The 263,407-nt window shown below is 39.9% G+C and overlaps 9 protein-coding genes across 24 annotated transcripts; 4 read left to right on the top strand and 5 right to left on the bottom strand.

Annotated features, from left to right (window-relative positions):
* Nucleotides 1–60,334: 60,334 nt before the first annotated feature.
* neurl1ab (neuralized E3 ubiquitin protein ligase 1Ab) lies at nucleotides 60,335–93,985 on the top strand. Its single transcript, XM_031307242.2, has 6 exons — nucleotides 60,335–60,725; nucleotides 66,875–67,116; nucleotides 68,976–69,297; nucleotides 85,184–85,900; nucleotides 89,703–89,882; nucleotides 90,002–93,985. Exons 1-6 carry the CDS (start codon nucleotides 60,692–60,694, stop codon nucleotides 90,244–90,246), a joined length of 1,740 nt encoding a protein of 579 aa, XP_031163102.1. The 5' UTR covers nucleotides 60,335–60,691; the 3' UTR covers nucleotides 90,247–93,985.
* A 6,057-nt stretch (nucleotides 93,986–100,042) lies between these two features.
* Nucleotides 100,043–149,462, bottom strand: LOC116055299 (SH3 and PX domain-containing protein 2A-like). 4 transcript variants are annotated; one of them, XM_035992194.1, is made up of 15 exons: nucleotides 148,893–149,462; nucleotides 144,090–144,170; nucleotides 138,685–138,760; nucleotides 138,035–138,088; nucleotides 137,533–137,609; nucleotides 136,571–136,662; nucleotides 128,149–128,180; nucleotides 120,490–120,618; nucleotides 110,026–110,139; nucleotides 106,910–106,993; nucleotides 104,589–104,706; nucleotides 104,171–104,499; nucleotides 103,973–104,022; nucleotides 103,215–103,334; nucleotides 100,043–103,033 (listed from the first exon to the last, which is right to left on the bottom strand). In XM_035992194.1, exons 1-15 carry the CDS (start codon nucleotides 148,962–148,964, stop codon nucleotides 101,108–101,110), a joined length of 3,354 nt encoding a protein of 1,117 aa, XP_035848087.1. In that variant the 5' UTR covers nucleotides 148,965–149,462; the 3' UTR covers nucleotides 100,043–101,107. The 4 variants fall into 4 exon arrangements, with proteins under 4 accessions (XP_035848087.1, XP_035848088.1, XP_031163063.1 ...); XM_035992195.1 differs by lacking the exon at nucleotides 106,910–106,993 and having other exon boundaries at nucleotides 148,893–149,461; XM_031307203.2 differs by lacking the exon at nucleotides 138,035–138,088 and having other exon boundaries at nucleotides 148,893–149,461.
* A 1,760-nt stretch (nucleotides 149,463–151,222) lies between these two features.
* Nucleotides 151,223–173,230, top strand: slka (STE20-like kinase a). Of its 4 annotated transcripts, XM_031307160.2 has the most exons (20): nucleotides 151,223–151,985; nucleotides 154,355–154,519; nucleotides 156,537–156,585; nucleotides 157,797–157,946; nucleotides 158,847–158,919; nucleotides 159,255–159,449; nucleotides 159,999–160,080; nucleotides 160,241–160,372; nucleotides 160,524–161,780; nucleotides 162,612–162,742; nucleotides 163,284–163,407; nucleotides 164,455–164,634; nucleotides 166,632–166,724; nucleotides 167,957–168,028; nucleotides 169,060–169,189; nucleotides 169,889–170,013; nucleotides 170,109–170,303; nucleotides 170,835–170,960; nucleotides 171,284–171,397; nucleotides 171,546–173,230. In XM_031307160.2, the coding sequence occupies exons 1-20, from the start codon at nucleotides 151,836–151,838 to the stop codon at nucleotides 171,690–171,692; spliced, it is 3,690 nt and encodes a 1,229-aa protein (XP_031163020.1). In that variant the 5' UTR covers nucleotides 151,223–151,835; the 3' UTR covers nucleotides 171,693–173,230. The 4 variants fall into 4 exon arrangements, with proteins under 4 accessions (XP_031163020.1, XP_031163039.1, XP_031163030.1 ...); XM_031307179.2 differs by lacking the exon at nucleotides 166,632–166,724 and having other exon boundaries at nucleotides 151,225–151,985; XM_031307170.2 differs by lacking the exon at nucleotides 167,957–168,028 and having other exon boundaries at nucleotides 151,225–151,985.
* Nucleotides 173,231–173,373: 143 nt separating this feature from the next.
* col17a1b (collagen, type XVII, alpha 1b) lies at nucleotides 173,374–206,479 on the bottom strand. 6 transcript variants are annotated; one of them, XM_035992604.1, is made up of 58 exons: nucleotides 205,987–206,446; nucleotides 204,665–204,732; nucleotides 202,177–202,227; nucleotides 201,926–202,033; nucleotides 200,071–200,382; nucleotides 199,888–199,944; nucleotides 199,733–199,768; nucleotides 199,501–199,551; nucleotides 198,015–198,164; nucleotides 197,617–197,730; nucleotides 197,086–197,562; nucleotides 196,597–196,680; nucleotides 196,408–196,476; nucleotides 195,768–195,926; nucleotides 195,259–195,351; nucleotides 195,118–195,162; nucleotides 194,880–195,023; nucleotides 192,744–192,858; nucleotides 192,328–192,683; nucleotides 192,113–192,163; nucleotides 191,959–191,976; nucleotides 191,808–191,834; nucleotides 191,641–191,694; nucleotides 191,444–191,548; nucleotides 190,928–190,972; nucleotides 189,810–189,845; nucleotides 189,596–189,649; nucleotides 189,460–189,495; nucleotides 189,342–189,377; nucleotides 189,181–189,243; nucleotides 186,924–186,959; nucleotides 186,645–186,716; nucleotides 186,510–186,536; nucleotides 186,349–186,384; nucleotides 186,206–186,241; nucleotides 185,904–185,984; nucleotides 185,739–185,774; nucleotides 185,560–185,640; nucleotides 181,330–181,401; nucleotides 181,121–181,171; nucleotides 180,932–180,991; nucleotides 180,789–180,848; nucleotides 180,662–180,688; nucleotides 180,466–180,525; nucleotides 180,266–180,352; nucleotides 179,630–179,668; nucleotides 179,401–179,517; nucleotides 179,193–179,312; nucleotides 178,970–179,074; nucleotides 178,328–178,462; nucleotides 178,121–178,231; nucleotides 177,834–178,025; nucleotides 175,852–176,001; nucleotides 175,528–175,764; nucleotides 174,763–174,927; nucleotides 174,548–174,628; nucleotides 174,361–174,444; nucleotides 173,374–174,275 (listed from the first exon to the last, which is right to left on the bottom strand). In XM_035992604.1, exons 2-58 carry the CDS (start codon nucleotides 204,717–204,719, stop codon nucleotides 174,220–174,222), a joined length of 5,415 nt encoding a protein of 1,804 aa, XP_035848497.1. In that variant the 5' UTR covers nucleotides 204,720–204,732; nucleotides 205,987–206,446; the 3' UTR covers nucleotides 173,374–174,219. The 6 variants fall into 6 exon arrangements, with proteins under 6 accessions (XP_035848497.1, XP_035848494.1, XP_035848493.1 ...); XM_035992601.1 differs by having other exon boundaries at nucleotides 197,086–197,730; nucleotides 204,665–204,729; nucleotides 205,987–206,479; XM_035992600.1 differs by having other exon boundaries at nucleotides 197,086–197,730; nucleotides 205,987–206,463.
* A 3,746-nt stretch (nucleotides 206,480–210,225) lies between these two features.
* Nucleotides 210,226–211,520, top strand: sfr1 (SWI5-dependent homologous recombination repair protein 1). The gene is made up of 3 exons (XM_031307091.2): nucleotides 210,226–210,614; nucleotides 210,699–211,052; nucleotides 211,173–211,520. The coding sequence occupies exons 1-3, from the start codon at nucleotides 210,525–210,527 to the stop codon at nucleotides 211,359–211,361; spliced, it is 633 nt and encodes a 210-aa protein (XP_031162951.1). The 5' UTR covers nucleotides 210,226–210,524; the 3' UTR covers nucleotides 211,362–211,520.
* Nucleotides 211,466–229,166, bottom strand: cfap43 (cilia and flagella associated protein 43). 2 transcript variants are annotated; one of them, XM_031307060.2, is made up of 38 exons: nucleotides 229,024–229,166; nucleotides 228,524–228,777; nucleotides 228,276–228,372; nucleotides 227,999–228,166; nucleotides 227,586–227,736; nucleotides 227,249–227,393; nucleotides 227,039–227,121; nucleotides 226,739–226,870; nucleotides 226,483–226,599; nucleotides 226,297–226,374; nucleotides 226,009–226,157; nucleotides 225,650–225,753; nucleotides 225,302–225,451; nucleotides 223,891–224,045; nucleotides 223,558–223,722; nucleotides 223,325–223,455; nucleotides 221,806–221,971; nucleotides 221,124–221,234; nucleotides 220,562–220,639; nucleotides 219,328–219,453; nucleotides 219,120–219,224; nucleotides 218,895–219,011; nucleotides 218,179–218,373; nucleotides 217,720–217,926; nucleotides 217,474–217,560; nucleotides 217,144–217,224; nucleotides 216,184–216,312; nucleotides 215,963–216,082; nucleotides 215,621–215,728; nucleotides 215,298–215,384; nucleotides 215,127–215,215; nucleotides 214,823–215,033; nucleotides 214,218–214,330; nucleotides 213,798–213,957; nucleotides 213,462–213,626; nucleotides 212,044–212,124; nucleotides 211,792–211,945; nucleotides 211,466–211,713 (listed from the first exon to the last, which is right to left on the bottom strand). In XM_031307060.2, exons 1-38 carry the CDS (start codon nucleotides 229,050–229,052, stop codon nucleotides 211,538–211,540), a joined length of 4,974 nt encoding a protein of 1,657 aa, XP_031162920.1. In that variant the 5' UTR covers nucleotides 229,053–229,166; the 3' UTR covers nucleotides 211,466–211,537. The 2 variants fall into 2 exon arrangements, with proteins under 2 accessions (XP_031162920.1, XP_031162929.1); XM_031307069.2 differs by having other exon boundaries at nucleotides 218,179–218,370.
* A 12-nt stretch (nucleotides 229,167–229,178) lies between these two features.
* LOC116055245 (glutathione S-transferase omega-1) lies at nucleotides 229,179–231,848 on the top strand. The gene is made up of 6 exons (XM_031307078.2): nucleotides 229,179–229,351; nucleotides 230,172–230,280; nucleotides 230,392–230,614; nucleotides 230,945–231,046; nucleotides 231,297–231,403; nucleotides 231,673–231,848. Exons 1-6 carry the CDS (start codon nucleotides 229,324–229,326, stop codon nucleotides 231,821–231,823), a joined length of 720 nt encoding a protein of 239 aa, XP_031162938.1. The 5' UTR covers nucleotides 229,179–229,323; the 3' UTR covers nucleotides 231,824–231,848.
* A 550-nt stretch (nucleotides 231,849–232,398) lies between these two features.
* On the bottom strand, nucleotides 232,399–237,426 carry LOC116055209 (inositol 1,4,5-trisphosphate receptor interacting protein). The gene is made up of 2 exons (XM_031307029.2): nucleotides 237,250–237,426; nucleotides 232,399–234,964 (listed from the first exon to the last, which is right to left on the bottom strand). The coding sequence occupies exon 2, from the start codon at nucleotides 234,895–234,897 to the stop codon at nucleotides 233,299–233,301; it is 1,599 nt and encodes a 532-aa protein (XP_031162889.1). The 5' UTR covers nucleotides 234,898–234,964; nucleotides 237,250–237,426; the 3' UTR covers nucleotides 232,399–233,298.
* Nucleotides 237,427–243,174: 5,748 nt separating this feature from the next.
* Nucleotides 243,175–248,393, bottom strand: fas (Fas cell surface death receptor). 4 transcript variants are annotated; one of them, XM_031307042.2, is made up of 9 exons: nucleotides 248,205–248,393; nucleotides 246,935–247,029; nucleotides 246,018–246,152; nucleotides 245,782–245,899; nucleotides 245,574–245,641; nucleotides 245,359–245,451; nucleotides 245,102–245,148; nucleotides 244,362–244,380; nucleotides 243,175–243,610 (listed from the first exon to the last, which is right to left on the bottom strand). In XM_031307042.2, exons 1-9 carry the CDS (start codon nucleotides 248,276–248,278, stop codon nucleotides 243,321–243,323), a joined length of 939 nt encoding a protein of 312 aa, XP_031162902.1. In that variant the 5' UTR covers nucleotides 248,279–248,393; the 3' UTR covers nucleotides 243,175–243,320. The 4 variants fall into 4 exon arrangements, with proteins under 4 accessions (XP_031162902.1, XP_035848180.1, XP_031162909.1 ...); XM_035992287.1 differs by having other exon boundaries at nucleotides 243,175–243,604; XM_031307049.2 differs by having other exon boundaries at nucleotides 244,362–244,377.
* Nucleotides 248,394–263,407: the final 15,014 nt, after the last annotated feature.

Here is a 263,407-nt window from a genome sequence, read left to right as displayed (position 1 = left end):
GTAAAGAGGGGACTATTACTGTGCTGCCAACTCTTCTGTCTTACTCTTCATTTGAGAGTGAACACAACGTCTGAAAACAGGTAAAACCATATCAGGTACATTTTCTGGATTCATATTTACGACTGCAGCTTGTTACTCAACTCAACAATGAACTCTTGGCTGCAAAATCATGCATCTGCTGAGCTTTAAAACATGCTGTGTGGGAGATAAGAAAATTCCGTCCTTGAATTTTGCACAGCGAGAACTAAGCGCACAACAATCCACTGGAAGGGCTGACATTGACATGAGTTCATTGCTGAGAACAGCACCTTCTGATCCTGCACACGTTCTCAGACAGTGCAGTGAAAACAGCAATCAGAAGGTTAGCCAGTACTGCCATCTTCCTCAGAGGGCTCACTTCTTGGTCACTGTTTTTTTTTTTTTTGGCACGGCTGTACAATCAAATTGAGATTCATACAAGTGAGGGCTCCGGGCAGCAGGTGCTACTGTTGCAACTCTGCCGCACGCCAGACAGCTCACTCTCTCTACAGGCCATTCCCGCCAGAACGCCTCTGCAATGAGGGGGTAATTGGACTGATCACACTCTGTTTACCCATTATGCTGCTAAAATGAAGTGGGTTGTTCCCAAACACACTGTGACAGGCCGGGGAGGGAGGAGGAGCCTCTTCCATCAATGCCACGTCTTTTAATCTGTACTAACCTTGGGCCGGGAGAGCATTGTGCGGATTTCGGCGTGTTTGTGTCTTTGAGAGTGTGCATGTGTGTGTGTGTGTGTGAGAGAGAGAGAGAGGAAAAAGAGACTTTATGTAAAGAAATATCTAGGGGGAAGAGTTTTAATGTGTCTGTGTGTGTGTGTGTGTGTGTGTGTGTCTATGCCCCACATCCTGTGTGTGCTTAAAGGGGTGAGAGAATGCAAAACCGATTTTACCTTGTCATAGTTGAATAATGACAGTTTAGTGGGTAACTAGGACATACATAGAACCTCAAAATCCCATTGACACCTCTTTCCTCTGCAAATCTCACAATTTGAAACTGCCTCTGAAAACGGGCAAATCTCAACGAGCCGCCTCCTCCTCATTTGGCTCTAGTCTCTTTCTTTGTCACGCCCCAACATTTACATAGGCTACACCACTGATCTGAGGTCAGCTTAGTCTTCTGAATAGGTCGCGTAGATCTCAGAAATTGTATACATTGTTAATCTGCTATTTTACCACTAAATTCACTTCTGAGACTTTTTTATGCGATAAATCAACTATGTAGAGGTCAAATATGGGCCGTTTTCCGAAAATTGATGACTAATTGCAAATTTTGTCCGATTGTGTGTCGCAGTTCAGCAGGAGCTCAGCAGGCTACGTGACAGCAGCCAGTGCTGCCTTGCTGCCCGGTGTGTCCTACTTCATAGACTCCGGCTCGCTGTGAGCTAGCTGGATCTCCGTCACGAAGGGAAGCCCGCGGCACTCCATACCCGCGCAAAGTCACTGTTTCTGGGTTACTGGGCTACAAAATGCCGAGGCCCTGATGGAGCTCCAGGGCCTGCAGCTAGCTGCGATCTTTACCCATAGGATTGAAGGGACAGTAGCAGCTAACGAAATCCCTAATGTTCACAAAAATGCATTAAATTGAAATCGGACACCATTGTTAGCTTTATAAGACCTTGGGGTAGATGTTATATAAGTGGCGTGACGAAATTCAAACTGTAAATATACTCTAGTTATGCCGGCAGCTGGCAGCCAGCCAGCGGAGCCCCGAGCCCCGGTAATCCAGTAACCGAGAAACGGTGACTTTCATTGGGTATGGAGGTTGCTGTTTTCTCGTCAGACTGTGTGGAGCTCCTAAAGTCCGACATGTCTTACCAAATTTGCAATTAGCCATCAATTTTCGTAAAACGGCCCATATTTGAGCTTTATGTAGTTGATTTCTTGCATAAAAAAGTCTCAGAAGTGAATTTAATAACAAAATAGCCCGACAAACAATGTATAACTTTGCAGTGTCTGAAATATGAGACCTGCTGTCTCGTCTGCAATGTGTTTCTATGGGGTTCGTTCAAACCAATCAGCGCGCAGCTCATCTAAATATTCATGAGCATACCATATTTGGAAGAAAAGCTCTTGTTCCAAATAGAGCCATATTCACAGGGTAGTTAAGAGCCTAATAAAATAGCATTCGGGCAATTTTCAGCCCAACCAATGTTACATACCCTATTAGGAGACCTTAAGGAACAGTGTGAAATACCCTATATAATCATTCTATCAGCCCTTTAACCTATGAGAAGGAAAATTGCATATCTTCCTGGGTGGAGAACATTTCAGATTCTGCATAAATCTGAACCAAAGTGCAAGAGAATAATAGTAAAAGAGAGATGAGAGGGTGAGGCTGAAAACTGTGTCCATCGGTGTAGCTCATTCAATTGTATGTGCTCTCTTCCCCAGTGTAGATCATTAGCAAGATTATCACATGTAATCATTTCATTCTGATGGTGTATAACTCAGACAGTCCCTGCAAACAGCACCATCCTCTCTCCTGTTTCTACTGAAGACAGGGAGCAAACTCTAAAGCTTTCAGGACAAAATCCCATTTGTGCATCTGCTGTCTGTATCCCAAGCTTGTTAGTTCCAACACTTCAGTGATCCCGGCGGAGCGGACGCATAGGCAGTAGCAGGAACCATAATGGCCATCACCCAGACAGCTCACACTCGAATGCAGGAGATGAACAGCAATGTGCACTCCCCACTCAGCTATACACATGCCATTAAAAAAAGAAACTTTCTTTTATTGCAGATGGCAAAACACTTATTTTGTACCTCCTCCATCGTCAAGATGAAAGAAAGGCATTTTAAAATCACAGTGGGAGCCGAAGTTTAGGACACTTTGCCACTGCAATAAACTGGCCCTGTCACTGATAATACATCTCATCAGGTCATTGGTAAATCACTGGATTACTATTACCTCTTTGATGTCTTTGTTCTTAAGCCTTTTCCCTGTACATGATGAACAGAGGGACGAGCCTGTCGAGATAGCAATACAATTTACTTGATCTCCCACAGCTGCAGCTCATCTTTCACACACGACTGTAATGTAACAGTTTGCACGATTTGCTCAGATGTTCTGGGTCAAATATAGTTTTTGTTGCTTCAGTAAACACTTATTTTAACATGATCCATATTATTTAAGGGATATTTCCAGTTTATTATAGCTTGGATTGTCACAACTTGGCCATTGTCGATGTCTGTATTATGATACCTTTGTACTCATCAAAGTAACTGCTGTAAACACGGAGACATTCCTACAAGATGGATCTTTAGTACATAATAAGTGTACTAAAGATCCTTATTTTTTATCTTATTTTGGCACTTGCTTTCCTCACCTACCTCACTTCCTGTACCTCACTTACTTTCCTCCCCTTTCTTCACCACTGATAAGGCTCATGTTTCCACCTTAATTACCTGATTGAGTTCACAGGTCACTCTTTATTTAAGACTGCACTCCCTCTCAGTCAGTCTCTTTTCCACCTTCACATGGGGCGGCAGCAATTTATTTCTTGATAACATGTCTGATATTTGAATGACAGCTTTATTTATCTGTGAGAATATTGACTTGTTAAGTTCTAATTTCTATTTGTTTCTTCTAGATTCTCCAACCCATGTGTGTCTGTTATGTTATCCATTATCATTTGCCTCACCCTTTTGTTAAATAAATCTTTGTTGAATGGACTGAACTTCTCTGTGGCTCACTCATACATTCTAACCGATGACCCATGACGATGGCAATCAACCTCTAAAACCGAACCCTCCTCCTTAACAATAAGGAAATTATGTAAATGAACATATCTCCAAAGTCGCTAAATGTTGATACTAAGCATAGCAGTAAAAAGTTCACTGACAAGGTATTGTATTTGTCGTCCCTACAGTGCAAAATCTGCTATTGCAATACTATATCTGATATAAGCAAGTATGATAAACATTTTTTGGGCACTCACAGCAATTGATTAAGGTTAGGAAATGACTGTGGTCTTGGTTAAATATTGAAAAAGGTAAAGCACAATACACAATATATTTACTTTTTTAAAGTTTTAGTGCATAGTTTCTGTTGCCCCCTTGAAGAATTCCTACTAGTGACAACAACACTGTCAGCGCGTCCACATGATGCAGCCTTCCGTGATTGCGCACGCGCCCCCACCCCTCCTCCACGCAGTTGCTAGTAGCCAAAGAGGACACGGAGAATTAAAAAATATGATGGACTCTTCAGAAGAGGTAATTATCTTCACTTGAGCTTCTGCGTGGGAAAGTCACCGGACGCCACAATCTTCTGAACATAGCCATATTGAGAAATACACAGAGAGTTGTGTGGAGCTGATAGTCTTAGTTAGCTTTGTAGCAACTCATTTGGCAATGGCTTGAATGTAACAGACGTTCAATAATATCAAAAATGTACGCACTAAAGCTTCAACACTTAACCAAGTGCTTTTATACCTAACCACACACAGGACTCCAGTGCCAAAGTCCTGCAAAAACACCTCCCTTTGATGTTTGTGCAACACACAACTGTAGCACTTCCCACACTAGAAAAAAAGTTTCGACAACTTAAAAAATAAATTTTCATCTAAAGACTAAAACAAAATCAAAATCAGGTGCCAATATGAACACTGTAGGAAACAAAATCCAGACGGATGTTACATTTCCTCTCAAAATGTAATTAACAAATTATTAGTATAAAACATCATTTCTGAGAAACAGGATTGCTCATTGCACAGGAAAACTGTGTTCTCAGATCTTACAACGAACAGGATGGGTAATCATTTTGTTCCCCTTTATTTTCTCTTCCAAATAAGTTTAGTCAACCTTGAGGTTTGTTTCAAACCTGATCATCTGACTGTTTGTGTTTCTCGCACTGACGGACATTTTAGTGATGTTCGATTGATCTCAGCAAAAACTACAAAAATAAGATTCATTGTAAAAAAAAAAAAAAAAAAAAAGATCCTTTAACAATGGGGGCCTCAGTGCATAACACTGTCATTCCTTCTTTATAGAGTTGGAAGTTTGTTTCTATACAGTACTGAGTTTGCATGTTCTCTATCGTATCGAGACTATCTCTCCACCGTTACATATTCCATATGTAAGGGGATGATCCCCCTGAGGTCAGGTACGTGGATAACTTCTTTAGGCACACCGGCTTTCCCGTCGACACCCTATGCTATTTCCCATAAAGCACCTGTGCTGGCATGGAATCACTGATTGATTTTTGATTTGATCTCAACCTGAGGAGTATGGTTACGTGTGTGCAGACAATCTCATAGAGAATTAAAGCTGCAAACAGCGTTGGACGGGTCCTCGTACCTCCTTGCACGTCGGGGTTACTGGCGGACGCCGCTCCTTGCGACTGTGCATTTGCGCAGCACTCAGACACTGCAAATTGTCACTAATGAAAAGGGAACTCTCTGCTGAGTTCAATGATACCTCACACAAGACTCTAAGTCATACAGTTCTTGAGCTTTGAAAGGGGGCATGGCTAAATCATAGGGGGCGGGCTAAACTATGACCAATGAAAACGGAACTCTCTGCTCAGTTCAATGATACCTCACACAATAGTGTACAAGAAACTGGTCATTAGTTATTAAAGGGGGCATGGTTTAAGCATATGGTGTGGGGCAAACCGTCACCAATTAAAAAAGAACTCTTTGCTGAGTTCAATAGCCGCTTTCCGACCAAGTAGTTACAGGAACGTAATTATAGGAAAAGTCCACTTCTAAACAGATCTACGAACTACTCTCCCCCAAAACCGTTTTTCCAATTGCATTCGCACTGTCGAAGTGGCCATAGGGACTGGTAGGAGGGGTAAGGGAGTGACGCAAGCACTCTTTATAGCGTTAAAATCAGAAAACAAATACACCAAAAAAGTATGAACTAAATACTAAATCTAATGTATATAGCATATTTGTCATAATTTAAACAAGTCTCCAAAAGAGAAACGTATCTCTCTCTCCCCCGCCTCTGCCTGCTGCGCTGTGGACGTGTGTGTGTGTGTGACTGTGTGTGTGTGACTGTGTGTGTGTGTGTGTGTGTGTGTGTGTGTGTGTGTGACGGCCAGCCAGACGCAGGACACGTTTGTGGAGTTTAACTCCGAAAAGACAGTTAATCACAGGTTCCCGTTAATCTTATGATGGACATGTGTTGTGATATTTAAACAAACGAACCGTCAACGGCGAAATAAAAGCCTCTTATTTACAAGACCGGTCTGAGAGACCTCCAGCTTACAGCGGGGTCTCTGAGCATGACTGGCCGAGCGACGAGCTAGGTTGCTATCGGTAAGCAGGGTACACGGTTGCTTACGGGCCTGGTCCAATCAGGGGCCCGCATCACTGGAAGACATTGATTGACAGCCGGGGCCCCCTATCTCATTTTCATTACTCACACAATCCCACCAGTCACACGTGCAGCCACTGACCAAGCAGGAGTGAGAACGGGTCAAATTAATCTCACATTTACCAACAAAACATACAGCGAAAACATACGTGCAAAACATTTCAGACCGTCCTGCCAACCTGTATACATTTTAACATCAATGTACGCTGTAACGTTTTTTTCACTCTAAAGTCAGCGGCTGCTGTTTCAATCTGTTGGCTCTCTGCAGCGGGCGGGGCTGCTCCGTTTCCCCCACGACTGACGCGCACACACAATCACACGCACACACAATCACACACAATCACACACACACAGACACACACACAATCACACACAAACGCACACGGTGGATGCAGGAAAAAACGCAGATGAGATGTACAGGATGACCTAAATTGAGGACAGCTACGCTCGTTATTGTAAGTGCATTAAGTTAAAGTCCAATACTTTACTGGCATATTGCTTGCGTTCTGTGAGCTGACGCGTCGTGTGGGGTCTTGTACTGAGCAGGCATAAAGTCGGCTAACAGACGAAACAGACACTTTCCTGCTTTCCTTCCTGGAGCATATTGCTGGCCTAGTCAGTTCACGCGCTCTGGGAAATAAGCAGACACGTTCGATGCCTAACCGGCTTCTCTCTGCATCGGGGTAAAGCCCGGGGTGGTCGGATGCTGATGTCCATCGGGCGTATTTCTGGCTTGGTTTATGCGCCCAGGGAAAATACGTGTCTCCATACAAAGAAAGTGACAACGGTTTGACTGTCTCCGGGAGTCCGGTTGCAGCAGCTGTTTGTCCTCCCGGCTCCGTCTGAGCTAGCACCTATCCCAGGGCGGTCAGATACTGGAGTCCCTCGGGCGTATTGCTGGTTGTCGGTTCACGCGCCCGAAAGTCGGCAATCGGACGGAAAAAGAAATTTTCCTGCCGAGCCGTCGTCTCTCTGCCTCTGGATAAAGCCCGGGGTGGTCAGATGCTGGAGTCCTTCGGCTGGCTTGTCGGTTCGCGCAAGAAAATAAGTTCGGTAAAGCTGGCCTTTGGCAAAACCGTACATTACATTTCCCCGACATGAAAGCAAAGTGAAGTTGAAAAACCTGTTGCATAGCTCCCATCACTGTTCAAAATAGCAGGCATGAGGTTCCACTAGTTGTGTGAGCATGAAGCTATCCGTCACACTGCTTACATTCCAGCTGTGAGTGATCGTAACAACAACAAAAAAGTCTGTGTTGGCACTGGGTTAGTTGGTTGACGGCGTACAGTGTTTGACTCTTCCATTAAGAGCTTTGGGGATAAATTACGTTGACAGAAAGGCAGAAGTGGCTGTTAGTTGGTTTAGCACACAGCTGTTAGCCTTCCCGGGCTAGTATAAACAAGGAAGTGTTTGCTAGCCCCCCACCCCCTTCTGGTATCCACCCATATGGAAAGCCGGCAGGGGCATCTACTGTGGGCAGCTTCCCAGTTGTAGCGGCTGTCTCCCTCTCCAGCTTATTACTTGCAGTCGTAAACTGATGCGCCTGATGGGGGTCCTGCTGAGCACAAACATCATGTCGGCTAACAGGCAGAAGAGACACCTCTGGGATTAATGCCCCCCCTGCTCTCCCCACTTTGATATGGAGGAAGTGGCAGATTCAGATGTCTCTCACTGTATGTCTGTAGCACTCATAGGCAGCGAGGGCTCAGGATCCTCGGTCATGTCAATGGTTGGCTGATTGAGGGCCTCGAAGGGATGATACCGCTTTGCGAGTTCCAGCCCAGGTTCCAAGTTCCCAGGTTGACTGGTGGTTCTGCCTTCACCTCATAGAATTGAGGACATCCAGATAGTTCCCCTCACCCTCCTCTACTTGAGACCTGTGCACCGGACTATGGTTGGTCTCGTAGAGGCACGGAGTCTTCTGCTGGTGGCTGACTTGAAGCATAGCAAAGAAGTGCGCTGTGACCAGTGGTTTATGCTGTTGACCAATGTTTTAGGCCCTATGGCGTCAGGGTCTGCTTTATGCCTCTCCTCCTTCTGCCTCTCCTTCTTCCGCTCTCCTCCAGCCTCTTCGCTGAGAATTCAGGCTGACGGAATGTGACTACATCTGGCGGCTCTTCTTTGGCCCCGCATGATGTGGTTTTAGTCTATACCCCTCTTGCAAAGGGCGCCCTGGGGCCCCCACCCCAGAGGGTCTTTGCTGTGGGGGAACAGGTTCTGCCCCTTCCTGGCTTCCCTGAGTGTGGCTTTGGGCTTGCAGTTGGGAGGGTGCTTGCCACATGTGTAAGTTCACCAGGTGGTTCCCTACTCTGCGACAGCAGCGGTGCCTCCTGTCGTTTCTGCTGACCCAGCTGGAGGTGGGAAATGGTCGGTTGCAACCCTGCAAGGAATTTTGGCAGTGGTCTAGGCAGTGTGTGTTTGTGCTTCCACACTGCATAAGCATGACTTCTCCCTGATTTCCTGGTTTCTCAGAGGCTTCCTAAGGCTGGTGGTCATAAGTCCAGTCCTCTTTGGGTTTGACCATGGTCCTTGGAGCACTTCTGCATCCTTCCTGATCTGAAGTGGCTCTCCCTTCACACTGGGTTACTCTGCCATACCTTTGCCTGAAGAGTAAGCAAGCTCCATGACCTGCCTGTTCAAAAATAGCAGTTAAGGCTGCAGGTTCTTTCAGGATGGGGTCAGTTTATCCTTTACCCCAATCGTGCATTCCTGAGAGAGGTTTCATCAGGGTTCCACTCACCCACTCACTCTCCTCTCCTGAAGGCTTAGATGGTAGAGTGGCCCCAGTCCACATTTTACCCGGTCAGGGCCCTGGCGGAATACATCAAGCGCACATGGGCCCTCAGGTTCACGGTTCATTTTGCTTCCGGTCGTCTGGGCGTACCTTTGTCAAAGCCATGGCTGTCCCACTGGGTTGTTGATGCTATTGAACAGGCGTATACATTTTTGGGTGTGCCTGTCCCATCCTGGGTACTGGGGCACTCAACCCTTGGCGTTGCTACCTCGTGGGCTTATGGTGGCAAGCCTCCCACGCTGCTATATGTACAGCAGCCACATGGTCATCTCGGTCCACCTCCATTTGCTAAATGTGGCAGCCAGCCCCTCCTTTCTGAGCGTGTTCTGGGGGTGTCACATCGATGGATTACTAAGCCTTGGTGGCTATGTGTTCATTTCACCGGTTTGTTGTCTCCCTGGTCAGCTGAGCGCTTTGCAGGCTGACCGGAGTGGCCTTTTCGTTTAGGTATCGACCTTGAACAAAGAAAAGGTGCGGGCCTCTATGTGTTCCTTGGGTCGGTCTTGCATCTTGCAGCCTACTCCCAGCAGCCCCTCTGCCTCTCAGGCTTGGCCTTTGTGCCGTGCAGGGCCTTGACCTGGTTGAAGGTTCATAGTGTTCTTTTAGAACAGTTCATTATAACTTGTTTTACAACTGGCCTTGGGCAGCACTGTCTCCTCACGGGTTGTCTTAAAGAGTTCCCCGTACATATGGAATATGTAACGGTGGAGAGATAGCCTCGATATGATAGAGAACACTCTGTTACATGATTACAGTGATTCCACGCCAGCACAGGTGCTTTATAGGAAATAGCATAGGGCATGGCCGGGCAAGCCGGTGTGTCTTAAAGAAGTATCCATGTACCTGGCCTCAGGGGGCTCATCCCTGTACATTTGGAATATGTAAAGGTGGAGAGATAGTCTCTTCACTCAGAGAACCAAGGTTACAATGTAACTGAGCATTCTCTCAGTGCAACCTTCACATGCAAGTTGGGTGAAATTCATACTTAAAATTGACAGGCGGGAATATGTGTGACTGTCTGTCTATGTCAGATGTGATGGACTGACAACCTTTGCAGGCTGGTTTCCTGTCTTGTGCCACATGTACTATGCTGGGAAAGGCAACAAACCCTGAGTGGGGTTATTATGTAAGGGAAAATGAATGAATGAATGTATTCTTTTATTAAACCACTTCTGAGAGAATATGTGCATGAACATATGTGGCTCCCAATAATGTTTTAGAATCCTTTTTGCTTGAATGTCCCTACACTCTGGGCAGCGAACATGACCATCAGATATATTAACACAATTATAAAGCTGCTCTGTTCATTTCTAATGAACATGCTTGTTTATTGCCACTGGAGAGCGAACACCATCTGTTATCAGAAATTCTTTGACCCACTTTGAAAATACCAGATCTGTCTCTGTTTGACTTGCATAAATGAACATTTTAAACCTTAGCCCAGTTGTTAGCATATGCCACTAACTGTAGCAGGGTATTTTCCTCCCATTGGCGACATCTGTACTGAAGACACTTACGTTAAAATTTCATCTCCCGAATGGAGCTTATTTCAGACGAAGACAGAAGCAGTTCAAAACTGTAAAGCCATACTTGTGTATAATGAGGCCTCCCATAGAAACTAAAGCCATACTTATGCATAATTGAATTACAGTATGTTGAAGAGTGAAATTAAGAAGGAATTGGTGAGGAGAAACAAGACAACTATGCTCATCTGGTGCCAGTTCCTAAAGGTATAAGACAATTTGTACTATGTGAGCAACATTCCCTACATCTACAAAGTGACCTCTGTTTTCACTGGAACAGTATCAGTAAGACATCATCTTATGGACACAATCTTGATTCTCTGGTTTGTAGCTTTAGGATATCTTTATGTTCACAAATACTGCTAAGGATGTCAGACATCACTGTGGGAGGAATATATGCATACTTAAAAATGGAGTGGTATTCTTATATGAGTTAGTTCCAGTAGGAGTGGATGGCAAACAAAAACAGGAATAGATTAGATGAGCAAAGTGATAAACTTCAGCATGGCACCGAGTTCCTCCAAATCCCTCCTCTCCTTTTTAGCATGAGTATGATGTTGGGGCAGATTTATAGCAGTATAACATGGCAAATTAAAAGGAACCAGTACGTGTTTGGAATAACAATTAATAAAAAAAATCCTCCCTGCACTCCAACATCATAAACAAGTAATGGTTGTATCAGTTTACTGTCGTGGTATATTTTATGCTGACAAGAGAAAAGCCAAAGGAAAGAAATGTCTTCCCCATTATGGATTTTGTCCCACATTTACACATCGCTTGAGTGGGCTAACTCTGACTTTCAGTGGGTTTCCTTTAGGCTTTCCTAACATACTGAAAGTAAGTCAATACTGCCTAAAACCCTCTGCAACTTTTCTGAGTTTATATTTTAGAACTCGACCAAAGGTGGTGTGTTCTCTGCGCCCTTACTTTTTTGGGTCTATTGGCAGGCAATTGCTTACCACCAGCAGCCCTTTAACTCCCACACCACACCACACACACACACACACACACACACACACACACACACACACACACACACACACACACACACACACACACACACATATTTCTCCTTTTTTCTCCCTCTCTTTTTATTGGTCTTTGTCTTCCTTTCAAATACATTCCCACCACCATACCCCACCCTCTCTCTGTCTATGTGCCTCCACTTGCACTTCCTTGCTTTTTTCCCATCTCACCCCTTTTGAAGTCTGAGACAGCTCGAAATCCAACGTAGTTCTTTTTTTGGACAGCCAAGGGGAAATGGCTCAGAAAGAGGGGCTCAAGTTCGATTACAGCTGTTAATCAAAAATTGACACTGCCCAGCATGGCGTGATGTGAGAAATGATTTTGGTTTCGATCTGTCAAAGCCACTGTATGTTACATGCACAGGCATATATGAAGATATATTGTATTGTAAATCTGCACACACTTTCTGGGCAGAATTAGAAAAATGAAAACTCACTATACAAAATACACACTGTGAAGCTATGCAAGAGAGGACAAATGAAACTGAAAATAGAAAAAAATACACCACCGAATATCCATGCTCAAGCAAGTGTATCTTCTCTGCCTTAGTGCAACTCATTCACCACCCAGATATACCATTCTGCAAACCCTGGATTATATTCGGTGGCAATGTTATTGAACATTTACTCTCAACGGTTTTTAAATTTTTGTGTGATTGTAACATCTTTCAATTCACTCTGATGGCATGTTTTTGTTTGTAGATGAATGAGACAATCCTGGTAGCAGCATGCATTTTTGTCTGCCAAATAGTTTTTTTTGTTAATGTTGGTTTTTGGACACTTTCCATCAATTCCGTCAAAGTACAAAATGTTCAAAATGTACAAAAAAAGTACAAAATGTTCAAATTTTACACATGGTGGTTTTAAAGGATAATTTTGTAGTTGTGTACATAATTTCCAATCAGCAGTAATTATAAGTGTTGGGCAAGTTACTTGATAAATGTAATCAATTACCCTACTCATTACAAATTAAGTGACTTTACTAACTACTCAACAGCAAAAATAATTGGTTATATCACTCATGACGTTACTTTCTTTACTCAGCACAGCTCTGCCAAAGGTACCTTTAAACAAATCAAAATGTTCTACATCCACACATCAGATATTCGTTAGCAAGCCAGCAAAGAACACACAACTTTGAAATAACTATGAGTCACATTTCTCCTCTTTTTGTAGAGGTTAGCCACCTCCCCACACAGCCACTATGTCAGGCTAAACTGTACAGTACCAGTCTGTCAACTGAACACAGTAATTAAACTGATATCAACCTTCCATCAAATTCCTGTAAGACCACGAATAAGTCGACCCCCAAACTGTCTAAGTAACGGAGGTTCACTGTCTTAACTGTTCAAAAAATGTCAAATTCAAATTGTTATCCCTTACACTAGAGGAAATCAAGAAACACAAGCAGTCAAACCTCCAGCTTAGCTAACTTTGACTTGCTGTACTTGCCGTAGTTGTGTACGTTAATGTAAGTAAAACTAAAGAAAGGTTGTGATCAGAATTGTATACTGTATACTAAAATACTGTATACTAAAATTGTATAAATGCTTATCAACTCACCTCTTCCGCCACACAATCAAATTACAGGTTGCTACAATACTTCAAAATAAAAGTAGTAACAAATACACTGCTAATAAACTCCAGTGAAAATTGAAAAGCAATTAAATAGTTTTTGTGATTGTTTTTCATCTCATGTCATGGGAATGAACACTAATAATCCAAGCTGTCAGCATTAACCCACTAGCCACTAACTTTGCTTGTTGCATCTGCATCATTATCCCATAGCCCCACTATCTTTCATATTCATGCAGTGGAGTTGACTGATGGCGATGAATTGCATGCCATTTTTTTTTTAACTTTTCAATTGGAATACCAAGCTGTCACATTTACAGGCTCCACTGTAAATCTCATACTAAAACTAGGCAAATAAAGATAGTGAGAAGGATGTATTACATTTTCTCATTTCTCACTGTGCAAATGCATACTGTACCTAGAAGACCAGAGCAGACAGCTAATTATAAAGCTAGGGTCAATTCAGGCCAAAATGTTGAGATAAATGTAATGGAAGAAGGATGAGAGAGCTTGGAGAAATACACTAGATACAGAGATAGAGTCTAGACATACTATGGATGGATATGCAACTGTAGAAACAATAACACCCTGGTTTATCAATAAAACACTTTTATTATTATTATTATTATTATTATTATTATTATTATTATAGTGCATTAAAACAGGTTCACATACTGCGCTACCTGTGAATTTACAGCATAATAGGATATCAATGTGTCATTTAAAGGCCCAATCACTATTTCTCAGCATTCAGTGTTATTTGGCCAAAAGTATGTGGACACCCTTATCTACATACTTTGGTGTACTTTTGTTCTGAGGCTTTGTACATGATTTGGACTATGCTCTTTAGTTCTGATTAAGGGCAATGTGGATGCTATAGCATAGTAGGATATTTTAGACAATAGTGTGCTGTGTACACAATAATTCCACCATGCACAAAGCGAGGTCCATAAAGGATTTCTTTTTTACTTTATTGAGGAATACCTTTACTGGCCCGGACAGAGTCCTGACCAAAAAAACACTGCAAAGAAGTAAATAATAGAAGCCAATTATGTTAATCTCAGGTCATAACAGATAAATGCAAGTTCTACTCATTTATTTACCAACATTATTGGCCTGTGGAGTTCTTAAGTTCATCATTTATACTGGAACTCAGGTATTATGAAACTTCACAGTTAACTATTGGTATTTACCATTTAATAGCAACTTCCTAGTGATAAACTTTTAACTTTACAACTTTATGAGGACCGCCGGAATGCACCATTACTTTTGTCTCTGTGAGGTTAGACCGTCTCATTTTGGGAGGTTCATTCTAGCCTTCAGGTCTTTCAAAGGACACAGCTTTGTGGGCTGTGTCTTACAACAGATGCAAGCCCCTGAACTGGGATACAGCAAGAGACAGAGCCGATATCCTGCAGTGTTTGATGTATAATAATTATCGTATTTGTACAATGAACAATCAATTGTGCCAAAGTGCCATAATGTACGATAATTTGACCATTTTGCGATGCCTACAGTTAGTAGTTGGTTTTAGTCTGTGGTGTCTCATTTTGTGTTCTGTGTTTATGCATCTCATCTCACTTTTAAGCCTCTGGTACACTGGTTTAACCTCTGGCAACGCTGGAAAGTATAGGCTACATGTCATGGGCACACAGCATGTTGTCAGTGAAGAAGAAGAAGTGACTTTTAATAATCCCCAAGGGGAAATTACATTTTACATTAAGGCCTGACATACACACACATGCACAAACACTAATTGGAGAAAGATGTCAGAGTGAGGGGGCCGAGCAGTTGGGTGTTCGGTGCTCTGCTCAAGGTGAACTGGCACCTCTCCAGTTACCAGTCTACACTCTCTACTTAACTGGACTGGACTTGAACCAGCGACCCTCCGGGTACCAAGCCAAGTGCACTTTTCCTGGGTTAATATTTGTTTGGTCACTTGTTCAACAAGCTAAAGTTGAACAGAACAGGATTCAGTCTAATGAATGCAAAACTAGGGGGCGCCATCATCAAAACAATATAGAAATTTCTCACTTTGGGTTTCAGATTTTTCCTCAATGGAGAACACAGGACAAGTGATTTACAGAGCACATGAGCTATATATATATAAGCTGTAACAGACAAAAATGCAATTTAATCTTAAAATTGATTTACCTATAATAAAAAAAAAAAATGCATAGTGCATACAGTTTATACACATGATGCAAGTATATTTTATACAAATCCAAATGGCTTTCTCTTGCTCTTTAACTCCTAGCACCAAATACATTTGGAGTATCTTTTGTTAATTTGATTTATTTTTGATTCACTCCCAAATCATCATTTTTAGCCGCAGCAAGCAGCTGTTTTCAGTAAAAAAGCTCTAAAAACCAACTCTAGCCTACACTACCTGCCCAGTATCAAACAGTATATGGACAAAGTTAGCCACTAACTTGTGAACATACGCATTTAGTAGCTGAAGAATCAGATATTTCCCACAGGAATCGGAAACCCAACAGAGCTGACAGGAGAGTGAATATTATATACTTATATACTTACATTTGCAGGTTGACAAACGAGACTCAAAATGAATACTAATGTTTCTCCGTATCTGAAACCGTTTGCTAACACGTTTGCCAAATTACATCAGTGTTTACAGCTTGTTGTGCTACCCCACAGTGGCCAACAAATCAACTAATGCAGGTTTAAGGGCTTCAGAGAACTCAACTAACATCTCTAAATCATCAACATACAAAATCAAGTGTTTTCAGGCATTATTAATGTAAACAGCACCAGAAAACTATAATGACATATTTAGTTGTATTATTGTCAGAACTCAGGAAATGCAGACTTAAACACAAGGCAAGAAAGGAATATTGCAACTCTGATGAACTGACAGGGAATGAATTGATCTAGGCTGTATATGAACTGAGATGCTGAGGCCACCATTGAGAGGTGGGCGGAAAAGGCCAGGCATCTGCAGAGAAAATGACAAAAGTGAAAACATGGTGTGTAGAACGGTGGGGCAGTCAGGTGATGGGGAGAGGAGGGAAATTGCGAGGGCATCTGGTGGAAGGATGAAAAATGGCAATGCGGGGACCTGGGGAATGTGGCTGCCAGGAGAGACAGAGAGACAGACTGTGACAATTCTAATGTTTGTCATTGTGTTAAAAGACAACAATTGTCCCTATACTGTTTGGATCATGCTTTGTGCTTTTGAATAACTAACCTTCTATATCTTCATTATATATTGTAAATATCTAAAACACTCTGTGCATGCAGTTTATTGGTTTGAAGCATCTAAAACGACTTCATCTGAGACCTACCGTATTTAGATGCACATCTTTAACATGCTTATGTGCTGAGATTAAAACAAAAGTTATAAATCAATTAAATATCACATTTATTTGGTGTTTAACCAAAGTGCCAACATTGTCATCGCAAGTTACTGAAGGAAAAATAATTGGTAATGCACACTTTTCAAGGCAGAGGGTACAGCCATGGTATAAGAGTCTGGTGGGCATTCATAATTTTAAGTTTAAGTTTAAACTGCCTCCTGTAGAGCCTGGGGCTGAGTCTTATCAGGGATGACACCACTTTTACTCTCTGGCCCCCGACTACTCACTGTTGTTAACTCTAATGCTTTACATTTTTTTCACTCGACGTTATGAGGAAAATGCATAAGTATTGTACAATGGTTGCAGAGCAAGGATACCTGCAAAGAGGGTATATGTTCATACCTATTACACAATCACTCATCACCACAGAAAATCTGATGGAGGGGCTGTGATAGAGGTAAAAGATGTGAGAGGGAAACATACAGCTGCAGTGCTGCCCTTACTGTACTGTGCTGTACTCCCTGGTAGGATAGAGGCTTTATGCTTTCCTCTGAGACTAAATTAAAGGATCTTCCCCCTGTGCCCCGGCTCCTCTGTACTCTCACGACAATGAGATGGAAATGTGACACAGTTAGGAGGGACTTCTGCCTGGGCCTGTACAGGGAGGAGTGGAGGTGTGTGTGACATATTTCCAGCGACTCCTAGCTGCTCGTAGAACAGCTGCCGAGGACTGTTATGACAGCTTTCCACTGAGAGCACAGGAATCCATCTTCTCTCCACGACACTTCTATTCCAGTTCAGTCACTCTCATTTTTCCTTTTTCCACAGTTTTTGCAATGCTGTCATTCAAGCAGCCTAGATTAGGTTGTGGGGGGCTGGAAATGAGGTGGAAAGCATTACTTTTTTGAATAACACTTGGCAGGTGTAATTACCCAGTTCTGTGAAACCTTCATACAGCATCAGGAAACAGAGCTCATGAATGTTCACACTACGTACAGACAGATATTAGAAAGACACCCTTTGATCTTGCATCATCTAACCATCCTTTCATGTGACTTTTGACAGCTTTATCAAATCAGAGGTAATGCTTGTGGACAAAGATGGGATCAGATGGAGACAAGAAAGGCAAAACAAAACCCTTTTGTTTTCTTATTTTTATTTAGTTCATGCCATTTTATTTGATGTTCCAAATAAAAGCACATATTTTGTACTTTCCATGAGCTCTGCAGAAAGGTAAAGGAATATGCAGTTCAGTTCCACACGGTTCACTTACACTGAATAATCTCTAAACGGGCACCTGTTTATCCTGGCTTTGCTGTGCAATAGCAGCATTAGACCAGGAGGAGACATGTTTTCTGGGCAGCAGCTTATGCATAAAGCTCTGCTGCAAGACACAAAACGTAAAAGTAAAAATTAAAATCCTCCACCCAGGAAAAAAAAGCCCAGAAAACAATAGATGTTTGCTTTGAGTCCTTGGGAGGGCGCAACGCTAATTTTTTATTTCTTTTAATAATCTCTCTGAAACAGATGACATTCATGTTCCGCTGATATGGCTGTGGGTTAAAGGCTGAAATATTCATTGCATGAGTGCAGAAGAAGAGCTTAACAGTCAACCATGGGGCAGTTAGTCAGGCAGGCTCGCAGCAAGTGTGTTTTCCTGACAGTTGATGTGAAAACCACCAGAACCCACACAAAGATGACGATAATGTGCAGTGGTGAAAAGTAAGTCACATTCATGGGCGTAGCAGTGAGGGAATAGTGGAACTAAGTACCCCAACAAGGGAAAAAAAGCCTGGAATTAATTAACTAAATTTTATGTTAGCAGCATTATAAGTAAACTATTACTGTTGGCTCAATAAGTAGTGTGACAAACTATTTCTTGTTTCTGAAACCAAAAAGGTGCACATAGTTAAATCCACTCCTGCAGGGTGAACAAAAGAACCCCCACGCGAACCACAGAGCAGTTAGTCCCCTGATTACGTTTAACCATTTACTGTATTATAAATAATTATCATTTGTTTATGTGGCATTTATTTTTGCGGGTTGCAAATGTTCCACCACAAGTTCCTTACCAAGACTATTTTGCAGAGTCACCGTTGCTGCGTCCGGAGCTAAGTGCCTAAAACAATTGTGATTGGTTTAAAGAAATGCAAACAACCTAGATTGTTTTTTCCCTCCTATCCCAAAATGTATCTATGGTGTAGCCAGACATAACTCCACAGCGCTTTGGAGATAGGTCTGGCAATGTGAGACTACTGATTACCCAAATAACCACTACAGTACAGATGCATGTGTTTACTTGTTGATTCAGTTGCTGTATTTGTACAGGCATGACAATAGATATAAGGGGAAGCCTGAGTACGGAGCCCAGATTTAAGTGCAACACTACGGGTCACATTTATTGATTGCGATCTATAAATCACAGTTAAATGCAGCTGTAGCACAACATATTCCTCCTGTTGTATATTTCCATGTAATACATACAGTAGTACCATGTCTATAAAAGAGGATCTGCAGTGCGAATGAACCTGTAAGTCTGGAAATGTTGCGTTCCACAGAATTCTGCAAGACAGAAAGCACTCTGGTGCTGTTGGATAAAGAAAGATAAAGGTTACACTAGATAGCAATTTGTGCTTTCCAGAGGACTGAATTAAAATGTTGGGTGACCTTGCAGTCAGGTGAGCGTGAGGCAATACTTAGGCAGCTGATTCTAAATACTGCTCGAGCAGGGGGCAGATCAAACTCTGCCTAAAGCCTTTCTAAGCTCCAAACTCTCAAATCACCACTTCTCAACCAGCAGACCACAGTGCGTGGCCTCTCCGGCTCTTCTTGGCTTATGTGTATGTATTTTTGCCACTTTGTTCTGAGCCTTTACGCCTCACACCATTAACAAGCCACCTTTCTCTCCCGCTTTATTTCTCTCTCTCTCCCCCTTTGTTTCCTGCACACGCCAGCAGGATTTGGATACCCTATGTATTATGGATGGGAAAAATAAACAGAATGCGCCAGCCATTTATATGACACACTTGTGAGATCACAGGACAGGAGCGATTAGAGTGGTCAAATAAAGCTTCAGAGGGAGACAGGGAAAAAAGGAAGAATAACTGAGATAGAGCAGGTCTTATACTGTGAATCTGCTTCATTTTTCGTGACGCTTTCCTCCGCATGTCGTCTTGTAACCAATTACATTACGCCACCACTCCCACTCTTGCTGGGAGTCTATTAAAGTGGGCCTTAATCTAATAGAGGGCTTATGTATGTGTTGCTGTGATAATTATTCCTCTCATTGAGGGTGATAGCACCTTTATCAAGCACAGCCGGGCTCCAGAGGACCTCCCTATGCACAAGTAAATTAAAATAGCTGCATATGCAACGTTGTCACGCACTGCAGCGGTAGACTTGTGAGAATAATTATTCCCAAGGTTAGGAAGAGGCACTTTTCTATTAAATGGTCCCTAACTTTACGGCTCAGGTAGTCCTCAACATATTCAAAAAAATCTACAGAACATTTAGCCTAATGGTCATGTATGGTAAACTTCCCACCTTGAATGTTAAAGGTCAGGTGTAAAGATAATACATCGTAATACATTGGTATGTGATGAAGGTCAGACGTGTATACTGTATCAGCAGAAAACTAATTACTTTTACAGAAATTACTGCTTGTTTTGTCAGGTTAGGAGAGAAACTAATGTATGAACATTTTTTCTTTTCTCTACACATGAGGTAACCACTCTGTACAGATGTAATGTTTTTAATCATTAAGGCCCTAAAAACGTACTTACTTAATCAGCTTCTTACTATGAATAAAAGTAAGAACACAGTTTTCTGCCAGTTTTACAACAGTTTTGTTTATTTCACACAAGACGTCTGTATTTTTTTTGTTTGTTTTTCTGTGCTTTTCTCACTGGTTTGAAGTGGGCAGGATTCAGTTGAAAAAAAGGTGATGCCACGTATTTCTGTGCACCAATCAGGATTTAGTAATATTCAAATCAAAATGTGATGACAGGTTTCCTAAATAAAAACACACTCAGATCATTGAAAGTATTAAAACAAGTGATCCAAACAAAAGATAATCTGTTGGTCCTAAACAAAATATACACTAGCAGAATTGCAGGCTATACTTTTCTTATCTATTACACTGTTGCGAGCAGCGGATGCAATGAGAATTCAACATCTCAGCAGTTCATTTGTAGTCATACTGTACAGCTTTCACCCTGTGACAGAAAAAACTATATATTTTCTAGAAACAATTTGTAGTGACACATTCCAAGGAACTGCTGCAAACTCCATGAATTACGCAGCGCACCTCTATGGGAGGTATACTCAAAAACACCTTTCATATCATGCTCAAAAGTTCATAATATCAAAGGGCACTGGCTGATGATAAGATGTCCAGGAAATTCGAAGGCCTGCAGAGAAAATTACACATATCCCAACAGCAATATCTTGGCCAAAATGAAAGTGATAAGTGTGTAACCTAGGTGGAAATAACGCTATGAATATATCAGTGTGTTAGGGTGCAATATTTCTGATTGTCCCAGTGGATCCAAAGCTCATGCTTGGATAGAAAAAGACTTATATTTACCAAAGATGGTCCGACAAGCTTAAGACAAAACAGCAATCAGTAAGACACCACTGCTGTTGGCAATCCTGTCCTCTCTGTGAATGCCTGCTGCACTTCTGTATCTCAGTAGACACTTCATGGTATCACAGGCTGTTACGTTTTGCAGAAAAGGAAATTCAACAGCAGTTGCATGCTAGAGTATCAGATAGGAGACCCACTGTGTTAAAATAACATAAAAAATACAAACATGCTCCGGTGTTTACCACCATTATAGAGAGAATCTAACACTTTCCCTTTTACAACTTTCTTCTAAATCCATCTCACATCAACTCAAGAAAGGGGTTAAAGGAAGTAGAAGTAGACAAATTGTTTATTTTCTTCCATTGCTCATCCTTTTAGGCCCCCCAAAGATGAGGTGGATCAGGATCACGGTCCACAACGCTGAGCAAAGCTGTTCTGTTTGGCACAGACACTGAGCCCATTTTTACAAGTACCAACCGCAGTGTTTCCTGTCAGCTGCATGACAAATAACACTCAGGGGTCCTCAAATGCACCAACTTTCCAAAGTTGGATAAAGATGAATTTAAGTTCTCATTTATGCATAATTCATTATTATTATTCTTTCTATCCTGTCAGTCGGCAATGTGTTTGAGTTCAAGGGCAAAGATGAAATGATAGAACAAAGGGGTTGGATAACTCACAATGGTAAAATGCCATTATATCTCTTCCTTAATGTTTAATCAACGCTGTCACTGAGCCCACACAAGGCTCAGTCAGACAGACTAGTCAATTTCAATGACTCGTGTGTGCGTGTGTGTGTGTGTGTGTGTGTGTGTGTGTGTGTGTGTGTGTGTGTGTGTAGCTAAGAAGCTAACGTTCTTTTTGAAATGTCCTAGAAACTTTCTCTGCCGTCAGTGTATTTTTGGTGGAGAATGAGAGCTGAAAATCACCAATTAAAATGTCAATGCTAAAACCAGCCATCAGGACAATGACAGACTTTCATCACGCTGATGCAGTGTGTTCCACATACATATTTCATAATTGCTTTACAAGTTAAATTAATGAATTCTCTGCTTTCATCAAAAGTAGCCGCGACCAAACCTGGTCATCTCATTCATATGCTCGGCCGACTGAAGAAAAAAACTGGACCAGTGGAAATTTTAATTATTACAACTAGCTGAAAATACCGTATGCTTTTTCCATGAACTGCTGGCTACTGTCAGTGACTTTTAATTATTTGCAATAGAGGCTAACAAAATCTTGCTTTAAGTCATGGTTTTTCAACACAAACCTTTTAAAATGTTTACAACCATTTATCATCATCCATAGCACAAACTCAGTGACAGCTTTAAGCTTTGAGAATTTTGACCATGCTCACTGGTATCACAATTGAATGGAAAAAGTGTGGAGGTCTTAAAAACATTAAAAATCTCCTTTTCGAAAATGGCAGCTCAGAATGTAAAAATCTGACTTTTGAATTCTGAGGTTTTAAATAGTGCACGCTCTCTGTCAGGCACAAATCCCTGCTTTCTGTCACAGATGTAGCCACAAGAAATGAAACAAAATACCAGAAAAGAAAACTCATTGACTTCTTATGCGCAACCTTATGCACACTCTGATACATTCATTTCAATTAATATTCTGGTCACACCAGAATGTTACAGCAAAATTTATTTGCACGTCTTTGCAAAATATTTAAAAGCTTGGTGATGCAGGGACCATTCTCGCAGGGTAAGTTGGTGAACTGCTAAATGCTAAACATAAATGGCGAGCTAACTGGAAACTACTGTTCTGTTCACCATTGTACACCATTTTGTTCAATAAAACTGTTAGGGTTAGGGTTATTGAAGTGGGAAAATAAAACTCTCCCCATGCTAACAGTCAGTTAGCAAACTCGCTAGCTTAATAAGTTCACACAGTTTATTCATCAACTCCTGTCACATAATTATCTGCAAACCATTCCTCTTTTGTGGAGCAGTTAATTCCCGTCAGAGCAGCGAATCCACAAAATGTTGCTGGCCAAAGTTTGATTGCCTTGCTTTGTAACACCTGCCCTAGTTAGTTTAAAAGCCAGTGAGGTGACTGTTCTAAAACTCAAGGATGCTGTTTGCCTAAACGTTGAGCTTTATAAGTTGAAACAAATGCATTAGAATTATGAGTGTGCCATTTTTTATTTCCTGTATTTGATGTCTGACTGCGAGCCAGCACCCTCTGCTCTTTAGAACAGAATCTTTAGTGACAATGGACAAACTTGTTAGACCAGCAATAATTCATCTGTAGACCTAACACAATGAGGTTTCTCTTGGTTAAAATACAAAATTCTAACCAAAACAGGTGAAATTAATATGAACACTGCGCAACCTTGAAGAACGAGAACTTCTTTATTCTAGTTCCCTTCTCACTGAGGATGGTGTTTGTCACTTTGCTGCAGCTTGCTGAAGATGAAATACAATATCGTGCTGTTGTGTGGTGATTTTAGCCTGCTGTATGGTAGCCCCGCTGTCCTGAAAATGATGACATGCTAGACTGTCTAACTTTGGCCAATATAAAGGCTGTTATGGTAAAATGATGAAATGTCAGTAATGTCACCTACTCATGAAAGACAGAACTTCACAGCCACAACAAAGGCTCTATAGCAAACCTCTCTATGGTCCAAATAATAATGGAGTCCATGTGCTGACAGACAGTGTGCTATATTCTGACTCTGCAGGCACTCTGGACCAACCACATGGAAACACTGAGCCTTTGTACACCGCTGTTCAGCTCTCTATACAACACCCAATACATTTTACATTGAATTTACATTTCAGAAGAAACAGAAATGTGATGTGCACAATAATATCTCTACAGTAAATATGTACTTTTAGAAAAGCAGTAGTTTTTATTTTCATATTAACAAATTATCCAATCATTATGTGTACTGTGAAAGGTCTAGTTTGTAGCGTAGTTATCACCTACTCTGCAGCTCCCCTCAACTGTACTGAGTGTTTGAGTCTTTCAGCTCTGTGTTTTGGTTTTACGGCCTGTTACCTTACTGTTTCGGTTCACTTTCACTGCTCTCCTCAACCCTGTTTAAAGCAACTGTTTTCAGCAAAGGCTCTGATAAACCCATGGTAAGCTACCTGCCAAACAGTGAACAGCCGACAGACAAAGTTTGTCACTAGCTGGTGAACAAAGCGGAGCATTTAGCAGCTAAATAGCCATATATTTTCATCAGGAGTTGCTGGAGAGCAAAACAGAACTAAAAGCAGACTGAATATTGGACTTATAGCCATCAGGTCGCTTGAAACACTACTCCAAATACATGTTGATGTTGCTCTGTGTCTGATGGGTGTGTAAATAGGCAACATATGCAAATATATATCAACTTTATAAGGTGATAATATATGAATGATGTGTTTACAGCTTGTCGCCCCCAAATGGCCTTAGAAATCAAGTCATGCAGGTTTAAGAATCATCCATTGATGTAAGTAGAGACTCTCTTTATTACTGTACATCAAACATATTTTTGATGAGCAAATGTACCTTGAAATGATAATCAATAAAAAAAGAAGCAAAACGCAACATACATTAGAAGGTGTTTGTAGCATACAGTAATGTAATGCCAACATTACTACCAAAACTGTAGCGTGCCATGTGATATACATGAACCACTGTGACACACAGCAGGTGGGTTGGCTCAGAGCTATGAAGAAAGCGAACAGTAACAAAACTGTAGCTGTCTGTGAAGTTTTGGTAAGCACTCCTAAATGACCAGAAACATTTTTAAAAACTGAATCTTTTCTTTTAAAGGAACACGGCGACTTATTGGGACTTTAGCTTATTCACTGTATCCCCCAGAGTTAGATAAGTCCATACACACCCTTCTCATCTCCGTGCGTGTTGTAACTCTGTCTGACGCACCCACCGCTAGCCTAGTTTAGCACAGATCCTGGAGGTAACCGGCTCCATCAAGCCTACTGCTCCCAATAAGTGACAAAATAACACCAACATTTTCCTATTTACATGTTGTGATTTGTATAGTCACAGCGTGTACAAAAATAGCAAGTAGCAGAAGTTGCAGTGCTTCGCCTTCTGAGAATATAGTTCCCAGTTTGTATACGGTTAGAAGATGTCTGTGTCTCATGTGACCTTGTTATTTGTACACCAGGGGTCATCAACTACATTTTTCCAAGGGCCAGCATTTTTCTAAGCAGACACTCCAGGGGCTGGACTTTCAAATAAAAAAAATGAAATGAATTTATACCTAATATGCCTTCGAAATGTTACTTTTTTGCTGAATTAATGCTATGTTTTTTTAGTTTTTTTTTTACATGTATTAGTGTGAGCAAACTCCTAAAAAACATGGAAACTCCATAATGATAACTGGCTCTTTAAGTAGAAAAAGATCTCAGACTAGGAGGCAGTTCACTGAGGAGTGATGGTTAAAGTCTGTGATTAGGAAACACTGTTGTAGTATGCAGCGTCCTGATTGGTGGAAAATGCTTGCAGAAAGAAACGGCTGTTGTCAGATAAGAATGTCACTGTCAAAGAGGCTGAAGCGAAAAGTTGACGTGGAAAAGCCAAGCTTTAATGATGAATGGACAGATAAGCAGGCTATGCATTCGTCATGTATGCCTCATTTGCAATGAAACGATGTTGTTGCAAAATATTACAACCAGCATCATCATCAAGAATGAAGAACGCAAACATAATGGTCGCGTCATTCACGTACATATTAAGTAGCCACATGTATCTGTTTTGGTCTTAATACATCCATAGGTTTACCGCTCCAGCGGAGAGGATGGTTCGCTCAGCCAGCAGTTAAGTTCATAAGAATATGTACAAATTTTAAGATTCCCGGCAAACTAAGAAACAGTTAGACTACAAACTGACAGCTTTTGTTTTAGCTTGTTTGTAAAAAGTCTCTATTTGCAGAGTAGAGCTGTGTTTGCGTAAAACAGCGCGGTGGACAAGAATGGACTGAGCAGACAGAGCAGATTGAAATATCACTTTCTACATGTTTATGCCGTTCTACACAGGTGAGTGCATTGATAAATATTGACTTTTTACTCACAAAGGTTAGGGCCGTGGTCCATTAGACGGAGGCAACCGCCAGAGAAAATGAAGCAGTTGGCCATCTTGCAAGAAATGGGAGTGACGTTTTCGGCGACAGACGTTTCATCCCCGCCAGCGGGACGCACCTATAGCCGACAGCTTAGGGCCGGCGGCAAAAAGAAGCCGTGCGGATATTTTTTGCTATCTGGGTTGTAGCCTACTTACAGTAACGAGACTAGCGTGAGTTCATCTGCCCCAGCGGCCATTGGTTATCCCCTTTGTATCGTTCCCAGTCAGGTACTGCGTGTTTTAACGCACACACAGCTCAGCTGTGCGTGTGGAGCGCAGGCATCGGTGTACAGAATCCCGGCATGTGAATAAAGATGCAAATACAGGGGGCTGAGTTTGTGCTCTACCTGTGTAATGTTACCTGCTGTAAATGCTGTAAATGCTAAATAACAGAACTAGGGCTGTCAAACGATTACATTTTCTTAATCGCGATTCATCGTTGAATTTCTATAGTTAATCGCGATTAATCGCATGTTTTATCACATGATTAAAATTCTATTATTTTGCATTTCAGAACAGTTTTTAAGTACATATTAACAATGGAAAGCCATTCTTACCAGTGTATCTTGATTGGGAATCAAATGAATGCAAAGAAAGTTACTTTATGAACTTGATTTTAAGATTTGTATTTGTTTATTATATATGTAATCTAGTCACACATTTGAATTTAACAACAACTTTGAATGCACCACAAGGCTGTAAATTACCAGTTTCATTGAACGCACCGTCTGTGTTTTTCCGACAACAGCAGCTGCAGATTGTTTCATCCCAGTGTTGAATCCTCTACAGTGAAATACAGTCACACTTTACACCGTTTAGCGTTAGCTGTCAGCATTGTAACTGTGTTTAATCCAGCTACTAGCTAGCAGTAGGCTAACGTTAGCTGTTGTCGAGTATAGTGTTAACTAGCGTCATGTGCAGCGATGTTTCTGTTTCCTGTAACGTCCGTTTTCAGAGCATCAGAGAGAAGTGCAGGCATATCAGTGGCACCAGAATGAGGCACCGAAATCCGCGTTGCTATTCCTGCAGCAGCAGGATGTGTTACGAGGAAGTACGGCAAAATAGTAACCTGTTAGGCACGACGCAAAGCTGAGTGAAGTGAAAATAAATGAATAAATGGCGGCATGCGATTAATACGATAAAAAAAAATTAACGCATTATGCTCGACCCTTAATCGCATTGCGATTAACGCGTTAATGGTGACAGCCCTAAACAGAACACATTTTTTCCTCTTTACATTTTCTGAATTTGTGATTATTCTGCGGGTCAGACTAAAAGCTTTGGTGGGCCGAATCTGGCCCGCGGGCCGCCAGTTGATGATGTACACGCTGTGACTTTACAAATCACAACATGTAAATAGGAAAATGTTGCCATTATTTTGTCACTTATTTGGAGCAGTAGGCTAGATGGAGCCGGTTACCTCCAGGATCTGTGCTAAGCTAGGGTAGCGGTGGGTGCGCCAGACAGTTACGACACGCACGGAGATGAGAAGGGTGTGTATGGACTTATCTAACTCTGGGGGATACGGTGAATAAGCTAAAGTCCCAATAATTCGCTGTGTTCCTTTAATTGTGACACAATGTAAATGTAAAAGTCTTTTAAGACTGCAATTATTGCAGCGGAATAATCTGTTTTTACAAAAATCTATGTTTTTCAATCTTGAACAAAGAAAGTTGATTAATTCCTCTTTAATTATAAAACTGACACTATAACATGTATTGAAAATGTAATATAGACTCAGCTAGACATCACAAAAATGTTGGTGTAGCTTCAATTAATCATCTTTTTATCTTTGATGTTGAAGTTGATCTATCCTTCACATTATTTTGTAATCATGAACACTTTAGTATATGTCTCTAGTGAATAGAGCCTGTCCAGGCCTGAAGCTTATCTGGATGCACAATGTCCCTCTGTTGCAGACTTCTAAGATTTCCAAATGGGAAGTCATTATGTTTGACAAGAAAATATCACTATCATTTACCTTTCAAAGCATCCCTTGAACACAAAACAAACAAGCCAAGGCATCACGATATACAAGGCATCATCATGGGAAGAAAAGATAATGTTCTCTTGACAAGTCCTATTTAGATGTGTGCACTAGAACACATTAGGCTCTTTATTTACTTTCTCTCAAGACATTAGAAACACTTAGCCCAGAGTGCCTGCCAGATCTATGCTGATGCATGTTTTAAAATTCTACGCTGGGAGTGAGTCCAATTTTCATTTCAAATTACATGATTGCCAATTTGAGGATACATATGTAGACAACATTATCTTTGTTTTTTAAAGTGCATGTGACCAATAACTCCACAACTCCCCTTGAATGAAAAAATAACTGATTATAAGATGTTAGATTTATGAGATGAATCGGGCATGAAACTCTCCCACGCTCTTCAAAGGGGAGGGAGGATGGAGGAGACGGGATGGGTTTGTACCAGGCGGATCCCATATTGCTGCTGTTTAATGTCATGTAAAGCACATCCATCTGAGTGGAAGCAAATAATCTACTACTACACGAAGCGCCTCTGGCAGCAGACCACTCTCCTGGTAACAGATAGCGCTGGGGTGTTCTATCAGCAGTCAGGAGTGTAACAGGAGTGAAATCCTTTCCTGTGGTGTCTAATAGCATAAGACCCTCTGTCACAAACATTGGAGGGAGTCAGGGGCAAAGGTGATTCCGCCTCTCGTGATATCAGAATCACGGTGACAGATCTTCAGCAGATACATGTGCAGAATACAGAAATAGCCTGGATTTAATGACTGTGGCACGCTTCCAAAAATATGTCCCTCTCTGTGTCTATAAACTGTAAAAGTTATCTGACTGGGGGGAGAGGTGCTCTCTCTTACACTCCCGGTCAATTTGTGTCTTGAGTCAAGTCCTTTACAGATCGAGCTGTTTGATCCGGCTCTGTTGGCAGTGTCATCTGCTGCTCCAAGTCCATGAGTAGCTCTGGCCTATTGACCGAGGCAGCTGTGTCGCCCTTACCAGCCAATGCCGCAGAATTTCCATTCAGTTCATGTCAGAGTTTTGAAAAAAAAAAACAGGAAGCTTCAGCTCGGGAAATAAGAACATGTCAACATTGATTCATGTCAAAAAAAACGATTGTATCCTTGTCCTTAATAAGTTTGTGTGTTTGTGAGACAGCAAGTGTGTGTTTCTGTCTGTGTGTGTTGGTTCTTCCTTAAATTGTACATTGCATTGATATTGTGTACTCATTTAAGCTGAGCATGGCACATTTGAGCTAAAAACTTTGATAGCCATGGACATAAAGATGTGTCTATACAACACATAATTTCATACAATATAAAAAACCTCCACAATGATAATCAAAAGTATCTAGAACAACTGCAGTGTATGTATAATTTAAGTATAGTTTTGAGGTACTTGTACTTTGATTGAGTGGTTCTATTTTATGCTACTTACTGTTTCTACTTCACTACATTTCAGAGGGAAATGTACTTTTTACTCCACTACATTTATTTGATAGGTGAACACTCAGTTGGCAGTTTATTAGGTACACCGAGCTAACACTAATGCACTCTAATGCACTAATGCACTTACGTCATGAAGGTTAGTTTGTGGTGCAGTTGAACTGTATTATTTTTGTTATTTAGCTTACCTTCACATTATATAAACGGGGCGGATAAAACAAAATAGAAACACCTGTCAGTCACATTAAAGTCTCATTGTTTTGATTATAGCCACTTTAAACATTGATATGTTGATGGTAATGGTAATTTTCACAGCCAACAAATAGCACAATAAAAGTGGAATTAGCATTTGTCAAAATGATGCGTCCTGTTTATCGACTACCCTAATATCTTACCACCTCCCCCCAGATCATTTTCGTACAGTCCCTTGGAGGAGCAGACTAAATTTAGAAACAAAGTAAATTGAATTTCTCCAAATGATGCTTTTCCAAATTGAGTGACATATTGATGTGCTGTAACGGAAAACCAACAAAGTGTTGACAGCAGATTGAAAATTTGACAAAGGCATGTTTGAGAAGAAATAATTACAGATTTCTGTGTAATGTGTTTGGATCAATATTAATGACACAATTCAAACATTTAAACAAATAATAAAACAAATTAAATATTCACACAAGGAATCTAAAGCAATCTGAGATAACTGTATCTATTCAAATTAGAAAAAGATTCCTTAAGGAGCGTAAGAACAAATTCCACAAAAACCTTCAGCGCAGCTCAGATTAGACGCGGACTGAATATAACAGGTTATGCCAATCATGATCCACAATGGTGAAAAACGTATCCTATGATTACAGTACTGTCATTATAGTTTAATTATAGCAATTACATGTCATCTGCCTTTGAATTATTTCAATTTAGCACTACAGTGAGCCAGTGTTTTTAGGTTGCTAATTGCAAAACAATATAGATTTGCAATGGGTACTAGAACACGTACTGTTGAGATGATGAGTGTGGATAAATGCATGTAATTGTCTTTCAAACAGAAGTAGCATTCCCAATGTCAGTCTGTAGGGAGTTGGGTTGGGAGCCGGAGAGATGCTGGTTCAAGTTCCCATGCGGACCAAAGTATGGTGGTGGACTGGTAGCTGGAGAGGTGCCAGTTCACCTCCTCGGCACTGCCAAGGTGCTCTTGAGCAAGGCACCGAAACCCCAACTGCTCTGGGCGCCTGTCCATCGACAGCTGCAGCCCCCTCACTCTGACATCTCTCCATTAGTCATGTATAGGTACTGAGCATGTGTCTGTATTTCAGGCCTGTGTGTAATGTGTATTCTAACAACAGAGTGAAAACATTGTAATTCCCCTTGCGGGATTAATAAAGTATAAATTATTATTATTATTATTATTATTATTATTATTATTATTATCATTATTATTATTATTATTATTATTATTATTAAAAGAGCTTCAGAGGTTTAAAATTATTTTGATGCTGCACAAAGAGAGAAAGAATGCAAGGAGGCAGAGAGCAAAAAAGAGAGGAAGAAAAAGAGATTTTGTGTTTGTGTTGTACGTATTTTTGTGTTTGTGGGATGCATCACAGAAGTCCTTGGCATACATTGAACTTAACATGAAGGCCAGATGATCAAAAGGATGAATGCTACCGTGAACACAACTGTGCTTTAATACACAGTTATATTGCAACACTATTCATGATTTTTAAAAAGACCTCAGAGACTTAGGTTGGAGAAAAATCTTCTGTGCTACACATGCATATATGCAGCAGGTCAGGACTTAAAATATCTGTCCTCTGGCTGCTTCTTAAAATTTGCTTTTTGGGAGACATATTCCATGTGTGCATAAAACACAGAGAGAGAAACCATGCAGTCATTCCCTAACTGTAACCAAGGGGGTTATTGTTGGAACCATGACGACAAAGGTCCCCTAACCTTAATTTAAGTTTAACCCCTTCCTGGCGCTGGAAGCATAATACTAGACAAGGTTACTAATGTTTTACTGAACAGGATCCTGAGTGCTTAGCAGTTGATGGTGACTTGACTAAACCTCCTTTTACCAGTAAATGCAATTTTAGGCATCAGTAAAGTTATAAAGAAGTAATCAAGAAATAATAGCGGTACCTCCACTATTACATAACTCACACACTATGAGCTATAGTCATACACTATGTAGCTAGAGTCTACAAACCTTAGTAAAATTAAATGTTCAGGAAAGCTTTTATTTTTTTAAAATTTATTTTACTACTGGTTTGTCTTACTGTGTTCCTCTTCAAGGTATCACTTATGTTACACATACATCTCTTTACTGTTGCTTTACAGTAGGGCTGGGCAATATATCGATATTGTATCGACATCGATATGAGGCTAGATATCGTCTTAAATTTTGGATATCGTAATATCGTGATATGACACAAGAGTTGTCTGTTTCTGGTTTTAAAGGCTGCATTACAGTAAGGTGATGTAATTTTCTAACTTACCAGACTTACTAGCTGTTTTATTATTTGCCTTTACCCACATAGGGATTGTAACCACATTATTGGTGATTATTTATCAAAAATCTCATTGTGTTAATGTTTTGTGAAAGCAGCAATAGACAACTCTACAATATCGTTGCAATATCGACATCGTCATATTTGGTCAAAAATAGTGATTTTTGATTTTCTCCATATGGCCCAGCTCTACTTTACAGTCTCTAAAAAAACTCGAAACCTGTGCCAATGCACTTGAAATCCTTTAAAGAAAGTAATAGCTACAAATAGTTTCAAGCAAATGTGTTATGATGAGTGAGGAATAGTGGACCCAAACGCAGAGAGAGAGAGAGGCAGGCAGGAGCAGCGTTGAAACTCAGAGATTTATTTCCTCAAAAAACAAAAAACAAACAAGGAGTCCTGTGAGCTGCAGGCAAAAACTAATACCGGGGAGAAAAAGGAGAGACTGCCGAAGACACACTGACACGGGGGAATACAAAAACGATCTGACAAGAGACAAAGGGAACACAGGGGTTAAATACATGAGGTAATGAACAAATGAGGGACAGGTGACACGACAGGTGAAACACATCAGGGCGGGGCAGGACAATCAACAAAGGCTGGAACACAAAAGGTAAAACTAGACATGACGGGACAGAAAACAGACTATCAAAATAAAACAGGAAACAGGAACACTAACAGAAACCTGAAATCACAACTAAACACAGAAACTTGACAACACAGAACACAGAACACAGGAATAATACACAATAAAACAATAAAGGCAACAGAAATGAACAAACTGGTAACAGAAATATCCCTAAACCGTGACAAAATGTCCTTTAACCCTTTTCACATACAGTAAGTATAAAACTATAGTAGACTTAGAATTTACGTAGGTACCCTTTAAAATGAAATAAACTCTTTACTTTCTCTCACAAAAACACACCAGAGTTAACTAATGCTTCAAATGATGTTAGCTTATCAAACAGTTCACTTTAACATGAAATATATTAAAACAAGTAACAGTCAATGATTGTGGGTTTAACCAGTTCAACCTTTTTTTACAGTCAGAATGTTACCAAGCACTTGGGTTTTTTTTTAAACTGTTGGGGCCCTTGAGTTGGTGCACATATGAAGAAACAAATCATCAAATTCTTTCATGAGCTGAGACACACCCTGGCCCTCATTTATCAACCTAACGTAGAAACCAGCGCAGATATGAGCGCAGAAATCATCTTACGACAGGCTTCACGTGTGATTCATGAAATGTTCGTATCACAACAATCAGAGCGTAAGAATGGTCGTACATTGGTAAATGCAGCGGCTGGAAACAATCATAATTTAAATATCACGCCCCAATATATTCTCGGTTTTGAGCCTCGCCCCTATAATTTACGACATGGCGTGACGTAATCTGGCTAAGAAGCGGCACTTTTCAGAGGTGGAGATTGAAACCCTGATATCTCAGGTTCATTTGCACTAACGGATGTACTATTTGGCAGCCTGAAAACTGTTATTAAAGGCTGTAGAAAGAATGTGGAATGGAAAGAGATCACTGATGCAGTCAACAGTGTAGCCGTAGTAAATCAGACTCCAGCTGAATTTTATTTAATTTATACATCCTTGACATATGTATGCTATAGTGCTAATAGTAATATACAGGCTTATATTGCAATCTCTTAGGCCTACACCTACCTATATTTACATAAACACACAATAGCGGAGTTTATGCAGTGTCTTTTATTTTACTTGTGGTTTTTTTCATGAGTCAGCCAGGCAACAGCTGTGAGGGAGAGTGCGTGTCCTCCACCCCCCCATGCTGGACCATATCATTGAGTTTCAATGATCGTGGGCACCTGGGTATACATACATACAGATAATAAAAACTAAATGTGCAATACATACAACAGAAACAGGGTTCAGGGTTTGAAGTTTAAATAAAACAATTTTAACTTAAAGCAACACTATGTAACTTTTCCCTCTTCGGTCCCCCTACAGGAAAACTCTACTCTTGAAGTTGATTTCTGCTCACCCTGAAAGAAACTGACTTCCGGAAACCAAGGAGGCAATGGCCCTCTTATGATTGGTCACTTACAAGGCGATTTCACCCACAGACCTCCTTTGTTTGACAGCTATCATTCAGGAAGCCCGGAGTTGGTGTCCTGGCCAAAGAAGTGTTTTTCTGTCTTTCTGACAGTGTTTTATCGTGCTCGCGAGATATGACATAATCCTGACGCCATAAAATAAAGGCAATTTTAATCTTTTTAATTTTATCACTCACCTCAATTGGGGTGGCAGCAAAAATCTCAGAAATAGGTAAATAAAGCCCAAAATATCTACATAGACATAACTCGAGGTAAGTGGGGAAAAAATGATTCTGTACTTCGGATGACTCAACCATTTAACATGAATTAACCATGTATACCTCAGGTAATGAAGTCTTTAGGGAACCCAGAGCCATGTAGCTTATTTGAGAGAGTGTATGTTCATTAATTCTTTAAAAAAAAGTTATCCAACGTGCAAAACTCTCAATTTTCAATAAAGTCAAATGATGCTGTGAGAAATAGGCCTACAGTAGGCTACCCTAGGAGAAGATATGAGGAGAATGAAATTGTATAAGAAATAGAGGCAATACTCATCTGCCCAGAGATTGCAGGGCAGACTGACATTTTGATTTCTTTCCTGCAAGTTTGATGTTAATGATTTGGCTTGGATGGGGGACCTTCATAGAGTCTGAGCCATATGAGTGCAATTTCCGTCCTGGGGATGAAAGCACATCGATTGCCCTCTGATGGTTTTTATGGGGGGCTGCTTTCATCCAGACTGAGACATTATTGGACTGCGTTCACCATTAATGCAAGGCTGATTCTGTGTAACTATATCAACAGGAGTCCAGCAAACATTCAATATGCTATACTTGTATGTATGATGTAGCTACTATGCCACTGCATAAGTACCTCGTTTTTGAGTGAATAAGCAAATATCAAAGTGAAATAGGTTAATTTTATTTTCATACAATGGAGCACAAACCTCATGTTATCCAGTGAATAAAAACTACAGGAAGTCAGCACGACAGCCACCCATGGTAGGTATAAAAATGAGCTTTTTATTCTCTGTAATTGATTAATATTGCAATAAGACTTTGCAATCAGCAAACCCTTCTGCATTCACATTACGGGATTTTATCCCTGCTGGTGTGCAGTAGGGAGGATGCTGTTGGAAGCCTTTGTGTCTTTATGAATCCCTCTCCCAGTGTCTGGTTGGATTAAGGAATCATCCACAGCTGCCTCTACAGCGCTGATGGGGTTTATGCTAGGGTTAAATGCTGCTCAAGTGATCGCCTTATAGTCCAAACCTTACTGAATTGACCCACAAAGACACGGAGGAATGCAAATGTCTAAATTAATACATCTAGACAAAAGCCTCTTGTGAAGACATCACACACACACACACACACACACACACACACACACACACACACACACACACACACACACATCCACACACACAATGCACTTTTTCACATCAAAACAATATTCAAATGTTGCACAAACATACATTTTCCATCCATTTTGAATGTAGTATGTATATCCATAATACTCCAGGGAGCATGCTTCTCCTTTAATATAATATGGCATGATATAGTTCAAGGTAGCTCATTAGAAGTAGCATGTTAAAAAAAACTGTAGTGAATAAAATAAGACTCTCAAGGGAATTATGGCTTTTATAGTTGTTACTGAGCCATGTATGCTTTTATGAGTTGTCTTCATCAAAGATTACATTCATGTTGACGGGACAAAGATGGGTATTCTTAACTCTAAAGCCATTTGTAAAGCAATGTGCCTTTCTGCCTCTAGAAGCATGAGCAAACATTCAATATATTTAATCATTCTCGCTGCTTGGCTGAAGTGAACGCTTGAGTAATGACTGATATCCTTACTCTTTAAGATCAAAATTCCCAGTTTGACAATAATCTAAACCAGTAATAGGATCACCTGGTGATATTTAGTACCCAACACAAGACTGCAGAGTCTGCATATTTGCCTGGAGGGGATACATTGACCTCTGCTCTTTTTACTTAATTTACTGCCAAATTCTAAATATGGAACATGGAGAAATCACCTTTGCACTCTGCATTAGCACAGCACAAGGTGCGCTAAAGGGCAGGGGTGATTTGAGAAGTCAGGTGTGTTTGCGTTACTGTGGTATACATGAACCCATATGCATGGCAAGAGGTCCAATTAAGTCCTTCATTACAATATGTGGCTGTATGCGAAACGGGCACGGCTGATTCAGAAAGTATGACTTTCTCCTAAATAATGACCAGGGATCAGAAGTCAGTACTGCCCACAAACAATCTAGCACATTATCCCAAATGTTGTTCCCCCTTGTTGATCTGAGATATGCTTATCCCTTCTTTCCTGCACCTAATAGTCTGGAGTTAAGGAAGCAGGACTGATTGTTGGTCCAACATGAACAACATACAAAAAAGCCAGTACACCCACAGGACACTTGAATCTCCAATCCAATTTGCAGTTTTATTCTTTAGCCTACTCACTACTCTCTTTCTGTTTCTTTCTCTTTCTCTCTCTCAACTAAGACCCACAATCCCTTTCAGATCTCAAGAGGCTTAATCAGTGTCTGTGTCAGACTACTTCATGGCAGCCTTTGGCCACAGTGAATATTATCCATCTTTTCCTTCTAACAAATCTGTCAATCCACTCAACAGGAAATGAAACTTCTCCTTTTGCAGACAAGCAAACTGTTTGTCTGCAGCAACACACTAGGAAAGCAGAACAACATGAATTCAGCATCAACACAGGCTTCACAAAAAAGGAATATCAGGAATAAAATATTGGTCTCAAATTCACAATATGCAAAGAGGTAACCAACCAAGGGAAAGCTTGCTTTGATTTGACTCAATTTGCATAAACCCTCCCAACTATGCTTTTAATAAGTGATCTTCACCCAGGGAGTTGCCAGTGCATAGAGTATTAGCATATTCCAGACAACATAACCACCGGTTGGTTTAGAAAGAAAATAGAAAAGGGAAAGGAAAAAAGTGGTATGAGGCCAAATCAGAGAAATTGCAGGGGAGATCGGGGGGAAAATTTACCAAACATACCTGTTTGTTTTGAATTTTATTTTCAGTAACACAGCAACAAACAGAAGAAATAACCATCTCTTATGACCCCCCTGCTAATTTCCTAATGGATGGGTTGTTTCATAGTGCCCCCTAGTGGTTTGAAAGAGCATATTTATGTGATGCTGGAGGAATTGGCTGATCAGAAAAGCAAATGTATGCAACAGAAGAGCAAGAAGCAAAGACTATTAGCTGCTGAGGGCAGAAATTGACTTGGGGGGGGGGGGGGGAATATGAGGAAAACACACAGCCAATATGTAACCTGACATTAAAATGAGATTGTATTACTTTTAAAGAGCAATTCTCTGTAGTCTTTATAATATGTTACAAATGCTGCAATATTTAAATAATACACTGAAACCGTCAGATGTATGAGTGTCTAAAGACCTTGCAGACAGGAGTCTCATACGTGATCATTTCTTTACACACTAGAGGGGGCTAGATCATTGGAAGGAAGTTATATTAAATACAAGCTGATTATGATTACAGAAAGTGCTCTGGTCATGTATTTCATTGCATGTTTACATCTATAGTAAGCCTCTATCCCTCCCTCCCTCTCTCTCTCTCTCGCAGAAATACTAAATTGTAATATTCCTTGGTCATAACAGATACACAGCTGCATCAGTCTCCGCTGAATCAGACATTACAAGTTGGGTCAGATTAATCTTCTTCCCATCATATTACCCTTGAGAACAAACTGACTTTGACTGGAGGATGAAATAATGACAAAATAAAAGATATAGAAGCTGTGGGTCCACACTTCAGTGCTCTGGTTAAGCTGGAAAGCCAGTTAATTTGCTGCAATTTTAATTTGCATGTATTTGAAAAGACAGACAGTAATTGGTATTAGATAGTTGTGTGTTGATAAAGGAGAACTGCCAGAATATTGGCAAGGACGGGAACACAGGGTCCATTGTTTAATTGCCTTCCAGAGGGAGCAAAATCTCATTAATTGAGGGAACAGAATGTGAGTTAATAATAAAATCCACCTACAAAAAGACATCATATTCAGATTTTGAACACATATTTTGCAAAAGATTTAGAGAGAAGATTCAATTCCAGCATGACAGGCTGTTATCATGCTTATTGTGATGTGTTTACTCAGCTCACATTATTATGTGTCACAGTTTCTTTCACAGGTGCCAGTCCTCTGTGCCTGTGACACACACACACACTGACACACACTCACCAGTCAAGAATTATTCTATATCCAAACTCACAGCAATATTTTATCCCTAAAGTGACTGTTTCATGCGAGCAATATCACAGCTGTCACAGTTTTCAGTTGCATGAAGAATATTTTTTCACAGATTTTAAACATGGTCCTTCTTGAATGTAACAGATCATTTGTATTTTTTAATATGCATTCAGGCAGCACTTGATTGTCCAACATGCCATACATTTCATATAAATGAAATTGATGGTATAAGGTTAAGAAATAATTAAGAAAAGCTAGTAGTAACCACATCTATGGATTCTTGCAACAGGTAATACAACTGTTAATGTATTAATTTATGTTACTGTAAAACATATTAAATATGTTTTGTCCTCTACAAGCTGCAAATAAAAAACTACAGTATAAGATGTCTATTGTTACAAAATCTGTAAATAATCTCTCATGAAGCTGCATCTTTATAGATGTCAAAGGAAGCCTACTATAAATACATTCAATGTGATGTTTCCATTAAATTCATTTGCAATTTTCTTTTCTAAAAAATAATAATTGTTCCTGTTCTTGTTCTTGTTCTCTGTCTTTGTACCAATGAAAATATGTGTCAGATTTAAAGCATCATGCAAGTGAAGAAATACACTAAATAAAGCAGAGGAAGAAGATTTTATCTCTCAAGGTTTCCATGTGCTGCATATATGGTTTTGTTCAGCAGTTTACTGTGAGCTTCCAAGACCACCCGGCCAATTTTGACCAGTTTCCTTGACAACAGAGTGCAACATCTCAGCCATTTCCTTAGCTGTATCCTTGGTTATCAAGCCTAACTCTTATTAGTGTGATTTATGTGGAACAAGATGAAAAAGAAAAGAAAAAAGTAAAGATGGCTAAAAAGTGGTCCCATTTGCTTGCAGCCTGAAAGACTTTTCTTTTTTTTTTCCACTGACCTTCGATGTTCCTGCTTTGGGGTTCTGCATCCTGGATGCTGTCAGTTGTTTCAACAGATGCCTGCTGTTGATTTTGATTTATTTACCCCCTCCTCCATCCCAGTGCTCTAGAATTGTCTACAAGGCCTGTGTGTGTGTGTGTGTGTGTGTGTGTGTGTGTGTGTGTGTGTGTGTGTGTGTGTGTGTGTGTGTGTGTGTGGTTGCATGTGTGAAGATGATGTCAGCTTTACAGTGTGAGTAAAGACAGATGTGCTGAAGACAGACTGTGTCATGAGTATGGACACAGTCAAGAGAAACACTGTGCTGCACAAAAGACTACTCATTTTGCATTTACACACTATCTCTTTAAATTGTCATTTTAATTCATAACGTGGAAGGTTTTAGCCATTTTAATGTGATTGATAGCGGTGTCAAATTACTATAACCGCATCCACATTGCCATCACCTTCTAAATTAATTCCAGAGAGAAATAATCTGCAACTTTGGGATTTAAAGCAAGACAATGTAACTGCTAAAAAGAATCACAATCTTACTCCTACAAATAAAAAGTTGAATTAAGAAGATATAAAAAAGAAAGTAAAATAAATATTACACACCCTTGGTCAATTGAATACACTCAGGGTTTTTTACCTCTACAGTCTAATGTTAGCAAACTTTACATTGCTGTGTGGCTGACATTACTCTAGTCAGTTAAAGCCCCTGAAAACATGGTGGCAAATCTAGTCAATATTCATGACTAAATAATAATAATAATTTAAAACTTTGAGGCACAAGGTGAATAAAAGATATCCTACTGTGTGAGGTGAAAGGTACCCAATCGGCATTCTAAAAACAACCGACAGTGTCATTGTAGTTCGGCCTGCTGATTTGGCCTCAATGACTGTTTTATACAGTCTATGTTTGGCCTGCAATTTGCGTCACGAATGGCCCCCTTTACGTCAAATCTGACCACATATACATTATACACATACTTTTCAGATTAAGTGTGACTAGGACATCATTATTTTCGATGCCCATCGCAAATAAACGTCCATAAATCAGCTTAAAAATGTTGAGAAAAAAAGACGCTCCAGAACTTGCCTGAGAATCATCCAATTTTTCAGTTTTCTTCAGTATTAAAGTAATCTAGTGATAGTTGTCTGTACATTAATGGACACAATGCAGAACTGGACTAATTCGGCCGACTTATGGTGCCAATTTGCCGAAAAAGGAAACAAATATAGCCTATAGTTGTAGCTGGTTGTAACTGATATCTCAGCATTATAGGCCTATTTCCTGTTTACAAGGAGGGGGAGGCGGTAGGGGGGTGGAGGGGGGGGTTTTGTCTGATGATGGCCCACAGTGCCAGCCTTTGGTCTATCTTAAGTTAAAAGTCTATCACAAGTGGGATGGGAGAGCTTGAGCTGGGGATAGAGCAGCTGATTCTTTTTTATGTTTGTTGTTGTTCTGCAACAGGCCTATAGAACAGCCTTATAAGTGAACACCAAACAACCCATACCAGTATTCATATTTCATCCAGCTTTTGGCCTGTGTTGTACAGCGACAGGCATTGATCTGCAAAGCCCTCCCTGATAGCAAAATTCCAATGACCGGCTGAAGTATGAGAGGACATTTTGACAGATTTGAATAAACACACACATATTACTGGTTACTGGCAGGAATTTAAAACACATTTCCAAATAAAGAGACATGCAATAAAGAGCCCACTGGCATATGTTCAGGAGCAAGCAGGACCGGCACAAACACACTGCACACCCTCATGAAAGCCATCATGGTGAATGACAGCTTATACATTGGAAGTCTTGGAATGGGGGCCATGGAGTGACAGTGGTAACTCCCATTACTCAGCCAAGTATAAAGAGATTTGATGGAGCATCTGTTTGGAGAACACAGAAACAACAGGCGGAACAAGAGTGTAAATCTGGCCCATACAGTCTGCACACTGTCATGCAGCTTCAAATCATAACCCATAATAGACATAGCAATGGAAAATCACATTTACACAAATAGAACACTTGGAACACACATGGAATTAAAATTAACACATCATGCAATATGAATATGCTTTGTTAATACATACTCACAGCATATTATTAACTAACACTGAAATTATTTGCAGCAGCTATTACAAATATTACAAAATTACAAAAGTGTGTGTGTGTATGTGTGTGTGTGCGTGCGTGCGTGTGTGTGTGTGTGTGTGTGTGTGTGTGTGTGTGTGTGTGTACTAAGAAGGGAGTAAGAGGAAGAATTGTCAATCCATTTGTATCTAGAGGAGACAAGCTGTCATTCATTCATAACATGGCCTTCACCTTGTTGTCAACTTAATATGATTGTGAGTCACAGCCAATGACAGAGCATCTGTTTGTGACACAGAGAAATCAATACTCTGGAGTGAAGCATCGTTTATCTTGTTACACACTGACTTTGAAAATAAAAGCACTGGTTCATCCTGAATGTGTGGAAAAGGGTAAAGATACAAAGGACCACTCAAGAATGTTAACTCTATCTTAAATTATGTAGGCCTACTGATATTTAAATAATGGGCTGGTATTTCTGGTATTTACATCTTTTCATATTTGTTGCCAATGAGCAACAAAATGTCATATTTAATAAGAGATGGGATTTGGTTTCTGATATGTGCATCTAAGTTAATAAAGTACATAATTACACACGATCCTCCTTTGCATAAGCAAGTACTGTACTTGGGTAAATGTACACAAGTAGTTACTTGTACTTTACTTGAGTATGCTACTTTCTACTTCTACTCCACTATATTTTAGAGTGAAATATTGTACTTCTTACTCCACTTAATTTACCTGACAGCTATAGTTACTTTAGATACTTAAAGATTTTATACGTCATACATATGATCAGTTTATAAAACAAGCATTGTTATAGATAAAACTCCCCAACAGTATATACGGTTGCTAAATTTAGCCCTACCTTGACAACATTTAAATGTTGCTTATATGGTCCGATTTCTGTTTTTATGATTTTGGACACTTTAGCGTAAGATTTAGCAAACAAATGTGAAATACGTCTTTGTCAGAAGTGATAAAAAGCTTTTAAAACCATTTAAACCCATGATATCATCAATACCTCTACAGGCTATGTGTAAATCCTTCATCTGCAGTGTATGGGAGAATAATTTTGAGTACACAATGAGAGTGACATTCCAGGGGTATCGGGAGCAGAAGTGCAGATACATGTCCATTTTCAGTGTATATCCTCAATGACAATAATAAATGTTCTAAGCTCATAAAGATAGTTTCCAGTTCGTTGTCCAGGTGTGTTTGCCAGTAAGTTACAGAAAGTGTGTGGAAAAAAAGTTTGTATACTCGATGCCTTGTAAACCTGTCTGAGAAATGACATGGTTGTGATCCTTGCTCCATTAGCTTCTCCCTCCCCACTCTGTCTTGCCGTGATTTATGTATTGTAGAAGCGGAAAGATTGCAGTGTTGCAATTTGTGTCCTCTGCATATGTTATCTGAGTGGTCAAAGTATTCAAGCCGTCGGTAAAATAAGACGCTAATGCCTGCTCTTTAAAAAAGCAGGGATCTGTAAATAAGCCTACCATCATTTAATTTATTCACATAATGTCATGAGAACAGATTGATTCTTTGTTTACTGTATAGTGTGGTGCACATGCATAGAGTATAGATAGTGCAAAACATTAATCTACATCACCCTTGTCTTCCTACAAATGCCTGCTCACAAACATACAAAGGACAATGATTTAATCCTCAATGTTAAATTAAATGTTTGAAGATGTTAAAAAAAAAATGCTTTGCCCCTAACTGATATCTGATGGAAATTTCATTATGCTAAAAAAATGGCATGCATGAGTTTTCTTTTCAGTTTTTTAATTTTGGCATTTGTGTTGAATGACAACATTTTAACGGACAAAATGCTTTAAAAAAAAATTAAAACCCTTAACAAAACTGGCAGCAAATTTGGTGTTGTTCTCATTCTTAATCATCAATCTATAGCTGGTCTCAAGAACATGTCGGGCAAATAGCAGCCTAGGTCTATAAAAATCATACGCAGAGTTTGCGGGGGGGGGGGGGCAGGGGGAGCACTGCCCCCCCTGGCGGCTGAAGCGGGTAATTGCATTGTTTCATGGCATGACCAGATATTTTATAAATATTTTAAATAACACAAAACAACTAAATGGTGGTAGGTAATACATCTGATTTCATATAGGCCTACTGCTTTAGTAAAAAATAATAATTTTTTTCAGGGCTCTGGCTCTCACCTGAGACCTGTCGACACATGCAGGACGCAAAAAACTAAAATTACTGTTGCACTAGTCTGGACATCTTACCGTGCCAACGTTGTAATAAAGGTTACCTAAATGCCATGTATATAAATTTGCTGTCAACTTCCTAATTTATTGCGTGTTTTGTGTAGATTTGGACTTTTATACGTTTTTATTCCACATTGTTTAAACGGCGAAGTGGATCTCCTGATCGCTGTGGATTACTTTTTTCTTAACGTGTCTTAACCTTTTATGGTGGGACTGCGCTTGGTTTCTGCGTTTGGAGAGGCATCTCAACAGACTGGAGGTCCAACACTGATTGTTCACTGTTACATTTTAGTTGAATTTAAGCGTCTGTCTATTGCATTCCAAGACAGCCGTGCTGCGATTGGATTTCATAAGGGCGAGTTGTTAAATTGTTACAATGTAATTTAAAATCTTCTTTAAAAATAAACATATGTTTATTTAGCATGTTTGTTTTGTCCATATGTGCTCGTGCTGTGTTCCCCAAGTGGTAGGCCAGGTCTCAGCTTCTACAATGAGTTTTTTTTTTTTTTTTGCCCCCCCTGGCTTGAATGTCAAACTCCGCTTATGATAAAAAATAATACTGCTTTTGTCATTTTTACAAACCAATACATAAAGCTTAAAAAGAAGGGTCAATTATTCAAAAGGCTTTTCAAGTTACATTTTGTTGCCACACCTCTATGATTCTCACCAGATGGCATTAAACCAGTGCATTACCTCAAGAGAAATGACTGAAGCCATTAGTGAATCTCTCTGCTTGACTACATAATGAGAAACCTTCAAGCTCTGTTAGGTTTCTCTTAAAAAATAAATAATTTCAAATCAATTAAGAATTATTTGCCACTATTTTAGCTAAAATGTGCTATCTTTCTCTATTCATATAATCTTTTTAACTGGATATCACCTCTAAAGCCCAGCTGTTGGATGTGGAATGAGATCTTCTCTAAGGTTCTGCAACTTCACTATTAATTATATAGACTGGATCAGACCAGACAGGGTTCAGGATGTGCGCTTTTTATAAATACTTTATGGCAAAAGAATGATGTTACATTTTTCTCTAGAATGACTCACTCTCAGATTATGTCATCGTCTCAGTGTCTCAACTTTCTCTTTTTCATTGGTAAAGATGCCAATGTTAATGCTATTCTGAGATGATGATAAAAAGTGTATCTATAATAGGCCTTCCTTATTCATTTCTGTATGAAGGAAATTTTATAGTGATTACATCTGTATTAAGTGAATGTTGTTGTGACTAAACACAGATACATTCATCCAACACGGTCTCACGGCAGTTCGTGAAATTGTCACGTTATTTTTAATCTATTGATTCGTGTACACGGACACGGTCATCTCGTTTTTTTCGTGGTGCTCAGCACGGAATGGGAAGCATCTATACGGAGGTTGGGTTTAGGAAAAGAACAACAGGGAAATAAAACGCCACACGCGGGTCTCCGGGGTGAAAGTCCAGTGTTGTTTGCTTCCCATTGAAATACATTACATTAAAATTCGTGCTCACCACCACGAGAAAAAAACAAAAAACGACAAACGTGTCCGTGTACACGGATCAATAGATTAAATAACGTGACCATTTCACGAACTGCCGTGAGACTGGGTTGATTCATCACAATATGCAGCTAATTTTGTGTCCATTTCACTTCACGTTTGCATAATCGTTTACAGAGCATTTCATTATATGCAGACGCTTTATTGCTTTTTGTTATAGATTTAATGCCTCCTTTTGTGCCATATAAGTAAAAATGCAAATAGAATACTTAAGGTACTCATGAATTTCATGTTTTAACTGTTAAAGTACAGCAAAGTAAAATTCTAGTTACAGCAATACTTTCCTCTTAAGCCTTTAGACTTCTTAAATGCTATTGTTTTGGTTCAAACTGCATTCGGACTTTAGTCTGTTGTTCTTGTTCTTGTTGAAGAGAGGCTGTCCAAATCATTCATTCAAACCTTCCGACAACAGATCCATACTGACACTTCTCTCTCCACCTACTAAACACTACAGGACACATTTAAATTTAAGGAATCATCAAAGAAAAGCAGTGATGTATCCTGTTGCTAAGCTATTGTTATCAGCTGGTAAACATGTAGGTTAAGTGTACATTTAGAAACTGTATTATGTAGGGGAGAAATAGAACATAAAAAGGATGGATTGGATGGTAACATACTGTAAAATCACAGTTTTAATCAGTTTAAAACAATCCTTTTTCAAAACATCTGGTTTTTTTTGTCATTGCAAACTGAACTTGATAAATCCTTATTCAAAGTTCATCTTTGTCTGATAGAATAAAAGAAGATCTAACCTTGTCATTACTTGCCTTTGCCTTTGGGGCATGTGCCATGTGAAAAAAGCTAGATTGTAAACAGGCCTTTCAGGTCTTAACTAGAAACTCTCTTTGCACCTCTATAGTCATAGACTATAGACATATAGCGACTTCAATCATTCAGGTTTGGAAGGGTTGATTTCAAGCAAGAACCAAATCAGACAGTGTAGCAATCAACAGTCTTTTCCATTAGGGTATTATCATGTCATTTTTGCAACTGAAATTTAATTAAAAGATAGATTTTCCATTACCTCAGTAAAATGAATTCACATGACATGCACAAAATCCTGGGCAAAGGTCACAAAGGTGCATTTTAAAATTCTCACCAAACATCATAATACTACATTTTGTCCAGAGTTCTACAAATAAATATGTCAATTATCCTGACATTTACTTATGCTTGTTAATTAATTTGCTTGACAAGACGCTTGTTCTGGAGAAGCTTTTTAAAATCTGTGAAAATAACCCTGATGATGTTGACATTCATGCCCCTTATAGAACAAACCATTATTATTTTACACATTTGGTAAGTTCTAACACCAGCCTTTGCTCAAATGTCTGTTTTTGACACAATAAACCAATCCATAATGGCTAATAAACTGTGAGTATGCATGGTCCCCAGAGGATAAATCCTAATATTATGACTCTCTGACTTAGTTTCTTCTAGCACCAACATCAGGCTGCTCATCCACTCATACACAAGAATTCCCACATTGTAATGGGACAATTTCCAGGAAATATAAAAAAGCATTTGTGCTCCCCAGAGGATGAACTGGGTTGAATTTAGTGACTCCATGTCTTCCTCTGAAATGCAATCATTTCATATTGATGGGTGTAATAAACACGGTCAAACTAAAGTTCAGTTTTATGTTTTTCAACAGAAAATTCCACACTGACATGCAGTTGAAGACTGTCCAACGCTCCATATGCTTGTTTTATTAAAACACCCCCGAGCAGCGGTATACGATCAATATGTTATACATCATAAGCAAATAGATAGTCAGTGTTTGTGTTACGTCCTCTATTGTCATAACATCATTATGAATGTATGTAAAGTGCTTTAATTATAAATTAGGTCAAAGCTGGAGGGACCACCTTAAATATTTATTGATTATAAATGTCATATTTTATTATAAACGTGCTTTATTCATGGTTGGTTTACAGTTTTGCTTCAGTTAACATTCCAGCATGTTTGCAGTCACACTCTGCTCCAGCAATGCTTTACAGGCTCTATATTAGTGAAGGTTTAAACAGTTTATACTACATAGCTAACAATGGTAGAAAGACTGTAAACAGCTGCACTGCACTACAGCATTTTCTTGATAGTCCAGCAGGGCTTAAATGTTCTGGAGTTTCAATGCTACAGTAAGTAGAAAGCATGCACTTTAAAAAAATGACAACTCACCATAATTACATAACCAAACCACAATAGTAAGTAACTGTAATGATGGGCTCTAAGACTCCTTGCTTTTCAGTTCATCCTTAGCTGAATATATGCAGGTGCTTTTTGAAGATGAGAAAAACGTGATGCAGTGTTTTGATTTGCTGTGTTGCATTACATGAACCTCAAACTGAACAGAACGCACATTAAAAAAAAACATCCTTAGAAAAATGAAGGACTAATTTGTGAACTCTGTTCTTCAGCACTGTCCGCTATTAATTTGCCATTTTAATATCCATGGATTTCTAGGTCAGCATAGATTATGTCCTACAAGAAAATTATACCACATTGTTCTTGAATTCTTGCACATTTGTATGGGAAACTACTGTATATTGAGTTGCACAATGGATATGTGATGAAAATCGACTGGCATTTGAACCATGGCTACAGGGATCCTATTTCTTTAATGAAGATTTTTTTTTTCTTCCCTTAGGCTTGGATTTGATCCTCTTTGGGAGGAAGATCAATTGTAATCATCTGAACTCCCCATAGTAATGGAAATGATGGAAAGGCTCGCTTTGAGATGCTGTTTTCACAAGCGCCAATAAATGTTTCATAACGATCATATATGGTTATTGATAAGGGAATCACCTGATGGCAAACATCTACTGTCCCAAAAAAATGCACAATATTTCTGCAGATTTACTGTCAGCAGCAATTAATTTCAATTCAATTTTATTTATAGTATCAAATCATAACAAGAGTTATCTCAAGACACTTTACAGATAGTGTCACGGGGGCTGCGCGGTTTGGACCCAAATGCAGAGAGCAGGCAAGAGAAAGTTGAGCTTGAAGATTTATTTAACAAAAATTAAGTTCATACCAACAAAAAGGAGTCCAGAGTGCAGCAGGCAAAACTGAGTCCAGAATGTAAATGAAGAAAAAGAACAGGATAACAAAACTAGAACACAGAGACAACAGGGTAGACTCCACACACAAACACACTAACAGAACACACAGCAAACAGAAGACAATGATCCAACAAAACACAAGGGAAACACAAAGACTAAATACACAGGGTAATGAGCAAACAAGGGACAGGTGACAATCAGACAGGCGGGAAAACACAAGACAGGAAGTAAAACAAGACAAGACTAGGGAGAACAGACAGACTTCAAAATAAAACAGGAAACAGAACATATACAGAACACGCACAAACGTGACAGATAGGGTAGGTCTAGACCACACTCTATAATATACAAGGACCCAAAAATTCTACTAATTCCCCCAAGAGCAAGCATTTAGTGCGACAGTGGCGAGGAAGAACTCCCTTTTAGGAAGAAACCTTGGACAGAGCCAGGCTCTTGGTAGGCGGTGTCTGAAGGTGCCGGTTGGGGTTGTGACGAATAGTGGCAATAATAGTCACAATAAAGATAATGGAACTATGACTAGAAATAGTAGTTGTAGTAGTTCATGGCATAGCAAGGCACTGCAGGGTGTTACAGGATGTAGCAGGGCACAGCAGAGCATAGCAGGGCACAGCAGAGCATAGCAGGGCATAGCAGGGTATAGCAGGGCATAGCAGGGCATATTACCAGATGTTGCAGGACGTATCAGGGCGTAGCAGGGCGTAGCAGGACATAGCAGGGCACTGCAGTGCACCGCAGAGCGTAGCAGGGTGTAGCAGGGCATAGCAGGGCGTGCAGCAGGACCACGGCGACAGCTGCAACATGATTTTGGTGCCACCCTAATCCAAGGAAACATGCTGCGCGAAAAAAAAAACATAAAAAAACATAAGGACTCTGGGGAATAAGCTCCCCAGATCTAGGTTAGTAACAAACATTTCTGGGACATGGATGCACACAAATGGAAAGAGAGAGGGGAGAGAAGCTCAGTGTGTCTAAGGGAACTAATGTGCCTCACAGAGTAACTGCCAGAAAGTTCTGTATATGTAGATGCTTCTTCTACAAACCCAAAGATTTTTAAATGAGGTGCTTGTGGCTGTGGAATAAGATAAGTAGTGATGGGAATAACGGCGTTATAAATAACGGCGTTACTTTTTTTCAGTAACGAGTAATCTAATTGATTACTCTTCCCATCTTAATAACGCCGTTACCATTACTGCCAAAAAATGCGCCGCATTACTGTATTTGAAGCTGTTTTTTTCATCAGACCAACTAGATCTCTGAGTCTGAGCCGAAAGGCAAATACTGTTTTTTACTGTTCTTCCTTGGTTAGTGGGCACTGCACGACGCAAGCGCATAAATGCTGACGATTGGCTGAGGTTGAGTAAAATGTCATGGTTAGCCAATCAGAGGTAGAGTTGGGCGGGTGTTCGAAAGCACGCATAGTCAGACACACAACGAACAACACAAGCGAGTCAGTCAACGAGAGAGAGGCAGGTATGGCGTTATGAAATTAAGGAGAGGGTTAACTCTTCCTGCTGCAGATTTTCCACCGTGGTCAGAAAACACAGGGGAGACACTTTGTTTCTCTTACTATATGACTCTAGAGTCGGTACTCACTCGAAAGCTAATCGCCGTCACTCTCACTTCTCCCTCGCTCTATCACCTACTCCCCACACACACACACACACACATACATGCCGGCTCAACGCACACACCAGCGCACAAGTATAAAGATCAGGCCACTTACGTTATTTGCACTACAAAGAGTGTATATATTTGTTATTTATTTTTGGTATAGTGCTTAACAAGCATAATTTAATTTTGCCCAGTTGTGGCCTGTTGAGGTGTTGTGTTATTTGTATCGATCCACTATATAAACATAATATCTACATACATGGCATTTGATTGGAGGTTAGTCTCACTTTGTCCCACAGCAACATTAAAATAGTTTAGATTTGTGTACATTGTTTCTGTTAATAATGTATTGTATTAAGTGTCCATTTCATTATAATATTCAGATTTATCATAAATAATTGAACATGCACATGTATTTTAAGTTCCATTAAAGAGGGGTAGGTGGAGGCGGGGTCACATTTGAGCATTTAAAAATGTACTTGAAAGTAACGCAATAGTTACTTTCTGAAGTAACTAGTTACTTTCATAATTTGTAACTGAATAACTAATTTAGTTACTTTTTGGAAGAAGTAACTAGTAACTGTAACTAATTACTTTTTAAAAGTAACTTGCCCAAGATAAGTTAAGAAAAGAAATAAAATATATATCCATCTTCCTTCTCCTTCCTGGAGAAAATATGATTTACACTTTTAGCATAATGTTCCGTTTTTGAGGTCTTGGAGAGCCTGGACCCTAGGTAACAGCTCAAGAAACTGCTTAAAATTGTTTTAACACCTTGATACTTTATGACTTTTCCTGATTTTAAGAGAATTACATATAAAAATGATGATTTATGTTTCAGAAGTCTGAAAATGCTGCACTTCTGTCAGCAGTAAAATAACCCCAAAGAAGTCTATTTGGATTTCTGTTCTAGGAGTTAAGCTATCTTCATTATTTTTTTTATTAAACAGAAGTGGGTCTTTGGGGTGCCAAACTATGAAGCAAAGCAGATTTAAACAAAACACAAGAGTTACAGTAAATCAATACCAAATGATTGTTCCTAAGATAAAAATAAAACATACCACTCACCACTTGAACAAACAAATGCAGTAATATGTCTTATGATCTGCAAAACCCATGGACAGTTACACAAGAATAAAACAAGCTTGTATTTGAATCAAAGATTAATTTATTGAAGCAGCACATTCACAGTTAATTTGTACAAGAAAGCTGAAGAGCGAGATGTTTTTTTGTTGTTTTGATTTTGTGTAAAATCTGTGACATGTATTAATAATCTACCTAAAAAGCATAAAAGCAAGGCTTTACACTGTTCGTATCTGATAAACAGTTTGGCTAACAGTTTACAACTTCAAACTCTTTTTTTTCTTAACTTCTGTAGGTTACTTCTCTCTGTCTTTGTATATATAGTGGGGGGCTTCCTCTGAGCACAAATACAGTGCAATAAAGTACTTTACAATATACTGTATGTACACATTAAAAAAACTGTTATGTTCAAAGTCAATTACAGGAAAATTAAATTTTTTCAGGATGAAATCTATCATTTTCTACTCACCCAAGTCAGAAGTCCCCTGAAGTTTTGACTGATACCAGGAAAGTCAGCCAGTGCCACCTCTCAAACTGCTGATGCTAATCTAGAGAAAGAAAAGAAGACAAACATAAAATGTCCGTCAAATTTCCCTGAATACCTCATTATTTTCCTCACTAACTGCTCTGGTGACATGGACTGGTGTGACTGTCATTGCCTTTTACAATAACATATTCACTGAGGGAAATAGATGGGATAATGAATAAACCCACAGCGCAATTGTTTTGCTGCACCTGATTATGGTACATGAGCTAGTTTGAGAAATGTGATAAACATTTTATGCTGTTTTGTGGCAGCATTAGCCTACTTCAGCAGTCTGAAAGAAGGCTGAGATGGAGCTGTGGGGGCTAAATCACTGCACGTCTAACAGTTATTTAAATGTCACTGGTTTTGTGGGTAAGTAAATAATGATGTACATCTTTTATATTAATGCAAATGATGAACAATAAAAATAAAACAGATTATGACTTTTACATTATCATCATCGTACTAACAAATGGTGCAGTTTTTAAGTATTCAAGGCAAGTCTAATTCAAGTATCAAAAGAATAGTTTGGGAAATAGGCTTATTCGCTTTCTGGTATGGTGTTAGATGAGAAGATACCACTCTCATATCGGTACGTTAAACATGAAGCTACAGCCAGCAGCAAGTTAGCTTAGCTAAGAACAAAGACGGGGGGACAGCTCGCCTGGCTGGCTCCATCTATATCAAATCACAAAATCTGCCTACCAACACCTCTAAAGCTCACTAATCAACATCATATATCTTGTTTGTGTCAATCTGTACAAAAACCTTCTCATCTTCACAAAATGTCAAACTATTCCTTTTTTGTCATTCAAAACCATCTTAAGTGAACAATGTATTTTTTAACATTAAAGGGATACTTCACAGATTTAGCATTAAGCTTTGTATCAGTAGAAACACGGTAGTATTTTCGAATGACCGTGCTTCTCTCCCTCATGTCCCCCTAGACGAGAGATCTCTGTATTGTGGGTCTGGAAAAAATCTTCCGATGATGGAAAACAACGATTTTTGCGTCATCGGAAGATTTTTTGCCCAGAGGCAGTGGACTACAGCCAGTAGTAGGAGCTACTTCCGCATGTTTTCAACCTGCCCATAGGGGGTTGGAGCGTCGTCTTTACCCGAAGCTTGCCGAAGCAAAACGAGTGTCAGCCATCTTGAAGCTTCGCTAAACAGTCTCCGTCTTTTCAGCAGAAAACTTTTACAACAATTATGTGCATTCAAACTACCGCACATGTGTACCACCGGGATACATTGGTACAGATCGGAGAATATGCAGGACTCTTTATTAGAGACAGAATACTCGACACACTAGGCGAGCTTCGCCTGCTACGGAGACCAGCACATCAGCCTGCGGTGTCGCCCGATGCCGCTAGCCGGTAAGGGGACATCTTCAGCTGTGAAACGAGGAACGAGTGCTGGATTATGACCTCCTGTTCAATCAATCCTGCTTGCAAGTGTCCGCTCATTAGACAACAAGCTGGACTACATCCAACTTCAACGAAACTCAACTGTTGTGGAAACATGGCTGAACAACAGTGTACCGGACTAACTAGCTACCAGGCCTGCTGCTCTGTCGCCGGGTAAGACTAGTGGAGGTGGGCTGTGTTAACACAGACTGGTGCAGAAATGGGGTGCTTGTATCCAACTAACTGCTAACTGCTGGTGGAGTTTGTGCCAACCATTCTACATTCCACGCAAATTTACGGCTGTGTTTATACTCGGTGTTTACAGCCCACCAAGCACTAATGCTAGTATGCGTTAGCTGAACTTTACGGAGCCTATAATGTGTGTGCACTAAATGCAACCTGTTTCGTATGTTGTTTTTATATAATGTCGTTTTGATATATTTTAAATGTGTAACACCACTAGAGCCACGGTGAAACGTTGTTTCGTGTATATGGTTAAAATGACAATAAAACACACTTAAGTTGAGTTGACTGTCTCACTGTCTGTCTGTCTGTAAACGGTAGGCATGGCTTGGGAGTGGACTCTAAAGCAGCGAAGCAAGTGCATTCTGGGATTTGGTGCCTTTCATCCACATGTGCCAAAAACACATTTTCTGGCTTTTCTCGGCCTAGAAGCCACCAATTCTACTACATAAGTGACCCAATTTAAAGATATATTCATCTTTCCAACGATGAAATATCCCTTTAATGAGACCAAGTTAATTTAAAGGGGTGGTTCAGAATTTTGGACATAGGACCTCCAGTTGCAGAGGTCGCTGGTGCTAGGCTAGTATGGTGCTAGGCTAGTAGTCAACAGTATCTGCTAGCCTGCCACTAAAAACACCACAGTACACCCGAGGCAACTTAATTATAACGCCAGACTATGGATGTAAAAGTCTGTGTTGATAGAATAATGTTAGAAATAAAACTACCCTTACATCTCATTTACAGGGAACAAAGTATAACTATCGCAAAGCGATGCAAGGGTAGTTTTATTTCTAACATTATTCTATCAACACAGACATTTACATCGATAGTCTGGCATTATAATTTATTTGCCTTGGGTGTACTGTGGAGTGGGTAAGACTGTTTTTAGTGGCAGGCTAGCAGATACTGTTGACTTGCGCTAGCCTAGCACCAGCGAACTGCAACTGGAAGGACTGGATGAAAAGTGTTAAAAACGGTCTCCACTGATAAATAACACACTGGCTAATTTGGAAATGAGGTCCTATGTCCAAAATTCTGAACCACCCCTTTAATGACTCACACACACATGTCTCCAATGGCTTTAAAAAATTCACAGCATAGAATATCCTCTATCCTTAGACCCAAAAAAGAGGAGGGATCCCTCTCCCAGGAAAGAAAGACATGCAATAGATTGTAGTCAGACTATATGTACGAAGTAGACAGAAAACAACTACTGCAGTGAAATTACACTATGGAGAGACAGAATGACAGTATTGAGTAAATAGAGTGCAAACATTAGGACTTGAACTACCCTACCTCCTTTCTACCACAAAGACCTGGAAAGAGGACAAAATACACGCACACACAAGAGGCAGTTTCACCTGAACAAATTGTACGACTCAAAGCTTGAATGTGCTTTTAGGTGTCAAGTCAAGCCAAGTTAAGTTAGGATTCCTTGCAGTCAAGTCCAAGTCACATATCCAGTCTTCATTTTTGTGTCACAGATTCCAGTTGTTTTACTTGCTGAAACAAATGCAGAGACAATGGCATTGATAAAACCATAACCGTGTGGTGCAAATGCTCATTAATTCAAAATGTATTTATTTCCAAAAATGATGCACCTAATAATTTCATCTTGCCAGTCATATAGAGTGTGCCATGAAGAAACATTCTTAACTTATGCACAGACTTACCCAGTAAACAGTGATAACAATCAAATATATTTACTCTAAATATTTTGACGCCACTACCTACTTCTACCCTGTGGTCCTGCCTCTCAGTTACCCTACATGGAAAGCATTTGTCCTGACCCAGGAGTTGATATCAAGCTATGCTGTTGGGCGTGTTTATCCACATGTCAACAGAAATTACCCTTAGAGGAAGACATGGCAACACTGCTGTGGACCACAGGCTATATGGTAAAAGTAGAGAGTTATTGAATGATTAGAAAGATGACTGAATGTTGCACTATTTTATCTTACAGTATACAGTGAGATGTTGGCTCCTTAGTGAGTCAATTCATAGTCCCTCAGGTCTTTAAAACATATGTCAGTGATGATCCTTCAGTTCAACAGTCTTTGGATCACTGCACACTGCTGAACGCCAGACTAAAAAAATCCAAACCAAGCTCATAATGTTGTTATGTTCTTCTTGTTAGATCTACAACCCTTTGCTCAAAAATAGCTGAAGCCTCTGGACAGCACTATCTATCAAAGTGGAGAAGTAAAGAAGTAAAGAAATGCAGTTAACTGGGACAATGAACTACAGTGATCTTTTGTATACCTATTTGCGTTTGCGTAACAGCTGAATGTTGTGCTTGTTTATCTGCACATTTTGGCACTGCATACGCTGGAGCCTCTAACAATTGAAGTCAAAATAATTTCTTCGAACATGCTTTGCTAATAATTAACTTTTATTCTGGTCATTCTAGATGAATGTTGTGTGTGAGTCTCTTCTTGCTAAACTTTTCCTAATGAAAATCTTATGATCAATAAACTTGTCCCTGGTATCTTCCTTATGTCACTATCACTTTCAAATGCTATGTGACAACTTGATTTCACCTCTGATACATGCCTGCCGGGTGGGGTTCCTTTTCTGCTGACGCTCCCCTGCTGAGGATCATATGATGCTCTTGTGTTGCTTTGTAATGTTTTGCATATGGCTGCAGGGCAAGGGTCCAAGCTCTGAGTTGAATGGTGTATTTGTTCAACATGGATCACCCCCTAAGAGAGAAACGTGCACACGGCTGCCTCAAACAAGGTTGTCAAGACGTTCACAGAGGCCCCACGCCAGCACACCCCACCAGGCAGCTGCTGCCTGCCAGGCGCCCATCTACAAATAATCTACTGTGGAACGAGGTGTCAGTCTGTTCTGTCAGGGCATACAGTGTATATCCAATCCTGAGTGAAAGCAAAGTTGTCAAAGCTATTACACAAAGGACTAGGTTATAATAATACTTTTAAAGGTGCTGAGAATATAGTAGTGTTTATATTAAGGCAAATTGAGCCAATTTCGAAACTTGAGGCCTATTCTACAACTTTCATGCGTAAATGGATTACTAAACCGTAATGTGCCCACTGCCCAGTTAGCATTTCTTGCTGGAAAATCAATCGAATGACTACAATGATGCAAAACGACCGCAAAAAGATACAAAGTGACAACAAAGAGATGCAAACTGACTGCAAAATGACAAAGTAACAATAAAGAGATGCAAAACTACTACGAAGACATGCAGAACCAGCTCAAAGACATGCAAACTAACTGCAAAACGGCAAAGCGACAATACAGAGATGCAAAACTACTACCACGAAGGGATGCAAAATGACTACAAAGAGATGCAAACTGACTACAAAATGACAAAGCAAAAATAAAGAGATAATACTATGAAGAGGTCCAAAATTACATTGAAGAGACGTAAAACAGCTGCAAAAAGACAATGCGACAACAAATAGATGCACAAAATGACCACAAATTTTGCATCATTATAAAAGATTATGTACTGGTTAGTATCCACACTGATCAGAAATGTAATGATAGGTTTTCTTCTGATGTGACGCTATTCGAGATGGCATTTAAGGCAAATTTAGGCAAAAATGTAATTCATATTTTGCAATTGCCAGATCTTTGGCAACGTTCCTCAGTGCATTATTAGTGGCATGCTGTTTGATATTAGAGTAGGATACAAGGCATCATATTTTATCATTTCACGGTGAACAACACTTCTCCTTGTATTACAGAACAGCCAATCAGATTTTGACAGCCCGGTGATCAGGTGGCATGTCAAACTCCATTAAGCGCGACTCTGATAGCTACAGGGTCCATGCCTTACATTTTTAAGTGTTCTGTTTACACTTTTTGCTTTGATATTTTTAGTTCATTTCATTTTTTTTATTTCCTGTGACAAATAAAATCAGTTTGACCACTTTTCATAGAAAATCACAATGTAAATGCCCCTCCCTCCAGTCGTACGACTTTACCCTCATTGCAAATTGCTTACAGACAGTCAAGTAAACCGCAATCAGATTGTATAAACAACATGGGAATATAGTTCATGCTACTGAGCCAATACAGTGTTTCACAGGCCTGGCTGCCGACACAAGTTATGTAAACGCTTAGATGACAAGGCAGATCCTGAGAGGTGCCCGCTGGGTACCAGGGCCATCGCGTCAACTCTGAACCTCTGGAGTCCAAACAAGTTGCTCCTTCACTTTAAAGGAAAAGGGTAAGGACATAACACTCTGTTTTAGATGTATATTTATTTGATGGGAGATTACAAGTTCATCAGATTTCATTGCACCAACGTCGAGCGATCTCGGAATGTGAACTCAAATATTGCGCATAATGTGTAGCAAAGTGCAACCTGTGGGCCAATGGCAGTCCTCAAAAAAAAATTGTGCGACCCCTGAACTTGACATGAAATGCATGTATATTTTAATGATCATCATCTCAATACTTTCACTTTGAAGAGCTCACACTGAAAGGGATTCTTTGCCGATTTCAATCCAGGTCTGTGTCATATTTGTGTGGGCACTGTGTTAAGTTGAATGGTGTATTGCTTCCCTCCATGGCGGCAGTGCATGGAGTTTGGTACAGCCGAGATGTCAGTGGACCTCCATAACGCTTTCCGCGTCATCTGGCAGATCTCAGCAGGCATTGGCTGCTTGGAGCTCCGTGCACTGGTGCCACGAAGTGAAGCCACACACCATTCATCTGCACACACTGCCATGACACAGAGCTAAATTAAATTAGCAACATATCTCTTTAATACACTACTCGGCTACTTTGTCAAACTGTGCCCAGGTTAGGAATGACAATTTGTAGAAAGCTACTGGTTGCGTAGCAACTAATGGCACCTTGCGAGTGTCACAGTAAATATGTTCTTTCATCAATGCTAGTGCTGTTAGCTAAAGTTAGCGATTGCAGTGAACAACCATAAACTGTAAAAATAGTGGACGTAGCATGCATGAATACACCCATTGGTTTGTTGACTGCCGTTTTGAAGCCTTGAGTTTGGCATTAGGTGTCGCCATCTTGGTTTTTTGCAACCGGATGTGAGGTTTTTTGACAAGAGGGTGGAGCAGGGGAGGATGACCAAGCCAGTGTTGTTTATGGTTGCAATGGCTCTGCACTAAGCTAAACGCTAAAGGGGGTTAAGTTGCCGATTTTTAACCCTTCTGAAGAAAGTCATCCAGTGGAGATTTACCGGCAGGTAATCACGGACCTCCAGGTACTGCCACCATTCATCTGCATTTACAGCAGTACAGAAAATCTGAAAACCTTTCCTTAAGTTACCAGCTAGCGGTAGCTAGGTAGCTTGGTTCGCATTACACTGAACAAGACATTTTTAGGCAACCAAATGTTCCAATTAACTTTGATGTAGCGAAAACACACAGTGAGAGGGTCAAAGTTTAATAGGAAAACATGGACAACACCCAAAAACAAGATCAGGTCTATTTTAATGTACATAGTGCCATGGTTAGCATTGCTAAGCCTTTATCATGATTGACAGGTTGGCGTGTAGCCACGGCCCTAAAGCATCCCCTGCTTTATCTTCCATTTTAAAATAAATGGCACCATAACTTAGAAAATGAACATCATGCTGTATTGAAGAACACTTGAAATTAGCAATGAGGCCTTCTTTTTGCAACCAGTGGAGTCATTCCCTGCTGGAAATTAGATAGAATGCAAGTTTAAGGCATTTCCACATTGGCTTCACTTTTCAGGCCCCAGAAGCTTCGTCCATTATTTTAACAGTCAATATGAACAACGCAGCAGTTTAATGTGGAAGTGAGATGGAAAAGCCACCACTGAAAAGGGCTGTATGGTCGAGGAGAGAAGTAGGATTCAGGAATAATGGATCAACTCTTACTTTGTCAGACCTCAAGGGACAGATAAAATGATCGGTCTTATCTGCAAACAGGTGGATTTGATGCTTTCTGGCATCTTAATGTTTACTAAATAAATGATTGGTTTTGGAATTATTTAGTTATAGGTTTGCATTTTCCCTCAATCATATACTGGCTCCTAGCCTGACAAGCCAGACCCACATCAAGATGTTGGGTCTGGGAACTCACCATTGGCAGGGCTCAATCCGAGGGGTGGGATAAACGGTTGTCTTTCAAATTCCCTCTGCACGCAATAGGATAGCGCTACAACCAACCAGAGCAACAAAGAAGGTAGCGGAGCTAGTTGATAGATTAAACTTTTGCCGTATGCGGTCGGCAAAACTCCGAAGACATCTTCCTTTTTTAAGAATGACTTCAGTGCTGTTCTTTATTCTTTTCTCAAAAAAAAAAAAAAAGCTTAACTCCAAGTCTTCCAGAGTCGCGGCCAAAGCCGATTCGAAAGACAGCAGCAGCAGCCATAAGCCCGCCCACCGACTCTATACACAATGTGATTGGCCCGGCCAGAGTTTGGTTTTTCCAGCTCGCAAGCCGACGGAGAGTTGCTAGACGACCCTGGCTGCAAATTACATTTGCTGCCGCTAGGGTGCTTCTAGATTTCTAGGCTAACTGGCTCCCTAAATTGGCTAAACTTTGAGAACCCCTGATGTAAAGAGATATGAATATATAGGCAGATGTACTACTAAACCCCAAACACCAATTATCAACCTTTATGAAAGTAAAACTGTTAAGTTAATTTACTACATCTTGCTGTTCAGGCCCAATTTCTCAGCTCCAGTTATCACCTTTAGTCTGAAGCCTGGTTTCTCTGCCTGGTCATTGTGAAAACTTCACCGCCAAGACAAGAAGTCATAATGTATCTGCATTTATCTTCCTACAAGCTGCCAAGCAAATTTTGCAACACTACTGTGTTGTGAAAAGATACTGGCTTTAGATGAACATAAACCAACAAAGCTTTAAGCCGTCAGTGGTTGGAATAAACACCAAGCAGTGTGACAACTCTGTATTATCTGTCTGTTTCCAGATGGGTCCTTCTGTCAAAATAACTACATTTTAGAATAGTTTTCTTCCCTGCACTTTTATTTTCCCATGTAATGACTCAAGTAGTCTATCTAATCAGAAACTTAAATATAAGGTAGGAAAATAAAATTAAAAAAAATGATCTTGTGAGTCCCACAAAGGCAGCCTATTAAATGTATCTTACAGGGAGATAAGTGTCCTCTCTGACAGTCAAAAAGCATATGATGGTGATGTATTGCTTGGACTCTGGAGGTCCCCTCTTTGGTAGCTATAGCGTTAATAGTCCCGGGAAGTCCCACCTCCACTACCACCTTTCATGTTAATTTCAGCGTGATCTCTGCGCGGACCGGAGGCAGCCGCTGAGTGCTTGATTTGCTGCTTCGTGTCGACGAGGCTTCGGACACAACCTGTCGCTGAAACACTGTCGGGACTTTTTTTTGTGAACGGCGTCGTGTCCGTATAATGTCGCCGCTCAGGACGCGCAGCTGAATGTGAATATTGTGGATCCAGCTGGTAGTTAGAGAGGAGGTGAACGCACCTTGCAGCCATGGGAGGTCAGATCACCAGGAATACCTTCTACGGTAAGGACAGTTGGCTTCACGGCTATTGATTCTTTAAAAATTAATGAATCCAGTGATTATTATAACAGAAGACGTTGATGTAATCGAGTTGGAGGCGTGCCTCGAGCCTGTGTGCATGGAAATTGTAGGCGTCCTGGTTGCCTAAAATAAATGAGAAGGGAAAGTAGCCAAGTTTTACCACCTTCTGTAAGTCACGACTGGCTCTGACAAAAGAAAATATGAACAGGAAATCGTGTTTTTCAAAATTTGATAACAACATCATAGCCTTTATAAAAACATCCCGATGCAAGTTTCTCAGTCTTGTTCTGCTTCTTCTTGAAGCCTGTTTACAGTATTAAAATAAATCAGACAGGATGAACTGAACCAAGTTGATACGTAACTTTTCCTATTGGTTTGTTATTTGTTTTAAAGTGATACACTCACATGCTTCATGAATGTCTGTTTGACGCGTTATGTCCTTTGTGTCCTTTGGTTATCAATTGATAATGAATAGGCCACATATCTCAAATGATGGTAACAGGTGCATTGGACCCTATTATTAATTTTTTTTCACATTTCAGTAAACATTAACATTTCTTGCAGAAGCTTTCTAGAATACAAGATACTGTACATGTAGGCTATAATTAAACGTATTTAATGCAATTTAATGTGCCGAACACTATAAGTTTAAAACCAAAGCATGAATTATAAAGTGTGTTTGACTTTATTTACTATCATTCTTGCTGTTATATTCAGACTTCTATATATCTATAATTGTTTATTATATGTTGACAACTTGAAAGTTTCCACTATGAATGTTGAAGTATCAGTCTAGAAGAGGGTAGTTATTGATTATATTGGTTGCAGAGCTGTAACAATTAGTCAATTAATTGATTAATCGATTGAAAGAAAATTACCCTGCAGCTAATCGATAATCAGTTAATCACTTAAGTAATAAAAAAGTAGTAAAAAAGTAAAAAAAAATATATATGCTCTCTGGTACCAAGGATTTGCTGCTTTCCTGTGGTTCATATGGCTGTTAATTCAATAGGCTATATTCCATATAGTCCTTTTTCCAATTTCACTGTTAAGAGCCACTGGTGTGAAATAACAATATAGGTGCAGGCAGGGGCGCTACTAAAAACCCTTGGCCCTCTGACAAGAGCTCAGTCAGGGCCCTGAATATGCAACCCCTGTCATGTAGCAGGGCCCCTGTCCAGCTCGGGCTCATGAATCATTCAGCTCTCCCCATTTGGCAAACCGGCATGATTGTATCAATGACGGTTAGATATCACAGTGTGACGTTAGCACAGAGGTTAAACCATTTTTCAAGAAAGACAATTAGTTTTATGTGATGAGTGTTTATAAAGCTTTGAAATGTTGAGAGTACATGTAACATCGGGATCAGAAAATAGCTCTAAAACAACAGCACTGATGATTCATTACTTCATTTTACTAGAGCTGCAAGTTGATTGGTTTATATATTTTTGTAAAGAAAAAAAATGCCAGAACGCTCACGTTCCAGCTCCTCAAAAATTAATGTTTTCTGGTTTCCTGACAATCTTTGGGTTTTGGACTGTGGGTGTTGGTCGGACAAAACAAGTCCCCCGAAGATGTCCCCTTTGGCTTTGGGAAATTGTGTTTTCATGGCCAAAACGATCTATCCACTAATAATCAATAGATTAATTGCTAATGAAAATAAATGTTAATTGAAGCTATAAACTTGACATTACAATATATAAACAGTTTACATGCATACCGAATTGGTCAGAGCCTGGAGGTAAGCTGGATAAAGTAGTCTCTGCTTTATGTCTCTTTGTTGAAACTTAATAAAATCAATAATATCACCTCAAAATAAAAGTAATTTCTCAACAGATTCAACTATTTTTGTGACACTCTGACTTTTCTCTAGAGACGCTAAACTTTGTCCATCTTTAAGTTAAATTATCTTTTATCATTTACAAAGCACAATATTAACTGTGAAAGAAACAGCCACATGGGGAGACTATCAGGCAAACATCTTCTCTAATCTTGGGTATAATTTATAACATGTTACCAAATGAAAAATAGCACTGTAAAAGTAACAGGACTGATACACAGCAATACTTACGGGAATATGTTTTAAAACTTAAAATAAGTGTTTTAAGAATCTCTTTTATTTACCTCTTACTGAAACAACACAAGTTATGACATATTTGCAAAAGCTAAAAACATATACATGCCCTTTGTCTCTTTAAGATGCTGCCTTTGAGTGCTTGTCTTGGGAGAGAGGGCCATCGAGCCTCTATACCAACATCACACCACATTGGGCCTCTGTTGGGGCTTCTTAGTGAGACCGAGCCTGGGGATAAAACACAGAGTAAAGAGCGTAAGAGGCCAGGTGACACTGGCCAGGGCCACTCTTTGTCTCTGCACTGTTTTCCTTTCCAAATAATGACAGCAAAGGCAGTCACATTGTGTGCGGTGGTGCATTAAGTAACATTATCCCTCCTTAAGTTGCTCATCTGACATTCGTCATGGCACCTCTCTTTTATCATTACAAGGCTCTGGTCACTGTTTACCCTGATGTTTCCGTTAGGTCGCATGACTTTTTAAACACACTTCAACAGCCACTGTATCATCAGCACTTTTGGCTCCAACCAGCTGTAATTTACAGCAAATCAAATGCGGTATTTGTATTTATACATTTATTTACACTTATTTGACTTTATTCATCGTTTGTATAGTCCTCTGTGTACTCTGAATGCTGTAAATCCAAGATGCCTCGGATGTGAAAATAGAAAACAGACTGGAGAATTAAATTTCCCAGCAGCAGAAATGATATTAATGTAGTGACAATGGAAGACGATATTGGTGTCTTGGTTAAATGGTAAAGCATGAGGCCTGTGAGGTGTTGTTTCTGTTTTTAGACCTTGCAGGAAATACTCTATTCAGTCTGGGCCTTGATGGAGTACAATACAGTCTCGTTTTGTTTTCTCGAAGACATCACGTCTGACATGACATCATGGATGCAATATGGTTGAAGGATTTGTTATGACTTCATTTAAGACCACTGTTGTGCACAGAGCACAATTCCACATTGTTCTGCAGCGACAAGAGCATGCAAAGAGCTTAACAAATACACTGAACTGAGCCCAGAACACTTGGCAAAGCCTCTCTGATTGTGATGTGAAAGGAAAGACACGTTCTAGTTAAAACTCAACAAATTAGACGTTTTAACATCCCTCAATCCTCTTTCTCTGTCCTGTAATCAGAACAATAGTGACGTTATAACAGACCTAAGTCACATTTTTAGTCATTGCCAATCCTGACAGTGTTGATTGATTTGTCTCCAGGGTACATTATAAACACTGTGACCCTCCAAGGTCACTCAAAGAGAAGCGAGAATAGCTGTCAGCAGTGGCTCATATACTTCTCTCACGGACAAACACAAGTAGCTCCACACAGTCTTCCAAATTTAGGTGTGAAAATACAAGCAGTTTTCAAGTATGAAGAAGTGTTAATTAGTTCTGAATTATTTATTTGGCTTCCAGTCTTGGCACAAAGGCTGGATTTTATTAGCCTGGAAATCCAGACCCAAATCCGAAAGATTAAGGATCTGGCAATTAGTAATGAAAATGGCCCAACTCGAGGTGCGGCACCAAGCATGCATTTGAAAATCTCACTGCACGCAATTGGATAACACTACGACCAATCGGCAATCCGGTCAGCAAAACAGCAAAAACGTCCTTTTTGCAAAAGAACAATTCGAGCGCCGTCTTCTGTTCCTCTTTTAGATAAAAAGCCAAGTCTAACTCGTTCATTGTAGCGGCCAAAGCCGTTTAAAAAAACTGGTGTTCATCCGTAGCTATCTTACAATGTTTACTAATGACTTTGACGTTGCAGCGTTGTCATCATCTGTTTAGCTCGCCTCTGGCCCGCCTATATCAGATACACCGATGTGATTGGTGCAGCTTGGCTACAAGGGCATAGTTAATGAGCATCATTACTGAATGACAGAGTGACTCGCTGAGCAAATTCAAATTGTGCTCTCGCAAGAACTCTGGATTTCCAGGGTAGGATTTTATGGTATTTTAAGACCTTTAAATGTCTTTGTAGAGAGGACTTAAGTATTGTAGTACAGAAATCTGTATCAAATCACTTGATGAGATTATATTTGTACATGTTATCAATCAACTCTGAATAATTCTGCCTTATTTAATGAGAACCCAGTGTCTGTGAGAAGATGCCACAACACAACTGTGGTACCACAAATGGGGAGAATTGGTCTTAAAGCAGCCATATTATGCTCATTTTCAGGTTCATAATTGTATTTTAAGGTTGTATCAGAATAGGTTTACATGGTTTAATTTTCAAAAAACACCATATGTTTGTTGTACTGCACCGCTCTCTCTCACTGCTGCAGATCCTCTTTTCACCTGGTCTCTGTTTTAGCTACAGAGTGAGACCTCTTTTCTTCTTCTTCTTCTGTACTATCTTTGATTGCACTGCACATGCCCAGTAGCTCAGATGTAGATCATGTCAGCTAGCTAGCTCCATAGACAGTAAAAGAAAGGCTGTTTCTACAACTTTGGTCAGTTACAAGGCAGGATTAGCTGGGAGACTTCTAAATGAGGGCGCACATGTAAGTAGTTCTTTGTAGATTATGGTGAACTTGTGTGTGTTGTAGCAGTGCTTTGCTACTGAGAACGAGGTAGCATGCTAGCGTTAGCATGCTAGCGTTAGCATTAGCGTTAGCATGCTAACGCTACGAGCTAATGGTTGCGGTTAGCCTGCTTGTTTCGGCTTGTGACGTCACAAGCCGTGCCGATTTTGAACAGCTCACCCAGAGACTGAAGGCAGGACACATTCAGAAACCGTATCTCACTCTAAACAGCATGGATGGATTTTTTTCAAAGTTTGTATGTGTGTGGAAGCACCAGATACACAACATAACACCCCAAATCCCAGAAAAAGTGATTTTTTCATAATATGGGCACTTTAATAAAGGGAGTGAGTGTGAAATCATGACGACATTGAGCAAAGTCTTTATCAGTCTAAAAACAAAAACGACAGATGAGATTTGAAAAAAAAAGATGTTTTGCTTTATTATGAGGTTACGGTAAGTGGGAGCAGTCATGATTCACGTATGTTCACATGGGAATAAATTACAAAACTCTGCTGCATATTATGAGTCAGATGTTCTCCTTTGGGTCTGCTTTTATTCTGCTACTTCCTCTGACCAGCAAAACACAATAAATGTCACTAAATCTCATTTAGCTGCAGTCATTTTCTTTTCTTTTTTTTCATTCTGATGAGGCAGTGTCTGACTCTCAGGTGTACATATTGTGATTGATATGTGCTCATTAAAACATGAGCCACAGCTGGAAATAACTTGTAACAGCCATGCATCGCTATTTTAAGAGTAACTTGGAATATACTGTATCAGCCAAACGAACATATACACATCAAGAACTTATATAAGATCCCAAAGCTTGCTTTCTGTTGCACTAATTCAGCTGTGAGAGATAATTTTAGAGAACCTTACATGTTAGCTAATCATTTTTGTTTTCTTTATCCTCCTTCTCATGCTCCATTTCCTCCCTTCTACCGATTATTGTACAAATGTGTTCCAGCACAGTGAGAAACAAACTGTTACATTAAAATTTGGCAACTTGTAGAATAGCAGAAAGTGATAGGTGTTACAGGAAATTACCATTCACTGAAATAAGAGCATTTTGTATGTGCACGGCTTCATTGTTCTCCTTAATTACGTAACCAAGAGAGCAATTCTGTCCTTGTGTTTTGTTTCTATCCAAGGACATTTTTGCATGTAATTTAACTTGCGCGTTGTTCTTTCATGTCAACAGTACAGTAGGTGTGTGGTTGCACTGTGCTACCTTGAGAAGCTGAAAATAGAGCCCAAGTATGAGATTATTTTAATACATTTTTACTTAATTGGATGTTAAAGGAGCAGGTGAGATATGTGAGAGGAAATTGCATGTGACAGCAAGTCACAACCTGAGTCCACCTCACGTTGTCAGTATTTAAAGTGAAGCCTGTGGTGGTTAAAACTAATCTAATATTCTAATCCAATAACTGTACTCTGCCCCAAGAAGAAATTCAGTAATGCATTTTCTTCTCCCCACCCGTGGACTAAATTAAGCAACAACTTTTCCTTCTTCACATAGATTCTCTGAACGGACCATTTCCTGCCACATCTCAGCGATGCCACCACAAGCCCAAGCGCTGCCTTCCCATCCAGCCGTGTAGAAGTTTGTCCTCCTACCCTCTGCTCTTCCACCCCAGCACCAAGGGCTCGCAGATCGTCATGGACATATCCCAAAGGACCGTCAAGAGGCAGGCCAGCTTCTGTAACGCCATCACCTTTAGCAACAGACCAACCGCTGTGTATGAGCAAGTACGGCTGAAGGTAAAAATACGCTAGCTGTCCTAGTTGTATATTATAGTTCATTACACGGCTTGGTTGAATACTTTATTCTGATTGGTCAATCACGGCATTCTGTGGTCTGCTATTTCTGTGTAACAGACCATTGCTAAGTATAACAGACCATTGGACGGAGTTTTGATCATAGACTGTGGCGCACCATTTTTTAATCAATAAAATCTTTATTAAATCAATATTTGTGCTCATACGGCGCTCATACCGCTGATCAGCAGATTACAAAAGGGAGAGAAGGTGGGGGATAAGAGGTTTGCTATTGGCAACAATGCAAACAGAGCATTAGTTAGCTCCATGGTTAGCTCACTCACTGGGGCGATATGTCTTCCGCTGGAGCGGTTCTCATCAGCGGTAAAGTTAACCGTCCAGACCAGGACGCAGGCATCATCAGTCGGCAACCTCTGTATGAGTAGATGTGTAATAAGCCATGTAATAAGCTGTGTAATAAGCTGTGTAATAAGCAGGATAATGTAGAGCCAGCCGGTCATTATTGCTAGTTGAACCCCTTTAGCCTGATTCAAGACCTGCATCACCCTGTCGAGGTTCTAACTCACAATAATGACTATTAATGGCTCGCTCTACATTATACCTTACATATGCTCATTCTGATCATGTTTTGAGAATAGAGTAGTAAAATGACAACAGGAGGTCAAATGAAAGATCCCAGCATCCTTAACTATAAGTAAAATCAATAGATTTCTGTGTGGGGCATCGATGGAAACTATTGTGACATGATGCAAAACACAAATGTAGGAAGTATTCATAATATAGACTAGTGCAATGGCTATGACACCTCAGAAAATGAAAAATAAACATAACTCATGTTTAAGACCTGTTCTTTAACATTTTCAACATGAAAGCTGTGGTTTGTAACAGTAGATTGTTTCCTCTTCCTTGTTTTGACATTTCACTAGTAAAAACAAACATCACAATTGAGCATGTGAGAGTTGCAAATGTATCTGCAATAAGCAACAATAATTTGTGAAAAATGACGCTGCATCCATTTGGGACCTACGTGTGAAACGAGGCCGAAGATTACAGCACCACCAACACTAGTCATTCCGATGGCTTCCATCATTTCCTATAAAACACATTACGTTACAAAACCATACAGTGCAGAAAAGTCTTGTATACTACCAAGATACTGCACTATGAACATTAGTACATACTATATTTTATAATGGTAGTATGTACAGTAGAGTATTGAAAAATGAAGACACTAATTGTGACTGTGATGAAAAGTCCTTTCTCTCTCATTCTTTTTATGTTTGTACTTTTATTCTCTCTCTTAATCCCCCTTTTTTGCTCTCCTGTTTTGATTTTCTTTCTTTTCTCTCTCTCTCTCTCTCTCTCTCTCGCTCTTGTGTGGGCCAAAGCAGCAGCAGCTTAGAACAAGTTTCCACTTCACCTATCAGGCCATCTATGTCTCGAAAGTGAGAGAGCAGGGCAAGCATTGCCATGTGAGGAATACTGTTATCTGGCACGGTAAATGCAGTAAATAGAGGTTCAAAATAAGACAAAAATCGTTTGCAGGTGATAACCATACCAAGGTAACTCGTCTTAGTTTTAGCCATGCTAAAATCACAGCTTGATGCTATGGATGTTGGTGGCAATGTTGGAAAATAAGCTAATGAACATGGTAATTATTAGTTACACCTGCTAAACACAATGTAGTTATACCCGCTAAATATTAGCATGTTAGCATTGTCATTACGGACATATTAGCATGCTGATATTAGCTTATACTCAAGTTCACACAACTATGATGAAAGTAAATGTAAAGACCTTAAGTTGAATATGTTCATGAATTAAAATTATGTACTCTCCAGATCACTAAAAAGCAGTGCTGCTGGAGCGGTGCTCTGCGTCTTGGTTTTACATCCAAAGACCCATCGAGGATCAACCCAGACACCTTGCCGAAGTACGCCTGCCCCGACCTGGTCTCCCAGAGTGGCTTCTGGGCAAAAGCCCTGCCAGAGGAGCTCTCCAATGAGGGAAACGTCATCTCCTTCTGGGTGGACAAGAAGGGCCGAGTGTTTTACCGCATCAACGACTCCAGCCCAATGCTGTTCTTCAGCGGGGTACGTGTCTCTGAGCCTGTGTGGGCTCTCATAGACGTCTACGGCCTCACCAGGGGGATCCAGCTGCTAGGTGAGTCATCATTCAGAACCAGGTCTTTTCCGAGAAATGATGACTCTGTTTGAATTGTGAACTTAGCAAGAGTAATGGCTTTTTTCCTTCTTTTTAAAAAAAAATCTTTTTGGACTAAGAGCTTTTTAGCCATGCTAGCGCCAGTCTCTAGTGATGGCAATGTCGATCGGTCGGTGGGTCAGTCAGTCTGTCCAGACTGAAATATCTCAAAGACTTTGATGGATTTCCATGTAATTTGGTGGGCCTACAGACATTCATGGTGCCCAGAGAATGAACCCTAATGACTTGATTTGTCCAATACTTTGGTTTATGCCCAAATATCTGTAAAACTACATTCCCATCATCCTCAGCTGTACTTTGTGTTAAGTGAATAATATACTAAGCTAAGATGGTAAACATGGTAAATAATATACTGCTAAACATCAGCATGATAGTATGCTGACATTGGCACTGCTGTGCCTATAGCCTCGTAGACCTCACAGAGTTTTGTTACTATAATGCTTCAAGACTGGAAACCATTCTGCATGTGATGTTTTTTCCAGTGTGAGTGGTTAAAAGGTGATGTTACATACAGCTGCTCTACTTTTCCCACACCGACCAAATAGCTCAGTGGAAAAAGATGGTGGGAGATTAGGTAGATTGTATAGTTACCATGGTTGTTAGTATCAAAGATATTTCCCTAAAGGAGTAATTTCAAAATGTCTGAAAACTATTCTAACAAGTTTTCCATGCTGTTTAAAGGTTTAAAGAGTCATTACAGCAAAGAAATTACAGGTACTCCACAATCATTAACAGCAGTTTTCACCCCACTGAATCATCTGAAGTATGTTTGGATTGTAAATTGAGATGCATTTATGAAACACATCATGCGTCAAAAACAGCTGTCTCTAATTTTTGAAAACGATACAAAACTATGCAAAATTGATAAATAGGAATCCTTGTGCACACATCAGTACTTATTTATAACCATTTCCAAGAATTACACTGCCTCTCTCCAAAGAATAGAGCCTGTCAGCACCGTTAATAAAAATAGAAGAGGCTCTGATATTGTGTAGATAGTGCCATTTAACCTCATTTCTCCCGGTGTGGTTGACAGCGAGAAGCGTGCTATCTCGTTATGGGCTGTTTGGTATCCAGCACCAGAGTGCCACTATCTGGGGTTCACTGGCCTCGTGGTGCTGAACAGCACACAGCTCTTGTCAAAGTGTGTTGGTCATCCCAAGAGGACAGACAAAGAGGAAGGATGATGTCAGGTGTCTGGGGTATGTTTCGAATTCAGTCAACCCGAACACAGATTCATGTTTAAATGAGAGGCCTGTTCACCAAACGGTATGGTATGATAACAGATTTTTTCAATTTTACAATTAAAATGAAGATGTCCCACAACGTGTAGTCGTAGTTCATGTAATTTGTGCCTGTGAATGAGGCCTGCAGCCCTAAATCCCACTGTTTCTACTCTAATCGATCACCTTTATCCCCACATTGATGGCTTAAACCGAAAATCCTTGGCCCTCAGTCAGCTGAAGTATCACTTGGCTATCAGCTTTCCTCTATAGCCTGAGAGTGTCACTACTGGAGAGCATGGTATACCTCAAAGGCCTGGTATTGTCTCAGCAGTTGGCTGCAGTTCAGCAAACACTTAGTCTCTGAAATATGGGCGGACATATCAAAGTCTGGTGTTGTGAACTGGCACATATTTTCCTTTAACAGAAGGGTGCATTTTGATTCTTAATGATGCTTACACTTGGGTCTGAAATGAATGCTACACCAGCTGATAAATTGAGCCAAATTTCACCTGTTGTGGGCTTGGTATCACACAATCTGTCAAGGTAGGAGTTACGGATCTGCTGCAGTTGTTTTTCTTTTACAAGAGACAAATGGAGCGTGGAGCTGTGAATAAGCTCTTTGAAGTGTGGAGAAGGACTTGGTTAGGTGACCTTGATTTGGCTTTTGAGATAAATGTACAAGCCAGTAAAAATATGAAAGAAAATAAGTTGTGATAAACCTGTTGACTTAAGTGATATGGATTACTGTGTCAGTAAGATAATGTGTTTTAAGAGATTTAGGTTTATCAAAGGTGCTCTCCAGCAGTTGTACACATGGGGATCAGTTTACATGTCACTAAGAGTCCTACTCAGTCTGTGAGACTTTTTAAAAGAGTACACCACCGATTTAGCATTAGCATTGCACCCCTATAACGTTGTTGTTGTTGTTGTTGTTGTTGTTGTTGTTGTTTATTAAAGTTGAGTCTTCAGACCCAGCCGACGCTGATTCAAATGACATCACTTGAGGCAATATATCAGATTTCACGCAGCTCCCTCTAGAGCCACAAGATGGGTTTTGCAACCTTTTCCACACATGCAGTGGTACTCCCCAAGACCCCTAAACAGACCTAGAGTTGCCCTTTAAAGATTGAGAAAATAACGTTGATGATGTCATCAGGGTTATCTCAAGTTGTGCTTGATATTTCAAATTTGGCATTAAAGGCTGCTTTACAAGCTGGAGATGTGGGGTTTAACATATATAGGCATTTACCATAAAGGGAGGGTTCTAATGAAAGACTATATTCATTATGGAAATTGTAGGATTGAAAGTTTCTGGAGTTTGATCCGTAGGGACTAAAAGTCAGGATATCATATCTGTTGCTTCGATTTTGAGTTTTTTTTTTTGGATCTGTCTCTTTTGAGTCCCCCAACTTTATGCAAGAGCTAAATCTTACTCTTTAAGTCTATGTTAAGAAAATACATACAATGACTATGTACAATGACTATATATATATATATATGTATGAGTAGTGATAACAGATCTTCGCTTCCACAAAACATTTAACCATTATTTCTCTAAGCTAAAGCATTCTTGTGTTGTGACCTCATTCCCCAGCTGACATCAGCCGTCAGCTTAGACCAATCAGCCTCACAAGCTCTTATTTTAAGACCCATGTAGTAAGCATAACTGTATCTGATCACATCCTTTCTTCGAATAGCTTCCTCACCTTTAATATTTTATGGACTAATTATGAAAGTGTCCCCGCTCACATGTCAGCACACATAAGTGTCACATTTTTCCTGCGAGCTGCCACCTGAGTTTAAACGTCTACTAAAGACAGTGTTACAGGCACAATTCTTTATTGCTATTCTGATCAAATGTTTTGGTGGTTTGATTGTTTTGCTTCATCTTATGGTTTCTGTGATCCTACCTGAGGTGATTATTTCTATAAAACCAGAGCATCTAATATCCATTTTGAAGATAAAGTTGCAACCATTGTTTTCCTAATTAAGTTTTTTTAAAGATGTTTTTCATTCAGTAGCAATGACCTACTATGAAAGTGATCCATTTTAGCAGGGCTACAGTCAAAAGTGTGTTGTTGTTTTTAGCCTGTGGATAATCTGCATCAAACACTGTTGTGTCTGTTTAATCCTTTACAACCTTAAGGAATTCAACAAAGCTGCTATCCATTGCTGCCTTTTCACTTCTCTAAATGCAGCCTGCTGCCAAAAGACCTGATGGCAGGTCTTATACTGATGTTTAAGGATCTTTTCAGGAGCAGTGTTTTATCTCTAGGCTTTTATCAAGGGAGTGCAGTTCAGTAGCTAGCCACCCATGCATCGAGTCAAAGGTGATCCTGAGATCAGTGAGACAGCTTGAAAGCTGAGATGGTGTTGCGTAAGAGAGGAAGCTAAATGAATCTGCTGAAATCAAACTGAGCCTCAGGGGTTGTCCAGACCAACAATGCTGCCCATGCAATTTAAGAAAGATCTGTTACATCATCACACTTGTCCTACTCACGCAGCGCCAAGTGCCTTGCTTGAATTTTGTACACAATGGGCTGTGCTATGCTGAGACGCATTAGCCCTTAGAGGAACTGACAAAAGGTTTCCTCGCTTATATAATATGTCTCAAGCAACATAACTGTTTTCAAAGCTGTCAGCTATATTTTCACAAATGTCTCTATTTGCTATATTTCTCTGAGCAGTATTATAAGGCTTAAGGCCAGGCTTAAGATACAACTTTGTGAAACAAAAACAGCAGTTCCAAACAGATATATTTTAAAATGTAAAGTTTAAAAGATGTTTTCTTTTTTTGTTGTCAACTTTTAAGCATTTGATTTTTATTAAGGTTGTTGTAGAACCTCCAGAAATCAGGTCACAAATAACTTGCAAGTGTTTTTAGTTTCATTTCCCAGAAGCAGACACATATGGGAATACTATACCTTTCTGCAGTCAAAAAAGTAATGGCGCTGTCTTTACACATGTATGGCTGCAGTCTTAACAGAATGTGTTTGTTTATGGGACGACTCCCAAGAGACCACACAGCCTCCACCGTTTTGTACAGGTATGATGGATTCCTTCCAAGTTAGATAAGCCGAGCGAGTCAAAGGCATCTTTTGATGGATGCAAGATGCTCTACTGGGGGTTTGTTTACTAGAGGTAGATGAGTCACTTAATCACTGACAGACTGGTAGTGATCCGTGAGACCGGCGTCAGCTAACATCATCTGCAACCTGTCGTTAAAGAAGAATCCAAAATGGCTGCCAGACTGTCAAGACGCTGCATACATCTTAGGTGATTAAAAGGAGGGTGTTGACATCAATCATGTCTGTACATGACATTGCAATGCATTAGGCCTGTAGAGCATAATGGTGGTGAAAACCTTGTGCTGTATGCTCCCCTTATGCTTACTAACATCCTGACAGACATCACCTCGAGGGTCAGAGGGAGCAGCTTTGAAAGAGAGACCTGGTGTTTTTTTTATACAGTTTGCATAGATGTAGATTTTCCGCCAGGTTAGTGGCTCCATGGATGGGACTGTCATTATGTTGGATTATATTAACAAAAGTAGGATGGATTTCCATGAAATTTTGCACAGCCATTTATGGTCTCCAGAGGATGAATCTGAAAGACGTTGGTGCTCTGCTGCCATTCCTTCTCGTGCCACCAGCAGGTCAAAGTTTTTACTTATTCTGTGAAATATCTCAACATCTATTCAATTAGATGCATCAAATTTTGAAGACATTCATGGGTCCCAGATTATGACTTTGGTGATCCCCTGACTTTTATTTATAGTGCCACTTAATGTGGTTTTGTGTGAAATGACTTGACAAATGATAATGATAATTTTTTTTTGAATGACTAATCAATTAATTGACTTGTTTCAGCTCTAACCGGCATGTTAGCGCTGTCATTGTGAGAATGTTAGCATGCTGACGTTTTGCTCAAAGCACCACTGTGCCTAGGCACAGCCTCACAATGCAGCTGGCATGACTGTACACTATTGTAGTTTTAAATTCATTAGTGTACATTTGCAATGTTTTGTCTGAACCCGTTTTAAACTCTTGTTAGCTCATGTGAACCAAATCATGTTATTTGAATTGAAATGGAAACTGTCTTTTAGCCGTTAAAGATCGCTGCACCTTTAGCTCATACCTGTTTTGTCAACAGATAAAGAGATTGCGTGTAAATGCTGAAAAGATCTGCTGTACAAACATGTTGAGTTGTCTGAACCTGATTGTGCTGTACTTTCCTTTCTTTGTGTCTATTTCTGTCTGTGTTCACTCAGTGTGCCTAACGCTCACTTGCTACAGATCTCACTTATTGTTTCACTTGTCAACATAGATTATGTTGAGTTTCACAGTGTTTTTTATTTGTGGATGAAATGGTTTATATATAGAGAGGTCAGATAGGTGCAACTTGACACAAGTGGCCAGAAATACAGCGTATGGGTCAGCCTGTTGAAAATGCAGGTAAAAATGGTTCAGTATCATAGGTGAAGAACAATATAAATGATAAATATATGTAAAAATTTAAAATCAATGTTACAGTATCAACTTTTATATTGTTTATTACACTGTAGAGGTGTGGTCCACAGGCCTTTAAAAGAGAGCAGAGCTAAACTATTTTGTTAATTTTGATTGATGGGTCTGATTACCCTGAAGTACTGCAAATGAGCGTTGTACTAATACGTTCAATTTCTGGTCTGCTGCTTACAGCCAAATCCTCCACAAACAACAAACTGGAAATTCAGCATGGTAATAACAATATGCAAAGTCATCTGTCAAAAGTCAGCTTCCAGCCAAAGGCAAACAGCAGACAACGAAAGGCAAAGAGTGATGCTAAATGTCTCCATATTATAAACATTTAGTAATTTCCTTGAGCTGAATTCTTTTGGCAGAATTAGACTAAAATCATGAATCATACTACAGCCTGTCACTCTTTTTTCTCTTTTGCTCTCTCTTTATGCTGATCACACCAATAAATCATATGAAAAGTGATCCCTTTTTTCAAGGGACTGGACATTTAAACCTGATTATAGTCGCATTAAGATTTTGCAAGACTACGGACCCTGTCCCAAGTTCTCCTCTTTTGGAAGTTACTGAAGCCTGCAACTTATGTTCAGCTCATGAGACCCATTTGGCCCATGTTGATACCTTTTTTGGGTAAAAATCGTAACGCTGTGGTAACCTTGTTCATTTTTAAGTAGGTACATCGTCCCGCTTAGCTTTCCAACCATGTTTGATGCTGAAGCTGTAACTATGCCCCTCGGCATTCAGCCAATCATAAGTCCCCAGTACCTTTCCGTGGGCATCATTAACATAGCTTTACATGATAAATCTAACCAATTTTGTATCTATACTACTTTGTACTTTCACTTTTCACAATTCTGGAAAAATAAGTGTGTCTTCTACAATGCAGTATTATAGTTGCAATGTTTTTATCGCTAAATGTGTTTTTAAATTTGTAATTGCTGGTAGTAGTTCCCCTTGATTGGCATCTGCAGCTGCACACTATATCCTGATAATAGAGATAAATAAATATAGTGCATGAGTCACCTTTTTTGTATACCAACTGTCAAAACAATGTACTAAAAGAATAAGAGTGTAGTATTTAAAGATGGTGTTGAATTTGGATGCAGATAACATAACCTAAATTCCAGGGCAAAGGCACGTTAGCATAGTCCCTTGGTTATTACTTTTATTTCTAGACAAAGCTGCAACATGAACACCTATTTTAAAGATAGAAAGATAAACACATTGTGGAGGCAGGACTTCAGGCAGGGAGCTGAACAAGGATTATGGATATGTAGTATGGCCAACAAAATAGAAGAGAAGAAGATTTTTATCGCAAAATTTGAAACATTAACAATAACCGATGATAGCAGTTCACCTAGCCCAAGATAATAAGCCGTCTTAATCTGCAGTACATTGGCTGTAATCAGCAAAAGAAACACACTGGATAAAGGCAACCATGGTAACAGTTCCTCTGAGGCTGATGTGAGTCAAGAGCAAAGTGCCAAGAAATGACTTGAAAAATAGAGAATAAATAGGAGATTCACAGACTCAGTGAAAATGGTCTTTTCCCATGGCATTTTCTTTAGCATGTGGGCTAAAAGAAACAAACTAAAGCCAGCATACAAAGCACATGCTGGTTTTTGGGTAGATCATGGCAACTTGTGATTGGGTAAATGCTGAAGGGTCTGAAGAGATCTACCATGCTGTTTGCAATGTTTTTGGATTTTCCCTTTATTTCTCCTCTGGATCGTTATTAAAGAGGTGATAGAATGATTATATAGGGTATTTCACACTGTTCCTTAAGGTCTCCTAATAGGATATGTAACATTGGTTGGGCTGAAAATGGCCCAGGTGCTATTCTATGGGTCTGTGAATACTAGGGCTGTCCCAAACGATTATTTTTTAAATGATTAATCTAGCGATTATTTTTTCGATTAGTCGACTAATCTAACGATTAATTTTTTGATTAATCTGCCAATAAATTTTTCAATTATCGATTATTTTCCCATTGCTCAATTGTTAACAATTTACACAAAACAAATTTCAATAAGGTTCAAATCTCTATTTATTAAAATTGTTTAACACTGCACTGTTCAAGTAAAATGAATTTGTAGTTCAACCTGAAGCCAGATGTAGGCTATCAATCCAACAACAAAATAAAGTCACTTTCAGGAGGAATACAAAAATAAAAACTTAAAGTAAACAGAGCAAGTGCAAAAAGAGTAGCCTGTATTTGCTTTTTTAACAGTAGGTAAAATAATGAATAAGCTCTTGTTTAACATCCAAGCTCTTCTCCCTTTAATTTAACTTTAATTATTTGTATCTAAAGGCTGTTGTATGGAGGAGAAGTTGTACAGTTTTTTTTTTGTCTTGTTCCAGTGATTGGCACATCTGGGTGATGGCGTTGGATATGCATGTTAGATGTATTTTCACTCACATACCCAACAACTGCTGAACAACGCCGACACAGTCCTCAGTATTATCCACCCCTCTCTCGCATGTACTACTGTAACTGACCCAAAGACCCAAAGAATTCGAGGCAGGGACGGCACCAGGCGGGAGGGCATGAGACAAGAGTGCATGACACGGGAGGCTCCAGGCAGCAGCCATACAGTCTCGAAGTTTTCCCAAATTTGCGATCTTAAAGAGACCGGCGGGTCCGGTCTAAGGCGGGGCTACAGATTAGGTGTCCCTAGAACCCGCGTATCTAACAATAGTCCCGCATTACATTAGTTCCGCATTACATTAATTAATTTGCACGCAAGTTTTATTTATTTATTTTATTTAGTGACGCGTCGACGCAAATTATTTGTGTCGACGCATTTACGTAATCGATGACGTCGACTACATCGACGAATCGTCCCAGCCCTAGTGAATACCCTGTGAATATGGCCCTATTTGGAACGACAGCTTTTCTTCCAAATATGATATGCTCATGAATATTTAGATGAGCTGTGCGCTGATTGATTGAGCGAAGCACATACACATACATTGGAGATGAGACAGTAGGTCTCATATTTCAGACACTGCAATGTTACACATTGTTTGTCTGCTATTTCGTTATTAAATTCACTTCTGAGACTTTTTTATGCAAGAAATCTACTATATAAAGCTCAAATATGGGCCATTTTACGAAAATTGATGGCTAATTGCAAATTTGGTAAGACTTCAGGAGCTCCACACAGTCTGACGAGAAAGCGGCAGCCTGCTGGGCTCCATACCCAAGGCAAAGTCACCGTTTCTGGGTTACTGGACTACCGGGGCTCGAAGTTCCGCAGAGCTGGTCGGCTGCCAGCTGCCGGCATAACTATTGTATATTTACTAGTGCTGTCAGTTAAACGCGTTATTAACGGCGTTAACGCAAACCCATTTTAACAGCGTCAATTTTTTTATCGCGAGATTAACGTTCTTTTTGGCATAGCAAACTTTGTAGTTTTTTTCACATGCTGTTGCAGCAACTAGTAAAGTTAGAAAAACTACAACACCACACCGGATCTAGCTAAACCGGAAACAAAACAACAGGCACGCCGCACACACTTGTTTTGGCTTGCGAGCTGGCAAAAGAGTAGTAAGCTAACGTTGCGTTTTGAGTAGATGGCGAGCGCGAGATGCCGAAATGGATGCCAATAAGATTCTGAATGGAAAGTTTACTTTTAAAAAGTTGACAATTGACAAGACCAATTGTGTGTTTTGTCGTTGTGAACTGAGCTACCATCACGTCCAGTCTGAAATACCACTTGATGGCCAAGCACACAGCTGATGCAAATTCTCCGCCCCCTTGTCAAAGCCAGGCGACCTAAGCACAAAGCAAGCCGATCCACTTTTCCATGTTGATAAGAGCATTAAAATGAGAAAAAAATAATTGGACAAAAACAAATCTAGGGACATTTAGAATAGATAAAAATGTGCGATTAATTGCGAGTTAACTATGACATTAATGCGATTAATCGTGATTAAATATTTTAATCGTTTGACAGCACTAATATTTACAGTTTGAATTTCGTCACGGCATGTATATCACAGCTACCCTAAGGTCTTACAAAGCTAACACTTGTGTCCGATTTCAATTTAAGGATTTTTTGTGAATTTGAAGGGTCTCGTTAGGAGGAGCTGCTAGCTAGGCTATGTGTCCCATTCATACCTATGGGAAAAGATCGGTAAGATCTACACTTTCGGCATAACTATAGTATATTTACACTTTGAATTTCATCACGGCATGTATATCACAGCTACCCTAAGGTCTTACAAAGCTTAGCTAACACTTTTGTCTGATTTCAATTTAATGCATTTTTGTGAATTTCAGAGGTCTCATTAGGAGGAGCCAACTAGCTCTCATTGATAGAGCTCCATCCAGCTCACTCGCGGACAAGAGGCGTTTATTTCCCCGATCGTTTGTTTAAATAACTCAACACACATCCATTATAAGATTAACTGGAACCTGTGGTAAGAGAGTGTGGGCGTAACAAGCTCGCTGACCGCACACTCACTCACACACACCGGCCATTTAGCAGGAAGAGGGGTGGGAGAGAAGCGAGCTGCAGGCCCTGGAGCTCTGTCAGGGCAGCGGCGTTTAGTAGTCCAGTAACCCAGAAACGGTGACTTTGCGCGGGTATGGAGCACCGCGGGCTGCCAGCCGTGACGGAGCTCCATCTAGCTCACAGCGGGCCGGGGTCTGTGAAGGAGGACAGGCTGGGCGGCGAGGCAGCAACCCAGGCAGCACCGGCCGCTGAATTCCGACACACAGTCGGACAAAATTTGCAATTAGCCATCAATTTTCATAAAACGGCCCATATTTGACCTCTACATAGTTGATTTCTCGCATAAAAAAAGTCTCAGAAGTGAATTTAGTGATAAAATAGCAGATGAACAATGTATACAATTTCTGAGATCTGTGCGACCTATTCAGAAGACTACCTGATCTCAGATCAGTGGTGTAGCCTATGTAAATGTTGGGGCGTAACAAAGAGCCAAATAAGGTACAGCCAACTTGGTGGTTCGTTGAGATTTGCCCGTTTTCAGAGGCAGTTTCAAATTGTGAGATTTGCAGAGGAAAGAGGTGTCAATGGGATTTTGAGGTTCTATGTATGTCCTATTTACCCACCAAACTGTCGTTATTCAACTATGACAAGGTAAAATCGGTTTTGCATTCTATCACCCCTTTAAAACTAAAATACAGTTGTTCTGACAGTTGCTTACAATGAAAGAAAGGCCTGGTATGAACTAAAATACCATTTGACCCAATCTGCCAGCATGTACACATAGGGATTAGGGTCTATGTCTTTATGTGAGCTCTGTTTCAAGTGATCTCAGTGCTTAGAATTTATTTGATCTGTTGAACCAAAATAAATGCTGCTGGATGGGCTATTGTGCCTCAGCTGGTATTTAATCGACCCAGATGGAATCTAACAGATTTGCGGTGAAATCAAAATAGAAATCGTAATGAAGCCTGTCAGGTTTGGATCCTGGGAGCTAGATTGTACAGCGGGAAGCCTTCAGAGAAGAGGCTAATCACTTTCAGATGAGTCTAGTCCCAGTGAAGATGTGAATGTGTGTATTTAGTGTGCAAATGTGTCTATTTTTGCAGTTTTCATAGATGGTGTTTTGACCAAAACAGTGAGATAAATCTATAATTGGAGAAATGTGTTTGAGATCAGATTGAAACACCAAAGACACCTCATCAACCAGTGGCCACTCTGACACTTTGAAAATACTTAAGACAAGTCTTTGGTTAAAAGAAAAGATTTAAAGCAGGGCTGTTTTAAAGTGTTTTATGCATTTAGAGCCACTTTAGTTAAGCTTTTAAATGCATGGCCTTGGAAACACTGTTCCCTTGTGACAGCCCTAAAGTGCTAAGCGTCGTTTTCACTGCTGCCATTTGCCACCTTTCTTTCCACGATCACTGTCTAAAACTCAGAAACATCTGGCACTAAACCAGAGACTCGACTTGAGCTCTCAAAAACGCCACATATGTGGCTCCTATTGCACATGGCATCTCAGATACTCAAACTGTTGGGCTTCTCCCTGTGTATCGATTTCATAGCACTCTCTAGCCTTTTCGCCCTTCCTGCTTCACACTCATACTTGTGCCATTATCTTGAGTGGGATGCCACTCCTTAAAAGCTCATCAATGCAGATTTTCCCCTGGAGCCAGTTCTCTTTTTATTTCTTTGATAACCGGAAAGCCCTTCCCTCTCCTTTTTTAGGACAGACACACAGCCTCTCCCCCTGCAGCCTCCTTTCTCATGACCGATGACTTCACTCACTCATTCTAGACAGAGCCCTGGATAGGCCCCCTAGGCATGCATACTTAGGGCAAATCTCCAAACACACACACACACACACACACACACAGTACACACGCACACAATTGGTGCAGCTGACCTTGTATAGAGGTTACAGCTTCACTTAAGCCCCCAAAAGCCTCCTAATCCTGTTCCACCGGGCCAAGGAATCAACTGAACCCTTCCTCTTCTATTCAGTACCATGCCATTGTCTGACTGAGAGCTGTTCAACACTAAAAAAGGCATATCTAAAAATGTAATTGAATGATTTAGATCAAAAACTACTGTACTGCAATACATGCATGCCCCTCTAAAATGCATTTCAAGATGAGGTGGAGCCAGGCTGTTGGTAGGGTACTATCTTAAATGGCTTTTTAACTGCAATACGTCATTCTGGCATGTGTTCCCAGTGAAACAGGATGCCAGTTTTTCAGTTAGGCTATGTCCTGAACATCCTTGTTTGCATTGCGTTCACTTTCCAGGAACTGGTTTTTCCGGATTGCGTTAAGAGTTTCTGTCCCTGAAAGCTGCAACTTCTTTGAATAGATAAACCTAAAAAAACAAGTAGAGGGATTTTCTGCAGGTGTATGTTTTGGTCTGGGTGCGTTACTTCCACAAAGCCAAGAAATTCCTCCATAATGTCCGTGCAAGTTTCTGATTATTTTTTTTCTCACAGCTACAATGCTTAATAAAAAAATGCAAAGCCAAGCGGTCAGCCATTGACCCTGCCGAACTGTGTCAGTCTGTATGTGTTCCTCTATTTAATCAGAGCTTTCCTCCTGAGATTGAGTAGCTGTAGCTGTTTAAAGACAACTTAATTTTACTTGGACAATTTCAGCCATGCTCTTAATCACATTGGTATTGTTTTCGTGCCTGACAAAAAGTAATTTAGACTTGGCCTTGCTATTCAAAAGTTACAAGGATTTGAACTTTAAAATTGCAAAGTTGAATATAATTACCATTACTGTATGTTCATTGCATGCTATTGTAAAACCACTGGAGCATTGCCAAAATTAAGCTAAGCTGCGGTGAATTTTCTGTAAGGGGCCCATGGTAATTTTTATTAGAACAAAAGACAAGATTGCACCTGTCTTTTTATGAGTGACATTTTAATAAGTAAGTAAGTAAGTAAATAGTCTGAGAGACTTGGCTCAAGAGTAATAAAGCGTGTTTACACCCTAGTTACAAAAAGATTGTTCGCTGTTTGAACATCCCAAGTCAGTGTTTTTTTTTTGGCAGACTTATGCTACAGCTCCAGATGCAGTTCCCCTTCCCCCGTTATGGTCCAAATATGTTCATTTGAATACAATAAACTGGATATAATTTAATTATTAATGATATAAAGGTGGATGTTGTCACAGGTTTGTTTGTTTGATTAAGTTTACATTTGTACCATTTGGAATGGCAGAATCTGGGCATTTCAACCATTTAGCCATTATTTTAACAAATTAGCCATTTCCTCTAGCTATTTCAACCATGCTCAGATAACGGTTTCGACTTTTTGTGCTTACTTGCTAATAGTTTAATAGCTTTTATAATAGCGGACACTGTATCTCATTATATTCTCTTTTAAATAAAATTCCCATTTTTCCTATTAGTTGAGCTCACAATCTTTCCACGTACACCCTGGGGTACAGGTACCCTGGTTGGGTATCACTGTCATGAGTGATATAAAAAGTTTGGAAAGGTTAAACAGCACTGTGCTAGCCACGTCTCTGCTATGTGTGTGTGTGTGTGTGTTGGTTATGAGAGCAGTTCTTTACCCCTTGTCATGCAACCATGCTGTAAATGTTGGTGTACACACTTAAACACGTTTAATATTGCATATTGTGTTTCAAGCTAGGCAATTTCACTGTGTGACTCGATGCTTTTTATATTTGTCAGGTGTTTTATGTGTGAAATTATATCCCAGACTCCTTTGAGACCAAACCAAGGAAGAGATCATACATATTTATTTGTCTCACGTCTTTATCTTTCATTGTTTTGTCTTCTTTTATCTTTTGTATATCTTGCTTTTCCGCAACAGGTAGAAAGTCTCATTAAGTTGCTATTCTCCTCACAGCTTGTTTTGACTGCTGTGCCATTCTCAAAATCAGAAACTGTGAACTGCGAGAAGCCACAATTGCAAGAATAGAAATTATCTCTTGTAGCCCAAAGTCGGCTAACTTTGCCTTGAAGACGATAAGGCTGCTAATAATAAGAGCCTGATGCTTGGTTGTGGACACTCTTGACTGAGGAAGTAATTAAGTTCAAGCAGTTTATCAGTGGCTGGCCGGAGATGTGCTGTCTTTGTGTGATAACCAGGAGCTGGTGAGGTATGCCCTTTCTCTCAAGTGGCCAACCCACCCTATTTTTCATCCTCTCCTCCGTACTTTCCTGCTCCATCCACTTCCCATAGGGGAAGCCCAATATTGAGGCTAAGAGCCACACAACACAGCCATCCTGTTACTCATCCCTAAGCTTGTCCCTCCCCGCTCTCCTCAAATGTCCAATCAGGCTAATTTTAGCCCGTGTTGGAGGGCCGTGTTAAATTTGGCAGCGTGTCCCTAAGCGTGCCACAATGCAGATCCGTTTGAACCGGCTGTGTGCACTGAAAGACACACGCATCTTCTGTTTTGCAACAATGTTTCCATGTGGCTTCTATTTTACAGTGAGCAGAATTAGCATAGGAAGGGCTATTTGTGAGATAGACATGTAATGCAGTTTTTAGAATGCCTTTCCCTTTCAATGATCGGAAAAAAAGCTGCTTTTAGCATCGAGACATAACCTAAAATGTTACAGTGTTAACAGTGTACAGGCCGCTGTAGAATTGGATCTTTTTTTTTTGTTTTGTTTCTTTTTGCACTCTTGGTCCCATGGGAGGGTGTATGGGGAGGGAGAAGGGGAGTGCACCAATGTGGGACTATGTCCCGAGTTTGTTTGTATATGTATGTATGCTCATTTCTGTATATTGAAAACGCCTAAAAAAAAGTTATATATATATATATATATATATAAAAACGTGTACAGAGGTGGAATACAATACATCAAGACACTGCTGCAGAGACAGTTTGTTATGTAAACAGTGAGGACTCGTGGTGGCTCATTACAGCTATTTCACACCCACTGTATACTATACATACACATTTAAGTCCTTGACAAACACTGAAGATAAACTAGCTTCATTAAAGATTTTTAAAAAAATCCAATCTTTAGATTATAATGTCTGCATTTTCACACCTTAGGCTTTCAATTGTGATAAAATGTGAAAATAAGAAAGTAAGAAAAAAAAAAAAGTAAGTAAGTTTAAGTAAGAAAATGTGGCTTATTATCACAGGACTCTGATCTGAACACAGAATGTGAGGCTCAGACACAGCTAAGCGTTATTTCAGTTGCTTCATGTGCATCTCTTATCCTTCAACGTTACATAAAGCTGTTGCGTCTCTTATACTGTGATGTAGCCACTGGCCTGCAGCTACAGTATGCCCCCACTTAAAGTCCTGATGTGTTTCTAAGTATCTAAAACATTGACGTATTTATTCATATTGTTGAGCCTTAGTACAGAGAGTGCATTAGAATGAATACGTTATAAAGCAGAGAAGCTGCAGGGCACCATTTGTTTACAGTGACAGGTATGATTAATGAACAGTGCGCAGACAGTGAATGTTAATACTAAGTGGGTAGGTACATTAAATTTGGTTCTATGGGCACTTGGAAAGACAGTTAATTGAGATTGTTGTGACTGTATTAGTCACAGACATTGTGTTGGTTCAGACTGAATTTTTCTCTTCAAAACACCACAAACAAGTGATTATATAACATTCCTGTTTTTTCCCTACAGACAGCGAGATGGTCCCCCTGGACTGCCAGCGTCCTCGTTCTTTTACTGCTGCCCAGCGGGCCTCTATTCAGCGAAACAGTGATGACCCTCGCCTTTCCATCAGCCTGTGTGACCTGAGCCTGCAGCAGCAGGAGACACATCTGGAGGAAGATGATGAGGAACAGGAACGACTACAACGCTTAAGCTCCTCCTCCTGCCATGTGCCCCAAAACTCTCAAAACTCGCAGCAGTGCTCGCTGCTGCCCAGCCATTTGGACACCGATCTGCACTTCCACTCGGTGCACGGCGTCCATGTTACCGTGCTGGATAAGCACACTGTGGCGCGGCTGGATCACCGTGGTGACGAGAGGACCCTGGTGTTCACCAGTCGGCCGATGCGCTGCTCAGAGACTGTATTTGTGAAGGTTAAGGCAGGTGTCACACGGCCTGGGTCTCTCTCTTATGGTGTGACTTCATGTGACCCGGCCACCCTAAAGCCCAGTGACCTCCCGTCCAACCCAGAGTCTCTGGTTGACCGCAAGGAATTCTGGGCCGTGTGTCGGGTGGCGGTGCCACTCCACAGTGGAGATATCTTGGGCTTTGTGGTGAACGCAGAAGGGGAGGTCATGATGAGCCATAACGGCATCAGTGCAGGGATGCAGCTGTGTGTCGATAACTCCAGACCACTCTGGATGTTCTACAGTCTGCATGGCGCCATTACACAACTCAGGATTTTAGGTACGCTCACTTCACTAAAACTGTATGGAAACAGCCTAAAATAGCTTTATGATCTTAAATCACTTTGGGAATGCAAAACCATAAACCAGTATTTTTAAATGTCAACATTCAGGAAAAAGGGAACTGTTATTATTCCCCCAGAAACTAGTCCTTAAACATAATTGCTTACATTCATTCATTTCCAGTGCCTTCATATTCCTATTCATTGGCAGGTGGGATGTCTTGTTGCCATGTTCTTGGACTGTGGAGTAAACCCACAACTCTAAGCCAAAGAGCCAAACTAAGATTTTAGCCGTTTTGGTAGAAGCAAACAGAGGAAGTACCTACACAGATCAACAGTTTATTAGCATTAGTTTTAGCAATAATTTGAATATTAAATCAAATCATGGTTCAGTGTTCCATAGATATCTACATGATGTAATTTGTAACTTCCCTTTCAGAAGTTAATGCAGTCTGTGATCCTTGAATACCCATTCAGCCGAGTCATGAAATAGTTTCCCCACCTTTGCTGTCTGGGCTGCTCTGTGGCTTTTTATCAACTCATATATCTCTTGGACTCTACATTCTACCCTCTCACAGTTTGCATATGAATGTTAACTTTGTATGTTCAGTTGAACAGAATTCCTGTCAGCGCCATTTGATTCCAGCAGATTTCACAGAAGGAGACAATGTTACCTGAAGTTGATCACGCCTGGTGTTGATTTGTAGGACTGTGGGACTGCATGCTCAGTTTAATAGAATAAGAACATTAATAACAGGTTCAGGAGCTGTTGAAAATGGCTGTTTAATGAGAAGCAGTGGTTGGCTTGGATTCTTTCGAGTTTGAAAGTGAAAATGAAAACATACATGTTATGAACCACGCAAATGTTGAGGTGATTATCACAGACTAAAGATATGCTATATATATATATATATATATATATATATATATATATATATATGTTTATATTTTTTTGTATATTGTAGCAATTTTCACCGAATTTGAAGAATTAAAAAGTCTCCGATATCGCTAGTTTATTTTGGACATTTAACACATCTTCAAAAAAAAGGTAGTCTATATAAGCTTCACCATATTTTGTGCAAATCCCAGTTAAGTTTGTATTTTGTATGACTAGCTCAGTTTTGTAAGAGTCTTGCACTTATAGGATTTTATATTCTCCATTTTTCATAAGATGGAGCTCAAGCATTGCTTGGACTTAATGCAATGATGTCACTGTAAAATTCTGCAGAGTGCAGCAAGCAGTGAGTGCTTTTGATTTGTTTACAGTTGCCGCCTGCAGATAAAGACAATTTTTTTAAAGCAATCTTCCTCCACCCCAGTGTTGTCTTCTGGCTAAGTTGATAATGACTCTGCCCCTTCTTTTCACAGGAAATTATTATTATAATTAGAGGCAAATATAGAGATACTCAAGAGATGCTAAAAATGCATTGGTTTGTTAGAATTTCTTTAAATTCTTTCTCGTAATTCATGTCTGCATTTTAGTTTCTCCTCTCCTCTCTTTCATGTAGTCAGTCAGACCAGGGTTGAGGAGGTTATTTTCTGTCTTGCGTGGGCTCCCAGCATTATGTATCAGGAGGGGCCAGTGATAGCTCCTTATGATGCCCTCCATATGCATTATTAAAATGTAATTGCATGGAGGTTTGAGATGCTGGGTTTTCCACCTACAGCTTGTTCCCTTAACACTGGTCCTTCAATCTTCTCTTCCTTTTTTCCTCCTGCATTTTCTTACCCTCTATTCTTTGGGGTATGAGCATTCTTCGAGTCATTACCCACTCCAGCTGTGGGGAGTGCATTTGTGACGTTTCTGTTCACCCACTCGCTGCAGACGTATGCCACTAGTTTCCATGGAAACATCTAGCCACTGAAGCAAGTGACAGTTTGTCATCGCTGGGTGTTGTCAAGCCTGTAAAGTGGAACAGATGGGAGGCTGTTGCTCTCACAGGGTCAGATATTTAGAATCAATAATGACCTTCAGTAGTCATGTATTTCCTCATTACAGGTGTCCTGCTGTGGGTTTACATATGTGTTCAGCTCTAATCTTAAAGCTGCTATAATCAGTATTTTTTATATTAACAATTTATCAAATGAAAGGGGTCACTCTTGGTGCGGAAAAACCTACAGGGAATAATCACCTGATTGCAGTTCCCTTCAGCTCTATGGAACATTTTGGATCTTTTAACTCATTGATTTGGTTTTCCAGCCCACACATATTTTGGTTCACTCTCATCGCTTTTACAGCATCGTTTTCAGCTCCATCAGGCAGCCGATTTCAGTGAGAAGCTCACACAGACATTTGGTGGCTAGCTAGTACACATAGTGAAGCATTTACATTTTCCCTCAGAGCTAAAATACTCTACTGTACTGCATAACTAAATACATTCACATACTCATTCCTGGTCACACAGCCAGCAGTAAATTCATAATACAAGAGAAGATGAAAGGTACGCTTGATGAAAAGATACATGAATAGACAAGAAGGTTATCCATGCTTTCTTATTAGAGTTGACCAAGACATTTGCTAACAGCCAGGCTGCCACATAGGTCATGATAAGTAGGTAATGGAAGGGTGTGTAAATGCTACAGTATGCATGCAGGCCTCTGTAGCCACTCTAAAATATGACAATATAGAGAGTAAATAAATAGATGACTCTCAAAAAAGCGTGTCTCAGCAAAGTGGTACAAACCCTTTTGGTTTTTTTAATTGATCCCAGTGCTAAACTTAAAAGCACACAATTTATGGAAAGGATTTTGTATGGATTACAAGCTGATTGTTGCATAAAAAGCTACTATGGTTTGTTTACATAGGCTGAAACTGAGACTGCAGTGGTTAGAGTGGGCCAAAGAAAAGGCATGAGGTCAGAGCACGTAGCTAGAGTTATGCAACAAACTGTATACTTTTTCTGCTAACAACAGACCACATAAATGTGTCTTTTTCTTATTTTAAGCCAACTGTATTTATTCCAGCAATTTCTCACCATCTGCGGTTCTTTTTTTAGCTCTTTCTCCACTCCACAATGTCATTTTAGGGAAATTTGGACAAGCAAATTGTGGGATAGGATGTAAACTACCAATATTAGATCATTTGAAACATGGAAGGATGGTGGTGCCAAGTGAGGGGCCGGCCCGACAGTGTAGCGATATTTCTGCCATGGTCGGTTGAAGGACAATGCATAAACAACAATGGTGTGTGCCTTCCAGGCAGACTGGATAAGAATTTGTCTGTGGTATTGGGGGTCAGTATTCTGGTCTGTGAGGAGAGATGAACTGCCAGAGCCGGTGGTTATGGGGTGTAGATGGGGACAGATCACACAGGACAGACAACAGATAGTCTGTGAAACTATTTCGTACCCTACCCAGAGGGATCATGGGCTCATGAAGGAGAGGGGTGGGGGTTCTTGGCGACTACACCAACTCATAGGCTCTTGACTCAATCACACACACCCACACACAGACGCTGTGGACTCACAAGTCATCTGCTTGGTGATAGAAGAGATTTAATGCTTGTGTGTGTGTGTGTGTGTGTGTGTGTGTGTGTGTGTGTGTGTGTGTGTGTGTGAGAGAGAGAAAAAGAGAGAGAGAGAGAGAGAGAGAGAGAGAGAGAGAGAAATGCAACAAGACATCCACTCACCTCCATTTGCTAATTATCAGCTCTGACTAACTTCTCAGAGTGTGAAAGATGGAAATATTTGATTCCCAGTTATGAAACATTGCATTTGGCTCTTTTGAACACTTCATTTCAATAGATTATCTGTATGTTGCTAAATCTTTGGTGTGACCCAGATGTCTCTTGTGTACCTTCAGGCTCATCTCCACACCCAGACCTTCGAGGCCCGTCGGTCCCTAGCTCCCCATCCTGTACACCCAACACCCCCACAATGCTTTGCAGTGGCAACTCCGAGCCCAACCTCAACACACCATTGAACATCAACCTCAATTCAAGCCTCAACTCCAGCTACTACACAGTCTTTTCCTCCTCCACAGGTTTGTCCAAGTGTTCCAGTTTACCTTTATTTCTCTATTTGTCAATCTTCTCTCTATCCCCATGGATATTTCCTGTCCAGATGTTTGTGACTCACACATCTCTAATGTCTTTTCCTCAGGTACAACCCCAAGCTCTCCGTTCTCCAGCCACCCAGAGTCCCCTACTTTCCCATCCTGCTCTGGCTCGTGGAGTGATGAATGCACCATTTGCTACGAGAACGTGGTGGACACAGTCCTCTACGCCTGCGGACACATGTGTCTCTGCTACACCTGTGGCCTCAAACTCAAGAAGATGGCCAACGCATGCTGCCCCATCTGCAGAAGGACAATCAAAGATATCATCAAGACCTACCGGAGCACGTAGGCTTGTGTTAGACAATGTTTTGCATTGTCAGGTTCAGCTCAAGAGGTTGTAGTAAAAGCCCTGCATGTTTGTGTGTGCAACCTGGCTCAGGTACTCCACAGCAGGACTTTAAACTCCATCATTAAAACATTTTATCTATGTCTAATGCACATCCTTGGAAAGCTCACAGTTCCTACCTGTGGCGTCTCTGTAAGGACGCAGCAATGAGATTCATCATACAGTGTGATCAACAGAAACAACATATGTGCTACTGCAGGAATTGCTATTGACCTACTATTGTCCAGTGACAGTGATTTGTGCATCTGTTGAAAAGAAAGTAATCTGAAGAGGCATCTGTCCTACTTGCTGCAGAGTAACCCTTCATTCACTGGTGATAGTATTGCTGCTAGCTAGTTTTACGAGAAGGGAAATTGTCCAGAGCAGCGGAAGAAACTAGGAGAATAAGTATGGTTTCACCAGCTGCTTCTCCACTGCCAGTCGGAGTGCATTGGGTTGTTCTAGAGTAAGAATCAGTTCTATACTAAATCTTAGAGAAAATAAAAGATTTATTTGACGTTTTCTGAATGCTCCCAGAGGCCAGTGAGGAATGAGTAAAAATAAAAAGCATTTTTGCGGTGAAAGCGTTGCAGTACGTCTAAAGTAAGCCATTTTTTAAATGCATAGAATATACCTCTCCTGCAATAAAGCACAATGAAATGCCTAAACCTAAAGGGTAAAGAATAAATAAATAGAGTGTTTTGTCTGATATCTCACTACCTGCTGCGGTTCTGTGAATTTCAGGCAGGAGCGAGGTTGTGCAAAGGGTAAAAAAGTGTGAATGTTGTCACCATAGGAGGTCACAATCGCAGTGAATGAGGATGTAAATCAGTGAAAAGGGAGCAAGGGAGGAGGTAGTAGAGAGGATGTTTTATGTTTGGGACGAAGACAGTAGGGATAGGCACCTTTTGCTGTGTGTCTGCATATTGTTTCAGTGCAAAGAAAGTGTCTGCTCACTAAGGCACACCACATACATCAGACATTTGTATGAAAGCCTGTAAAATGCGGGACTTGCATGAGCTGCATGTCCTTCTTCTTGGTGGCCTCAGTAAGCCAACTGGATGCTGTGATTGGACAAAAGTCATCCAAAAAAACATTGGTGGGCAGTGAAATATTTTTAAAATTCTGAAGAAGCACATAATGATGACATATCACCCTCTTTATCATTGCAAGAAACCCATTGAAATCACACTGTAAGTCACAGACTGATGGCTTTGCTTACTTCAGGTTACCCACTTCTCTTTTATATGTACATTAAAATAAAACATGAATATTTGCTTTAAGTGATGATGTATTTTAGCACACTATGTCTTCAAGTGGAAAGAAAAAAAAATCACACAGTGTGAGTGCAGTGACAAGGATGTAGCTTGTTATTGTGGGACTTAAATTTGCATATCAGTCGGGCGCCCAGATAGCTCAGTTGGTAGAGCAGGCACCCATATGTAGAGGTTTACTCCTTGACGCAGTTGGCCTGGGTTCGACTCCGACCTGCGGCTCTTTGCTGCATGTCATTCCCCCTCTCTCTCCCCTTTCATGTCTTCAGCTGTCCTGTCAAAAATAAAGGCTGAAAAAGCCCAAAAAATAATCTCTAAAAAAAATATTTGCATATCAGTTTCTGAGTGCTGCTCTGTGTCTGTAAAAGCAAACTCCAAGGACATTTTCTCGACTAATGTCATACATTATGTACTGCTTTGAATTGCTAAGAAGTAAAAGCTATTTTCAGGTGTTATTTTGGCCTTGCTTTTGTAAAGTAGTAAGTGCTGATTTGTTTTTTACAAGGTGTTGAAGCTTGTCATTTTGCATTATCTGTACTGTTTTATAAGGTTTGAGTTATGTTTTCTTGTGTGCCTTTAAAAAGAGAAGTCTAGACACACTTTTGGTCTGTTAGGCTCCTCACTGTGAAAACCAGGAGGTTCATATTCATCTTAAAGTCACTCTTACACTCTGATGTGAGCAGGTCTAACCACACAACTTACCAATTCAAACATTTCAGTGTGCTTAATATCAGTGTGTGAACTTATTCACTGCTTAAGATAAAATGTTTAAATATCGCCTTCTCTCCTCTGTCACTGCATTGCATAATACTGGAATTTTGTTGTGCTTGAGAGATGCTCAGCCTTTTACATTTCTACCTGTTTTTGTTTTTTCTTCCTGACCAAATATGACCTAGCAGAAATAAAACATTTGTGAAACATTTTTTGATAGAAAAATGGGATTTATGAGTGTAATGTTAACTGTACATTATGAGGTTTATTTATTTTGTCAATGCTACTATAAAGAAGTATCACTGTTTGTTTTATATGTATGGCTGTAGTGCCCAAAAAATAAGAATATTGTTTATTTTATTGTTGCATAGTTAAAGATTATAGAAAATCTGAATCTCTCAGCTGATTTTCACTTAAAGGAATAGTTTGGCATCTTGGGAAATACAGTACGCTTATTCACCTTTTGGTGGGGGGATGTACTACTAAGTACATTAACTCGAGTACTGTACTGAAGAATTGAGGTACTTGTATTTTACTGAGTATTTGCAAATTATACTACTTTATACTTCTACTCCACAAGGGAAATATTGTAATTTTTACTTACACACAAATGCACCAGTAGTTATAATTTCTGCAATATTGTAGGCCTATATGATAATATAACTCTGACGGGAGTACTTTTACTTTTGATACTTCAAGTGCATTTGACATTATGGTATTAGCGTACTACTTTTATTTAAACGGCTAATCAATATTTATCGAATAATGTATCAAGTCACAATGTTACAATGTTAAAGTGGTTGCTAATTATCATCTAAATCTGCAGCTGCCCTCTGCACCAAACTGCAGACAGACACAGATAGCAACCAGCTGGTGAACGTAGTGGAGCATCTAGCAGCTAAAGAACCAGACATTTCCCTCTGGAGTTGGTTGAGACCAAAAACAGAACTTAAATATTAAGCTAAAGCCAGCAGCTGACTTAGGCTACTTAAATTAGCATAAAGACTGAAAACCAACCAGTAACTTTCTGGAGTCTCTGCTGGTTGCCTGGCAACTGGCCAGCCAAAAACTAGTCTGAACAAGTCTGGCACCGTAAAACAGCCAATAGTGTTTGTTTTTTTAACAGTTTTCAACACGCAAGATATAAAGTGTTAATAAGTGAGCATTAGAGGTGCATGTAGGCAGATTTTGTTACCTTTAAACAGAGCCAGGCTAGCTGTTTTCAGTCTTTATGCTAAGCTAACGTATGCTAGCTGTGGCCACTTACTGGATCAATGTTTTTATCTATCTCTTCGCCAGAAAGTAAAAAACGTGACTCCCAAGATATCAAACGTTTCCTTAAATGCCATATACTAAATGATGCTATTAAAAGGGAATAAAATGTGTAAAGTTGGCATTGGTTACCTATTAGTTGGTAAAATTATGTTTGTCCTACTTGTGCGTATTTAAATTCTATCTTGAAATTGTGTTGTAGTGAAGTAGGCGTAAATAGTTTCCATATTATCATAATTCTGACTAATCCTGTTTTTCAAATGGGACCAAATATATGCCATCCAAACACAACAAAACCAGCAAGTGAGTAAAGGTGGGCATTGTGCATTTTGGACAGGAAAATCCTAACTTTGGTTTCCTGGGATTGGGGTTTCTATTAGTCATTATAAAACGTTCTTGTGGTGGTTTAATTATGTTCAGTTTGTTAAATAAAGTTAAAGTCTGAATCGCTGGCTTTATTTCTTATTTCTTACATTAAAACAGGTAGAGCTCATACAACTCTTCTTTATGTACAAGGAAAACCTATCCCCTACTTTGGTTCATGCATTCGACTCAAATTGCAATAAAAAGTTAAAACTGACCATTTCCATTTCACAGCTACAGTCACTGGACCCTATTTTAACGATCTGAAACGCAAGTATCGAACGCCAAACGCAAGTAGCTTTGTGAGCGGATCTCGGGCGCTGTTGCTAGTATACCGGCGGGATAAATGACTGTTGCGCCCGACGCAAATCTAAAATGGGTTGGTCTGAAGTAGCTACATTACTCATAGGTGTGGTTTGGGCGTATCACACGGTTATATCACATTTCCCTTAAAAGAGGCGCGCTTGTTCCATGGGGGATTGCTATTATAATGGCGGATTTGCTAGGTGCATGCTCTTAATACATCCATGAGACCAACGTTTGCTATTGATTTTTCTTTTTGACAAAATGTAAATAAAGAAATGTCACAAAAATATACTTTCCGATGTTTTGGGCTCACTCTCACTGAATCACGAGGTTATGAATGGGTTAGGGTTAGCGGGTTAGCCCTTAAAATAGCATCTGAATAACGCACCACTGACTGCTCTGTGGCGGAATTCTTTTCTGAAAGTGCAAAATAGCACTAGGGAACGTTTGCGCTGGTGTTGCACCGAAATCTGTGACCCGTCGTGATCTGTGTCCCTCCTGTTAAAAGCGTAGCGCCCCCCTCCGTGGTTAAGGTTAGGGACAAGGGTTTGGTTCGGGTTGAGGTAGGGGGACACCAATCTCGATAGGTCACAGATTTCGGTGTAACATCGGAACATGCCTCCTCTTTTCGCTGAACCGCCCCCGGGAGCGCAAGTTCATTCCCTAATTTACCGACGTGAGTCTGTGGAGGGAAAAGTCCGCTGTGCGTCGGGTGCAAAATAGGAATGATACATGCATCAGTGTACAAAGTCAATTGCGCTGGGTGCAAGATAGGGCCCACTGTGTTTTATGCAAAGCAGGAAACAAGTCAATCTGGCACAAAACATAGGGAATATGAGAGCATTAGTGCCATTACCTTTTCCCAAAGTGGTCATTATACAAATGGTTGATGTATCGTCTTGTCCAAGAAAATTTAAATTAGAGTCCAAGAACAAAAAGGCAGCCATCTTTCAGATGCATAACACAATCACTCATCACAGTAGTATACTTGACTAACACCCCGCCATATACTATATGAATAACAAAGGCAATGGCTTTTAGTAAACAGCTATAACTCACAGAGAAACTGTTTAGAGTCGTGGTATGTAGACCTGGCCAGAGTGAACATCATCTGTTATTTACTACCCTGCGAGCCTTGTGCTGCACTCCGAGTATTGGAGTGCAGCACTGTTTTATGCTGCACTCCAATACAACCTATGACGTCCAGACATGAAACAGGCAGCAGTGGCTGCCGTTCATGGCCAAGTGTTCTCAGAGGTGAGAGGGAAATACACAGCCAGGATCTGTGACAGTGACATGAATACAGTATATCTCACTGGTGTCTGTGTGTACATAGACTTTCCACTCAGACCTCTCAGTGAACCTGGCTGACGGCCTTCTGAGGGCTTAAGGGCTTGGCAGACTTGTTTGAGCTGTGTTGTGGTATCTCCTCTAGACAGCCATTTGGTCAAACACAAACCCTGTCAATTAAGTTATAACATTTGTATTCCAAAAAAGCACAACACTATCGATTTTGAATTTTAACGAGACATCAGATAGTCAGAGTTTGAGTTTGTTCCTCTGTTGTAGTTAAGGCTTTAAGCTTTTGGTGTTCAGCGTGATGTAAAATCTTTTCCACAGTGAGATGTGCGGAGTCAAGGGACAGACTGTGAGGAGAAGTGCAATTATATATAAAAGTATAACTTTGTTCAAAGTGCACCATATCAATCGAGTGATCTCACCTCGCCCCTACATAATCTAATTACTGTGTTGATGAAGACAGAGGTAAAGGTTACTGTGACGCTGTGCTCAATCTGCAGTGAGAAGCTGAGTGCTGCTGCCCTCCAGAGGCCAGAAATTGCTCCAGCACCTTCTGCAGATTACAGAACAACCTTCACTATTATTTCTAAGGTCAACAATGACCTTCCACACACAATATATATTACATTCTGCGGTTTGATTTTCACCATACAATACAATAACTTGTGACACAATGACTGACACATCACCCTCTCATTTGAAGTTATAAGCCTTTTGGGGTGTCTTAATCTCACCTGCAACATCTTGAATTTCCCTTTTCACCTTTATAACTCCTGTGATTTATCAATTGCAATAAACACATATTCTACACATGAGTGCAACAAGCAAGAAAATACAGATACACAGACGGCAGACAAACATTGTATAAAGATGACCAACTGGCACTCATAACTTAGTTCCAAGCCAGTGAGTGTAGTATGAGATCCCAATAGAGGAAACAGCCAACGGGATGGACATATTTCACATTGAATTCCTGTAGGCTGTAAATCGTATTATATTTCAGGCACCACATCCAATATATCAGCAATATGCAGTGTCTGGCTGGAAAACTGCACCAGTGTTTTGATTTTGTGTTTCTCTGATTATAGCTAAAGGCAACAATATTATAGGCTACAACTCTGCACTGGTAACTTAAACTTTTGCTTTGTCAGTTGATGCTAAATTTAGTAGCCCAGTGACCACATAATGAAAGCCATCTAAACCAAAGTCAAACGTGCAGGTTCTTCTGAAGCAGAGGCTGTCAGGTGAGGCCAATCAAAGTGAATTACAGCACTATCTGGTTCAGTTTTATGGGTAAGAAATGAAAGGCAACCAAGTGTGAGCTAATTTATTTGCATAACAAAATCCAGCTGGTCAAACACTTCAGCTGTATATTGCATATGCACAGATGTGTGTTTATACTGGATATAAACATATTCAATATTGAGATATACTTATTCCAATGCAGAAAGCTTTTAATGCAACACAACTGAGAGGCTTAAAGGGGTGATAGAATGCAAAACCGATTTTACCTGGTCATAGTTGAATAACGACAGTTCGATGGGTAAATAGGACATACATAGAAGCTCAAAATCCCATTGATACCCCTATCCTCAGCAAATCTCACATTCTGAAACTGCCGCTGAAAACGGGCGAATCTCAACAAAGCTGGATGCTGACGTCAGGATCCCAAAACCTAGTCTTTGTCACGCCCCAACATTTGCATAGGCTACACCACTGACCTGAGGGCAGCTTAGTTTTCTGAATCTAGCTAGGTCATGCAGATCTCCAGAGGTACACTATTTAATTACTAAATTCACTTCTGAGACTTTTTTATGCGAGAAATCAACTATGTAGAGGTCAAATATGGGCCGTTTTACGAAAATTTATGGCTAATTGCAAATTTTGTCCGACTGTGTGTTGCAGTTCAGCAGGAGCTCAGCAGGCTATGTGACAGCGGCCGGTGCTGCCTCGCCGCTCGGTGTGTCCTACTTCATAGACTCGCTGTGAGCTAGCTGGATCTCCGTCACGAAGGGAAGCCCGCGGCGCTCCATACAAAGCCACCGGTTCTGGGTTACTGGATTACAAAATGTCGAGGCCCTGATGGAGCTCCAGGGCCTGCAGCTAGCCGTGATCTTTAGCTACCCATAGGATGAGGGGACAGTAGCAGCTAACGAAATCCCTAATGTTCACAAAAATGCATTAAATTGAAATCGGACACCAAAGTTAGCTTTATAAGACCTTGGGGTATATGTTCTATAAGTGGCGTGACGAAATTCAAACTGTAAATGGACTTTAATTATGCCGAAAGTGAAGCTAACTAGCTAGCCGCGATCTGTACACATAGCTAGGATTGAAGCGAGAAGTAGCAGCTAATGAAATCCCTAATGTTCACAAAAATGCATTAAATTGAAATCGGACACCATAGTTAGCTTTATAAGACCTTGGGTCAGATGTTATATAAGTGGCGTGACGAAATGCAAACTAAATATACTCTTATGCCGGCAGCTGGCAGCCAGCCAGCTCCGCAGAGCTCCATGGAGCTCCAGTAGTCCAGTAGCCGAGAAATGGTGACTTTCACTGGGTGAGGTTGCCGTTTTCTCGTCAGACTGTGTGGAGCTCGTAAAGTCCGACATGTCTTACCAAATTTGCAATTAGCTATCAATTTTCGTAAAACGGCCGATATTTGAGCTTTATATAGTTGATTTCTCACATAAAAACGTATCAGAAGTGAATTTAATAACGAAATAGCCCGACAAACAACGTATAACTTTGCAGTGTCTGAAATATGAGACCTGTCTCGTCTCCAATGTGTTTCTATGGGGTTCGCTCAAACCAATCAGCGTGCAGCTCATCTAAATATTCATGAGCATACCATATTTGGAAGAAAAGCTCTAGAGCCATATTCACAGGGTAGTTAAGGGCCTAATAAAATAGCATTCGGGCAATTTTCAGCCCAACCAATGTTACCTTAAGGAACAGTGTGAAATACCCAAGGCCTATATAATCATTTTATCACCCCTTTAACACTTCTCACATGACGTCTATAAACAATAGTGGTGATAGTCACAAAATGCCATATTTGTGGAGCATTAAAGTCGGATTAAATGTCATTATTTTTGGTCTGCTGTGACATAAACATTTGCTCTGTAAATCTATTGTCCTAGTGCTCTCCTTTGAGAGAAAACCAGGTGTAGGCTACATTTACAGGTTTTAGCTACACTACAGAATAGGATTAGGGCCACGTGAAAAAACGAATTTGAGTTCTAAGTCAGAATTAAAAAAAAAAAAGAATTCTAAGAAATAGGCAGAATTCTGACTTTATTTTAATAATTCTGACTCTAAACACAGAACGTAATACATTTTGTTTTACATGTGGCCCTAATCCTCTTCCGTACTACACAACCAACATTAACTTTCCTGCTAAAGTATCCTTCTTATCTAACAAACACATGGACACACATCCTGTCCTGCACCTTCGGTTGTTGAACGAGCCACCAAACAAACATCATTCGCCACAAGTGCACTGCTAGCATCGGTTAGCAGGCCAGATAGATAATTAGCTGCTCAGCTGTAGCTCATTAAACACAGCACGTAAACGTACCTTGGGTCCAGTTTATTTGCTGGTGTTACTCTATACAACACGCTTTCTGCCCATGACATGAACGTTTGGTTACCTTGTCTCTTCTTCTAGCTGCCGTCAGTCAAACGACATCGCCTCCAGAAAAGGAGCCTTTCTGATATTTTCACAAAGATTTTTTTCTTCCTTTTAATAATTAAAAACTATTCACATTACATTTTAAAAAATACGTTGCATTATTTTTTAACTAAAAAAGGGATAGGTCTAACTAAATGGGATTTCAATTAGATATATGCCTTTTTTTCCTTTTTTACTACCGGTTTTTACAACATATGCAATCAGTTTAGTTTTTTTTATCAAATAATTAAAGTACAGAGACAATATATGACTAAAAAAATACTACCAATACTATTTGTTCTTAGTATTTTAGGGGTATTTTGCCTTTTTTTTTTTGATAGCAGACAGTAGAAAATGAGGAGGGATGTCATGCAATAATTGGGCCCTGGGCTTGAAATGGGAACATTGCGATTACACAGTCTGCAATTTATACATATATCACTGGGAAAATAAGTTGTTAACTTAGTTAACTATGTATATTTATTGTAATGTGCATGAATAATGATTTTAATGTGATAGCTAAAAGTAATGTCTAGCATTTGGCACTAGTAGTAAATGCAAGCTTGATCAAAGCAACCCACCCAAACAATAATAATTTGACTATATGTAAAAGTATTGCCCCCTTTTATATAATCACAATTGCTAAATAACATCCTGTTTATAATCCATTCATAAGAACATATTTTGAACATGAAGGGGTGGTGTTGATGAATTGGTAATTGAGTTCATCTGACAGGGCTTTGGGAGTACAGTACATGTCAGAAAAGGTTAGGAAACACTGTACTAGAGGACCAAACCTGGTGTGTGGGCAAACAGTAACTGTGAGTGATGGAAATTTGATTTAAAAAAAAAGTACAAATGATTGTTCAAAAGTGCATTTATTCAATTATTTTTGGCACTTCAGTTATCATCACTGGTCACACAGTTAACAAAAAACAAAAGTGAGCATCCCAGTACTGCTGCAGCTGAAGAGTGTCAAATTTACTGCCCAGCAGAAATTCAAAATGTTATCATAATTAATAGAGCCATTCTAAGAAATGTTGAAGCAGTTGTGAAATGTTTATCAGTACATTTCTTACAATAATAAAATAAGTAATAATATGATTTGTAAGTAATGAATAAATATAAGTTTCACTGACGTTAGGGAAGTTTTAATTTTGGAAAATTAGCCTTTGAAATGAATACAAAAACATCTCAAGGGGAGATCAGGGATTGTTTTTCATTTAAGTGTAAGAAAATACTGTTATAATCAGAGATGCTCACACATTGTTTCGTTAGGACAATATTACACAATTAAATTGATTAAATATTTCACATAAAGGTGACATTCAGTATAAAGAGATATTAAAAAAAAAACAAAAAACATGCAAACAGAGAGCACCAAGGTGAGACTAACACAAAGCAGCTTTGGCAACAACTGAGATTTCCTTTATGGAAAGGAGGAGAAAAAGGTTTAACTTCAACAGCTCAGGGCATCGTCAGTATAATGAATCATTTCAAACATGCAGTAAGCTTTAAATGCTTAAAAAGTTTTTTTTAAAAATTACAAAAAAAACTTACTGAGAAAGGTTCAAGGAGTGGATACAAAATGACATCTTTGTTCAAGTTAAAGGTAATCACTGAAGAATATCATCAAATCATTCTTCCACTCTCTGGTGTTCTCTTTGGCTGGGTCACTAAGTCCCAATATATTGCTCCTAATGCAACGTCTCAGGCACTGTATCATGTAGACTCATTTTACCAGATGTCTTATTTCATTTAAATGTCACAATTTGATATGGCTGCTCATTTTGGCAAAGGTACCAGGTAAGATTTCAATCCTTACTTAACATCTTAGGGTTTGCCTTTTTTCACAAAATAAATGCATCTGTTTGAGTAGTCTTTACACGCATGTTCAGAGTTCTGCCAGCTCCACACATGAGTGCTAGTGCTTTTTCTCGAGGTAATTTGAGGGAACCCATCCTTTCCTTGGTCTGCCATTGTCCAGAATCTTGCAGTACCACCATCCATTGGGGTTTCTGTCCAGGACCTCCAGACTCGTCCCCTCAGGAAATCCCATGGTCTCCTCGTCGCCATGGTAATCTGCTATGGAGACATACACCTCTCTGAGGTTGTTATGGATGATGTGGGGCTTGGGTTTCACTGTGGATACAGGGAGGGCATTCTTCTGAGAGCTGAGGCCGAGAGATTCAGCGCTACCGGTACCAGATCTGTTCTTTTTGGGTAGCGCTATGTTGTTTGGCGGCAGGCTGCGTGGCACAGTGCCGAAGGAGGCGTTGCGTCGCACTGTGGGGCTGGCACGAGGGTGGTCCGTGGAGTTGAGTGACTCGTTTCTCCTAAGAGAACCAACAGGGCTGGGACCGTCCCTGATTGGGGCTGATATGAAGACAGACTGAGGTCTGACAACCTGCTGCTGTATGGTGCTATTCTGCTTCCGTGAACCAAACAAGCTGATGGGTTTGGATAGGCCACCTGGAGGCTTGGAGGGGATGGGTGGGGTGACCTTCTTTAGGTTTTGGTTGATGTTGTTCAACGCCTGCACCCTTTGTTCATTCTTCTCCAGGCTGTTGGACTTGCTTAGGCTTTCAGGTTTAGTCGGGGTGCCATCAGATTCAGACCCTGCCATGTCATCTTGTTGCCTGACGGGCTCCAGGAAGTAAGTCGGAGCCCAACCCTCTGTGTCTCCCCAGCGGACATACCACCAGCCACTCTCCTGCTTCTCTAGCACTTCCACCTCCACTCCAGCAGGGAAGCTGAGTTCAGTCTCTTGGACTTTCACATAGGGATCTGTGGTGCGATACAGGCTGCAGCCTTCCAGGTCAGAGTCTCCCCGGCTGCCTTTAGAATAGATGGAGGAGAGATCGGACGTGCTCTGAGAAGAGAAGGAGTCCTCTGAGGAGATGACTGAAGCTGTCTCAGAGTCCTCACCTTTAGTTTTGGTGCCGTTCTTCAGCCCTGTTGGCCGCAGCTGTCTTCTCAAGGTGCTGATGTCCATCTTCTCTGCACTGGATGCCTTGGCTAGTTGTGGTTTAGGCCTCACCACTGGCTTTAGTTTAGAGGAAGACTTGATGGAAGAGGATGCCTTGCTTTCATTTTGGTCTTTTTTAGTTCTGGACAGATCTGGGGTGGACTCAGTTGAGGCAGATTTAGGACTGGATGCCTCCTCAGCTTTGGTTGAAAATGGGCTCACATTTAAGTCTATCTTGAGCTTATTACCTGTACGTCTCCACCCACCTGATGTCGGGTTTGCAGTCTTGCCAGTTTCTGACAAGACACTTGTCTTTGAGGAATTTGAGTCCCTGCTGCACTGCCGCTCTGGCGTCTCCCTGAAGGGCTGGAAGCCGTCATTCTCATAGATGCACTCTCCCTCTCCCTCTGCGTCCCCCTCTGCCTCATGGCCATCTTCAAATGACTCACACATCTTGAAGGAGGCACTGTGGAGAGACGAAGCCGGAGAAGGCTTGGAGGACAGGCGGGTTACCTTCTCAGAGGAAGTGTCCTCATTTTTTATATCCACCAAGGAGCCTTCTCCCCTCAGAAACTCAAACTCAGACTCCATGTCCAGATCGCCAATGGCAGGGACATCATATTCTGGCTCTTCATACACCGGCCTTCCAGGAGACACAGGGGACTCTGGAGCTTCAGACGCGGGGCTGCTGGGAGGTGCAGTCTCCATTGAGTCTTGTTTTTTGACAGGCGGAGCTGGGGGTGGAACTTTTGGGCGGCACAGAGTGCTTGTTCTACGATTCAGGTTGGGCTTTTTACGTTTGTCAATGTAGGAACAGGGAGCCCAGCCCTCCTTCTCGCCTATGTGGACATACCACCAACCACCAGAGTTCTTCTCAATGACCTAAAATGCATTTTCAAAAAAGAGATTAGTCTTTATACGACGGCATTTTTATTTGATTTAAATTCTTATCCCTTAAAGGGTTGTTAATGAGCTGTGATGAATAAATTGATACAGCAAGATATATATGGTTGGTACCCAAACTTAAGATGTTCTTGTTACTGAAGTTAAAAAGAGTGCTTACCTCTGCTTTCTGTCCTCCATTGAAAGTGATACCATCAGATATACAGGACTGGAAATCTGCAATGGTATAATACTCGGCTTCAACTGTAGGGGGCTCTGGTGGGGAGGGCAACTGAAATCCCTAAGCACAGAAGAAATTGACAAATTGTTAGACATACTGTACTGTCAGTGGTGGAAGGTAACTCAAGGGTACTTAAGTACTATACTCAAGTCCAGTTTTGAGGTGCCTGTGCTTTACTTGAGCATAGCCATTTCATGCTATTTTACATTTGTACTGCACTACATTTGAGAGGGACATATTGTACTTTATACCCCACTACATTTACAGTATCTGACAGCTGCAGTTAATAGTTACATTTCAGATTAAGATTTTTACCTTCTTGACTTCTGGCACCTTACAAACAAAAAAACAACAGCATCTGATTGGAGCCCCTTGTAACGTTTAGATGTCTACAGTTATGAGCTGTTAGCATTTCCACCAAAGACAGATTTCACCTTTAAACTTCTCAGACTGTAAATGATTGTTTAAGTAACATTTAATATATTATTATATGGTTTTGTTTTTTCTACCCTATAAATTATCTCCTGACCCCTCCGATTTAACTTGTGAGAGGGGGCCTGACCCCTAAAGTAGTAAAAACCAGCTCCATCTCGACCAGCCACTGCAGTAAAATCCGGCGTACACACTGATGCATTAGTAACAAACTAATAATGTCATGTAAAAGTAATGGATGGATGGCTAAAATATCACACTCTTACCAAGGTTGCATCTCTTCGAGGAGGAGGCTTTTGCCTGAGAACTGGAGAACCTGTAAAAACAATTGCAGAAAAAAACATTTACATTCAAGAATAGACATTTATAAAGAATGAGATTTCAAAAAAGTTTGAAATTGAATCATTAGTAATCTACTATAACAGACGGACAGAAATTCAAAAATTAACAGTGATATGGCTAACCAATTTCCACCCGATGAGGGGCGATGCGGACTACAGCTGGTGAGGCAGGCTCTGCTTTACTTTTTCCATCATATGGGGTACTAACAGGGCTGGAGTCAGCACAAGGGATTGGAAGGCTGATCTCCTTCTTGGCCACCTGGGGGCTCTCTGGGACTCCTTCAATCTGCACATCTTTTTCACTCAAGGCCTTCTTGTTGAGCAGGTTACTGATCTCCATGATGTTTCCAATTATCTCCACTGGGCCTGTCACGGTCTTCTTGCGGGGAGAGAGATCATCCTTCATCTTCTTTAAGTAAGAGGCTGGAGCCCAGCCCTCTTTATCCTGGTACCTGTAAAGGACGTAAGAGATGAAAATAAATAACATCTTTTTGTAATGAAAGAAGTAAAAAGTGTCTAAAGCAAGTGAGCAGAAGTTTACCTAATAAACCACCAGCCTTCCAGGTTCTTCTGAATCACGTCCACAATGACGCCTTTCTCAAAAGCTATTTCATCCTTGCCCTGGCTGGAGTAGGGCTGCACAGTTACGTACTTCTCTTCTGCCAAAGCATGAGCAGAGAATGACAACATAGCTAAGATTTTGAGGGTTGTGAAAACAAAATAATCATTGGAAAGGAAACATAGTAAGAAATGTACATTCTATAAATCCTTTCTGTAGATTTTTATATTTATGATCATACTGCAATAATAAGAGATATGGGTTAACCATTATACAATGATGGATTGTATGGTAATTAATCGGTACCAATTTTACGATATACTTGGGGAAAGATGTATCATTTGTCTTTAATGCAGACTGGAAGTGTTCCGTTTTCTGGCAGTTGGTTCAGCTGCCAGATGTGTGAGTAGATGTGCTTTGTGTGTTAAAAATGTTCTTTGGCACAAAAGATTTGTCTATAATTTATTTTATGAAACTAAAGAGAACTATATAATGCAGTGAGTAGCTACAGGACATTATTAATTATTGCACTTAAAAAAAATATTTTGCCATCATTGCATTATGTATTTCTCTGAAGTTACACAGATGCTATGTACTGTACTGCATATGACATTATTGTTATATATTGCATAGCAAAAAATCAATTGTGGTCAAATCAGTCGTCACAGCCAAATCATATTCATAATCGGATCAACAGTTGTAACGTGTGGTCGACCATGAACTGTTACATTCCCGCCCTGCCTCGTTTCCCTTCTTTCTAACCCCTCATTTCCTGTCATTTCTCTACTATCACCTATCTAATAAAGTCCATACAAAATAACGAGTACTAGTGCGTATTCCTCAAAATGTTCTTCATAATATCAACCATCTTAACTAACTGGTATTCATTAAGGGTATTGATCAAGGGGAACTACAGCACATGGGGCCAGCTAGAGTCCTAACAGTGTCCTTGGCCTTGTGACAGCGAGCATCTCCAAACTCAGCCCACAATAGAGAGCAGAGGCTTCCTGCTGATTTATGCATTGCCATGAGGCAAAGGGGCAGAGCAAAGACATCATTTCCTGTCATTATAGCAATTCCTGCCTGAATACAGATGGCACAGGGAGAAGAGGTGTGTTCAAAAAGGAGAAAGGCACATAAAAAAAGCACTCAATATGCTGTCCTCCCAGTTGGTAAACAGGAAGCGACATTCTGGTGACAAACTATTCAAATTTCCTTCTTCCACCCGTTTCCGAGGTTGTGTTGTAGCTGAATGGGTGTGGGATAGTAAATCCCCTTTACTGGCAAAAACTACAAGGTAGATATTTCTGTATGCTTTATTTTCCTTTAGCCTGGTTCTTCCGGTCTCTTTGTGTCAGGGCTGGTAAAACATTTTCCTCTCACCAACCTATTTCAAACAATATCCAGCAGTGCAATGAAGGGAAACTCTGAATCTGATGCTATGTTAACCACAACGCTCATAGCCTGCATCAACTTTATAAATGATTCTTGTGGAGTCAGCAAAATATCTGTCTTTTTTCATTATTTTTTTAAACACAAAGCAGGATTTTAGTTCTAGGTTGGAAACAACTCTCTCCCCACTCCAGAGAGTAGCCTCCACTGCCAAGCGTTAAGTTTGGGCTGAATTCAATAGCTTATCCTCACTCCACTGTCAGCAATCCAAATCCAAAATCTCCTGTGAAAAAAAGAACCCTTGGCCTTGGTAAGAAGAACATGTGCAAGTTTATGAATAAGTGAGAGATTTGCTCTTTGTTTATCTGTCAATATTGGTTGCTATCTGCACCACAGTAGGATAAATGTCTGTTTCTACCACACTAAAAAACTACATGCATGCTTCATTTGCTCATAAAAAGGCAAAATATTGCTCTAAAATGCAGCATAAGGCATTTCAAAGTATATTACACAATTACTTTCAGATGAGTAGGTAGTTTCTTTCTGTGATTCTGGGAAGATTGGTTTTGGCACAGAGTGCTTAATTATAACGAAAATGCTTACAAGGAGCAATTTTGTAACATAATTTGAGCTTAGCATCAATAATTGGTGTGTATAAAGTTGATGATTTCACCTTTGCTTTCCAGGCTCATTTCATATTAAAGTCAGTTAGTGGTTAGTTGTGGTGAATTGTGGCTCATGATAAATGCATTTGCTGGAAGAAAATACGGGATAAAAGACTGAACAAATATGTGCATGTGGAGAGGAAGGAGATGAGTCATGTGGTAAGAGACAATAAGTAAGACAGGGTGGGGGGAACAATAACAAAAGAAGGGAGGGAGAGAGGTGATGCTGCATCTGTCTCAGTTCACCTCGGCTCTGCTGCCGGCTGATGACACCGCCCAACGTCCATCTGCGGTCCAGCCTCTTCAGGTGAGCCTTATGCCGCTTAGTAACTGACAGACATAGGTGGTGACCAGACGACAACAAACAAACAAGGGAGACATGAAGAGCAAGCACAAATGTTACACAAACACACAGCGCACAAATGACATGGATCCAACCAGAAGAACCCCATTATTAGCTACATGGAAGACATAAAAACAAGACCACAAAGCAAAACATGGTGGACAGTTAGAGTGGACAGATGGAGGTTACAGAGGAAGTGTTAAACCCAAGAGATCTTCTCTGTGGTTTGTAATTATGAGTTGTTAGCATGGTTTTCCCATCCTGTGTTAGAGCATCTGGGACACACATTGCTGCTGCAAGAATGCCATCCAATTAATAGAGCAGCTGAGAGTGCCGCTGGTTGGAGCTATGCGCCTCAGAAGGTCTATATTAGAGATGTTCCGATACCGATACCAGTATCGGTATCGGCTCCGATACTGCCTAAAATGCTGGTATCGGTATGGGGAAGTACTAGAGTTAATGCACCGATCCGATACCACGTAATAAAGCCCTGAAGAAAATTTTTATTTTTTATAAAAAGTTTATTTATGTTCTTTTTCCGTTATAACTGACTGTCAAACTGCATAATAAAAGAAAGGGCATTCATTGTTTGTGTTTGTTCATGTTTCACAAAGAGTTTAACCTGAGCCAGACCGACAACAAAGATAGAAATAATATCACAGCCATACAGGGATAGTAGTATACAGTTGTTAAAACATAATAAAATATATGACACACTGGTATCGGATCGGTACTCGGTATCGGGCGATACGCAAGTTCAGGTATCAGAATCGGTATCGGGAAGCAAACAATGGTATTGGGCCATCTCTAGTATATTTCCCGATGCCTTTTGTAGGTAAAACAATGGAGATGGGAATTATTTCTGCCAACTGCGAGATCTTGTCACATGCCAAAATGATGGGGCTCCTGTATCACTCTTCATAATTTCCAATGATAGGAACATCAGAAAGAATCAGTGACCATGTAAAATAATAATTCTAGGCAGTTGTTTATGTGTTTAAACAAAAACAAAGAAATCATGCCATGTTACAAAACCTATGTCAAATTTAAAGAAATAGTTTGACTTTTTGGTAATTATTATTCGCTTTCTGGCAGAAGATTGGTGGAGAAGATTGATTCTACGCTCATATCTGTATCGTAAATATGAAGCCACTGCGAGCCATTGGTTAGCTTAGCTTAGCACAAAGACTGGAAGCAGGGGGAAACAGCTAGCCTGGTTCTGTCCAAAGGTCACTACAGATAACGAAACAAAACTATAAACAAAAATATGTGAGCTTCTAAAGATGATGGTAGGTGGATTTAATAACTGTCGGACAGCGCTAGACTAGCTTGCTTCTTCCTTTATGCTAGGCTAAGCTAACTGGCTGCTTGCATTAGTTTCATATTTACCACAGCTGCATTAGACTGGTATCAATCTCCTCATTTAACTCTCCCCCAGGAAACAAATAAGCATGTTTCCCAGAAAGTCTAACTATTCCTTTAGGCAATATGTTTATTTTTGTACAAAATGTGATCAGAACAAGACTAGAAGGATGTGTATTTACTTCCATAAGTGGGTAAACTCACATCTCATGCTGTCCGAGCTTTCAACATGTCTCTTTTTTGGCTTTTCTAAAAAACTTTCATGAATTCCAAATGCAGTTTTTCCAGAAATGTGCAACTGTTCTGTGACAATGTGGTTCCACAGAACTGACAAAGAGATGCTTTATGAGTTTCATGCCATTCCCATGACTGACAAGACACACATAAACACTAATTACACTGACAGATTGTCCCTCCTGAAACACCCTGGCAGCAAACTCCAGCTATCTCTGACAGAGCAGATAGGAGTGTTTGGCGTATTCGTTTACATTTGTGTCTGTCTGTGGTCATACATTTGTGATATGCATACATGTTGTAATCTTCTGTTGATAAATCTGTATTCCAAATGGGGAGAAAATTATTCTCAGTGTTTTCTCTCTCCCTCCATCCTTGAGCCATAAAATATACAACACCAAAGGGGATCCTGGGTCCCATTGTTACAGAGTACAGCAATTGTACAGCAAAAGATGTTTTGGCCAGAGTGCTGGAAAATCTTGATGTTTGTTTGGAAGTGTAATTCGTCACTTAATTATTTCCGTGCCTTCAGTTTTTGTGGTTTCTCTAACACAATGCTGCATACATCTTAACAAACAAGCTGCAGTTGCTGCATTACCTGTTAGCTATCAAAGGCTGACAATGTGACAATAATATAGCTCTATTGCTCTAAGATTAAAATCTCCACTAACATTGAAAATGCTTGAAGAACGAGATGATGGCTTGATAACCGTATGTGACAGGGCTATCAAGATGATTGCATGATTGGCGCCGTCTTCAGCTTCACATGTGTCAGCATTATATTCTGGCAAACCAAACTCTACATAGGTGTGTTTCTTATCAGGGCTTTGGATCGCTCTGACGCCAGTAAGCTCACGAAACGTAATATTAACACTCGTCTACTGTACTGTAATTTATCTGCAATTCACAATGATAAGCAGACATTGCATAAAATAGCATAATTCATGCCAGAGCTTGTTTTTTAACTTACGATAACCAAAATGTAAGGAGCATGACTCGTAAAACATTCTCATGTTTTATTCCTTACTGCTGATAGAAACACATGCCTCTTTCATGAGCTCAGTCCACGGAGGTCATATCACTTAATATTGCGCTGCATCTCTACTGTACAGTGCATTACTGTACAGCACATCACTTCAGTGGTTGTGGTCTGGTCTCTCCTGGCACTCCTCCTTGCTGTTTACCTAGGCCTGAATCTGCACTCTGTTCAAGCGTGCTTATGATGGCAGGCAGACAGAGAGAGGTGCTCACACCAGCCTGGTGTGAGCAGTTAGCGTAGGCTAAGCAGGGACGGGTTTGCGCCATTTTGTCAGAGATCAAAGACTGAGGATTGAGGGCAGAGATGGTGTCTGTGTGTGGGTATATAACAGAGGTTGCGTTTGTGTGTGGGTGGGCAGAGGCAGGACACTTTGCACTGACTTACCTTCCCCAGCTTTAGAGGCCCCCAGCTCCAAGTCATCCCGTGTGCCACTGTGGGAGTTGAGATAGGTAGCAGGGACCCAACCCTGCTCCTCTGAGGTGCTGACGAACCACCAACCTGTGGAAACATACAGAGGTTGAAAATCACCAGAACTATGTAGAGTATACTGAAATGGGTACATAGTGTGCAGGATGTTTAACAAACATGTCATACAATGCATTACATAGCAAGATAAGAGGATTTGTTGAAAATGTTTGGGCCCGTGATAAGATTCCCACCCCAAAAGTGCACATAATAAATCTCTACAAGCACACATGACAACTGCTGATGTGACCATAGGTATTCTAGTCTGGCTTATATCTCCCAACAAATCACTTGTATCTTTGTTTTAGTCATCGAGCCCTGATTTGATCCAATATTTCAAATGACAGGGAGGAGCAGCAATTAATTAATTATGTTGCCAACACAATCTGTAACAATCAGGGACAAGAACATCAGTGGGAACACTGCCTGGCTGTAGCTCGACTCGTAACGAGGTCATGTTCAACCTGCGTTTCATCAGGATCAGTCATGATTTCAGTGGGCAGAGTTTTTCTAAAGTGCTGTTTCAAGCCAAAATATCCATTTGCAATGTTGCAGCTGATTTAACTTGGTTCCTCTGGGTATGACAGCATTGCTCCGACCACTGCTTTATGACAAATGCCTCAGCTGGAAAGGTGCACATACTGTACAAAGTAATGCTTCACTTAAAAAAATCTGATCCCAATAAAGTGAGTGGAGTACAGTCATCCATTGTGTTACATAAAAGGTGTGCTGTATAGGGCCTTGTGGCAAATGTAAAGCACATATGTACACTAATCAGAACTTGAACAAATCACTTCCACAAAATATTACCCTGCATTTGTGGGTGACAAAGCTGGCACAAAAACTGTCCTGTGTGGTATGCCACACATAGGTTATTTGTTGTGGTAACGGGTATACAATATGGCTGACAGCTGTCTAGACAAGCCATAAAGAGGATATAAGTGTTCCATCACACTTTCACAGCTGGTCCAGTGTACATTTCCTACAGAAATGGTGAGTTATGAAGTAATTTAGTTGCACACAATTCACAAAAGAAGCAGAATGTGGTATGACAGACCGAAACAGAAAAAATATGTATTACTTAACTGATGGTAAAGGATGAGGCAAAATTATATGATGCTAATATGGAAATAAAAGCAACAAGAGTATAGACCCCTATATTAGGCATTTGTGATTCATCTGCATTAGTGAAATATGTCATGCGTCACAATTAGGATATTTTGCAATTAAAGGCTGCTACAGATTAGAAGAGGTTATTACTGGTGTTTGAGGTAGACAGTAAAGTACAGTGTTTCATCCCATTATGTTAGATCTGCTTTATGTGGAGATTGAAAAAGTACAATACACAACATGTCTTTCACACCTGCTGGATCATGGCTTATCTCTCAGCAAAAACAAAATTAGAGTGGAGATATAAACCCTGCCAGCAGTGAACAATTTGTCAGCCTTCTGTTATATTCAAAGGCATCATGGCTTTCACTACAATTTTTTTGATTTCAGCAAGAATGCCTGTAGGATTTGGTATCATGTCCTTTTCTTAGGCAGTTTCATACTCTAGTTACGGTTATAAAACACAACTAATAACCACACATTCTGATGAATAACATAACTGAATCTATCTGTATCTGGAATCGAGAGGCACTAGCAATATGCTGCTCACAGACTAAACAAATCAGTGGAGGAAATAAAGAAAATCTTTCCAAGCCTTTTTGTAACTTACACATGCAATCTCTGTGATTCATATGACAGATGATTTATTTGAATGATGGACTTGCTCAGCTACACAATCAAAAGCATACTGTATTCAGCTGTACAATGGGGCTGTTTTGCATAGAGTTAGGCTGGGGCCAGAGAGGAGGATGCTGTTAGTGCCTGGCTCTGAGCAACATGCTGGCTAGGGCTCAGGTACGTAACAAGCCATGTAATGTGCTCAGTCTTTGCACCAAAGCTGTGGCTTAAACAAAACCTCATGCCAATAAATTAGACAAAAACAAAATGGTGTCTATAATATTAAGGACTCAAAATACAGACCTCTTTCTTTCCACGGAGGAGCTGAAAGCTTGCGAGAAGATACAATTATTATGACTGACACCCTACATTTAAATGGGTTAACTATACAATTGTACTTACTATATATCTTATTAAGTCACTGAACACATTTAAATAAATCAAATGTGTCTTGTTTGATGACCAGCAAAGGGCAGCATCAACATGAATTACATTAATGGTACATTAAATTAAACTGCCCGTTATAAAGAAAGGTCAGCTTGGCAGAAGTAAAAAGACCTGCGTCAGCTCAATTAATAAAAAAAACATACATAGCCATTTTCACACCGACGTGCCAGCTTGGGGGAAATGTCATTCTCACCTAAGCAAACCAACATTTATAGAAATGTAAGCAAATATAAGAATAAGGTGTAGGAATGTACTTTAATTGGGGGAAATTGGCTGTAAGTCTAAATATACATACGCAGCAAAGACACAGTACCACTTTAAAAGGCCTGAATAAATATGTGCTGTTATTGATGGCTTGGGTTGCCTTGCCTGTATTTTTAAACCATCCTCCCATATGGCAGGTGCTTAGGCTGAGTTCACTGGACCTCAAAAGAAGCAATAAAAGTAAACGTAAACTTTTAAAAATGCACACACATTATGTAAGGGCTGTTTTCCTGGCCATTGCAGGTTTATATCAGGCAGGTTACGACTATATGAAATGTAGAAGAAGAAAAAAACCTTCTAAACGAGAAACCTGCTTCATGTCTTTTATCGCATATATTCATTCAGAGTGATTGCAATTCAATCCTGCACAAAACTAGCTCCATAAATCGATGTACACTGTACAGGCAACACAATATGACAATTTTCAGAATCCATGAACTCATTCAATCTGTAGGTAATGTTTAGGGCTTCAGATTTCAAATGCAACCCATCTATAATTGTAACATATATATAGTACTTTTTTGTTGTGATAATTCTTCTGGCATATTTCTCCATAAGGGCTGGGAGGGGGATGTGATTCTTAATGTTTGGATAATGTCAACTTCATATTGGCCAGGGTTAACATTTGTACATTCTCTACGATGACACAAACCTTAAACTGAGATCATTACAAAAGAAACTGAGGTTTTCTGGGTCTCCTGTTGCCAAGACAGCAATTTTGCTGAAAGTGAAAAGTGAAAAAGTTAAGCTCCTGCGAGGTGAGTGAATTAAGTTGTGGATTTGGCTGTTAAAAGTTAAATTGCAGATAATGGAAATAAGATGAGGATAAGAAGAACGTGTTCTCTCTTCCTTGTTTCCGGATGGCAGGGATTATCTGTACAGATGTGGGAGGAACAAAGGTGAAGGAAGCATACCTTATGTCTGGAAATATATGTGTGGGTGTGTGTTTGTACGAGTACAGAGAAAGAGAGCATACATACACTGCAAAGGTACACCTGTAACTTTATCTGTGCTTTTTTATCATCTCTTGCTGTTTTTGATTAGTCTATATCGCAACCTGCTTTTCTCCATGTGCCCCTGCCTCGCTATCCACGTTAGGAAAAGTTAAAAATCTTGGAAAGCTGCTGCAGAGTTTCAACCACAAAGGAAAAAAAAAAAAGAACACAGCCAAATGCTGACTGGCAATACATTTTGCTAAACATTATTCAATATTTCGATTGTAGCTACTTAGTCAACATCCTGAGTAAATCTAAAAGCTTTTAAAATGTTTGAGCAGAGTTTCGTTTTGTAACCCCCACGGTTTTGGGTTCAGTGGTTGCATAAGACAATCAACCCACAACCCTCTGGTGGAGATGTCATATAACACCATCACACCATAGGATCATGACCACAGACATCAACCTGAAATGTCACAGCCTTGGAAAGGAAGAAACCAAACGGTTTGTCTTGACAACACTGTTGTATTGCGCTACAAGAACATCATAAAAACATTTTGTGAGGAGAACTGAGGGCAAGCTGTAACTAAGTTTATGCCTCGGTAGCCTGCTGTGAGCTGCAAAACTCTGGTTGTATCAAGTTAAGTGCATGCTCCATTCCAATTATTTCTGTAATAAAAATAAATAAATGATGATGTCAGCCTAATTTAGACAGCATGAAACAGAGATCCAGATTTGAAGCAAAGATTTGTGAAATATTCTTATTGCTTTCTTGCGGAGAAAGCCAGCATCAGCACCTCTGAAGCTCATTTTAACTCATAACTGCCTGGAATCTCGGGCGGTTGCCTAGTCCCAACTGCTCCCAGCCAAGAAATAGTCTGGCACATAACCATCTGTAAAATGGCAAATTGTTATCTTTGGTTGTGGTATGGATTAAATCAATATGTTAGTTTGTGAGCTTTAGAGGTGCTGGTTGGTGTATTTTGTTACCGTTGGACAGAGCCAGGCTAGCTGTTTCCTACCGTTTCCAGTGTTTGTGCTGAGCTAAGCTAACCGACTGCTGGCTGTAGCTTCATATTAAATAGACAGATATAAGAGTGGTATTGACCTTCTCATCTAACTCTGTGCCAGAAAGTGAATAAGCATATTTCCAAAAATATTATACTATTCTTTTAACTATGAACAACGCATTTTATAAACCAAGTGATTGTATATCAATGTTGGTTATGCAAGTTGGACGTTTTGCAACAATATGACAATGCCAGATTGTAAAAAATGCAACTGAGATAGATATTTCTGCAGCGAGAAAGCAAGACTTATATTTATTATTACTTATATTCTACCCCTGCACGTGCAGTTACAGACATATAATGAGAGTAAGCAGCATTTCTGAGCTCCATGTGTCTCTCATACAGTATCTGCCATCTGGAAACTCTATCAGCTTTGAGACCCAGGCTTCATTTTTACTGTAATCAACAACAGATTCTCAGCTGCAACAAGAAACTAGATTTATGTCATTTTGGGTTTTTCCTAAGGTGACTGGATGACCTATAAAACAAAACAGCAAACTACGTATACAATCAATCACCTAAGAAACCGCATACATAACACAGTGTGACAGTGCAATTCTCCCTAATGTCCTACTCATACCTACAAATGTATCATTGAGACAAATAGTCTCATAGTCAAACTGTGCTTTGATTTTTTTGGAGTAACTGTAATTCTCACAAAAGATTTCCACACATCTAGCATGAATATGAGAACCACAGATTCAGCCGCACAAGCAGGCTTTTTTTTTCACGACCTGAAATGATGAGGAATGCAGTGGCTCAGCAGTCCTGCAGATATCTGACACCACTGTTGAGTAGAGCAGGAGAAAAAACCCATTCATTCCCAGCTTCTGTATTCATTAACAGTGGATTCAGTATCAAAGCACAAGGGGGAAGGTATCTAGCCCAATATACAAACATTTCCAGTTTTCATAAAACACTGGGTTTCAATTACCTGTGTGTCTCTGGTACAAGGGGGGGAGGCGAAAATGGAACAACAAGACTTTCAAGAGCTGATGTTGACCTAAGGAACAACCTTCTCTCCCTCCCAGCCTCTGAAAGGATCCCCTCATGGTCTGAACTAAGCTATAACCCCAAGTGTGTGTGCTCTCTAGGCTCCACTGATTTGGAGACACAGCAGTCCTTGAGTGTCTGAAAGACCACCCTAAAAGGCCGGTTTAACTCAAAGGTCAATTCTTGATTGAGAGACAGAGTCACCTTTTTTGGCGCCACAGAGCAATTTCTGTACACTTATTATTACCACTATTTTGTGCTCTTAAATACTGTTATTGCTCCCGTTCTTCATCTCCTCTGCATCACTCTGTGCCTGTATCTGAAAATAAACTAGTAGAAGTCCATGTTAAAAAGCCAGTTACAAACCTCCCGTTTAAGTTTCCATATCTAAAAATACAGGATAAGGTTAATTTCTTGAGATGGTCATTAGTACTTCCTATGGTAAGCTGAAAGAATGTGGTAGATGGGGATTACTATGAGTGGATAATGTGTCTTCCATCTGCTGCTGCAATTTCTGCTTAAAAAAGACATTTAACACTTGGCAAAGTGTTCTGTGTCATGTCTTTGGTGGTTCACGGACAAGAGTTATAGGGTTTTTCCTCTTTTATACAAGGAAACATGTTCTTGCTGAAACTGCACATACCAAACTGGGGTTGAGCACTAGCAGCACTAGAAGCTCAACGCTCCTGGGTATCAGAGACAGGACATTTGGAACAGCGAGTATACATGCAACGACAGAATGCAGAAACGACAGAAGCTAAAATCTGGAATGTTTTTTCAGTTCTCTCATTAACTAAGTATTATGGCAACACACCTTGAGGTGGTTCTGTTATCTAGGTGGAGATGAAAGTAAGCTGTCATTCTAATAAATTGTAAAAGATTAACATGCATGTCCCAGGTGAAACAATGATTTCTGTGTAGACTTCAAGGATATACACAGGCAGTCTTCTCGGTTTGTAATTGTCTGTGCATGTAGCTCAAACAAGAGTCTTCATCCATGCTAGCAGCTATGTGAAGCTGTACTTAGACACATCAGTACTTTGAGCTAGCTGCTAGCATGGCTAAAAAGAATTATAAAAAAATAAAATAATCTGATTATCCCAAAAATAAAGTCACTAAACTCTAGTAGTTATCTGGATCTGAACTTATTGCCATGACACAAATACTGCCTAGTATAATTTTAGAGATAACTTTAAATTCTACAGGAATAATCCTTTAAAAAGTAACAGTAAGTCTGTGCTCTTGGAATAAACTCAAAAAGAATCTGCCTCTCTGAACATTAAGCTCCTGCTGAGCTAAGCCCTGGAATCATCTTGCTTCCAGCCTGAAGACGGAGAGCGGAGACATTATTGGTACATTTTTTCCATGTGAAGGTAAAGAAGACATCCAGCACATCCATCTTGCCACGCTGAAGGCCAGACCTGCTTTAATCTACCAGGATTTGATTTCAGCAGTCTCTTTGGGCTTGCAGCCAGGCAGTTGAACATCACCTGCAGGATACCACTGTTACGTTCCAGCTTCTCTATAGCTCACATTGGTCAAACTTAAAATCATTAGTGTTTGTGAGGACAAAATGGAAATTTTATATAAATAAGATTACTGTGACCCTTCAGGCTATTCCTGACATTTCATTCACTCCACCCTTCTTAAGTAAGCTGGGTGGAGCAATAGAGACACAATACATACTGTACATGGGTGGTGCCAGGGGGTCTTGGGGGAGCCGGAGGGACTGACAGATGTGAGCTGGACTCTCCAAAACAGACAGGCATTCCTGGAGTTCATTTGGCACATTGTAATTCATAGAGGCTGATATAGACTTGGAATGGAGACAAGTTTAACCCTGACTGGTCCACAGAGAGATTTCCTACACAGGACTGGGCACAACATGCCTTATGCTGCCCTTGAGCTGTAGGCAAACCAGCTGCAATAGGTACAATATTTACAAAAAGTGACTGCAAATTATTTCTTTCCTTTCCTATATACTACTACATTCAAAGAGAAAAGTTAAAACCACTGAATACAGAGCATTTGAACTGACCAACAGGGCTGCTAGCTTAGCCTTGGTTAACATCTCTTCAATATAGTGTAAAGTGAGGAGGCATCCTGGAGGATCCATTAAGCCATTATAATGAACCAACCTCTCTGAACCACTAACTTTGGCAGGAAATGGCTTTTTCCATTTTCTTCCAGAGTTTCTCCCTGCACTGCCCTCTCCTCCTGAGCCAGCATCTCCCCCTAACAAACTCTCATAAACTAGACAAATGAAATAGCTGCAGTCTGACTGATGACCGAATTAATAATTATAAAAAATGTTTTTGTTTTTGACAATACTAAACTGTAACTTCTATAACAGTAGCTCCTGTGTTTCAATAGTAGTATTCCTGAAAAACTGAATGCTACAACAGAACATCAAGCAATCATTGGTCTACCCTGTTGATTTACCACATGCTGCACCTACTTCAAACCAAACAGAAATCAATACAAAATACCAACTGAAACAAAGGCCAAGACACAAAATGTATCGCCATGGCACTGCAATGGAAAATACTGCCTTGTCTCAGAACAGCAGGCTGGAAAAGTGGAGAAAGCTGAGCTCTCATATAGGTCTGACCTAGATTCACTGCCCTGTCAAACGCATATGTTATCTAATCCAAGGTAAGGAAAAGTCGATAACTGCACTGGGCAGCAGTCACAGCCAAAGTCCTATGGTACAGTAGCTTTAACAGCAGGACTTCTGTTGACAGACTAGGGTGAATGGCAAAAGGAATCTGTTGCTGTTGCACTCTCATACTCTCCAACCAGCCAGACACACAATGCTGATACAAAAATAGATGGCAATATGACAACATACAGATATTTTCCCCTCACTGCATCCAAAGTAAGAAAGAAGTTTAAATGTGCATGGCTCTAAAGGAAAATATGTTACTATGGCTGGAGGCTCAATAAAATCCATACAATCCTTTTATAATTATAAATGTTATAGACTCCCTTTAGTACCTATTATAGCATTTTCACTACTTAGCTCTGTAATACAAAGATCAATCTGTCAGAAACCATTAAAGGGTTTTGTACTTATCCTGAAAAGGAATATATGCTAAATCAAATGAGCTCTGAAATCTTCTTAGCACACACCTGGTGCTGTTAGTATTGGCAAAGGGATATGGAGTGATGTCACCCAGCCAAATGGAGCAGATTTATCAGACTTCCATTGCAGGAGGTGTTGAGATTTAAGTTAAATGCTAGCTGTGCTGCTGGAAACAGTCTCCATAGCAAGATGTAGGGGTGGGGGGGTGTATTTACTTCAGACCTCTGTAAAAGTGTCCGTCAGTGTATAATAAAACTGTCAAATAGCCTTAGGATGTGTTTTAAGGAGCCTGGAGTCTACTGTTTTGCTTTCTAGAAACTCATGACAAATCTAACCAAACCAGGGATGAACACATGAGTGAGAGTGGCAACAAAATATCCTCTGCGTCAGAGAAAGGATGAAACAAAGCAATAATAACATGGAAACTAAGCTACGGTAATAACACGGAAGCAATGAGAATGTGCAATGAGACCATTGAAGTGCATGACTTTCACATTCTGCATGGATCATCAACGCACACATCAACCACTATAACTTTGCACAGTGGTCAGCTAAAATACAAAAGTGAAGGGGCCTCTACTTAAAAGCACAGGACCATGCGGTTCAACTTCATGGAGGAAAGCTCTCATATAAGGCCCCCCGATAAAAGGACTTCAAGGTGTTGGAATATCCGCCTTACTGTGGCTCCCCATTGGGTTGAAATCCTACTGGAGCAGGGAGTGAAAACAAATACATGAACCTGAAGGCAGGACACGTGACACTTCAAAGCAATTCTACTCTACAGACCCTCTTCCTTAAGGCCAGTGTGGCATGGCATTTCACTCACACCCATCATGAAACCCAAGTCCAATTGCCTTCCTGGTCACTGTTCCCTCTGTCCCCATCCTCCCTCTGAAGAACACATGAGTCCTATTACTGTTTTACTGTCTCAGCAATGCATTAAAGATGAACGTCAGACCCTGTTACTGAGCCTATACCTCTCTGTTCTTGAGCTTCATGTGGCAAATCCCCTTCCCTTTAAAGTGATTCAGGCAGCTGCTTAGACCTGGGTGTCAGTAATAGCTGCCAGTTTTAGTCTATTTACCCAAGACACATGATTGGATACTCATGATATTAACAGCATCTAACATGCAACAGTAGTTTTTCCGTAGTCCAGTCTACAAAACTATGGGACCTGCTTTATTATTATTATTATTATTATTATTATTATTATTATTATTATTATTATAAATATATATATTTGCTAAAACAATAATTAATGATTATAATTATAAATTGTAATTTTTTTGTCTTCTTCCACCCAAAATAGATGAAAAGTTCCTGGAGGCATTACAGCATATTCCTAGAATATCACGAAGTAGTGCTTTATGTCAGCATGCTAGTGACTCATTAAACATTAAATATTGTCAAACTGAGTCACATATATCCTAAAACATGATCTTGGCTCTGTTTGCTAGCTCTTTCCAAAGGTTAAACAGCTGACTAAGGACTCTCTGCAGCTGGCATTTGTAAATCCGGCATGTCTTGCTGGCTTTCCATTTAAGTGAGGTGGAATAATTAATACAAGTCTGGAAGACATTCCTCTTGCTAGAGGCAACATTCTGGCCTAGGGCCTAAACCAACAGTGGGAAAAAACAGGCCTGACTGCAGGCCAAAGTGAGCCTCCAGATGGGGCTAAGTAACAGCTAGCTGTGGACAAAGGAGGTGAGAAGGCTGAGTTAGGGAAAAGGGCATCATGTTTGAGGAACTATGGACTCAATCATGAAAGAGTTTGTTTGTGTCTGACATGAGCACACATGCATGCTACCTGTTTCTGCTCAACATGTCTTTGTGTGTGCTTTTTTTTTTTTTGATTACTCACCACTCTCGCTCTTTTCAATGACGTCGACCACCTCGCCCGCTTGAAGGCTGATTTCTGCAGGCTCTTGTTTCTCGTAACTGGCCACCACCACATACTGTTCCAGGAGCATGGGATCCGAAGCATCCAGACCTGGGGTTGATGGGAAAAAACATGCTGTCAGCCAGCTGCCAGCCATAGGTCCACGAGAACGACTGCTGGGCACTCGTTGTGCCATAGGCCACTTTGTCTGTAGAGCTCAGCCAATCACAATATTCACAGGGCTCAGTGCATCTTCCTGAGAGTCTAGCCATAGAGCTGCATCCCCCTCCAGCCCAACAACAAGGGCAATGGAGATGCTGAAAGTCTAGGAAAGGAATCTCCCTCCAAGAAGTGAAGGATCAAGCAGTCAAGTGCAGAAAATCCATTCTGTGTTACTGAAGGGACCTCATCCTGAGTGTCCGACAAAGCTGGGACCGGGTCAGTAGTTGCAGGTAGGCACATTAACACAGTGGAAAGAGGAGCAGCAGCAGTGAGAAAGCAGAAGGAGCTGTAGTAGTGATAGAAAAGTGAGCTAAAGCCAGCTGAGGCCAGGACAGTAGAGTGGGAGAAAGAAATGGTTTCCCTTGGAAAATAAACCATCTGCTAAAAAGCCTCCTTCTCCTCAGTTGGGGCCGGAGCTGGAGGAAGAGTAGGGGGTTGTGTACGCCAATCATAAGAGCCGGCACTAGAGGTCTTAAATAGAACCAGATGAAGGGGCTGGAGCTGTGCTCAGAGGGATGGCCCTCCATGAAACACTAGAGCTCTGACTACAGCGTGCAGATCAGCCAATGGAAATCTTCCTTTCTGTACTTCACTAAGTTAACCATATAAACACCAGTAGTGACTTAGTTTTTTTTTTTGTTTTCATAACTTGGTCACGTTCACTACTTAACCAGAGTTTGGTCACTCTAACCAATTACGGGGATGTCTTGTTAAAGACAGAAACATATGATTTAATTTGTGAGCACGTATATAAAATGCATATAATGCACAATACATTACAAACAACAACTTTTTTCACCCCACATGAATAAGGCTCCATCAACTGAGCTCGAATTAAGCCTTATTCGTGAAGAATCCTCAAAACAAGCATAGCTGAATGACCTAAAGCAGATCTAACAAGCGTCAGCTGGAATCCAGAGACAATCACAGCTGACATTCAGTTCACACATTAACAAGAGCTTCGGCTGACCACTGAGTTCAAAGCTCCAGACAGCAGGGAGCTACTGTCTGCATACATTAGATTATATCTGTTTACACTAATACTGCTGCTACAACAGATACACAAATGTACTTTTATGGTGTGTTTGAATAACAGTAAAGGATCTACAAACCCAGTAGAGATTACAATCTCTATTTATGGTCACAAGCTGCTTTCACTAACTGCCATCGGTTACTGTAGTGTAAAATTAAATATGTGGGCTCTTGACTTACACAATAAACAAATATTTCCAGCAAAATAATGTCACAAGAGGTGTGCCATCGTTTCTCAAAATGCAGTAAACACAGTTTCTGCAAAAGAGAAACTAATTTTATCCTGAGGATGGAAAATAAGAACAATTCAGTCCAATAGATGGAAGGTTTGAGGCTTAGATAAGGAATGATTTCTCCAAAGAGCTGACCTGGCGACAGTCCTTCAGACTGAAGAGTAACATGTCTCTCTCGGGAAAATATTTTGCAGTCAATTTGGGAACAAAATCGAAATGTCAAGGAGCTCATAACTTATGAAGATGAACTCAGCACCATTAACATCTCAAATTCTAAAACTGCCAAAGAGTCTGACACTGGATTACTGTGGTTGGGCTGTGGTTTATGAAGCTTCACGTTATTTGTGCAATATGTTTTATCAAACCACAAAGTTAGGTGCTGAAACACTGCAAAGAACATATTATTTAAATTCTGGGTATTTCTATCTTGTTCTTTAAAGTATAATATGACAGCAATTACTTTAGTTACAGCAAACAGTGATATTTGTTTTGACACTATTCTTGGAAACATGTAGTTGTGTGTTTTTTTTTTTTTCAACTCAGAGATCAATTAACGCTGATCAGTAATAATGCTCAAACATGTTTTGCTATAACTATTACATCATTTTTACCAGTAATAAAAAGTGAAAACTTAAAATTACTGGCAGTACTTATTGATTTCATAAGTCAGTCATTTTACTTTCTTTTAGGGTAGATTTGTTTACGTGTGTGTTTTCTAATTTGCAACATTTTAGAAGGCATTTTCAGATAAAAAAAACATTTTGTATGCATCATGGGAATATGAAGATGTCTAAATCATGTTCCCAGCCATAACCTTTGATCTTGGCTTGTCTCGATTTACAGATGTTAGTATGCAGTAACTTTACTGAGTGCAGTTTAAATTAGCTACTCTTTACTTTTTCATGATCAGTAATCTTCCCTCTACTCAAACCACAAATATGTGGATTTATTCTGTGCCTTTGCTTACTTAGTACTAAATCTGACCTTCAAAGAAAATAAAGAGCTGTTGGGAACCTAATTTCAAATAAATCTGCTATCCCGGACATTGTCTTATCTAAAAAAAAAAAAAAAGAAAGAAAAAAAAACACCTATCAACAATATAATCTCAAGACAGATGGACATAAAACTCAACAGGTCATGATCTCATAAAACCATGATCTATGTGAAATGATATGAATGGAGGTTTCAAAACACACAATTAACTACTGCTGTGTGTAAACTGTAAATCTGAGACCTGAGGTGAGTAAGTAAAGACTTTGTCAGCAAAGTCAATAGGCCTGAAAACAAAAGCTAATATTTCAGCCTCATTCAGGAAATGAAATGTTTTGCAACAGCAGGAAGACAGAGCCAGAACAAGGAGAACATGTGTGAAAACAATCTTGGACGAGATAGGTCTAATTTCAAGTGAACCGTTTAAAGAGAACTATAAAACAAATAGTATAAAATGAGCTACATAAATTACTGTGTACACATCAAGGTTTCAATGAAATGCATCAGCCCTGTAAAGTTACAGTTCTTAAATCAGCCAATCCCTGGGAAAAGGTGATTTCACATAGTATTCAGTGCATAGTGTGAGTGTCATTTCCAACCAGGAGTACTTCTACAGTTGCTACGGGATCTGTGGAAACATTGTGAGTAGCACAACTAATTTGAAAAAATAGCAATTACGATTTCATTAAAAATAAATGAGTGAGCAGTTAGCTAAAAGTAATGGGTAAATGGTTGAAATAGCTAACAGCAATAGATAAATGGTTGAAATGTCCAGAGCCTGCCATTCCAAGTTGTACAAATACAAACTTGGTCAAATCGACTTTTACATTGACAGTTCAATTGTATGATACAAAAACTCAACTTCTATATTATATTCAAATAAACACATTTGGAACATAATGGGTGGTGTTAATGAAGGGGTACCTGAGTCAATCTGATAGGGCTGGTAAGAAAAAAAAAAAAAGGTTGGGAACCATTATTGAATTTGTGTGAGCTTGCGTGTGTGTGATACACAACGTAGATCTAAAATATTTATATGAGGTTTGAAAATAAAAGTACTTTCTTCTTGGCTTCCATCAGATATCTCTATTAGCCACTCTCTGTGTTTATATCTCTCCTCACTCAGATTTATACATGTGCTTCCTGCTCCCACCCTTGCACTCCCAGACATCCTAACTCCATCCAACCCTCACCCCCACCCCCACCCATCATCAGCTCCATCCAAAGATGATGACAGTTAAGAACTTTGCAATAATTCATCACCAAGAGGAGGAAACGAGTCTAGTCTACCCATTTATACCAAATATTTTTCTTTCTGAGAGATTTTTTAAGGATCAGGCATTTAGTTCATAGCATAGTTTGCACTGGGCTGTATGTCTTAATGCTATAATTTGAACCCTGGGGTAACTTTACAAGAGCAGATCTGGGTTGAGGAGTAAAATTTGGCAAAGTGCAATGCCTTTGTTTGGCTCATCAGCAGCAGATGTGCAGTTGGATTAGAAAAGGACACAGGACTGCTGTTCAATGTAGTACAGATGTACTCATGTCATTGAATCAGTATGTGGCCCTGAGGGAGAAGGGGCAGACCACAAACAAATAGTACAGAAACTTTCAGTATAAGTTGAAAGGTTACCTCCACCAACTGTAACCTGTGTGCATGTACCTTTCAACTTATAATAATAATAAAAACAGGGACCCACTTGTAAAAACATCACTCCATAGCGCTACTGGAGGTAAGAAACTCCACAGGGTACCTTTAACTTCAGTAGTTACCATTACACTGGTTTCCAAAAAGTCTGGAATCAGAGGCAGACTGCTAATAAAGTAAGTGGCACTTCAAACCAACCCTCCCCTTCATCAAGGTGTCCAGTAGTAAATCTGATGCCTTTAACACTTAACTAGTGTGAAGCAAAAGCAAGTGCATCAAAGAACACCATAACTTATCCTTATGAATAGCCTTATACAAAATTACAAATAAAATAATAAACAAACATGTCTGATCTCATTCATTACAGAACATTTTCTGGCTTGAATATGATGTTTTGAGCAAAAAGCTCTGCCTCCAGGGTGGGAGTCCACTGGGACAAATGGTCACTTATCAGAAACAGAGAGGCCTGTATTGGATCTGCTCTCTGCTGGAGGGGGTGGAGCTGAGCGGAGCAGAGTTAAGTTGTAACTTGGGGGAGAAAAAAACATCTATATACTGATGTTAAAGCTGTATCCATGAAATGAACAGTGATATCTATGACTTTTAATAAAAACTAAATGCAGCATTTGATTAAAACCTGGTTTATCCCTCAAAATTAATCTTTCGGCTACTGTGAGACTCGTTGCGCATGGTTGTAGAAGAGTGGGGGCTGTTTTTTGAGAAAGAAGCTGCTAAAACAGCATACGGCTGTTAAAGTAATTTGGAAGTACTCATTTGCCTTAATGATTTCCGATGCCAGTTTAAAATCTTATCCATCTGCAAATACAAACAAACACACAGACCTCTTGACCCACCCCGAAATCTTACTCATGAAACATTAACCCTTTTCCTCCCAACAAGCATGCGCATACCCACATATAATATGTTAACACCCACATAGACACAACCGCGTGCACACATACACACACCCTATAGGCCCCCAGAGACCCTTTAGCTCACATAAAGACAGCAAGTCTGCACACATAAACACACTCCCTCAGTGTGTGCGCAACACTGAAATGGTTTCCACTTGCCACGTAAACCTCCTCTCCTCTCCAGCTGCTTTTCACATGCACTACACCCCTAAGCACTCCGTTTCTTCTTCTCTCCGACTCTCCCAATTTCTAACTTTTTTTCTGCTCATCTTACTTTCTGTTTGAATACAGGTTATCACTGATGATTTAAAGGTGATCTGAATCTCTTGAACCTCAACATCCTAAAAAGTAAGCAGCAGTTGATCCTAAAATCTGAGTGAATTTGATTGAGATTGTTTTCTTTTACCTATGAAACAGTTCCTTGTCTTTCTTTCCTGTGTATGGATGAAGTTTTATGTATTTCATCACCATGGTTTTGGTTATGGCCGCTTGTGTTTTCATCGGTGCCAGTTATCTGACAGTGATTTATGCTGACGGGCCGGTATCGGCAGTCAATCCTGACAACTCCATTGTTTGTAAGACAGAAGATTATACGTCTTTCTTTGAACCCTATGCTGATAGTGGCCTGGCTATGAACCTAAGACGTTCCTCTGATTTATGTGCCTGCTTGCCAGGTAAACACAGTTCCTAGTTAAACATCTAACCACTCACAGTTTTGTGGCTACATTCTCCTGTTTAGGGGAAGGGGCTCGGTAAACTCTTATGGGAGACCTGCACCATGTAATTATGGAAACCATAAGCTGCAGCTACAGCACAAATTCACCACAGACTCACTGCACTTTATCTGCTGTCCTGCTTTAAAAGAGGAAGATCAATCTTTCAGCTGCGTTAACCACTAATGTCCAGCATGGGGACTATGTTGAAGGTTTAGAGATCAAGTATGGAGGGGCTTGTACAGTATGTGCTCCATGTTGACTGTGAATAGTAAATCATCATGAGAACCAGACATAAAGTGTGTTATTATTGTTTTCACTGGTCCATAGAATGATTTATTGTAAGCATAAATACATGTTCATCTTAGAAACTACATAGCAGATAACATATTTACTATCAAACCAAACCATTCAGAACAAAACAGCTAAAACTGTGCATGCAAGCATTAGGCACTATATGACAAACTTTCCAGGCAGCCAATATGAATATAACTTGAAACCAATCCAATATCTTGCACAGACTGAATGTAGGTTACTTGACACACACACACACACAGCTGTAATAAGACAATTTTTTCCATTTCGCTATGTAATTGGCATTCACTGTTACATAAAGCCTCAATACCATGGAACATATAATGAAATTAGGTTGGGGTCTTATTACATTTGGTGGCAACTCTGGCACAGCTTTTCCTATGAGTGCATCGCCCACACAAAAATGAACTTACAGGTCATTTACTGAGACTTTCAATGCCCAGCTATGTCATACGTAACTGTGGCAGATTGCAGGAAGGACAGCCACAGCAACTTTGCATCTGATTGCAGAGCTAGCATGTAATTTAGTAATGCATGTGGGTATTCTGAGACTTGCGGTGCACACGCACACAAATACACAACACTTGCACAGCTGTTCACTGAACCCCTCTCATGCTTTTCCTGCTGCCTCCTACGCCTGTATCCCCATGCTCAGCTGAGTCTTTCTGTGTTCCTCGCGCTCTCTCACATACAAACATAAAGCCGGCTGTCAAGCCTGGCAGAACAAACTTAGAGAGAAACAAAGAGATGGTCTCTCACCTACAGTAACACTGTTTCATCACAATACAGTCAAGTCAAGATGTGTGTTTGAAGAGCATGTACTCTTGAAAGAGAACTCCACCATTTTGGCATTGCACTCCTATAACAATGTTGATGAAAATAAATAATCAAAATAAATCCAGCTGTACCAGAGATGTCTTTTTTTTGTATCCAAACTAGGGCTGCTACTAACAACTATATTAATTATCAATTAATCTTCCCAATATTTTCTTGATTGTAAAATATCTTTTGTGTAAAAGAAAAGTCCATTCACAATTTCTCAGTCCAGTGTGATGTCTTAAAATTCTCCAATACCAAAAGATATTCAATTTACTGTAATATGTGATAAGAAAGCAACAAATCCTCTCATTGGAAAAGCTAAAACCAGAGAATATTTGCCTTTTTGCTTGAAAAATAACTGTAATAACTGGACTATCAATATAGTTGCAGATTATTTTCTGTTGATAGATTAATCGACTAATTGTTGCAGCTCTATTCCAAACATTCTTTTTCCTTGTCAAAATATGGTGACTACATTACCCATAATGCAACTTGACCACCGACAGTTCGGTCAAAGATCTGGGTGTGTTATGCTAGAAGCAGCTAATGTAGCCTTGAGGTGCTATACTCAAGCATAGATGAGGACTGAACTACAGATGCCCCTTCAGATATTTTTCATTTTCAAACGTGTAGTCATAATCACAATATCAGTCAAGTAAGCAGTACATACAATGAAGACACAATACAAATGGATGGAGCATAAAATAACTATCACAGATTCTACTGATCAGGGTAAAAAGATTTCAGATCCTTACCTGATTTACGTTTGCCGGAGAATCCAAAGTCTCTGGAAAGGAAGCAACACCATAGGAACATGGTCAGTATGAGTGTGTGTGCGAGAGAGATCAGAGCATTAATACGACTTTATCAATCCAGTAACTGGTTACAGCTGAATCTCTGCGTGGGACCATCCAAATGCAGTTGGCACACAAGTACCAGCCAAACCCTCATTGAGAATGCATGCAGAACTTGACCCACTACAAGAGGGAGGGAGACAGGGTGGGACACAACATGGGTATGTGTGGAGGACTACAGTAAGTGTGTCAAGGACAGTAACGAAACAAATCAAGATATTTTAGCCAATATACTGCCCTGCGTGTATGTATCTCTTCAAATGGCAGACATGGTGTATATGAGGGCGATGCAACTGCCTGTTGAACAGAACAGCATTTATTTACTTGACAAAGTATCATATCCCCTTGATAAGTCCCATTCATGTTTAAATGTGAAAGCATCTTTCTGTTCTAAAGCCTGGACTGTACCAAAACACCGAAAGGATGAGCATTAGTGTCAATGAACCCACTCTGTGCTTTCACACTCATCAGGGTCACAGTAGTCTATATCCTTGACGTTCCACTTCCGGGATTGCTCCGTTGCCGCCGGAAAATCCGCCAGATTTCACTCATTTAGGCCGGATATGCGTTGCCTTGGGCTTCCTTTGTGTTGCCATTTTAAACTCTGGTCGATTTATGAGGACTATGGTAGAGCTGCAAAGATTAATCAATTAGTTGTCAACTCTTAAAGTAATTTTTTAAGACAAAAGTCAAAATTCTCTGATCCCAGCATCTTAAATGTGAATATCTTCTAGTTTCTTTTCTCCTCTGGGACAGTAAACTGAATATGTTTGAGTTCTGGACAAAACAAGACATTTGAGGACGTCATCTTGGGCTTTTGGGAAACACTGAGCCACATTTTTCACCATTTTCTGACATTTTATAGACCAAACAACTAATCGATTAATCGAGAAAAAAATCAACAGATTAATCGACTATGAAAATAATCGTTAGTTGCAGCCCTAAACTATGGTTAACCTTTTCTCAGATCTCTGCAGGGTAAATCCAGACAGCTAGCTAGACTATCTATCCAATCTGAGTTTTCTGTTGCACGACTAAAACAACTTTTAAACGTACACATGTTCACCAAAACATGTTCCTTCCGAACCTATTTTGCAGCGGCACAGAGGCTTTTCTCCGGTGCTTAGCACCGCCCAAGACGATTGTGATTGGTTTAAAGAAATGCCAAGAAACCAGAGCACGTTTTCCTCCCATCCCAGAATGCTACTGTATGTGGTGTCACCAGACTCTCCTCCAGCGCGCTTTGGACAAGGGTTTGGCAAAGCAAGACTAGGGTCACAGAGAACCAATTTACCACTGACTGCGTGCACATTTAGTGTACACGTCTGTGTGCTCCTTTTTTTATTTTTTTATTTGATTATTATTATTTAATCTGGAACAGATAATTTTCATAATTGTTACTGTTGTTGGACTATTCAGCCAGAGAAAATATGAAGCTATTATTTTATTTTGACAGAAATTAGTCATTTAGAAGCAAATGAAACAAATGATGGCATGATGAACAAAGGATTTATACATTTAAATTCATTCATGAAAGTGTTGTCAGTTTAATTTGAAAGCTCATGCTTCATATACTGTAATGCAGGTACACAATGGATGATACTTCACATAATTACTTAATCCAGTTTAATAAGAATTTGTTATACAATGGAAATGCATTAACATTTCAAAACAGACCAACATTTCTGAATCTGGTTCCGTATTAGAGCCTGACCGACAAAGGATTTTTAAGGTCGATACCGATACAAATATTTGATGATTTAAAAATCAGATATTCCGATATATATTTAAAAAAAAAAAATCCAAAAATGCGTAACTTAAGATATGAAACTTAAAGTCCTTTGAACAAAAAGACAATAACAACAAAAAAGAAATCAGTGTTGCCAACAGGAACGTTGTAGAGCGCCCTCTGGTGGACAAACTATGCAACGCCAACACTCATAACATGGTTGAAGGGTGTTTTGTCCGTTTTTTATTAAAAAAATGTAATATTCAATTATCAGAATCATTTGTTATTATAAATGATTCTGAGGAATGAATATTTAAAATAAAAAAAAAAAAGGAATGCCAATACAGATAGTTTGGAAAATGCCTAATATCAGCCGATAATATCGGCTCTAGTCCGTATATACAGTATGTGTGTGGTTTGCAGCTTGCTGTAGATTTTAGGAGGTGCTGGCTGACTGACTGCATGTCCTCGTTTAGTTAACTGAGCTGCAGTGAGAGCACACTGAGGAGAAGCTGAGGTTTGACACAGATGGGAACAGACACCTGGCTCTCTGGAGTGGCCGGGAGCAGGACTGGAGCCATGGCCAGTTATGGATATGAGTACATGTTTGGATAAACCTTGTCCAACATTTGTCAGGTTACAGCTTGCTCATCAACTCTCTGTTTCATTGATACCAGTTAACAAGAAATGTAGAATTTTAACTATTTTGCTATTTCTGAAGTACTGTAGATTATACTGTGCTACAAAGAAGCTGTTTCACACTTACAACCAAAATGTAAAATGACATTTTGAATGACATTGAAGTCCGTGTATTGCGAGCATCATAACAGGATTACCCCTTGTTCAAGCTAAGCAACACTTCTTGCTTAATCCAAACATTTTTTTACCATTAACTGTATTCCTCGGTTACTTAAATCAAGTCATTTTTGGCACAAGGCTTCTCTGTTTCCAGATGCATGAACAAGTATGAGTTATGAGATATTTCCAATCACACATGTAATAGCTTACAGCTCAGTGCAGCTTCATTATGTACTTAATTTTGAAATAAAACAGCAAATTAAATTGGATTGCGATACAGTAAAAAAAATGTTTATATTTGATCTTCAAGCAATGCTTATTCTACGGAAATTAATTTCATAACTGTGTGTATATAATGGGCAGAAAACACAATAATGTTAAACATGAATGCAGAGCCAACATACAGTAAATAGGTTTGTAGTTTATAAAAAAAAAAATAAGCCTAGTCTAAGCACATGATGCAGAACGCATCACTGAGACGACTTTGAACTCAACGCACACATATACGCTCTGAATAGTTCATCGATTCTTTTCAGACAGAAAAGCGAGCAGGGTGAGTGGTATTTCTTTAAAGAAATAACAGTAGTTATGGTAATGGTTTTAGATAATGTTCACATCAAGGCACCGTGTGAGACAAATTAATTGTAATGCATGTTAAACATTTCTGAAGTATTTCATGAAGTGTTTATTTTGTCAAAATGGTGGTAGGGTGGAGATGAAACTGAGGAAAGCATTATACTGTAGAGGGTTGGGGAGAAATGAGGATAAAGTGGATGCTTGACCTGCCCTGCTAGCTTGTGACCCTTAGCACAGAGCTGGAATAATATTCTTCCCAGGAGGACACTGAGCACACAACTCTGCACTGTGCACTTTCCTCCTACCAGTAAAATCTAATAAATGAGGGCAAGGTAAGGGGAGCGAAAATATGTCCAAACAATATTAAATGCTTAAGACATTGCAGCCATGTTTAAGGGTACATTTTAACCTTTAGTTAACCAATAGAGAGTAACAGCAGTTGAGAGATACAGTATTGGTTTCATTATGTACACACCCATGCCAGGAGATACAGTACATGCATGGGCTGAACACGTCATTAAAAATCCAAGCCCGTGAGAGTCCATCCTCAGCTTGAGTTGAGAATAACCATCTGTTTGCACATAACTGCAGCTCACTCTTTGTAGGTGGGCCTATTAGAAATGGAATGTGTGAGACATTAGTCCTTTGCGCACATTTCTCAGCCAAGCCAAAGGACTGAAGTGTCTGCCCTTCTTCAAGTATACATTACACAGACACTCCTGCCTGAGCTAAGATTAACCTCTGCAGGAGTGACCTCCAGCTCAGGGGTCAATAGGTTGATGAAATCATTGTGATTATGATCAGAGGTCTGATCTGAAAACAAAAAGGGTGTAGTAGGTGATTTTTGTGTGTATATCCTTAAGAAAGGCAATGATGCTGCTTATTCAAATCCTAACAAAAGCATACACAAGCACACTAAACTCGTGCAAACAGGCCCAAATCTCCAGCAAAGCTTGGCCATGATTATACAGTGATGTCATTCTAAAAGAATGTTAGTTTGACCACATATCAACCACTAATAACTTCCCTTGTGGTGAAAGACTGATGTAAAATTAAGCTTTAGGCTGTAAAGAAGAGACTTTAAAACAGCAGTTATTGTCACTTATATAAATTACGTTTACACATTCACAACGTGGGGACTTGCGTCTCATTAGGTGACGCAAAGCTGGTTGCCACAAGGTAAATCATTACATTGTAGGGTTAAGACTAGGTTTTTGCAGTACTCAAGGTAGTTTGCTTGAGTGTCAGTCTTGTAATCTCTAGTAAGGACCAGTTTTGGATCCCAAAGTTAGGGTTAGCGTTGGGGCTAGGCATGTAGCGGTTAAAATCAAGGCTACAGTACATCGCCATGAAATGCAGGTAAGTCAGTCTTTCAACGTCACAAAATCATGTGTGTGTATCTATTTACATGCATGCATGTGCAAGGAGTCCACATTAGCTGCACCATTATGTAGTCCTTTGACCCCTTCCTCATTTGACCTTAAATCATAATCACCTTAATCTAAATGAGTTTGGAGTTTCAATATGATACTGAAATTTACAAAAAGTAAATTATACAACTAAGACAAACTTAATATTCTGTTCCCCAGATCATCACCATCATTACTTGCCAATTTACTTAGATTTTTAAGGTTTTGTCATTTGTATTGCTATATTTTGGCACAGCAGTTTATACAGTTCAGTAATTGAAAGCTGCCTCAGGGTCTTTATGCATTTCTCTGTCCAGTATCGTCCTCTGTTGCACCTGTCAGTGTAACATCATCTACTGTAGGCTATCATATTAGCCTGTCTAATATCACCATGACTGTCTCATCCCCTTGACTGCCTCTTACATTAGTCATGGACTGCTTTGCTTTAGAAATACATTTATCTTTACATCGAACTTCATTTTAAATCATTCTTTATTTCTCTCACAGTATAGTCCTGCTAGAATGACTAGTCATTCACAGCTGTATTAATAATATTTCTGAATTGTTTTAGGTCCTCAAACACCACTAATGACTGCTAATTTTGTGTGTTGATTTCTGACAGCAAGACTTGAGGCTTTGCAGTGTGAAATTCTTCTTTTTGGTGATATTTATGTGAATGAAACTTGCCCACAAATGCAGCGGAACAGGTAGCCATACATGGCCAATTTAGGGGCACTGATTATGCCAATGATGACATCTCACAAATGCGTACCTCTTCATGTGCAGACACCACTCATCAGGCTGAAATTATTAAATTTACAATAAGTTTGTGAAGTTAAGAGAGTTTGAAACCCCCGTACGATCAAACCTCACATTAAGAGAGATTTAGGCTAACAATACAAAACCACTCTCCCATGAGGCCCAATTGCCATGAATTGACTGGATGTAAGCACAGGAAGTACAGTCCAGGAAGTGCTGATTTTTTCAGTTTATTCCGGAGATGGGTCGAGGTCTTTTTTGGTATGCTGAGTCAGTATACTTGCTGCTAGGTCCCATATGCTCTGACTCTCAAGTCTGGACATAGAGAGAGTCTTTTAGACTACAGCACAACTGTACAAACCAACCTACCTTCAGAGCAACAAGTTTAAGAAAAAATGCTAGATATACATAAAGAGCTAAAATACATGGGAAGAGGCCCTTTAACAGGTCTACAAAATATAAACAGATGATGGATATATTCATTTGTTTACTGGAATTATTCATAATTATGCGATTGCCCTTGACCAAGATGCTGGCCTCAGAACTGCAGTCTCCATGCAGAGTATCTAATGCAAAGGACGGATTTCCCCAAGGGGATTAATAAAGTGTAACTTACTTATTATATTACCATTCTAAAAATATAGTACAAAGCAAAGTCACATTGCAGATAGGGCAGTAAAATATATTTTGCAGCAAGTAAACATGGGCTGGCATTGACAGCTAGTATTTTCTCAGTAAAACACCTTAAAACAAACTGATGTCAAAATTATAAGCAACGTTACCTTACCTTGTTGCAAATGACACAAATGCCCAATTTCAAATCTGCATAATTGGCAAACTAATTTTGCAGTGTTGAAAGAATGATTGATGACTAAAACTCTGTATTTTAATTTTATATCTGGCCAGTGGCATTCGTTATCATAAAAGGAAATCTAAACTCTATAATTAAATATTCTCTGCCTGTACTCTCGTAAACAGTAACTTTAGGTGCCAATCAGAACCCCGGGATGTAAGATGATTTGTAAGACTGTGAAAAACATGTTTCTATTATCCAATTGTATTATAATGTCGGTTTTTCTGAATTTGTCACCAAGTTTCTCCAAAAGTTCCTCTTCTTGTGAAATATTCTATAGCTTTCAGCCTTTAGGCCTCTGAAGCTACCTTAAGAGAGGACATCGTTATTTGAATTAACTGTTGATTACCGTGCATGCAAATGCATTCAAGCGACTGGAAATAAGCTTCACTTTGCATCAAAAAGATTTAAAACCACTCAGTGCAACAATGGTCTAAATTATTTAAGCATTTCAGTTGTAGACTTAAAACAATCAGGTGTCTGAGAAATATGTAGTTAGCCCCATTTCTACACATAATGGATCACAAGACAAGACATGTTTCAGCTGATTTCACTTCCCTCTGGCTATCAACTTTCCACATGGGTAAAAGCAGTACCGTTTTATATACAGTATCTTTCTTGTAAATTTCACAAAGCCACACGCTATTACACGTATTTATCAGCATAAATCTAAAAAGTAATACATTAAAAATAGAGCAAGACAAAGACTATTTGCATGTCCTTTGTGTTAGTCCGTCTGCACCATTATTATCCTACACACACACACACACACACACACACACACTACTATCTGTCATTCATCAAAAGTCAAGAGAAACATCTTAGCCTATTGCATGGCTCCCTCTTGTGATGGAGTAACATCACATCCATTTATTTTAGATAATTTAAATCTGTGCAGTGACATCTTTTCAACGTTAGATGGCAGTAGCAGATGAGGGCTTGACAAACATAGCAGTGCTCAGTGCTGATGCTAACAGCACATGTTAGAAATACCAGTAAAATATACCTGAATCATGTTTCATGGTGGACATAATGTCACCAATATGACTGGCCTCAATATTAATCCAGTTAATTCTAATAGAGATATATTGGATTGATTGAATAAAAGTTGAACTGCTTTTAACAGCCGGTACTAATCATGTTCCAGTGACTGGGGCAGCTGAACAAATATCATTATCACCTGAGCAAAAAGGCTCTTATTCTTTATGCTGTTTCAAATTATTTCAATGAATATAATTCCTTATTTTGCCCAAAATGTGATGAAATAGCTCTCCAATTCACTTCTACTTTATGGTTGAAATGTAAACAGTTGTTTACTCAACACATAAGTTTGGCAATATATGTTTCTTCACCGTACCTCACACATTGTAATTATAAGGCATCACAAGATTACCTTTGTTGTGATATTGATAACTTGTGAAACAAAAGAGTAACACTTTAATTGGCTCCAGATCCCCCAGTAGTAAACTAAGCACTTGGGTGGCATGGCTTTTAGACCTCAATGTCTCAATTTAATTTAAGATCCTCCAACACTGGAGGAGGATATTGCTTTGAAGTGGGATTAACATGAATGGGCAGTGGGGGGTTAGAGGTGGCAGGTCTGGTGGTAGTGGAGAGACCACTCATGAGGTTACCACATTTTTCTCCTTGTGTGTTATGTACAAACATTTGATGAGTTTAACATCATATTTTAGTAAGAAAGAATACTATCCCAGACTTAGTTAAATTAGGCATTAAGAATAGAATAGAATTTAAACAAAAACTATTCTAGCAGCCAGTCTGTAAATACTCCCACTCTGACTTTGAAGTGAGTATGACAAATGACTACCCTGAGAGCCTTATCTGTTCTGAGACTTGAACTCAGCTGCACTCTCATGACACCACTGATCCTTACGCATTTGTTTTGGGGATCAGGTGTCACCTCTCAGAAATCATTATTAATAAAAACACAGTGCCTCTCAATCAGCATTAATCAATCATCTCTGAGACACAGCAAAGCCTCTGGATCAAGATGGGTCAGTGCGGGGGAAAGGAATCTGTCCCAGCTGCTGGGCCACACACACAGTCTGCTCCTGTTGTAGCCAGTGTTTACAACCCACCAGAGGGCAATGTTTGGTACTAACAGTTCATTTAACGGAGATAATGCTAATGCTCAATGATAGCGTATGATTTCTAAAGTATGCAGTAATAGTTACTCACTCTGTGGGAGGGTTGAGGTCCTCTGACTTGGTCTCAAAGAACTTGAGGACCTCCTCACTTTGGGAAAGGTGGGAGGGAAGCTTCATCAGAGCCTGTGGGCAAGAAGGGAGGGAGAAAGCTACTGGATGCGACAAAAAACAAATTAAAAAGATTGCAGGGGTTGTTAAAAGTGCTGGAGTGTGGTTTTGGAATTACAATGAGTAACCAGCTCATAACACTTAGTCATTGCACAGTCAGTCAGATGAGAAGACCAAGCAGAGATGTGGAGGGTGTGGAGGGGAAGGAAGAAGGCTCTGAGCCCGGAGCGAGGGTTAAGACAAAGGAAAACACATAGAGGTGATATAGTATAACAGCCGCTGTCTCAGCTGCATGGACATTCAAAATGAGATACTTCAGCCTACTGCACTTGAATCAGAAAAGACATCCTATAAGTAACAAAATCTAAAAAGAAATATTTAAGCTTCTTGCCTTTACAGCAAATTGTGCTTAGTTCCTTTAAATGAAAACTGCTCCCACACTTTGCAACACACCTGCCCCACATTCCCATCTCTGACCTAATGAATATAAGAGGGTCAGGTAGCTATCTGCACTTACGGAACTTTAAATCTGCTGATTCATTCTTATTGTTTGTATTCCGTTTTACCCCTGTGTGCCCCCATTTCCCTCGTTTCCTTTATAGGCTGCCTATTTACATTGGTGACAGGAAATGACCAGTGCAGATAGAGCCGTTGCTTTCCTGTTGAGGCTGGTGGGGGAGATAAATGTTGAGGCCTGCCTTGAAAATGCTCTGGCAAATGTACAGGGAGTAGAGCAATGACAGATAAAGTGCTCTTCCAACAACACATACACCAAACATGAGTAGTCAACATTTACTTTCCAAGAAGATGTATTGTGTTAACAGCAGACAAAGTGATACTATGGACTCAAAAAGGACATTATGAGACATACAGCCTTTGTCTTACTTTGCAGTAATTATCCAGGTGTTTCAGCCTTTTGACGGCTACATCTCTTATGTGACTTCGGCGAAATAAGACTTTACCTGAGGAGAAACAGCACCGTCAGTTGTACATACATCTATCAAAACGTGTTTATTAAAAGGCTTGCTATTTGTAATGCATTTATATAAACACCAACATGTCATGGGAGATCCCTCCCCAGCCGAGTGGATTCAGATGATTATTGTGCTAAATGGCAAATGTGGGAATTATTCATTGATAAGCAATAAGGCCCCATCCCCTATTTATGTATGTGTATATGTGTATGTATTATGTGGATATGTATATATAAGTATGTGTGGTATTTCAATTCTTGTTGTACTGTAGATTTGGGTGGAAAATTTTAAATTATGAAATCGCAAAAAAATATTTATTTATTTATAAATTTAGTACAGCTTCTTGTGACATGTGATGTTTACTACACAGAGGCTGTATATTTACCCAATGATCAATTCATGTTCATATTCACCATGTGAAGTCCAGCTGTAAGATAGTGTTCCCTTCATTTGAAGGACATGACATACTAAAGAAAAAGTAGCATACATTGAATACGTGATTTAAATATTTAATGATACTAAATTCTAAAAACAGAAGAACCCCAAAGAGTGTTCTAATCCATTAATAGAGAGCAGTTGTTAAAAAGTTACTAATCCTCACTTTATAACTCCTAGGAGACTGACTGCTAATAACAGGGTCTAAATGCATGAAGCCCCACCGTTTGTTGAGGGAATACAGTTCACCCCACGCTGGCTTACAGAAAGATCAAAACAGCAGTGGTCAGGCTTGAGCAGTACAGCTTGTCTAACAAAGGATCTCTTCACTGCTCTCCTCTGCTCTGGCCCACAATGAGTTTATCAGATTAGACAAATCCCTCTCTGCTACCCTCCTACTGCCATGGCAGACCACAAATTGATTTAGCTTGGGTGGAGTATGGCAGTTAATAAAACAATGCAATGTGGTGGGCCGTTCTATGGAGTATGTAGGCGTGCCAACAAACAGCGGTTGTGCATGAAAATGTCTGAAGGCTTTTGTTTAAATACTGCAGTCTCTTGGATACATCTAAAATTGAGGTGACAGTGATATCAGAGTGTTGGGCATGCTATAAATTGTGTTTATCACCTGGCAAAAAGGGAATAATCCTCTTTTTGGGGTCCTTCTGTCCTCCTTCGATTGGGAATTTGTCGAGGATTCGCATCTGCAAACGTGAGTGAGAAAGTAAAGCGTGTCACAAACATGAGTGCAGCAAAACATGCCTTTTGGAAAGAAAAAAAAATGACACGTGACGATGTAAATGGCAAGCAATAATTATCTTTATTGCTTACCGTTTGATGGCTAAACCACAAACAGGAACAGTTGACCTTTTTGTCACGGTACATGAGGTCACCATCGGGTGTAATTACATATTGTCTGAAAAGCTACTGTGTCGTGAAAATACACAACAGTTTCACTTTGATCTCTGGGGCAGAAGCCAAGGTTACGTCCCCCACATTTATCTGAAAAAAGCAAGTTCAACTTAAAGAGGAGATAGTGAACACTTTGATGTTAACACTTGATACATCAGATCATTTCCAGGATCCATCTATTGAGAGACAAAGGATCAAACAGACAAGAAATAGATACAAAGCATGCTGTGTTAAGTCTTTTATGACAGCTTACAACCATTTCCTTCTATGTGTAGCAGTTTGTAACTGTCTGAGCATGTGTCTACTCGGATATACGTATGTATGTGTGGATCTGTCCCATGTGTACAAAGAACATGCTGTGTTGTGAATGATGTATGGGTTGTTTTGTTGAGTGATGAAAAAAAGCATGCATTGCAAATGTGTTAAGTATGTGTCTTCATGTGTCTGTATCACAGATAAGAGTTTCTGATTTTCTCTTTAAATAAATCACAATACCATAAACGCACATGAGAGCATCCTATAGTAACAGCAAACTCAATATCCAGATGCAGCCCTGCTTTTGTCTGTTCTGCTTTGCCTTGTTCCAGATGTGCTCTGTTAAACAGCAAAAACTGAGCGTCAAGCTAAAGCATGCTCAATTGGGAGGAGGAGACCGGGAGACTAGTCTTGGTCTAAACCGGGCCAAGAAGAACCAGGTGGACAAACAGAATCAAGCTTAAATGGCAAAGTGGGATCCGCCATGTCTGGGCCTGTAGGAGTTGTTTGTAGGACTTCTCCAGTAAGAGGTGGTTTGGTTTCTCTTCTTGTGGTTTTTTCCTTTTTTGCACTCATCTGGTGCCTTTGCTGAATCCTTAAGTTTCTCTCAGGGCATGGCATTTCCCCCTCCTCCGAAATATAAACAGCTAACAAAAAATGGTTTCTGTTGAAGAGGCCAGCCATCATTATTGTGTTTTAAGGGCAAAGTAAAAGGGCTGAGTATAAAGAACAGCTCCGGTTAACCACACCTGCACACAAACACGTCATGGTAAGATTTCTGATTATACCAGTTTTATGCTCCTAAACTGAAAAGGCAAGACATCAAATGTGCCTTTAGGCAATAATACAATTTCACAGCAAGGGCTGCAATTTCCATTGTTGTTTTTCTAACAGTGCACTGGCAACTGTATTGTTTGTCTGACACACCAAGCTGCACACTCATCATGTTATCAGCCTCCCAGCTGGATGCAGCCATATACTCCTTCTAAGATGGAATTGTTCACTCAACACCTTCAGAAACCACCTCGGCTGACAGAGAGGCGTCTCATCCAGAAGCGATGATGACATAATCCCTTGGGGACCTGCCTGGAGATGTGAAAGCCGCTTCTATGGCAACAGCCGGACAACTTGGAACGAAACTCTAAAGGGAAAACATTTCTCGCATTTCAGGGACTTGGCCCCGAAATGTTGTATTTACTGTACATTGCTATCGTAAACTTCAGTGTATTAAGCTGCAGTGTCCGCTAAGTGTTCCCATTGGGAAAATGAACCATGTAGCAACAGGTGCTATGATGTAATCACATTTCCCAGTCTCTTTTTTTTCACACTTGATAATCATTGCTGTGAATAAATGCCAGAGAAAGAAAGCACAATAAACAGTCAATCATCTCTATTTTGGCATCATGACGTTATGGACATGAATTATGGTGACAGGAGGAACCCAAACAGGTTCTGAACACTGTTATTATAATCATAGAAGCATTTAAACTGAATTGCAGTCACAGGAGTGGAACGGGAGGAACAGACAAAGAGACACTGCACTGTGCAGCAGACAAAGAAACTGTTCTGAGAGAAATCATAGACGGGGCGAGTTTGGAGGAATGTTTGAGTGGGAAAACAATCTGATTCCTTCTCTGGGTTGTTTTTTGACATCTACTTGACAGATGTTGACTGCAGAAAGATCATGATGCAACAGCCCTCTTGGTCAGAAAGTGTCTCATATCTTTCATGTATGTTGTTACAAAAAGCTGCATTGTTATCATTATCAGAAACAAGTAATATAAACTCAGATTTTATGCCTCATCTGGTAATAACGAATTGCTGCAACATTGAAAAGTGTTCAAATCTTTACAACTGATGGGCCCAATTGACTATAATATGTTTATTCATTAAATATGGGAACCAATGTTACATTTACACATCAAATAAGGGAACCAATTTTACACATCAAAGTGTGCTTACATTTGTGAAAAAAAAGTGGTATGATGTCTTTTCTGGCTGTAGAGGGAGCTGTGTGAAGTCTGACCAGCTGCCGTAAGTGATGTCAATTGAGTCAGCGTTGGTTGGTTCTAAAGACTACAAAGTTTGAAAATGAAAAAAATCTGATGGCATGGGTTTAGAAAGAAGTGAGCATACCAGACCTCTGTAGTCTGCTCCTTATCTTTGCTTAAAAGGAAGAAGCTCGAAGCTACATTAGTTACTATACAACACACCCAAATCTCAAACTGAACTGTCAGCAGTTCAGTTGCATTGTGGGTAATGTAGGGCTCAGGTTTTGACAAAGAACAAGAAAGCATGTAATAAAAATATGACATCTTTGGTTCTGCTGCATCAATTTTTATACTTAAAACTGTCCATGAGTCAGACAGCATTTTACTGTAGGAAAAATCCTGTTGCTAAAATCGGTGAAGTACTCTTCTAAATAATCTTTAGACAGTTTTTAGCCATTAGTTTGTCTTCCCTCATATTCCTGCAGAGTTGTCTAGGTTTGACAACAGTTTTTTAAGAAAAATAATCGTGTTCCATCTTGTGTCAGGACTGTAGGCCAGACAAATTATAATGCAGACAGAGTAGAGCTGACCCTAGTCCAACTCCTCAATCCAAAAATAATGACAACTAAGGAATTTTTGGAGAAGTTTCTGTCCAAAAGGAAACCAAGCAAGCTTGCACACTCCACAATCCCCCTGAGGAAAGCTGTGACCCATGTGCTCTGTCCGCTGTGGTTCAAGGGTGTGTGTGTGTGTGTGTGTGTGTGTGTGTGTGTGTGTGTGTGTGTGTGTGTGTGTGTGTGTGTGTGTGTGTGTGTGTGTGTGTGTGTGTGTACTCCTTCTCTTTGACGGTAAACTCTGTTTGACACACTGACCAATTCTGCTCAGGTCAAACATACGCAAATCAAAAACACTTCCCTTTGACACCAGGAACAGCATTTGGTTAAATCCAGGCTCAGCAGTATACAGCATGCAAACAATGTCTTTAAAACGAGGAATCTATGTGCTTATCTCTGTACATGCATTACATAGACTTCACTTTAGATCAGCAGAAATGACAAAGCGAAGGAATCAGGTAAAAAGGAGATCCTGATAATTTATGATAATGGCTTCCCAGAGGAGCAGTTATGAGCTATGTTTAGTGCACTGGAGAGGCTTAAAACATTAGCAGAGAGTGCACTTTTGGAGATCCATTTGGTAAGGAAAATGGATACCTCATCTTTAAAATCCAAACAGCAAAGCAAGGGGTTTTACATGACCAGCTGTACAGTGCTAGCTGATGTTGGACATAATATGAATAATAGGCCACTGCTTAAAAGGCGCTCTTGTTCTGTGACCTTACTTAGCTTTTCTGAATTCTGAATTAATGGTTATCCGATGAGATCATGGTCACATTTGTCAGGCCAAGGGTGTCAAATGCATTTTTTTCTCTGTCCGCTTCTAGCGAACATAAACCATGCAATTGTGCTACACAGGCAGAGAGCTGTGCAGAGTTGGAGGAAGATCGTAGGTGTCAGTTGGCAGAAACACAAACAAAAACTCAATTTCTGCCAGGAGAAAAGACAACTATTTTAATACAGGCGGTATAAAAGTGAGACTATAGGTAGACTCGACATTATTGAAATCATAAGGAGACATGCAGCAGTTAAATAGCTGTCTTATCTAAACTTCCATGGATTAGCATTTTCCTTTCATTCTTTGAATCCAAGCCTCCAAAACTGTTCATTACCCAAACCCTTTCCTGACCACAACTTCCTCCTTATTTCATCCAATGCATTCTGGGATTGGTCTGGGATTGCATTACCTATACTACCTCCTCCTTCTATAGGAATCTTAAAAGTAACTATTACTAATAATTACTAAATAATTATTCACTACGTTTTAATAATGGTGGAATTATTTTAAAGACCTACTGACATGCTTGACGTACATCTTACCAAGTAGTGAGAAGATGCTTTTGTCTTCTTTTACACCTGCTCAATCCAACACTTATCATAGACTGTCTGCAACTTCTAGTGTACTTCACTCTAGACACTTCATCTTTCACCTATATGACTATGTTCATACAAGGACAAATAAAACACACTATCCCCACCCAATTTTGTATGGACAGCTGCAGACTGTTGTTCTTCACGGATTACATTGGCCTGACAAACACACCCCGGCAGCAGGGATCTATGGACAAGACTAATGTTTACAGAGACAGTAGAGAAGCTCTGTTTCCATCAAACAGACCAGGGCAGAATTTTCCTGGCTATTAGCAAGAGACCAGAGAACAAAGGGTTTCCTCTGCTGCCTCCAATACAGCCAGCCCACCAGAGCCACAGCTTTGGAGAGTGCAGTCTGGCAGAGAGGGCTATTAGAGAACAGCCAGAGACAGTCTTTTACAAGAAAAATGCTTGATAAGGTATGCAATGATATAGGTTTAAACCCTTCACATTGTTGCTACGTAGATTAGTAATCTTTCAAACAAACAATATATAGACAATGCAGCCCTGTGTGGTTAAAAATGTAAACGTGAATCACCGTTAGGAAATGCAGAAATTTCACTGGAGGCTACTGGATCCTGAAAAAAACTCCTAAAGGCATAACTTTGCCCCATGCTGTACTCTGACTGAGGTCGTGTTTTCTTCCTGCATCTGCTGACTGGATTTCCCCTATTTCCCTTTTTCCAAGCCGGCTCCAGTAGTCTTAAATGAGACCTTTCACAGAGCATACTGCCTTCAAGCAGCTGAACAGAAAAACGCGGCAAAAGGTCAAAAACTGACCTCACAGAGTTTAATATGAAGAAGACATATCCAGGCCATTTTCAACACAGAATACAAACATGTATTACGTGAGAATAGACGTATTTAGTTAATTTTCCAGTATAACATACCTGTAGGTCAAAGAACTTGCTGTATCTCCTGTAGATGACATGGGAAGTGGAGTCTGAGTAAGTGACGTTGATGAGGTACACCTAGTGAGAGATGCACAAACGAAAGAGGCCCATTAGGAGCAAAGTCACTTTGTCAAAAGCACCACAGCAACGCTTTAGCTTGCCTTGCTCTAATGACATAAAGTGCATCCCCTCCTGAGTTAACTTCAAGAGGTCGTCAAAGGTCAAATAAACTCATTAAGTTTGTCTGTTTTCGTCACAAATTGGAAAAACATCAGGGGTCAATGAGAGGGCCAAAAGATTTCAAGTATTATGTCATTAAAACCATTCATAATGAATGATGTGTGTTTTTGAGTGCAGCTGTGACTCTGATTTCAGTGGTTTTAAAATATTTAACAAGTTTAAGTATACATTTTCCTAATCATTCTGCAGTGCTGAAAACAAATAGCTATGAGGCTGTCATTTCTGGTCTGCAAACCTATATTGTGCATATACAAAATTGCATTTTAGTGCCTTGTGTAACTAACAACTTTGCATTTTGCTTTTACAATGTCCATCTGAGTCCACGGTCTGAAGAAACAAATGATGCTCCCATTATGTCAACAACTTCCAGCACTTATATCTATCACCAGGAATAATGACAGGGACGACATGTTTACTAATAAAGGAGCTGAAATGGGAATATCATTTCCTTGGCAGACATCAGTCATTACAGAACAAAACACTGTTGCCGGCCTTTTTCCCAAAATAAATTCTCTATTTGCCTCAACAACAAAAGGGCCCACAAACAATTGTGCACGCCCTGAGATTCGGAAACAGATGGCTGCACCTAATGCATTTCCATCTAAGCGCATGGCACAGAGTGTTTACAAAAGCAGCATTTTCACATATGGTGGCAATCTACAAGGACATCAGTTACTAGTTTGAAATACAGTCTTTAGTCTGCACACAGTTCATTATCGAAAGAGTGTGCAGCGAGGCGGGACAAGCTCTTCAGCAGCTCGCTAATTAGATACAGACGGCATGACCAAACACACTGAATTTAGGCAACAGCATGGCTTAAAGCTAGGGTGTGTGAGGTCAAGATACATCCCAAAAGAACTATGAATAATAAAATTTGACAATATAAGTCATGCTACAGAAAACAATCTGTTAATCTCTCTACAGAGATTAACAGAGTTAATCAATGTGTAATTTGTATGCAACACATAAGAGTAACACCAGAATTGAATGGTGATGGTTGCAACCAACATTACTGATATCTCATAACAAGCCTATTGTAATTCCATGCAAGCTGATTACATTCTTTACAGCAGATTCAAAGCAAGTAACCACAATGACTGATGGTGATATATAGCTGACAAGAACATGTTTAACTCTTGTAAATATTAAAGTCAGTATTTAACAAGGGTGTTCAGGCAGTAAACTGCACAAGCTGAAGACTTGCCATTGGATTTCATCTCTCCTGAAATAATCCCCCTCTTGCAATGTATGTAAACAAGGATTAGTTGCCATGCACTCTCTAGCTCCAGTGCCATGAGTCCCTGGAAGGAAGTCACACTTGAACAGTGGGGACAAAAGACAAAGGGTGGCTTCTTTCCTCTCTCAAACAGGATAAGCATGTTCAGTTGCTTAGCTCATAGATAATGAGATTTAATTTTGTTTTCCCTCTTCTTCTCTCGTTGGGACTTTCCAGTCAACCCTCACCTCCGGCTTCCATCCCAAGGGAAAGTGTGTGCCCTATGTTTAGTGCCCTCGGGAAGTCTCCCTCAGCAGGAGATGGATGATGCAATTGATCCTAACTCTCAGGTTAATTAATCCAATTCTACCTGATGGACTAATAGATTTTTGCAGTCCCGCTGAGAAATGGCTCATGCTCATTGGATTTGATTACTTAAGTCAGTAAGATAACACCAAGCCCAGACCATAGAGTCAGATAAGACCAGGAGTCTACAGCCACACTAGCATATTTGACCCATCACTTTCTCTATTCATGCAGTTTAGCACCGAGTATCTTCTCTTCTGTCTTTATGCTAAGCTAAGAAACTTGCTAAAACTTCTGGTCTCGGAAATAATGGAGCAACACAAAATGTATGTCTTGGGTTTTCTGGTTTGTTTTAGTGTTTCTAATATTTGAGAAGAAGGCAAACAATATGAGTAGCTGACAGACAGCGAATGAATTAGAGGGTGAGTCCCGAGAGTTTGGTCCGCACCAGTTGGAATGATCTTTCACACTTCCCCCCCGTCTGTATCGATGACGTTTCATTTATGGGATAGTTTCGGTGCCGCCGAAAGTTCCGCCAGATGTCCGTCATCTTCCATTTTCTTTGTGTTGGCATTCTCGTGCCAATGGTCGATTTATGAGGACTATTGTTAATTGCTCCTCAGATCTCTGCAGGGTAAATCCAGACAGCTAGCTAGACTATCTGTTGAATTTTCTTGAGTTTTCTGTTGCACGACTAAAACAACTTTTGAATGTACACGTTCCACCAAAACAAGTTCCTTCCCGAGGCAATTTTGTAAAGGCACAGTTGCTGCGTCCGCCGCAAGACGATTGTGATTGGTTTAAAGAAATGGCAATAAACCAGAGCACATTTTTCTCCTATCCAGGAATGGTGTGTGGACTAGCCAGACCTTCCTCCGCAGCGCTGTGGAGGTAGGTCTGTCAATGCAGAATACAGTACCCCAAACAAACCGGACTATTCGATGAAACACTCCAGGGTTTGGTTAAAACGGACAAAACGGCTCAGGTGAAAAAGCAACCTAAGGTTGCTGCTATATGGTAATGATGATGTATTTGCCAACACAGGCAACATGGTTGAGTATCTCCAAAGCCTCAAGGATAATGATGGAAGCAAGCACCTTTTCACTGGCTATATGGTAAATTATTCAAATCCCATTTGATCGTCAGACACCAAGTACATTATTCCAGTTTAGGTATAGGAGTTAGACACATATCCCCACATACAGCAGTGGTGGGGGCTTCCTCCTGTCTGTCCACATAGCTTGGTCATATAGTATTGTTCCCATTGACGATGCTTACATGTGTCTGGCCAAAGCAGGAATAAGTCCTATCCCTCTCGCAATATCCTAGATGTATATGACCCATACTATTTTAAAGAACCTGGAAAAATCACTTAGGTCCATTTGGATGCTGGTGTGGCCCTATTTTATACAGTCTACGGTATGGCCTCTACTCTTCTATACCACTGCTGGCTTAAGATACAGCTGTTTAGTCCCCTACCCAGGGCTCTGCCTGCCAGCTGCTGTCAGTCAAACACAGACATTGGCATGCCCCTAGAACCACCAAAGAGAGCATTTCTGACATTTTACCTTTTTCCCTTTAAATAATAAAAACTATATTGACAATAAAGTTGACAATAATTATGACTGCAAAAGGGATGTCTAAATAAGTAACATTAAATATGTAAAAACCTAATGAAAACGATACATTCATGCTCAATGCACCCTGGGTGCATGCTTTACTAGGATACTAACCAAATGTGCATTATTTACACTGTTGCCTCATTATTTTGGCTTGTTCGTCCACGTATTATGTACCAGCAAAGTAACAGTCAGGAAACGGTAGATGATAGATCGGATCCGCTAGATGTGTCGATGTCACAGGACGTGCCTCGTGGCCCTTATCCTGCCTCTGATTGGCTTACCCTGGTATTCTAACCCTAACCAATTCCCACTCCCCATGCCTAAAGCTAACTACGTAGACCATTCTAGCAGATCCAATTTAGGATCTACCTCAGGAAAGTGGCAGAATGTGCAACATTGTGGTTGAAAACACCAAAGAAGAAGAAAATGGTCAGGAAGACAGCCTCTAATTGGTCGACTCACCTGACAACATTCTTGGAGTCAAGATGGCCGAAATAACCGTTCAGTTGTGGATTTATCGTTCTGGAATTACTGTGCAGTAAATCTCTGTAAAGACACTGCAGTTCCAGGCTGGATAACAAAGCTAGGATCACACAGAAGACCTCTTTGGAAAGGCCCAGATGTTAGCTATCATGCTAAACAAGCAGAACGATGGTAGCTTGAAGCAATGCTAGGTATTAAACATTACGTAACTTTATTTATAGATTGATAATTATTGATTTATTGTACAAAGACACTGTAGTTCCAGGCTGAGTAAAAAAAAGCCTACAATCGCACAGAAGACCTTGTTGAAACAGTGCATATATCTGCTTCTAAAAAATACACTATACTGTATCCATCTTTAGATATTGAATATGACATAATAAAACATTTTCATAATAGAAAGTGTTCTCAGAATTCAGACTTTTTTTTTTTTTTTTTTTTTAAAAAGGCAAAATATCTCAACACCAATTGATTGACTTGCCCTGTATGGAAGAGGATTATGGCCACATGTGAAAACATTTGAGTAAAGTCAGAATTCTGAGAATATAAAGTCAGAATTCTGAGAATAAAGTCAGAATTCTGAGATTAAATTCTGAGAATAAAGTCAGAATTCTGAGATTAAATTCTGAGAATAAAGTCAGAATTCTGACTTTATTCTCAGAATTCTGACTTTACTCAATACATGTTTTCACATGTGGCCCTAATCCTCTTCCATACAGGGCAAATCAATCAATTGGTGTTGAGATATTTGAGTCTGGAGGTCTGGACCAAAGTGGTGGAATCGACAGACCGATAGCCATCCATAGAGCTGCTAGCATGGCTAGAATTTCAAGACATTGGTTTACAATGTTGTGGAGCCTAAATTTGTGAAGTTAATAGCTACTTGAACAACAATTTGAGCAGAAACACAGAAAGAGGAGACAATGTACTTACATAGTGTTTGGAGGGATTCCTTCTCTTCTGCACGTCCACAACATTAACGTCAAGGACGGTTCGCAGCTGCATCTTGACAGACCAAATGGGATTTGCAACAAGAAATACTCTAATAAATGCTACAAAAGAAGACGCTCACCCATGAAAGCGATATTGAATATGAAACACCACAAGGGCTTGTGAGGACTGTAATGTTGGTAAAAGGAGAGACTCCGCGCTCAGACTTTGGGTGCATCCATGAAACGATGGTGTCAGGCGGTCTCGGTGTTTCTGAACCATTGTGAAACATGACAACGCAATAAAACTGGCGTTCAATCAGTCTTCCCCTCCCTCAAGGAGGGCTGGACTGCCGCAGCAAAGTACGGACAGGAGCAGTGTGTCAATGTAGGCTACGGGGCGGTCCCGCTTTGGCTGGCTGGACACACTACTGCACCGACCCTTTGAAGAAGTGATGTCAGACGGTTTGGGACTTGTTGTTTTGTTTCTTGTTTCTCACGTGTAACATAATATTGTGCACAACTGTTATGCTAAAAACTATTGAGCGTTTGGAGAGAAAATTAGACAGCCTATATGGCATGATGCAAGCACATTTATAAGAGAATATTGCTGCCTTCAAATGGTCTTCCTTCCCAAGGCTATACAAAACGAAACCTTTTTGCTGGATATTTTTATTTATATATAAAAAAAAAAAACTGTTTTGCTCTTTTGCTACATTTGTGACAATAAACTCTCAAAAGCTGCCTGTGATGTTGTATTTTTAACTTCAAGAAAACAGCTCGTATGCTTAACACGCATGAACAGCTACATATAAACCTACAATTGTCTGCTTAGCTGACAATCACATAACATATCACCATCGATTGTGCCGTTAATTTCAAAGACACTGCAGATTTCCGACAGCATTTAAACTCGGCATATGGCAAATGACTTTGCTTCCTCCTAGTGGCGGAGGTATGGACATGGATGTGAAGGCCTATGCTTTTTCCACAAAACAAAAATGTATCTCCTCCTTCTCCTAAAGGTGGTAGCCTATATTTTGTATGTGTAGTTCTGAGGTAGCCTACTTGTATTCTTGTTTAAATAGCCTATTTCATGGCTTTTCAGACTTCTACATTACAAAGGCAAATATTTTACTTGGTATTGCACTAGGCCTACATTTATTTGACAGATTCTGACAGACTGATTCAGATTTGAAACACTCTATCGGTTTATAAAATACGATCATTTCAATATTCTACGCAACGGTATAGGCTACATTTAAATAATTTCATGCCTCAACTGAAAAAAAAAATATCAAATTACTTTTACTTTTGATACTTGAGTACATTTTTGCTAATGACACTTCTGTAGCCCTACTTCCATAGATGGATGGATACTGCAGAACTTTTTATTCTAATTGATTATTTTTAGTAGCCTACATGCTGCATTTAGGCCTACTTAAGGGTCTGCTCTTAACCTAACGTGATGTGTCCAGTTTCAAGTTACTAAAGAACGAAGCTACAAAAACTAGAAGTGAATGGGCTTGTATTATACAATAATTTAAAATCCATCCAACAGTGAATTATGAACAATCAGGGATCCTATAACGTTAGTACGGTAGCCCATTAAAATAAAAGGCCAACTAAACTAAATCATAAGGTTATTCCGCTCACAAGACTATGACTGCTTACTCTGAATAAGTTGATGTTAGCCTAACTAGCTACATCATCTGCTTTATAACATAATGTGGGCCTGAACAAAACAACTTCTACCATTCTGTTCCCTTTCCATGACGACAGGAACAAGTAGCGCGTGGTAGAGCCGTTATAATACATTCATGGGTATATCCCAAAGACTATATAAGAAGGTAGATCCTAGAGCCGAGGGGGCTGAGCCCGGCTGAGCCGCTACGTACGTCCTGCCGAGCAGATTCAGGAAACAGATACAGCTAACTAACTAGCTACGTCAAGTAACCGACAAAACCAACTGACAGCGGAAACATTTAACCTCCGAAGTAAAAGCTTAGTGAGTCTCTTGCGTTGTTACAGCAACACAAAACCGGTCTTACCATAGTATGATAATAACATTACATTTAGTATTTTCATTCAGCAAACAGTGTAGTATAGCGTTAACGTTACGACAAAACGACATAACGTTAGCGTTAACGCTGTTAACTTCAATGCCTATGCCTTCCACGCTTTCAAATCGCCGCGCGGTAACGCGCCGTCTCCAGCCATTTCAATGACGGGCAGGCGGCAGAGGAAACGCTGTTTTGATCACGGCGGTGGGAACATGAAGTTCTCTTAATACCTCCATGGCATGTTAGTGGTTGCTGGCTGCCCATATGAACACAGATTCTGCTCTGCCGCCAAACCAAGTGGAGTTCACTGTGCTGAACCTCTGACGGTAACCAGATATATGTGTGTACGGCTTTTCGTTACTAACAGCAGAGACGGTTTAACAGTTTTATTTTTGAACGGAAATTGCGTGCCGTTACCGAGCTTGACGCTGGTCTGCTAACTTCTGTGTACTCAGCCAACCGAAGCATGGGGTCCTCTGACTATCCGTGTTTTACTCGCTAGGTTAGCTAAATTATTAAAATGCCGTGTCGAGGTTGATACTATGGTCGATATTTGCTTCTTAATGTTATTTATTTGATTTTATTAAAATGGAATTACTAGCCTGTGCGTAATAGCGAACTCGTCTCTGTATCCCTCATCTCATCGACCAGCGTCCTGAACACTGCTAGCTATGATGTGATTATGAATAACAGCCGTCGAGGGAAGTTATAATTGCCATTTTCACAGCTGAATGGCTACTATAGCAGCTTGTCTGCCTTCATTTGACGCCTGCATGCTGTTATTTCGATAGCCATTTGGGCTCCGCGTCGGGAGGAACCGCTATATTCTTTGCGGAAATAACCGAAGTGATCGCATTCACTGCACCGTAGTTCACGTCAGAAAGATGTCTTTCTTCAATTTTCGGAAGATATTCAAGTTGGGGCCTGATAAGAAGAAGAAGCAGTATGAACATGTACATAGAGACGTTAACCCCGAGGAAATATGGGATATCATTGGGGAGCTGGGAGATGGAGCGTTTGGGAAAGTCTACAAGGTAATATGTTAGATCCGTATGGGGTTTTCTAGCCCATTTCTCAAGACAGGCTTTCGTTGTGTTTCATGTTGTTGCATGCAGGTCATGATACATTAACATGACAGCACAATCCTCGTTCAGGCCACATCCTCTATGCCACTAGACCCTCAGTTATTGCAATGTTATAGTGTCAAGTGCATGCTATGACAGCTTACTCATACTGTATTGTACTGCAACTATTACCTGCCTACTAACATCTTCAAGGTAAGGATGTAAAGAAACGTAACCTAGGACTGTGTTTAGTGACAGTTTAAGCTTACATCCTAAGTGTGTCAGTGTTATTTCCCATGTTTAAGATAGGCCCTGTTACATTAACAGGTTGTAAATATGACTTTGCCATGTCATTGAATTGCACTTGGCCTCACTCAAACTGTTGAAGGTGTGGTTCACCACCACAGAATAAACATGGCCTCACAAATGCCAAACTGGATTGTCTAATCTGGTTGCTCAGAGAGATCAGAGGACACAGATAAACACTAAAAAAAATACAATAAAAAATAGATATCCTGTATATGTTGATAGCAGTTACCCTTAAAAGTCAAATGTGCAAGTAGTTTGTTTATGTCACGCACTCAGTTTTACCAATACACACTGTACATTATACATGAGGTGGACACAATATCCGCATATAATTGATCATTATTATCAGATGATAAATGTTGATAGCTTAGTAGTTTTCTCTTCATCAGTTCAAGACTCTTTTATTGCAGTAACCCCCAGCTTTCTCTCTCTCTCTGTGGCTTATGTTGTCCCTTCCTGGAAATCTGGTGATCAAATAAAGCAGCTAATGGCCCAGTGAATATTCATTTGCAAGTCTTATTAGCTGATTAACTAACAGTGATGAAAGCCAGTGGACTTACATGCCTTCTCAGATGTAGACAAATATACTCTTCACAATGTATTGACTCCCTGTTACCACCAGTCTGTGGTTCCCACACATAGAGGTAGGACTTGCCTTCATCAGGTCATGTTACTATAAACACAAACTACGTATTTCACCAGTTATTTCACAGGCTTTTGATGGCTGCTTCATTTGGTTGGGGTGATGAATATTGCCAGCAAAGTGTGAATCGGCTGTTTTAGAGAGTGAAAGACAGAAAAGTCCTCAACTCATACAGTATGCACATCAGCAAATAAACAGGTTGTTTTGTGCCTTATTTTAGTAAAGAGACAGGACATTTGTTTGGACAAACTGCTTATAAAATTCTGTTCGCACAGCTTGTCAGTTCACATAGTTAGATTGGTTTATGAGTGACAGAAATTCAGCCCTTCTGATCATTTTAACAATGTGCATGATTTTAACAAAGTTATTTGTTTTTATGGCACCCACAAACTCTCTCAATGATACCCTCAAAACAGTACAGAGTTTATCTAAGTGTTATGTGCATAATGACTGAAGGCCACAGGCTCCACTTGAATAGCTCAGTGGCAGACAAATTATCACTACCCTCTCCACCATGAAGCATATTATGTATTACTGATGGTCTGTGCTAGACAGGCGTCGGCCAGCACAAAGGGAAAAAGACAGGGAGTGTGTCAGGTCAACTGTGTAAATATAGTGTGTGACTCTCCCTCCCTTTTCTTTTTCCTTAACTCCCCAAGATTGTGTCTGTATCCATAAACATTAAGCCCAAAGCTGGCCTTAAAATAACTTCTCGGCTACTTTTTGACAGGGTGGGTGGTCATTTTTTGTATTAGTCTCTTTAGCACAGCCTAATCAGGAATGAAGATTTTAGGGCATGTGTTACCTAGATGAGCATAAGCCATTTCCCTATTAAATTATAGATTTATTTGGTATAATCTCTGAATGACTGCCACTGTAACTTCACATGTGACTTTACAGTATGTGTATCAAAGTGAAAGGAAAGAAATAAGTGAGGGGAGAAAAAGAAGAGGAGGAAGTGAGCAAACTACACAAGATCAGCTTTTGTTAGAGTAGGTCAGAAGATGATGGGGCGTATTGTAAATATTTTTACTTCAAATGGTTGCTGTGGGGTTTTTTTCACAGTAGTGTTCTTTTTCCATATACAGTATAACAACATGTTATCATAAAGTCTCAATGAAATGTATTTATAGAGATGTGATCTTTTAGGTGCTGCACAAGCCATAAAGTGCTGCAGTTTTCATTACTCTAGCTCCAAAATGGCTTTTGTCTTAAATGAAATTGTTAACGTTGATGGGTGTTCTTCCAAAATAGCCACTATACTGCACAGTCCCAGCAAAGTAAGCCAAGCTGATGGTTCTGTAGTCCAGCCAGCAATATTAGAAGAAGAGAAGAAATGTATTGATCAACATTCTCTACAAGCCTTTGTCGTCAATATTGCTTTCAGGCTCAGAACAAGCAGAATGGGACCCTCGCTGCTGCCAAGGTTATTGACACAAAGACAGAGGATGAATTGGAGGATTACATGGTGGAGATTGAAATTCTGGCCTCCTGCAACCACCATCACATCGTCAAACTGCTGGATGCCTTCTATTTTGAAGGCAAACTTTGGGTAAGTAAGCAAGTGCCTGACTTTTCTCGTGTGTTGCTGTTGATTTGAAGCCAAGGAGACACAGCGGCAGTGAACTAGTCACGCATGGAGACACACAAATTCATCACAAGCCACTATTCGTTATGCTGGACTCTTACATCATTCGATTTAGGGATAATAACAGTGCATTTGTTCCCCATTGCCTACCTTTTGAAGAATTTAAAATTGATCATGTGACACAGTCAGGATTGTACAAGGCTAAGACTGCATGTTCGACAGCAGGATTGCCTGACCTCCCAGAGCTATTAGGTCAAAATCTTCCAGCTGAAGTCACGGGCATATTCCTTATTTTGACCTTACTCTTATCCCCCATAAATCTTAAGCAGGGGACATTGTTTCTTTATAGTGACAAAAGAGTAAAATTCTCTTTTTTTTCTAAATTCCCATTTTTTAAAGAGGCTGCTTCTTTATCAAACTATTTTACTGTGAGCAGAGAGTCGAGTCACGGTGCAGTTTTAATATATGGTCAGTGGATCTCATTCTGTGTGCAGTAAGAGGCCCTAGAGCAATTAGGTCCTGGCAGGTGGTGTCATGTGGCCGTCCCTTGTGGACTGGCCACATCTATGGGAAGATAATGGAGTGGTTTTGGTGGCTGGAGAAAGTGCCTGAATAATTCAGAGCTGCATACAGGTTGTCCCTTCGGCCCCCATCTTTAAGCAGCATGATTAAAGTGTAACTGCTTATGCTTTGCACATGTTGAGTTAATGTATATTTTTTTTCCACAAAAGATTAGTCAAGGAAAACATGTTGCTAAAAAAGAGAGGATTTATTCACATGCATGTTGTTCAATTTAATCCGCGAGATTCCCATGGCACGGTAAATTGTAATGCAGAACAGAAACGGCCACTTGGTTTCTCCTCTTTGTTTGAGTCCCTGAAAAGAAGGCAGTGATCGGTTGTAGCTTTGATTGATTTTTGTCTATCATCTGATACCATGAGCTGCCAAATAACTGGCAAGTGCCAATATATATGAAGTGGTGGTCAGACGGGTACATTACATCTGCTATTACAACTGAGGTCAGGAGCTGGTCCGTTTTACATCTCTATAACAGTATTAGGGGACGGTGTTATGTTCATCTAATGTACTGTGGCTTCACAGAGTTGCTCCATGACCTGGTGAATCCATAGTTCTCTTATTATTAGACAGCCGGTAATTCTGTTTAAGCATGTCAGAAGATTTGAGAAAGGAAATGCATCATTATGCTCAAGCGTAAACTCTTAATGTACCTTTTAGTTGTATATTATTATAAGACAAGTGAAAGTAAATTTAAGGTCTTATGGTTTTAACTCCCTAGCATATTTCATTAGCATATTTCCTAAAAGAAATGGTATGGTTTAGATATGTATACGAAGAATATTTGTTTGTGGCAAGAATTAAACTGTCAATACTCCAGAAATGAAATTGTGTGTACTGCACCTGACATCTTGACTTGAAAGGGAGTATTGGCTTTATGACGTTTACCCAAATGAGGAAATCATTTTTCATCAGAACTGAACGATGATGACACACACGTTAAGCATTTACACTCTGAACAATAAGAACTTATTTTGTAGAAATTGTTCTACTAACAGGATGAACTACACATCTTCTGCATACAAATCATGCTGTGTATTGCGAAGAAACTATAGGGAGAGGATCCTAGTCTCTGTCTCCAGCTTGCAACTGGAACCTCTACTGATGTTTCGCTCTGACAAGGAAACAGAGAGATTGTCTTGAAATGGAAAATAAAAGATCTGTCAATAGAGTTTGCTCAGTATAGCTGTTTAGTGTCCGATCGATTGTCTTCTTGAAATGTCTCCACAGCGTAATCAATAACATAGAAAAGGGGTTCTGATGTCTTTCCTATAAAGGTCATGTTGTTTACCTACCTTGGATAACACAAGTTCTTGAAGGAAATTCTGTGCTATGAGAGGAGTTGGTGGCTTCACTGCATTACAGTACACATTACTTTTTGTTCCACTTTGTTTTACCATTTCAGATTCTGATTGAGTTTTGTGCGGGTGGTGCAGTGGATGCCATCATGCTGGGTAAGTCCCCCTTTCATTGCAGGAAACAGAAAAAAACACTATAAAGTGCTGGAGCTTTTTCTTTGCTCCATCCTCAAGTGCCAACTCTTTTTATTCCATCCAGAAGTCTCCTCTGTGGGATTGTTTTGCCTCTCCCCAGTTGGAGAGGCCATTCCAACTGTGTAATTATTGTAGCTCATATTTCAAGGAGTGGTTAGTCCACTTCTAATGCCTGCAGTTTCTCTCTCTTATTTTGAAGCTTGAAGAAACACCTCACCACTTTGTCGTATGTGTGCATTACAAAGTGGATACAAATTAATTCCCTTCACTTTTGGATGATGTGTTCTGCTCTGTGGACTGACTCACCTAGAACCAATCCTTCCCCCAGATTTATTTGATTCATGCATGCTGGCTGGTGTCAGGATGGAGTTTTGTCCTCCAGTTGCTATTGGATACCATCATGATAGATAGTTAGTTAGTTAGTTAGTTAGTTAGTTAGTTAACTTTATTTATCCCTGCAGGGAAATTAAGGTGTCTTCGCAGCCAGGTACTTAAATACAGTTACAACATAAAACACTACTATTAATACAGTACAATACATTAAAATACAATGCAGTGCAGTCACTATACAATACAAATGCACTTAAAAAGGAGGGATACAAATACAACTACAGTGGGACTGCATAATGAATAAGGTGCAGAGAGGACATAAGGCAAATATATTAATGTGTTTGTACACAATATACGCGTCCATTCCAACACAGCTCTACAGCCAGCATGTTGTCATGGCAACCACCAGCATGCAGTTGTTGAATCAGGCGAGCCAATCACAAGTGAGAGGAGAAGGAATTAAACTTAAAAAGGAGGGATACAAGTAATTAATCTGTACTGGTAATGGACACAAATAGTGGTCATCTAATAGGGGTAGATGAGTTATAGAGTTTAATGGCAGCAGGCAGGAATGATTTCCTGTAGCGTTCCTTTGAGCAGCGGGGTTGAATGAGTCTGTTGCTGAAAGTGCTCTTGAGTTTGTCTAGTGTTTTGTGTAGGGGGTGAGAGTCATGGTCCATAATTGCCCGCAGTTTTACCTGCATTCTGTGTCTGACCACCAGGCCATCACAATTGATGTTAACATATCGAAAATGGCCCTGTCTGTGTTTGTAAAAGTGAATCACAAAAACTACGATAACCATAATCAATTATGAATTAATTGCGTGCATTTTGATCCACAGAACTGGAGAGGCCCCTGACGGAGCCCCAGATCCGTGTGGTGTGTCGGCAGACCTTGGAGGCCTTGTCTTACCTCCACGAGAACAAAGTCATCCACAGAGACTTGAAAGCCGGGAACATTCTCCTCTCCTTGGATGGAGAAGTGAAACTGGGTAAAAATCTATCCTGTTTTGCTGCTGAGTTTTCCATCATAATAATTCTCTAAATTTGAAGGATTATTCAAATATTCGTGCTAAGGTACTCACTTCATAATACTGTACAGAAGAATAGTTGATTCATTGTAGATTTCTCTCTCAGATATCCTTAGTGGTCACTCTGAACCTTCCTGCAGGGACAACACTAATAGGCTTACTGTTACAGGCTAATTAGTAAAGATCCCTTTGCCATCAGTGCTGTAGCAACCAGCTCAGCTATGTGACTTTGGGGATAGTGTTGCTCAGTACTGTGTTAACATATGATAAAACTGGAATGAGTCATTCATGCGGTGTCAAGTTAAAACATTTTTTTAAATGATGACGCTTTTTCTTTAGCGCCAAAGGAGAGACCTGCATTTTTTTTATACCACTTATGTGCTGGAGTTGGTGATACATTGAATTGGTTACATAATATTTCAGAAGTAAAAGCATTTATGCTGCTGTAGCATCCATAGCTGCTGGCTCCCTGATGATTCATGTTCTGTAGGCAGAGGGTCATGGCAAAGCCAGGCAAACAATACTTATCAAGCAGTTACCAGGGCCTTAATGATAGAGCTCTCTTTCCCTCTAATGTGTGCATACTGCTTAATGTAAGTGAGGGGAGAAAAAGAGAGAGCCGGACAAAATAATTTCACAGGCAACAGAACTGCTGGGACTGATGATAAGAAAGGGGTTTTATGGGGTTCATATTTGAAAGCTTGAAGCAGGATAGTTGAGAAAGAATTCTGCTATAACTGTGTGGCTCTAGTAGAAATGTTATGTTTGATATTATCTGTATATTCACTGTTTAATGCATAATGTGTCATTATACAGTTTGATTAACTGATGAAAAGAATCATAATTCATTTCTACTTTTAGCTGACTTTGGGGTGTCTGCTAAAAATACCAAGACGTTACAGAGAAGAGATTCTTTCATCGGCACTCCGTATTGGTGAGTCATGCAGCCTGTAGACAAGAGGACATTTACCCCTTTCTATCTGATAATTGTCCAAGCGTGTCTCACATCTATGATTTTTCTATGTCGTCATGGAATGTGTAAATGGAAAAGGCCTCATTCAGCAATTTAGATGCACAGGGTTGGATGACCTCAGCTTTAAATACTGAATAGGCTTCCTATCTTTCAAATTCCAGACGGAAATGCACACACATACTATTTTATTGTCTTTTTACCCTTGAAGAGTGAAGATATCAAACATGCCTGAATGCACACATTCAATCACACTCCGCTTATGCTAATTACAAATCCACTGACTTCTAATTTTGCAGGATGGCCCCAGAGGTGGTAATGTGCGAAACTTCCAAGGACCGTCCGTACGACTTTAAGGCCGACATCTGGTCCCTCGGGGTAACCCTGATAGAGCTGGCACAGATTGAGCCACCCAACCACGAGATGAATCCCATGAGAGTGCTGCTGAAAATAGCCAAGTCCGAGCCCCCCACACTCATGCATCCCTCTCGCTGGTGAGATTAGAGCACTGGTGATAACTAGAGAGGTGGCACTGGAATATTTCTGGTTTGGAGATAAGGATATGTTGACTCTTTAATGTGTGAAAGCTTGGTGAATTGTTAATGCTTAAAGGGGCTGTACTCGATATTCAGCACATTAATATAGTATATATAGTAGCTGATGGAGATCCTAATAAAATAAAATCAAAAATATAGCAGCAAAAAAAAATAAATATATGTAAGGATATAGTGGAGTAATGGCGTCCTGACCAGAGAGTGAAGTCACACTCCCTCTGTGTGTGTTGTAATCCGAGCTTCTCTGTTCTTTGTTTTGATAGCCGGTCGGGCTGCGTGTGCTGCATGTGGCCTTAAAAAAAAACGTAGGTATTTCATGTATTGGGGGAATGGTCTGTGAGAGCCATGTGGAGACAATCCAACCTGCTGTTTGTTTCAGTATTTTGAGTACAGCCCCTTTAACTGAACGGCCACAGGGCAAGAATGGTATGTTTCACTTCCTCTGATCTATGGCCAACAAACTGATTATGTTTTATTTATTCTTAAAAGGTCACCAGAATTTAACGACTTTCTGCGGAAAGCACTTGATAAGAATGTGGACAATAGGTGGGGCACATTACAGCTTCTACAGGTGAGCTGCCCGACTCCATTCACTCCCTACTGTTAACTCACAGTACGCAACCATCAACGTAGCCTACAACATAGCTCAAAGAATGCATACACACTTAAATAAAAATGTTGCTGTGAAGGATAAAGATGTATATTTCTTGTGTCCCTGTCAACCTATGTAGCATCCTTTTGTTACCAGTGTAACTGATAGCAGACCTCTCAGAGAGCTCATAGCCGAGGCCAAAGCTGAAGTCACAGAGGAGATCGAGGATAGCAAAGAGGAGGAGGAGGAAGAAGAGCCTGATACACCTTTGGTATGTAGTTTTATTGGTGTATGTGTATAACAAACATAATAGAACTCAACAAAATATATAATTTAAATGATGTTTGAGCGTTAAGAGTTGTTGATATCTTTGCAAATGACATATTTTTATTTTTGATATATTTTTCTAACTGTTGGCTCAGGCGGCTCCTGGGCACAAGCGAGCGCCATCAGATGCCAGTGTGGCCAGCTCAGAGGACGACAAAGTCCCACCAACTCCTTCCATGTTGGAATCTGTTACAGAAAAGACGGAGGCTGAGCGTGCTGAGGACCGGACCAGTGATAAGCTCTCTGATGAAGGACTTGGAACAAGTGAGGTAGACAAGACAGAGGAGGAGAAACTCAACGAGGTGTCTGATGCCAGTAATGAAGACCTGGCCTCTGGGCTGATAGAGCCCACCAAGGACTTTATCTCACAAGATCCTAAAGAACCTACTAAACCAGAAGATGCTCAAGCTGAAGAGATTCCTGCTGAGCCTGTAGTATCACAGCCAGAAGAACCTGTAGACCCAGTGGATACACAAGAACTTGTCACAGATGGTCAAGAAGTAGAGGAACAGAAGGAGACAAAGGAAGAGAAAATGCAGGATGGACCTACCCAAGAAATAAAAGAAGAAAGAGAGCCAGAGGAGGTGAAAATAGAGGTAAAAAAAGAAGATGGTACAAAAGAATCCATAGAATCACAAGAGCAATCTGAAGATACACCAGAAGAACCAGAATCCACATCACGAGAAGTGGCACAGGCAAAAGAAGAAAGCAAAGAGCCAGATGAGGAAACGCCTCAACATAAAGTGACAGAGGACAGAATAGAAGACACAGCTAATGGCACAGTCCTAAATACAGACACACAGAATATAGAATCAAATGTAGTGGACACAAACATAAATGGAGACACAGACACAAAGTCGAGCGTGGGTGAGTCTTCAGCTGAGGTGTTGTTGGAGAAGGAGGCCATAGAGAGTCAGCCAGAGGAAAAGCCTGAGGATGAGGCCACTAAGGAGGCAGAGCAGCCTGGACAAGAGAATCAGACCAAGGGGGAGGTTGATCTGGAGGAACAGGCCCCAACTGAATCCAAAAATGGAGTCAGTGATGAAGCCAAAGACACTTCTGATGATTCAGAACAAGTGATCCCATTTAAAGAAAGTCCTGTGAAGGAAGATGAGGAGAAAGCTACTCACGCAGATGAGAGCATTTCCCAAGATACTGTCTCCGTCCCGGAGAGTGAAACCGATTCAGAAAGCAAGATTGAGCATGGAAGCCCTGCTGTGATCAAGCCGGATTTGGAGAAGGACTCTGACTCTGGAAGCAGCTCTGCTGCTGATAGCAGCAGTCTTGACCTCAATCTGTCCATCTCCAGCTTTCTGTCCAAGAGTAAGGAAGGGGGCTCTGTGTCTATGCAGGTATTATAATCTACTAGAGTTTAGATTCTCGGCCCAAGCCCGAGTCCGACCGAGGGTCGTTATTTCCGCCACTATCCTCGGGCCGGGCATTGATCAAGCATTTTTTTTTTTTTTTTTATCCATTACCTATTTAGCATAATTGGGTGGGGAGAAAGCTATGCCATAATCAGAAATATTATAAATATGTATATATAAGCTATATAAAAGTAACAAATGTGTACAAAATTTAGGCTGCAGTTACAAAATGCAGCACTTCATGCGCGGAGTCTCTTCCTCTCGCACGCATCACACCGGGCCTGCTGTGCTGTATTGTGTATCTTAAGTGCAACATGGAGCTTGAAGATGTAAAGAAAAAAAGAAAAACAGGAGAATTACCTTTGAGCAAGTGTGGAGGAAAGTCGGAGGTATGGAAGCAGTTTAAACAAGTCGTGGGCAGTGACAACAATATGTTGTTCATCATTGTTTCTTTTTTTACGTTTCTTCATTCAGATCCATTTGCGATCCGTTCCATTCTGAATAAACAAACAGCGCAGTTTACAGGCTTCGTCCTTGTTGCATTATTCTAAACAGATTTCTGCAGTTCAACAACTCTGAATTGTAGTTGAGAACGTCAGTTATAACGGCCCACGTATTAAAAAAATGTCGGGTTTAAATCGGGCTCGGGCTCATAATTACAGTTAATGTGTCGGGCCGGTCTCGGACGCAACGTGCTCGGGCTCGGGTAGGTTCGGGCTTGATTTTTTGGGTCTGAGCTAAGCTCTAAGTACAACAAAATTATCAACACTATTATGAATATTTGAGCCCCCCAAAACCTCTCTGTTTCATTTGTAGGAGTCAAGGCGTCAGAAGAAGACTCTGAAAAAGACACGTAAGTTCATGGTGGATGGCGTGGAGGTCAGTGTGACGACATCAAAGATAGTGACAGATAACGACGCCAAGAGCGAAGAGATGAGGTTCCTGAGGTACGTCTGTTTCCAACCTGCTTACTGTACTGTTGGTCTAAATATGTGACACGGCCTATTTAGCATGTCTGCTTTAAATAGTTCTCATTCATTTCACAACTCCCACAGAGTTTTACAAATGCCAGATGGGTTATCTCCCATGATGATTGCTGCATTATGTTACTGTCATCTCCCATGTTGCCTTTTTAAGACTTGAGACCTGCTGCTCTGAATGTTTACATAAGTGCTTGCTGACTATTTGCTGTTGGCTTCATGTCCTTATGTCAGTAATGCACAAAGTTAACATGTATCAATTTAACAAATACTGATTCAGAAATGAGGAGACCAGGACCATTTAAAGCAACTATTAAATATGAATGGGAGACTCATATTTTTATCAATCTTAAAATGCAGATAAGAAAGGAGAAAAATACCATCTCAGAAATGAGAAATAAATGTTTTTGAGAAAAACATTCAACATCATCAATGACAAACTATTGAATTTGAGATGAGTAAATATGGTAGCACCCTGACTTGACTGTTTGGTGTGTGGTTTCCTCAGGCGGCAGGAGTTGAGAGAGCTGCGCCTCCTGCAGAAAGAGGAGCAGAGGGCCCAGCAGCAGCTAAGCAACAAGCTGCAGCAGCAGAGAGAGCAGATCTACCGCCGCTTTGAACAGGAAACTACTGTGAGTCAGTTTGTTCGTACCACAGTTATGTGATGTTATTCTATTTGGCCAACTTCTAGGAAACGAGCTGCTTCATCTCAAAGTAGATCTCAATCTGACGGAGTGACTTGCATGAAGTATGCAGCCAGACACCAATCTGTCGCTATCACTTACATGTGAAGCGGAAATTGTCTTCTAATCAATGATGGTCACAATATTAGTAACTTTAATTTGAGTCTGTCACACTGTCTTATAGCCAGGTTGAAATGACGCCATACAGATGTCTTACACAGTTAATTTCCCTCTCCCTCTTTAAGCAATAAAGGCCTGGGTGTTGATCTATGTTAATCTTTTGATATTGGATCACATATAACCTCTTAGGGCCCTATCTTGTACCCGGCACGGCACAGTGCAAAGCCCGACGCAAGCGTCTTTGCTAGTTTAACCGGCATCTGCAAGCAAATGCACCTGCGCCCATGTGCGTGCTGGTCCTACAGGGAGGTGTGTTCAGGTGAATTCTTGCCGTATTGCTATCTTGAGGCAGCGGGAAGTGATCGCGCCATTGATCAACAAAAAACTGGCCTAAAGTCAATAGCGTAGCATTTCATTATTTTAACAGCAAATTAGTAAAAATGCGCCTAGGCTTATGCACAGCGCGCACACACTATGCTTGTTATACACACAGGGAAGCGCAGCAGCACACAAACATGCAAAAGATTACAAATAAAAATATTACGGTGCAAATCCGCCATCATAATAGCAATGCGCCAAGGTACAAACGCCCCTGGCTTTTAAAGGGAATGGGAGATGACACTCTGATTGGTTTATTACATGTTACGCCCAAAACACACCTATGAATTAATGAAGACACTAAGTACAACCCTTTTGAACCATGCTTCCGGCGCACAGAGCCTTTTTTCCGCCTTCAAACTAGCAAAAGTGGATTTGGACACGCCCTAATCGCACCTGCGGCATGCGCTTCACGTCGTGCGCTTAGATCGTTAAAATACGGCCCTTATAGTCATCATGTCAGGCTGATGCCAGTTTCTGCCAATTCTGTTTGTGCAGGCTAAGAAACGTCAATATGACCAAGAAGTGGAGAACCTTGAGAAGAAGCAGAAGCAGACCATTGAGCGACTGGAACAGGATCACACCAGCCGTTTGCGAGACGAAGCAAAGCGCATTAAAGCGGACCAAGACAAGGAGCTCTCCAAGTTCCAAAACATGATGAAGAACCGGAAGAAAGAGGTACGGTGTTGCATGACTGTTTCTGCATGGAAGCGCCTTTAGTGGGCTCAGGGTCGTAAGCATTTGCATGTCATAAATTACGAGCTGTTAAATGGTGCATGTGTTTAACAACTTAGCCGGTGGTGGCATACTTGACTGTCATATTAATCCTACGGGAGTGGTGTGCCTTGTTGTTCTAGTACTGTATGTGTGCAAATGATAGCAACAGATAGACTGTGCTATCTTTCTCCTAGATGCTGCTAGCTCCATGTTGTTGTATCCATTATTCATCTGCCCTGAGGCTTCTGGTTGCCTCCTAAGCAGTACTGTGCTAATAAGTGTATTTGTTATTTTTAGAGAAAAATTTAATACAAGTTCAGTCTTAGGCTAAAAATATAACCTTATCATAGTGTGCTGGGCTTATGTAAATATATGTTATGTATTTATTAGTATTTTAATGCCTCTCTCTGCTTGACAGTCTTAAATGCTTCGTTGGATGTTTTGAGTGTGCTTGCTGTTTTTGTGTTTCGCTTTATGCAGCTTTTTTATGGCAACAGTGCCAATTGGCATCCATTGTGTATTTATGATGCCTGGTGGTGGTTGTGCTACCCGCAATTTGCTTTCTCGGCGTAGAGTATATTTTTATTGTACCTAAAAATACTATTGCAGGTTGGCTTAAAGTGGTTGCTACAGTTCTCAGTTATGTACTTTGTTGTGGTTGTTTAGCTGCAAAAATATAAGCTATTGCCTAATGATGAAATGCATATTTTTAAATTCTTTTTGATATTTGCAATGTTGTGTTCTTTACTTAAAATGTACTGTTATTGTGTATTTAACTAACCATGTCTTTTGTATGAGTGTGTGAGGTGGCTTCGGTCATGGGATGGCCAACTTTTGAAGATTTTTCCTAGTGGTGTTGGGCTCATTTGGGGAAATGATAAAAGCCTTGCATCAGAGTAACTGATATGGAATCATCGTTTATGTGTATAGTCAAGGATTTCTTTGTCATATACATCAAAAGGCCACCAGTGCCTTTCCATACAACGAAAAACTTTCAAAGTATACACAGTATACAATCGCTATCACACAGAGTTACACACACAATGTTGAAGTATAAACAAGTACATAAAAAAGGAAACAAGTAGACTCAGATAGAACAGAAAACACAGGAGTAGTGTTAAAAGCTGAGTCTATGAACAGCAACCTATCTTAGAACATCTTGAAAGTAAGAACCTAAGCCAGAGTGCAGGACAAAAGAAACAGCGTCATATACACATCTATTCAGCCGATAAGCAAACTGAAGTGGGTTAAGGGTACTTGGTAAGGTATTACATATGAAGGTTTTACCAGTTTTCAGGGGGAGAATTTCATTATCACCGAAGTCGGAGCAACTAGACTGTAGTCTTCAAGACCAGTGACAAAGAGTTCTGCAATGGTTTGGTTCCTTAGGTACAGGTGTGATCAGTCTTCTTTAAAAGCAGGCAGGAACCAACAAGACGTGAATTATTTAATTTGGCGTGGTGCATGAGTGAAGTGTAATCTGCATTCAGTTATAAATCGAGAGCTTTTGAGCAGTCCACGTATCAGGACTGATAAACATTCAGAGGTCGTGGATGATTCCAACTCAGTTACTCTTTTTTAACTTCTGGAGGCAAAATAATTATCTTGATGGCTGTGGGACTTAATTGAATGCAAAGTAATACACAAGGAGCTGTTTTTGAGACTAACATCTTCTGCCATGTATCTTTCTTTTGACAAACTCATGACTTGATTTTGACTTGTGCAGTTCAAACTTACAGTTCTGATGTGCTACTAATCAAAGAAGCCTGACTGACTAGTTCAAAGGAACGTCAGACGCAGGTCATGGGAATTAAGCATGCCGACTTTAAATTAATTACTGGCTGGGTGCAGTATCTCTCCTCTCAAAGTGGGCCGTGCATGTCTTCTGCTGTTGTTGGCCAGCTTTGTTAGATTTTCAGAATATACAGCATCATCCAGTTTCTGCACATACACTGTAGGTCAAACAGGAAGTTGGACAGTCACCCAAACATATGAGAAAAGAGCTCATAAAACGCATAAAGGAGGACCTATCGTTACTTAAGACCGCAGAGGTAAACCATCACCTGCTGTCTCTTACTCTGTGAATGAGTAATATTACTTTCTCTCTGTCTCCTTTCCCTCTTCCCCTATCACCTGATTCATTCTTGTAAAGTATACACATGCACACAAACACTAAGAATTGCTGTGTCTGTAATCGCTTTGTATCGTTGGACTAAAGATATTTGTCAACCGCCAAATTTTACCATACCATTTAAATATATGTGGTGGTATTAAGCCGTCATGGGCAAAGAGGCAACTTAATGAGCAGCACTGTTTTATGGCTATATTGGATTCACAGAATTGTTGGATCAATGTGATTAAGTACCTTGATGTACTAAAGGCCTTTGATATTAAAATGAATATCTTTGGAAATGGTGGGGATTTTCCACTCATTTCTAACATTTTATAGACCAAATTAATAATCCATAGTGAAAATAATTGTTAATTCCAGCCCTAAAAAGAATAATACATACTGTGATAAATTAGAATTTTTTTTTTTTTTATAAATAGCCCACAACAGAACAAAACATCCTTAGCATGTGTACTACTACAGCTGAACATCCCACAATGCAATTCTTTAACTTTTCTCCTGAGATTACTTAAATGGAAATCACAGTTATGTCACTGCACACTCGTCAGTGGTGATGCAATATGATGATGATGATGATGATGATTCATAAGTGTCCACTTTCTATTTACTACTTACCATAGAGGACCTTTGAGTGTTTACCGTGTAGTGAATTAATGAACGAGGGAGCGATTGCAGACACAGCTTTTGTTTCCACAGTAGACATCTGTCCTGAAAGCCCTTTCTAAACTTTGTTTTCCTGTGCATCTTTTATGCATTAGACATGAGTCGCCGTGGACAAAGGCCTTCTTTTGTGTGAAAGATAACTCGTAGATTCTTAACACTCCATGAGCCAGTAGCATGGAAAGTAACAAAACGTTTTTTTGTTTTTTTGCAAGCTGGACTCAAGTGCTGCTTTTCAAGCATGAGAAGACGAAAAGTGTATTAATAACTAATCAATTGACTTCCTCTTAATATTTATCCAAACTGTATTGTGCGCCTTAAACTCACCGATATTCCCAATGTGGGAAATCTCGTACATAACTTAGGAAGAATCCGTGTATGTGTGCTGGTGTGTGTGTGTGTGTGTGTGTGTGTGTGAGTGAGAGATCCTCAGCCTGCTGTGTGCTGTCTGTCCCTGATCTGGACGAGTGCGCTGTGTGCTCTCCTCCACAGGCAGTGGCCCAGGTTATGATACAGTCTTTTCAGTTGTCCTCATGTGCACTCTTCAACGCTCAGATGCAGGATGTAAGTCCCCCCTCCCTTCCCCTTTCTCTCCGTCTCTGGCCCATACTTAGATTTGCGAAGTGAAAAGATAGTCTGTAATGGTTCAGTTTTATGAAGGACACATGTAAGAATGGACGGTGGTGTTGTTTTATTTGAGTGTTGTCATCACTGTGTTTGTGCAGTGGTTCTCTCTTCCTCTCCTGCTCAGTATTTTCCCTCCAACAATCCACACATTTTCTACATCTAGTCTGTGTATTTCATATGGTATTTATATTGTATTACATCGTTACATTAAGTCTGGACGTAAACAGTTCTCTTTCCCAGAGGTGGTGTAGTTGTTGATTTCCTTCTGTCTGGATCCATGTTTGTCTCTGTCAGCTGAGGTCCAAACATAAACTGACTGCCTTACAGGATGGATGTAAAAGTCACTTGTATTGTGCATAATTTGGTTACAGTATCACATTTTTAGCCATCTCAGTTTAGAGTCAGCACTAAAATAACAATGTTATCTGTTGTAGGTTTTCTACAGTACATTCTGTATAATCAATTATGCTGAATCATAGTGAAGTCATAGCAGTATGTAACCGACAATTTGCCACCAGCTAGGTAGACAAAATCTCAATTTTAAATTATGTAAAGATAAAAAAAGAAAATGAAATAGATAATTCTTCATTAAGTAATGAGTCATGCATAATGTAGGCTGAGCTCTGGACGATGTGAACGTCAATGTCCATGTTGTCTCACATAAAACTGTGAACTCTGAATCTTTACTAAACTGTTTCTCTCTTCACCTTCATTGTGGATCCTTGCCATCCATGATCTCTGAGTGTCTCCTCTACTGATTCCAGTTGATGATGTGGCATCTTAGTGCGCTGTGTTGTTCTGAACTTGAAGTGGATGGCTTGACTAGATTATATCATTTCATTTTAGGCAGTTTTGATACTTAAGATGCATTTGACACTGTATTGTGCTTTCTCTCTTAGCTCTTTGCTGTCCCTCTGTATGATCCCCTTGGCTTCCTCTCACTGCTCTTCTTCTCTCTGGCGCCTCAGGAGCAGGAGTTCCTACAGAAGCAGCAGCAAGACCTGGACGGAGCTCTGAAGAAAATCATCCAGCAGCATAAACTGGAGATCACCACTATTGAGAAAGACTGCCTGAACCACAAGCAGCAGCTGATGAGAGGTAAGAGATGGAGGAGGAACTACCTGACAGTTGAAATCAGCCCCTTTACTACAGCGGCACATCTTTGCATTACTGCTTCCAATACCAACTTCTAAAGCATACCATAGTTGTTTCAATTTATTTATTTCAGTGTGATATGAAAATCAGATTGTGGCGACTGAGACATGCAGTCATTCATAGGAAATGTCACGTACCTTTTATTTTCGTCAGTGTTTTCATTGTTGCATAGTAAAATTGGTGAAAGAATAGATTTATTTGAAGAATTCTGTTGTGGTGCGTTCATGTGCTACTGAGAAACATGGCGACGCTTTATGGTTCTGACTCCTCACAGCACCGCTGAACGCACCACATCAGCAGACTTTATCAATCCATGCTTAGACTACGTTTCAAGCAACTAACTGAGCTCAAACATCCTGTGTAAGTTTCAAGTTTCATAACGGACATACATTAAACCAACAATAGCCTAAAAGGTAGAAAAAATTTCGTCTCAACTTATAAAGGGACTGTATGCCAATGAAGCCAACAGTGTGTAAATACTGACTATGACATGTAGACATGTTACAGCTTGTCCAACTTGCTGACAGTGTTTCCTGTCTGTTTTGCTTTCATCGCTCTACTTGTCACCGTGTACGTGTTGTTTAATCCCACTTAACCTGGCCTCGCGTGGTGTTTTTGTGTGTGTGCACATATGTTTTGTAGCTCGAGAGGCGGCCATGTGGGAGTTGGAGGAGCGCCACCTGCAGGAGAAGCACCAGCTGCTGAAGCAGCAGCTGAAAGACCAGTACTTCCTACAGCGACACCAGCTGCTGAAGAGGCATGAGAAAGTAAGAGCTTGGAGAGAAATCTACTCAGAGAAATGTACATCGTCTTATTTTAAACAATGCAGCTGAACTCCAAACTTTGTGTGTGTGTTTTATAGGAGATGGAGCAGATGCATCGCTACAACCAGCGGTTGATAGAGGAGATGAAGAACAAACAGACTCAAGAGAGGGTTCGTCTGCCCAAGATTCAGCGCAGCGAGGCCAAGACTCGCATGGCTATGTTCAAGAAGAGCCTCCGCATCACCGCCACTGCAGCTGTGACGCCCGAGCAGGAGAGAGAGCGGATAAAACAGGTAACCGACACTGTGGATTCATGCTGTTGTTTCACAATTTCTACTTGCATCACATTTAAGGAGAAGTGACTGAGCATGCATGGTCTTTTTTAGCAACACTATGTCACACTGGCATACAGTCACACCGAGGATCAGCCCAAAACAAACCCAGCCCAGTCACCATTTTACCAGCTTCACTGGCCCCATCCTCCTCAAAATGCTGTTTTCAATTGGAGGAGTGGAGGAACACTTAAACATTGTTAAAAAAGATCTGCATCAAGAAGTAGATGGTAAAAATAGGGTGTTCCAGAAAAGTATGATTTTTGTCCTTGCAATCAGTGTAGTACATGTTTGAAATGGACCGCTCCGTGGCCGCGTCCGTAACTTGTCCTTCTGCATAATCACCACTCTATGGGCTCCCACTGCCTGTAGCATGAGCAGACCACTTTTCAAAACCACCTATCTGCAATAAAGACATATCACTTAATAGCTTTGTTTGGGTTTGAGTTGCTGTTACAGTTGTGCTGTTGTATTTTTGTCGGCGTGGTCCAGTTTGCTTCTCAGGAAGACAAGAGGCAGAAGAACGAGAGGCTCCATCAACACCAGAAACACGAGAACCAGATGAGGGATCTGCAGCTGCAGTGTGACTCAAACATCAGGGAGCTGCAGCAGCTGCAGGTGAGGCCACAGCACACGCACACGCACACACACACACACACACACACACACACACACACACATACACACATACACACACACACCCTAAATCATAAATAGTGCAATGTGCCTATAAAAGAATAATTAGGAGGGAAAAAAGTAAGAGGAAATGATTTTGATCTTAGCACAGTGTGCTGGGAAAAAAATGTCAATTAAAATAATAAAAGCAAAGAGACCAAAGTCTATTCCAGTGCAGATAAAGTAGGTAGAGCACAGGAGGTGTTATGTATTAATCCAGCACATTAACCCTGAAGCCCCATGTGTTAACCCACATTTTCTTTCAGAATGAGAAATGCCATCTTCTGATTGAACATGAGACCCAAAAGCTGAAGGAGCTGGATGAGGAGCACAGCCAAGAGATAAAGGAATGGAGAGAGAAGCTAAGACCCAGGAAGAAGGTATATTTATTTATCCATTTACTCTTCATGTGCCTCTTACAGACTCCCTCTACAGTCAGGAGTATGAATGTCTCCGATTCTCAGATTTGTTTGTGATATAACCGTCACAGTGGTTTACTCAGTTGTTTGTATCTGCTGCCCCCTGCAGGCGTTAGAGGAGGAGTTCACACGGAAGCTCCAGGAGCAGGAGGTCTTCTTCAAGATGAGCGGCGAATCCGAATGCCTTAACCCCACCACCCAGAGTAGAGTATCCAAATTCTACCCCATCCCAAACCTGCACAACTCTGGATTATAGCCTCGTGTCTGTCTGTGCTACAAAACAGACTTCTATCTAACTTGGCTGCGCTCACTGACTCATCCTGTTGGAGTGACTTCATTTCTCCAACCGCTTAGATTCCACCGTTAGTGAGCATGACATGCCTACACACTGTTCCCCCATTTAATCACATTTTTCTCAGCTTGTTGGGGAATGTCCAATGATAATAATATGCACTTTTTTGAGCATGTTGATATTTTAAAAGCCTGCAGTTGGTAGTGAAGACCAATCATGTTTATCAGATTATTGTAAGCACAGCCTACTGCAGTATGAATGATCTCTAGTGCCTCATATGTTGATTTCATTTCTGCATTTAGGCCCCTCCCTGCGTTTTACAGTAAATACGGTGCCCCCTGAAAGTCTTGCACTTAAATAACTAGTTATCATTTTCACCCACAATCACAAGACGTTGAGAGATTATTTTAATCATTTCACATGTACTGGTGATTAAGACGACTCTGAGATCTTGTGTTGCTGCATGTAAGGTAGAGATGTACTGTTGAGTTAAAAGAAAAAGTCTGTAGTTGTAAGACTTTGTTATGGCTGTGTAGTCTAATGTCAAAAACAGTGCCATGTTGAAATCATAAGGCTGAAATGAAAAGGAATGTACTGTGTTGTCAATGAGTGAAATGTTACATGCGTGTACCTACATATGAAGTTCAATCAGATACTGTGCTTGTCATGAGGGTTTTACAGTGTTGAGAACTATAATATATCTATTGCTTTAGCACATTATTTCATTTAGCTGCTGTACTCCCACTTAGTTAAACACAGAGTCCTGGAGAATGAAGAAATACATTTTTATATGTATATATAGAAAATTGATCACCTTGACATTAAACCTGTTGATTTGCACTGTTTTGCCACATGAGCTAAAGAAAAAATATGCAGTAGTAAAACTGTCGATGTAATTTTGACAGCGAGTCACCTTGGTCTCATCCAAGCCTGTTCAAACTCCAAACTAACCTTTTTTTTTTATTTTGACTTATAATTTAACTCTTGTTTTAAAAAAAATGCCCTTAAGTATTTTATGATCACATCTAGTTTTCTAAACTTGTATTCCTGATATATCGATGCTGTAATCGCTCTTTTCTGTGAGCTTTTTGCTCTTGTTAAAACCTGTGTTGTGTGAAAGGTAAAACGCTGTATCTGTAATTTTAATGTGTGAGGAGACGTCCTTCGCTGTATTTTAGGAGCAAAAGTATTGATGGTCCACAAGGAGATTTCAATTTACCTAATTAGTTTATTTTGTCGCTGCATATCATCGAAACATGTTCTAATTTCCGTATGCTGACATTGACTAAGTGTTTTGTGATGAATGCTGGGTTTTTATTGGGGTTAATGGACATTACACCATACGCCCCATAGATTTCAAATATTTTTTTTATTTTAAGTTACAGCATTTCGATAAGTTGTCATTCTACCACAATGAATATTCCTTTTGATGTCAGATCAAATGTATTTAAAGTGTCTTTATAAATTGATTTTTTTTTGTTGTAAATAAAATATTGACTGTTTTTGTTTTTTTTGTTTTATATTTGAATTGTCTGTAAACACTTTGAGTGAAGATCAAGACTCACAAGTCCAAAAATATTTATTTGTGCGTCTTTAAATATATTGATTAAATGTCAATAAGTTCAATAATGTAAAACCATCTGGGAACATTTTATAATTTATTCTTTCCAACACTTAAAGATATAAAGAAAATATATAAATTTCAGTGCACTCTCATACAAAAATATACAATCCAATCAGTCATTTCTTGAGTGATCATCTGTCTTTCAACCATGCAACATTTATTTTATTTTTTTACCAACAAACCTTTCAAGTAAGTCATCAGTCCTACTGTAATCAAAGTTCACTCCCTGCTGCACAAATGACCCTCACTGACTGGTAATGATGCATTGCTATATATATTTAAAAAATGTCAATTGTTTTGTAATTTGTATGGGGTGAATGGATTACTTCAAGGGGTCTTTACAGCTGGAGGTTGGCTTGATTTATGTGGACAGTCTGACAATATTGTATTTTTATGAAACATTGAAAGGTTACTTTGACAAATTAAACACGTATTATATAGTCCTCAATACAATATAATCCTCAAAAGACAATAAAAAAGTACACCAGTTACACGAGCAGTGGGAAAAGATGAAAAGTGCAATTAAAAGATCAGCTATTTATTGCTTTAAAATAGATATTCTCTTAAACAAAGCTGCTCCCTGGAGAGAAAAAAAACAAGTTTGAATGCAAGCTTCTAACTAAGCAAAGTAAACATTATGCACCCACATGTCAAAAAGAATGAAGTCTGTGTGACAAAGACACTGACCAGCAGCTAAATCCATACTACTCTACTTTTTTTAAAAAGACTTTTTGGCCTCTTGAATTTTCTCAAATTGTCCTGTGACTTTTCTACAGATGGCAACAATAAAGAGCATTTTGCCTACTTGCATTTGCTACAGTTGAACACCTAAAAAAAAATGAAATGGGACATGATCCAGTAGTATGTTTAGGCACCGCTGGCGTGACGGCGATGCTGACGATGACGACCAACCACATTATTGCCTGCAGTGGATGAAAGAAATGCAGTTACATGCATGTAACACTCGCCATCTTTTTATGTGATTTAACAACATTTGACTGAAGTTACCTGCATCCCTCTTCTGCACTGTGTGTGGAATTTGGAAAGTGTATGGCCCTGGTGTTCCTGGTAAACCTTGGTGCCCAGGATCACCTGTAAACATACAAAACTCTCAGACTTGCTTGTCTCAGTCGCTCCAATAAACACATTCCTCTGGAAAATACACAGTGTTTCATCAGTTCTGTTTTAAATGTACCCTTTTCTCCTCTGGGTCCTGGGTACCCTCTCTCACCCCTTGGTCCAGGGGCTCCTGGAGTTCCGGGGATGGTGCCATAGGCTGCGCAAGAGCAGAAGTACAGATTCAGTTGTGATGAAGCAACATTTTCCAACTACACTTACATAAGTCTGGTTTTCCATTGCTGTAAGATTTAACTTGATGTAGTATGTGGAAAATCATAACGGTATCCTCACTTCTGAAGAACTCCATGAGGTCAGCTGTGACGTTGCCGTAGGAACCGATGACGCGGCTCTGACCAGGTGGTCCGACAGGGCCAGGTGGACCAGGGGGGCCTTGAATCGCTCGTACATTCGCCCTCCAAGGACCCTCAACCAGATACTCCTGTAGCAGGCCTTGACCTAGAGGTGGGTTATTATATATCAAAGTACTGAAGTGACACTCATCATCAACTTTTTCATCATAGTTGGCCAGAAGAGCAGTAGTAGTAGTAGTAGTAGTAGTAGTTAAGTCAGTGGTTTGACACTGTGGGCACCCCCTCAGACAAAATTGATAGCTGTGGGCTACAGCTTGAGCTCCATTTTTAGCCAATATTTGTATCATTGTAATCCAATGTACCCGTGGACGTACACAACATGTAGACAACTATCACTGGATTACTTTGATACTGAAGAAAACTTGATTTTTTTTTACTTTCAGCAGATCTGGAGTTGTAATAACCATCTTTTTCTACGATTAATAAACATTTATAATAATTTATAGACGTTTATTTGCAACATCTGAGATAATGATATCCCTCGAAAGTGCAAAATCCCCAAAGCATTATGGAAACTGTAGTAGTAAGAGCATATTTAGAGTAGATAGAACATATATTCCAAAAAATATGTGATGGGGAGGGTGTTTGTGTTGTTTGGGGGTGCCCATAGTGTCAGACTTAGACAACCCCTGCCTTACATAACTACAAAAGAAATCTCTGCGCTTGACGGCTGTGATCGACTCACTCTTGATGTAGTCTGTAACTTTTATTGCAACGTTGGCGACGTTGGAGTGGTCCAATGTCTGTGTGAGCTTGCTGACATGGATATCTCTGCGCTCAGAGCCATGTCGAGATTCACCCTGAGTGTAGCTCTGGCTTTGCGTGTGGCTCTGGATGTAACCCGGCTCTCCGCGATCTCCCTTCTGACCCGGAGGTCCTGGAAGGCCCGGAGGTCCGATGATGGCACGACGAACACTGTCACCTGAAAGATAAAGTTCATCCGTGATATCCACACTCATCTGTGCCATATGTGTCTTTAATCTGTCTGTGTGGGATGTTAGGAGCTTACTGGTCAGATACTGCTGAATTTCAGTGCGGATGCTCTCCCGAGGGAAGTTTCCATTGTAGGAAATGGATCCGCTGTAACTGCCTGGTGGACCCTGTGGACCTTGTGGACCTTGAGGACCAGGAGGCCCAGGAACACCTCTGAACCCAGAACCTGAGAAAGATTCAAGTCCACATTATTGTCATTCTAATTTGTACAAGTTGTGCACAGCAAGATGAGGAAACATTTTGCAATTCCATTGATGGTAGACTAAAAAATAAGGAGTGGACAAATAAACAACCTTCAAAATTACCATAATGTTGAATGAACATCTCTTTAACTGAATGTTAAGGTCAACATGCTGTAATGCAGGGCTGTTGTATTGCATTACATTAAAGAGGAACTTAATACCTCCTGAAAATAAACGATTATATTCGGGTTAAGGCAGGTTACCCCGATTTCTCAAACGCCATGTAAACAGTTTACCCCAGTTAAAGCAACACTAAAGCACTTTTCCCGCTTCGGTCCCCCTACAGGTTGGAAGCGGAATAGTCCATTTACCGCTGTCGTGTCATATATGTAATTGCATAATGTAATGTAATGGGCAATTAAAATGCGCTAATTTGCATTCATTTGACAAGGTACTGCAGGTGAACAGGATAAACAAAATAACTAAACATATCACCACAGAACTTCCCCAGTTAATGAGTTAAGTTGAGTCTTTCCTCCTTAAATGTTAGGTATAAATATTTAGATTAATTTAGAAGAAATCTACAGATGCTGCCTAAAACAAATACCATCTAAATATGTATTTTGGAAGTTTTATTTCAATTAAAGTAAAAGAAGTCATGGAAGCAAAATAGACCAGAATCTCAAAATTGACCAACACATGAGAAAAGTATCCTGGATTAAACAGTGACTTCATTATTTTGATTGTGTTTTTTTTCATTATTGGTGCAGTGTTTTTTCCTGTAAAATTAACAAAATTGCAGCGACAGCAAGAAGTGTCAAGATTTTTGTTGAGATTTTTTATAAAAAGGATTTTTTGAAGTGTTTTTTATTCCAATAACACCAAAAAGAATTAAAATAATGAATTGCCATTTGCAAAATAAACTCTTAGTGAAACAATGTCCCTCTCCTTGGTGGGGTCACTTGTTCTAAATATATACTTGAAACATGCACATTGTGGCAGAGTTTCCTTTGCTGTTTGTGATTAACCTGGTGAATACTAAAAAGTTTCTGTGTGAACTGATTATTTTGTTGAGTATTTATTAAAACTATTAAACAATTGCGTAAGGGAAATAAGATAAATTGGTAAGGTAGTCAGAGTTGTGCAACATGATTTAATTCTGAGGGACTTGCCTTGAAGCTGGAAATATGCAGTATTATTAGGTATTATGTGTTAAAGTGCTCATATGATGCTCATTTTCAGTTTTATAGTTGCATTTAGAGGTTGTACCAGAATAGGTTTATGTGGTTTAATATTCAAAAAACACCATATTTTTGTTGTACTGCACATTGCTGCAGCTCCTCTTTTCACCATGTGTGTTGAGCTCTCTGTTTTAGCTACAGAGTGAGGCACCTCACTTCTGTTCCATCTTTGTTGGGAGTCGCACATGCGCAGTAGATACTCACTTAGTCAGTGCTTGGGCACAGACATTAGTAACAGAGAGAGTGTAGACTAACGTGACTAGATAGAACTACGTGTGAAAGTTACGGACATGGCGGCAGTAGATCAACCATACATGTTTGAACCAGAATCGGATCCTGAAGGAGGGGAGTCTCCTGCAGAACCTGAGACTCAGAGAATTCAAATGTTTCGGCCGATAAATGTTTTATCCTGTTTTCAGTTAATATTCTCTCAGGGAGGCAGTTATGACAATAATTAACTTAAGGGTGCTATAAATAATATACATAATATTATTACTCTTTGAACTGTACTTTATACAGTGGAATAAGTTTTTGCCTATGCAATACATTATGTTCATCGTCTCTGTTGGACTCACCCTGCAGGTAACGCTGAATTTCCTCCAAGCTGTAGCCACGACCTCCCGCGCCCCCATACACAGTGGCAGTGGAGACTCCAGCGGGGCCCTGAGGGCCAGGAGGGCCAGGTTGCCCTTGGACACCCGGAGGACCCGGAGGACCAGGATGACCGCGTTGTATGGCAGAGCTAATCCATGAGCGGAAGTCTGACTCTAGGTAGATGAAAATACAAGAAAGATGATTGACTAACTTTTCACTATCAACAACAAGACAGTTTCTGTCAGTGAAAAGAAACACAATGACTTACGTTTTATCAGTGCAGAATAGTCAATTGTAGCAGTAGTGATGCCAGATCCCCCTGCACCAGAAGGCCCAGCAGGACCGGGTGGCCCAGGCGGACCTCTAGCAATCCCTCGGTCTGAAAATGACAATAAAAGCATTTTGAATGATCCAGGCATTACTTCCGGGATTATTGTTAGTCTGTGTGCAGGTTTTCAGTGCAACCTGTGCTCACCATTCATGATTTTGAAGACATATGTGGCTATCTCCTCTATACTGTAACTGCCTGAAAATCCTCCCGATGTCCCTGGTTGTCCCGGTGGTCCTTGTGGCCCTGGTGGTCCTGACAAATATCTCCTCACATCTTCTCCTAGATAGATCACAGCAGAGAGACACATGCTGCATCTCATAACCCTTATTTGATAGCTCCTCGACTCGGTCCTCGGCTGAACCGGAAGTTGTTCTGTCCCTCGAGAGCATCGAGGAGGGATCATTGAGGAGCTACAGGCGAGGATACACGAGAGCAGCCTTCCTGGAAGCCGTGCAGCTAAAAGCTGTTGCTAACTCCGCCCATACAGCTAACAAATTCAAGTGACGCTTCAAAGTAGAGGACATCTCATCTCTCTAAAACACATTTGCTTGTTGCCTCTCTCCTCCAATGATTTGAGAAAGGGAGGCAAGTGGAGGACTCAAGGAGGCAATTTAAGGGTTATGAGATGCAGCTATAGTTTAACCTGGAGCTTCCTCTGAAGAAGCAAGTCCTCAAAATGTTTTGCCTTCACAGTCAAATGAGATGAAGCGTTTAAGATACTAGAGTGTAGCATGGATAATATGTATCTATGATACTATTTGGCTCAGTCAGAATATGTATACTTACTCTGAAGCATGGCGATGAGACTGCTGACCGTCAGGGATCCATAGCCAGGTGGACCAGGTGGTCCTGGAGGACCCTGGACACCAATGCTAAGGCCTGAGTCCGAACCTGAAATTGCACAACACAGCTGAAGGTAACCCCCATTCGGCTATAATGATGCCCCATACATACACACTCCTCACACTATCATAGGGAATATGCATTCTGGAGAGAAGCACAAGCTTACGTTGCAGGTATGCAATGATACGAGTGGAGATGTCCTCAATAGAGCCTGAAAAGCTTCCAGGGATTCCTGGAGGCCCAGGTGGACCTGGAGGTCCGGGGATACTAGACTGTCTGCTTCTACCTGCATGGAACAAATAAAACAGTCATACTCTGTTATGTCAGCCCTGGAAGACCGTGAGCATGGGACCTTGCTTCAGAAAAACTCATACTTAGATAGTCAGTGATGTACTGCCGCATCTCACTAGAAGAAGCGAAGGAGCCTGGCTGGCCTGGAGGGCCAGGAGGACCTGCAGGGCCAGGAGGGCCTGAGGTGACTGAGACCGAGCCTGAGGAAAAAATTAGATAGTAAAGACACTGAAAAAAATATAGATATTTAAAGCCACTTTGGACAATTTGACTTTGTGTAGTATTGTAAAGCTGAATTATGATTGTCTCTACCTCTTGAAAAGCCAGGAACACCAGGAGCTCCAGTGTCCCCTTAGAAATGATAAACGACAACAAAAGCATTATCGTTATGTGATGCACACATGTGGACACAGTATTTACTCTGAAATACAGACAAAAAAAAACATTGACAGCATTCACAGATTTCAATGTGTTGGTAGTCTATATCTACGACGTTCCACTTTCAGTATTGCTCCGTTGCCGACAGAAATTCCGCCGGATTTTACTCATTTCGGCCGGATGTCCGCTACCTTCCGTTTTCTTTGTGTTGGAATTTTAAACTCCAGTGGATGTATGAGGATTATGGTTAACTGCTCCTGATCTCTGCAGGGTAAATCCAGACAGCAACTAGACTATCTGTTTTGTCGGAGTTTGTTGTTGCACGACTAAAACAACTTTTGAACGTACATGTTCCACCAAAACAAGTTCGTTCCCGAGGCTATTTTGCAGAGGCGCCGTGGCTCTGCTCGGTGCTTAGCACCGCCCATGACGATTGTGATTGGTTTAAAGACATGCCAATAAACCAGAGCACGTTTTTCTCCCATCCCGGTGTGCTGGTAGGACTAGCCAGACCCTCCTCCACAGCACTGTGGAGGATAGTCTGGCAAAGCGAGACTAATGTGTTGGTACCTTTAAATCCCTGTGGTCCCTGTGGTCCAGGAAGTCCCGGTGGACCTGGTGGTCCAGGGATCCCATGTCCTCCACCATAAGTCGACACTGTAAGGAAGAAATGAACATAACGTTTGTCACACTGTGCATTAAGCCCAATAAGTGTGGCTCTCTAATATAATTCTAATGTGATTTTGTATGATTTGTTTTTAAATGTTGACCTCTCTCAGAGCTTCCTGGTCTTCCTGGGGTGCCCGGCACACCTTGTTGGCCTGGTTCGCCTGAGACACAGATGATGATACCACAGTTATTTATGCTGCGATGTATTTGATCACAGGGAGGCTCACAACAATCTATATTGTTGCGTCACAGTCACACATGCTTGGTAAAAGAAAACAAAAATAGAAAGACAGTTACCTTGGTATCCTCTTGGTCCAGGAGAACCTAAAATAACAACAGAGATGTTATTACCAAAACTAAAAGAGGGGACATTTCTTTAAATGAGGCATACAGTCTTACAGAGGTTTTCAGAAAATCTGATCACCTGTTAATCCTTTAGGCCCAGAAGGCCCAGGTGGTCCTGGTGGTCCAGTATAAAACGTTCCTGTAAGAAGAGCAGTGTTGAAATGTTTCTGTTGCTGCTCATTACATATTAAACCCACATCAAGTTTAGATTTCAGATCATACCAGAGCTGGATGCAAAGCCCGCCTCTCCTTTGTCTCCTTTGGGTCCTGGAATTCCATAACCTAAAAAAAAAGATGATTTAAGTTTGATATAAAGAATGAATGAGCTTCACATAACCAAACACACTGTATGATGCACCTGCCTCAGAGTCTATATTCGAAACAGTGGCTTCAATGAGCTCAAATACTTGCCTGGCTGACCTGGAGGCCCAGGTGGTCCTGGAGGTCCTTGTCTTGAATCTCCTGATGAAAACATTTTAAACAAGTAGTCAGTGACACAGTTTGAAAAATATTACGAGAAGGCTGAGGTCATTCTCAGATGGCATCAAACGAATCCTACAAAATCATTAAAGATAATGTATTTGATAATGTTGCAAAAGATTCTGTTTAATTTTATTTACCTGGACGTCCAGGTTGACCCGGTGGGCCGGGTGGGCCAGGTTGTCCTAAACCTCCACTGGCACTAAACTGCCCTAAAGCAGAAACACAAACACATAATTTTAAGTAATGAACAGTATTCTGGTCTGTAGAGAGGAATAAACCAGGCTTATAGTGTAGAAAATTGCATTAAAGGAACCCTATGTAATTTAAGCTGAACAGCGCCAACTGTGGCCAAAAGTTGCAATTACATGATAATGCCAAATGCTTACATGTACAGTAAAGCGTGATTTATGGTTGTGCGGTGGCTTCGCGCAGAGCTTTCGCCGTAGGGGCATAGTGGGAGTAACAAAGTGTCTCCCCTGTGCTTTCCTTAGACAGTAAAATAAATGGACACAGCCATAGACTTCGACGGAGACCAGTGAAGTCAATTAGAAGCACTTTTCCGGTGATGGCTGAGCGTACTGTGCAGCTGCTGCGCAGCCTCAAACTGAGCTTGATGATGTAGATGTGACGTGAGCAACCTGTCTGAAATTTGTAAGTCTTCTGGTAGCTGTGCCAAGAGAAATCTGAATCATTCCGAATCTTGCAGAGACGGAGAGCGTGAGTAGGAGCTGTCCATGAGCGTAGGAGCAGGAGCAAAACGTTGCTGAAATATTTTGTTCCGATGCTTTCATGGACTCTCTATGGGCTTCTCCATTGACTGTATGCCTCCATGTCCCCCCGATTGCCTGCGAGCTTCTCCTGACTATGCGGTAATTTCTCTACTGTGCGACAGAAAGTCGCGTAGTTATGACACAATCGTGAGCCTATTTTCACAAAAACAGCTGCTACGGGGCCATAACGTGAGATACAAGGTAATGGAGCCTTTTATACATTGTCATGTTTCTTTAGAAATAAACAATGGACAAATAGAGTCTTTAAACACTTCAGATGTAAAGTTATACACTGTCAAAGTGACGCCAAAATGAATGGGAGTCAATGGAATGCTTGCGGAAGGTGATGGCTCATTAGCCATTATCTCCCCATAGGAGGTACGCTTTCCGGATGCTCGCTTACCCCCTTGGTGCTTTCTGACCACGGTCGGAAATCTGTAGCAGGAAAAGTTAACCCTCTCCTTGATTTCATGTTGTTTATGGAGAAGGAGAACCATGAAATGAGTCGAGGGAAATGCAACGCCACCAAGCCATGTCCGAGCAACCTGCATCGCCGCAACATGTAGTTACATTTTTCAAGAGGGGCATGTCAGGCTACTGCATATGGTCCATGTCTCCACGTACCTACGTATGTAGCCCAGGCGTAGATTTTACGCAGAAGCATAAATCACACTTAACAAGTAGCACAAGTAGGAAAGAGTGTAAAGTCAATAAACTCAGTCTCATTTTGTACTGTTTTTGCATTATTTGCATTAGCTACCATAAGCTAACAGTTATTTTGTTTTCATGCCTCTTTATACTTCTACTCCACTACAGCTAAATTTACACTGTTACATTTTGGCTTTTAAGCACAGTTTTGAGCCAAAAGCGATCTCCATGCACATAAGCGTTTTAAGCTCCAGTAGAAGAACTAATCTCAGTTTAAACTAACACGCCCAAACCACATATCTTCTGAACATTTTTGTATACTGGGCATGCGTGTGCCAAGGTAAACAGGAGGCAGCATGTATAATCCGCCCGTTGCTGGTAGCCATGGTAACGTTAGTAGCTTAGTCTCAGAGAACGAGACGTCAAGACTGATAAGACCCAATCAGGCAGCGAAATGTTGGCATCAGTGTCTGTTGCCAAAGGTCTCTGTTTGCGGCCGCTGAGACTGCAACACAACCTCGCAGATTCCAAACCAAAACGGGGTCAGAAGTTTTTTCAAATGTCTCCGTTTTAGGGGTTCTGAAACGCCAGAGCAGTGGGAACATGAGGTGTAAATGTAGCAAAAGATATTCATTTTTAAACCAAAATGCAGCAGTATAAATGTAGCCTTAGTCACTATACACACATTCACAAATTTTACTTTACAAATTAAATTTTTGGATAAAAAAATATATGAAGCGCTTATAAAATAAGATATTTTGTTATAAATTAAACTACTCCACAGTTTATACAAGTAGAGCTGAAAATTAATCGATTAACAGAGAATTAATTGGCAACTATTTTGATAATCGTCATTTTTCATGCAAAAATGCCAAAACATTTTATTGTTCCAGATTTTCAAATGTGAGACTTCGCTGCTTTCCTTTCAATTATTTTAATTTACCTGGAATCATCTTGAGGTTTGAACTGTTGTTTGGACAACAACAAGCATTGTGAAGGTGTTACTTTGGGCTCTGGGTAATTCTGACAGCAATCTCCCTTTTTTTATTTTACAAACCGAAAAAATCAATTAATTAATCTAGAAAATAATCAGCATATTAACCCACAATAGTAGGCTAATGATCAATAGTTGCAGTCCTATACAAAATAGTTAAAAAGATTAGCTCCACCTCAACCAACTACAGCAGTAAAATGCTGCTTACACATCAATACAGGAGTGATACTCTGTGAGCACTGTGTAGGCATCAGAGGCTCGGCACTTAAATGGTTTAGCTCCTATTTGGTAAATAGGAGCTTTTCTGTCATGATTGGTGACCTCTCCTCGTCAGCTGCTCCTCTCTCTTGTGGGGTATCCCAGGGTTCAATTCTTGGCCCCATTCTGTTTTCTTTATATATGTTGCCTTTAGGGGCTATTATAGGAAACCACGACCTGTCATTTCACTGTTACGCAGATGATTTGCAAATCTATTTGCCTATGAAAGCAAATGACAGTGTCACACTAAACTCCCTGCTTGGTTGTATTAATGATATTAAGTTGTGGCTTTCAGAAAACTTTCTTAATTTGAATGAAGATAAAACGGAGTGTATTATTTTCAGTACTTCAGGCACGCAAAATGGTCCAGCTTTGAGTTTGGCAGCTCTGGCATCTTACACTAGGTCAGCTGTCAAAAACTTGGGGGTTACTTTTGATTGCAGCATGAAATTTGACAAGCAGATCAGTAATGTTGTTAGAATGAGCTTTTCCAGCTTCGTCTCCTGGCTAAAGTTAAGCCCTTCCTTAACAGGCATGATCTAGAAAAGGCGATTCATGCTTTTATTAGTTCAAGATTGGATTACTGCAATGCTCTTCATGTTGGTCTGAATCAGACCTCCATCTCACGTCTTCAACTTGTGCAAAATGCTGCTGCTCCCTTTTTAACAAACACATCTAGACGGGCACATATCACTCCTGTTCTCTACACCCTTCATTGGCTCCCTGTGCGTTTTAGAATAGATTTTAAGATTTTATTGTTTGCTTTCAAGGCCTTAAATGATCTGGCCCTGGAGTATTTGTCTGAAATTTTAACTTTGCGGAAGCACAACCGGTCATTGCGTTCTTCAAATCAGCGAGTTTTAGAAGTGCCAAGGTCAAGGTATAAACGGTGAGGTGACCAGGCTTTTGCAGTTGCTGCCCCGAGACTCTGGAACAAGTTACCCCCTGATATTCGCACTATTACAGATGTAGCTCTTTTTAGGTCCAAACTCAAAACATATCTGTTTAGTCTGGCTTTTAATACGTAGCAGTAGTGTGACAATTTCATTCTTCTGTTTCTTTGTAACCTTTTCTGATTTTACTGTTTTCTATGTTCATTCTTTCTATTGTAGGATATGTGTTTTTACTCTTGGTTTCTGATGTTAAGCACTTTGGATACCTGCTGGTTCTGTAAAGTGCTATATAAATAAATATTGATTGATTGATTGATTGATTGATTGATAATAATATGATGATCACAATGGCCATTTATCTGCATGACGTCGCTGTCGGGTGAAAACCTTCTATGTCCAAAACCGTTGAAGGGAAAATATAAAAAGGCTAATTTGAAAACATTGTATTGAGCTTATGTCAGATGAAATCGTCTCGTCACTATATATTTGTAAAACCTACAGACAGACGTAAAGGTTGACCAATAGCATTGATTTATGAAAAAAAAAAAGATGAAATATGGAGATAGGAGGTTTCTTCCGGACAGTGACGATGAGTACTTTAAATACTTTTAATACTGATTATACATACATGCTTTTACAAAAGACTTTAAAGGCATGACTTTGATTTGTAATGGAGTATTTTCTAGTGTGGTATTATTTTATTTGGTGTGTATTCTGCAGATAATGTTACACCCCAGATGCAGCAGGTTATTTCTCACCTCTAAACACTGTATGTCTAGTAGAAAATCAAGAGAAAGTACTTACTGGAGGATACACTTTCACTCGTTCTCGCAGTTATTACTTGTTCTCCCTGCTCTCCCTTATATCCCCTGTCCCCTTTAGCACCTGCAAAAACAAACAATATGCAGCATCCATGAGACTTTGATGGCTATGTATCGGATCTAAAAACCTTCTTTTGGTAGCAAAAAAGAGCAATGCCCTACCAGGTTGGCCAGGCAGACCAGCAGGGCCAATGGGACCTTAGGAGATAAAGGAACAAATACAAGTATGAGTATTGGTACTACTGATATGGTGCAATCATTCAGGGCAAGATATGCAGAATGCCGAGGACATCATCTGGCTACTTTGTGGGCTGTCGCGGGTCAGACCTGATAATCCTGGAGGTCCTGCAGGGCCGGGAGGACCAGAAGGCCCAGGTGGTCCTGGGATGCCAAAAGAAGTGGCGCCAGCTGGAAAATAATTAAAGTGATGGTCAGATGTCTCTAACTATAATCTAATCTAATCAATATGATGTTAAATTATAAATTTTATAATCCCCAGGGACTACGGGCCGAAAATAGCAATTCTGCTACAACCTGGTGCAATACATCTCTCCTTGTTCTTATACAAGGTTAATGTTTAATTGTGCATGATCCCTGTTTAAATAAAATTACATTACATGATCTGTTACCTGCATTGATGATTCTTCCTGGTTGACCTGATTCACCTAAAACCAACAGACACATGCTACATCAGACGCACAGACTAACAAAGCACGTGGTATTTTAGAGAGCACGCACTTTCTGCAGCAGATGGCCCTCCATATAGCTGTACCTTTAGAGCCTGGTCGTCCTGGATTCCCTGGTATCCCTAAAAGCAAGATGAAGTACATTTTTAAGTATTGAGAGCATTAAAAGCGAAGAAAATTAACAATAAAATGCCACATAAATAATAATGAAGCTACAATGTGTGTTGTATTAATAGTAGAGTCATACCTGGTGGTCCTTGAGGCCCAGATGTTCCTACAGAAGGGGAGATATTATGAATATGTCATATCATTGATATTCATCCACAAATGATAATATAGCTAAGGATCAAGTTTAATAAGAGTGACATCAGGCTCAGTTTACCTGGAGGTGCAGCATCTCCAGGAGGCCCAGCAGGACCTCTGAGTCCAGGGGGCCCAGCATGTCCTTGGTCACCTGAGGGTCAAAGAAATATATCATTTATGAGGAATCGTGGATTTTTTGTGTGTCGAAAATACTAAATGTTCAGGAACGGAAAGAAAAGCCTTATTTCACTCACTTGATTACACTCTTGAGTGTAATCTTCAATGTTATGTCCTTGTACACGTCAAAATGATATTTAAATAGCTGTATCTGTAATGCTTATATAATGACTCATTTTACCTTTTGATCCCTTCAATCCATCGACTCCAGACAACCCTGATGATATAAAAACAAACAAATATCATATTGAATATCAATCAATAAGTCACTCTAAACAACAAACGTTTGTTGTATAGCCAGTTGTTGTTTTTCCAGCAATTGTTATTCCTTAAATCAGGGTTCTTCAACGTTTTTTAAACCAAGGACCCCTTAACTGAAAGAGAGAAAGAGCAGGGACCCCCTACTACATATATTGTATAAAATGAAGTTGCTTATTAAACTGGGCCTACAATAACATGTAGGGCGGCCTAAAGCCTTTATACATACCTTTTTAGTGCATAGAATACTAAGCTATTAAAATAATTATCAGCATGATTTTATAAATCATGTTTTAATGTTATGTCACATACATGTGGCACATTGAATCCTTAGTATATAGGCCTACTGTATCTGTGGATGGCCTTAGTGACTACCTTACCCATAGGCCAGGCAGCCTATCATCAGTGGGGATTTATATTTGCTAATATATGTTGGATTCATGTTAATTGACATTTTAATTTTTGAAAAAATTTTCAAATATTAACAATAGTTTGGAGGCCCCCCTGCAGTAATTCTGAGGACCCCCTAGGGGTCCCGGACCCCCTGTTGAAGATGTCCGCCTTAAAGGTCCAATGTGTGGGAATTTCTCCCATCTAGCGTTGAGATCATATATCGTAATCATTTCTCTCACACCACGCAGTTCAAAGTACGTATTACAGCTACGGTAGCCTTCACACTTTTTTCTGATGACGCCGGTCTCTTGCTCTTTTGAATATTGTTTTTCTTTTTCTGGGCAAAGAAGAAGACTCCTGTTCCTGAAATTTGGATTTTGAATCCTCCATGTTTCCTTCCTCAAACTTGCCGGGGCCGGGAAGCAACGATTAGCAGCACCTGTGAGTTTATCACGTGACAGCGAAAATGTGAAAGGCAGAGCAGTATATCCTGTATGTCCCTTACCGGCTAACGTATTTCAAGATGTCGCATGAATATGGAGCGTCTACCCCAGTTCATGCAAACGCAAATGTAAAATTTCAAGCCAATAGGAATACTTGGAATTGATGGTGGTGGTAAATATTCATGAAATAGGACAAGTTTGTGAACGGGCAACACAGATTTTGAGAATGAACAACTAAAAGTGTTACACACTGGACCTTTAAATGAACAGTAAAAGAGGCTTTATGAGCAGACTCCTCTCTGCTGCCCCCTGGTGGAGGTGATGTTATTTATTTAATAATAATAATATTGCCTGTAAAGTTGTAATGGTTTTACATTACATTAACAATAACAAGTTCAGACAAAGGATAAAGATAAGAGAGTTATAAAGTTTTTTATTCTATCTTTAATTCTAAATAGTTGATTGTGATTGAGTGATATAACTCATATATAGTATGTTGATTAAACAATATTATTAAGTGCTTTTTCCATTTTCTTGAATGGGTAACATTGTTGTCACATTTATCGCAATCAAGTCACATTAAGAGAAGAATAGAATAGTCTTTTTTGTCATTGTACATGTACAACGAAATTGAATGCAGTTCTTTCAGTGCAGAACATTAGTAAAAGTGTAAAGCAGGTAAATAAGTAAATATATGTATATGTATATTGTATAAAAGACTCTCTAAAGTCACTATACAAATATATATAAAGAGGTAGGTTATTTGTTATAAAGGAAAGTTAAAACACAAAACACAAACAAGAAATCACTGCACAATTCATCCTTAAACCTAAAACTCAACTGGCATTAAGTTCAATTATGGCTCTTGGAAAAAAATTGTTTTTCAGTCTGTTTGTTCGTGTTTTAGTTGTCCTGAAACATCTGCCCGAGGGCAGCAGTTCAAAGAGAGAGTGTCCAGGGTGAGATGGATCTTTGAGAATGCCCTGGGCTTTTTTGATTGGCTTTCAATTGAAGTAATAGTTCAATATTTTGAGCAGTTTCCAGGCAACCAGCAGAGAATCCAGGAAGTGATCTTAAACAGTGAGCTTTAGAGAATTTTGTTGCTGTTGGGCAGAGGCAGGCTAGCTGTTTCCCCCTGTTTTCAGTCTCTGTGCAGTTAAGCTAAGCAGCTGCAGGCTGGAGCTTCATATTTAATGGACAGGCATGAGAGTGGTATTGATCTTCTCATCTAACACGAACAAGCATATTTTTCCAAACTGTTTTTTATAGTTCAGAAGCACAATACTATAATCTGAGAGTCTGAGAATGAATACATTATCTGAGGCTGGAGGTCCTTTGACTCACCCATTGACCCTTTGATTCCTCTCTCTCCAGCTGGCCCTTGCAGACCTGGTAAACCAGGATCACCTGAGGAGTGGGACATCTGGATTAGGAAACTGCACAGAGTATATAAAATACCAATTTGATAGATTCAAATTCAGTTAAATTCACAAAGCTGTACTGACCTTTCACACCTTTGAGACCTGTGTCACCAGCTTCGCCTAAAATAAACATGAATTCAATTACAGTTAGAAAAAGGAAAAAGGAAAAGTCCTATAAAAACATGATGTAATTACAACAAACCTTTAAGTCCTTGGAATCCAGCAAGTCCTCTGTCACCTGCATAGTGAGAAGAGTGACTGTGAGCAACATTATAGAATATACATTAAACTAACTATACATCTCAGTGCATTTAGCAGTGGAACAGGCAGTGACCTACCTTTGGGCCCAGGTAGCCCTGCCTCGCCACGGAAACCCTGAGCACCTGGTTGACCTACAGTTTAACAAAACATCTCATGTAAAATGGCAGGGATTAAGTCACAGCCCTGCTAATGGTATTTTAAGTTGGTACATTTGAGATACTAATTCAGCTCAGCGGGTGTTTCTGGAGTCACTGTAATGCTCTACATGAATGATAACAGGGAGAAACTGACCTGGTACTCCAGAAAGTCCAGGAATTCCAGATGTGCCTAGATCATAAATTAATAATTATTAGAAAGGAATAACACTGTTGAAAAAGAACAGCGATTAAATAATGTGGAACTAAAATTGGAATTAAGAAGGTTTTACAAAAGTTTAATTATCCTAAACGTTGCAGTGAAATCACACTTTTTCTTTCTTTTGTATACTTTGTTGGTATTAATTAAATCAATTGGTTATATATTGTGATTATATATTTTAACTGTTCATGGTGCGCTATACAGTGAGAACTTAAATTGGCAAACATATTGATCATTGTAATACAGTAGAACAAGAGAAAAATGTAAATATAAAAAATGCAATTTAAAAAAAGAACAATACATGAAAATATAACTAAAGATGTGTTCTTAATACAGTGAAGCCCAATAAACGTTTACATTAATGCATCAGAAAAGACAGGAGAGATATATTATGCAATTATTTTTGCATATATCTCTAGGTAGTTTATATGTGTACGTGAAACATGCATACATAAATGCTTCATTATCTTTAAAGACAGAATTAAGCAGCACTTTTTGAGTGTTTTTCTTTCTGAATTTGATGTTTAAATTGGTTACTTTCTTATTATAAACAGAACTAAAGGATGGGTAGAATAATTATGATGTTTAAGTAAGCAGTTAGAGAGTTATAGACAGTTTTACTCATGAGGAAGAACACAGAACATATTTTTGCAAAACGTTGGTGCTAGTGAAGCATTGAATTAATGCTGTCGGTGCTTGTAATTTAAGTAATAGAAAAACATTTTCACATTGAACACACCCCACGTGTGCACAAACGTCTGTGATATGGTTTTCTAAGAACTAGAAAAAGCAGCAGGAGCTTAAAATTAAAATTCATCATTTGGAGCATTTTATTATTCTTAATTGCTGTATGTATCTAGTCAAGGTAGTTCTTGTTTGCTTTTCACTGAACAATATGGAGGCTTAATTCACAAACTGACTCTATGCTGCCATCTGGTGGCGTTTGTAGTTCATACACCATGAGGAAACATGCACATTTAGATGCACATTTTGTCTGCAAGTAAAACCAACGGTATTCTGATGTTAAAACACACAATGCTTAATGATCTCACCTTTTGGTCCAGCTGGGCCGACAGGCCCAGGATCCCCAGGAGCACCTGCACAAACCAAACACATGAGATCCTGTAGTGACACTTTTAAGATAGATTTTGTTGTGTTATAAGTAGCACTAATACACACAAAGCAGTGTTTTCCCTGGGTTTATCAAAGACTTAGGTGCGCATATTTGGCAGAGGGGTTTAGGGGTCTTTCCTCAAGAAAATGTAATAATTTTGCACCATTATTATCACCATATCTGTGTCTAAAACTTTGGAAAAGCTAGAGCAGATAATAAATCAATAACACTCAAAAAGCTCAAAGACAAAACTTGCTAAAGAAGTCCAATTACAATCATTAGATCTGAGAAAAGTCTTTTAGTTAGTTTGATGCTTTTTTCGCGTTTTTTTGCCTCGTTTCACATTCATTAATCTTAGGTGCTGACAAAAATGCCTCAGGTGCTGCACCTAAGCCTTATAATGGCAGGGAAAACCCTGCAAAGGTTGTGTTACTGCTGGGAATCTAAACCCTACCTCTGTCACCTTTCGCTCCAAAGCCTGGAGGTCCTGCCTCACCTCTGGGGCCAGGCGGGCCCTCGCGACCCCTGATGCCTGGTCCCCCATCCAGTCCATGATCACCTGATATTTTACATATAGATACAATGTCTCACTGTTAATAGACTAAGCAGTGTACTTGCATCAAGTAGTTTGAACTGAAGTGTTCTCTGTACCTTGGCTTCCTTTCTGTCCTTTTGGACCCTCAGGTCCTACATGTCCCGGAGCACCTGAGGTCAAAGGTCACAGTCAGTAAAATGACACTTTGATGCCACAAAACAGTCCTGAGAAAATGTCAAATATTCGTAATGACTCAATTAAAATATTAGCCATCATTTCTCACCTTGAAGTCCAGGGAAACCAGAATCTCCTGTGATAAGTAAAACATACATGTATGATTATGATGAAAGTGCAAAGTAGCTGACAAACATACAGAAATGTATTACAAGTGAAAAATAAAAAGATTTCTAGCAGTAAGTGAATTTCTTCTCGACCTTTAGATCCAGGGTCCCCTGAAAAGAATTAAAAAATATATATAAATGAGTATACATTAAACACAATTCCTGTTGACTAACTTAAAAAAGGGAAAATGTTTAGATTTTATGAAAGGAATAATATTTGAAATTCACAATAATATTTGAATTTCACCTTTAGGTCCAGGCAGCCCTCTCTCTCCCTGCACTGACGATGCTAGAAAAGCTGAGACAGAAAACAAAAGTTCAATGAATATGCAGAGTGTGTGTGTGTGTGTGTGTGTGTGTGTGTGTGTGTGTGTGTGTGTGTGTGTGTGTGTTTGTGTGTGTGTGTGTGTGCGTGCGTGTGTGCGTGTGTGCATGTCAGTATATATGTGTGCATTAGCCTACCTCTGTATGACTGTGATTGCATTTCAGTTCTTAACATCCGCTGGATGGTTATCTGAAGATTGGCAGAGTCTATGTATCCTCCACTCAAACCGGTTCCGAGACCAGTGCCACCACTGAAGCTGGTACCACCAGTACCGCCGGCACTGCCACTAAAACTGGTACCGGCACCTCCAGCAACTTCCCCGGCGGCCCCACTGGTGCCAGCAGAACCACCTCCAATGACAACATCAATGCCATTTCCACCAGTGGAGCCGCCAGCACCAGCTGCAATCCCCATTCGTGTTTTGGAGCCAGAGCCTCCACCTCCAGGGCCCAGGAGTAGCGTGTTGTCAGTGTGGGAGGTCCCTCCACTTCCAAATGCCCCTCCGGCCGCCCCTCCGGCCGCCCCTCCGGCCGCCCCTCCGGCCACCCCTCCGGCCGCCCCAACGATGTCATTGTTAGAACCTGACAGCCGGCTGGTACGGGCAGAAGCCACCGAAGACTCGGCCTCCAGCGTAGCCACTCGATTCTTCAGCTTTCTCACGTCCTCAGCTGAGGAAGGGATATCAGAGTTTTGTTAGATGAACATACAATTCAGAACCTGAATACACCATTCTGACTGACTTTTCAATCAACTGCATTTCCAAGCAGACTGTAAAAAGTATAATTGAAATAATCAATATAACAAATCTATCTTTAGAATAGGGCGGGATTGTATTTGGGTGGGAAACCCAAGTACATTTTATATACAGTGTATCCATAACATTGTACTATATAATTAATCAAAATAACAACAATCCCCTAAAAACCAACATTGTCTGACTCCAAAACATTTGATTACAAAATATTATACATAGTAACCCTAACCCTTAGATACAGATGTGATCACAGATCAAAGCCAAATCCTCATTATTTTCATGTTAATGTTAACTTCAGTGAGTAAATTAATAGACAACAATTAGCTTGTAGTTCACTACCACCCTTGATCTACAGATGATCTGGGGTCATCTGTACCCTTTGATCCCCCTGATGGCAGGCATGCCACCACATACTGCCAAAATCTCATTAGCTAAAAATACAAAGGAAGGATTTTGAAAGTCTGACAGTGTGGAGTCCCCCTGAAATTTGAGACACTGCCCAACAGGAAGTATGTTGACATGGAGTCAGTTAGCTGTGGGGTACAACTTGAGCCCCAGTTTTTAGCCTATATTTGTTAACATTTAGGCAAACTGGCACCATTACCCATATGCCGAATTAGCTATTATCATTTCCTGTTTGCAATGTACCCATGAATGTATAGCCAACTATCACTGGATTACTTTGATACTAACCCTCTGAGGACGAAAGACTGAACTTCCAAATTATGTTTGACAAAAACTCCTACTCAAAAAGCGATATAACAAAATTGCATTTCAGTCATTTATTTACAATTTTAATCATATACGTATAACCTAAGGCCTTGGTATACTCAGTTCAAGCACCCAAACAATTTGAACAATCATAAGTTAAGGTTTGTTATCAAAAGAGATTTGAGGACTTTCAATAAGCCAACATCAACATTTCAGCACACACACACACACACACACACACACACACACACACATTGCTCTAGAAAAAATGTGGACATCACTATACGGAAAGCTGATTTTGTTCTGAACATTTTTATATGAAACACATGGGGATAAGTTATATGGAGATGCCTTAAAAATGTAAATTTAAGAAGATACAGTATGTATTTAGACCTTAGAGGGCTAAAGAAAGTTTATTAAAAACATGATCATTATCAGGCAAGTTCTGACAAGAATTTTCTTTTTTCTTTGATTTCTAAACAGAATTTTTAGAAGTTGGAAGTTCAGAAACTAACTTTTTACTACCATTTCATATTTAACTTATTATGTTATATTGTTGTATGTCACTGAAAAGTAATTACCAAAAACCTTAAAATATAAAGATTTTTTTGTTATACCTTTAACCTACCACAGAGTGAGTTGAACTGGCAGTTGAACATTGTGTACTTTCTGACAATGATAAAAAAAACTGAAGACAGTACATATACTGTATGTACTCTACAGGATCTACACTGTCAAATAATTAGTCAGTAACTGCTCAACAGGTTTTGGCGTGCATATGCTACATGCAAGTTGCTAACATTTGCAACTTCCAGGTTTTCTTTTTATCACATTTCTATCATGAAAAATCCAAATCAACAACTCTGCTGCTGCAGGAAAACAAAACTGCAACCTCTGATGTCATCAAGCAACAATTTCTGGAGCTGCTCCACTGACAATGAATGCCAGACCGACCTTATGGCAGTGGAACAGTACCCACAGATCAAATTTCCAGGGAGGGGATTACATTTAGTGTCTCACAGCTCTTAGCAGCACTGTGAAATAATGCTCACCAGCCTGTAAAAGCCGAAACACACATTTTATTGGTTCAAAAGCAGTCACTCCCATGGCACTTCATTGCAGAACAGCACCAGAAAGTTTCCCATGACTCCCAAGGTTTTATCTTTGGGGAGATTTTTTATTGTTCCCTATTAAATCTCATTATGCTGTATAAGTCAGCCTTACCGAGTGCAATGAGCCCAAACAGGAGTCCCAGCAGGAGCAGGGAGAGGAGGAGAAGTCCCAGCAGCCATTTCCACCAGGAGCAACACGAGTCGGAGCAGCAGCACAGTCCTCCACCTCCAAAGATGCCGCTGTCCCTGTGAATCTCTGGAGACGGAGAGTAAAGAGTTAAATCCTCACTTTCAAACATTAAAATAATCATCATTAATGTAAATATCAAAATACATGCAATCACAATTACCTGCATAGGTGGCTTTGTCCTTCATTACCACTCCAGATGATCCATCTGATGAAGACATTAATAAAGCTCACATATTTTGTTTCTATAATCAAAGTATTTTGTTTTAGTTTTTAAGAGATGTTTTTAATGACCACTCCTCACAGTAAGAGTTGCCTGTCTCTGTCTTCAGTTGCGCCTTCTCACTGTAGCTTGAAATAAGCTTCTCTTTCTTTATTGAATCTCCTGACAGCGACCCTGTAAAATTAGAAATACTTTTTTTTAAACCATACTTTTTTGTATTTAACAAGCAGAACCGGAAAAACACAGCTCTTTAAGTGCTAGATAGGAATAAAAGGAAATTAACTAAGTACGTTATTAAGAAAATATCTTGAATTTAAAGAGAGAAGGAAGAAGAAAGATATAAGAAAATATGTGAAAATATCTCATGTTGTGTCCCTAAGACTAGGAAGAGGTAAACAAATAAATACTGATAAAGGTTGATAGTACAGTTCAACAGTACAGTAAAACAGTATAGTTGTATACTGTATAAGTATGTTTTACAACCTGTTGAGGTCATGGGAAAATTGGGTGCAGAAAAAGTTGAGAAACCCTTTTAGGTTGAGAGAAAATTCAATGTTTCTTCAGAAGGAGGCAGTAAGTAGCTGACTCACCTCCTCCCATCTGCATGCTGCTGCTGGTGGTGAACTGCTTCCCGCTGTCTTTAGCCAAAATCAGCATTTCTGCTTCCCTCTTGGCTGGAGCGTTCTCCTTTTCAGAGATCAGGTACTTATAGTCTTTCTTAAGTGAATCATCAGTTTGGGATCTAGTGGCTGACAACAACAAAAAACATAGTCAGAAATCGTTAAAGCTATAGTGTGTAGTTTCTGTCGCCCCCATGATGAATTCTAAGTAATGACAACAAAACTGTCGACGCGTCCACATGACACAGCCTTCCGTGATCTTGCACGCGCCCCCACCCCTCCTCCACGCAGTTGCTAGTAGCCAAGAAGGACACGGAGGATTAAAAAAGCACGATGGACTCTTCAGAAGAGGTAATTATCTTCACTCGAGCTTCTGCGTGGGAAAGTCACCGGACACCACAATCTTCTGAACATAGCCATACTGAGAAATACACAGAGATTGTGTGGAGCTGATAATCTTAGTTAGCTTTGTAGCAACTCATTTGGGAATGGCTTGAATATAACGGACGTTCATTAATATCAAAAAATGGCGCACAAAAGCTTTAAAGTTTGAGAACTGTGATCACTTTTTTTTATCAGATTATAGGCTATAAATCACTTGTGGATTTACTTGTAGAGACTCCAGTGCTGCTGCTGACGAAACCGCCACCATTTGACAAATTCTTCTGAACACCATAACCTGTAAATGTAAACACACAGTGAGAACGTAAGAAAGGTGCTATTTTGTGTTATTATTGAGTGCAAAATATTTGCTAGTGTCAAGATATTGTGGAAACTGTTGGAGAACATGATGCCGTACCTCCTAGGTGAGCATTTACGTTCCCTCCACTGGTGGTGAGCACACTGGGAGAGGTGGGAGCCAGATTATTCTGAAAGCCGTAAACTGTAAATAGACAAGCAGGGTTTGATTTGATTAAACAAAATGAAATCATAAAATGCTCATTTGGCAAAATTAACACACACACACACACACACACACACACACAGACACGTGACATACTAGTCCAAATATTCACGAAACAAGAAAAAAAGAAAAGAAAAAAACCATAGACATACAAAGACATACAAAAAATAAAAATGAATTAAAATTAAACAAACTATAAAAAGTAATAGTAACACAAGGACGTGTGCTTGTTTGCTCATTTGCATATTTGTTTATGTCTAACTGTGTCTATAATATAGCTAGTAGAGACAAAACCATCAGCAAAACAATTCCTGACTACATTACAAATAAGACCACATTTCACCTGCAGGTACCAGGCAATGTTCAAGGCACGTTTAGTCTCACCTGACAGGGACGAGGGTGAGGTGAGGCTGAGTGGCGACGATCCTCCCGCCATGTTGTTGGTGCCAGCCTGGTACGTGTATCCGCTGGTGTTGCCAGCGATGACCGTGGTGGAGGGGGAGGGCAGCGTGGAGGTGGACCAAGAGAAAGTAGGAAGTGTAGCGTCCAGCGTGTCATACTGGCCTGATCTCACACTGGTATCATACTGGCCTGATCTCACACTGGTATCATACTGGCCTGATCTCACACTGGTATCATACTGGCCTGATCTCACACCGGTATCATACTGGCCTGATCTCACACTGGTATCATACTGGCCTGATCTCACACCAGTATCATACTGGGCTGATTTTACACTGGTATCATACTGGGCTGATCTCACACCAGTATCATATTGGGCTGATTTCAGAGTGATATCATATTGGCCTGATTTGACACCAGTATCAAACTGGGCTGATTTGACACCAGTATCATACTGGCCTGATTTGACACCAGTATCATACTGGCCTGATTTCAGAGTGATATCATACTGGCCTGATTTGACACCAGTATCAAACTGCCCAGATGTCAGACCGGTATCATACAGGCCTGATGTATCAATGGTGTGGAACCCGCCTGATCTCACACCAGAGCCAAATGAAGTTGAACCTGCAGTATAGAAAAGACAAAAATGTAAGTGTCTATTCCTTCCATGCATAACAACGCACTGACATCTATTCCTTGTGTGTTGTTGTCCATAACAAGAAAGGAGATACTGTATCTCATTTTAAACGTCTGGTCTCTGAAACACATTTATCTTTCAGGAAACCTGTCACCTAAATGTAATGCTAATACACAAGAGGCCATTTTAAACCACATGTCTTTAGGAAGGAGACACGGAGTCTGTGCATGCAAAGTATGTGCATGTGTGCAACTCTGGTGGGGGTATATACCCGACTGAGAGGTCACAGAGGTGATGGTCTGGGTTTTAACGCTGGCCTTTTTAGGGACAGGCAGGGTGATGGAGGCGTTGGAGGAGCGAGTGGGGCTGACGCTGCAGGAGCGTCCCTTCAGCAGCTTCTTCACGTCATCCAGCTCTGTCCCTGCAATACCATAGTCGCACAAACAATGCTTACCAAATACAATACTGCAATATCTATGAACAATTCATTTTGGTGCACAATTTAGTGCAGTTTAGTCTGAAAGTCAGTGTTTGAGTGTACACTAACTTAAGTATTGTACTTCACTAAAAAAAAAAGCTACTTCTAATTTCCATGCTACTTCTAGGCCTACTCTAATACATTTTTTAGAGCCGTAACTACATAAGCAGTGAAATTAAGAAAAAAAGTGTTCAGGACCTTCAGGCTGGAAAGCAAACTGTGTAACACATAGAACGTTTGTAAAACTTTCATTTTATGCTCTTGTAATGAAGTATTTTCACCAGAGGTGGAGGAAGTATTGAGAATGTTTACTTAAGTAAAAGTAGCAAACATTAAAAGTGAAAGTCATATACTTATACTGTAGAATCATAACAGCTGTGTTATATTTGATTAATGGATTATTATTACCTTTAATATTGTACCTGGTGGAGGTGGGAATAATTTGGAACTAATTAATATACTGCTGGGTAGGTCGATCATTGCATCATATTCTATGACCTAATCATGTGTTTTGTGTATAAAATCTTTAAAGTAACTATTATAAATATAATGGAGTAAAAAGTACATTTTCCCCTGAAATGTAGTGAACTTGAAGTGTAAAGTAGCATAAAATGGAAAGTACACGTTCCTTAAAATTGTACTCAAGTACAGTATGCTGTTTGATTGCTATTTCTACTAAAGTAAAATTACTAAATATGTCTTCCACCACTGCTGAAAGAGGCTGAGGTGGGGTGAAAGTGGCAGAGAATGACTAACTGTTAAAAAATGCGGATTAAATAATAGCAGTTATGCACTCTAGTCAGCAGAGGGAGCGACCAGCGTCTGTAAAACTCTGACTCTCCACTGTTTTGTTTCAATTGGGTGGTGCTGCAAACAGTGACTCATGTGTGCCATTGTTGCCACCACAAATCTGCCCCTTCACTTCTTCCCCACATGAGCACAATGCAAACAAAACCATAATCCCCTTTGTTTGATTCTCACGCTTTTCTTTGTGCTGATATACTGCACACCTTCTGTCTGGGGGAACTGCACATGTGTTACTAGTTGAGATTCCATGAGGGTTACCATTCATGTCAGAGGTGGAAGAGAAGGAATTTGCTGAGCCAAAGCATTTGACAGAAACATAATTCAAAAAACATACTGCTCTAAAGTGACCCTGCAGTGAAATCTCTCTCTGTCCATGGGTTAATAAACACACTCAAATAAAAGACGCTTTGTTGCTTCATGAGGAATTGCATAACGTTCAGCAAATGGATCAATGTGTCTCAAATGGTCTTACATCTTCCGGCAGTGGGAGAGGCACTTTGTAATCTGGCTCGGATCTCACTCTCTGGAAAAAAAATTAAAAATCACACACACACACACACACACACACACACACACACACACACACACACACACACAATGGACAAAGGAATCATGATTCAATAAAAAAAAGTAAGCCAGGACAATTCAGAGTCAGATGGTGCAGATATAATGAAGGGAAGAGGGGAAAAACTATTATTGAATACCTCTGCTTTCGCTCCTCCCTCTTGTGGTGTTGGAGCCTGGAAAGAAAACAGACAGAAAAAAAGCATAAACACACACACAGACATATGAGGATAAAGCTGGAAAAATATTGCAATCAGAAAGTATATAATCCCATATAGCTGTCACTCTCACTTACAATAGATTCCATAATCTTTTCGTGTAAACTCTGGAGAGGAATTACCACTCGAACTTCCTAGAAAAGAAAACACAAAGGCCGTAGAGATATTAACAGCACCCTCATGCACAACAGTTTCCTTCAATTTTCAAGCTTCTGTTTCAGGCGCCCCTGATGCCAACTTGTTTGATTATAGGATCTCACCATCATAACCTCCTGAGCGGCTGGATATGGTCTTCCTCTCCCGGAAACCTGGCGACAGGCCTCCTGATGAGCCAGCAGTCTGCGCTCTCCTGGCACCACCCGACGAGCTGGACCTGACCTTTGACACCGAGCTCACGAGATAACTGCTGCCGCCTCTGCCGCCGCTTCCTCCTCCTCCTCCTCCCCCTCCTCCGCTTCCGTACCCCTCTCCGTCTATGTACAGCCCTCCTCCATCATCTCTTCCCGAGGAGTCTCCTCCTAGGTAAACTCCTGAGGAGGAGCTGAAGCTGCTGGTGTTCACACCTACAGAGGCTGGAGGGATGATGCAAGCAAGTTATTTGGGATTTCCTGCAACTGGATCATCTCCACACACACGTTTATCCCCATTTCATGCTACTTTATACTTCTACTCCAATACATTTCAGAGGGAAATACCGTAGATTTTAATGCACTACATTTATTTGACAGAGCTGTATTTACTTTTCCATGATGTTTCATACAAAACAAAACATACGATGACAGTATGATGCATTGTGCATTAAATTAACCAACAGTAGACAAAGCACTTTATTTCACAGGTCCCGTTATTTGCTAATAGTTTTCCCATGAATTTCCTGAAAAGATCTACGAAATGTATTTGTGTTTAATCAGTTGCGTCAGGTTTATGAATAGTCATTGATTTGCAGAGAAAAATCCATAAAGGAACAGTATTAATGACTGTAAACACAGATCCATTGAAAACCTGAGTAATTGTTTATATACTATTGGAAACTCAACTCTCCATATGTGTTGAACTTTATCCTAACATTTTTGCATGTTCTGCTGACCTGCTGTGCACTGACTATAGGTTATTGGATGTGTACCAATTCCAAATTGTGTCCATTTTCCTTTTAATTAGTACCAAATTACACACCTCTTCGCAGGAAACCTCAGAAGAATTTACATTTTTAGTTTCTCTCTAGGAAGCTATGGGAAGTGGAGGAAGTATTCAGTTCCTTGTACTTAAGTACAAGTACTAATACCACACTGTAAAAATACTGCATCAAGTAAAAGTCCTTAATTGAAAATGCTACTTAAGTAAAAGTATCAGAACAATGTACTTAAAGTATTAAAGGTAAAGTATGCAATGCAGAAAAATGGCCCATGTGACTGGTTCTGTTATAAATTATATCATAAGATTATTATTACTCATGCGTTAATGTGAAAGCCGCATTTTAATGTTGAAGTTGGTTGATGTAAAGCTATTTTTTAACTAATTTATATATGGCTGCACCTAATGATTTCATTATGAATATTTTCTCGATTCATCGATGATGGATTGTTGGGTTTGTAAAACTTCTGACACATACACATTGTTTGTTTTTTTCCCACTTTTTACTACTGGACAAATAGGCCTAATAATAAGAAGAATAAGAATAAGAATTACAAGGAAGAAATCAGCAAATCCTCACATTTGACAAGCTGGGACCATTACATATTTTCCATTTTTACTCAACTGATCATCAATTCAGTCTCTCGGTTACTTTTCTGTTAGTGGACTAATTGATTAATAAACTAACTGTGTCAGCTCTAATTGAGTACAGGTATACTGTTGGGCAGTTTCCTCTATAACAAATCATCATATTGTATAAGCTATGCATACATTTTGTGTACAGAAATCCTAATTTATAAAGTAACCAGTATACCAGTCAAATAAAGTGTCTGGAAGCTCTTAAAAACTGCAAGTGATGTGAAACCAAATCAAAATTAGAACTTCTCTTTCTTTCTACTGGGGGTTAAAAATATAACATTCAGCATCTCAAAACTTAACCCACAACTTCCCACTGTTGGACCATGAGTGGAAATTTGCTCTCACATGAAGAGAAATAAGTTCCACTGCTGTTCTGGGTTAAGACATTCTTCTCCAAGCCCAGCCCTCCAGCACTGCTGGACATATTCCTGTGATTTGATCCACTGGTTCCCTCTAGCAACAAGAAGACACAAAGCAAAACAAGGAGAAGCTGTTACTCATCGGCTACTTCCTTTAGAACTGCTTGGCTATAATTATTGTATTATGTGTTTGGTTTATAATTAAAGCAAGCATGACAGGAAGAAAGAGGCACTCACTTGGTGGTAGAGAAGTCAGTCTGGTCGTGGAGGTTACAGTTTCTGTCACAACTGAGCACATAATAAAAGAAAGAAAAGGATTGCTGTATTATCCTGAGGGTTATCTACAGGTGTGGACTGGAGTGTTGAATGACTAGCATGGCGATGATTTTCATGCCTCCAGAGTCCAAATTAATGTGACTTAGATTAATAGAGTGTTGGCAGATTTACCACCAGTGTGGCGCTGTAGTAACACTTTCAGTAACACTTTCTAATACAGCATTTACATGCAAAAACAAATGGCTTAATCCATGGATAACAAATCATTTAATAAGGGGTTATATAGCAGTTATAAGCCATTAATAACAATAACGTTTAGATTGCCAGGTCAGTGTTTATCCTCCTCCAGCAGGACAGTTGCTTTAACTCTTTATCTAAAAAGTCATCAACCACAATCAATTTAATCAAAAAAGTTAGAACCTATTTAATGGATTACTATTATGATTATTATAAGAACCCTTATTAAACTTGCAGCCTCTTATTAATGTCTTACTAACGTGTATCAGTGCAGACTTGATGGCTTATTAGAAAGTAAGACATTTTGTAATCACTTGACTATTAATGACTCACCAGCCAAAGAGATTTTCCTCAACCTGAATGCTGTTCTTATTAATGGCTTATAACTGATTTATAAAGCGTTAGTAGGCTACCATAAATGATTTACTAACCATTTAAAAGCCATTAGTAGCAACCCTTTATAAAAGGTGCGTAATTAGAACGTGGTACTAGCGTCTCTGAATGTTGATAGTAATCATGTGTATCTGTTAGTTTTAGGTCAAGTTCAGGTTTGTTTGGATAATGTCATAAATTATTGTCAAATTTTAAAATAACTAAAAAAAAAACTAAAAAAAAACATATCTGACATGTCAGTCTTTTCTGGGGGTGTCAATGCTTCGATTTTTACAGACACACTTTTTCCTGAGCTTTCAGCCTGATCTAAAGGCCTTCATCTGTGGATAGCCTTTGCTGCAGTTGTCATGGAGATGGGGAATTACAGCTAAACCATCTCTACGAATGCTCCGGAAGATTCCAGTAAGTTGTTCTTTGTGGTCAGATTTCTTTTTTTTTTTTTTTTTTTTTGTTAAACTTCTATTTTTAAGGTCAATAATGAATCTTCAACCTCAACTTGGCCATGCATGCTGTGAATTTATTCATGTTTATGTGTCTGTCCCTTTAGCCTCTTGATACATAGAGGCCGGTAAACTATTTGCTAAATATAAAGAAAGTGTGGGAAATTCATTAAATAAAGTTTGTGTAAATCTTGTCAATCATGGGTTATAATGAAGTCGGCGCAGATAATTAATACTAATAACACCCTCCGTCCACTAGGAGGCGTCTTGTTCTCCAGCTGCAGCCTGTTGAGTTTTAACGGTTACAGATCATGTAAATTCCATTTCAATTTCATGCTGCCTCCTTGCTCCTGTCCTCCTCCTCCTCCTCCTCCTCCTCCCTTTTAGGGACTACTGTTTGTTTCAGAATCAACGTTTATTAAAACTAAAGGTTATCATACTTTTGCTGCTGTTGCGCCTCAACTTTGAAACAACTTCCAACAAAGTCCCGGAGAAGCCAAGTCAGTGCATAAAAATCATCTTAAAACTCACTTGTTTTTTTGCTTTGTTTTTGTTTTTTACAATTGTATCCAAATCACATTATCGTATCTCTTCTTTTTTCTCTCTGTCCTTTCTGTAAAGCACTTTGTAACAACTCGTTTGAAAAGTGATACATGTATAAACTTAACTAACTTTCTTTAAGAGGTAACATAAAAAAACAAGAGAACAAACGTTAGCACAACAGGATGGCTGATTATATGTTTTTCTCAGTTAGCGTCAAACATAAAATCAGGCGTTCCTTGGCCTCCCCATCCTTCTCCGTGTTAAAAGTCATTAGGCCACGATGAGCTGTCCTTTTACATTCAGTTATGACTACTGGGGGAAAACCTGGGGGATGACTTACACCCTGAGAGCGAGAAACAGAAATGGAAACCGACCCCAGTGAAGGCATGCCATGATGTTAGTGATAGTAAGCCCTCGAAAAAGAGAGACAAAAGCCATCAACCAAGAAAATAAGTGCATACATGTTTTGGGTCTTTAAATACAGAGTTTACACCACGCCAATCTGTCATTAAGCTTTCAATTGAGAAATCATATTTTTATCTCTCTTGCCACAATGAGGTCTGTGTTGTTTTTTGAAAAAGACATGTTTCCAGTTTGTTTGCGTGGCCGGAGTTATTTGCGTGGCCGGAGATGTTTGCGTGGCCGGAGATATTTGCGTGGCAGATACCTCTAAAACTCTGCAAATAAAACACAAACTATCTGCATACATCTACAACAATTGTGAAAAAGTGTTTGTTTTTTTCTTTTTTGGATTTTGGGTGAACCAACCCTTTAACTCGTGTTCTTTTTGGTGAGACTCGTTTTCAAAACATCATAAATAAATACAGAAATCTCACCCTTTTCTCCTGACAAGCCTCCTGAGAAGTCCATCTGTCTCGTTAACTCGTCCATCCCATTTTATCTGCTGAGATGATGATAACATGTTGACCACGGTCATGCAACTGTGCCAATGGTGTTAAAAGTCCGTTTATTCCTTGGTACTGTGGTTTTAATGGCATCTTAGCAAACATTTGGCTGCTCGTATCTGATGTTTACTGCATCAATTTGAAATTTCACAAGACAGAAAAATGTCTCATGATCATATTTTCAAAGCCACAATGTAATATTTTAGTTGTTACAGTTTTCCTTTGAACATCCTGCTTTTACTGATCTTGATACAGACAGAAATTCTGCAGTAAGCCCAAGATAGATCAGGTAGAAGACATCACCTCTACTGTATTTAAAAACTAGCAACTTTCTACACGTGTTCAAATGTCATGTGAATAGTGGATACCACAATAAAGGCCCATCATCTATAGATTTCAATAGACTTTGTATTCCCTTTGTGTCTTTGAAGATAAACAAAAAAAGAACAAAAGACGCCAGTGGATCACAGCAGAACTCTGAAAGACCATGCTCTCACCACACCCTGTCAGCCAGGACATTTAACAGCATGTGCTTTATTTACTGAACATTTTAATATCAGATTTAAATTAAAAAAGCAGAAATACTCCAAAAGGTGGCATTTTCCCCACTCTCTTCTCACAGCCTTGGTTACTGAAACCACAATTTGTAGCCTATAAAGTGCAATAACCATTCAAGTTTTAAATTTTCTTCCAGCTCTGAGAAAAGTAAAATATTAATGAAAGTCAGTTAAACCAACATTTCTCAATACATCTACTACTTCTTTTCATTAAAGCTTGTAAAAACTATTATAGCCTGCAACTGATCCGAAAAGGCTGGTGTCACATAAAGCTGGTGCTACAGCTAGGTCATGGTCCTGTAATATATTTAGAAGGATGCAAATAGCACAGCAAAAATACATGTAAAACTATCCAGAGATCACACACTAACAGACCAAATCTATAGATACCACCGGAAGAAATCTGATCCCAAAACCCCCAGCTGGGCTTTACAGACAAGCTAAGAAGTAATTGTAGTTTTGTTTTATGGGAATATAGAGGATTCCATCCTATGTATCCTATAACTACAACTATAAAGCCAAAAAAATAGCTCGACAGCCCATCACCAAACTCCCAGAGTGCAGTTAGTTAGTGCAGAGATGCAACAGCCAGGTGGGAAGAAACCCCCGCACCATCCAGCATAAACAACTTTTTTTATATATATATATAAAAAAAAAAAGTCTCCAGGTTATTCCAGTGTACTTTAAAATCCATACCTTCAGCCAGCTCGAATAAGAAACAATCAAATCCCGATCCCTCTCAAGATGGACTGACTGATCACGTCCACGGGAGAGAATGTGTTTAAATATGAAGTTGACGCGCCGTGGTGGGATGTTCTTAAAGTCCTCGGTCCTTTTGTGCCTTTTCTCTCAACTTTCCCAGGCAAGTCAAAACAGAGATTTGGGCACTGGTCCGAGCCGCGCCCATCAGCGCTGGAGCTTGGCAGGCAGGTGTAGCAGACGGCACGAAAAGCTGAATTTAAAAAAGAAAAGACAAAAAGACAGCGCCTGAGGGAACCAATTAACTTGCCAGACTCACCTCTGCAGAGACATGGAGTTGGCTGTGAAAAAGAAAAGTGGTGAACTCCTCCTTCTGTTGTTGCTGCTTTAGTCACCACTTTTCGAAACTGGCAAAGTTTTTGTGAGGAGTTGGGAACGGGGGATGATTTGGGAGGGATTTTTTTTTCTTTCTTTCTTTTTATGGATTACAGGCGGGCAACCATCTCAAGATCTGCTGATCTATTGTGTGCAGCAAATCCATCCTGTTGCAGCTGGAACACATCTGGTGCACACATTGGAAGTCGAAACAGAACATTTAGACTATACGGTTTCAGCCACTGTGCTATTACATAACCAAACTGTATTTTTACCACACATACAAACATGTGCTGTGCAAAAGCATGCATGCAAGACTCTTATAAATAATAAAGATATTTTACACAGGTCCGATCAGCATGTTTGTGCAGCTGTTGAAGGATCAGTTTTCCTGCCTACTACTGAGATTAGGAATTACACCCCCACACCAGAGTGGAAGAGCTGTTTTTAACTCTCTGTGATCATAATAAAAGTTCCCTATCCATTCATTTGCATTTATGCAATTTTGAGCTAAATTGGATGCTTTATTTCTCTACTGGCAGCCGCAAGCACCACTAGGATCCTTCACCCACCACACCCTGTGTAGACAGCTACCCACCCTGCATGACTCACAGCAAGCATGACTCCAATCTGCTCAAATGATGGAAAACAAATAGCCCCAAGGACAGTGTAACAGAGGAGGAGCTGCTCCGCTCACATCTACGTGCAAGCTTGAATAAAGCCAAATCTAACGGAAAGGGGCTGGTTTAAAACAACAGATTCCAGGATGGTGAAGAAAAAAAAGGAGTTAACTGGCTTGTGTAGCCCTTTTGAGCTAAAACACACTCATGTTTGTGTTGAGGATAACAGCTTTCGCACATAAGGGCTCATCATTTCTCTGGAACAAGAAGCCAGCTGTTTTAAAGGTGCCCAAATTAGGTTTACAGGGAGTGTGTTGCATAACAAAGAACTTAATCATTTGAGGTTTATCAAGATAATGTGACATGTACACATTCATGATTCACTGTGAAAGTGAATCTTGACAGTGGTGTTGTAAAGAAACCACCAGTTTCCCTCAGGTAAACCAGAAAACATCACTCATTTTGCTGTATTACAAGAACTGATGGATTAGATAGATTGTATTGCTTGACTTCACGACTGTGGGTTATGAAGGAATCTCTGTAATTAAGTGAACCTCCCACAAGCATCATTTTTCTCCAATCACGCAGCATGTTCATTGTTAACTATAAAATATAATATATAGGAAAACTCAACAGACTGGCTCGGCTTTGAACAGGACTCGTATTTTGGATGTTTTGAAATTTTAAAAGAGACAAAGCTGAGGTTCATCTTTACGTTGATGTCACGCTTTGCTCTAAGATAAACTCTAAAAACGCTCCTCAGAAAGAAAGAACACCAGATAATAAATTCCAGGAGGGCTTTCTTTGTGTGTGGTCTTGGAGAGGCAGCTTGATTCGCTGGATTTGATCTGTATTTATTTACCTGGATACTTGGTTTAGAGAAAGTGATACAGGGACATTTTTGGGGAGAGCATGTATAGCAAACTATGTTTAACCTCATTTCAGTTGATTTGTTTTTTTTTTAAGACTCTTAATTATAATAGTGAAGTAGAAAACTCTTGAGCTGAAACAATTCGTCAGATTTTTGGGATAATTGTTAAAGTCGTTCTTAGTCAGTCAGTCAGTCAGTCAATCTCAAGCAAAAATGCACTATGATGAGCCAACGAAGATGAGGAGCACATTCAGCCACAGACTCATCCCATCTCAGCACACCACAAAGTGCCTTGGCCAGTCCTCCTGCCAGTATCAGGCTCCACAACCAAGCTTGACCCCCATGTTTGAAACGTTAAGTCTTGCGCTGACCTTTGACTATTATAACTATCCTGCATGTTCTCTGGCCCCATTGCACATGGATTGTACTAAGATATACATTGCAATCACTGTTAATACACTGTACACATACTGTATTTTCATTCGTATATCACTATTTTCACTGTATATTTATATTTATTGAAACTGTACATAGTATGCTCACTATTATATTAAACGCTAACAGACATATATAGTAACAGATAAATGTTCACTCATACACTTATTGTACATTTATTGGACTGTACATAGTTGACAAACTCAGCTCAGTATTTATCTTATCTTACTGTAGTATTCATCTTATCACTTTATACATTTTTTTATTTATGTTTTATTATTTTATTGGTATGTCCATGGCTCTTATTCTTACCTGTCCTTCTACTGTGTTTCATTCTCACTGCTGTTGCTGCTAAGACACCTGACTCTCCACACGGAGATAACAAAGATTTATCTCAACTTACCTTATCTTAAAGGACCACTGTTTAAGGAAAGGCTAGGATACTGGTGATATATAAGGCAAGGCACACTAAAAGTCTGGAGAGAACACCAGGTTCAGGTCTCTTATTCATGCTGAGAGAGGTTTGATTCATCACACCATTGACTCTGTAATCTTTAAGAGAACTAGAATAATTTCTCCAACACATTGGCACCACATGAAAGGGAAATTTCTAACACAGACAAAGCAGATAATGTAGCAGAGCATCAACAGAAAATAAAAATAACCTAATAACCCTTAATACAAAATACCCTTTCAACTAAACAAAATCAAGTGACACCAATGCGAACAATCACGTCTTCTCAACTAGCAAAGGGACTCCAGAAACTGGGAAAAAGCCTCTTTAGTGCCTCTTCCTCACAATCTGTTCCTCATCTACAGAAGAAATCCATATTAGATGTAAAGGGGGCAATAGTATATTACTGCTGACCCATATGTGTGCATCTTGAGAGGAATAAATAGCCTGCTCAAAAATAACATGTGGCCTTAATTATGAGTGCCCAGCATACAAACCTGCATTTGATGAAAGAGCTGGCATCATCACTCAGTGTCTCACATAGCTTCTAGATTCTGTAAACCCACACCATTGCTACAGTTACAGTGCAGAGGAGCAAGCACAATATTTCATGTCAACTATTCAAAAGCTAAAAAGAAGTACAGAAAACAATAATTATATTCAACCCCCAGCCCTGCAAGATTCATCCATATAAAACGCAAACAATCCCAATTCCCTGGGGTGTGTCAAGTCTAGGCAGGATAAGGTTTTAACTCACACCTTTCTCCTCACGGCTACAGAAAAACACAATTAAAAAAGAATGCAGGATATTGGGATAAGTTGCAAAACAATCTTCAACAACGATGAATAGGTCAGTCTGTAGGGGTTTTAAATAAATCCTTTAATAGAGATGAACCAACTGATGAGAAGAGCTGAATCACAATATGAGTCAACCCAAGTAATAAGGAGTAACCAAGTAACACTGTTTGGACACTGAATCTGTCCACAAGCCTACAAAAAATTACTTTTACTATTTTACTTCCTCTGAGCACTTTATTTTGTGAAATAGTCCAGCTGGATCAATGCATCCCCTTTTAATCCCACTAACAATCACATGCAATGGGCCCACTACTTTCTCTAAAAATCTTTATATTATTTCTTATTTTCATTTACAATATTTTAATTGTCACTGTTATTATTATACTATTGTTATTATTACACTATTGTTATTATAATTTGAGGTTTTGGTAAAAAAAAAAAAAAAAAAGTTTTTTGTTCCATCACAAGCAATAATAACTTTCCCAAAACAAGAAAAAAAGAGATGATGGAGCCTTATGGTTTCGATTTGCGTTTTAGGTATGGATACCATGGAAATATTAGGTTTTAAAGTTGTGGTTTGTGCTGTAACTTCTCTTAATACATCCATGGTTGTAACCAACCTATCTTGCCGGTAACTACTACAGTTCCCAAGATCCTTTTCGGTAATGCGTCATCAACATCTGTCCAATCGCTGACTCTGGAGGTTTTCTCGAGCCGCAAAAATAAGGAAAACAAAAAAGTCTCATATCGTGTTCACAGTTTTGTATCTTAGTTCGCGTTTAGTTAAAAACCTGTTGGTTGCTCACTAGTTTTTGCGAAAGAATTCATCAATACGTTTGGTTGAGTATTCGTGTTACTTTTGTTTTTACGTGTTTGTTTATGATAAACTCTGTGACTAAGTTAGCTCATACTCGTTTGGCTAACGTTAACCCCGTGTCCCCTGACTGTAACGTTACGTTATCCACAGCAAAAAGTTTCACCAATGGAGATCACTCCTAAAGCGGCCAAATTAGTCTATTCTTCACCTTGTAATTCAGTGGAGTCAAGCCCCTGTGACTATAAAGAGGAAAAGGTATGTTCAAAATTGCTTAAACACAATCTAACACCTGCTATTATCCCACTGTACCCTGCCACTGATTTATTGTCATCTCCGCAGCATAATCAAAAGCTGAGTTCCTCACTGAAGGAGAGGCTGAAGAGAACAAGGCGCTCCTTCACCTCGCCCTTCTCTGTGGCCAAACGCCTCTGTGTTGATGAGGAGGAGGATGGCCAACAAGTTTCAGCAGATTCCCGGGAGACAGTTAATAACCCTCCACCGATCATGCCCAATGTTGACGTAAAAAGAAATGAAGAGAGATCAGGGAGCGAATGGCTTTCTGGACCAATTCCCGAACCAACACATCCTCCTTCCAAAGACTTCGCACAACAACGATACCAACTGAGGAAGGAGGTTAAAGACAAGATGGAGACTCTGCGCAGACTCAAGATGGTTAAAATGTACAGAAGCAAGGTATCTGCTACCTTTAAATTCTCTGGGTTGCTCCTATCGTAAACATAATGGGATTTCATTCACTTAACTAGGCTGAAAGTAGTCCTCTTTATATGACCAATTCCCTGTCTCTTTCCCTAGAATGATTTAACACAGCTCCAAACCTTGATTGACAAGTGGAGGAGTTGTGCTCAGGCTGCACTGTACGAGCTCCAGTCAGATGTCCCCATAGACGGACGCAAGGCCAGCCTGTCAGCTCTTATTGACCTCTTTGGTCTGGATGATGGCATTCTGCACTTTGACCGCACAGAGGAGGACTTCACTACTTAATACATATATGCTTTAAAAACAATCACGTTACAAATATCCTGAGTTAACTTATTGTTTTATTTATTTTGCTGTGACACCGTTCTTATTTGCAGCTTAAGTTGTACATTTCCTGTTAAGTAAACTTACTAAGAAAAGTGTTAATAAAATTGTGTTATCTGCTGAAGAGAAGCCTTTTCTCAGTTGTGTTTCAGCTGATCAAGTGAAGGAAAGTTCTTCATCCTCAGACGCTCGACTTCTGCCCAGAGGAAAGCCAGATCCTCCGCCTGCTCTCTGGCAAAGTCCTCCAAGTTCTTCCTCTGCACGACTTCCCGGTAGCGCTCTTCTGTTTTAGCTGCCTGGTTTTCCTCTGAAGCTAAACACAAATCAAGTCACGTTATCGGTCAGAAGAGGCTCCCTTTTTCAATGAGCTGAAATTATTTATTTTTATTACCTATTGCTTCATAGATGTGTCTCCTCTCTGCCACAGTCACCTGCATATTAGGTAGCTGCTCTTCTACAATTGCATTCTTCTCAGCTTTCACTGTTGCCTGCCTGTTGAGCTGTTCAATCTTTTTTATGCGATGCTGCACACTCTGTAGATGAGTCTAAAAGTAGAACATAATATTTACATTCATTTAACAGTCACGAATGGAGAGTCCACAATACAAAGCCAATTGATGAGATAACATTACTTTTCTGTTACCTTTTCCTGGAAAGCTATAGTTTTCTCCAGAATGGAAACTTGCTTGGACACCCGACTGTCTCGATCTGTCTTGTTGAGATACTGGAAAGAAACGGGGATAACTGACTTTTATGGGGGGGGGATGAAAAACAGAAGGAGCAGCAACATAAAGTGTCTCAACAGGGTTTTCTGTCGTGTGTCTACCTTATTTGACAACAGTTGTGGAAAAACTGCTAACTGCTTCATCATAAAATGTTCAAGATCGCTCAGGATGGATTTTTCAAAGTGTTTTCCTCTCAAGGTTTCGGGGGCCTAAACAATGACAGGAAGCTGCATAGCTCGCCACAGCAGAGCTACCTGAATCCTTCGCCAGAGGAAACTGGCATTCAGGACTGGAAACATGTTTTGTGTGTGCCATGCTCATCAACTTTCTGAAAATAAGATGGATGACTCATTTTATATCACTTAATTCATGCAACAACTTGTTTTATAATAATAATAATAATAGCAAAGTATCTTGCTGTCAGCTTTTGTGGTTTCTGCCTGTTCAAACTTTAGATTGACAGTTACTGCTCAGTAAAGCAGAGAAGCTTTTCAGTTTTCCTAGAATGTTTAATCATTGCATAAAAATGGTGGAGAAGATACTACACTTTTTTTTATTTGTCCCCTTGGGTTTTTCATTCTGTTATTTTTCCTCGATTAATCTGTCATGAATGATGGGTCGCCGTAGTACAGCGCCCCAAGCAGTTAGGGGTTTGGTGCCTTGCCTAAGGGCACTTTGGCAGGGCCCAGGAGGTGAACTGGCATCTCTCCAGCTGCCAGTCCACACTCCGTTCCTGGTTTGTCCAGGACTATTTCCAGCTACCCTCTGGTCCCCAAGCCAAGTCCCTACAGACTGAGCTGCTGCAGCCCCGGTGTATAAAGAAAGCAGGAATAAAGAAAGCATAAATTCATATAGTATATTAAACCAGTCTCTCTACCTGTTTGATAACAATTTTAAAGGGTGCAAAAAGAAGAAGAAAAATTTGTATGGGGAGCTTGCATGAACAGGGTGTGTCTGTGATAACAAAAGATCATCCATCTGTACACAGGGATGGTAACAATTTTCTGCTCGCAAAACATCTGATGCTGCCAAAACCAAAATACCTGTCTTGATATTGACGACTGAGGTTTGGCCAGAAATGCTAACACAGTTTCACCGTAAGTGCAAAGACTTCATTGCCGTTTCAAGCAGATGCTAACTTTTTGAAAGCTTTTGACATATTACCATGAATAATGTACGAGGTAAAATGTATTCACTAACCAGTAGCATTGTTCCTTATAAAGTGCTATTTAGTGCTTATTTCCTTATTTAGGTCAGGACGGTATTTGATTGCAAATAAAAGATATCCAGGTCCGTGAGAGAAGCTTTCAAAAAGCAGTATTATGATTACACTCACATCCTGTTGCTCCTCAGAGAGTCGTAACATCTGGATGTCCCTCGCCTTGTTGTTGAGGTCCTTGATCTGCATCCCCATCATCCTGTGCTCCCACTGCAGCTGGATGATGCCCTTACGGAAGTCTTTGCACTCCACCATGGAGGCTATCTTCTGCTCTCCAAGTGTCTGATCATATAGATAAAAAAAATCATTTGACAGACACATTTTCATAACCAATGTATCTGACCACCACTTGAATGTGTATATGCAATTATGAACACCCTGTGTATTGTTGCATATAGCAACAGCAGAATAATATATGTCCTTTTTTGGCAGTGTCTGGTGGTAAAGGCTGACCCTGATGGTTCTGTTGAGGTCCTCCACCACACTCCTGTGGTGAAGTACAGAGTCGGTGTAGTCAGCAGTCAGGTCTGTGGTAGACACCTCCACCTGGCCCTGTTTGAGTAGGACCTGGACCATGATGTCCGTCAGGAGACGGTTCTTGTCCTTATGCAGCCTAGAAGGGAACAGGACATCAAAAATCACTAGAGGATCATTCTTCCATAGAGAAATATTTTATATATATATATATATATAATTTTTACTTTTTTAATATATCACCTTTTACTATTGTTACAATGAGACAAATTCTCAAATTTAAGAGTGGCTGGAGTGCTAGTCTCTCAAGTCATTCCTAATGAGTGACAAATAAAAATGTCTAATGTATTCAAACACAACTGCTTATAATCAGAAGGAATGACAACATCACAGTCAAACCTTTCAAGTGCATCAGAGAGATTTTTAATTTCCTGTTGCGCGGCGTTATCCTCATCTCTCCTCTTCTGAAGGAACGCATGCATCTCAGCAAGGGTCAAAGCTTTTACTTTTACCTGCAACGGACATGTCAAACAGTGACAGGACAATTACACTCAAGACATACAATCATTATGTGAAGTTTTCTAAATATGAAATTGATAAGATTAATTTGTAAGTGCAATTTAAAAGATTTAAGCTTGTAACTATAAAATGTTATACTAATTGCATACTTGTGGTGTGGAAAGCCTCTCTAAGTATGTTAGCGGACTAGCGATGTTTGTCTGCATTTTCGATCTTTAACCTGTCTACGGCAGCCCTCTCTAGTCATTTTTTAAATTCTTTTTTAATGTTAATTGACTTTTTTCCAAGAAACTTCTGAGCACATCTCTGGTAAACACTAGATTTAAAGTGGAGCGTTTGCCTGATTCTTTGTGGAGAAACTCACTTTGACAGATCTCTCGCTTAAATCAACTAATTGATTAGTCGACAAAATCGTATGAGTGTTAGTCGCCTAAGAATTTCTTCAGTCGAGGACAGCCCTAAACCTGTCCATATCCTGATTTTACCTTTTTCTCACTCTCTACTTTTGTTCTGCGGACAAGACAAAACCTCTCCCAGATTGACGGGTGCAAGCCTTCTGGTATATTCTCCGGTGCATCCAGCTCCTCCATGGCCTTCAGTATTTTGCCGAGTGCATCAGGAGCCAGAGATCCGCACAGACGCTGCTCTTTAAACGGGTTGGAGTTGTCGTCGGTCTGGGTCCTCATCTTTTGAACCCTGAGGCATACAGTAAAATGCAGTGTGCAGCAACTGCGCAGCTAATTTACAACTTAGAATGTTGATGTTGATATCAAGGTAAGTATTACAAACCTGGGTCTACGCTTGAATAACTTATATAGGTGATCAACCATGTGGCTTGGTACGTCAAAGAACTCCTTCCTGAATTCTTTGTCGAGAACCTTGGGAGACATGGATGGATATTATGTATTTGCACCATCACTTACAGTCAAAATGATTTTAGTATTTTAACAGCTGGCTTACTTTGTCCTCAGCTACAATGCTGTCATAGGTCTCGTGAAACAATTCTACTTCTTCTTCATGTCTCTTCACCTCCTCCCCAATTTCATCCTGAAATACAGGTCAATAAGATGAGAGCAGCATGTAAGGGAAATAATGATTGGCAGTCCTGAAATGAGTGTGCCGCACAGGTGAGCTCTTGCAAAACATGCCTGAGTGATGGGAAGATTTAACTATACTAGAATTTGGAAGAACATCACTACCATTCACTCAGGTGTCTTACAAATAACATAAACTATGGCTGCATGTCATAAATTCCTTCGGCATTGTGCACTAAGCTTTCTGACCTTGTATGCCAAGGTTTTTTCAAGTTTGAGCTTGAGCTCCAGCTCTCGACATCTCATCTCGTCTTCTATGAGGACTGTATATACAAGATAAGTAATCTTGAGCTCTTCCTGTAAAAAACATCAAAAACAACATTAAACAGGATTTTTTTCTAAGGTGTCGCATACACAAGATATCATATCTCATAATTATCTCAAGGAAGAAACCACAATGAGAACAGAGTGTGTGTGAGGAAAACGAGAAAGAGGAAACAAAAGGAAGCAATGGGATGCCATGTGTCCGTGTTGAGTCCACGTGTCACATACATGTACTGCGTGTGTGTGTGTGTGTGTGTGTTGGCTCACCTGATAAATAGCCATTTCACATTTCACTTTCTTGTCAAACAGCTTTGTCAAAGTTTCATCAAACCTTTCGGTCGCATCCCTGGTGGACGCCTGTAGTTTTTTCATTTCAGTTTCCATTGACTGGAATTAAAGAGTTCACAGATGATCTATATTGATCAGTCACTGATCCAATGTTAATCATATGTCTGAAAACCGTATTATGAATTTGTCTCATGTAATACCTTTTTGTATTTCTCCTTCTCCTCACTCAGGTCATTGGTTTTCTTTTCATACTCTTTATAAACTTTTTTCTCCTCCTCACTCCAGTGAATGTCAAGTTTGGTCAAAACAAACTCAGGCGGAGGTATTTCCTGTGGAGTCAATTCAATAGAAACTATGTGCACTTCATGCATTTGATTTGAACTGACACTGCCTAGAAAAAACTACGTCAAGTTAAAAAAGAAAACCCTAAGACATCATTTGTCTAAGGGGAGAGAATGAATGCGATCTTGTGTGAGTATCAAGTATTTAATTTTGGCTGCAGTGAGACGTAGTGTTTTGTTCACATCACAAGAAATGACTGCTGGAGTCAGGGAAGGGTTTCATTCTTCATTCTTTCTCTCTCAGACATTCAAAAAAATGTGATCTAATTACATAATAAATTAGTATCTAATAATAATCCAAAAACTACATTTACATTATTGCACCTAACGATTAGTTCAATAGATTAATGGTTTAATATCGATAATATTGATATTGATAAAATGCACTGTATAGTCAACAGCCCAAGGAGAGGAAATGTCTTGTTTTATTAACAGTCCAAAACCCAAAGATATTCAGTTTACTGTCAAATGAAGAAGAAAATCATCAAATCTTCCCATTTGAGAAGTTGAAACCAGAGAATGTTTTGACCTGAAAAAAATTTTGACTAAAAAAAATTATTCAATTATTAAAATAGATGCAGATTTTCTGTCAATTGACTGAATGCTTAATCGACTAATCTTTGCAGCGCTTTAAAAAAAACGTGTATTTCAAATTGTCTCTAAGTTAATTGAACAAACAAGTGAATAGATAATATCTTACAGGTAAACATTTGTCTACCATTTTGTATATTATTTTAAATCAAATAATATATCTGGGATATATATATATATATATATATATATATATATATATATATATATATATATATATTCACCCACCATTTTCAAGATGTCCTCTTTTTTCACTTCGAGCACTCCATCCATCATGTCATCAAGAGCCCTGTCTCGGACATTATCACCCTGCAATAGAAAGATCAATTACTACTATGACAGAACTCAACTACTTGTATTCATTAATTGCTGTATAATCACATAGACTTACCATATTAATATATATTTTTTTATTTTTGATAAAGGACTGTTTAACGTACTCTTACTGTTGTCAATAATAATCAAATGCAGTTTTCGTATATGGAAGTATTTCAAGAATGTGTAAATAGCAACAAACAAGAGTTGCAAAACAAAAAGACATTTCTTATGGCAGCATACTTTGGCAGCCGAACGTTTTTGCTCTTCCAACTTCTTCTTCTCCTCCTCCTTTTTCTGTTCTGGGGTGAGGTACTTTTCTGCTTTTATCTAGAGTGGGACAAAGGTGCATATCTCTCTGGTAAACTGTGAAAAAGCATCTCATATGATGATGACCACATACTATTTCACATTTCAAAACAAAAAGTAATCTGTGTTTGTTGAACTTTATGTGAACTGTGTAAACTGTTTGACAACGCGGTCAGAAACCTCAGAGTCGTCCACAGTGAGCAGCTTCTCTGGCTGCTCGCTGACGGTCAGGCTGGGCTCCCACAGGTCCTCGTTCATGTCCAGCTCCAGCAAGATCTTCCTGATGTGTCTGTTCCTGTCCCTCACACGGTTCAGCTCCTGCACCTTCTGTCTGTGCACAGCCTCAAAGTCGGTGTTGAAAGCTGTCTTGATGCGATAAATCACATCCTGCATTTGGAGTTGAGTGAAATTCGGCAAAGAACAAAACAGTTTTTATGATCATGATGACAATAACCATGTATGACTGAGTCAGTCAGTTCTTATAAATAACTTATTTTTTGTGATCTTTATTTCACTTTCTGTAATAACAGTGTTTTTTAAGAGTGTGTTTTGGGCACTGTTTTGGAAAAGTATTGTATAACAAAGGCATCATTATCACATTTTTGCTGAGATCCAACAGTTTTTGGAACAGGTTCCCACCTGTAGCAGAATTATCTGGGCGATCCTCTGTTCTGTGGTTTGCAGGCGGAACTGATCGTAGATGCAAGGATTTGAATATCCTAACTGAGCAGAGAAACTTCCCGTTACAGCAGCAGTGTCTGCCTCGTGGCCTTCCTCCCCCTGCTCTTCCTTCTTTGCGCTGGTTGTGTTGGAACTTTTCTTTAGGCTGGTCTGCTGCAATTGAAAGGTGGGGAGAAATACTTTAAATGAAAGGGCTGAAATAAATGTTGAGGACTGAATCTGTGGCCGTAAGATTATAAAATGTAAAGAATATTGCAGTGAAGGGAGCTGTCCTAACAACTATCTTTTGGCCACATAACCATAAATCTAGAAGAGTTTCAACAGTGGCGGACTGGCACGTGTTCAAGCATTTAAAAAAGTTACACCAGTGAAAGGTCAGACGTAGGACTGTGATTCAAAGCATCAAATTATTTTCCAGCTGTAACCCTGTTTTGACTTGAATGGTTTTGCCATAAAATGTATTTCCAGAGAGTGTATAGTATACCCACATATTGAAGAGGTTGCACTATCACAGCTTTTAGAATAGGTTTGCATGCTGCCTTTCTGCTTTACATAATAAACAGCCATAGACTCTATTTGTAATCCATTCTAACTCATCACATGTGCTTCTCATTTCAGCATTAATAAGAATCTAAACCACAGAATGCTCAGGCCTATGGACCAGTTTTGCTTACGGTGCAAGCAGCCTTTTCAAACGTCCTCATATTCTGAACCCTGCGAAGGTCCTCCACCTCTTTCTCTGTCCGCTCTTTCAGAGGGTAGTTCTTCACCTCGTGTTCAGAGTGAAAGGCCTGTAGTAGACAGCCAGAAGTGATTTAGATTTCTTGGTACAGATCATAACACACTGTGATAATTAAGAAAAGTATCACTTCTCTGTGCCAGTTCCTAAGCAATCTTACCTTAATGGCCTTGCCTTTGACCTTCATAGAATCCCAGAATTCTCTCCTTAGGACATCACGAAGGTAACAGTTTGCTAAAATCTCCCATTCCACTTCATTTCGCACCTACAATGTGACTGCGTTAAGAATCACTTCCACCATGACCTCAAAGCAAAATTTAAATTTCAGTGGGTTCATGTTCATGAACCCACATGTTCATGTGCATTACCCAAGTAACTTCCTGCTGCACCATGTCCTCCAGTCTCCTCTGTTCCTCAACATCCAGGTTGAACTCCTGTTGTTCCAGACGCTCGATGTCTGGGAGGTTCTCATTTTCGCGCATCATTTCCTGGATCTGATAATACACGAAAGACGGTTTAGACGTGATATTGTTTGTTAGACAAACCTTTCGTGAACATTTTAACACCTCTCTGTGAATTGTTTTGTAATTGTGTACCTACCTTTTAATAACTACCTTAGCTAGACTGTTAAAAACATTACTACAAATGTAACTTGTTTGTTGAACTAATATGGAGTTTTCATGATGGACTTCAAGCATACTGTATTTGTTGTGTAGAAAACAATACAACTGGAAGGATAAAAGAATATACAATTGAATCACTTTCAATTCAGTGTTGTTGTTAGTTGCCATTAACTGATTGATAGCTTGTTTATATACACACACACACTACCGGTCAAAAGTTTGGGGTCACTTAGATTCCACTCTATTACAGACAGAATACCAGCTGAGATCAGGGCAGCAGTTTCCAGATTACATTATGTCCTTACATAATGTACATAAAAGGGTTCTCGACTGTTGTAGAAAGAAGTGGCTGATCTTTAATGCAATATCTCCATTGCCCATTATCAGCAACCATTCATCCAATGGTCCAAATGCACATTCTGTTTACTAATCTGATATCATTTTAAAAGGCTAACTGAGAAAACATTGGAGGACCCTTTTGCAATTATGTAAGCACATAATGTAATCTGAAAACTGCTGCCCTGGTTTAAAAAACAGCTCAGCTGGTATTCTGTCTATAATGGAGTGGAATGGAAATTTCTAAGTGACCCCAAACTTTTGACCGGTAGTGTATATCAGTATTTATTCATTACCATATATATATATATATATTTATATAGTATATAGTATTTATTCATTGCCAGAATTCCACATAAAGTTGTTATTCTTAGGATTATGACTGTTTTTTGTTTTTGTTTTCCCTTTCATTTATTGTTTGTGTATGTGTTGCCCTGGGTAATGAGCTGCTGCGTATAATTACAGGGATACGTCTTGAATTGTACTGAATTAAAAAGCACTTACCAAACATGCACTGTTTACATGCTTACATGCCCTGTGTAATGTTATTCTATGTTTGTCGTGATGTGTCATTGTTTACTGCTTATAAGTATTTTCTTAAGTAAGGATGGAAATAAACAAATGTGTAATAAAACTCACTTACAGTGTCACGTAACTCTTTGACGGTTTTCCTCAGGTTTTTCTTTGTCTCCGTATATTGCTCATTCTCTTCTTTTATAACCTGTTCAAAATATACAGATTGAATCAGTTTGTATTAAAGTCAGACACTTTTTGATCGACAAGTCAATTGATTTGACAAAAATTCCAACACCATCCCACCTTCCATCACGCAACATGAATGTCGATGAGGTGTAAAATCTATAATTCAAAGACTGACACACCTTCAGTATCAATTTATTGTTATCAAGCTTTGTCAGGTAACAAAGTACTAAACGTTTGTTTACAACTGCTTATCAGCTTTATAGCTACCACTTGCTAATTCGGTGACTCCGAATTCTATGATACGTGATGATAAATCAAGCTGTAGCACAGAGAAACTGAGGGCCAAAAGCAACACAGCAAGATATCACACACCGGTGCAATGGGCAATTTCAAAATCCTCCCCCAGCAACATTGTAGAAACACAAGAGAAGTATCTAAACATAGTTAACATAATCCACATCTTATGCCACCACCGCAAATATTACAGCATATAAGTCACTTACTGCCTCTCTCCTGCTTTCCAGCCAGGTGGGGTGTGAATGTGGTGCAGACAGCAGGCTGTTATAACTCTCATCCTGCTCTGTCACATCCACAGTCTCCACTTCACCACTGACCTACAGAGTGTTAACAACACATGTAAAAAATAAGCAAAAAAATAAGCATAAACAAAGCATTCGCTTTGACACATTACTAAAATGTTATACTAGTTAAGTATCACGGTGCCTTAATTAAGACCACAAAGTGCTGAGCTGTGGATCACTAAAAACAGCTCAGAAACAAACTATTCACATTTATTGTTATAATTTTCAAATTTACTGGGATGCCTCATACTTTTATGACCTACAACGCCAACATAATCTGCTGTACAGTAAAGCTGGACTATTTTATCATTATTCTAAGTCTGCAATACAATGTTTTTGTTGAAACTGTTTTAGAGAGGCATTGATTCAATAATAAATATGATAAAGTATCAGTATAACTGAACATTACAACTTTCATGAAGGTAGAAGTTATTGCATGGGCTTTTGTACTAGACTGCATTAGTTTTAGCATGAGTATATTTTCTGCAATAGCAGTATTAATACTGTTTGGAGTTCCCAAAGCAACAAACATCAACACAGAAACGTTATGTACACTGTTATGTAGTACTAATTCACTGATAAAACAGAATAGAATATAATTTACCTCACTTTCCTCTGGTTTTTCAGTGCCAGCAGGAGATCCTTGGCCCCACTCAGGCAAGGCAATGAGGACGGGATTCTCGGCATTGAATATGTTCTTAAGGAAATGATCCACAGACTGACTGTACTCGGTGGCTTCATTCACCTTACCAGAGTCCACACCTTTAATTCTGTATGGAGTCATGGAAAACACAAGATATACACAAAAGAGGTTTGATATATGAAGATATTTGTTGTGGAGGTCTGATGATGGCCAGTTGATCCATACATCCAAATAAATTTAGAAATAACCATTTAAAAAAAAAAAAAAGTCATGCTGTCTTTAGAAGGAAATAAAATGAACTGTTGAGTTCTCTTTTTCTTTCTGCCTTAATATGATAATATTATTTTACATTAAGTAGCCATTTTGTATTTGTATTTGTATATAACTATGAATGATCAAGTATAAGAGTAGAATAACCTTAACCGATAAGGCTGACGATAACCTACATTTTTATTATCTTCAACAAATTCCATGAAAAGACCAAAGTAGCAGCAATTAGTTTGTCTCTCTATAATTTCTGACTTCCCTACCCGTCTGCAGCACTCAGCACCAAGCCCATTTGTTCCTACTGAAGACGTAAATATTTATTAAACTGATAAGAAATATATACTTTCATTCATTCAAAAAAGGTTTTACAATTATTGCATAAAACTGGTAGGCACTATATATATATATATATATATATTTTTTTTTTTTTTAATACAAATGTTACTTAAACAGGGGTAATAGTGTATTAATTCAGGACAATTTTCTGCTCTGAATTCGGTGCGCTAGTGAGTATTTATGGCAGCAGGAGCGTGTATATGGGATTGACTCAAAATAAATCACAGTGCCTGTGTTGATCATAATGAAGAAACATGTCACCATGTGTAATGAAGTGACTCATTGGTGTGCTTTCAATAGTTTTTGGACAAAATGAACTATGGCACAGAGGAATAAGCCATACGTTATAAGGCTTTGGCTACACAGACAATACTTTTGATTGTGGGTTTTGGTCTTTTCATGGGGTTTGTTGACAATAACAAAATAAAGATCACCAGACCTGTCCTTTAAATTCCTGTACTATCAACAATTTAAGCAGCCAATGGATAGTGAACCAACAATAGATGTAAAAAAAAAAATACTATTCCTGTAGCATTAAAACAACAGTAGTAGTAAGGGCTTAGGAAAAATAAAAGCTTGCAGGAGCAAGCAGAGGAGGCAGACGTGGAATGTGATCTGTTGTAGTGGGGAGATTGTTCTGTGAAATTTATTGGAGCTTTGTTTTCCTGCAGATTTAGGCCATGATCCCCTTGAGCCACTACTTCAATCCTATTTATTTACTATTGTCCCTCAAGGCCAACACTAAGAGAGGGAAAATACTGTTTCATGTGCACTATATCAAACTGCACAAGAGTGGCATCACTACTGCGAGCAACAGCTCCCTCTAATGTTCACAGCTGTGCTTTATGTAAGCATGACAGACTGCTTGCTGTTTTACCTGAGATCAGTGCACACAAGGGAGCCATCTTTAAAGCCAGCAGTGAGGAGTGTCTGGCTGTCTGCAGAGAAGGACACGCTCTGAACTCCACCCAGACGGCATGAGTGACATTGCAGTTCAATGTACCGCTCCTGTAGAAGCAGCAACAGCATCATAATACACACCATAGACAATGAAAACACGATTTAAATGTTTACAAGAAATAAATAAAACCAAATAAAATGAGCTGCTACCATGGAAGCAGTTTCTCGGATGCGTAGGAGGCCATCTCCACCCACAGAAGCCAGCCATAACTGATGAGGAGACAAAACTGGAGAGGCAGGGCCCAGAGGGTGACCCCTCACTTCCTGCTCTGGTTTGAGCTGGACCACATGTTGACTGGAGAGATCGTCTGTGTTCTGGGCAGAAAAATCAGGGAGCAGGATAAAGTGTTAATCACTCTTGCTGTTTCTATTTATCTTTCTTGTTACAATAATAGTTTTCTAGAATTGTATCAATGATATTTAAGGTGGATGAAGACAGAGAATAAGGATCATAATAATCTGTCACATTAGGCAGCGGTAAACCTGGGGAAGTTGAAATCGCTGAAGAGTTTTCTTCTTGTGGCAGTAAGCAAAGACCTCGCTGACTCCCAGAACACAGGATTTAAGTGAATGATGCACTTCGTATCTGGACACATTGAGGATGTGTGTAGACAGACAACCATGTAGGTCTACACAATCTGTAGATCAGTAGAGGCACATCATCAAAATTTAAATTAAATAAATAATTGGAAACAGTCAGGCTTCCTTTTTGTGTTTAGTTTAAACAACGCCTTTCCATTGAGACAGCTACTACAGAGAGCCTGTATCTGCACATCTACAATAATAGTAGTAGTTGGTCTTGGCACAGAAGTGCTGTATCCGCTTAAGCATGTATAGAAAATACACCATGTATAGAAAGGCTCTATAAACATTTTTATATAATACATCTTAAGATTTTTTTTATCCTCTATTGATTATTACCAAAGTCATTGTCTTTGGTGATTTTAAGTATCATGTAGAAAGCACCTTAAAACACACTACAGGCATGTTTTTTAGTTTTTAACTCATTTAATTTAACCTGTGTGTGGCACAACTCTCATCTGTGGCCACACCCTAGACCTAATGTTTGCACTTTCCCCTAGAGACCTGTCTGTCTTATTCAACATAGTTTACAGGCTGTATAACCAATGGGTGCGTTTTTGTAAAACACTCAGTTGTTTTCTCTCTTTTTAACAGTGTTAGTGACAACATGTCTAAACAAATTATAAGAATGTCCAGTTGAGTACTATTAATCGGCTATGCTAATGTGTCTGGTTTTGGTTTTCTCTTTGGAAACTAAATGAAGTCCACTTTCAGAGCATTCTCTTGGATGAATGATGAGAGTCCCAGCCTTAAAACAATAACAACAGAAGGCAAGTGGAAGTCTAGTAAATTGCAACTCCATTATTTACTGCTGAAAGATTTTGGAATTATTAATTTCTCCCTACCAGCACAATAATTGAATTTGGTTTGATACCATCAATCCCCTTGTAAACCTCTCTTCAACTACAGTAGATGATACATTAATTGCTGGATGCAAAGTAAATTCTTATCTTTTGTTTAATGTTCCAACATCACTCCTCCCATGTCTGCACTGGACCTCCTTAGCCTCTGTCTAATTTTGTTTAGGTTAATATCACCAGATAATCTTACGAATAATGTGTTGCACATGAGACCCTCATCTTGCGTCTTTGACACTGTCCCCACTAGACTGTGCAGAGAGGTAATGGGAGCCACTGGACCTAATCGGTTCTCTATTATTAATAGCTCTCTCTCCTCTGTACCAGATCATTTAATGATGTTCAACCAGTGCTGAATTAATAAACAACTTCTGACCAACATACAAAACGCCCTTAATTGAAAAAATAAATCTTGAGAATAAGTAGTGAATGAATCTACTCCATCAGTGCTGTACCTGTAAGGTTCCTTGCAGGCAGAGAGAGAACTGTGAGCAGGCTACCATCATGATGTTTGCCTTTGTGTCCAGTGCACAGTGCAAGAACTTTCACCTGCTCACAGTCCCTGATGCACTGAGTGGAAAGTGACAAAATGGGTCCAGGAACAACTGGCAAAGAAAATCAAATGACAAAAGGATGCAGGTGAGCTTGATCTCGCTCCATCTTTAATAGGTGTTATATATATATATATATATATATATATTTATATATATATAATTTATATTATAATATATAATAATATAATGATAAATTGACCTATATACAGGACAGCAATAATATGTCTAATGAATAAAAATAGTATTTACCTGTGTATCCTATGACTGAAAACATCTTTGATGGCTTTGTATCTAGTACATAAATATGTGAATCTGAGGCACCGGTGAGAAGGTAGTGCCCCTCTTGATCAAATCTGTATAAGCACAAGCACAAACACACAAACACACACACATACACGCACACACACAGAGTACACGCACACAATAAGAAAGCCTGTAAACACATCATTTTTTTATTTGCCAAAAGTGGAAGAGCAGTTGTCCCCTCTGGGTTTTATGGGGAGAGATAACTCATGCCTCTAATTCATAAATGCATGATGAGATACTACTGTCACAGGTGCAGTGTTAAACTGAAACTCTGTGGCTTCACAGGGATGGAGGATACTTACAGTAGGTGATCCAGAGGAGTGTGGTAGAGATGAACCTGGTGCACCAGGCGAGGCTGCTGCTGCCTGTTCAGGTCAATAAAGAGGACATTTCCTGAAGCCGTTCCAACAGCTGCGTATTTTGCAATAGGACAGCAGGCCAGACTTGTCACCTAAACAGACATAGATAACACGCTTTAAATGTACTTCTATTATAATAAATGTAAATTTTCATATGCTTACAGAACAAGTGTATTAGCTTACTAAGACACTACTAACATGTTCAGAATATTCATATGTTGTGAATCTGACCTCAGCTTGAAGAGACAGGGAACCAACGCAAATGCCATCTGGGGACCACAGCTGCAGTTCTCCAGAATCTCTCACTGACTGCAACCAGCAAAAACACAAACATCAATGCTCACTTAAGATACATTGACCTAAGTTACACATACCATCATGAGACACTGTCATTATTGAGCAACACAAATGTTTTACCACACAAGTGTTCTCGTCAATGTGTGACAAAGCTGCTGCCACAAAGTTGCCGCTGAGAACATCCAGGACCTTCACAATTTTGTCTGACCGGGTGGGGTTCAACATATAGATTTGCCCCTGAAAAACAAGAAGCCTGTTTTGTTCTCAGATTTTATTTTTAATATACCTTTTCTCTCAAGTAACATGTTATTATTTGATGGAATAATAGGTGGCTTCATATACAATAAGTCACACAGTGGTGCATTTAAGTACTTACTGTATTAGAAGATAAAAGTAATGTTTCATAGTCAGGGGAGTACATCACAGTTGTGACAGGTCCTTCTAATTGCCATGTTTGTGTGAGGTCGATCTGAGTCGCTTTGATTTGCAGACAGTGCACCACACTCTCCTGTAAAACATAAGCATTTTAAAGTGCTTTTAAATTGGAGTAATTGAGAATTCCTGATGCCTAAAATTGCAAATCAGATCACCGACTGGCAGAAAAGTTAATGTTTTATATTTGAATGTGTCATACTCAGTGAGCCAAGCAGATGTTAATGGGTGCATGGGCTTGTACCTTTCCTACAGCAATCAAACCATTCTTGTTAAGAGCTAAACCTTGAAAGTTGCTCTGTCTGAGTTCAGGGATGGCATCAACAGCTGAACAAAAGTGAAACACATCAGATGTAAAAATGTCTTTTCTATTGCCAAATAAAATTAGGCAATATCATATGTATCCCAGTGACTTTTAAATATTTACTGTGTCCCAATGTGTGTGTTTGTTTACTTGTGGGGTTGAAGAGGACTGAGACAGAGAGGCTCTCTGGGTCAACAAGTAGCAGGAAGCCTTCAGCACAGCCCACATATAGCTCTGATGTGGCTGTCCAGCAGATGGCAGTAGGAGTTACTCTGGCTTTGGTGCAGAGTTTAGTCTGTGTAAACACATGTGGAGTTGTGTAACAGTTTACATTTTGTCTTTGTTTGTGTGCCTGAAAACAAAATAGTCTTTCCAACAAATAGATTCCTAGATTTAAATCACAGCTGCATCACCAAAACAAACACATTAATTGGTGAAAGTGTACTTGTTTTGTCGTATTAGTGTATAAATGACAGTGGGACAATACCAAAATGCTTTCTGCTTTGTCTCCCTTGAGTCCTGAGATGGCTGATGGAGGCATCTCAAGACCAAAATAAGGCAGTTTGTCACTGACAGTATGAAAGGTGGGCACCAATCTCTCAACAAAGGAACCATCAGTTGCTGGAAGCTCTATCACACTGCAATGTAACAAATATGACATACACATAGATATTATTGTTTGACACTGCATTCTAGGTATCTAATGTATCTAGGTGCTGCATATATGTTTTTCAGTCTGGCATTGCACTTGCTGCTTATAAACCGTAAAGGATAAATGCAGGTAATTTAAGGTTTTTAGGTTTCATTTATCAGTTAAAAATAAAAAATGCACCGAAAATGGAATGACCATATATCAATTTAGATTTGAACTACTTGCTTTTACAGTCAGGCCAGCTTTACCTTGGTTTCAGGACATGAAAGCTGGCACTCTTCTCAATATTCCACACAGTGAGGGATGTAGTGCCCAAAGCACAGAGCTGGAGCCAATTCAGAGGGTTGAAGACCAAAGAAATGACATTCTGCCCAGCTTGTGGTTGTGTACAAATTGGCTCAGCGTTTTCCCAGTTCCTGCATCACACAGTCATGATTACAGTAGCATAGCTGCTCAGCCTAAATAAATATAACCGAACATACGAAGTACACAGTATAAAGTAGTTTTCGGCTCTCAGTGGCTTACCACACTGTTATGGTGTGGTCTGGAAGAGAGGAGCAACAGCCTAAATAAGGACCACCATCACTTAATGTCAGAGATGTGTAGTCCAGTTGTGCTGTTCCTGGAAAAATAATCATCTAATTAGGATTTGTATGAGAGAAAATAAATGTAGGAGGGATGCATACAAACAAACATCAAAAGCTCAAATACATCTTGAAAGAAAATTACATTAAAATCATCTATAAAAACCACCAATACTAAAACTATATTACCTTTTAGTTCATTCTTCAGTTGAAGCTCAGGGAAAATGTACACAAATATAGATGGGGATAGCTTTTCCTCGGAGAAAGCAAAAGTCCTATTGTTGCCATTGGCTGTCAATGCACCAATGCCTCTGCCAGGACTCTGAAGCACACTTTGCTTTTTTGTCTCCAGGTTGAGGAAACAGATATGAGACCCACATGTGTAGCATACTGTTGTATTGTCGACAAACTCGATATTCTTGTTTGTAAAACCTTGTATCCACCTGAAGGGAGTAAAACAGCAAAATGTTAGCTAGCCACAGTGTGTACCTCTCATGCATGGGTGTATTACTCTCATGTAGCATATATACAGGTATCTGAGGTTAGCATCATGGATAAGAGGTTAGCATACATCTTCACTGACCCGTAACCTTACGTAGCCTATGCTATGAATAAAACGGTACATTAACGGTGTATAGTTAATTGTACTTCAGTGAAAATGGACAGGTGTATTTGTAGCGGCGACATACCTGACTTCTAAACTTCCAATGCCATCCATTTTGAGATAAGAATAAAATTACATACAGTTCAGTTAAACTTTTTTCCCAACAACACACCCGACAAACGAAAGGGCGAGTGCTGGGCATGTCTTTGCGTAACCCTGGCAACAAAAAAACTCCTAGGACCCCCCCCTTTCATGCTATTGGTTGATACTTATCTGACACGCTCATACCGGAAGTGGTTTACACATTCAATAATTCAACCCAACCTGTCTTCTCGGTCATTCACAAACCTTCTCCGTCCTTGCCAAGGCCGTTTTCAGTGTTAACATGTCTACTGAAAAGTGTTTCGCCAAAGGTAAGACACACAGCGATTACTGACTGACTTGCTAGCAAGCTTAACTACGATTAGCAATTATTCTTTGTCACTTCCTTAAATCTGTCACGTAAGACGTAACGTTAAAATATCAGAAGTTTATGTCTGTGTCTTTCTTTTCCACTGAATGCATTGCTTTGCATTAAGACCTGAGTTATTAAACTGAACTTTGCATGCTGCCAGATGTTTGAGATCCCATTCGAGATTTCTTCCTCTATATGACTGCTGTTACGTTAATATTTCTGCTAAGTCATGATGGCTATTTCTGCCGAGTCATGCTGATTACATGCATTATCATGTAACGTTAACCTCCTCAGTCCGTTCTTATAATACATCCAACAGTAGTTAAGTAGTAGGGGTGTAAATAGCCCAAATAATCAACTCCGTTTTACCTTGAGTATTATCTGTACCACTGAATGTAATGTAATGCACTTAAGACAGAATTCGCTCAGTGTACAGCGACTCTTTGTGGATACTCTGATCTGATGACATGCAGTTGTAAAATACGACTAAAATTACCTAGAAGTACTTTAGGCTAATTTACTGATATTATAAATCAGTGTAAAGGTTAGGGACACATCTCACTCTGCTATGTGACAGTAAATGGCTGAAAGGATGAAGTTCTGAAGACATTTACATTGGATAAAGAAGTTAATTACTGAGATTCTTTACTAAATATTATTATTCACCACTACAGCTGTTGTAATTTAATTTCAGGCATAAATGGCCGCAAACATAAATCAACATGCTCTCCTAGTTGCATTTTGTCATGTATGGAAATGGCAATATTTTTTCCTTACAGGGAGTGCTGCACCCGGTCCAGTCCCCAACGGCTACATCAGACTTTACAGCATGAGATTCTGCCCCTTCGCCCAGAGGACCAGATTAGTGCTGAGTGCCAAAGGGATCAAGTAAAGACACGTTTAATTATATATTATTTTTAACCATAGCTTCACTAATAGCAAGACATTAAATTCCTGTGATGTGTGCTTTCGATTAAATAACCTTTTTTTCTCTTTTAGGCATGACACCATCAACATCAACCTGAAAGACAAACCTGACTGGTTCCTTGAGAGGAATCCCCTTGGTCTTGTCCCAACACTGGAGACACCTGCTGGGGAGGTGATATATGAGTCTCCCATCACCTGTGACTACCTGGATGAAGTTTACCCTGAGAAAAAGCTGCTTCCTTCCTCTCCTTTTGGTAAAGCTCAACAGAAGATGATGCTGGAGCTATTTTCCAAGGTACCTTATATCAGAATCAGCTTTATTGGCCAGGTTTTGCGTAAACAAACAAGGAATTTGACTCTGGTTAATCTTTGCTCTCAAAGTACAACACTCACTTAACATATAAAGAATAAAAACAGGACAGTAAGAATAACAATGGAATTTACAACTTTACAAGAAATATACTATAACAATTGGAGAGAGGGAAGGAATAGTGCAATATCGGTATAGTCTAAGATTTAAATATAAATATAGTGCAAGGCAGTTGAAGACTTGTATCTTAATCCTGGGGTTATGTTTTGTATACTTGTTTTCTGTTAATCATATTAAAGCCACGGTTTTCTACAGATAACACCATACTTCTACAAGATCCCAATGGGAAGAAAAAACGGCCAGGATGTCTCAGAACTGGAAGCTGAACTGAAAGAGAAGCTTTCCAAATTAAATGAGGTAGGTTGCTAAGTCGAGTGCTCTGGTTTCTTTACACGTTCAGACATGTTTGATTTGGTAGATTGTAAAGTCAAAATTGTCCCCAGGAATGAGCATGAGAGTGCGGCTGTAATTGTCTATGAATTGTAATTAACGGTCAATGATTAAGAGTAAAGTGAGATCACCCACGTGCCTGTCTTTAATGACTGACTTTAAACTGGCTAGTTTAGTGTTTTATACAAGGCTAATGGACGTGATGTTTATTTTTCAGGACCTGGTTAACAAGAAGACCAAGTATTTTGGTGGTGATTCCATCACAATGATTGACTACATGATGTGGCCGTGGTTTGAGAGGCTGGAGGTGTTTGAACTGAAACAGTAAGTAACAATCTCTCAGGACATTTAAAATTAAATGCATTTTATTGATGGTAGCATGGAGAGGAGCAAAAAGTACAAATATTAAGTACAGTACAAAAGTAAGACTTGTATGATGAAGAGCAGGGAATCTCACCAGAACAGAGCCTATAAGTCTTCTTCGTCAGATTTCCTTCATGACATCTGACAAATCATATTTCATGAGGACAACTAATGTCCAGGTGTTGTAATTTGGTCTTAAGTGAATGATTTGATTCCTGTTGTCTTTTCAGCTGCCTTGACAGCACACCTGAGCTGAAGAAGTGGACAGAGCGCATGCTGGATGACGCGGCTGTCAAAGCCACCATGCACAGTGTGGACAACTACAAAGCCTTCTACAAGACTTACGTTGAGGGGAAACCCAACTACGACTATGGCCTGTAGAAAAGAAGTGATACAGGTGTTTTCAGTTATTCTGGCTGATTAGACCCTTTTTCAGGTTGAAGGTGGGCCGGAGCTTTGATGGGAACATATGGACCTTTTTCACAGCAGACATTTTGACTTGTCATAGTAGGAAAAGCACAGCTGAAATTGATCACCTTAACGATGGCTCAATTCCATCAAGTGTCCCAGTAAGCTATTTCAGTGAGTCAGCATGCACAATACCAGGGCCTCTCCTAAGTGGAACACAGCCATCATTAATGGTTTTGAATACACCTGTGTTTTTCCTACTATGACATGTCAACATGTCTGCTGTGAAAAAGGTCTATTAGGTCACAAATTCTTTCTACCAACAAGGATGACAAATGTGTCATTTGTCCCGCCCTAACAGGTGCAACAACACTAACCGTGGACTCAGGAAGATGTCACTCCGTCTAACCACACCCACACAGTCGTGGGAAAGGTCCAATCAGCCACATTAACTATAAACACCTGTGTGGGTGTTCAGGGCCTTTAAACCGTCCCATTTATTATTCATATCCATGTTTTTGGTCATGGTTATTTTGGAGTCATGTCTGTTTTTTCTAACTCTGATGTAATAGGAAAATATACGGTAAATTAAAACATTAAAGTGATACAATTCATGTTTTTATTAAACAATTAAGACTTATTTTGTTATTGAAGAAAAAAATATGAACTATAATAGGAATGAGGTACAGTGAGGTAAATATGACTCAAGGTGCTTAATGATGTGACACTTTTTCTAATAAAAATTGTACATAATTGTACAATGACTCTGGCCTGAATCAGATTTTTTGACTGTTATAATAAACATGTTTTCCCCCAGGCTACACAGGGTGGTCCCATTAATAAACGGGACAACCGGACAAGACAGTAGAAATGTAACAAAAGTTTGCTCTGTAATAAATAAAAAAAAAACATTGAACATTACAAAGTGTAATAGCTGCCATCAGATTTGCAACAGTATGAATGCAAACAAAAACACTGCTACACTGGTAATTTACTCTCCATTTAGACCAGCATAACATGAGAGGTATTTCTGTTTAAATGTTTGATTTAAAAAAGTGCTTTGCCTTTTATAGGTGTATGGTGAGATGCATTACTAATACTTGTTGCTGCTTCTTTTAAAAGGCAGCAAATAACTACTGAAAAACTCTCGTCCAGGTTACACCTATAAAACAAGCAAGAAACAGTCCTACAGACTGAATTAAAAAAAAAAAAGAAACCAGTTTAAATTCTGCTAATGTATTGTTCAGAGTCCCTTATTCACACTACCTTGTCAAGCGTAAAGTAAGCAACTGCAACAAGGGTTAGGTAACTAAAATAACGTAATGTGCACCTTTTATTTGTGTAGCTGGTGCAACTATTTTTAACCTTATTCTTAGTAACACAGTGATATTTAAAGATCTGCTAGTGCTTTAGTCATGATAAAATACCTGGCCAAAGCTCACAAACTTTCATCTAGTCTGGTGTAAACCTCCATTTGGTAAGTGCGGTGTGTACTCTTGTATGAGCACAGGTGCATTTCTCAACATCTCGTGGAAATGCCTGACTGTTGTTGCATAAAGTTCCCTCTGCAACACCAGAGACCGGAACAGATTGATGGGCTCTGCTTTGCGAATTATCTCAGGTACCTGGACTTCCTTTGGCACGTTACTGTTCCCAATCAGAACATGATGAAGTCTCTTCTCATGTAGGCTCCTCTGCAAGAAGCTGAGCACATCCCGAAGCCTGTGCTCCACACTCTTAATGCCCCACACAGAGGGCCTTTTACTCAGCAACAGATGCAACAGAGCAGTCTTTAAGTGGTAGTTAGTCAGGGCACTTTTTCCTGTGAGCCCTGTCTGCTTTCTGTGTAGGAAGGTAACTATCTGAAGGCAGTGTAAATGACAGGAATGTTGTGGTAGGCGTTTAGTGAAATGTTTCAGCAAATTCCTCTCATAGACAGCAAAAGAGAGGGGCCAGTATGGGTCAGGAAAGCTGTCACAATCTGATGGAAAGTGTGAGACGAAATAAGCATCTGTATCCTCCAACTGAACCACCGGTATGATGTTCATTACGATGACTTTCCCTGAACGGAATCGGATCTTCAGAGCACCGGCAGCATCCAGGTTGCGAAAAGTGACCTCAAAGTCGTATTTGTGAGAGATGCGTCCCCAAGCTTTGGTTACAGAGATCTGAAACCACTTCATGACTTGATCTTTGGCTAAGAAACGTGTGTTTCTAGAGCACAGCAATTCATCAGGACTATGGTCCACTTTGAGTGTGTCATCCTTGCCATGCAACAGACAAAGCATGTCCTCTCCCAGGTTAGCATTGCCACAGAGACAGCCCTCCTCGTTCTCACCAAACCTGGTCACCTTTATCTTGCCGCAGCCCTGCATGTCGGGAGGCATGTCACTGGAGGGGCTGCACCACAGGTGGAACTGAAAGGAGTATGGATCTGGAGGCGAGAAAGGCACTATAAGGTCGCACATCAGTGGCTTGCAAACCTTCCATGACTCAAACATGCTTCCAATCCCGACAAAGTCCCAGACCTCCATGTCTGCCTCCCTGTCACATACACTCCTGAGCGATTCAAGCAAGTCATCGGCAAAACCCTCAACAAACTCCCTCACCCTCCAGTTTTCATGGGCTGAAGTGTAGGTGCATTTGTCACAGAAGTTGGTCAGGATATCCTTATCCAGCACCATCGTCCTGGGGGTGATGGATCCACTCTCTAAAAACATGTCTTCATCCTCAACTGGCCGGATTTCTGTGTCAGCACCACACTGCACCCTGCACTTCTCGATAGCGAAGAATATGACGAAATACACTATGCTCCAAAAGTACCAACTATAACCTTCCTCCGAGCTAGGTTCTTCCTCCTTTGAGTCCAGATGTGAAAGCTCTTTCTCCAGCCTGGCCTGCTCCATTTCAAGCCTCTCCTCGTGCTCCCGCATGCGAGCTATGAGCTCCTGGTCCTGGAGTGTGGTGTTCTCTTGGGGAAAGAGCAAGGGGTGGTTTAATATGGCAGCGGCCATCACCATACACACTCGTGCAATGGCCCCCTGCATCTTCAGCTTGTTTCTGAAATACACATTTAAGTACGTCACAGACTTCCAGGCAGCTGCAGCTCAGATCCTGAAACAAAAACAGACAGTGGTTTTATTGAGAATCCAGGTGGATATAAAACAAAAAATTAGTGTTTCTGAATAAAATGTATGAAAATCATGGTATATATAAAAAGAATCCAGTAATTTTTTGTATACTCCACCCTAGGGGAAGCACAGATTGTACCGCTAAATATAGAGGCAGTGGGCTGAGTGACGCACTTGTTCAGTATCAGACTGTGCAACATGTGAGGAAGGAAGATTCAGCCGCTTGGTTGCCCTTCTCTGATAACCCTATTTAGTTACCAACATTGTGCCTGTTAGCATTTACATCCTGTTAACATTTTGTCCAAAAACAAAAACTGAATAACACCTCCCTTTCTGGAAAATGTCCAAATAAAGATTATATAAGATGAAATCCTGCTTCTAAGTGAAACAATGTGGGAAAAACTCACATTGACATTATTATCTTACTTTCCTGGACGTCATCAGATAACCCACAACTAATGCAATATACTGTACAAAAGAGGAAATTACATAAGTCTCTTGCTAATGTTCACACTTTTAGTTGAAGTTTAATTGCCCCCAGGGGATAAATAAAGTTATTTGAATAATTAAATTGAATTACTATCATTATGATCTTTAAAATAAAAGCATATAATATGCTCAAAATGGGACTTCCTTCGGCAAATAACTGAAACGAGAAACGGGAAGTACACATGAGATGTTCTGTCAGACTTGAGCTTTAAAATGTCAGCAGTAATGGCAGAGTATGTGTGGCAACAGAGCCAGGGGAAACTTCCCATGACTTACTCACTGTGATGTTTTCCAACACTTAGCCTACATGGCTCATTCCATTCAAACAAACAAACGAAATAAACAAAGCCTGAATCCTACTCACTTTTCCTCAAAAATGTTTTAGTTACAACATTAATTACTAAGACCACTATATAAAAATACTCTGGTAAAAGTAAAACTCCTTAAAGTACATAGCCTAAGCATTATCAGCAAAATTATGATAATATTGGATTGTCATGTTGTGCTTAATGTACTGGTCTCATTGTAAAGTTTCTTAAAGAGTACCCTGTAAAGCGCTATATAAATAAAATGTATTACTATTAGTGTTATTAGCATGGCTACTATGTTAATTATTGCTTAATCATTTTACACAGCTTATGCTTTATATTTTGTATCATTTTCATATGAACCATTTTAATCTGTAAAGTAACCAGTAGCTACAGCTGTCAAATAAATGTAGTGGAGTAAAAAGCATACATTTTCTTCTCTTATGTTGGAGTAAGGAGTAGCCTACAATATTTTATGAATGGAAGTAGTCAAAAAGTCAGTTGTGTATGATGCCCATTTACTCAAGTACTGTAGGCTACTTAAGTACAATTTTAAGTAGGCCTATTTGTACCTTACTTGAATACATTGCTTTTAAAGCTTTAGTTAGCCTAGGCTACTGGTTACTTTGCAGGTTCAGATTATTAACACAAAGTATAATCAACTATCAAATGATGATTTATCATTAACTATAAGCTACCCAGCAGTATATTAGGTAGGCTAATTCATATCAGCTCCACCCTTACCTGCTACAACATAAAAGTGATGTAGGCCTAGGCCTATACATCAATGCATCAATTATAATCCATAATGTAATATTCTAAAATTGATCATTCTGCCCGAGTAGGCTACTTTTGAAACGTTAGGTTTATTTTGATCCTAAGACTTTTGTACAAATTTTAAAAGGACTTCTAGCCTTTTTCACAGTAGATTTCTACTCTGAGGTAGGCTATTGCTAATTGTACTTGAATTACAGATCTGAGTAGGCCTACTTCGTTCACCACTGAAGTACAAGTGCCTACTTTAAAAATGTTACTCAATCAGCCCGTAAATTGGGGCATATAGTTATTATAAGTAGCCTACATGAGTAGGCCTACATGTTAAACACACATACTTGTAAAGTGATGTCGTTTACTACACACATTGCCAACGGTTACCTCCTCGGTTGTCTTAGCAACAAAATAGTAACCCGCGGCGCTCACTCATCACGGAAATGTCGCAGCAGAAAAACTTATTCCAGATACATGAGTCACTCACCAGCTTACAAACTGTGCTCTATATGATGCTGTCTAAAGCGTTGTAGCAAACAACAACAGCTAAAACGTTTACTTTCCAGAACATTTTGCAACAAGCATCATTTGGGCAACATAATTGCACGTTTAGCGGCTTGGACATCGCTCTTGGTCAATTTACAAGTCTAGAGAAGTAGATTTAGAAATCATTCGGTGTAAAAAATAAAGTTGATAAACCTACCTTTATGCTGTTCTCTGGCTAGGTTCATGATGATGAACAGTGGTGGGCTCTCCAATGAACTCAGCCTCATCAAACTCATGTGAACAACGAGGGATCACCGTTTTTTCACAGCTCTTTTCTTACACATTTCCTGACTGTGCGGCCCACCCATAAAGACAGACACCGCCCAGCTACCCCTCTTCTTGAGCTGTAGAGCTCCGGTTTCGTGATGAATTTAAAATATCATAAATGGTGTGCACAGTCAAGCTGTTGTCACTTGATGTAATCCAGTTTAAAAACTTTAATCTGTCTGAATGAATTTACTATTTGCAGAAGTCAACCTACAACTGTGTATTGCGCCTATACTGTCACTGTGCACTATGTATCCATTTCAATATAAAACATAGGGGCCTACATCTTATATTAACGTGATATTGTAGGAAGTAGGCTATTGTGGGAGGAAGTGCTCAACAAATAAGAAACCTTCAGGGAACTTTCCCTAAAGGATCATAGAGGGTTCTCTGAAGGTTATATTAAAAAGCTTTTGCAAACATTGAATGACTAGATCATCAGTAGTTGTGAAACCCCTAAGACTTTAACTTAATCATAAGTGGATGGTGTGCATAAAAGCATTTGTTGATTTTGCTAATTTTCACTTTTAAGTCATAAGATGTTGCAAAATGTAAACCAAACAAAAAACTTTCTTAAATTTCACTACTGAAAATGAACAAGTTGGGCCTTGACGTGGGTCAAATGTTACATGAAATATCTCAGCTAATCTTGAAAATGGCATACAAATTAACAACACACTGTTACACTACTAGGCTCTATGGTAACAAGAAATATTTTGCATCCACAAGGTGGCACTTCATGCTTGAGCAAATCAGGACACAAAAAGGACCCACAGATAAAGCCACACTAGCCTACTGCTTATGATTTCTGGTAATGTTCATGTCCATCCTGGCCCCTCTTCTGGTGTTGCTTTCCCTGCAGATCGTGTGGCCTCAAATAACATATGTTTTGTTGATTTTTGTAACCGCAAAAACCTTGGGTTTTCGCATGTAAACGCAAGAAGCATACCTAAACTGGGCCAGCTTAAAGTGTGGGTTGAGAGTTCTAACCCAGAAGTTTTAGTGATCACTGAGACATGGCTGCGTAACTCTATTCCCTACCCTGAGCTGAATTTATCTGGTTACAACCTGTTTTGGCAGTATAGTTCATCTAAGGGTGGGGGGGGGGGGGGGCAATTTTCAGAAAAAGAACATCTTTAGTGTAGTATAGCCCTAGCGAAGTCTATACCCAAACAGTATGATCTTCTTGTTCTTAATATCAAACTATCCAACAGCTTTTCTTTATCAGTGGCTGACTGCTATCGCCCTCCATCTGCACCAGCATGTACCCTAGAGGCCTTAAGCAGTGCTCTTGCGCCTTTCACCAGGTCCGAGCTGATCCTACTCGGCGACCTAAACTGGGACATGCTTAATCCCCCTGAGAAAGTTGTACAACATTTGACTGCCTAAACCTTCACCAAATCATAAACCTTCCAACTAGATACAATCCCAAAAGCTGTGGCAAGGCCACATTGATACATGTTGTGTTTACAAATGCCCCACTCATGTACCTATCGGGTGTATTTTGCAATGACCTCAGCGACCACTGTTTTATTGCCTGTGTTACACCTTTCTGTCAAACAGCCTGTCATAATCACCACTAAATGTATTTTGAAACATTTTGATGTTAAAGCTTTCTTACGTGATCTGGCCAATGTAAGCTGGTATAGAGTCAGCCTGATTCCCACTGTGAATGATGCATGGTTGTTGTTTAGAGATCTTCTTACTGCTGTGATCAACAAACATGCCCCAAACAAAAAGATACGCATAAAAAAAAAAAAAAAATCACAACAGCCCATAGATTAATCGTGATCTAGCTGTTCTGCTTCAGCTAAAAAAAAAAAAAAAATACAGCCTGGCGCAAAGCACGCAAGTCACATTCTGCCAATGACAACCTTTTATTTCGCCAGATGAAGAACAAGCCCACACAAACAGTGAGGCAGGCCAAAGGCGGCTACTTCAAAGAACAGTTCTCACTTTGTGGTGCCAATCCTAAAGCATTTTGGAACACAGTAAAAAAAAAACTTGAAAACAAACCCCGGTCCGTACCCCTGTCTCTAAGAGTGGATGATATAGTTGTTACTAATAAAAACTCTATGGCTGAAGCATTCAATCGTCACTTCATAAACAATTATAGGTCCATTTCCAACTTACCTTGTGTGTCTAAGATTCTGGAAAAACTTGTCAACAAACAACTAACCAATCACCTTAATGTGAACGGTATCATCTCTGGGGCACAGTCTGGCTTTCGATCTGGGTATGGTTGTGTTACAGCTACCACAAAAGTACTCTATGACATTACATCCGCATTAGATACCAAACAACACTGCGCTGCTATATTCATTGACCTTGCCAAAGCTTTTGACTCCGTGGACCACAATACACTCATTCACAGACTTAGCAGCATTGGTGTCACTGATCACTCACTGGTTTGGTTCTCCAATTATCTCTGTCACTGGGTGCAATGTGTATGATTTGAAAACCTTTTCTCCATTCTCTCCCGGTCACCAGGGGTGTCCCCCAAGGCTCCATATGTGGCCCCATTAATATACATTAATAACATTCCTCAGGCAGCTGGCAATTCACACACTTATATGCTGATGATACAATTCTTTATGCCACTGGTCCTTCCCCTGATACTGTTCAAGCTACCCTGCAAGATAGCTTCTTCCAACTACAGCAGTCTTTTACCCAACTCAAACTCACTCTCAATACCTCCAAAACTAGTCATGTGGTTTTACCGTAAGGGTACTACGCCTTCTCCCACCCTTAACATCACCACCTGCAAGGGGGCTATCCTTGAACAAGTCACTGCATATAAATACTTGGGCATCTGGTTGGAAACGTCACTTTCTTTCTCCATCCACATATCACAGCTGCAATCTAAGGTCAAGGCCAAGCTCAGTTTCCTTTACAGAAACCGCTCCACCTTCACCACTTCTGCCAAACTCACTCTCATTCAAATGACCATTCTACCCATGTTAGATTATGGTGACACTATATACAGGGTTGCTTGCAAGACCACTCTATCAAAACTCGACACTCTTTACCATTCCGCTATCAGGTTTGCCACAAATGCCCCCTTCAATACACACCACTGCACACTATATTCATCTGTCAACTGGCCCTCCCTTCACATCCGCTGTAAGAGTCACTGGTTCACTTTAATTTACAAGACCCTTCTTGGCCGATCAACTCCTTACTTAGGTCACCTGTTGCAGCCAAAGTCTGTCACATACAACACCCGGTCCTCACTTCATCTTCAGCTAAGCATTCCCAAAACCAACTCTGCCTTTGGTCTCGCATCTTTTGAATCTGCTGCCGCTCGCGACTGGAACGCTCTGCAAAAGATTCTCAAACTGGACAAACTAATTTCCATTTCCTCCTTCAAAACCATCATATCGTCCTTGTTCACGGACATATGCAGTTGCTTCTCTACATAATAATTTTTCCAGCTAAATATTTGAATGGTTTCTCCCTCTCTTACTCACCCATGTACCTGTGCACTTATCTCATTATAAGGGTTTATTGTTTTCCGTTTAGTATTTCAAATAGTATTTTATGTAATTTCTAAACTGTATGTATTTCTAATGTATTTATTATCTAGCCCTCCTTCCCTCTCCCTAAGTGACTATGCCACTTGTCAGGCCGCCATTGTAAATAAGAACCTGTTCTTAATGACTTGCCTGTAAAAATAACAGTGAAAAAAAGAAAAGAAAAAGAAAATACTCTGTCTACAACAACAATCAAAATGTTGGCCTTTAGAATCAAAAATCCACTGGCTTACAGACATAAAACATCTTAAAAAAGTCATTTATTGGCACACATGACAGGACATGTTTTATTTGTCAGTGTCTTGTTAAACATACATGGGCAATGGCTTGCAGGTGCTTGCGCAAAATTCTCCACATCCATGTGTGTCATTTTCCCCCTTTCTGTTGTATACTGGCACTGGAGGCCTGTGTTTTCTTCTCCACTGGTACCTGACATGCTGACTGTTAAGGACGTACTAGCCTGCCTCCTCCTGTTCGACATGCAGTACTTTTTGTGGCATCTGCTACATCACAAGGTGTTCTGGCTCTACCATTTCTTCCACAAGGAGCACCACCTCTACACGGCCACCTTCTCCATGACAACAGAAAACACAGAGGTCTGGGAGATGCTGAGCCTCACCTTCTTTGCAATTCTGAACCCTGCCCTCCTGGACTGCCATCTTTAAAATCAAACCGGTTACTTCTGCACGGCAATAAAAAAAAAATACTAAAAACAAAACTCTCCTCCAGCCGGCCACACCCATGATTCTCTTTCTTTGTCCTCCTTTCTGTCTGCACCTGTTTTGCATCCACCTTTAACAAGCACATCATTCAATCCTGTGGCCAATCATGCGCTGTGGAGAGGGCGTGGTCCAGGCAATCACAGCTGCTTCTCATAATCTTGATTCCCAGTCCAACAAACAAATAGGAAAACACAACAAATCCACAAAACCATGCAAATAACTGCTAAAACATGGAACACATGGCCAGGTTGGATCAGTGGATAGAGCAGGTGCACATATATGTAGAGGTTTATGCCTCAACACAGAGGTCCAGGGTTTGACTCCGACCTGTGATGATTTCCTGCATGTCTTCCCCCTCTCTCTCTCCCCTTTCTCACCTGTCCTGTCCATTAAAGGCAGAAATGCCCCAAAAAAATCTTAAAAAAACATGCAACACATCTACTATACCAAATGCAAAATACACACACTGCTAAAACTCAAACTGGGCAATTAACCAAAACATGCAACTTTGGGATCAAAATGAAAAGCTACCTTAAGTCACACTCTGACACACGCTCACAATTAATTGATTAATTAAAAACAATCGGCAGATTAATTGGCAACAACGAAGACTATCGTTTGCTGCAACCATACTTCATCAAAATCACTTCTTAGTAAAGGCTAACACTTTAAATTACAGCTAGGAAGTAATGTTACTGTACATGCAGGGTGCCAATTAGAGCTGAAATAATTAGTTGACAGAATTGTAATTGTCAGTAATTTTACTTAAATATTTCAGTTATTTTGCAAAGCAATGACTGTAATTTACTGAGTTTAGCTCTTCAAATGTATAGATTTGTTGACTTTCTAATTTTAAATTGCAATGGGCTTTTTTGTCAGTTGTTTGATACTTTATGTATCTAATAATTAATTGAGATAACAATCAACAAATTAAATCAGTAATGAAAATAATTGTTAAGTTATACAGCCCCACTGCCACTAAAAAGCTTACAGAACAAAAATGTAGATACAAGGGTGAATGATTAGGATGTAGGTCTATTTGTATTTTTTCAATTACTGGATACTATACGATAATATTTTAACTAATACAACAATTATGGGGTGCAGTAATGTTACTTTGTTAGGAACCAAAATGCATGTGACACTTTATTCTAATAATACATTTATTGCACAATATACAAGCTGTGGCTCAAATGGCATATGGCACATATCCTTCTTCCTGCCTTTGACCAAGATCATTAATTCAACACAGGGAGGGAGGCATAATTCAGTACATGTATTGTAATCTTTATGAACACTTCCACACCCAAAACTGGAAGTAAATAGTTGAAGAAAACCTCCAATCCAGAATTTAAGCAGATAACAGGGATTCCTCTCTATAACTATATATTTAAAAGGTCCAATGTGTGGGAATTTCTCACATCTAGCGATGAGATCATATGTATGTATGTGTATGTATGTATGTATGTCCCTTACCGGCTAACGTATTTCAAGATGGCGCATGAATATGGAACATCTACCCCAGTTCATGCAAATGCAAACGTAAAATTTCAAGCCAAAAGGAATACTTGGAATTGATGGTGGAGGTAAATATTCATGAAAAAGGACAAGTTTGTGAATGGGCAACACATATTTTGAAAATGAACAACACCTTTAAATCCGTATTTACATTTCAATTCTATCATGTAAACATCTCAACTGGTAGTTCATACAGCATTTGGTCTAGACAATATATCCATCACCTTCTCTGCTTTGTCCCTTTTACCACTCCTTTGTAGTATTTGGACCAAGTTTCTTGAAGCCTCCCTGCCATTCTTCTCCACCCAGATCTTTAGTAGTTCAAGTGTCGCCTCCTCAATACTATGAGGGTGGTTAATTTTACAAGCCTCAATAGCAGTGTTTGGTATAGAGCTGCGGATCGCTACAACCTCCAAATCCCTCCATCCAATCACTTCTGCAATGTCAGGCAGGTGAGGCTGGAGATCCACAACTGGAGCTTATGTGAACGACAGGAAAAGTGGTGATTAATGCAACAAAGCACAAAACACATATCATCACAACTTTATTGATTCTAGTGAATGAAAAAAAAGACACAGGCAGATTCAAAAGAGCTGTGTCATTAAAAAGTGTCACAATTACAACACCAATCTGGCCTGACTCCAGACAAATCACTGCTCACATCTGAGATCTGATGTTGTGCTAATTCACAGCAGTTAAAAGAACAACCGAGCCAATCAGAGCTTTGTAGGCAGGTTTGTTCCATAGCAACAAAAAAAACTACATCCATGAAAAAAGGCCAGAAAAAATTACATTAATGGTAAAAAAAAGTGTAGATGACATTTGTTGTAATTCGACTTACAGATCATTAACAACTGGGCAGAAATCAGCATCTCTCTCAAATTGTCATGACCATTGTTAAGTTAACTGCTTCCTGCCACTGCAGCTAACATGTCAACCAAAAATGATGTTGGCACCCACAACTGATTGGTTAGAAAAAAACTCAATAAAATAGAACCCTCCCAAATATATAAAGCTTTATTGCAGACACCGGTCCATATAACACATAATACAATATACATAGTATAAAAAAACAGAACAGAACATGACGCAATACAAGACTGAATAATGACGTAAAATGAAATGTAAATTCAGTCTGGTTATCAATCAATCCGCTATTTCATCTAAATAGCTCAAAATATAGTGAAATAGCAACTAAAGCTCTAATATTGCAAAACAGCTTTTCTTACCTCTAAGAAACTGACTCTGCTGCCGAGAAACAGAAGTAGAATGAATGTTAATAAACAAATTACAACGCCACAGTGATAAAATAACAAATTGCTTACACAAGCTTTACAAATATGTCACACAACAATAGTACTGATACAGCAAGCACACTTACAGCAAGCACACTTACATGGACACTAGGGCTGCACAATGAATCGGAATTTTATCCAAATCACAATATGAACTAGTGCAATATCCAAATCGCAGGGGGGCGCAATATTTGTTCAAGGCAAAATATGTGTCAAACCATTCTAAAATAAAGTATTGTGGTGCTGAAGACAAATTGTATCCTACAGACTAAAGAAAAAATCTTTGTTTGGTACAGATCCCAAAAAATTCAATCTTTTTTTTTTTATATTTTTCAATAAAAATGAGAATACTGATACAAAAATGATCATTCCCTCCAATATCGTGAATCATATCGCAATCGCAATATCAGTCAAAATAATCGCAATTAGATATTTTCCTCATATCGTGCAGCCCTAATGGACACCAAAAGTTTCAGACAACCCACCTGCACCTCCTATAGAAAGAGGCAGCTATGCCGATAGAGGAGAGACAGAAAAGCGTTCATCATTCATGCACATGTGCAAGTGTGACAAAAGAGGTGAGATAAAACCGGACAAAGGCCAAACATCTTAAAGCAGGTCAGAGAGTTATAAATGGACTAAAAGAGATCACATTGGACTGGTGAATAACTCACCTCAGCTGCATTAAAATCTGTCAGTTCGACTTGGTGTTGTCTCTTTCCTTATGTTGACAATTGATACAAAAAAAGACACAAACTGATTATTAAGAAGATACAAAAACAGCAATAAATCTGAATATTTCTTGAATTGAATGTGAACTGAACCTCTGGTATTATTACTGTATTTTGCTATTTTACTGAGGGTAACATTATGTTTTAGTGCCCTCTGCTAGTCCCATTAAATATAGTTGCATAGTAGTAGAAATACTCACGGTTGCGTCTCCTCTTCAAAAGGAGTCCAATAGCAAGTCCAATGACAACCACTATGACAATTATGCCGACTATTATCGCTACTTTATTATCCCCTGAAACACAAAGACACATTATATTTTTATCACAAACAAAATTACGCCATTTCTGTTTATAAATTACATGGCAATATACTAATTGAAGCCACCATGATACAATAATGCTAACTAAACCATACCTTCAGTTTTGTCATTGCAGACTCTGTCACTGTTGGCTGTACAGTCTACTTTGATACCCTTAGCACATCTTGAACCAAAAGTAAAGCAAGTGTGAGTGACAGTATTTAACATATTAATTATTTTTTTAATTCTGTTTGCAGTCAATAAGGCCAAGTTTTAAGAAGCTTTACATACATTTTCTAGTTTACATATAGGAACAGAACTTACACTTTACAAGGGTTGCAGATTTTACAGGGTTTTATGTCGCTGCTGCAATAGTGATTATGTTTACATCGACACCTAGTGTCCCTGGCAGGGGTACAAGGTTCTTCCACCTCTAGATTGGCTAAAAGGACAGTAAAACCACACAACAAACATTAGAGGGGCTGACAGACCTTCACCTTTCTTAGATCTGTATGTTTTCTTAAAAAAAAAAAAAACAACAACAGTGATGTCTATTATACCATTGGGTTGTAAGCAGGATGTGCAGGGCTCACAGGACTTCTGGTTATTAGGGTAAATGCTGTATGTCTCCTTAGGACAGGTCTCGCATGTTCCAAATTGTAGATTCGTAGTGCAGTGCTCTTTCAGGTGCAGACCTACAGTATGGAGACACATGAGCCAGAGGCAGAAGGAAATGTTTTACTCAGTTTGGTCCATCCTATAATTTACACACCCACACAGGCACCCACATGCAAACATTTCTAAAAGTTAGTATTGTACCACCTTTTCTGGCAAAACGCACACACTAACAGTTTGAAATGGCCATATTTATCAATATCTTAACATATCATGTTATCGTTCTGACAAGCCTGTGTCCAACAACACAAAAGTTGTCACTACTCACCACAAACACATAGGCTATTTGTGTTTATGTTATATGTGTGTTTTTTATTTATATGAAAGCAGACTTGTGTACAAATATAGTTAGTGTAACACTGAACATGCAAAAGACACAAGTCTTCAAGTTTTCCATTCATAATAGTTTTTTTTTTAAGATTGAGCACATTAGTGTTCAACTGGTTCTTAGAAATGTCATATATGCTTGATTGTGTGTGTGTGTGTGTGTGTGTGTGTGTGTGTGTGTGTGTGTGTGTCTGTCATTTGAACACAAGACATAAGATTGTTTTGAAAGCAGAGTTTCATTTTGCAGGGGATTTATTGATTTTTGCCTTTTTGCGTGAGTTTTTGAATGTGTAGTGAGTTCTGGAAATATGCTTTCAGAAAACGTGTGTACAAAACTGTAAAAGGCAGCTAAACTTGTAAACTGATTTTCATATTGCCATTAAGTTCACATGTAACCACCATGGACAGTATAAACAGGTAACCACTGACCGACACTAACCAGAAGTCCAAATAATAAGAAGACACTAAGTCTTACCAGCACCACACAGACAACAGTTCCTCCCCTCATGTTCGTATGTGCCATCGACACAAGGCTGGCTTCTATTTTGCCCTTCATTGGAAGAAGAGGTACTGAGACGGCAGAAAACGAAAATGAAAGTAAGTTGTACAACCACATTATTTGAAATAAATGATAACCTGATTACTACATTTAAAAAAATCACCCTAGCTCGTCGACGCTTTGCTAACGGTTAGATTTTAGGCTACTTATCTAGAATTTTGAACTCGGGTGTTGTGGCGAATTCTGTTAACGTTACCCATCCGGTGCTACTGATCGATTTGTTTCCCCCTACTGTCAGCCCAAAACCTCTCAATTCCATAGACTGCATATAAGAATGGACCAACAGATCCCGTTGCTCTGGACGGAGACCTCTTATATACTGTCTATGTGTCTATGACGGACCAGTGAAGGCCATTAGAAGCACTTTTCCGGTGAGCGCTGAGCGTTACTGCGCAGCCTCCAACTGAGAGAGACGACGTAAATGTGCCGTGAGCAACCTGTCTGAAAGTTGTAAGTCTTCTGGTAGCTGTGCCAAGAGAAATCGCAATCATTCCCAATCATGCAGAGACGGAGAGCGTAGGTATATGTAAGGAGATGACATAGGCACAGGCTAATTATTGCTAACTAAAATGCTAGTTAACATTAGTAATTACACTTAAACAGCTAATGTGAGACGAAACTGCCTGCGCGCTTCTCCTGTACTATACGGTAATTCCTCTACTATGCGACAGTAAGTCGCGTGGTTATGACACAATCGTTAGCCTATTTTTACAAAAACGTCTGCTACGGAGCCATAACGTGAGGTACAAGGTAGTGGAGCCTTTTATACATTGTCGTGTTTCTTTAGAAATAAACAATGGACAAATAGAGTCTTTAAACGCTTCAGATGTAAAGTTATTCGCTGTCAAACTGGCGCCAAAATGAATGGCAGTCAATGGAATGCTAACGGGGGGTGATCGCTTTGTAGCATCAAAATGGCGCCATAGGAGGTTCGCGGTACGAGGAGAGGTTTACCCCCTTGCTCAATTCCTGTCGTCTAATGTGATACTTAATCACAACCCAAACTTACCCTTCACCTTAACATTACTCTCAAATTAGCTAGCTATACATTTAGCGTTAACCTAAATTTAACGGTTGACCCAGACCACGGAAACAGGGTACAGACTTCGACATAACACCATCACGCAGCCGAGCTAGCTCACAGACTTCACATCCGTGTGATCTACCGGTATGTAACTTTACTTACGCCGACACAAGGAGGGAGAGCAAAGCCAAGATGATAAACCACACAGGAAACTTGCTTGACTCGGCGGAAATCATCCTGATATAGCTAGTTTAACGTCAACCTATTTAAGAAATGAACGAACTGGTAAAGTTAAAGTTAGTTTACTGTAACCGCCCTACTGCGGAGGCGGGGATTCACGGGGATTTCTTGCTTTCAGTTTCTGTCCCCAAGTACCGTAAAGTATGTCTAGCCTACAATATAGCCTGGACATAAAACAAACATCCATATATTTTTGTAGGCTACTGTATGTTTCCAACTGTATGTAACTTAAGTAGGAAGACACACATTAACCAACTCTGTCAGCTGTGGTTAAGCAGGGCCATAGCCAGGATTTTAAATACTGAGATATGGTCTCTGGTTAAAAAGACTCACACTCTCTCCATCTCTCTATAGAAGAATTCATTGTACAGTAAATGGAAAGCCAGTAACAACTATGGGTTGGAGATGCCTCCCTTATGCATGCTAAATTCAAATTGTTCCACTAGGAGGTGTTATTGCTCTTTGTTCATTATATGGTGGCTTAAGGGGTTTGCTTCTAATGTCTTGTGGCATAGTCACATATATTCAAACAAAGTATTGTTTAAAACATTCAATACAGACAGTTGATTGTTTTACTTTAAAAATGAACATATATGGCAGGTAAATGCAGTATACTGTAAGAGAATAGGTCAAATTGATTGAGAATTGAATTGCATCTGATTATTGCAATCCACAGCACAAAGTACACACCAAGAAAACTACCCAACAATGATTTAGCTTACCTTACTGAATTATGTTTGTTAAGCATTCCTATAAAACCATGGACATAATTTAATTGTGTTAACAGTACCCATGCCTTTGGGTTCCAGACAGATGAAAGGTGATTTGTGAATGTAAAATGAAGTTTAAAACATGCCATTTTCGACCAGTTACTAACTCATAACTGTCTTTTTCTGTTTCTGCACAGGAAATCAGCAAAATAAACATAACAAGAAGGTGATGCAGGTAAGCAAAGCACTGCACAGCTGGATACCTGCCACCCTGATTAAGTTTTGTATGAAAGTACACTTCCATAATACTAAACAAATCAATATAATCCTAAACTCTGTCTTTGATTCATGAAGTTATTGTGGAGTGAATTAATGAAGCTCTTAATGTGCTAGACAAGCCATTTCTGTAGCAGGAAATCCTTTCTGTCTGTGCAACTAAGAAATTAATGCCTCAACCCCACCCCATACCCTCCCACGCCATATTTGTTTGATCTCTGCCAAGTGTACTTAACAGCAAATTTATCTTTGAACAAAAGTGAAGAAAAAAAGTATTTGGCTGGGGAATAAGAACTTAACTTGGAGGAGAACTCTTGTGGGATTTGGTTGTTTTTGCAAGTGTATCAGATTTCAGCCCTTTGTAGTCCCAGTGAGTCCCAGTGTCGGATTTGTACCAGTCTGCTGCCTGCTCATTTGGCCCATTTAGAGAGCAAAATTAACACAAACACACACACACACACACACACACACACACAGGTGTTGTAGAAAATCATATATTAATATTTTTAGCCACGCAAGCAGCATGGCTCTAGGAATGGCATTGTCCAACATGACATCATGACTTTGCGTAAACACGCCACTTTCCTAAAGTCAAATGGCGTATTATCTGTATGCATTTTGAGCTATCCGCATGTATGTCTACGCTGTACACAGCAGATGTAAACATACACAGAACGTGCCGTGCTATCGCAAGAATGTCCAAAAAAAAAAGGTTGGCTTTAGTAACACTAAAAAACGACAAAAACACGACGGTGACCAACATCACACGCTTTCACTCGGCTCTCCTGGGTGAAAGTCCTGTGTTTTACCATCCACCACCCCAGCCAACCTCTCACCGCGGACCTCTGTCGTTTCATACTACTCGCTACGGTGATAATTCACACGTAATGTAGGTCAATGGAGGCCAAACGGCGTTGATAAACACGCTAAAAACGATTATGCATATTGATAACACGCCAAAATGGCATACAAATTGGCGTGTCATACATACGCCACTTAGTGAGATCAGTCTGCATTGTCGGTCTTTCAGTCGGTGTACCACTTTGGTCCAGAATGAAATATCTCAACAACTACTGGAGGGATGGCAATGAAATTTCGTAGAGATATTTTTGGTCTGCAGAGGATTAAGGCTAATGAATTTGGTGATTCCCTGACTTTTATTCTGGTGCCACTGTGAGGTTGACTTTTGTGCCTTTAAGTGACAGACAGGAGTTTTCAATCAGGTCAAAATTATAAGTTATGAACAAATATGTGCAAAACTAATACCATTTCCATCCATATCAGCTCAGATTAGCAAATGTTAGTATGCTAACATGCTAAACTAAGATGGTGAACAACATTATACTTGCTAATTAAACATTAGTATGTTAACGTTGTCATGAGCATGTTAGCACTTTGACATTAACATTTAGCTCAAAGTACCACTGGGCCTGAGTACTTCCTCACAGCGCTGCTAGCATGACTGTGGAGTCTTCGTATTTTTGGAAAGTATTTACATAATATATTCTGTAGTTGAAACAGTTAACATGTATTGAATAGCCAAACCTGAAAAGGAAGTAGGCCTACTGGATCGATGACAAAACAATGACAACAATTTTTTCACTATACCATTCATTCTTTTATCAACAGAAGTAACTGTTTCTAGTGGGCTTTGAAAATAATATACATATGGACATTATACAATTCAAATGTTGGAAGTAAATCTGATGGCCTCCTCCCTCCGCTGCTAGCTTTGAGGATAAATAGGTGGATGAGTTGGACGTGGTCTTCTTGGCACAAACGCATGTATTTTGGTGCCTCATTCTTTGTTTTGAGTGGGCTAATGCTTAATGTAATAACAACATATACAACTGTAACCAATAGGCCACAATGAGAGCATGACTCTCTTCCACTCCGCTGTACTGCAACAAAACCAAATAGCTGCAAAACCACCAGCAGAGAAGTGCAGCTTGTAGATTTCAGCTCTGTGGAAGGCAGAGTAATAGCTCCACTGAGATGGAGGGGAGGAAAATAAAATAGAATAAGAACAATGTTTTTGTTGTGAGGAAGAAGCTGCTGGAAAGGACCGTGTTGCAAAGCCTCCCCCAGGGACACAGAAGAAGAGGGAGGAGATGAGTCGGAGAAGCAGAAGGTAACAGCTCTTTTGTTTGGGTAAAAGAAACACCAGACAGAAAGAGGTGAGACTTTACTCGTTGTCATTGCTTCTGCATGCAAAGGTCCATCAATGCTGTATTGCATTTTAGTGTGTTTCATAGATTTAGTTAAGTATAGTCATTGAGGCACTGTTTTTTTGTGGAAATTGGGTCACCACAGGGGTAACTCAAAACTCTAAATAACAAGCAAAGCAACAAGTTTTTCCAGAAATGTCACTGCATACATGTCAGTGCCACGTATTGTACTAGCTGAAATACCCCCCCTAAAGTATTATGCATCTGTTAATTTAAAATTTCATGCATGTTGTGGAAGAGAGCTTCATATTTAATTTTTACTTCCTTGAGGTTGAGCTTCTTCTTTTAACTTGAGATGCAGCACTTCTTTAAAGAGCCAAAGCTTTTAGGCCTGAAGGTAGTAATCATAGTCCATGAATGCCTTGAGAGTGAATGTGAAAACTATATTTCCAAAGGAATTGGCTTTGCTCTTTCAATTCAGAGTAGCTATACCGCTGCGACTTTGACATTTAAACATAACCACCGGGACAGTTTTTCTTTTTTTGTGGCTTTAAGTGAATATTTAAAACATTCACATTAAAAAGACCCAGACTGATGAGGTTTCTCCGTATTCAGTGCTCAGATGTTCAGAAGCTGAAACCGTGGTATTGGATAATTCAAGAAGGGATATCTTTATTTGGGATATGTTGAATGTATTAAGAGTGAGAGAGGAAATAACTGTGTGTGGCAAAATGTGTATATTGCTAACTGCTTGTCTGCCTTGTAACCTGTGTACAGTATAGAAGAACTGGGACTGAAGGGCTGACAAACCCGATGCTTCTTCACACACAGAACAGGAAGAGAGTCATGCTGCTCTTCAGCTACAGGAAATAACCTCTGTGCTGATGACGCAGGTCTCAGGGGAATGTTCAGCAAGTTCTGTAGGTCTGAAGCATACTGTACGCTCTGTAACTGCATGAGCGGCAGTGTACACACACACACACACACACACACACACATACACACATACTCAGCTACTTATTTCTTTGAGTGCTATTTTGTAAGTTTGGGTTCATCACTAAATTGTCAGAAGCAGCTACAATATCTCACTGTCTTTCTCTCCCTCAGCACCATCTTACACACATGCACACAAACTAGATTAAAAGACGTAAAGCTGCCACTAGACGATATGTCTGTGCAAAGAGATTCCCCGCAACACGTACAGCGGTCTGCCTAATTAGAGCTGAGCACATCTGTGGGCAAGGGAGTCTGCCTCTGCACATGGAGGGGGGATTTGGCCGAGAGCATTCATTCACTGGGCTGTCTGGTGGGGAAGACAATGGAGAGGAGTGCCGATTGGATGTCTTGTTCCAAACTGTGCCGAGCGCTTTCCCCCAGCACAGAGGAAAGAGAAGAATAATGCCAGTTGAATGTCCCATAGAGATGGATTTATTGAGACTATTGGTATTGGAAAATCCGGTTAGTGACTTAATCAAAACAGAGCGGCAGCAGGGAGAGACTGAGCTGAGCCTGTAGACCAGGCAAAACTGATTCCAGCCCTGCCTGTCCTGTCATTTACCTGTCCTCCGGGTAGGTCCACTGCAGTCATTTGTCCTTTGTCTAAACCGTTACATGAAAGGACGTCTGACCTCTAGGACAACCCCTCGCTCATTTGTGAGTCTGCCCTCATGCAGAATATGTGAATGCTTTATATGTCTGTGGTCCTCATAGTCCCTTAACCTAGCATAAACCGTTGCTGTGATCTACATTCCAAACCCGGGGTACTTGTAGGGTACTGCTGCAGTTGTCAGGGGATCCGCAGCGCTGTGGAGCTAGGTCTGGCAAGCGAGACTAGGGGATATGTGGTAATATGGAGAAGCACAATTCATTTGAAAAAAATTAACATTTGTTTAAAAATATATTTACACATCTGGAGTCAACTGTAACACACAATTGAGTGTGTGAAAACTAAGAAAGCAAGCAAGCAAAGAAGTTGAAACTGTTAACTAAAAGTCAGTAGTTAGTAAGTAATGAATAAACGGGTGAAACCGTTAGCTGAAAGTAATGAATAAAACGTTGAAATATTTGCTAAAAGTAATAGATATGAGGCTGAATCATCCAGCTTTTGCTCCTTTAAGTGATACTAGTACACATGCAAACTTGACCAAAAATACAAAAAAATTGAAAGTGCAAATGTATCAAAATAATGTTGTAATGGTACACTATTATACAATAAAATAATAAACATTTGGAACATAACTGGTGGTGTCGATGAAGGGGTACTTGCATGCTTGACATCACCTGTACAGGGCCGTGGTGGTACATGACAGAAAAGGTTGGAAAACCCTGATCAACATAATCTGACCTTCTGTGAGCGCTAACTTTGCCAAGGCTCAACAATACTTAGGCTTTATCTTAACAACAGAAAATGTTCAGACATGTTGCATCTGGATTACAATCAAAGGACAGTGATAGACAATTCAATTTCAATTCAATTTTATTTATAGTATCAAATCATAACGAGTTATCTCAAGACACTTTACAGATAGAGCAGGTCTAGACCACACTCTATAATTTACAAAGACCCAACAATTCCAGTAATTCCCCCAAGAGCAAGCATTTAGTGCTACAGTGGCGAGGAAAAACTTCCTTTTAGGGAGAAACCTCGGACAGACCCAGGCTCTTGGTAGGCGGTGTCTGAAGGTGCCGGTTAGGGGTGTGATGAATAGTGGCAATAATAGTCACAATAAAGATAATGGAACTATGACTAGAAATAGTAGTTGTAGTAGTTCATGGCGTAGCAGTAAGTAAGTAAGTAAGTAAGTAAAGTTTATTTATATAGCACATTTCACAGATAAAAATCACAAAGTGCTTCACAATAAAATGTATTACAGTACAACAAATTAAAATACAAGAAAATTAAATACAAATAGAAAACATAAACAACCATAGGAAACCCTCGACTAACTAAAAGCCTTGAAGAGCAGAGTCTTCAGTTGCTTTTTAAAAGATTCAACAGAATGCACACAATGCAGAAAGGGAGGCAAAGCATTCCACAGCCTAGGAGCCACTGCCTGGAATGATCGGTCCCCTCTAGTTTTAAAATGAGTGCGCACTCAGGGCACTGCAGAGCGTAGCAGGGTGTAGCAGAGCATAGCAGGGTGCGGAGCCAATAACAGGATACATTACAGAATAAAAAGGTAGTATCTCTTAATGATAAGAAATCCCTTATAAATTACTATTACATTTTTATTCTTTCCCATCTCCTATTGTTCTCAAAATTTCAAATCTTTTTGAGATTTGATCATTTATTAACATAATGGATCGATTAATCTCGTGTAACATATTCACTTCAGTGAAATGAATCCACTTTTCTGAGAACACGGCAACATTTTACATGAAACTTTTCTCACCCAGTTTTCTTCACCCACACAGAAAATACACATAAATGTGTAATCAAACACACATGAACACACATAGCTATCACCTCCCACCCACCAGCCTGGAAAATATTAACCTTTTCATCTCATGTCACCTTTTCATCTAACTTCATGCATCACGCTCACATGCCACACTGCACACATGCACATTATGAACTAGTGTAAGCACACATAGATTCATACACACGAACATGCAGACACACAAGTGGCTGCAGATATCTCAGTGGAGCTTGAGAGAATTCAGGGAGTGGAGAGTCATTTGGTTAAAGAGGACCAAACTGCAGGAAACGAGAATCATTGACCCTCCCTTGTGACCGAATTTACAATCTGTGCCTGAAATCAGTTGGAGGAAGAAAGAAAGAAAACTGGAGAAAGTTAGCTGGAGAAGGAAATGTTTGAGCTTCTATAAATAGAAGGCCCATGTTTGAAATGATTCTGAAAGGCATGCAGTCATTTATTATTGAGCTCATATTGCTCCATGTTTATCACATAGAATGAGTCAAAGAAACTTACAGTATAAACCTTACATGCCTCTTTGGAATCTAGATTTATTTTCTGACAATAGCAGATTTAAAACTAGTGATAGGCCACATTGTGGATTTATGAAAGACTAAAGTGTTTTAGGTAAATAAGATTTACACGTTTTGGTGCAGCATGCATTTTTGAAATAATACAAATTAACAATGTGATGCAGCATCAGCATTCAACTAAATAAAGGGACACAGAACTGAAGTCTTGAACTAGTAGATCAGATACTGCATTTGACAAAAAGCTGGTATATCCCTGTAAATCATGAATCTGTTCAGCTCCTCAAATGCAATAGCAAGCAATCTAATTATCTTACATCAGCACCTATGTGCCATCTGCATTGTGTGCTGTTTGACTGTCAAACAAAAGGGGATTTAAATACTCTGTTGACCTTTATTTAAGATGTTTAGCTCAACCGCGTTTGAGTGTGAGGCATTAACGAAAAAAAAGAGAAGGCTTTTGCATTGAAGAGGTGCACGGGGCCTCATTCATAATTCAGAGGCGTCGCAGCGATATGAGAGAGGAGAACGCATCTGTCTGCATTACACCAGTGTTGCCTCTGCGTTGCATCACCCTCCCGGGTGGTTCGTTTTCGAGAGTTTAATACGCTCCCTATCAGTCGCGCTCTGGCTGTGGCTAATTTCAGCCTCAGATAAGAGCCTTTATTTGTCACTCTGCTCCTTTGCCCCATCACACAGCCTAGCAGTGCCTTCTCTGTCTGAAATCTTTAAAGGAGTGCTGACTGGATGAGCTGCTGTTTGTCTATATGTTACTTGTGACTGTTAAGTGTGCAGCATCACAAGTAGGCCTAAGGATGTTATGAACCTTCATTGCTAACTGGAAACCCATCCCCCCCACACATGTATAGCCGTCTTCCCACACAAAGAGAGGCGCATGTGCCTTATTACACACACACACACACACACACAGCTGGCTGCTGGTCTGTCTGACCTAGTTTATTTCTGTAGGCTGCTCTAATGGAGGGAGCGAGCGTGGTGTATTATCTGACTGCATCTGATTTGCATTTCTGCCCTGTCACTGGCAGATGGCACCAGAGGTCGAGAGAAGAGCTTTTTGGAGGCCCTGTCGCACACAACACAAACAGTACTGCACGTACACAACACACACACAAACGCATGCACAGACACTTCACACATATAAATACTTTAATGATCCGAAAAGCTGACTTACATACCAAATGCACTTTCTATCAAGTAAAAATAAGGATGTTGTATGTAATAAAGACGTGCAGGTGCATGCTGTACATATAGTACCGAGGGGCGGAGAGTGTGGTGCTTTGAACTGTAGGGTATGGTTTACACCCTCTGCTCCTGCGCTATTCATGCTTAATAGGAAGGAAGTGATGAATCACACTCACTTATTTGTGGTAGTGGTGAGTGTTCAAGTACAGATAGAGCCTCTCTTTCTCACATACACACGCACGCACGCACACACACACACACACACACCCTCACATACTCTCTCTCTCTCTCTCTCTCTCTCTCTCTCTCTCTCTCTCTCTCTCTCTCTCTCTCTCTCTCGAAATCACAGAGGAAGTAAACAGACATGAAACCTCAGCACTTTGTTATTTTCTATCTGATGGAAGTCTCTGTCATGGTTGAAATCATTTAGAAAGAATGTGATATTGGGTAGCTACCGCCTGGGTAGCTCACCTGGTAGAGCATGCGCCCCATGTGCAGAGGCGTTGTCCTCACTGCAGTGGCTGCGGGTTCAATTCCGACCTGCGACCCCTCCATGTCATTCCTACTCTCTCTCCCCCTTTCAAGTCTAAGTTCTCCTGTCAAATAAAGGCCTAAAAATGCCCAAAAAATAATCTTAAAAAAATTGTGATGATATGAAATGGCATGTTTACGTCTCCTGTATTGCATCAGGACGTTTATGACATCACAGATCACATCACCGATAGTGTGCAGCTTGTCTTGTGTCTGATGCTCTTTATTCAATCTGATAAAATCTGGCTTTGTGTGTTGCAGGATGAATACACGGTGGCTTTAAGGTATGTCCTCATGTCGTGATTTATCTGACTTGTGCTGCGCACACAGAAATGAGTGGCAATGTCACAGGTGGCGTGTGTGAGTGTGTGTGTGCTATATGTATGTGGATGCACTGACATTTATTTTTATATGTCAGTGGTTTATAACGTCTCGACTACAGGAGCTGATTGCATGTTTTCATGTCATGCGTGAGATGTCAAAAATGAAAATTTGCACTTGGAGAATGTAGGTATCCAAGCACACATGCGCACACACACACACACACACACATACTGTATTCGTGCACACACAAGCCATCCGTCTTTACTTGGAGACAGGAAACATCAGGGTGTGCTCTCGCTCTCTTTACCTCATTCTCTCTCTCTTTTACACACACACACACAGTCACACACACGTAACCGTTATTTAAGGGTGTGGGGACATTTTCCATGTGGTTTGAGTGGTTAAGCTTTGCAATTGTAAAGTGTGAAAAAACTGCTCTACGTAAATACACAAATGGCTAAAGTGGAGTGGGGGTAAGACCAATTAGATTGAGGCTCATTTAAGTGTTGGGCAAAAACTGGCAAAGAAAAAACACAGCCTTGTCTAGCCAGAACATATCTTTTCTATGAGCTTTGGTGCTCCAGATGCTGACTGAGATATAATGACATTGTTATCATTTATTCTCAGAGTTCAAAATTAAGAGCTAAGTTCAAACAGAATGCTACTTGTGCTTGAAAATCCCCCCCCCCCTTCCTTCTTTCTTCTTCGTCTTCTGCTTTCATAATTTTCTTTGACATGGCCATCTCCTCTCTGACTCATCCTTTAGGTCTCAAGTGTATTGTGGTGAACCGCCACCGAATTCACTCAATTTTAATATCCTTTTTCTCTCCTGTATCCCACTTTCTCCCTCTTTCCATTTCCATTTGCTCTGTGCCTGTCTCTCTTTAGCAAAGGTTAAGTTCTGGTTCAATGTGAATTGCTTTTAATAATGCAGATTGCTAATTAAATATAAATGAGCTAGCTGTTTTAAAAGAAAATAGTCTAAATTACACAGAGTATGTCAATCTTGTGAGCTGAAATAGTATTTGGACAGAAATGCCAGATGGGTAGAATTGGGTTCTTTCTGCATTCACTGTGGCCTTTGGGTTTTTATAAGTGATAGAGAGGACTCGTCATTAACTCACAGGAAACTAATTGTGCGGTTGGTGCTCCAGTTTAAAAGAGCAAAACTGTGTGTGTGTGTGTGTGTGTGTTACGTCAGCTGCTTTAATACAGGTTATACAGGTCCACAAGGTCAGCAGCAGAGGAGTTTAGCATCTTTTGAACTTTTCTCTGTGATCCTGCTTAAATCTTTCGATAATTCACACACGCTTTTGTGCCCTTTATTTTGACAGCATCACTGCAGCGTCATCCTCACTTCTGTTCTCTGTGACGGCGTCAGGGATGGCAGTATTGTGTGCTGTCTCTTCACACCAGCAATTGTGTCAGTTTTACCTCAAAACCTGTTAGCTACGCAACAGTTTTGGCTTTTTGTGTCTTCCTTAATAGCCTGAAATGGATGCAAGTGGAACGGGCGTAAGCCTGCGTGTTTATCTGTTATTGTCTGCGGCTGTGAGCATATGCTATGGGTGTCCTTGTATATGTGTTTTGGGATGCTGTGGGTGGGTACAGTCCATGCACATGCTATGGATGTGGATAACGTGTGTGTGCTCACTGTGTGTTCTCATTTGATGGCTGCTTGCTATCAGTGTTTGTTTGGGTTTAAAAGCCCCTGTCTCTGAGGGTGTTAGCGGGGGTCATCTAAACCGGATCTGCAACAGAATCGCTTGAGAGGCAGAAGCATAATCTGTAGCTGGCTTTGTGCTCCCAGATTAAAGTGATGATGTTTTAAACCTTTCTCACGGCCGCAATATGCCTTTGCTTTCCTCCCTGTTACTCAGTATGTGTGTGACAGCCGATCCACACGCCCGGGTTCAAGAAAAGGACAACTTCCTCGCTATTTATGAAATGGGGAGCTTTAGCACATTATCTGAGGCGACGCACGCATGTTCAATTCATCATTTAATTTGCCTTCAGCGTGGTGTAGCTATAGCGTATCTTCTCCAGTGTTTGAGGGGAAACAGCTGCTAATCCTAATCCCCCCCTGTCTCCCCCCACGGGATTCTGTCAAATCACAGGCCCTTTTAAAAAGCTCTGGCTGGCTGGTTCCAGGGCTGGTTGAGTGGCTGGCTGACTGGCAGGCTCTAAATGAGAGGATGGACTGCGCTTACCCACTCCCGTGACTGACATCCACTAGGCCTATGGATGTCACTATGTCACTTGTTTGTACAAGTATTGTACACCAGAAATTTCCATTGCACACTTGCCCACTGCTTCGTCCAATACAGTGAAAATAGGTAGGAAGGTTTAAATAAATTCATACCACACTGTCAAATAGATCACAAAAAGACCTTTTGGTTTACACAAGATGTAGGTTTACCCACCCCAACTTCGATATTTTCATCTAAAAGGAAACTGACATACTATCTGGGCAACTGTAGCTCAGCCGGTCCAGTGTGTTGACCATTGGTTGCTGGTATAAACCTTTTCTTTTCCTCTCCACATGTTTAAAAGAATAGTTTGACATTTCCAGGCAACCACTGGAAAAGTTGGGAAGGCCAAGAAATAGTCAGGCACATAACCCCCCTTAAAACCACAACTTTCCGTTTTTACACTTTGTTTTTTTTTTTTTTGTACGGATTAATAAACAAGATTTAACATGTCAGGGACCTTTGAAGGTGTTGATAGTTGTTTGTGTTTACCTTGGGACTGAGCCAGGCCAGCTGTTTCCCCCTGTTTACAGTCTTTATGCTAAGCTAAGATAACTGTCTCCTGGCTGTAGCTTCATATTTAACCGACAGATATGAGAGTGGTATTGATCATCTCATCGAACTCTTGGCAAGAAAGTGAATATATTTCTCCAAATGTCATTATTATTAAAATGCTATTAACCATCATCTTGTAATTGCAAATAAATTGTGGCCACAGTGGCCGCTCAGCAAATGTTACATAAGTCTGGTTTCCATCCAAAAGTAGCACAAATTTTAACCAAATTTCTAGAAAATCTGCTGAAGAAAATTCAAATGAATGCGTTTCTATCCCGCTATCATTATGTCAACAAGAGGAGTTGAGCGCATAGATATAAACAGCTGGTACTAATTCTCCAACTAAATGGAAAATCATGTAGAACGCTTGATGGAAATATAGGTTTGTTTGATTTGAGGAGCATTACAGTCTCCTCATCACTCTTCTGCCACTATTTTAGTCTTTTTAGTGGAGTCGCAGATTCAGTGGATGTGTCGTTTATCCGCTAAGTCTGTTTCCATTGCACTTTGTTGCATTTTGTTTTTATCGTTACACCAACTTTTCAACCTCAGCTAAGCATCATTTCTTTTTGCGATATTTGGACTTTTTCCAAATTGAAAATGAGCATAAAAACTGGCAGATAGAAATGTATAGGCTCACTTTAAACCACGGGTAAACCAGAAATGCAGAAAGTTGCAGACTGGTCTCTGGATCCATCATTGGCTGAAGATGACTTATTTGAGAGTCACTGTGTTCGTAAAAATAAAAAATGAATCCGAACTTGAGTGTTTCCGGATTTTGGATCCCTTATTCTGACTATTTCTTCCACAAACTCTCAGGATGTACAGTAAAGGCTTGTTTTTTTATGCATCTCATGAACTGTAAAACCCTTAAGCAATTCCTCTTCTCTGAAATTCTGCAGTACCATTTCTAACTTTCACTATCCAGCACAAACACTAGTATCGGTCTTGTCCATCAGCCGCTCTCACATCAGTCATTTCAGATAATGACTCCCAGCTGGGAGAGACAGAGAGCGGAGGCTGATCAGCCGACACGCTTGCATCTCCCTCCCTTGTTCTTGGTATGTAAGGATGAGATGGGGATGGAGTGCGCGGTTAACTATCAGTCATCAGCGTGAGGATTAGGGACTGTCATCAGCAGCCATATGCCTCATATTACCCTCGTGGTGACACTAGATGGAGAGAGGGAAGAGAGCGAGGAGGAGGAGTAGGAGGAGGCTCGGGGGAAGGATTACACCCGCTCTAAGAGTTCAGGGTAAAAGTCAGGTAGAGAACAGAGCCTGTCAAAGTAAAGTTTCATAAATGCACAGGCTCTGGTGTATGAACGTACATTTTCAAATATGCACAGATAAAGCACAGCAAAGCCCTGCAGCAGGAGCACTCTTTACTACGGGGTTCCCTAAACACAATGCAAGTTCCTGTTCTAGAAATGTGAGTGTGCATGTACACGTTTTGCGTCTGGCTATGCATGTTGAGTGTTATTCAGTAGACACACATGCTCTTCATTGATCACATAGAATAAGCAATGTGTGTGTGTGTGTGTGTGTGTGTGTGTGTGTGTGTGTGCGTGCGCACACGTGTTAAAGAAGGGGAGGGGTTAAGGCGACAGCAATACAGTAAGTATTTCCATGTGCTGTGTGTGCTTCCATAAACACACACAGACTGTCAAGCATGTTGGCATATCTATGTCAACAAACACACACACACACACAGAGCTGGTGTGACTCATTAGTTGACTCAGGTCTTGACAGTAAAAATAACATCTGAAAAACATTTACCGTATATTCGTTAACAGTACGTCCAACTCATGACGAGAAGCACTTCAATGGATTTCCATCAAATGCACCTTGCCAGCTAGATTAACTCTGTGCTACTTCATGCACACGTACAGCTACATGTTTCCAAACATCTCCTTCTTCCCAATTCCACTTCCTCATTCACCATAGTTCCTGTGGCTGTCGTCAGGCTATTTTGGTGCATTCTCACAAAAAGAGAAGAAATGGAGGAGTAGAGGATTCGCTGAAAGATGGAACAAGTTCACAGCATAGAAAATAATGCCACTTTTAAGAGCTGAAATGTTATACAAGGATAATGTAGTGATAATATCTAATAATGTATTCTCATTAGTGTTCTACTCAGATTTTTGCTGCTGGTGGATGCTACTTTCAAAGGCATATTATGCCTGCAATCCACAATGAGTCTTTTCCTGCTGTTGGAGGTATTCATGAAGTTTGACCTAATATGGATTAATCAAGATTCTTGCATAAAAAAAAAAAAAAAAATACAATATACGTTTAATAATATTTATAATTTTTGTTTGTACATCTCTGGATGTCGATGGTTGCATGATAAGATTGAATGCATTATTAATCAGAGCTTATGCTGTCTTTATCATTCAAAGTGATTTGTGTCATGAATATAATGTTGTAAATGTAAATGCGTGTCATCTCATAACCAAAATACTCCCATTTTAGCATCATTACACTGGCATGCTACAAGACCGATTGAGCGTGTTTGCTATTTTTCCTCAGACCACCATGAAAAGGGAAGGAAAGGCAAAGAGGCACTTAGCATGTAAAAAGACCATATGTGTGAGCATGAGTGTGGGCACAGAGAGATGATATGCCTGTGGTCCCGCCTGGCCTTATGTGAGTCTGTGGGAGGCAGAGTATGACTTTGTTCATACTGTAGGATATTTATGTGTGTGTGTGTGTGTGTGTGTGTGTGTGTGTGTGTGTGTGTGTGTGTGTGTGTGAGATGGTCTACACATGTGGGTGTGTGCACTTTTTCCACACGCTGTCATTCGTGTTGCTGCTGAGTCTTTAGTAACTTACACTGCCTGTGTAAGAGTGTGTGTGTATGTGTGTTTCTGTGTGTGTGTTTAAGCTTTTGTTTAATTTCTACTTCCTGTTTTATTCTTGGCCTAATCCAAACGCAACACAGCTGTGCAGTCAGCCAGAGAAAGAGGGCTTGGGGGATGGGTTGCCAGGTCCTGGTGAGTGCAGCCATGCTCTACAACTGCTACCAACAGATGGAAGGGAAATGGGGTTACCAGCTTGGGCTTATCTTCTCTTTGTAGGCCAGACTGACCCTCACACACTCCCCTACCCCCTCATTTTGTCATACTATGCTTAAATCTCTATATTTTGGTGTTAGCTTTTTT

Source organism: Sander lucioperca, chromosome 15 (assembly GCF_008315115.2).
Source record: "Sander lucioperca isolate FBNREF2018 chromosome 15, SLUC_FBN_1.2, whole genome shotgun sequence".
Lineage (NCBI taxonomy): Eukaryota > Metazoa > Chordata > Actinopteri > Perciformes > Percidae > Sander > Sander lucioperca.
The sequence above is the reverse complement of the archived record's forward strand: the minus strand, read 5'-3'. Positions and strand labels throughout refer to the sequence as shown.

Coding starts and splice junctions, on each gene's coding strand:
- LOC116055245 (XM_031307078.2), top strand. CDS start 229,324: ATGTCTACTGAAAAGTGTTTCGCCAAAG. Junction 230,615..230,944: donor TGCTGGAGCTATTTTCCAAG/GTACCTTATATC, acceptor GGTTTTCTACAG/ATAACACCATACTTCTACAA. Junction 231,047..231,296: donor AGCTTTCCAAATTAAATGAG/GTAGGTTGCTAA, acceptor TTTATTTTTCAG/GACCTGGTTAACAAGAAGAC.
- LOC116055209 (XM_031307029.2), bottom strand. CDS start 234,897: ATGCAGGGGGCCATTGCACGAGTGTGTATGGTGATGGCCGCTGCCATA.
- neurl1ab (XM_031307242.2), top strand. CDS start 60,692: ATGGGAGGTCAGATCACCAGGAATACCTTCTACG. Junction 60,726..66,874: donor CACCAGGAATACCTTCTACG/GTAAGGACAGTT, acceptor TTCTTCACATAG/ATTCTCTGAACGGACCATTT. Junction 69,298..85,183: donor CAGGGGGATCCAGCTGCTAG/GTGAGTCATCAT, acceptor TTTTCCCTACAG/ACAGCGAGATGGTCCCCCTG.
- col17a1b (XM_035992601.1), bottom strand. CDS start 204,719: ATGGACGAGTTAACGAGACAGATGGACTTCTCAGGAGGCTTGTCAGGA. Junction 180,689..180,788: donor TGGGCCTAAAGGATTAACAG/GTGATCAGATTT, acceptor TTGTTATTTTAG/GTTCTCCTGGACCAAGAGGA. Junction 174,629..174,762: donor CCTCATGGAGTTCTTCAGAA/GTGAGGATACCG, acceptor GCTCTTGCGCAG/CCTATGGCACCATCCCCGGA.
- slka (XM_031307160.2), top strand. CDS start 151,836: ATGTCTTTCTTCAATTTTCGGAAGATATTCAAGTTGGGGCCTGATAAG. Junction 166,725..167,956: donor CGTTACTTAAGACCGCAGAG/GTAAACCATCAC, acceptor TCTCCTCCACAG/GCAGTGGCCCAGGTTATGAT. Junction 171,398..171,545: donor AGCTAAGACCCAGGAAGAAG/GTATATTTATTT, acceptor TGCCCCCTGCAG/GCGTTAGAGGAGGAGTTCAC.
- sfr1 (XM_031307091.2), top strand. CDS start 210,525: ATGGAGATCACTCCTAAAGCGGCCAAATTAGTCTATTCTTCACCTTGT. Junction 210,615..210,698: donor GTGACTATAAAGAGGAAAAG/GTATGTTCAAAA, acceptor TCATCTCCGCAG/CATAATCAAAAGCTGAGTTC. Junction 211,053..211,172: donor TTAAAATGTACAGAAGCAAG/GTATCTGCTACC, acceptor CTCTTTCCCTAG/AATGATTTAACACAGCTCCA.
- fas (XM_031307042.2), bottom strand. CDS start 248,278: ATGATTTCCGCCGAGTCAAGCAAGTTTCCTGTGTGGTTTATCATCTTG. Junction 247,030..248,204: donor CTCTCCCTCCTTGTGTCGGC/GTAAGTAAAGTT, acceptor CTGCCGTCTCAG/TACCTCTTCTTCCAATGAAG. Junction 245,642..245,781: donor ATCTGCAACCCTTGTAAAGT/GTAAGTTCTGTT, acceptor TTTTGGTTCAAG/ATGTGCTAAGGGTATCAAAG.
- cfap43 (XM_031307060.2), bottom strand. CDS start 229,052: ATGGATGGCATTGGAAGTTTAGAAGTCAG. Junction 220,640..221,123: donor TGGAAAGCAGGAGAGAGGCA/GTAAGTGACTTA, acceptor TATTTTGAACAG/GTTATAAAAGAAGAGAATGA. Junction 219,454..220,561: donor TCAAAGAGTTACGTGACACT/GTAAGTGAGTTT, acceptor GTGTATTATCAG/ATCCAGGAAATGATGCGCGA.
- LOC116055299 (XM_035992194.1), bottom strand. CDS start 148,964: ATGCAGCTGCGAACCGTCCTTGACGTTAATGTTGTGGACGTGCAGAAG. Junction 104,500..104,588: donor GAAGGCTGGTGGTTTATTAG/GTAAACTTCTGC, acceptor CGTCCTTTACAG/GTACCAGGATAAAGAGGGCT. Junction 104,023..104,170: donor CCCTCATCGGGTGGAAATTG/GTTAGCCATATC, acceptor TTGTTTTTACAG/GTTCTCCAGTTCTCAGGCAA.